This window comes from Falco punctatus, assembly GCF_963210335.1.
Source record: "Falco punctatus genome assembly, chromosome: 1".
Lineage (NCBI taxonomy): Eukaryota > Metazoa > Chordata > Aves > Falconiformes > Falconidae > Falco > Falco punctatus.
Genome location: NC_137580.1, coordinates 101,800,096 through 102,087,432, shown reverse-complemented (window position 1 = coordinate 102,087,432; position 287,337 = coordinate 101,800,096). Strand labels below are relative to the sequence as shown.

The following is a 287,337-nucleotide window of genomic DNA, read 5'->3' as shown; positions in this document are numbered from 1 at the left end:
GGGTAGTTAAAGAGAGACTGAAATATATGTAGGCTGGCGGGATGGCTATGCTGTTTTGTGCAAGGTGAATGTAGCTGTAAATTATTTTTATGAGAGTCTGATCTGCGAGGAGCTCTCCTGTTCCCCTGTATAAATGACAGAAATCTCAATGGTGCTGTGGCTAGCAGTGATCAGGTTGACTAAGGGGTGACCTTGCTTTATTGCATTTAACGAGAGGGACTAGAAGTGGTCCATACTCAGAGCATTCAGCTAGATAAAGGCAATCGTATTTTGGAGAGTCAGGCTTAAATTGCATGGTGCTACAGTCTAGCAACAAGGCACATTGCTTATGTTAAGGGAATAAAAGATGCTTCTCTATTGCAAATAGTAGGTATGATACGAATTAGTGTATGTCAGCTCCTCAAAGCCTCAGCCTTTAGTGGGGATGTAAGTCTGTTTTTTCCATTACAAGGCAAGACCATTGTTTCATTTGGAGACAGGGAAAAAATTAATGGTGAATTTTCTGAGGACATAAATTAAAATAGTTTATTTAAAATCATCAGATCTGTCTGCTTCATACCAGCAGAAAACTTGGCCCCAATTTATTCCTTTGCTACCCTAGTCCCCTTTACCACATCAGAGGAGAGCTAACATTTCCCTGTTGCTGTAAAAGCTCTCCTGCCTCTTGCTAGGGGCTGCCTGCCTTGAGGGGCATTTCCTTGAGCAGGACCTGAGAAGCAGGCACCCAAACGTGGCCCCACATGGCCCTAGCTCCTTTTTGGCCAGGCTAAGAGCCAACATGGGTCTGGTGGAGCTTTCATCTCCCTCCCCACAAGGCCAGACCCCACACCTACCTGGCCCCCAGACAAGCCCCAGCAAGCACCTGGAAGCTGGTCTGTCCCCATGAGCATGGCCTAGCTGGTGCGTGACCAGGACCCAGTCAACTTTGGAAAGGGTGGGAGCCCTGCACATTCCGTGCTCCCAGGGCCCCTGTGGGGTGAGCCCCCGTGCAGGAGGGGCCTGGAAATCAGGACCATAAGTAACAATCAGTTAGCTGAAAGGAATGTGCTCGAGCTTGTAGGCCACAAACCCTGGGAGGACAAGGAATGTGAATAGACATCAATTAACAGGATGAGTCATGCCAAGAAAAGATAAGGGAATGAGGCACAGATGGCACCAAGGAGAAGTAACACCTTGCTGTTAATTGATGACTGTAAAAACTTAGTTAAAGTGTCCTTTGCTTGTAGTTAACCAATCAGGGATGGCCTAGTATGTAATGCTTAGCTTAAAGAACCAATCTGTTTAAAGCGCGCAGCTTCTGAAAACATATATAAACTCGTGATTGTGCACAATAAATCGACATTTGCTTGCATGAAGCAGCATCCCATCTCTCCATGGCAGCTCCCCCGCGCCTGCGAGCCTAACTGAGAAGAACTGTACTCTGCCCTGAACAAGGTGGTCCTGCCTCCTCACAGCCGGAATCCGGGTGCCCAGCTCTGCTCACCTGGGAGTCACAAAAGCGGTTTTCACAAAGCCAGGCAGCGAGGTGGGTCAGCGGTGGTGGGGTGGAGCGTGGTGTTGAGGAGATGGGGGCTTGCACCCACGCAGGCTGGGGAGGGCAGGAGCACTTGGCACCCTGCTGGCTGTGCCGCCCCGTGCTGGGCTCCCTCAGCGGCGTTACGGCAGGGAGGCTGCAGGTGCCTGGCCTGAAGGCAGAGCTTGATGGGCCGTGATAAACATCTATCATCCACCTTGCAGTGTTATCATTGTGGTTTGTTGTCAGTGGAGTCACGCTATGGTAGTCATTATGGTTTTAAATGACTCACTTTCCACTTAACTGTAGTATTGTGGCTTACAGAGCATCTGGAGCTTTGCAGCAGTAAATACATCACTGAATACTACAGCAATATACTAATCTGTTGCTCTGAAGGATCTATTCAGCAAAATATAGTCAGGGCAGGCAGGTGTGTCAGTGCCTCCCGGCCCAGCTTGCTGCTCACTGGGCATCTGTCCTAGTTGTACCACAACACAGAGCACTGGCATGGGGCATAAACACATCCAGCTGGCGACATGTTCGCGGAGACTGATTGTCTTTAGTACAGTTTCATGCCATCTGAAGTTGGTATCTTTTATAAGAAAATTATTCTTGTCAGGTGAATGTGAGAGATCCTGCATTGGTGCTGAGGCGGCCAGGCCCATAAGGCATTGGTGTCCCGGGGAACGACGTGGGTCTGCTCTGAGCAGTCCGTCCTGTCTGGAAGAACCCCTCGGGACTCCTTATTTTTTTTTGGTTTGGTTTGGTTTGGTTTTACTCCTCAGCGTGAGCCCTTCCGTTGCTGCTGGCACGGCCCAGAACCGAGCTGCAGAGGGCAGTGTGGGAGCGAGAGAAACCCGAGCCAAGATGGCGGCGGCGCTGCCGGCCCGCTCGGACACTAGAGGGAGACGCCGGCCCAGCCTGGCAGACAGCGGCCGCGGGCAGCGCCAGCCGCGGCTGGAGCCCTAGGGGGGCTGCTGGGGGCTGGCTGGCTGCTGGGGGGTTAACCCTCAAGCGCACCCCGCCTGCCGGCAGCTCTTGTGTCAGGCCGCAGACAAGCGGCAGCCAGTGCCCGCCAAGGACTGTGCTTCGCAAGTCTCCACAGATTTCAGCAGCCCTCGCCTCTGGTTTTAGACCTGCAACACTAAGTTTGAAGAGTGAGAGGAAGCTTTAGTGAATAAACCATTATGGCAAAAAGCTGGCTTCCCCAGCCTGCACACAGCCGCTCAAGTCCTTGGTCTAGTCCAGCGTGTTTGTGATCCAGCTGTTCCCAGCATGGCACAGCTGGATGCTGCAGCGGGAGAGTGGCAAGGAGCCGTGCCATCAGCACGTCTGGGGCCATGCAAGGGGTGAGCCTGTCCCAGGCAGGGAGTCCCAGCCTGGCCTGGAGGTTGGTGTTTTGCAGGACAGCGTCCTCCCAGGGCTTGTCCAGCTTTGGGGAAGGGGCTGGCTGCGGCCACACCGCGCCACAGCGCAGGGATTGGATCTGGCAGCTGCAGACGTGCTGCCTGTCCCTGCCCAGCCCGCGGTGGCCATGCCCCACGCTCGGAGGGGGGCAAGCTGGCTGCTGCGCTCTCGGCATGGCCCTGCTGCCTGTCCAAGTAGAGTCTGGGTTGGGAGTTACTTTGATGAAGGCATCCTGAGGAACGCAGTAAGTTGAAAGAAAGGATGTTTCATATGTCGGCCAGGGTGATGGAAAAATTCAGTAGGAAAAGGAGATGGTAGACAGACTGGGCTTTTACAATGTATTTATTTACTTACCGTCAGAAGGAGGCTGCCCTCCTTGATCTGCCAGCACCTCTGAAGGCCGCCCCTCGCGTTCAGGGCTGTGGTGCCCTCAGCCATCGGAAGAACAAAATGGTGGCACGAGGTAGGCGCCAGGCCGGGGCGCCGGGGGCCTGAAAGAAAGAGAGAAAGAAAAAAGCCGGTCTGGGTAGGGGACAGAGCCCCCAGCAACCCCACTCCCTTTTTTCAGCTTTTTGTCACCCGTATTCAACTTGTTGCCTCTTCCCTAATAGCCTGCTTGATTTCCCAGTTTTACCTCAGATTAACAAGGCAGGGTGCTGGGGAACGAGAGCAACACTTGGGTGAGGTTTTTTGTTTGTTGAATTTCATTAGACAAGTTTGAGTGGGAAATATTTTTGTTTCCCAGGCACACCCTCAGCAGCTGAGTGGCAGGGTGGGATGGCCGGGCAGCAGGACAAGGTGCCATCCCGCTTGGCTCCAGCCCAGGCTCCATTTCAGCACCAGGGTGGGCCGGATCCTCCACCCCGGTGTATAAAAAGGCCAGATTTTTGAAATGGCAATGCCGTATGTCCCAGCATCATGTACGTGTAGTGGGACAGGAGGGACTCATGAGCTCTGGAAACATGGGGATACTGCCAGACCGCGTAGAATTAGAGGTAAAATTTGTTCTTGCTCCTGTTGTGTGGAGGTAGATCAAGCGTGTATTGTTCTGTGGCATGTTTCTTCAGATGACTGTGTGTTTTAAAATTGTATTTCAAAGCAAAGGACTAGAGGCTTCAGGTTTGTTTTCTGGTCTAGCCTGTTCGGTGGGCAGTCTTGAGAAAGCTGTATTGAGAATCTATGCTTTCGTTTCTCTCTCTGTGATATGACTCTCCCCCTGCCCTTTCCTTTGGTAGGGGCTTTTAGGTCTGTGATTGGAAATTCTGTATCAGGGCTTTCAGCGTGGTGGTTTGTTTGTTTATTTCTCCCAGTTATATTTTGTAATACTTGTTATCAATGCAGTCTCTGTTCTGGCAGATCATTTAGTTTTATCTTTAGGTTGACTTGAATTTGGAGGGATTACAGTCAAAGCGGGCATCGGATTTGAAGAATTTTTCCATAATGACTGCAATAGCTTTATATCACTGCTAATTCTAAACTCAATGAACTTGTTCCCTCCACAGCTTTGACTTGGTAAACTTTGCTCTGAATGACACCAAGTCTGCTTGATGAAACAGTACATTCTATTTCCAGTAAATCTAGCATAGAGTAGTTGGATCTAGTCTAATTGATCATTTTAGATGAGTTTCCATGAAAATCTGGCAGACTTCTGTGTGATCACATTGGACCTTGTTTTTGTGCATGTACCTTGACAACTTTAGCTCTACCCAAATGTGCAGGACTGAATTTGCCTGTTACTGAAGAGGTAAATTATGAGTGTTCTTTACTTTCACTTCCAAAGTATCTTGCATACGAATACCTGCAGCATTTTGGGGTGTGAGCTAAGCACTTTGCTGAACCTGGGAATCCAACTGAAAAATAAGGTGACAGCTCTGCAACGCTACACTTGATGATTCATGGTTTTGATTTTCATTTTAAACATGTCCCATCAGTGAAATTGCAGTGAAAGACTATCATACTGCACGCATAACTCATCAAGACAGAAAAAAGACACTTGTAAATACATGGATTGGGGAGGACAAAAGACAAAATGTGGTGGTTAACTCTCAAATTGTGGGATTTTCTTTTATCTAGAATACTAGATTTGAGGTTTGGCTCTTGTAAAGAGTTTTGCTGTTTTCTTTTTAGCATGTGGAAGTTCTGACAGATTCTTTGGATGGCTCACGTGTTGGCAGATACGGAGTTAGTAGCCTGGAAAAATAGCTGATGTGTATAAACACAGTGCTTTAACAGTAGCCTGGGAGAGGATGTTTTATGAGGGTATTTATGCTTTTGAGGCAGGGATAGAGGCTTGTCTAATGGGGAGATGAACAGGAGACCTAACAGGAAATTAATGGGAATGATTTATACATAATAGAATACTCTGTTCCAAAATAAAAATGTTTTTAATGTAAATTTTTCAACCTGCAAGTGGTACAAAGACAGAGGCTGATGATACTTGGGGATCTTTTCTTCCTCTAGGTAGCTAAAGACCTGTTGAAGATAATAAAACTCTTTCACTGCTGAGCATCAGAGAAATCCTAGGAGTTCTTAAATTTGCCACAGGTCTCAAAAAATTGATTAGACATGATACTGAAAAAGTTGTGGCAAAAGAGCCAATTCACTAATTATGGCTGTTGCATTTTTATTCCAAATGTGGAATACAAGGGAAATGGGCTACCTGGCAATGGCACCAGTCTGGGATTACAAAGCTGTGTGTACTTTCTTTTCAGTTCAGTAACAGACTCGCAAGCTTACATAGTTTACCCAGTACCAAAATAAGCCTAATTTCCCAAACTTCCCTGTGTATATTATACATTGTATTATATCTCCATTCTGTAGATGTATGAAAACAACAAACAAGAAAAGTCACTCTTCTGGGTGGCAAATGAAACTCTTCTGATAATGTTAAAAGACAAAACAGGAAATGTCATTTTGAAATGTTCTACCCAAAATGAACTAACAGTTTCTAAAGCCCCAGACTGAGACTGATTGCCCGCAGCACAGACGGAGAGCTGGGACTATACCAGCTTCAGGAAGCAGTGTTCAGCTCTCTGTGAAGCCCAAATTTGCTGTGCAAATTCCAGAGCAAGTCAAGTTTCTCAGGGCTGCTAAGGGAAGAATTGAATCTTTGCAGTAACCAGACTTTCAAGTTCCCAAAATACTGACACGTATCAGTCCAGAGGATCCCAAAGTAGTTTCTGATGAAGATACTTCCCTTTGAAATCTGACCAAAGGCTCACTTCTCATATTTTCCCTGAGGGGTGCACAGACCACAAATTTGAAAGCACTGCCAACTTGGGTAGATGCAAGTTTCCTATGGCTGCTGATGCTGTAGCAGTTACACCAAAAGCCCTTTCAGGTAATTTATGTGTCTGCTCTGCCTGTGATGTTGTGAAATCCCTGCAGTCTACTAGGAGGGTATATGGGGAAAGTTGCCTCTGTTGTTGAAAGCTAATACATTTCCAGGAAGCATTTTCATTTTAGTTCATTACCCTTCCCCAGTGTTTTCCTGGAAAATTTTCAGCAGCTCTAATTCTACCTTATGTGCTTAGGTGGCAAATATCTCAGGGCACAGCCTGGCACACTGAATGTGTGCATGTGGTACTGAGCCCTGTTTGCAGCCGAGCTCCGCAGACCTCCAAAAGCTTAGTGAGCCTTGTATGCTTGGCTAAGGGATGTCTTCTACCATGTCACAGACAACACATCACATCTAGCTGAACAAGCTTTGATACTTTGCTTAGGACTTCACACAGCTGCAGAAATAAAACATGAAGAGGAATTGCTGCCTACCACACCAGGAGGGTGCCTCATCTCAAAGCAGCTGCTGGGTGTTGTGCCATGATGACTTCAGCTGTTCCCTGTGGGGCTATTTGCTTGTTTAGATTTGCTCAGTCTTGGATCTGAGTGACTTGTGCCGGACTCCGCGTAACGCAAGAAAAGATGGCTCACTAACCAGGTACGAAACAACCAAGACTGTGCAAAGACCCTTGTCTTCAGATACAGCTTTGCCTTATCAGGATGGGCTTTGGTGCCATTTTTTTTTCAGTTAAGTGTTGCCTAGCTTTTTCAGGCAGTGAAAAAGCACTTCAAGGTGAAATTTGATGGATGCTCAAACCAACAGCTTTGCCTAACCTTTCAGGTGAGCTTCTCCCCCAGGTGGGAGGGGAGAGAATGGGAGAAAGTGTGCAGGTGTTTGCCTATGTAGCCTATGAAAGCTACAGCTGTAGCTAAAGCTTGGAGGAAGAGGAGAGTTGGGAGATTTGTTCTGTTCCTTCTCTTACAGCAGTCATCCTAAGCCGGGTCAGGGTACAGATTAATAAATTTAGTTTCTCATTGAACCATAGAGAACAGTGGAGGACTTACTGTTACATACTGAAGACAGAACTCTGTCCATCTTGTGGAGAGTGTTTTTATTCCCAGGAGTCTTGTTAAGTCTTGGGTTTTGCTAATATCTTGTAGTATGTGTTAGGCTGGTTGTCTAATGATCAAAATGCCTCCTGTTTGTTTAGTATTTCTGTATCTCACAGACTTAAATGTGTTTTGGTTGTTTGTAGGAGAGGTTTTATAAATGGGGAATGCAGTCAAAGAAAAATGAAGTTCAAGACTGCATGGAGCTGGTAAAGGAGGAAGGGGTGAGACCTCAGCTATGGTTTCCCAAGTTCATCCTTTTTCACCAGCTTGGTGTGGGCATCACTTACAGTGTTGTTCTAGAAACCAAGTAGCCAGATGCATTGTGAGTTAGGAAGGAGCAGGGGAATGCAGAGTAACAAACAAGTAAAGCCCCAGAGCTGGTCACTTCAAGACATGAATGACTCCTGGTTTTGAGGAATTCTTTCTAATGCTACTAGTGCTCAGGCTGCTCTTTACATGAACAAAAGACTTGTCTCTTCTGGGTTGCCATGTAGCATTTTTTGCCTGTCCTGAATTCACTTAATTTTAACTTAATCACTCCATATTTTTTAAAAGTCTGTGAGAGTACCATGTTGCTGTCTCAGCAGTAATAGTGAGAAGTTGAAAGAAGTTAATCGTGCTGTGTAGCTCAATGCCTTATGGTTTATTATTAAGAATAAAGACAAGCACTCCGCTATTTTGACTCTGATGTGCAGTTAACTTAATTCCTAATCCTCTAAAGAGATGGTGTTCTTCCTAACAGTTTGGCTTCTGCCTTGCTTTCAAGCCGCACATGAAACTTAAAAGCTGAAATGCTCAGTGCTGGGAGAATTTTAATAAATCCATACATAAGTCGGTCTTCATTAGCCTCTCCTTAAACATACAGGGAGAGAAATTTTCCATTTACTGGAGTGCCTAGTTGATAATAATGCTTAGCAGGCTGTTTGTCTTGTGCGTATAATGGCCATTGACTCGTGGTGCAGTGCAAACACATACCCATGGACTGATACAACATTGGCTTAGTTGTCTGCTTTAAATGTTGGTAACTGTCTAAAATTTTTATTCCTCCTTGGCTGCTAGCTCTTTTCTTAGCCTGGTCGCCACCTCCTCCCCATTATTTTCATAGTTGCCTGTTAGATGTGAGTATTCACTGAGGGCGTGTGGGCTGTGGTACAAGTTAATAAGCTTCTGCAAAGCAGCTAGATCTTTACAATGATAGTTTTCTTTCTTTTCAGAGTATTATAGTGCAATGGTATTTAGCAAACAGTTTAACAAACTTCATCTGCAGAATGTTGGCATTGTTGTGTTTTCACTTTGGAAAAACTTGCACTTTTGTCCTTTTTCATTCTCCATCTGGGATATTTCAGCACTCCAAAAGTGCCGAAATGGCATCTGCTCAGGTTAAGTTTTCAAACCCCATTGTTTTAGAATATTGTTTTCATTGCCCCTCTCTTTTAGGTACATTTAATTTCAGCATCTTGCAATCTTCCTGCTTCACTAGTATTCCCCATATTTATCTTGCTCCACTCAGCTAATTGAATTAACGCACTTACTACATTTATTGTACAGTATTGATTTGATGATACCAATCTTCCATTCTTAACTGTAATCTCATATTTTCTCTGGCCTCAAAACAGCCTTAATAAATGCCCTTCGTCCCCTACCTTTGCGCTTAGTCTTCGTATAAAATCACAACAGTGATTAAAAGCCCTGAAGCTAATCGTGCTCTGCCCTGCCAGGCCCTGTGTGCCTTGCTGACTTCAGAAGCACTGAAGCTAAGGCGAAGGTGTTGAATAATGCTCCCACATCTCTTAATAGCTGCTCAATGCTGACGTAAATGAACTCCCAAAATCTGAGGCTTGTGTTTTTGCAAGTGGTTAAGTCACTTGGGTGCTTAGCTTTGGGGGAGGTTAAATACCTCTAATATTTGCTTGCCTGTGCTTACTCTTCAATGTTCAAACTTCTGGCAAGAGCTCAACATCCAAATTCCCTGGTGCCCTGTGAAAATCTCTGTCAAAGTGTCTAAAGCATAAAAATCTTAAGCTTTCCTAGAGTCAAGAAATGTTTTCAATGGTGCAATGTCTGATTTACTGAAATTATCAGCATCTTTCCAGAAATTGTGGCAAAACAGAACCTGTGTTGACCCTCTCTGTAAAGAAAGTCTTTTGTTCTTAAGCAGTCAGATGTACAAGTTCAAGTATGGACTTTGCAGAGATTTAAGCTTCAGGTGCATCTTTATTTTGATTCCTGAAAAAGCATCTTCATTGTGCACTGCACTTTCTGAAAAGCTGAAATTGTGTTCTGGGCTGGGCAGTGGTCTTCCCCAGCCACTCATCAAATAAGCTGAGGCTTCCTCCTACCTAACCTTCCTTTTCTTGTCTTTGTGTGGCTCTGAATGCTCTGAGGCTGCATCCACCCAGCCCTAGCTGAAGTCTTGTGTGCTGCGGAGGGGAGAGGGCATCTGAGGCTGATGCTCTGCCAGGAGCTACTTGCTTTTGGGCTCCTGGCGGTTCTCCTGTGTCCTCCAAAGCAGTACTGCAATAATGACTTGTGTTGGCACAGGGGAAATGGAAAGCAAAATGGCCTGCCTGCCCCTTTTTGCTGTTGATCTAGCATTTTGGAAATAGGGCTTGCCCCCACTCAGTGGCTGTGCAGAGGCTGATGTGCTCATACACAGAGAGTACAGTCTCCAGGTGTAGGCAGTTTCATTTTCTGTCTCGCTCTGCAGTTGTCACGGAGTTTTAAAGAATACTTTTATTATACTATGGCAGTTGTAAGATGCTTCCTTGGCTTGACAGCTTCTACACAAACTCGCTACTCTCATCACATAGATGAATTTCAGTTTCACATTCAATACTAACATTTCACTTTTCTGAGATCCAAAGCTGTAGTGTAAGCAAGGAGAGGACAACCATCAGAAAGTAACAGGCTGTAAACACGAAGTGTTGAGTGGATGCTGTCACAGGGATACCAAAGGCAGGTGCGATTGTGAGAGGACTTTTGTTTTGTGCTATTTGACATTACGTTAACTTAAATTTTAGTTCATTCCTTAAAGAAATCCTTCTGAGGCTAAAACCACAACCCAGGACAGCAAGCATCCTGTGATATTTTGCTGTCTTTTGCTTGTTTTGGGGAGTCTGGGCCTCCAAATCTCTCTGCAGACTGTGTTGGGGAGGTTATTAAAAAACAAACAAAATAAAAACAACCAAAAAACAAACCACGAAACCTGGGATCTGTGCTTGCCCCTTTCAGAGACTGGGCAATGTTATACCTCCTGTAGGAAAAGGAACAGAGGCAAAGTGATCTCAATATAGACAGTTTTGCATTGGGGTTTTTAATCCTGGTCTTCTAAAGTTTTTTTGGGGCCCTGGGCCAACCTCTCTGCTGTTGTAAACTGTGACCTGTTCAGTGCCAGTCCCAGCAGGGTTGTGAGTTCTGGGTTAGGGTTGTGCTAGGCTTACTTGCTACTTTTTGCTCCCTTGTGGCCTTTTGCATCTATGCAGCTAATGCCAGACGGTGCTTCATCTCAAAAGCTTACTGTTTCATTCCCTTTACTTTGCATCTAGTAGGTGGGTATCTAATCTGTGCTCCCAGGTGCTGCTAGAAGTCTGTTTTGTGGCAGCCTTAAGAAACCTTTGTGATGCTTTTCTGTGTTAGAAAAGCGTTCCTTGGGTTAAAGTAACTCCTCCTATCTGCAACACCTCTTCCAGCTTCTCTCCAACTCTCATGTAGGCCTGTAAACAATTTCAAGCAGTCGTGTTGTTATTTTTCCTCCTCTAAAGCATTTTCCAGATTCACTTCCTACCACCTTGCTTTCCCCAAAGTCTCACTTCCCTGGGAGCCCTGGGAAATGCTTGGCACCACTGCAGCGTAGGTGGGAACAGAAAGGAAATAGGGCAATAGGATGGGGATGGGAGCAGTTGCAGCAGCAGCTGGCTGAGCCCAGTCCCCTCTCCCTCCTCCAGCCTGTGCAATCACAGGTCATACGTGTGCATTTGGGTTTGTTTCAGCCCTCTATGGACAGGGCTGTGGAGCTGGGATCTGGGTGGCCCAGGTTTGCCAGTGGAATTTTGAAGGTGGTTGCTGAGGATTTCCATGCAGCCTGGAGGTCAGGAGGTGGCAAAGAAAGAACTTTTGAATCTAGAGAGCTGGAGAGCTCTGCCTTAGGGCACAGGAGTTGCCAAAGCAGTGAGGGCAGGGAAGACCTGTTGCAAATGAAAGAGCAAAATTTGGGGAGCTGTGCATGGCTTGGGGCTGGGGCTGAAGGTGGTTGAGCTGAGTGGTGCGAGAGCTGGCTTTTTTTGAGCCTTATGCAAGTATTTAAAAAGATACCATGTCTGGAAGAGCCTGGAGCTTGTGCATGGGGCTTAGGACAGGCCTGAGAAAAAGACAGGGCAGGGGTGCCCTCTGTCTATTATGACCCCAAAAAAAGGCTAATCCCTAATTCTTGGGAAAATCTGGTTTTCATCTGAAGTGAGAGTAAATGCTGCATTTCTGATTTGATTGTATTTGCTGTCTGACTTCAGCTTTGTTGCCATATGGGGCAGCATACTCTGTGGGGCAGGAGAGCAGTGGCCTCTGCTAGAGCTGCTGGGAGCGATGGGTTTTGAGGCTGTAGGAATGCTTGTTCTTTAATAAAACTGCTTCCTTTTGGACTGGAAAGAAAGCAAATACTAACTGCTGCTTCAACTGCTTAAGAATGTCTAAACTTCCTTTTGCAACATCTCATGTCGAGCCCCTTACACTCTTGCATGGTGTCAGTACTGCTGTCATCCTCTGGTGCTGGATCATTGGAATTGTTAGCAGTAGAGTTGCTTTCATACTGAAAAACAAAGTGTCAAACTGCTGCAGTGCAACACGAATGGCAAATAGCTTTTACTAGAACAGCTTCTTAAAACTGAAGCTGAGGGACTGTGGGCCTTTGCTTTCAGGTACGGGGCACATGCAGTGTTAGTACTAGTTGTGTGTAGGCATTTGTGTGGTATTGTGAGTGTAACAGCACATGAGAGCATTTTGTCTCAGGAAATTTCACGTGTTCTGTGGTGTGCTGTACAGCGATCGAGTCTGAGGAAATGGGTTAGTCAAAACAACAAATCCTGGTTTTAGGATGTCTTTTGATGTAAACTTTCTAAGGAGCTCTATCTCCTACATCAGAGTTAGGTTACAGAGGAAGAAGATACACTATCACTGCCACTCTGTCATGAAAGCACCTGCGTGACCCTTGTTTTCCCATTGACCACGACTGTAACCTGTAGGGCTCTGCTTAGAAACAATCCTACTGTGAGCAGCTTTTGATGCCCAGAGCCAATTCTCAAATTCTGCATTTCAGTTTCCTATTCAAAGATTGTTCCTGAGTTGTCTTTCTGCATTTGATCCCCTGAACCTTTCTCTCTTGTCTTTTTTGCTAGTTTATCTGTTGCTTTTCTAGTATGCACTTCAGAGACTGGGTGGAAATAGCTAGACTGCTGAGATTAAGTGAGGAGGGAGAAGTACAGCAGAAAAATAGCTAGTTGTATCTGCTCAACCGTAGCCATTTCTTGACAAAATAAACCTTTTTCCCCTTTCTTCCCTTGTGGCAATTTATCTCTGACTGAAGTTTTACTTACATTTATTAAAAAGAAATAAATTTACCCCAGAGGAAAGGATTACTCTAACTCGCTAATTCCTCACACTTCTTTTAAGAAACTGCGCAGTAGCTGATAGCACGCAGTTTTGGGGAGGCTCAGCCCTGGGTTGTGGCTAGCTCAGGAACTGTGAACAAATATTTTTTTCACTCTGCACTCTGTCTCCAAACAGTAGTGCAAGGCTTGTGAAATGGGAGTATAAGCAAATTGAGGGCAAGACTCTACAAGGAGCAGCTGATGTACCTTGGCTTGTTCAGCTTCAAGAAGAGAAGGCTGGTGACCTCATCGCAGTCTACAGCTTCTTCATGGAGGGCAGGAGAGGGGAGGTGCTCATCTCTCTCTCATAACCAAAGATAGAACACAAGGAAATGGAGTGAAAACATCGGGAAGGGGCATTCGGATTGAATATTAGGAAAAGGCTCTTCACTGAGAGGGTGGTTGGTCCTTTGAACAGGCTCCCCAGGGAAGTGTCACAGCACCAAGCTTGTCAAAGTTCAAGGAGCATCTGAATGATGCTCTTTGTCATGTGGTTTAGTTTTAGGTTGTCTTGTGGGGAGCAGGGAGTTGGACTCAATGATTCTCTTGGGTCTCTTCCAACTTCAGATATTCTTTGATGCTATAACATACCATTCTGTTCTTTTATGGAGTAAATATTTTGCAAGGTAAGTAAGCACATTAAACCAGCTCAGCTACCAGCATCCAATGAACATACTTTTGGGTGGATGTGTCAGTCACGTGTTTCTGAATTATGTGCAAAGAGGCTTGTTATGGCCTGGCAGCGTTCATGTCACTGGACAGAGAAAAGTCTGTTAAATTGTGTTGGTTTGTAGTGGATAGCTTTGTTTTTAAAAACTGAGCTTGTGAATTAGGTTTTGCTTCTCATCATAGCTTCTCTAGAATTTAAGTTATCCTTGGCAAGTACCTGAGGAGCATGGATGTCCTCTGGTGTAATTTAGCATTGTCCATGACAGTTGGGTATCACTTCATCTCGGAGCAGTGGAAAAGGAGAGAGCCTTTTGCAGTGTTTAACCAAGGGATTGGTGTTAAGAGCCAGATTATGATAAAAATTAGGAAAGTTTTATATAAATGGAAGTGTCCAGTTGTGTAAAAATAACAGCTAACAGGTGGCTAGTACTAACCAGGCAAATAGGAGTAAATTATGATTTGGATGCAGAGCTGTTGCCTTGTTGAAGATACCCAGCAACTTAATAAGCTCCAGGAATGTAACAAATTCCTAAGGGCCCGGTCCTGCAATGCATTCTGCAAATGGACTTAATTGAATTGTAATGAGGCTAGTTATGGACAACTGTTCCACTTATATGCAGCTCATTGCACGATAAGATTCAAACTCATGAGTGCAACATATGTTGGAGAATTACTTTATTTTTAAAAGTTTTCAAGTTCTCAGAAGGCTATCTGAACACCTTATTTATGCTTTTAACTTCATAAAGACTTGAAACCACCTTCCTGCAAATGGGCAGCTGATGAGGAGCTGAGTCTGAACACAGCCTGCAGTGGGAAGGACAGTTGAAATGTTTCCAGTGAATCTTGTAAGATGACCTTGTTGTGATCTGGCACAGGAGTGCTCCTGTTGAGAAGTTCTATGTCAGTCTTTAACTAAATATGACTGGAGAAGTACTTTGCATGAGGAAAGGATTGAGGTGGGCTTCTGGTGTTCAAAAGCTATGAAGACAATTGAATTCTGAAGGTGGTGGCACACTCTGTAGTCCTGTTAGAAGTGATTGTATTGATAAAAGATAATATGTTCTTACATCCTTAAATATTAATAGCCAAATTTCTTGAGTACAAGAGATAATTCTGAACAAAATATTTTCCTTTTATTTCTGCCGGTGTTTACACACTGACAGTTTAAAAGAACAGTAAATACCTTCAACTGTTTATTTAGAAATAAAATTGGCTATAGGGCTGACTAATACTGCTGAGGTTTGGGAACCAATTATGTGACATATCAAAGGAGACTGACAAGCACAATTCCCTGAATGGGATCTTGGAGGGAAGATGTGGTGCTGCAGCAATAACTTGTGCTGTACAATACAATTTCATCCTAAGATGCTTTCTCTGGAGGTGAGAGAAGCATGTTTTAGTAAAATGCATGACTTTATTTCATCATATTTTGGGTGGAAAGTAGGCAAAGTTTGAGGCTTCTATATTAAGAGTGAGTTGAAGTCATTTAAACTGCATCCCACAAATTCTTTTCTCCACACTGTAGGCACAGTACTTGTCCAATTCAATTTAACTTGCCCTCAGGCTTACGTATAAATCTCTGCTGAAATATAATACTATAATTACTGTCTTAACTATTTTTAAATAGGTGAAAATGACCTATCAATACATAATAAACAGAGATAACGGAATATTTTATTCATGTTTTCTGAAAGCTTCAATTATTTATATTTGGATATCAATTAGAGTTTGCTTTTAAACAGAATTCAGAGTACCAGCATTCAATTCACTTACTCTAAATTAGATGGCAGTATGTTTCACTTAATATAAATTGTGTGTGATTACTTACAATCAGTTTAAATCAATAAGTTTTTGATGGATTTTTACCCTGTGCTGTGGTTTCTCAGTAATAAATCCCTTGTTTAGTCCAGAAGGCATTGCTTCTTTTGGCAGCTTTCCATGCATTTCAGTAATGAGTATTGGATAGGCACAGTTTCAGCAAATCAGCATTTAAGAAAAAAAAAAGTCCCTATAGAGGATAAATGCATTAAAAAAAAAATCAATTTAACTCAACTACTCCCAATTCAAATGAATAGAATGCTCAGCTTTGAGAATCTTAGAGGCTGTTCTTTGTAGCAGAAACTTGTACATATCCTGGCCTGATAATTTAAAGGCAGAATATGGTCTGTAATTCAAGGGTTGGAAGCTTTGTTACAAAATCAGTGAAGGGTAGGTGCAGAATATTGTTTTCATGTTTGATTGATTGAACTGAGTCACAGGCTGGCTTGATTTGTTCCTGAGGTTGTGCCACCTATCTGCAGAAACCATTGCCTTATCCCAGAAGAGAAGACTCCTATGAACTAGAGGAGTTGCTGATCTGGAGAAATTGGTTAGTGGTCACAGTGCATAATAAAAGATATCCTGGCTGCAAAACATTTGTAGCTGGGTTTTAACAGGAGGGGGGAAAAGAGCCCCAAGAGGTGGTGGCCAGGCAGCAGGCACTTACAGATGGCAACATCCTGCATTTTGATGATGACCTTGAAGAAGGGCTTGCTGGTGAGATGGGTGGGGAAGTTGTTTGCCAGTTCCTTGAAGATGGAGGAAAATGGGGGCTCTAGAGGTGATAGAGCAGAGTGAAAGTCAGCCTGGCTATGGTACTGCAGTGGTATGAATGGCAACCTCCAGCCCCGCTTTGTTGAAGGTCCTGGCACAAAATCTGTTGGTTTAAAGCATTTACTCAGTCACATGTGGTTGGCTATAGTAATTAATTGAACCAGAGTGGAGAAATAAATTTTCATCTTCCTGAAAGAAGCTGGAAACCTTCTTCTAGGCCAGGAAGCTGTTCCCCATCTCTTGTGTGAACTCTATTCTCCAACTCATTTATGCTATAGTGTGAGTATATGTATGCTCAGTCTTTCTCCCATTTCACGCTTGAGCTCCTGGTTATAAAAGGCACACCCTAGCACAGTGTTGTTTCCCAAGACTGAGCAGACTTCATGAAGGAATTCTTAGAAGAAATAAAGCATGGAAATGAATTAGTGAAACCCTGAGCTTCAAAGACCGCCAAAAAAGTCAGGGAGCGTCAAGTATTGCAAGGTCTGGCAGTGGAGCGGCAGCAAGGGAGCAGTGTAGTGAAGGGTCTGTCGGAAGAGAGCAATACATTGTGAAACAAGCATTTGTTTTGGTGTGAGCATGGTAGGTTAGGGCTAACTTGCATAAAATCACTGAACTGTAATGCAAGCATCAGGGTTAAAGATATGTGCTATCACTTAGAATCATAGAATCATTTAGGTTGGAAAAGACCTTTGAGATCACCAGGTCCAACCATTAACCCAGGACTGCCAAGCCCACTACTAAGCCATGTCTGTAAGCACCGCATGTGTGATTTAAATACCTCCAGGGATGATGATTCCACCAGCTTGAGGCCATTTCTTCTTGCCCTGTTGCTTGTTACTTGGGAGAAGAGACCGACCTCACCTCACTGCACCCTCCTCTCAGGTAGTTGTAGAGAGCAAGAAGGTCCCTCCTGAGCCCCCTCCTCTCCAGGCTGAACACCCCCAGCTCCCTCAGCCGCTCCCCATCAGACTTGTGCCCCAGCCCCTGCCCGGCTCTGGACACGCTGCAGCATCTTTGCATCCCTCTTGGAATGAGGGGCCCAAATCAGGATTCACGGTGCAGCCTCCCCAGTGCCGAGTACAGGGGGACGATCGCTGCCCTGGTCCTGCTGGCCACACAGTTTCAGATCCAAGCCAGGATGCTCTTGGCCTCCTCGGCCACCTGGGCACTCTGCCGGCTCAAGCTCAGCTGACCATCAACCAGCCCCCCCAGGCCCTTTCCCGCTGGGCAGTTCCCAGCCCCCTGCCCCCAGCCTGCAGCTGCCTGGGGCTGCTGTGACCCACGGGCAGGACCCGGCACGGAGCCCTGTTGAACCTGATACAACTGACCTCAGCCCATCAGCCCAGCCTGCCCAGACCCCTCTGCAGAGCCCCCTGCCCCCCAGCAGGTCAGCACTTCCCCCAGCCTGGTGTCACCTGCAAAGTGACTGAGGGTGGCTCAGCCCCCTCCCCCAGATCGTCGATGAAGACGTTAAACAGGGCTGGCCCCAGCACTGAGCCCTGTGAGCACCGCTTGTGACCTGCACCAGCTGAATGTAGCTCCATTTACTACCATGCTTGCTGGATGCTCTGTTCTTTGGCTAAACGGGCCTAACTTTTCATTCTTTTCTGGAACACTTGGATTGTTTAGGAAGCAGGTGGCACTTGTCCAGCTCCTGCAGCAGAAAGGTGGTAAAGCGACTTTTAACAGCATGGGTTGCCTTCTGTTTTTTAAAGATTCTGCAGAACTGCTGGCTGTCTCGGCAAGAAATAGAAGCTGTTTGTGGCTGTTTCTCTTCAGCAGAATGAAGCGTACTGGACTGGGTGTTCTTCATCTGCTTTGCCTGCAATGGCACAGAGGTGCTTAGTGTCTGTTAATAGACTAACCCGCAACCTCCACGAACATGCTGTGTGCATGCTTGCCAGGCTTATACCTCAGGCTTTTCCCCCACTGCTTTTTTCCAAAATATATTATTATCCATGAACGTGAAGTATTATTTTGTATCTGGGCTACCTTAGTGCTCTGATTTGTAAAGTAATTGCCACTGGATCCAGACCTTGCATCAAGACTAACACCAAAAAAGCTCTTTAGGGTGTGCATGCAAGTGAATAATTTTACAATTTTAGTTAGATTTAGAAGATCATAGAATGATTTGGGTTGGAAGAGACCTTCAAGATCATCTAGTTCCATGCCCCCACAGCATGGGGAAACCATGTGCTATAATTAAACTTCTGCTGATAGGCAATTCAAAATGACTGTCCTTTGAAGATTGCTAATCCTTTTCTCTTTGTGGTATCTGTGTTAAGATCAGTTTGTAGTAATCGCAATAGTTGGCATTTCTCATCCTTGGAGCTTTTCAGGTCTCGTCCATTCAATAACCACTTGGACTTCCTGACCTGTGCTTTAAGCCACTGTCTAGGTATTCCAAGGACATAGTTTAGGGAAGAAATATGTGCATTATACTCACTCCCTTTTTCTCTGCGTATGGATACCATAGCAATTGCACAATAGCAAGAGCTACGGGTAAGGTGCCCTGTGATCTTAAACTAAGTTTCTGGTGGTACAGTGCTCAAGTGTACAAGCCTGTTGCAATGGTGCCTAAGGGTTTGCAGTTACCTTCAGCACATTTACCCCATCCAGAGCAGGGCAGATGAAAATGGTTTCTTGTGGTGAATATCTGCTCTACAGCCACACACCCACCTCTGCTTTTGTTTTATTTCTTAAAACCATTTGTGAGCGCATCGCAGTTCAAGATGACATTTTTCTTGCCTTGCCATTTAAGAAAATATTCGGGTGATCCAATGCCTGAAGTTTTGTGTAACTGTTAGCAAAATCCCTACCTGTAGCCACCTACACCCCTGCTGAAGCCTCTGGCTGAGCAATTCTGCTGTCTTCAGTAGGAAAGGGAGCTGCAGGCAGTGGCTGAATCCTGAGATGTAGTAAGGCTGCAAAGAGGTGCTTTTTTTGAGTAGGGTGGGGGAGGACATTCCCAGAAGAAGCAGTTACTAAACTTTCCACTCAGAAATGGCTGCTGGTGGCGCAGGTTTCTCTGAACAGTGGAGCATGGGTCTTCTCTCCCATCTCCCATTGCAAACTGGTGTGGAACAGTATAACTGGCACATTATTAAACACCTGAGTTGGGCAAAGCTGATCCTTTGCATTATAAAGCTGTATGAACAGACATTTTAAGTTTTCCCCCAGCCCTTGCATGTGGCTTGAAAAATGTGGATGGTTCTTGTGTAGGTAGACTTGAGCGCCTTCAGATCTGCCATTTGGAAATCTGGATTCTCTATGCCTTTTGGAGCAGCAGTTCTTTCCAGGAAGCCATCAGTATGCCTCTGTGTCACTTCCCAAATGCTTTTCATCTTCGGGTAGCTGTGGCTGCTCTTTCAGGCTTGCCAGACTTTTTAAATCTTTCCCACTGTTACAGCTGATCCATATTCCTATGGATGATTTTGCATTTCAATGTTGTGAAACTTCAGAGGGGACTTCAACTTGCTTTAGCCTTACCTTCTGCTCATGAGTCGTTTCTCAGAAGATACTGACTAAAGCTGGCTGAGTCCTGACAGGTAATAAGGTTGCAATCAGAAGAGGCAAAAAGTGCTCTCTGCAAAACTTCTTCCCCATGTTCTTCTTTCTCTGAGGAAAAAAGTGCATGTTTGCAGGTGCTGAATCTGAGCAGCAGCAGATTCTGCTTTTTCTCGTTTTCCTGGGAGAACAGGGAGTGACAGGCCAAACTCCTTTTTGCTCCCCTGGCTTGCTGGAAGAGTGGTGTGTAGCCCCGTGTCACGGGCGTGGGAATCTGCCCAAATCCTGCACGCCTGATCATCCGACAAGTAGTGTTCCAACTGAAGTTTGTGTGAAGGCAAACTGCCTGAGGAAAGGAGCCAGAGCAAATGGAAGTATTGCTCCACCTGACCCTGGGAGGTCTCTGCTTACTGCTTTTATTTTTTAATGCTTTATGAAGAATGGACAGGGAAAGCAAGAGAGATAGCGGGCCGCTCATAAATAAAATCCGTGCGTAGTTTGGAGACGCAGGCAGTTACAGTTGCATTCATTTAGTCCTAAGCTACTGAAAGTTCAGAGCATCAGTTGCAGTGCATGCAGATTTCCCTCTCTCCATCCCTAAACTGTTTCTCCTCTCTCAATGAACATGCAGAGATAGCATCTTCTGAAAATATCTTTCGGTATGTACTGTTGCGTGAGGCTGTTTTCTCCAAAGAACTTGTGGCTCCTTGGCAAGAGAGGACTTGACAAATGTGCAGTCCTCTTAAACATAACAACTGTTTTTAGAAACTGAAGTCTTTTGACCCAGAGAGGGACAGATTACACACGCATGCCTCTTCCCACCCACCCCCTTAGGTTAAATGGCAAGTAATGGATGAATTGGCGACTTGGCTTTGAGCAGTCCATATTAATTAAAAAATCTCTTTTTTTTTTTTTTTTTTTAAGTTCCTTCTTGTTCCCCCTCTCCCTTTTCTTTTGATTCTCTGTCAAGGTGATGTTACTAAATTTCTGTTGTCAGGCCAATGACTTACCCTGTGTGTGTCTAATGACCAGTGAACTTGGGTTGAATGTGGAAGCTTAGGTGGGAGTTTGTAGGTTATCTACAAGACAAAACTCCATCTCATAATGGCAGTGTTCTCAAAATGTTGGGTTTTTTTGCCACAGCTATGCTTCTAGACATTTAGCAGCTTGCATCCTGTCTCTACCCTCTGACTTAAAAAAAGGTTTGTGTGCTTGGTTTCTGCTGCAGTATATCTTCATTTCAATTGCAAACTGTGGCTATTAGTATTCCACAAATAACCATTTAGGCAATTGGGTTTCTCAGTAAAAGGAGAACTTAAAACAAGAATGGATGTGATACTCGGGATAGATGTCTCCAGAAAAGCTTGAGGTTTTGCTCAGAGGCTGTCAGATCTTGTTAGTGACCTGGGCTTATTTTATAATTGCCCCCCCAATATTCTTCACACGCACTTTTTCTGTTTGTAACAAAGGCAGACTTTGAACTTGCATTTTATTTTATGACTTTTTCCCTGTTGGGCACAGGGAACACTCCTCTTGCTTAGCTACCAAAAAGCAATACAGAATTGAGTGCTTTCTCCTGAAGGAGTTCAGTGAATAATGAACTATGTACAATTTATTTCAAGAACAAAGTGCCCGCGCTTTCGTTTGTCCAAGAGTTGATAAACATTCAGAGACCCTCATTACTGACTTTGGAGATGCACTAAATTCTTGAATTGGTGACGTAAAGAATGTACTAACTACTGAGGCTTCGGATTTCTGTTATCTTTAAAAAGACACCTGGTCCTAATGATATGAAGAAATTGTATGGAAAAGGGACAATAAGTTAAGTGTAAATATATTTACTCAACGAATGTAAGTATAGTAATTAGGTCATGTAACCATATAGTTTGAAAGAAATAATTAATGAAATAACTAATGAAAGAAGGGGTCTGTTTCTCTAACTTTCTCTGACAAGGGACCTGTTTATAAGTTATCTAGAGGGAGCGACTAAAAGAAATAAGAATAAGACACAGATGGTTGACAAGGACATAAATTAGTTCAGCCCGATAAGAACACTGCAAGCTTGCAAGACCATCACATTCCAGGCAAAGGGTGAAAAGTACACCATGAGGAAGACCTACGGCCTTCCTCCCAAAGACCACTGCCCACGTCCCGCAGACCCCTGCCCACAATTCTTGGAAGAATTTGTGCAAGCACGAAGGACTGATAAGCTAATTAACATACGAAGCAAGAGTAGGCGGGTTTAGGTAGTGATTCATTGTTTTATTGTATGAATATGAAAGAGTTCATCACTTCGGGTGTGCATAACTTTGGTGGAGCGATTCTCCCCATGCACCCAGCGCTGACGAATAAAGATAACCTCCGCTCACTCAAATATTGGTGACTGATTCTTTAAATCATGAGGTAGCCTGTGCCGTGGGAATTCAGGGAGCCTACAGGTTGAGCTGGTGAAGGCAAAGTGTGCTGGGAGGGAGCCCACTGCTCCTCTTTGGCTGTGGCCTCAGGCAGCCATCCTCTGGCTCTGTTGTCTTGTTTTCCCTTCATCCTGTCTTCTGACTCCCATTCATCCATGTCAAATAAGCATGGATAAAGCTGAATTGCTGAGTCCCTGGGACTGCACCAGGTCCCATCGGTACAGAGAAGCTAACTCTGCTGAGGAGCAGTTGGTGCTTGCCATGGCTGAGCGCGTCTGAAGAATGTAAAGGAATTTGGGATGCACAGACTGTAGTGTCTTTCATCTTACCCATGTGTTACCCTACAGGATCCTTTCTGGGTGCTTTGAAATTTTTGGGGATTAAATAGAGCTCTCCAGTGACCTCTTCACTTGCCCTCCCATTCCTGTGAGGGAAGGCATCTTGGCTCTGGACTGTTAGCGTGATGGTATTTCTACTGCAGAGAAGTTGTTTGCTTTGTTGTTTTTTTTTTTTTTTTTCTTTTCTTTCTATGTTTTCTGATAGTTAAATTGGGCTGGTTCCAGCCTAACTTCATAGCACAGCCTTTCTGTCTGTCGTGAAGGGCTGAAGGCATAATCACTACTTTCTCATTTAAATTGTAAAATTGCCTTTCAAATCTCACCTTTTCATTTCTTTTGTAAAAGTCTTCTCTGGCCTTTTGAGGGATGAGCAAACACAGTTTCAGTAGTGCAGTTTTGGAAAAAGACTATAAATTGCTCTCTGTGCACTTAACACAGAATTTACATAATCCCAAATCGTGGCATTGGAAGAGTAACTTCTACCCACCTAACTACGCTTAACTTTTGTGAAGTTGGATCCATGTCCAGGGAATGTTGGTGCTTCTGTCTCAGGGGATGTGGTTTGCTTTATTTTTAAAAGCTATGCTTGAGCAAGGTGCCCCTCTGCCTCTGTTCATCCCTGGGCTGAGCTTGCACAAGAGGGCTTCTTCCTTCATGGAAAGCCACAGTGCTCAGCTGGGAGACACCGAGGTGCATGGCAAGCACCCCACGAGCAGCAACGGGGGACAGTGAGAGGGGCTGGCAGCAGACCCAGAGCCCAGCCTCAGCTTAGGGAGCACTGACCCTTGGAGCAGCTAAGAAGGCAACAAGGAGAGGGGAGTCCCTTGGTTTATCCCTGCTCCCCTCTTTGCATGCTCACCTAGGAATGGCAATACTGGTTTCAGACCCTTTTATTTGAGTCCATCACACTTGGTGCGTTTATGGTTTTGCCGCTGCAGAATTTAACCTGCTTTGGTTTGTTTTCTGCTAAGCTAGCTCTGGAGATTAAGTGCTCTTTTGGTATTTTTTACTGTGTTCACTTTAAAGGAAAAGTATAGGCAGATCCATCGCCCAGCTCAAGTTGACGCAGGATACTGTCACATAAATCAGAGCATCAGAATGTGTTTGCTACAGAGGACGGTCTGCTTTTTGATTATACTACCGTATTACCAAATATATTGCTCTTGGGCAAATGTGGGGAACCTTTTCCTTGCTAAAGGCTATATAGACCTTTCAAATAACTTTGACAAGCTATGTGTTAAAACACACTGGTGTGGGTTTTACCCCTTATGTTACTATTGAATAATTTTGCCGTGAGCTTTACAAAATAAGTAGTTAGCTGTAGTCAGCCGGAGGGTTTCGGATTCACCATATCAGTTTCACAGACTAATAAGCTTTCTCTTAATAGTGCCTATAAAGCTGATGCTGCTAGAGCTGTAATGTCATTTCTCAACTTGATGTCAAATACTTCCAGACATGCCTGCCATGTTTTCTCAGCTGTGTTAGCCACTGAAAAACAGCCATACCTTGCTGGAAATGTCGATAATGGAGGGTATCTTTTGTAGCAGGATGGCCAGAAAATAGCCCTGAGTAGCAGCCCAACCTGTGTCGTAAAGTGAAGGGACAGGTTGCAACTGCATACGTGCATCAGGACTTGGAAGCTGGGAAAAGCAGAAATTCCCTTGTGAACAGAAACTTAAGTTTTGGCAGCTATCCTATTGGCCATGTGAATTTTTTGGAAAGAATTACATTTTTATTTTTCTTAAGAGAGTCTTGAGTGAAGTCAAAGGACTTCAAACGTGGCAAAGCTTTGCCATTAATGGCTGAGTTAATGAGGGACTGAAATGATTTGTCTTTGGAGGTAGCAGCATCTTCATCCCTGGTGGCTACTGAGGTCATGTTGGATAAACACCTTTGGGGAATGGTGTGGGCTGCAGCTGACCCTGTCCATGACAGGGGGACAGATGAGGCAAACTTACTCTCTTCCTGCCCCGTTGCCTAGTGTTCTAGGACTCGCAACTTTGAGAAGTAACAATGGCCTAATGCATCTTCACTGTACATGCTGGCTCTGACCCTCAGCTCTTTTCCCTTTCCCAAAGAGGATTTTGAGCAGTGGCAGTACATTGCATTGACTGGTGCTTCAGTAGTGCAGGCATGCCAGTCCACACCGTCAGCACTGCTGCTCGCTTTTGGAGAGCGGTGCTGAAAAAACATGTTTCAGGATCTAAGACTCTGAAGGAACTTCTCTAATTCTTTGAAGCTTTTATGAGTTTGCAAGTTGTTAAGAATAGGTGGTGGGTGAGGTCTGAAAGTGTTGTGTTGAAGCTTGTCTCCCTCATTACTAGCAAGTTATATAAAGGAGGAAGTGAGTAGGAAAAACACTAATGAAAGCATATAATAGTTTTTGCAAGCAATTAAGTAGGAGATAGCTTTCTGGCTCTGGAGAGAGTAAACAACTAGAAAATTATGGTCATTTGACAGCAGGAAATCTATTTTTTGTCACTTCTCTATATTGAAAAGATCAGTAAATGAGACTGTTTAAACCTCGATCAGTCACCAGCCCACACAGGATCACTTTCTTCTTTCCTCTTTCTTTTAATTTAATTTCATTGCTGAGATTGACAGATTCAAGTATGAAAGGCTTTAAATAGGTGATCATTCCCATCTCAAGGATTTGCCTGGCTTTTTAGTTTTCAAATCTCATTTCAGAACACATTGCAGTAAATGACATGAAATTACCAAGCACTTTAATTACTTTTTTTAAAAAAAACAACAAACCATTCTTATCCATTGCTATTGCTTACAGGCTGTATGACGCAGAAAAGTGTAGTTACTGGTGTAATACCACGTTCTTTACTTGTATTGTGTGTCAGGACATGAAGAGAAGTTACCCAGCTACAGCCGTGTGAACTTTGGGAAGCACAATGCAACTTCTAGTGCCAGAATTACAGCTTGCTGTAGGACTCTTCCTTTGAAAGTGCCTCCACATCTGCAGAGCCAGCTGTGTCTCTTGAGCTGCTTTTGCAGAAGAGAAGAAACCGATCATTGATTTGGAAATGAAGATGAATGGGTTGTATTATGTTTTTAGGTGTTGCTCCTAATACTGTCGACATTGACTTGCTGCTGATGTAAAGTTTTGTTACCTGGGAAGGAGAAGTGAAGGAAGACAGCGCAACATGGAGCAAGCGATAAATTTACAAAGCTTCTAATAAAAAAGAATGGCAATGAGGAAAAGATTGTTGTTTCTCATTGGAAGGGACGGTAGGATCTTCCCATACAAATTACCATTTCTAATCGACTTGTAGGAGAGTGCTCGCTGTGTTTTTTCTTCAGTGGTGTTGCTAGGAAATGTTGCTAGGCAACTATTCAATGACTGAACCGACCTTTAAGATAAATATATGTATTTTTTTCCCCATTTTGATGCTGGAGAGCAGACCTCTGTTTTGTCTCTTGTATTGGTGTCTCTCTGCAGTAGGAGCTATTTGGGCATGGGGGTTGCTAAATAATAGTCCGCTTAAGATTTGGCTAAGCTGTTTTGTAGGCACAACCTTTTTGTGTGTAACATTCTCAGGAGCTCAATTTCTTTCTTGCAATGTGAGCAGCAAAAGTTGGCAAATAATATCTTGAATAATTTATCTGATTAATTTTGTGATCTTTATTGAATAGATCATTGAAGAAACATTCTTCACTATTCAGGCTACACAGGGGCAGGCAGGGCAAAAGGAGAGCACAAAGTGACTGTTGGTGCAGTATGACACATAGGATTTTAAAGACTCTCATGTTGATTAGACCTTCTCGTAAGAAGTCTGGTAGCACAGCACAGAGCAGTTGCTGAGACCTATTGGGGAGTGTTTTCCTTTTACCAGCTGTCTTTGAAGCAAATCCTTTTGTCTATTATCATGTTCAAATGAATCATGCTCATAATTTTTGAATGCTTTTGCTTCTCCAAGATAAGTTGTGCCATGTGTTTTTGTTTTGGTTTGGGGTTCTTTTTGTTTGGTTTTGTGTTGGGTTTTGGTGTTTTTTTTTCCAGAGGAACAGTTTGAATAATCTGTAAGGCTGATAATTTGAGCATACTTCTACTTAAAGACAACTTGCAGAAAGCTATAGAGATACTACAGGTTTTTCCTTAGCTAAGACTGAAGTCTTAAAATCTTAAAATACAAAGACTTGCTGAGTGCATGCTGAGTGCCAGCCATGTAGGAGTCCTGTACTTTGTCTGCAGTCCTGTCGGAGAGCTGCTATGGAGCGGCAGCTTCTGCTCTGTGGAAACACTCAGGCAGAGGTTCACATACTTCGGGAGTGGGCTGTGCAGTCCCTCTCCAGCACAAAGCAGTGAAGAGGAGGAGGAGGGTCCTGAAAGCTGAGGCAGAGCAAGTTATTTGATGGCTAGGAGCTGGATAGTTTTGTTCCCTCTTGCAAACCCGTGGGTCTCACAGTGGATGACTGAAACAAGAGCATAGGGCTTAAGGCAGGGAAAAGCATGAACCCACCTGCAAGCACCTCTGAGGAGGGAAAACAGAGAAGCCACCAGCTGCAAGGAGGCAGGTTTTGTTTGGGTGGTGCACAGCAACTGCAACCTGCCACTCGCTGCATTGTCTTGCTCCCTTCTTTCCTCACCTCTACCTGGACCTGAAAAGAGCTGCAAGTGAGAATACTCACTCCCCATCTCTAAACTTTCCAGAGACTTCACAGCTGGCCCTGGGCCCATCTATAACTGTCTTGCAGGATGCAGATAGAGATCTCTTCTTCCCTATACATTGACCCCCCACTCCCATATATACTCTGTGCAGTGAAGAGACCTGATTTCTTGCAGTGTGTTGCAGACATGCAGCTGATGCAATGCTGCTTTTGAAATAAACCCAGATATCCACCACTGTCCAAATTAAAATAACCCACGTTTATTTCAAGATTTAAGTTAGCTGATAGGGATTTCCCAGTGTCTGCCTCTACTGTGTTTGTTGCCAAGGAGGATGTTGCCAGATTCTGCTTTTCCAGAACTTAAGCATGAAACCAGTCTGCCTCTATGTATGAAAGAAAGATGGACTTCGATTTATCCATCCTTTGTACAGCTTCTCTTGTAGTGGGGGGATTTACTTTGACCTAGCTGCAACCAGGGGAGAGAGTACCTGCGTCTGAGCACAGCAGTGGTGGTGAGAATGAGACTGCCAGGGAGGAGAGGGGAGCCTTGCAGTGAATAATGTTGCAGTAATTTCTAAAAGAAAGTGGGGTTTGCAGCACTTAGGGCACAGTACGACCTGTTCCTACTACATGTAGCAAGGACTTGGGATGATTAGCATGAAATTGAATTATGTGTTAATCAATCTAAGGCAGTAGTACAGCACAGAACTGACTAGCACATAATTTCATTCCTTCCCATCCCTTAAATAATAAGACAGCTTCAGTCCAAACTGGAAGGGGAACACCCGCTCCTGCACGGTCATGGGAAAGAGTCAGTGCAAGGACTGCTCTTTGTAAAGGAACAGAATTTAGATTCAATGAAGCAGCCCAGGGCTTAACTGGTGGGGGGGTGGAGGCTTTGGTTTTTTAGTATTTTTATTGGTATTTGGTTTTGACCTTGCTTTTAGCTCTATGCCTAGGAGCAACAGTTGTTTTAAATTAGGCCAGAATGCAAGTTTTAGAGGACTATGACAGGGTATTGTGTAGATATTCTATTGCCAAATTTTAAAATCTAATCGGGTTTCGTAACCTCCTAATTACAAAAAAAAAAAAAAAAAAAGAAAAAAGTCTTCTATCATAGTAGTACAAATGGACTTGTTTTATTCCTTGTTTGGAGAAAGTGTCATGGGTGCATGCAACACCTTACAGAGGCTAAAGTTTTAAGTCGTTTGTGGAAAGTCTAGATTCTGCAAATACATAACTCTCAGTACATGTTTAGTCACAATGGAATTAAAGAGTCATAGAATTATTTAGGTTGGAAAAGATCTTTACGATATCAAGTCTAACTGTTAACCCAGCACTGCCAAGCCCACCACTAAACCACGTCCCTTAGCACTGCATACACATCTTCTACATACCCCCAGGGATGATGACTCAACCACTTCCCAGGGCAGCCTATTTCAATGCTTGACAAATCCTTTCAGTGAAGAAATTTTTCCCAATATCCAAACTGATAGTCCCCTGGCTCAGCTTGAGACCATGTCCTCTTGTCCTGTCACTTGTTACTTGGGAGAAGAGACCGACCCCCCCTCGCTGCACCCTCCTCTCAGGTAGCTGTAGAGAGCGAGAAGGTCCCCCCTGAGCCCCCTCCTCTCCAGGCTGAACACCCCCAGCTCCCTCATGACACTTGTGCCCCAGCCCCTTCCCCGGCCCCTGCCCGGCTCTGGACACGCTGCAGCCCCTCAGTGTCTGTCTGGGGGTGAGGGGCCCAAAACTGACCCCAGGATTCACGGTGCAGCCTCCCCAGTGCCGAGTACAAGGGGACGATCGCTGCCCTGGTCCTGCTGGCCACACAGTTTCAGATACAAGCCAACTTATTCCTTGAAAACTTAATTTCTGGAGGAGCAAGGCTTTCATTGTCTTTCAACTACAAAATGCCATCAGTTGTTGAACACTTTACCAAGCATTTATAATTGTTTTCAAAACTGAGTTTCTATAGTTGATTTGATGTTTTTGTTTGGATACCCCTATAACATCTAGATGGTATTAGCAAATAAAACATTAATATGTATTTGGCTTTACAGTGTTAAATAGACTAACTAACTATACCATACCTCAATTCTTCTTGCAGGCTGCTGTCCTCTAAAATAACACACTGCTGTTCAAAAATTACTTTTAATTGAAGAACAGCAAAAATGGGTAAGTTACATAGCTAATAAAGGACACAAAATTGTACAGCTTGCCACAGACTGCTATAGCTTTCAGAATATATTGATTTTGCAGCATTAAACAGCCTATGTGATGCCGGGGCCTAGATTGAGAACGTGTAGAATGAATAATTTACCACCTAGAGTGAGCGAGTCTGTCTGCAGGAATAAAAAGAAAACAGCCCTGTGAACTGAGACTGTGCTCTCAAAGCCGAGAGCTTTCTTGGAAGTGGGAGCATCTGATGTTGAAAGACCTCTGGACAGGGAGGCTTGTACGTGAGAAATTCTACGCAGCAAGCAAGAAGAAATGTGTGTGTCTCATCTTGTGGCTTCCCTTCCCTTTCTGAAAAGATGAGAAGCTCTGCAGATGCATCTTTGACCTGGGCAAAGCTTCAGGTCGTCTTGCTTGGAGAAGGCAGATAAGGGCTAAGGGTCAAACCCTCGCCGCTTCATGTGGCCCTGTCAGCTTGGCTGCAGTGTGGAGGGCTGGCCAGGAGAGATGGATTACTGGCATATCGAAGGAAAACACTGTGCTGGAAAGGCTGTCTCTTGTTTAACTCCTTCAGGCTGTGGGTGCAGGTTTGTTGCTACGTGCAGGGAGATGACTGTTCCAGAGCCTTCTCTTGTTTCCTGTTGTTTGGGTTAAAGGATGGATCGGTCCCGAGGAGAAGGTTAGCTAGCCCAACTAGCCAGGCCCAGGAGTCATTTCACAAAATGAATCATGAGAACAGTGGGTATTTCCAATTCTGTGGAAACATTAGAACTTGATACTCACACAGAACTTCAGCAACAGAGATGGTTTTCCACAGAGCTTCTCAAATCATCTGCAAGGCCATTTTCTGAGAGGTTTCTGACTGTTCTGACTTGTTTACTTAATTGGGATGAAGTGATTTTAAAGGCAGCAATCCCTCTGTCCTCCTCCCTCACCCAAAGCAAAGCACACGTATGCTCTGCCTCCCCGCATCACTCTTTCCTGTCTCTTAAGGGGAGGACAAAAAGAATTAGAATCAAGGCAAGCACTAACAGGTTACAATTAACATACATTTCAAGTAAACCAGCAAGTTTTCACTTAGTATAACAAGTGAAGGAGGAAAGTGGAGGTTGATAAACATGAAATGTAAATATTCTTCTGCAAGCAAACTATGGGAAAGCACATGGTAGAGAAGTGTCATTCCTTACTGCTCATCTTCTGTGTCTCTTTAGCCTCCCTTTGCTTGGATTTATGTGAAAAATTACAATTCAGAAAGTGTTATGTCTTACTGGTCAGGTCACCAAACCCAAGGAATCTGCAGACAGGGACTCATACCCTGCTCCGCTGTTGTTTCTGAGCACATGGTTTCACTTCCCCAGGCCTTCAGTTTCCCTCTCTCTGTAAAAGGAAGCAACCTCACGTGTCTGTTCACATGTGGATCTTAAGGAAACGTATAGAAGGAGACCTCTGAAACTCAACAGCGTGTATTTGAATTCCTGGGAAGGAACCTAATACAATTTTTGATGTTTTTCTAACATTTGAAAACCAGACACAGTTAGAAAGATTAAAGCATGTGCTGTGAAACTCTGGGCTATGTAGATGTGCTAATAGATAGTAGTTGTACTGAATGGTTCAGGTTTTGGTTTCCCAGAATTGGCACTGCCAGCCTTATGTTAATTTGTGTTTTGTTCTAAGGTACAAGTTCTTTGCCATAACGTCAAAGCACATATTATTTATTTTAATTACTATTATCAGCACAAAACTTGTGTTCACTCTTCTCCTAGCTTTACTTGAAGGAAACCTCTAGTCAATTGGAGTTCTGGGATAGAATAATACCAGGAAATGGAGAGATCTTTGTCAATTACCTTGTGCAATTTGTAGGGGTAGTGATGCAGATGACGGATCATACTATTTTTTCGTGGGGCTAGCAGGCAAATGAAAATGCTTACCTGCTGGAACAGCCACCATTGCCTCCTTTTGAACCTTTCAGAGGCTTGTAAGATCCCTACAAAACATGGGTTTTTTTTCTACTATTTGAAAAAGCTGGTGCTAATTCTATTGCTGCTTGCCCAAAGAAAGTGATCTTGCTATAAAAGAGGCTAAATGTTTCCAACAGCTCCCAGAAATGAAGAAAGCTTTTTTTCTTTTTTTTTTTTTTTTTCTTCTGTAATGACTGTAAATTTGTAGAGCCAAAGAAAAAGCCACTACTTCTTGGACAAAATTTTAGGGCAGTACTTCACTTTGCTTGTTTCCTTATGGTACAAGAGCAGTAAGAATGCAGTGTACTATGAAGGGAGATCTACAGGAACTGACGTCGGAGAGTCATGTGCATGGCTGGGTTGTACCTGTTCATCAAGAAAGGAAGTAAATGACCCTTTTTGCAGCTGCATTATTCATGATCAATGGCACCTAGAACAGCAGCAGGATTTTTTTCAGTCCGAGAAACCAAAAAATCCTGAACTTGTTATTCTTTTAGTGACCCAGAAAGAATGTGGGTCTACCTGAATCATTGCAGGATGGGAGGTGTAGAGCAAATGGAAGGGAACCCACATCTGAGTCACGCACACTAGTTTATAAAGAGAGCACGTTGCTCTAGAGGCAGTTGTGTAGAAAGGGATGCAAGTTGGGAAGATTGTGCTGATAGCTTTAGTCCTCATATTCTGAGGCTGCATTTAAAGGGAAGGAAGAGTGCAGAGTTGCAAACAAGTAACACCCTTGAGCTTTACCCTCTGTTCAGTTCTTCACTCCTGTGTTCAGCCCCTTCCCTGTTGCCATACCAGCTCTCAAGTGCTGCTGCTGAATTCAGTCCTTTCCCCTCCCTTTCCCTGTTCCCATACCTTGAATGCCTGTGCTGGATTCCCCACCTTGGTACTCAGTAGTCGGACCTTACCTAGACCCTTTTGAAAATGCTGGGGTGAGGAAGCTGTGCGGGGGCAGACCTGTGTGAAGCAACCCACAGAGATACTACTGTGTTACGGGTAGAGGCTTTGCTAGCTGGGATCATGCAGGGTTGCACCAACGGGCTAAGTGACTCTTCTCCTTTTGTTTAGACCTTGAATACTCAAACCCCGGCCCCCCTGTGGGATGCAGCGGGACTAGTAAGTGCTTACAATACAGTGCAACCTTTGCCTTTTCTTTAAGCCTGCCTGATGCAGTCTGCATTCCAGCAAGAAAGTGTGCTCTGAAATTAAAACAAGTCTGTGATAAGTTTAATAGGATTCATGAGTTTAATCTCTCTTGACAAACTGAATTCATCATGATAGTAAAAGAGAGGAGTTACTAAGCAATTAAATTGTTTTAGTTTCTAGGCAGGGTATTTAATGGACAATTGGTATGAACATATTGCCTGATACTGTGTTTTAATACTAGATTATAAAATTGTTTCCTGCCAAAAACTTTCTAAATGTGGGAAGCAAGAAAATGTCTTTAAGCCTAAGAATGTTATTTAAGTATTCATAAAAGAATATTGGAAAAATGCTGGAGAGCATATTGCTAACTCCACTTTCCTTTTTAAATGAAAAGTCTTGTTAGTTGGAAGACCAAGTATTCATTTTTCTGTTAAGAATGAGAGAGGGCCTTCCACACTGGATTTACAGAGGCTTCTGGTTTTAGAAGTCCATGCCGAATCATATCAAATATATTGGTTAAAACTGAGAAACTGGCTGCAAGCCTCCAGCTCCAACATCTGTTCAAGAATGAATAGAACAAAAAAAACATAATGGCTGTGAATGATACGAGGAAGACAGTATTCTTTCATTTCTGAATAGGAGTTTTTTTGTATCACAGTAATATTTGAACACTTCCCAGTAGTAAATTAAATAATGGGGCTAACATCTGTATTCATTTATCAATTTTCAGACTGCAGAAAATTCATTTCACTTGCACAAGTGGCTCTCTTTGCTCCTGCAGCCACACACAAAGCTGTTGCATATCACATTACTGCGCCATGTGGTCAGGTCTCTTCCAAATGGCCTTTATCTGCCTGTTTGCTTTTGATAGGGTTGTTTGCAGCACTACGGTGAGAAGTGTAGAACAAACACGTGGAGGCTGTGGAGTTCAGAAAGCAGGTAGGGCCAGGGAGGCTGCCTGGGTGTAAGTCTGCCTGCATCTCTTACTGGAGCAGCACCTCCTAAACCAAACCTCTGAGTAATGCAAGAGGGCTCCCATATGCTTTGTGTTACATGAACATAGATTCTTACATGCAGGTAGGTAGAAGGAGGACAAATCTATGCTAAAAAGCACCATATTCTGTAACGAGATGCCTACAGTTATATTAGGCTGTAAGAGGGGAGAAGGCTTTGAAGAGTTGGAGGAAAATGACTGTGCTGTTACCAGCAGTTGTATCCTTCCAGCTTCAGGGACGGAAGAAGTGTAATGACCCCCTAACGGCTTCAGTAATCTACTGAATTATAGCAATGGTATACAGAGATGCAGCAGAACAAGTTTGCTGCTGTTTGTGTACTATTGAAGAGTAAGAAGTTCAGTGCCTTTTTTTTTTTTTCCTTACTTTCTCTTTAATCCTCAGGGAGAAACTTCAGTGACCTGTATCCACAGTGGGTGTAATAACTTATTATAATACATCATATTCATGTTCTTGAGTCTGTATGGAGAAATATTTTAGGAAGCATCACTAAGGAAGTTAAACATTTTTTCTTGTCTGCAAAGGACTCTTTGGCCTCTGGAGAGCATGCTTTCTGGGTTAAAAATGAGACATTTTTTGGATATATTTGGATAATGTTCGTTGCAAGACACCGTGACTTGCTTATGAATGAGCATGAAAATTAATCTTCTTCTTAAGAGGATATATAGATTAGGGGAAGCTTGAGAAATTATTATATCCTGTTTGAGAACACACCAAGTGAATAGAGCTTAATATTATTCATAATGATACATTTCTATCTGACATTAGCATAATATACCTGTATAGAAACTTAAAAATCTATTACTTCATTAGTGAAGACCAGTCGCATGTTTACTGTAATGCTTCAAACTGTCACTTTTGGCTATGGTTAAAAGTGCAAATTAGGCAGTAGTATTTTTGACTGAAGGCATCTGAATATATTGCTAATAAAGTCTGTTGTATTAATATGTCTCTCTTTGAGAATCATCTTGGGATGTAGCTCCTGTTTAAAGGCCATAGCCACACAAATGAGCCATGAATGGAAAAAGCAGGATGCGTCTGGTCATTTGCTCATGAGGGAAGAGTGGCTTCTTGGCTTCATGGATGAGCAGCGGCTTTCTCATATGTTAATTGAGGATATGAACCTTAGGATAAATGGACAGATGTATGCTTTTGTCCGTGAAAATCTAACAGCCATCTAATAGCCATCTCTGTTTAACCTCTGTCTTCTTGTGCTCCAATATTTGTCACTTCTCATGGTATTGTCAAAACAACATCTAGAGAAAACACTAAATTAAGAATTGCTTAAAATGCATTTGGTAAATGTTGAGACTGTCTTGGGTCCCGTCCCCCCACTTCTCAATAATTAACTGAAATATTAATTAACAACTCCAATTCTGACTTCATCTCATAATTAAGGGTTTGGGAGTAGCTGGGAATCTGTGATTGTTGGGAAAGCAGCCTTTAGGATCCTTTAGAGTTCGTTTTCCTTTTTAAAATCATAAACAATGTTAGTGCTGACCTACACAGCCTTTGATTTTTACTTTCTTAATCTAAATTGTTGCAAAGGTTACTAATTATACCATACTCAAAAATAAATTAGTAAGCCATCAGTAAAAATTACATTAAAAGCAACATTATTTCCCATAACATTAATAAGGACTTCTTAGGTGTGATTTATTTTTGCAACAATTACTGTAAAGTCTCCTGGAAGATGTATTTCTGTGTAGTTAATGTAATATACATGTATGCAATTTTCCATTTTAGTGCCTATTGATTGCTTCATTTTTCATCTGTCTCAGGCTATTCTTATAATTTCCTCTGGGCCTTCAGAAATGGCAGACATCAAGGGAAAATTGTAGTGGCATGCCCTATGGGAAATGCAAAAAAGCAAATAGATCAGAGTCTGACAGAAAGGACTGAGTTCAAGTGCACTTGCATCATGAGAATTTAAACTGCCTTCCAACCTTTTAGAGATCTGAAAGTATTTTATTGAAGAAACTTTGCTTTTATATCTTTTACCGGGAAGTGAATTCTAATTGTGAGTGAAGTCCTTGTGCATGTAAGAGAAGTGTGTCCATTCTGCTCTGTTTGGCAATCTTTAAGTTCAAAAGGTGAGGATGATTATTTCTCACTCTCAGCTATATCATTTGAAAACTTAGGTTCAAGTTATGGGTAGCTCAAAGAATTTATTAGAAGTCTAGTTCCCAAAACTCAGATTTGCTACTTCAAATGCCCAGGCCTGTCAGGCACACTAGTATCAACATACAAGAAAAGGTAAGTTCTCTTGCATCCAGTGCGTGTGACCTTAGAAGCAAGTGGTTTAGTTCAAAACAAGAAGGAATGCATGCACGTGCAGTCTAGCTGCCCGTAGTTAATTACTAGCTCTTCACCTTCACCTCTCACAGCCTGCGGTGGTGGTGGGCTCAGGGGGAACAGACTCTTTTTTCGGGGCAGGTGGTGCAATGTTAATTAGAGATATGAATTTACCTTCACAGCTCTGAGTAAGATAATTAAATGTCTTACTATTAATATATCCTGAGTGCCACAGTATGTAGCTCTTTATAATACAGTCTGAGATAATGTAGTTTATGCTATGTTGGCAGTGGTAGCTGTAACTTTTTGCTGGTTTAATGGTAACATGCTTTTACAACCAGTTGACAAAGAAGGGAGTTGGGTGCAGGATTTGGCTGCAATTGAAGAGCAAATGAACAATTAGAGCAAAGGAGCTGACACCTGTTGCAGCACAATCAAACTAGTAGACTGCAACAAGGCTTTACCATTGATCAGATTCTACTGTCTGTGCTGTATCTCCTTCCTCCAGAGGTCAGAGGACCCTGCTCCTTCTTCATTCTAACATGCACACACACCCCCCACCCCACCCCACACCCCTCAGGGCTATTTAACCACTTAGCAGGAATGAGCTACACCTGCACATCATCCAGGTCCATCAACCCACTGCCTCTGAGGCAAGGCCACAGCTGCATGTTATATGTGCTAATTAACCCACCGCCTTCATTCCTCTACAAACACCCAATCCTTTAAGACCGCGTTATTCTGCTGAGACCAAAGGTATTGCTTAGGGACACGGGTGAGAGAACCTCCAGCCAAACTTGTACGTAGCTCTGAGTAAATTCCTACCCTAAACCAGGTCACTGCATCCAGTCTGTACGTACTGGGGAGAGAAGGGTTATACTGGATGTTTCACCCAAACTATTTTACAAAGTGCTACAGTTTGGATGGATAGGAGTCTGGATCCAGCTCAGCCCTCTGAAAACTTTTTCAATTTTGTCACAGAAAATAGTAGCGTTGGAACCGATGAACCGGCCCACTTGTGATGAATGTAAGATTTTTCAGAAGTGCCTATGAAGGAGTTATCACACACCCAACTAACCTTTTTGGAGGGATTTGCATGCCTGACTACTTTAGCCTAATTTGAAAATCCTAGTGGCTGTAACTATTCCGTAATGAAGACCTTTGCAAGTTACATGACAAAAGTCTTGCGCCTTTTTCCTTTCATGCATTTCTCTTCCTAGTGCACAGAGCAAAACCTTGTAAAGAGATGTTTCCCTGTGAACAGTAATTTGGAGGTTGTATTTATGCCCTTCCAGAAAGGTCAGCTTAAAAACTCCATTGCAAGATTAAGCATGGGGTCAAGATAGATATTATTAAACAAATGGTATAAAAAAGTACAAGTTCAGTTCTTTTCTTTGAATTAATTTAACTCTTGATTGAATACTACCCTCTGCTCATGATTTGGCACCGTTAGTGCTTTCTACCTTTGCTATAACCTCTTCCACTGGCACTTCAGATTCAGGTAGGTCTTCCAAGGCCAATGGCTCCCGCTGTCTTGGGGGAGAAGAAAGACTTCTAGAGCTGAAACCTTCCAACTAAAAATAAAAATTAAAAAAAGTCTTTTTTTTATTGTGGCCTTATCTTCTGTGAAAGCTCCTTTTCTACCCTGATCATCCACTGGCCTTGCAGATTTTCTAGCACATTGCTACCTAGGACGTTTTTATAAATGATGTATTATTAGATGTTACAAATTTAGCAAGCTGTTCCTCAAAGTATTTTGGCCTGTTTTGTACTACCTCTATAGTCAGCCTGCAGCTGTAGTACGTGGTGCTTTCGTTTGGGATACAAATAAACTTTCTTGAAGCCTCAGTGCAGTGTTTTTATGTAATTTTCCTGCATGTGCAAGGATCATGCTTCTCCTGGATGCTCTTTTGAGGTGTATGGGGGTTTTCTAAACTTAGTTCAAGTTGTTCTTGATTGCAACAAGAGTCTCTCACTTTTCTGTTAATCCAAGATGGACCTTGAACGATATCCATGGGCCACAGCTGATCTGCATGAATAAGCATGAAGAACTGGATCCTTAGCGCTGACCAGGGCCAAGTCAAGAGTTGCTTTTCCTGTGGTTCCCTAATTAGCTTCTTAGTGAAATAGCCATTAATGGTACTGAAAAATCAGTCTTGGCATTATGCCTGGGTATGACATTTACTTGATGCACATGTGGGTATCTGATTCTCCCATTACAGCTATGTTTTTTGGCACCAAGTTTCCCTAATCTCTATGAGCACACCAAAGCCATGGCCACTGGCAGCTACAGGCAGTTGGTAATATAAAACTGTTCTTGTATTTCTCTTTTTAAGGCCTTCAAGATGCTACTGCTAGCTGTATGTGCAAGAGTTCATTTGTGTTGAGAAAAGGCAGCTGGGACAAGTGTCTCCTGCTCTTCGTACAATGCAATATCCACATAACGAGGTGGTGTGGGTGAGTAAAGTGACTATTGGCTTTCTAATTTCATATACTCAAAACCCTCTTTTCTTCATCCAGGTTAGGATCAATTTGATATAAAATACTAGATGTCCGCTGGAAGAGAGATCTTTCCAGCTAAGACTGGGGAGGATGAAGCACTATAGACCATATTTTGTATGTACCAGCCTTGAAACCCTGATCAAAACCCCTGAGAAATCCTCACTGCTTGAGCTAGCTGGGCCACGCATGTGATGCAGGTGGCAGCCAACCTTTTCAGTATCATTGACTCTTCGAATGTTCTCCACTCCTGCTGCACAATGTGCCAGTTCTAACTGCACAAAGCTTACCTGTGTTCCCTAACGTGTTATCCTTTCCCTACCTTTGATGGGCCTAAGGATCTTTGTGGTTTCATTTCCATTGTCATTTTTTAACAAACTTCCTAGAGTAGCGCACGCACGTCCTATCATCTGTTTTTATTGGGTGTGATGCAACTAAGGAGGGGATTTCTGCTGGGGAGAAGATAAGCTCAGAAGGCCTGAGGATGAGCATATCTTAACTACCATTCTGCTTATTGCTCGACACAACCTGCTTAATTTTTCAGTCACTTCCCCAAAGATGACTACAACCAAGAACCATAAGTTTGGCTATTTTTCTGAAGCAACTGATAATACCAAACACTGTTTCACATTTTTCTAGGCTATTTTTTTGCGACATTCCCTTTATTGGGAAAATGTAACATTTGTTAAAATTTTAATACACAGGACAAAGTTGCCTGAATAAATTTGCTGAGATAAGGCTGGAGCATTTTAGTGATGAGTTCGAAGGGAGGATTAAAGAGGTAGGTAAGACACACAAAATTAAGTAGGCAAACTGTGTCGTTGCTGAGCTGATGTTGCTCTTGGGAGTGTGCAGACTTTCTTCCAGCACATGAGAAATTTTATAAGGACACAGACTCAGGCAAAAAGCAGAGTAATTCAAACATCATCCATCTCTTCTAGTTATAATTTCATAGCTTTTTATCTCTCATTGAATCTAAAAACACTTAGAAAGGAATTGGTATATGTTTTCCCCGCTAGCCTGTGGTCAACTAACAGCTGAACTAGAAATCGAATTTGAGTGCTGGGTTGTCACTCTGGTGAAACACTGGTATCGGGGTCTTTGCCAAGATGAGGAGAGGTGGCCCCTGCCTGACAAAAGTGGCCCTGAACTTTGCTGTCTCGGATTGCTGTACGCCTCCGCCTGTTTCTGAGGTCACAGCCGTTGGATACCCGGCGTACCTGCAGTGTGTGCCGCTCCTGATGCTCTGCTGCCTCGTGCGTGGCACTGCGCTGTGGCAGGGAATGCAGGGGAGGACATGGGGACTAGGGGTTGTGTTGGAGCTTTTGAGCCAATTTGCTCATTTCTTTTGGAGTGGGCAAAAGGGTGAAGAAGGCAGGTTTTGTACAACAAAGCTTTCTTGCAGCTGTACTGATTGCGCTGGGAAAGCAGGCCAGCCTGATAAATGATTGTCTGAATGTCATTATTGCTTTGCAGTGGTGTTGAATGAAAAAAACCTAGATTTTTTTTTTTTCTTTTTTAGTCTACTGAATCCATTGTTACCAGATGATTTCCTGTTATGGGTCCTAAATTTATTCAGGAGATTCTAAAGGAAACCCTTGTAGCTACAGATGTGTGTCTGAAGCGTAGGCTGGTGGGGTTTGTTTTTTTTTTTTTTTTGTAAAAAAACCCCACAGTCATAAGCTAGTTAAAAATAAGTGATTTCAGTACATGAGGCAATGTTGCAATGACTACAGGCTGATTAGCTCATCTTGTCGCCTGGATCAAATTACTTACATGTAAGTAAACCATTTCTGAATCCCCCTCATCAGGTTTTGATATTATCAGTGTGGACTTAGGCAACTCAAAATGCTCACAATAAGTACAAAGAAGTAGGTATTTTGTCTTTACCCAAGAAGCAGATAAAACCCTAGGTGTGTGTAATAACACAAACGTATGTCATATCTGGTTTCCTTTTATATCTTCTTATTCCAGTTGACGACAAGAGTCAGATGTACCAGATACGCTTAATCTGGAAAAGAGTGGCAGCGGTATCAATTCTTTCCGTGCTTTCTTATTTCTTGTCCTCCTAGTACTGGGACCCACTGATCTTATTTCTCCTGGCTGCACTTCTCTGTGTGCTCTTTTTCCTATTTCTATTTCTCTGGCTTTGTGCAACTCAGTGTATATAAATGTAGTGTATATAAATGTGCACATACCTACCTTTACTTGGTTCTTCCAGAAGGAAAAGGAACTGCAATAATAAATGAAGTCTGGTAGGTGGAATGAAGGTTGAAATAATGTGGCGCAGTACGTCATGTCTGTGACTGTAGGCTACTTTGTGGTAGATCTGTGTTTATTTTGGAAGTGTCTTAGTTACTGCTAGCTTTCTTTTACCTCTTCCACACTTTAAAAAATACACTAACAATTCTCATGCAGCAAACAGAATTGTAGCACTTTATGGCTTTAAAAAATTGGAAGCGAAGCCACTTTTCCATACTGAAAACTTTGCAAAATAATAATAAAAATCTTTTTTCATCAGAAAGACAATTAAGATCAAACTACTTTAATATTTCTGAGAGGAAAAACTTGTAATTTGAAATGTTTAATTGAAATTTTCCTTTTCTTCTACATTCAGTGCGAGAGCCTGTATTTCCAGGTCATTGGTGAGTTGAAGGTTGGTATAACACAATCTTTCCTCCTGGAATTTCTTCTGCTTTGTGCAATTTCAGTTAAATTGCCCGTGTGAGTGGGTGGGCACACTCACCACAGCGGCCAGACTGTGGTGGTGTTGTGAAAGGGTGCACGAACCTTTGCCAAGCTTGGGGGGCAGGTACTGTGGTAGTGGAGATGTTGGCCGGTGGCTTGACCGGAGTTTTAACCTCAGCAGTCTGTCTCCGTGGTGTTATTCTGAGATGTTGTTCAGAAAGCATTTGCAATGAGTTGTTTTCCAGAAGATCAAATTGCAGGTGATGGCCAAACCGTGAATGTGGGAAAGGGTGGGGCAAGGGAAGCGTGGGGGTAGTTTCAGAAATGGGTCATTTGGTTTGAATTTATGTTTGGCAAATATTGTAGGGGAATTACAAGGAGGTTAAAGTCCAGTTCCTCCTGTACAGGGACACCAGTCAGGGAGAGAAAGCAGATCTTGGTACAATTCAGTGGGAGGAATTGACACATACCTCTGGTAAAGAGGGAAGAGAAATCTTTAATGCAGATGGGCTGGAAATTGCATAAAGGTATGAGACGCAGTGAGCAGCTGCACGAAAAGGGCAAGGCCAAAGAGGGCATGTCTGGGACCACCAGTTCAGCTACTTGGCCTGGGCAAGTTGAGCCAAAGCCACAAAAGCCATGAGGGTGAGGGGTTCTCTGGGCTTGCCGATGGGACCCATGCCCAAACTGCACTGCCGCACAGAAAGCCTCAGCAATACAACCACCAGTACTTGCATGTTCTCCTGGTCTTTGAAATGAATCAACAGTAAAAAGTAGATTTTTTTTTTCTCTCTGGACCACTCTGTTTTTTAAGCTACTGGAACTGGTACTAAGCAATTGAAATCATCACGAATACGACACTTACATACACTGAGGGTCAAGACACTTGTTTCTGAATGGAGGGGAGAGGATGTATTTTTAGAGAACTGTCTGTTGTGCTGGTTTATATCAAAGCAAAACTGCATGTTCACATAAGGAATAGGAACTAGAGAAGTTTTAACACGGGTATTTTGTTTGAAAACTAATTTTTCATGTTAATTAAACCTCTGCAGAGCAAACCTTATATATGACACTTGGTGTTACAGATGGCAAGGGCTGGCTTCTAAGATCTCTGGTTTGAATCATTACCCCTATGTAATATACCGTGGGCCAACCATGCATGATATTCTTGACAAGGATAAACCCAGCTGGCTCATATTAGCAGAAACCAACATTTATTTCAGTCAGCTATTGAGTGATAGTCCTTTCAATGTTGCTCTTGTTGCCAAGTCTGTTTTCCAAAGCCCCTGAGGACATTGCTGGATGTTGTCAGGAACAGTGATTTTTCACACTCCTGCCCTTTGTGACCAACTTACCATTACTTTCCAAGTGTAAAACTGTTTTCTTTATCATCTAGCAAGAACATTTCAAATGAATTCATATGGTAAAATAAATTTGGAAAGCTTTTCCTGTCTGTTCTGAAGAAAGCTGCATTCCAGACATTGTCGGATGAGAGTCTTTTGGTGCATGTGATACGCTTTTTTTAAAAACAGCTTAAGAAAGTACATGAATAAGAATGCAGAAATTCAGCTCATGGGAGCTAGAAACTGAAATGGCTCCAGGATCTGTGGGTCAGGAGGAAAACTTGGTGAATTTCTGCATATAACAGATACTTTCCTAGGGCTACGCTATACTTTTCACCCGTCTTAAAATGCAAACTGTGCACAGTGAAAAGAGAACCAAACGTGCAGTGGCACTAATGAGAAAAACAAATGGGAGGGGCAGGGAGTAAACTGATTTAGGCAGTGAAGTACCAAACAGTTGGCATTGACTTTGAGGGCACTGCAGCACAGCCTGATTTGGTGCGGAAGGGTACTTCGCATCTCAGCTGAGAGCTTGTAATCAGTGCTCTTATATCTTGCGATCTTGTTCTTGGTGTGACTGATCTTACTTACTTACTGAAGAGCATCAGGCGTCTACTGAAAATACTACAAACATGAGGAAAACTGGTTTTACAGTAACACAGAGAAATATCTAATTTAAAAAGAAATTTATTTCTTGAAGCAAGGCACTTCATTTTACTGTTACCTACATATTTAAGAAATGTACATATATGAAATTTGGGTTGCCTATAAACTTGTTGAATATGGGCTTTGCATTAGTTTGGACATGAAAGCATTCAATTGACCCTCCTTAGCATACATTACCTTAGTTTGAGTTTACTGTTATTTTTCTCTTCAACTGTTGCCTGGATTTTTGTTTTCCTTACCGATACTCGTTCTTATTCATCCTTCTTGTTTGCCCTCATAATCTGTGAGTACATTTGAATTTTATTGTGCATCCAGAATTCCTGATTATTGCATTTGACACACGTCCTGGATAGAGCTATTGGAAATGTAAACAAGGTGCTGAAAGCTGAGTTGCAGAAGGAATGTGTGAGGACTCTCTCAGCCCAGGGACATAAATCCACTCCTAGAGAGAGAGGAACAGGATTGCATTGGTTGTTATTGCCAATTCCAGGCTCCCTTCTGTCCGCAGAAGAGCTGCAGGGGACAGAACAGGCAGGATGATTTACACTTTATTCTTCTTTCCTGTTGACCCATCCTTGCTCTGCTCTTGAAGACTGAAATCTCCAGGAGCTCCTGTGTGTAAAGCTTATGTCGTCTTACAAACACAGAAAAAAAACCCCATCTGGTATAAGTGTTCATTACACGGAGGAGATAATCAGTGGCTTTAACAGAAACCATAAGGTTGCATTGCTCAGCTCACTGGATGACTGCCCCACTGTACCACTCTGTCCAGAGGGCCAGGTTAACTGTGGCCAGTTTGAAAATTATGTGCAAACCCTCTTGTGCTTGGTAGGAGGCATGCCTGTTTGAGTACTAGAACCGAGTGTGTTGCCTAAATGCATGCTACTTGATCCACTTGGCTGTGCTTCTTTATAAACTGTTTACATAAGTGTGCCCAAAATAAATTACATTCTGATTACTTCATCACTGTGAAGTTATTGTAATTGGGAAGATGGTCAGAGAAGAGTAGCTAAGAAATTAACAGGAGCCTGAAGGATCTGATTAATAAGGCAAATTGCTAGAAGGTGCTGAAGGTGAGGGAAGGAGGGAACAAAATACATTGTAAATATTTGAAGAACAAAAATACGAAGAGGGATTACTCAAGACAGAAGCAAGCTGAAACTAGAGAGGTATGAAATCAGTGCAAGGAAGAACAACATTCTTAACAGCGAGGTGTTTCAGGCTGTGTATGCAGTACCTCAGAGGGACACTTGACCAACAGCATGTCTTTAAACTGAATAGAGAAGGAACAACAACCTATAGCAGGCAATCCTTTATGGTAAGGCAGGAGGAGATGATGAGCGACTTAAGACATTACTGGCAAGAGTAGGCACTGGTAACATGGATGGCACTCTGACATTTTAAAGTTGAAGCATCATGTAGGTGTGTGAATGGGAACAAGATAGTTGAGCAGTCTAGTGCATAGACCTTGTGGAAGGGAAAAGCTGGAAGCTGTCAGTCCTGTGATTTCTGGAACAGAAATACTGCTGTCAGTACAGCTTCTAATTTCACCTTGGATTAAAGAATTAGAATTTTGTGATAGAAAATGGATTTTTTTCATTGCATATTAGATAGATACAGTTGTGGTTTAGACCTATCCCAGTTGCTCCACCGTGCAGCAGCTGTCAGATGTGTGAAAGAAGTCCCAAAACCATGCTGTGGAAGGAACCCTGCGCTCATCTGCCTCAGTCCTGCTGCAGGGTGGGACTAACAACTGCTTGCTGCCTGCTCAGCACACTTAATAGAAAGCACACTTCTAAAGTCTATCAAGCAACTTTAAAATGCAAACCAGTGGGACTGCAAATAAGGGTGCAATGAAGTTACATGGCAGTGTACAACTCCTAAGTGTTCCCTGCCCCTGCATGGGGGAGTAAGGTCTCCCACCAGCCAGGCTCCTGCAGCCCTGAAGAGCCACAGGTCTCCTCTCCCCTCCTTCAACCACCTCCTTTCAGTTAATTCCATACTATCAGGCAAGAAAAATGAAATGGATAAACTCAGGTCTATGTGGTATGTCTTTATATTATAATGTTTCTCAGTTGTCCAAATTCCTCTGCAGGAACACGTCCCGGTAGATCTATATAACTATCTTCAGTATTTAGTACAAATTCAATATTGTCAGCAAGAAGGATTGCTTACAATGCTCACATTGTATTTTACTTTTAGCGAGCCATTACTGGAGTCATGTCTTTTATTTATATTAACATGTTGCTAACTGTAACCTAATAAAGATGCAAAATGCATGAAATCAATTACCTACAGATTTAAGGGCTGTACATAAAGGAAACTTCCTCATTTCCCTTTGCATTTGTTGAATACAGACCTTGCACTAGCTTGAACATGAAAGCATTCAATTGACTGTTTAATTCCATTAATTAACTTCTGTTATCATTTTCCTTGCCCATTTACTTCAGTTTTAAAATACCTGGATCCCAGTTAGAAAATTCCCTTAAGTCATAACGATTTCAAATTATAAGGTTTATTATAAAAATATCATTTGGGCTCTAAGAGCTTATTAGTTAAAACCTATGTTCCAAGGTAATCTTCAACTTCACAGAGGGATTTCAGGTTTTTAAGAGATTTTTGTTTCTGTTTTTCATTAATTTGTAATTTAGAAAGTGTGGAAAGCCTCTGATTCAATAGAGAGAACTTTTCAAAACATGCCCAAGCTGATAGTACTTTGGGGTTTGGGGGTTTTTTGTTGTTGTTTGGGGGTTTTTGTTGTTTTGTTTTTGGTTTTTTTTTAACAAGCAAAAAGCATATTAGCTTATTTTTTGCAGTATTTTGTCAAAAATATTGAAATCTCTATATATCAGTGCTATCAAATTAGATCTGGTAGGAATACATTTTTTTCCTGCACTGTCTACTTGTGAACCAGATTTCCATAATGCTTTTTTGTTGTTGTTAAAAAGCTGCTGCTGAACTGAACTGCAAATAGTGGCAACTGCAAAGCATTTGGGAAACTTGTTTGTTGGGTGGGTTTGGGTTCTTTTTTACTTGTGTTTAGCTTTTTGTACTGGCCATGCATGGATAGCATGCACATCCAGTAGCTCTACTGACAAAATAAGCATAAATGAGTCAGTAAGAATCTGGAGATCGGTCCTGTGAGCCAGTCATGTGGAGAGTTGCTAATGCTGATGTGCTGGTCTCGTTAAGATTTCTGTGCATGCAAGTAGGATGGGTTATGTTGCTGACTGACTAATTGGCCTCTTGTCTGTCGTGCAGAACAAACGAGCAGAGCTTGGTCAGTTTGGTCTCCCAGGGCTTTGATTCCTGCCAGCCCCTGGGTATCTGCAGTCAAAGGAGCCCCTGTGCTTCCCCATGTGATGGCGTTCACTTTGCTAGGAGCCTTGCTGTCCTACTTCTGGTGTAAACTTTGTCACATTTCTTTCAGATTCCTTACCAGAATCATTTCAGGTTGTATCTCCCCAGGTGAAGCCTCTCGGTCCAAGTGGAAAAAGCCCAGCTGTCTGTCCAGTGAGCAGAGCTGGCGGACAACAGGACGTGTGCAGTCTCTCAACAGCCTGCTCTTCAAAGCTGTGTGCGTGCACATCATAGAGTGAGGATCAGGCCAGTGTGACTTGTAGCTGGCAGCAGTGTTTTAATAAAGTCCTTTAAAACTTAGATCTCTGATGCATTGAACACGCTGCCCCAGTCTCTGGGCACCTGAGCAATGTTTGAAGGTAAGGATGTGAGTACTTGGTTCCACAGGCTTCACGGGGACTTCTAGGTGTCAAATTTAGTAAATACTTAAGTGATGAGTTAAGGGCTTGGAGACCGAGGATCCTGTGCCAAACAGTATAGTATTGAGCCTCCAAGACAGCTGACAATCCTAAAACCCATAAGGGTTTATTTTTACAATTAAAAAGGCAAAAGCTCATGAATAATGTATGCGGTCAAATCAATTGTGCACATTCAAAACATCAGTTAATCACAGAGAAAGAAGCAGGCTGTGTACTGTGCTTTAATGTCTGCTGTTGGGAAATTAGGGGGGAAGAGGCCACTTCTATTTGTTCTTTGAAAGTAACAAGCAGCAACAGCAGCTGTAGTTGGCTGGGGCAGAGGCTTGTGCTATGAGATCACTTTGGAAAACAGAATTAGTAATGGATTGAAGTTGTAAAGTTACGATCTGACCCATGGCTGGGTCACCGAGCGTTTACAAGGGAAGTGCATCCAACATGCTCCTAAATGCTCATCATCTAACGAGACAGAATACAGTAATTCTTCAGGGAAAGGATGAATAAAGGATAGCAGATATGCCACACCACTCGATTCACAGTACTTGGCCAGAAAAGCAGGGTTTTTTTAAAAGGCTCTGGGGGTATGTGTATCGGTGGGCTCAGGTGGGATATACCAAGCAAGGGATAATCAAAGTTTTTATGGCTACTGGGGCTCTGTACTGGTTGAACTCCATAGCTGTTACAATGGAAACAGATTTGGGTGGGATTTTTTTGGTGGGTTTTGGGGTATTTTTTTGCTTTTGAAACCAAGTGGCTTATTCAGGCTTCCTTCATGGCAGTTATTTGTATACACTAACTGGGAATAATTTTCTAGGTAAATCTAATTTAAGCTGTCTCTCTTGCTGCTTCTCTTGGGGCCAGCTGAAACTGCGGAACCCCACAGCTGGGGATGTTGTCTCCCATTACAGCTGGAGGCAGAGAAGTCTTTAGGGACTAAGAGAAAAATTCCACCAGGACCTTGCTGCATCTTATAAAGAACAGGCTATAAGTGACTTTTCCGGTATGTGACTAAAAGTCCATTGGCACAGCAGAGAGTTGTCATGGATACTCCAACTCCAGGACACTATAAAGCCCATCATTTGCTACATTTATAGAATCTTCAACACTTTAAAATCTGCTCTCGGTACCATTACAAACCTACATCAAAGCAGGTGGTACAGCACTACAATAACCTCTTTACCTCCTCAGGCACGGTGAGGGCTCTTGTGCAAAACACTACAACGGTGCCAATGAGCCATCACCTTGAGCACCATTAGGAGACTCTTTAATGTAAATAAAGGTAAAATTCGTCACGGTTTGACTGGAGATCCCTTATTGCTATAGATATGTGACTGCATTTTTCAGTCTAAAGCATTCTGTGTTCCCTTAATTGAGGTGAGCTATTTTGGATACATGACATCACTTGATAAGCATGGACCTGCAACCCCAGAGCTGTTTTGTATGTTTTGGAAGTTGTGGTAAATGCTAGGATAAAAGGTTGACTCAATTATTATTATTTTGTTGTTGTTGAAAAGGTGTGGGGAGAAATTTTCTTCATGTTAAAGTTGCAAACCAGAGAACATAAGGAAGAGTTGGAAATAAGACCCATTATTAAAGTGCCTTGATTTGGAGTGGGTCTATATTTAATAGTCTGGCAGACTCTACCCTATTTCCCTGCTTAATTGCCAATTAGTGCAATAGGTCTCTATGCATCTCTCTAGAATTAATTTTAGCTAGGTGATGACTGATGATAAGTAGAAGCCAGGCAAACAGAGGATATGTCCTGAAAGGCAACTTCTCCCATGTCTCCTTCCCTAAATATTCGTTCTAGGAGCTGACAGTAACAACAATGCCCATGTTACTGCTCTATTGAGCAGATGTAAGGAAAACAACAAATACATTTTTTCAGAAAACTTAGCTTTCAGGCCTGGTTCTAGTAAAAATATTTAAAATTACTTCAATAAGCAAGCTGTCGAGTGCATCAGTATTCGCATGATTCCCCCTTTTCATGTTAAAAAGGATGAAATGTAACTTCTCTGAGAGCGTGGTGTTGATATTTGGTTGTCTTGAGTGAAGCAGATAGCTAATTAAGGTCTGATTGAAAAAAGTGTATGTGGTAATAATAATGCTTTCTGGCTGTAGTTAGTATGGGATAATAAATTTGTAATTAAAGGTGGTGTTTGCTTCCTGAGCACTCTCTGCCACTCTGCAGTGAAGAAATACAGCCTCGCTGGCCACTGACTGCTATGAGGGCATCTCCAGCTGCCAGAGCTCCTTAACGTGTGCATCTGGAGCCAGAGCGGACCTGTGGGCAACTGCTACAGGTGGGTTGTGCTCGACAGGTTCAGAGCCTGGCCCAGGGCAGTTGTGGCACACCGTTGGCCTTGTTAGGTGAACAAAGACGAGCATGTGAGGGTTAAAACTTTAGAAGAGCTTCGGACAAATTCAGAAGAGAGCTGTTTGCAGGGGAGGACTGCATTCCTGAGTTGGACAGGATGACCTCTTGTTGTTCCTAAGGAAAACAGAGGGGTTGAGTTGGTCCATTTTCCTGATGAAAGTGCATGTCATACTGACGTCTCCTGCCTCATCCTGGCCCTGAGCTAAGCACGGGAGGCACAGAATGCTGCAACCCTTCTTTTCTGTCTGTTCTCCATGCTGGGAAGTGAATCCAGTGACAGCATGTCGCTACAGAACAGATTAAGAACAAATACAACCTCCTCCTGAGCTGTACGTTAAGGTCTTGTCCAGGGTCTATCAGAGATGATAAGAATTTTTCTTGCAGCCTTTGCTGCATTAGGCCCTTATTTGATATATGCAGTGCGTTTTGCAGCAGCCTCCTTTATCTCGGGCTTTGTCCTGTTTCCCAGCTGTGGTGTGTTTGATGTTATTTTCTACACCCATGTGAAACCCTGTACCACTTATCCTACCACTTACTACTACTTACCACTTATCCTGTACCTCTTTATGCAGAATATTTTTCTGGTCTCTCTCTTGCGAGTGAAGGTGAACAACAATATAATATTAGAGAGGATTAGGCAGGGGGTACTCTCCCTTCATGCTGTCAAAAAAAATTGTTTTGGTGGTAGTTTTGAACTTTCAGTGCAGGAATAAATACAGGAAGTTAGCATTTCTTTTAATCATGCCTGAATTGAACTTGAATAAATCACTGATTATTTTTTTTTTTGGTGTCAGAGATATACTGCATCAAAAAAATGTGTCTGTACCATAAAATTAAAAGTAATAGGTTTGTGTACGTGCTTATAGAAAATGGTCTAGTCTTATTCAGGGTGATAGTAATAAATACTGAAAGCCATGCATCCTACTAGGAAATATGACAGACCTGTAAAAAGAACAACTATAATTTGAAGGCTCTCTGCAATAAAGCCTCCTTCGGTGTTTGGTGAATCCGCTGAGGTTAGTAGCAGTGGAGCAGTGTTGCTTTCAAAAGGGGTCAGCTTCCTGAGATTTTGGTGCAGATGCTGGCATTGTCCATGGGAATGAACCAGTGTAAAGATGCAATACCCTTTTGTAAAGCAAGAGGAAACTTTCTAAGAATAGTAACTTCTATAACATAGTTGTGCAGTTTGAGACTTTGAGGGGTTGCAGTGTTTTTTCTTGAACCTAGGAGAAACTGTAAAGCTGTCCTCGTGATGGGGTTGGAAAAGTGATTACGGTAAATCTACACTTCAATGGATCTCCGTCATTAGCTTCAGCCTCAGGTATACTAACCTTTCAAGGAGAATAAATAAAAAATGCTTAAAAGTTTTAGATATGCTGAAGGCAACACCCACCTTTTGCATAGTTAGAACATCAAAAGGGAAAGAGGGCTTGACAATAATGAAGTTTGGGAACTTGAGAAATTACAGAGGTCACTTCAGATCCCATTGGCCCCGAGGAAAACTGTTTCAAGGCACTTTTGTTTTCTGACCTTCTTTGTACGTATTTGAAAGCCACAGCTTTTTACCTGAAGTGCTCTAAAGAAGATTAAACAGCTTTTTAACATCTGCTATGTTCATAGCGTGTGGGAAAAGTTATCAGGTTTGGTTGCTATTAAGATGGATGGGTTTTTACTTGATTTGGAAAAGGTGTTTAAACATACTTTGTTTTATTTTTTTATGTTCTGATATACTCTGAAAATGAAGGGAAAAAATACCTTGCTTTAATTTGGTGACTTTCATTTAAAAGGAAATAAATGCTTTAAAACCAAATTTCACCCACATCTAGAGGTCAGTTCTCTTGCAAGCATAAATAGCAGCATCTGTTTAACAGCAAGCAGCAACTCTGCGCAGTGCTGTAGTGTAGAGGTTTATCAATACAAAGGAGAACTGGGGAAAACTAGAGGATAAAAATATAGACTGGTTGGTTGAGTTGTAAGAGCAACTAGCATTTGACAGTTGTGTGCTGAATGAAGGATTAATCTGCCTGCCTGATTTTGTATGATTGTATCCTGCCTGACACGGTGTTAATCAGAGGCCCTTTTGCTCAGGACAGAGCTACTCGGAGTGGAGAGGAGTCCTGGGACATCAGGACTTGGCATGTCCCTACTGGTCTCCATGTTAGTTACTGGGTCTGACTCACCCCGGCCTGACCTGAGACTACTGGACTGCGAAAGGTCTTTGATCTGGAAAGGAGAGTGAAGCAGTGCCTGGATGAGGGGACTGAGAGGCGCCCAGGTCTTGCAGGGGGCAGTCAGCTTGGACAGGCCGAGGAAAGGCTCCAGAAGTGGCTTGTGATTTAGGTATGGAGACTGCATGTGAGCACATCTCGGTGACACTCGTCTCCGCATGAGGGCATCTTAAAGTCAATGAACAACATGTATTGAGATGATGACTGCTTCTGAAGAACTTTGATTAGAGACGCCTAATGAAAATGGTCTCAACTGGAGCAAGCAACAAAACATAGTTGCAGCTCAGAACTGGGGAAATTGTAAGTACCCAGAGACTGTTCATGATTAACAGGACCATGTTCTGGAGAAAGGTGCCAGACCTAGGGCCAGGAGGTGCAGGTGAGAAGGACTGAGAAGACTCTAGAACTACAATTCTTAACCTTCTGTTTTTATTCTTCCATGCCATTCTCATTTTTCCTTTGGGTTGGTTTTGTTTTGGCTCTTCATGTGACCTCAGTCAGTAAAAGGTGTCTGGCCACATAGAACATTTGGAGTCCTCAGTGGAAGCCCCCTGCACTTGACATTGGCATGTTACTGGATGTACAGAGCTCCCACCAGCACGGCAATGTCAACCTTTTGGTACAACTTCAGCTCTGAGGCAGTGGAGGAGCTCGGTTGCCTTGCCAGCAGCAGTTTCCAGCCTTAGATGTTTTGGTTTTTGTTTTTCTCAGGGGACTCTCATTGCAAGCACAAAGGTGAAATCAGGGCTGTACTCTGCTCGGTTTATGAATTCCCCAGGGATCATCTCGTAAGACAGAAGAGCAGCAGACATTGAAGGGGAAATGGTGGCGTTTGCAGTATGCTCTAGCACTGCTAATTGCAACCTGTGTTGCAGGGCTCTGATTCCTTCGTGTTCACCTAAATTCCCGCTTGGGGTTTCTAGCCCGGGAATACAGGCTTCCTGCCTGAAATGGCCTCACAATCAGATCTGGAGAAGTAACTGTGGATTTTTGAACTTCAGATGAAAAGCCAGTTGCTGAATCTCTTATTTATCTGAATTTCTCTTGACTTTAATAAGAGATTGAAATGAGCAGAGGATGCAGCGATTCAGCCTGACGTTTCTGGAATTCAAATTTGCTGTTGCCTGATACACATTGTTTTGCATAAGTCAATTAGCCTGTGTTGAGGATCAATATTTCTTCCTGTTCTATATTTACATGCTTTGCTTAGAGCTTGCTTCTGCTGGGATTAACAGGTTTCCTCTTTGTGAGGTTATTCCAGTGATGAGTATAAAACCAAACTTGAGCAGAGCTTATTTGATGTCTGGGCTCCAATAAAAGCATTCTGTAAATTACAGCAGTGGTTCTCTGGGCAGGTTATCTGCACATACAGGATGCTTCTGGTGAGGAGCAGGCGGCAGTGTCCAGATGCTTTTGTGTCCCCCAGCCTCTGGGATAGATTTCACATACAGGTAGGTGGGGCTTCGAATGCCACCTTGAACTTCTTGGAATATTCATGCTGTTGGAGCCAGCAGGACTGATCGTGCTTCCCTCAACTCTAATGAATACAGCACATCAGTTTGGTGTGTTTTGTCCCAGGGATAAAAGCTTTTATAGCTCAGCATATTTGCTAAGATCTCCACTGCTCTCTCAGTAAGGAGATTAGTTGAGGAAGTAAGTTTTGCTCCCTTAGGAACTGTGGTGCTTGCCAGTTTTTAAATACATAGATGCCATTGCAGGAAAAAATCCAAATAGTGTATCAAGCAGTGATGTCTGAAACATTGTTTTATATTCTAAAAGGCTCTTGCTTTGATATTGAAGATGTATATGTCTCAAAAGGGTATGTGTATTTAATTTTTGCAGGGCTACAGCTGAAGAGAATGGCAAATTGCTAGTGGTGGCTACTATTAGTATATTTGCAGGGAAAAAACCAAACATCTTCCTAACGTAAACTTCATGCTGTATTTTCTGGAGCGTGTTAGTCACAGTGTAACAGTCTTCAAGAGAAGGGAAACAGGAATATAACCAACCCTCTCTAGCCTCAAACTAGCCTTTATAATTGCTCATCTCCTTTTGCTTTAGCTCTTGGCTTGAGTGTCCCAGATGATTCGAATTCTCACGTAGAGTTGGAGGACAGTGAAGCTGCCAGATATTCTCCTGTAGCTTTGTATTTGTCACATGAGATGTTTGGCTTGGAGAAATCAATTCCAGTTTCATTTTACTTGAAAAAGGAAATACATGCAGCACCCTGCGTGCCATGAATAGGCTCAAATTATTTCAGGCCTGAATTTTCTTTCACATTACAGTGAAAGAAAGCTCCCTAAAAACTTGGTGATAGATTGGGCTGTTGGTGCATGAGATGTCAGCTGGCACCGTGGTCTTGGGGACCTTATCCCCTGCCTTTCTGCTTCCTTCTCACAAAGAAGTAGGTCGTTGCTAAGTTGCTTCTGGTGCTGCTGTATTAAGTTCCCTTGTTCACCTCATTTTACTCTGAACTGAGTGGGAAAAGATAATTTGCAGTAATCTTCAAGGACTGATGCAAAAATCCCAGTGTTGACATGAAAAAATGAGGTTATGTGAATCTGCGATAAACTTGTGGTGCAAACATGTTGGTAATTCGGGAGGGATGATGAATTTAACAAACATGTGCCCTGTGTTTTGGTGCTGTCACTGCTACCATCAGGCTAAAAAGGTCCCTGCTGTAGCTCTGACGTAGGGTTGGCTTCTTTGAGCTCAAATTTCTTCTGCTTCTAATTGCATGCAGATACAGTATGTGAGAAATCTATATACGTGGTGGCTGCCAAGCTAAGCTGGGCTATTGTCTGCCTCCAATACCTGGCACTAACTGCTGCTCTGCCAATGCTGATGCACCATGTCCTGCTGTTTGTCCCCAGCCCCCAGGAGCTGTGAGCAATGCTCCTGCTCCTCTGTCCCTCACGCTCCTGCTTGTCCGTCCCTCATGGCAGCTTAAAAAGCTTAAACACTTCAGGTCCATGCCCTGCAAGGGGCCTTGCTGCTCTCTCCCACTCCACCACACCCAGGTGAACAAGCCCAGAATCTCCTCGCAGGCACATTTTAGTAGTTCTCTCTTACCATCCTTATCAGTAAATCTAGGTGGGGGAAAAGAGAAAGCATCTTGCTACGCCTCACATTTTTAGAAGCTGTAAATAATAGAATACAACTTAAACTTTCCTGGAAAGGACTTTGTGCAATCTGATCATTTTTCACCCTGATTTATAATCTCTGTAAAGTATCTTGTTTTCTTATAGATTTATTGTTTTCATTTGCCCAGTAATTCCCTAAGCCTGTCAGTGAGTAACATTTTTTTTAGTGTATATACAATAAAGGGCTTGGCAATTAAAAAAACAAACAGAAAAAACCCACCCAGAAAGTACTTTGAGGTTTGGTTATTCAAAAATTGCCCTGTCCCTGTGGAGTGTCTGCAATGGAGACAAGTAAAATCTCTTGGGTTTGATCTGGAGGTAGAGCCCCTTGGAGAAGGGTTGTGGTGAGGAGGAGGACGGGGGGGCTGGGAGCCAGCGTCGTGGGTCTGGACTCTCGTGCTCTCACTCTAGGATGCTTGGGAGACCTCAGCACGTTGGCTGGAAATGAAGATCTGATACCCACTTTGATCTGTCAGGTTCATTAATGTTGTGGGCATGATCCCTTAATAAAAGTACCAATATGAGACAGTTTAATTGGTAATTAAACCTGATGAGCCAGGAGGAGGTCCCTTCCCGCTGTGAAGTGCTCTGTGGCAGAAGGAAGCAATTTAAATTCCTTGAAAGACAAGGGCAGCTCAGCAAGGATGCTGTACAGAGGACAGCACAGCAGTATCGGGGGTTTAGTGGCATCACCGTTTGGAATTTCTGCATGGTTTGAGTTTATGTAAGCCACGGAGAGTGCTAGGCAGGCAAAGCATCACATTAAAATTAAAATAAAATATTCAGCCATCTTGGACAAGTTAATATGCACTAAACAAGTACATACGTGAACTGCGTAGATCAAAGAGAAGTGCTTGATAATGTCTGAATAAATGCTTCCCTTTAAGGGACTTCTGCTAAACTGTACTTTTCCTCCTAAGACACAGGTACGGGCTAATTGCAGTGCTGTCAGTCTGACAGCCTTGGGTGTAGCTCCTGCCCTATGCTTTCTTCTCTGAAAATAATCAGAGATTGCATTCATAGGCTCTTGCTCATGGCTTTTTAAAAATGACCACCAAAGTCTGCTTCTAATGAGTTTAGACATTAACAGGTACGGATTTACCTAAGGAGGAGTTCACAAGGAAGTACTAAAGATCCTCCTTTCCCCTTGGTACCAGTTGCTAGACACTCTGAAGAGCTGTGGTGTGATGTTATTAAACTCATGCATCCTCTGGTTTAGAACAGAGCTGCACTCTTTGCAGCATAGCAGGGATTTGATGTTTGTTGGTTATTCTACTTGTTGTCCACTCAAATCTGGATTAACCTATTATTTCAGATTTTAAAAAAGCAAACCCTAAAACCACTATACAGTACAAGTAATTTTGAATAATGTAAATATATATTAGACTTTTTGACAGGCCTGTGAGCATGGCTTAGCATAGGTGGATCTCTGACCATGTAAAATTGTAGGGATTACTGTTGGCCTTTCCTGGGTTGGTGGAGGATTTCCCTGTGATGTCTGTGGGCCTGGAGCATTCCTTGGTTGCTGGGGTGGGTATTAACATTCCAATGCAAATGTCATTGTGGTGTTTGGTGAGGGCATTGCTATACAGTGCAACAGTCCTAACGACTTCCATATGATCTTAATTGCTGGTTGTACCTTCTGGAGTATCCATCTCCTGTTCCTCCTCAAGGATTCTCCATCACCTCCCTTCAAAATCTAGCCAACCCCATCTCCCTGGTGTACAGGGTGTCCCGTCGTCCGTCCCCCCCCCCCCCCCCCCCTTTTTGTTGTTTGCTTATAATTTGGAGATGAGCTGTAAATACTTAAACACTGGCATGTTAGCAGGTGAACCTGTGGGCTGCTGCAGCAGGCATTGGACCCGACCCCGATGTACTGAGCCGAGCTGCAGCTATGGAAGACGAGGCTCCTGCAGGCTGAGAGGGATGGCATGCTCCTTAACATCATCACGGAGTCACCTGGAGCCAGGGTTTGGAAGAGGGCTAAAACTGCCAGTTGTAAACAACTGTAATTATAAGAAATATACAAGATATACGTTGCATTTAATATACTTAGAGAAGGCCAGGCTTTTCTATTCTTATTCATAAGATGTTAAAACTTACTTTGTGATTTGTTCCAGGGATACAAATAGGCTTTACTAGGTAAAGTGCTACCTAGTATAAATAAAGATGTCAAATAATAGTCCATAACAAAAATCCAGATAATGGGTGGAGGATGATGGCTTTCACTGTGTACCTAGGTCTCTTATATCTAATATGCCATAAAAGTGTTGTATTTTATAGCCATGGCTTATACTGAAGGTGAGTGATGTTACATTGCTTAGCCTCCAGTATTCCCTTTGAACATGCCTTTATCCTCAGCCATATACTAGCAATTGCAAAGCCCAGTAAGTTTTTCATTTAAGGACCATATGGGAAGCATGTGTGAAAATATCTCTTTGGTTGACCTGTCATTTATTAATGGCACCTTATGAAATCTATTGTTTGTTTGTCTTTGCTTAGGTGTTCTTGCCTTCCCTTGAAATTCAACTCTCCTCCTCTGGGCAAGCTGATACTGTTGTTTGCTTGCTGGGGAAATGAAAAAGATACGCCTGCTGTGGTGGGCTGACAGAGCCGGGTGCCCACCAAGCCGCTCGGTCACTGCCCTCCTCAGCAGGACGGGGGTTCGAGGAAATGTACCGAAGGGCTCGTGGGTCGAGGTAAGGATGGGGAGAGATCACTCGCCAGTTACTGTCACGGGCAGAACAGGCTCCGCTTGGGGAAATCAGTTTAATTGATTACCGATCAGGTCAGAGTAGGAGTACGAGAACTAAACCCAAATGTTAAACCCACCTTCCCCCCAGCCCTCCCTTCTTCCCAGGCTTAACCTAATCCCTGATTTCTCTGTCTCCTCCCGGGGAATGGGGCTGGGGTCAGCCCCTCACACGCCGTCTCTGCCGCCCCGTCCCCCGCACGCTGCCCCGCTCCAGCGTGGGGTCCCTGCCCCGGGAGCCAGCCCTGCGCCCCCTGCTCCCACGGGAGCCCTTCCCACGGGAGCGTCCCTCAGGAGCTGCCCCGGGGGGTCCCCGCGGGGTCCCCAGCCCTGCCCCAGCCCTGCCCCAGCCCGGGCTCCTCTCCCCATGGGCCACGGGCCCTGCCAGGGGCTGCCCCAGCGCCGCTGCCCGCGGGTCACGGCCTCCGTGGGGCTGGCAGCCGGCTGGCATCGGCTCTGTCGGGCACGGGGGAAGCTTCTGGCAGCTCCTCACAGAAGCCACCCATGTTGCCCCCCCCTACCAAAACCTTGCCACGCAAACCCCATACAATGCTGAGGGTCAAACTTCAGTTTGGGAGAATAAGCAGCAGTAGAAGACAAGGACACTAATAAGGCTCTTGCTTCTGTGAAAGTGCCCTTGATGATTCAGATGGAAGGTAGATCAGCATGGAAAACTTGACCTAGATGTTCTTTCTAAGCAGAATACTTGTATATACACATAAATATATATATAATTTTGTTCCAGGCACTGGCAGCTCTTTAAAGGAGCAGCAAAAGCTCTTTTTTTCAGAGGAATACCACATCAACAGGCTTATTTGCCTCAGCGTAGTCCCCAGTGATTAAAGCTACACCTACAAGAAAAGCTGAAATCTTTGCCTACAAGCCTTCCTCCTTGCTAATGCAGCTGAAAGACCATTCATTATCCCACCCAAGGCAGAGTTTAAAAACAGCTCCTTTCCAGACTCCCGCATCAAAAAGGAGAGATTCAGGCATGCTTTTGTTCAGCAGCAGAATCAAGTATACACAGAAATATTTTAGCCCTTCTGCATTGATTCTGTGTAGGACACCCATACTATAGGTATATAGACTATCTGTGAGTGGTCAGTTGATGTGCTTATTCAGAAATTATGCACGAAGTTGTTTTGCATTATGAATGTTTTTTAACATGAAGTCTAATTTGAGGGTTCCTGGATAGTTGATAATTATAGCCATGAATAACTTGAATATGGTTAGTTAACATGAGCTAGAGAAATGTCATTTTTATAAGCAGATTTATCAAGTTATTAAAGTTCATAGCATTTGAATAACAATTTATTAAACATTAACTTGGTTAAAATTAACCCTTTCTTGGCTCACTGCATGTATTATGTCAAAATGTACCTTTTTCCCTGGTTGCATTGTAGTCCAAATTAATGTTGTGACCTTGGAACTATAGGTCACAAATGATCTCATAAGCCAGAGTGGAACTAGGTAAACAGCATGATAACTCAAACACAGACTTGTACATGCTGATTATTCATGTGATTCAGTTCAGTGGGCTACTGTAGTGAAATTTTAAGTACGGGGCTTAAATGGGTTTGAGTTATATGTAGGTATTATCCTGGCCATTTGCACAAGAATTATTAACAGGCTGTAATATATGCCTTCAGGTTCCTGTTGCAGTACTGAGACTGTAGTTATTTATTAAGAGAAATAAAATGTATCTTTGCAAGCAATTCGCAAATGCAAGATTTAAATCCTGTAAATGGTGTTTTCTTACTCATTGAATTGCTCAGTCTGAGTAACTTCTAGTAACTTTTCCCTGCCCTGCCCCGCCTCCAATCTAAAGCTTTATTCCAAAACCCAGTACTTAAGGATCACAGTTTCAGCACTTACTGATGTAGTACATTTTGTCTAAATGAGTGGCATCGCTGACTTCAGTAGGACTCTCCATGTGCTTGGAGTCAGGTGTGCTTAAGCATCAGCAGTCTCAATAAAGCGATTTCTCGGTGTCTGGATGTCCGACTCCAAAGGCCGTTCTGTGCCTGCAGGGCTCTGGACACTAGGCCTTCAACTGGTAGCTGGAACTGGTCAGCTTAAGACCTGAAGTCCTTAATTTCAGTTATCTGGAGAGTTACTCTAGCCAGGCTGCAAAATAATTTGTATGTGGCACCTCTCCCTCTGTCAATCCTGAAAAGTGATAGCTGGTGTGCTCTGTGCACTTCTTAGCCTATTGAATTTAACCTATTGAATAGTTTCTTGTGATCCTGTCCGTGATTCCTCCTTCATCTGTACTGAAGGCAGCTTAGCAGATAAACTGAGTGAGTAGCTTTAGTTTGTTTTGGTTTTTAAAATGTATGTGTATATATAATTTCCACATGACCTACTCAGTTTTTACTTGCTGCAATTTTGTACAAGCAGAAAAAAAAAATATCTGTGTAATTTTTCTGTTCAAGATTACAAATGCTTGGTTTGAAAGCAGGTTTCTTCCACTGGGTTACCCACAAAGCAGGGATAGTCAGGCACATGTGTTTGCTCGGAGCTATGCCACATGCATCTCACTCTCCAAAAGCCTGTCTCCTGCGTGCACATGCCTTTCTTCATATCCAGCTGCTGCAGAAGTGGGCTTACAGTGTCGGAGATGGAGATGGCCAAAATTATGTCAAAGAATCCTCCTTCCACCTGATTCAAAGAATCTATCACCAGTATTCGAGTGAGAGGAGGTTATCTTTATTCGGCAGCGCTGGGTGCGTGGGGGATCGCTCCTCCAAAGTCATGCACCCTGAGAGAACCTTTCAGCCCCCTCTTTGTACAAGTCACTCATGTCTATTCCTTAACTTTCCGGGAACACATTAACATATCTCACACCTGGACAATTAGCACATTCCCATTCAAGGACCTAGTATATCTTCAAGTTAACAACAAGGGTCTCCTCAGATAAACACGAGCACACCGTTCTTTAAATAAATCATATATGGCCCATTATTCACACCTTTGTGCTATCCTGTTTCTGAACAGCAAAATGCCGCATACTGAGAAGAGAAAAGTTATGTCCCATATTAGCTGTCCTGTCTTATCTGTTGTGAATTTTCCCTGGAGTAGTTGTAAACAGCCTTTCTGAATAGTCAAACCTGTGGAGTGAATTCTGGAAATGGGAGGATGTTTCCCAGCGAGAGCAAAGCAGTTTGCAGAGCTGTGGTGGGATGTGTTCAGCCTCTCAGGCCTGTGGATCTTGCTCCTCACGGACTATGATCTCTGTGGGTCACAGTAACCTTTCTTTCTTGCCAGAACCGTCTCCTCTGTACCTCAAGTACTTTGTTTGTAATTATTATACTGCTAGTGACAGCGCCATGGAATGAGTCAACTCCATACTGCTTACACTCGGCTGAATGAAGGGATGCTGAAGGCATAATTTCTTTATTACTGAGACCTGGTTTTGAATTCTAGAATTTTAGAAGCATTTTAGAATTTGGTGCTTCCTTGTAGATATGTGTGTTTAACTGATCGAAAGCAAACACCAAAGCATCATGCAGAGATCAGAGGCACATCACTGTGGCAGTAAGTTGCATGCCCCAGTATCTGCTGATGCAGGAAAATAAAAGCAGCAATGCTCTGGTTATTTAATCTGCTACCTCCCTTCCTTTATCTTTTGTTTGTTTGTTTGTTTTTAGGGGGGTGGGGGGGAATAAATTGTTGCATGTAGTAGGTTATTTCCCAGACAAATACCAAAAATATATATTTTCCATGAGTTTTAGCCTTTCTGCAGTAACTACTCTGTAGAAAATGCAAATACACTGTCCAGGCCACGCATAAACCCACGCTGGGATGGCATCACCGCCAGTGTGTGGTCCTGGCTGTACTTCTCTGTTTCATCAACTTTCATATCCGCCTCTGCTGCCTTTACTAGGAGGCTCGAGCACATAGCCACAAGCTAGAAACTCACCTTATGTCCTCCTCATGTTTTCCAGTTCTTTGAGGCTTTGAGGAGCTTAAAGATCACCTTACTCGAAATATTTGACAAAAGTATCTCTACTCTGTGAGAAGGTAACTCCTGCATTCCTCGCCTGAAGCATTTTTCCGTCTGGCTGGTCTTTTCATGTTCTCTTTCCCAGAAAAATCACCTTCCTCCTTTTTTCTGTTTCATGGCCTGTATCCCCTGGCAAGAGGAAAGTTCAAGACCAGGTACTTACAAAGATAGGAAAGAAGCAAGGGATGGAACACAATTAGGCTTTGCATATGAAAATCTCAAACTTTATTTCCCGCTTGCATTACCCAAAGACTCTTTCCTCCCTGTCCCCCCATCTCATGGCAGCTCAACCGTTCCTCTTGCAAAGCCCTTCAGAAATAACCAGGGCATCTAGGATTAATAGGTCCACTTTAGTGTTTCCATCCACAAAATGGATATTGCTCATCTGGTGGTTATGGTCAGTGCTGATGGTTCTAAAGCTCCTTAAAGATATGATGCCATAAAAAAATTGCAAAGGCTATTTATAGTTTATTATTTTTTATGTGTAATATTTACTGCCTTTCCCTGCCTTCTTGCGTAACATAACGAATGGTATTCTGCTTCCTGAAAATGTGTGGTAAATCAATTGTTCAATGGTTTTTTCAAGTATCCTTACTTAATGTTAGTTTTCACGCACACATTTTGGAAACTATGTAAAATATGTCTTAAATGGCAGAATAAAATAAATGCCAGGGCTCTTATAGCTTTTTCCACCTGCTTTCAATGCAGACTTGCCAAACAATTTCAGTGTTTTATAGCCTGTTGCCCCAAATCAAATTCTGTGTTGCTTTTGTTTTAAGGGCTAATAGCTTTTTGAAATATATTAGTGCTTTCTGGTGACAGATCCAAGATTAGCTGTTTATCCATAGTTCCAAGAGGTATTCTATAATCTTGTGGCACAGTAAACTTTATGAGGAATTTTACAAGCTTTCATGAGTGCGTTGTGTTTTAAAATGCTAAAAAAACAGTTAAGGAGAGAAGAAAACAAAGCACTGCAGTGTCTCTGTCTGATGTTCCTCTGGTCTTTGAAGTGAAGCATTGCTGGTGAGGGAGGAGGAATGACTGCAGGAGGTATGGTGAATGAGGAAGCCGGCAAGCCAAAAGCTTTAAGCGCTGCAGAACTGGTTTACTAAAGGCAGATAGGCCTTAATATCATGAGCATCAGGCGTGGTGTAACTCTGCCTTGAGCTGAACTCGCTGGCAAACCTTGAGCATGCAGTCGGTGGCGATAGCACTGGGAGAATGACATCCATCTGATTCACCTTCACCGATTTTTTGCTTAATTTTTGAAGCAGAGTGGAAGCAGGACCTTTGGAGCACATTCCCTGCACCGCTGCTGGTCCTTCAGCAGGTGGTTCACGCAGGGCAAGGAAGAGACAGAGCAATTCTGGGGTGATGGCAGGGCAGAGGACGGCCCTGTTTTCTTGTACCATCACACACTGTGGATGTGACTTGAGGGGATCCCTCCATCCCGTAATGCTTTATTCCCTTTCTCCATGTAGAAAAGAGGAAATACCCAGGTGCTATGATGAAGCAGACCGAAGGCTCAGCACAGTGTTTTTTCCCCTTAAAAAATACTCTTCTCTGCAAGATCTTCAACCCTAGACATGGATGTATGTTCCTTCAGGGGATGCATGTCAGAGGCAGGGTCTAGCACATAATTCTCCCTCCCTCTGCTTCCTTAAAGCTGTCATATCCTTCACCCACGACAAATGCTATTGTTGGAAGGGAAACAGAAAATCTTTCTGGCCATTCTTCTGAAATGAAAGCAGCAATCCTCAAAGCCAAAAACAATCCCTTCAGGGTAATGCAGTAACTGCTTAGACCTTATGAAAACAGGCAGTTTGTACTTGTGAGGTATCAAGATTTGTAACTGTTTCATTAGGCTGGAGCTGCCTGTGGAGACGGTTGCACCTGGCAGTGGCTGGAACCGTGCTTCCCCCAGGTAGGGTGGGCTGCGCTTGGTGACAGGGAAGATTGCTCGAATCCTGCTTTTATAACTGGGGAGAAAATTGCAGTCTGTTTTGGGCACAGGTTTTGATTTGATGGAGCAACTTACAAGTTTTACTCAGCCTGGGATCTGCCTTTCTTTGCAGCTCTGGCCGTCCAGTGAGCGGTGTGAGCGGGGCGGACTTGGCTGTGGCTGGTTGTCCTCCTTCCACATTCTTGCCTTGTGCAGCCTGGTAAGAAAGTGCAATGCAGCCAAAACTCTGGTTTGTGTTGTCCCCAATCTCCTATAGAGCTTCACCTAGACATTAACGAAGGGGGGGAGACAGGGTTTTGCCCTGAATGACTTCCCAGCTGAGAATATTTCCAGTAGAAAGGAGACTCCACCCTGGAAAGAGTTGCTTTCAGGAGCCTCCACACTGGGTTTTGCAGTTTTGTGAACCCCACCTCATAAACTAACCAACCGCAGCTTGTGATGGGGAATATTTCAGCACCGTTGCTGAGATGAAGATTCAGATCTGTTTCTCAGGGCTGCTTAAAAATATGAATGTAGCAGCAGAGAATGTGGGTTTGCACAGTATTTGTGCAAGAGGACAGATCTGCCAAAGAGCTCCCTTTCCACGCAGGCACCAGCTGTTCAGAGGGGCTCAGCACACTGGGATTTATGTGCAGAGTGGAGCTCTTCTGAATCCGTATGTCTGAATATTTGATCCATGACTACCCTGAAAACTCAGCTCTGGGCACTTTGCCTGGGGACACCCAATGAATCAACAGCAAATTTGGAATAAAATCCCATTTTGGTTTGGGTTTGTGGGTTTTTTTCCCCCACCCTACCTTTCATTGAACTGCACAAGGATACGCAGCATCCTGTATTTATCTATGAGATATTGCAGAGACATGCACTCAGTATGTTTTGGCAAGTGGTAAAACAGTTGATATCCAGACTCCTAAAATAAGACAAAAGGCTACCTGACAGGGAAATTCAGTTGTTTAATTCGAAGTATAAACATATATATGTCTGTTTCTTGACCTACTTGATTTTCTACATGTTAAGAACTGCTTTGAAGTATTCTTTTTGCTGAGATGCAGGCCTCTTGAAAATTTTATGAGATGTACCTTTCAACTTCTGTAACAAGAACTGTATTCATATTTGTCAATGATAGTTAATTAGTGGGATACAGTACATAAACTGGCATTCATTAAGCAGTTGTGGCAGCCTGTGGTACCTCTTACTGGGAGGTTTACATTTTTAAAGTTAAAATTGTGCATTATTTCCAGATGGTCAGCCTACCATTCAGAATCACAGCAGGATAAAAGCTGCCCTAGTATGACTGTAACATAGTTTAAGCACAATTCCAGTGTAAGAGGTATCTTCATTATCTGAAAAAAAAAAAAAAAAAGTGAAAAAAATACATGACAAGACATGAAGAAGCAAGTCTTTGCATACACTGGCTTGTAAAACATTTATTTTCTTGGTTTTCTTTATTTAAGATGACATTCTTTGTATTTTTGACATCAATTCATGGAGAGCTTTCACAAACGTGGAAAAAACCATCAGGTGTCAGTTTTCCATTGATTTCTGTGGCTGCACCACAGCCAAGTCTAGAATATGTAACTTCAGCGCAGCCTCCATGGCTTCGAACCAGGCTCCAGCCCCAGCACTGCTCTTGGGGTGGGGGGAGGAGGGTGCAGGTGGGAGCCATGCATTGCACCCCCAGGAGTCCATGGGGTCAGAAAAGGCTTTGCATCTTGACGCTGAGCTGAATACTTGATATAAGGTATAGGATAATAAGTTATCCTTGAGCATGAGCTGTAGCATCTAGGCAGTCCTGAGAGCCAGGCTTAACGAGCAGCAGACAGAGGGGATACTCTTGTTTCTAGATCCCTTCTGCTGCAACAGAGGCCAGGTTGCTACGGGAAGCAAGATCAGGCTTTTAGGGAGAAAACTAAACCCTGAAAGGTTTTACTACATCCAAGCAAACTGATTTCTTGTCTATGTTTTCGTTGCACTATCAGATCTGCACTTCTGACAGTCAGGTGAAAGGCAACCCTGATGTTAACAGGAACAGGGATATATTTAAATTGGCTTTGGGGATCTTTGTGGATTTCTCTGCTTTCTGCTGGCATGGACATACTGGAGTGCTGATGAAGGGGCCATCAGCTGAGTGTGTTGAACTTAAGGGGCTGGTGGCAAACTGAGCTCTTGTACTAAAAGCTCTTGGTTTGATCCTGGGCAGGTTGTTTTTGTTACATCTTCATTTTCTTGGGAATTTAAAGTACACTTTTTCATAGGTCTTTAGGTATCTTTTTATTTGCATGTGTAACATGAAGAAACAATAGTATTCCCTGGCTCACTTGAGATGTTCTGAAGGACTAAGGTGATTAGGTGCTGAAATTATATGGGCCATATAGATTTCTTCTGTAATAAAAAGAAGAGGGGAATTTTTTTCTAGTCACACAAAACCCCAACATTTAAAACGTATTTTCTTTTTTTTTAATTTTGTCAAAATTTCAATGAACTTGCTCATCTCTATTTCTTCCTGCTTTTTGAGAAAGAAGCTGAAACTTTTCAAACCAGTTTTAATAAGAAAATGATCTAAGAACTACATTCTGGTCATTCAAGATGAATACTGAAGTTCAAAGCAGCAAAACTGAAGGGTAGTTGAGCTTTAAGCTATGGTTTTCATAGAGTAATAGAATCACAGAATGGTTTGGGTGGGAAGGACCTTAAAGATCACCTAGTGCCACCCCCGGCCACGGGCAGGGCCCCCTCCCCCCAGCCCAGGCTGCTCCCAGCCCCGTCCCACCTGGCCCTGAGCCCTGCCAGGGATGGGGCACCCACAGCCGCTCTGGGCAGCCTGTGCCCGTGTCACCACCCCCACAGCACAAATTCCCTCCGAAGAGCTGGGGTAAATCTCCCCTCTCAGCTGGAAGCCATTCCCCTTGTCCTGTGGCTACAGGCCCTCATAAAACGTCCCCCTCCAGCTTCCCTGCCGGCCCCTCCAGGCCCTGGGAGCTGCTCCAAGGTCTCCCCGGAGCGTCTCTTCTGCAGGCGGAACAGCCCCGACTGCCCCAGCCCCGCTGCACAGCAGAGGGGCTCCAGCCCCCCGAGCATCTCCGTGGCCTCCTCCGGACCCGCTCCCGCAGCTCCGTGTCCTCCTTATGCTGGGCCCAGAGCGGACGCAGCGCTGCTGGGGGGTCAGAGGGGGGGAATCCCCCCCCCGGCCCTGCCGGCCACGCTGCTGGGGATGCAGCCCTTGCATTTCTGAACTCAGTCAAGAGTTGAAGCCATTCTAGAAGCTTTAGAAATGCTGATCCTGAAAGATCCTTATTGATAACCATGGCAAAGATATCTTTTTAATATCCTTGAGGGAACCATAAAGCAATCTCATAAGCCAGAAATACAATAAGTTGCTTGTTTTTTCACAGCATTTCCCTGATGTGTCAGTGATGAGCTGTCCATGCTCGCAGGCTGACCTTAAGAATTCATGAAATATGAATTGAGTTATTGTAACGTAGAACTAAATATGTTCCCAAACTTTGAAGATAAAACTGAGGAAAGTTACTTTTGTGCATTAGCTGTTCCCATAGTGGAGGAAGATTTCAAGGTTGGAGATAAGGGGTTCGCTCCTTGCTGTTGAATATTTGCCTAAATTACTGTCAAAAATGAATCTGGAGGGAGCAGACAATGCACCGTCAACTTGGTAATATTAGATTCTGAAAAAAACCACCAACCCAGCTTCGTTTGCAAGCACTTACTCATTTCACATGGCCAGTAAGCTGGGGGTATGGAGAGCCCAAGTGACAGTGGTGACCCTCGCAAGGCCGGGGCCACTGCTGCACACGCGAGGTGGCCCCGGACTGGGGGCGGTGGTGCTGTGACCCTCGCTAAGCTCCGCCAGCGGGTGGGCGCACGCCCCGGCCTCCCGTGCAAGCACTTGGCACTCGGTGGAGCAGATTCCTGCGTGGAGAGAACGTTGGCATGAAAAACAAAGAGCCCATAGGCGATATGGAGGCTTCAATTCACCTGGGCAGATGTGGGAGGACCGTCTCAGGGCAGCAATTATCGAGAGCCTGAGAGAAAAAGGGAAGCCTAGCAACTGCTGAGCACCACCTAAAGCCTGAAAACAAAGGAGAAACCCAACTGCACTAACAATACTCCAGCAGAACTTGCAGATTTTGAGGAAACAGCTCATGGCTTTAAATTCAACCCTTGGGTGTTTTTTTTTGTTTGTGGGTTTTGTTGTTTTTTGTTTTTTGGTTTGTTTTTTTCTCTGGATCACGGTTTTCATACAGGGATTCCAAGTCACAGAAAGGCTAATGTATTTTAGACAACCCAAACATCTACTTTCTTACGTTGGTGTTTACAAGGCTGGAAATGTAGGTGTTTAGAGTTCTCCGGGTGGGTGCAGCCCCCTCCTTGCTGGCTGCCAGCCCTGGGAGCAGGTGGGAGAACTGGAGCTGCAGGGACGGCGCCTTTGCTGCTCGCCCTGGCCAACGCGCAGTGCAGCGCTGGCTGCAGCAAGTAGCAAGAAACCATTTTTTTCTGCCTGTTTTCCACCTACCAGAACGTGAAGAAAGTTTGCCCCTGATGCGTCATGGTGTCGTACTATCGTCGTAGACTTCTAAAGCAATCAGGATGAGAGAACTTCTAGAAACCAAGTTATTTTTGTGTTTTTAATTCTTCTTGTAACTGGCAGCTAGCGTTCATTATATTTTAAAGAGCAGAGATTTTAGCTAAAGGATTACTGTGTCATTAATCAATCCATTGAATATTCATGATTTAGAGATTTTTTTTCCCCCCACAGAAGGAGAGAAGTAATTATTTTGGCTAGCACTTGAAAAGTGTGTGTGTGCTGTTCGTAGAACTCCACTGTATGTGGCAAAAATAGAATTTTTCTATTAGACATGCGAACTGATCTTCTTCCCCCAATACTGATAAGTACCCTTTAGCTCTTCTTCTCTATTTAGTAACAATATTTCATGCTTTTTTTGTAAGAATGTAATGAAAATGGAAAAAATGAGGGAAAAAAACCCACCGAAAACCCCAAGCCCTCCAGTGGGGGTTGAGCTAGTCCTTGTTGAAACCCTGATTTACAGAGTGGGGTCTGGACAAAACTTTTCACATTTACAGCAAACTGCCGTTTTTGTGTTTGTTATTTCAGGTTTGTTCAGTTGCGCAGTGATGTGAAGCTCAAATGAAATACTGATTGTGGAGCGCGTGGGAGGCTGTTCTGAAGACTTGTAACGGCACAAAGTGTAACCTTTTCTGGTCTCCTACAGCTACACCCCGTGGTGTCCATCCTCAGTGGACTGTTTGGTCCTCATTGGTGTTTGTTATCTAAACTTTGCTGCTTTCTCCTGTGTCACCGCAGGGGAGGTATCAAGGCAATGTGTTAGTAGGTGACATCGCAACTCTCGGTGACGCGGGTAGGGTTAGGCGATTTGGGAATACAATGGAGTTCGGCAAGTCTCATGCTGAGTGTGCTAGTGGTCGCCTCTCAGGACATGCTAAAAGGGCACATAATGATTGGTGCTAATTCTTTGGGTTTTGCTTGATCATCAGGCCAAAAGTGACTGTAGGACAACTGAGCAAAACTTAAAAATCTTTCTCTGAGTAAAAGAAATTCAGAGAAGGTTGTTGCTGCTGCTAAAAGGAGCACACTGGAAGGAGTCCTGTGGAACATGCAACATGGCAAACCGGTTCAGGAGTGGGGGCTCAGTATTTTGTAAGGTTTCCCTCCACCCCCAAAAAGCCAGTGCTGATTCATATCAGGAGTTTTGCAAAGGCAAAGAGCGTGCCCAGCTGCTTCTCCTCCTGGTGAGGCCAGCAGCAAAAAACCTTTCTGCTCTGTGATGGTTTGCAGGTGGCTTGGTGAACTTCTCAGGTGATGGCTGTTTGTGTCAGCTAGCAAAGCTTCAGAGCCTGTACTGCTTAGTTCAGCCCTTCGTATAAAGAAAGGCAGCAACACCACCAGCTACCTGGGAAAGTTTTTGAAGTGAATCCTCCTGGACAGGGCAGGGGGGCTGTATGGTTGGCTGCGGAAAGCATCTGTATTCTTAATTTTCAGTCCTCATGCTAATTTCCATATAGGGCATTTTTTTTCCTACAGGTTTTTGGATGTTTATTTGGCCCTGGCATGCTGTCCTCATTGGGACCACATACCTGCAGCAGCCGGGCATCCTCTAACTATACACACCAACGCAGAGGCAGTGCAAGTTGTTGCTTCCTCCCTCCCTCCCTGCTTTCTTGAGGGACTTAATCCTGGTCCTTTCTTCTTGGGTGGAAGGGGGCAGAAATACTCTCCTTGTCCTTCAGCGAGGAGCTGATTCAAACTGTGAGGTTTTTTTTTAAAGAGGCTACAATTTTATTTTATTTTTGCATTAGGGTTATATGTAATAGCCATGTGCCAAACTTATTTAAATTTAGCTTTTTTCCAACCACTGTTTTGTAATTAAAATAGATCTTGCTGTTTCTGTGCAAGGCAACAACACTAACTTCGGTGGGAGCGTTGCGGGAGGAAGGACTTGCAGGAGGAATGGGTCTTCTTTATTTGAGACCATTTTAAAATAAGCAGCAGGTAGTTTTTCTGTTTGCACAGAGATTTCTGCTCCTGAGAGTCTGAGGCCATGTGGCTTCCCTTTTTGGCAAACAGCTCTGCAAAGCTGTGTTGTTTTTTGTTTGTTTGTTTGGGGTCTTTTTGTTGGGTTTTTTTGTTCATTTTGTTTTTGTTTTTTAATGAAAAGTGCTTTTTTGATATAGAAAAATGTGTCAGTTGACAGCTCTGGAAACAAAACTCCTCTGTTTATCCACTTGCTAAGACACCCCAGCAGAACCCCCAAAACTCATGATAAGCTTCCCCTCAGTGCCAACAAAAAGCTCTCACGGTTTTTAGGAGTTTGTAAGGTTATTCTAGCCTCATGTCACCAAAATTACTCATATCTTTACCCTTTTAGCTGGATAATAAACGTCAGCGAGGACTGACCATGTTCTTTTAGACTCTGACTATGAGTTATATGCCTGTCTGTCATTTTCAGGTTCATAGCAGGGTCCTGGGTCTGAATGCAGAAACAACGGAAGATTTCATGTGCAGCTAATACTAAATTAAAACTCCAAATCCTTTAAAGCAATTTTAGGTTTGTTTCCATGGCATTGATTTCTTTTTTTTTTCTTTTTTAAATTATGCCTTGAAGGTGAGAAGGGGATATTCTGACATCTTGAAAAGTTGCCTTGTAGGACACAGTGACTCAACGTTGTTTGAATTTCTAATCCACATCCATGTCACCTTTGGGAAAGGCCGGGCTGGCTGTGGCAGCGGGACACAGCTCTGGGTACTGGGGTTACTGTGGCTGCGCGGTGGTGGCCGAGCTCTTGGTTGGGGATACCTGGCACGCTGGGGTTAGAGCCTGTGTTGGGGATGCCGGGTGCTGGAGTGCGTTGAGGACGCGGGGTGCTGGTGTGTGTTGGAGATCTGCGTTGGGGACACTGGGTGCTGGTGTGCCTTGGGGACGCGGGATGACAGTGTTCAGCACTACCCTGTTTTCGTGTTTGAAGCATAGAAACGCAGGAGACCCTTGCTGGCCGCCCGGGTGCCAGCCCGGAGCCGTCCCCTCGCACGGTCAGGGTGCGGGGGCGGTGCGGAGCAGGCCGGTTTCTCCGGGGCTCGGTGCTGCTGCTGGGGGACAGCGCTCCCGGCCTGGGGCGGGTGTCACAGCCCAGGGCGGGGGGGGGGGGAACAGCCCAGGGCGGGAACAGCTCGCGGGGGGCCGCGCAAGGGCTGGGGTCAGCCGGGCGGCTCAAACTTTGCGCGCAGCCGAGCGTCCCCCGCCCGTCCTGGCGCCGGCGGGGGGGTGGGGTGGGGGCTGCCCGTTCCCGCCGCTCGGTGCCGGCTGCCGCGGTCGGGCGCCTCCGGGCCCCGCTCCACCGCGCGGTGCCCCGGCCTCCAGCCCGGGATTTACCGGCAGCCGGGCGGCGGCGGCGCCGCTCTCCGCAGGCGCGGTCGGTGCGCGGAGCGGAGCGGTGCCTGCCGCAGGCTGCCGGCCCTGCAGCCCGCGGCGGGCCGGGGGCGGATCCGCCGCCGTGAGCCTCCCCCTCCGCTTCCCCGTGCGCCGGGAGGGGCGGCCGGCGCCCCCCCCCCGCGTTCCCCCCGCCCCGCCGCGGAGCGGCGAGGCGGCGGCGGCGGCTCCGGGCGGGGCGGGGCGGCGGCCGGCGGGGCATGCCCCGTCCGCGCAGCGCAGCAGCGGCCCCGCGTCCCGCGGAGCAGGCAGGCGGAGGCGGCGGCGGAGGCAGGCGCGCCGGTGCCGGTGCCGCAGGGCTGCCGGCCCCGCAGCGCTCCCCGGCCCCGCGGCCGCCCCGGAGCCCCGGCGCGGGTGCCCTGAGCGGGGCATGAAGTTGCGGCGGCGGCAGCGCGGCGGCGGGCGGGGCGGGGCGGCCGGCCCCGGCGGCGCGCGCTCTGCGGGGCCGTAGCCCGGGGCGGGCTCGGCGGCGGCTCGGCCGGCGGTGCCGGTCCTCGGCGGCGCCCCCAGCTCCCCCCCTCACCCCCGCGTGGAGCCCGGGGCCGGGCCGGGGCGCGCAGCCCCCCGCGCTGCGGCGGCGTGGGATGTGCGCGCCGCGGCCCGCCCCCCCCTAGCCCCTGCAGGCAGCGCGGCGGCCGGCGGAGCCCCCCGGGAAGTTTGATGGCTTCTTTGAGGAGAGTCAAAGTCCTGCTGGTGTTAAACTTGATCGCGGTGGCTGGCTTCGTCCTCTTCCTGGCCAAGTGCAGACCCATCACGGCCAAGAGCGGCGACTCCTTCCATGACATCCATCCCAGGGCAGAAGTGGTCAACCTGACAGCCCGCGGCATCAGCTCCATCCAGGATGCGGTGTTGAAGAGACTCTCCCTCCTGGAGGACATCGTCTACAGGCAGCTGAACGGTAGGAGTCGTCCCCCTGCTCCTAACGCGTCGGGGTCCGGCACGGTGGGCAACGGTGGCAAACGCCGAGTTTGCACCCTACAACCTGGCCTTGCCCCCTGCGTTACCGAGCAGGCGGAGGCTCGGTGGACTGAATCGTGATTTCCAAGTTCTGCTTGTGTTCAGCGCTCAGCGTGCCTCGCACAGGCTGGAGGAAGCCGTGCTAACATAACGCTGCCGTTCGGGTTGGTGGTAGCGGGCAGGCAGCGACAGCGTCGTGATTTCCGCATCAAACGCGGAGGGTGCTGGCTGAGGCAATGGCTTTTACTATTCCAGAGTTGGTTTTTTTGGAAGGGAGTTTTTCAGCGGCTGAAGTACGGTGCATCATTTGAGTGCAGAAGGTCAGAGAGCAAAATGTGCTTTCTCTGATATGAGTTGAGCAAACTATTCAGTATTTCCTATGGCTGAGCATTGACAGCTGCTAATTAAAATCTCAAGTAATGCTTCTCTTTATAGCATAACAAAGGGATTTCTATTAAAATCTCACCAGGTTCAGTAGTTCTGAGCTGCAGAAAGGGAGTTTTAAAGATGCCGTATGGGATAGAGAAACATGTTGTGAAGATGCTAGAAATCTAGGTGAGGTATCTAATTAAAACACTGACTGTGGAAGCTAATTTTTTTAAAATTGTTCCCCATAGATTCACAACTGGGAATGTAATCTCAATTAAGAGTCCCGTTTATTGCTTCCAATCTCTGTAGCTTTAATGACTGCAAGTTTTTGTGTATTGGAATTAGCAGAGTTAATGTTTTTGGCAATGTCAGTGCGATTCCCTCTCTGAGTTTTGAATATGAAGCTGATGCACGACTCTGTGCCGTGTTGAACTGAGAGCTGGTGTGCGCTGGGTCTCCGTACTGAATCAGAGCTATTGCTGATTATCCTTCTGCACCGAGGATGTGAGACAGGTGCAGGAATGTAACATGCCCTTCCTGGTGCATAGTCGTCCTCTCGGTCGGTGTTTGTGCGCTTTGGAGAAGGATAGGGTACGGAAGGAGAAGTGCTCAGCTGAGTCGGAAAGTGTTATTTATATTGCTACTTTATACGCTGGCATGAAAAACCTGTCCTGCCTGTGAAAGCGCCTCGCACCACGAGATGTTGAAGCAGCACTGTTGGGTGACAAACAAGGTGAATCTAAAGAATATAAAGGGATAAGGTAGAAAGCTGGATGTTATTTACAATCAAACTGTGAAACTGGCTGCTTCTGGATACTGCTGGGGCAGAAGTTCCCAGGAGGATTTAGGGCACTTATTTAAAAAGGGGTAATAGCTGCAGTTCAAGACAGGAGACTTTATGCTAGGACCTTGGGATTGGGCAAGTAATCATGTTGCTGCCTACTGTTCCCCCAGAGGGAGAGATGAAATTGCAAGTTACTACCCTTTTCTGTGGGGATTAATGTGGGCTCCCTGCTCCAGCAAGCTCTGGGGGCTGCTTTTGGAGGTGGCTGGTGCTTGTAAGAGAAGCCGTGAGCACAGGGACGGCTCTGAGTGTGTGTCTGTCTGTAGGCTGCTGCGGGCACTCAGGGAAGTGTTAGTGGTGTAGTACAGGAGCCTGCTCAGTGCTGAAGAGCAGTCGTGCACCTGAAGACCAGGGGAGGCAGAGGTGATGGGTATGTTGCCCATAGCACAAACGTTTTCTTAGGGTGGCAGAAAGCTGAGCATGTAGATGTGACGTGTTGTCTGGCCCTTGCATACTGGCGTGATTTATAGCAGTGCTGATGAGTCTGGCTAAAAAATAGCTCTGGCATCGCGCTTATGTAACTTTGGGTCAAGTATATATTTGGTGCATGTGTTTTTCAGAAAAGTACGACGTGGCCTGTTCTCTGGGTGACACCTGTGTGTTGTGCGCTTCAGGAAGGCATGGGTTTAGAGCAAGATGTGGGGGGCCGGGTGAACCCCCGCCACCACCCACTGGCACTCAGAGGAAACAGCAAAGTGTGCTGAGACAGTCCATAGGGCTGAGGATGCGGAGGCAGCTGGACCGGCTTCCCTGCCAGAAGCTTTCTGTGCCAGAATCAGCATTCATTCTGGGCACTTAAAGAATACCTAAAGCTGAATTCCTGGTGCCCGCTTGAAGCATGCAAATACGAGCTCATTTCTTTTTTTTTTTCTTTTTTTTTCTTTTTTTTTCTTTTTCTTTCAGGGTAGGGAAGTTGAATGCTGGTGAGAAGTGCCTAACAAAACCCACCATATGCTCTTAGACAAGCTCCCTGCAAAATGCATCCACCAAGAGAATTCCCTTTCTGTTGCATAAGGTCCTGTTTTGTTTTAAATCTGACCTGTGGTTTAGCACCTACAAAATCACAGAATATAGTACCCCACCATGTAGCATGTGGGAAGGCTGCACTTCAGGGAGCATTGGGAAGCGTTTGGCCAAAGAGAGAAACTAAACCACGGTTTGGGTGCAGTCAGCTGTGGATTTCTTTCTGTATTATGGGACTTGGCTGGATTTCAGTGGGAGTTGAAGCCATCTTTAAAAAACTGAATCTCTTAAAAAAGCTCCATTCTGTAAAGATCAAATGAGCAATCTGATCATACCATTGCTGTGGTTTTGTTGTTCGAATCATGTAGTGTAAAGCATATTGGAAATAACAGCTCGCTGTGGTATGACAAACCTTATTTTTTATGTATGTATATTTATTTCTGTAAATGTTGGCCATGAAAATAAGCTAAACAAAACTGCCTTGAGTCTGGTAAAAGAACAATTTTACACAGTTGTTCCTTTTGAATGATATTTCTCTGCAGTGCCATTCTGGAAATAACACCAGTGCTCCCTCTTATTTCTCCACTGTCCTAAACGTGGTCCAGTCTGCCTCCTGCAATGACTCCTTGCTTTCCAGGTGATGCATCTTGCTGGTCTTGCAGTGTTTTCCAGCCACTCTTAGCTGGGGTTGCAGTTGCACAAAACCACATTGTCAGCTGTGGGACACTTGTTTCAGACAGTGTGTGGAAGGGTGCCTTGGGGGTGCTGCATGGGATCGGGGAGTCATTGCAGCAGACGGTAGCCTTGCTTAGTTTTCTCCTCGTTGTAATTCATAAGGTATCTTTGAGAACTGTATGTGTGCTTTGTTCTTTCTGAAAGTTTATTATTGCTCCTTAGTTCATTGCACAGGTCTTGTGGGTTTTGCTTTTTGCTCTTCTGTTGCTCTTTGCAACTGGATGGCTCCCATGGTCACAAAGAAGTGTAAAGGTGCCCTTTGGAATGAAGAGTTTTGTATGTGAATGCACTTATCTTAGAATTCAAAGGATTTTTAATTTCTGTAGTCGCTTTTATGGATGGAATTTTCTTGTTCAGCAGATGTTCAGAGAAAGCAAATGAAGGTCGGGAAGGAACGTGTGTATTTTACTTTGGGTATTAACTGCAACTTGTCTTTTTGATCCAAACCTAATTTTTTGTGTGCTGACATTTACATAAGCAAAACTTGTGGTCCAGATTATCTCCAGCTTCAGGGAGATACACAGAAATGAACTTTTCAGTTTGGCTCTATGTTTACAAAGAGAGGGTTTCTGTGCTTATATGACAAACTAGTTAGCTAGTGAGGAGCTGGAATGAATAGAGACCCAGAAGAGAGCATTCAGCTTTTGTGGCTGCCGGCTGTCGTGTGCTTCCTGGAGAGTGCTGGGCAAACTCTTCAATTAACCTAATCCTTTTCCTCTGGGGCTAATGTGGAAACCCGTTAATGACCATGAGAAATTTGAAATTGTGCTGTGTAGTATCCTGACAGCAAAGGTGGGCCAACTTTTTCACGTAAAAGTGACATATAGGATGAGTGACACGACTTGAGGAAGGGTGCAGCTTGTGTCACGAAACAGCATATAAAACTCACCATGAGACCTGCCTCAACGGGATGGGTCCCATGTCCATTGCATGGTGAGAAGCTGCTCATCTCTCACCTCCTATGAACGATGGCCTTGGGGGAGTTACCCAGGCAGCTTTTGTCTGGCTGTGTTTCTTCTTCCTTGGGCTCTTGCATTACTCTGTTCCACCTCCCTTGGTCCTCTTGAAGGTGTGCTCGATCCCACCCTGGGTGCGGGGAAAGGAAACGTTCATGGTGGTGCAGTGTGTGTTCACCCCCTCTGCAGAAGGAGAGAGGATGAGGCTGGTGCAGGCCCTTGGCGTGCCAGCCCTCGACAGGAGAAGTGTTGAGCAGTTGGACATCCACTGCTGAGGCACTGAGAGGCTGGCAGGATGTACAGGGTCCATAAGGAGGTTTCCTTATGTGCAGAGCGCTGGGGCTGCACCGATGTGGAGTATTCATCCCAGGTGGGAGGAAAGAGCCTGGATCTGACTTTGTGTGTTGGTTTTTGTCCCCATCCTTCACAGTCTGATCCCGCCCAGAAGTGGGCAGTCCCCTCTTCTAAACCTTGTTCACCAGAAGCTCTTGAAGTCAATATATAAATGATTTAGTTATTAAATAGCACTACCAGTTTGAGAATAAGATGCGCAGGAGGGGAAGCACTCTAAATAAACCCTTGGTTTGCATGTGGGGAAGCCATCTTCCATATCTACCATAGCTGAGCATCTTGAACCAACATAAGCAGATCAGTTTTCTGCTGGTCACCGATGATCTGAGGATGTGCTGGGGCCAACCCCTGCAGGGGCACGTGCAGCAGAGGGAGGGTCTTGGGTTGAAGCCCCCAAGCAGCATGAAGGCTGTGAGCTCCCTCTCCGGTGCTTGTTGGCTGAGACACGCAGGCGCTCAGCTGCCTGGGAGCCAGTGAGCAAGGAACGGTGCAGTGTCTTTCTGAATCGCGTGAAAAAAAAAAAGTATAAAAATTCTTTACTTAAAGCTAAGTATTGTCAAGACAGAAATCACTGTGAAAAGGCACTGATGACTCATCCTAAGCTCTTCTTTTAAATGTTATTTTGTAAACTCACAGCAGCTTATGTATAAGATCAGGGAGAATAGAAGCTTTTTGCAAATTGTTGTAAGCGAGAGGGCAGTGATGAAGAACCGCAGAAGTGAAGCTGGCCAGAAGATGGGTGAGCAGAGAGGGCTTTTCCTCTCCTGCGAAGGCAGTGCACAGAGTAAACTGCAGCTTTACGGAACGTTAAAGGTTGAAGAGGAACCTCAAATTCCTCAGCAGTTACATCAGCCTGTGCTCATTATTTAAACGAACTTGCATCTGTGCTTGTGCACATGGAATTATTTGCACACGCTGAGATATGAACAAGTGCATGTCAGCAGCCTCCTGCATACAGATTATGCTCTCCTCTGCTTATCCAATTAGGAAATTAACTTTGTGAGGGTTGCATATGGACATTGAGGCCGATACTGAAACACAGCCTTTTGCACGGTCTTGCTATCCCCCTTGTAAAGTGGCACTTAATTAACTTTAAACACTTTAGAGATATGTGGATTTACTTCCCGTAAGGATAAGATAATGCTTATCTTCTGTAGCACTTATCATCCTCAAAGTACATTACAAACTTAGCTAACTACTGAGTATAAAAATTATATATGTAAATAAGGCAGATTAAAAGCCGTTCTATCAGCCATTTAGTAGTATGTAATAGTGTTACACCCACAGACTAGTAATATTAAGATTTTAACAGGTAGGTATTAACTAAATTGCTAAGAAATTCTCTGATTAAGATAAACAACTAAATGTAAATAATTGAGAGCAGGGAAATGCTGTTTGTAGGCAGAAGGGCCCAAACTTTAAATGTGTTAATGAAATAAAATACCTTGTTATATGAGCACAGCCTTGCTGAGGGAAATCCTTTGATACAAGAAATGATGATTTGGAGATAAAGTGATACGCTATGGGCCTGTGACTGCCGTGTCAGATCCCGTCTCATAACCATCGGTTGAGATGCTGTTTCCCTGTCTACCCTGCTACTGTGATATTTATGAAGTAGAAACTATTATTTTATATGGCCTTGTATAGCAACTTGATAAAATTGCAACTTTAATATTTATTATATGCCTAACAGATTTGTTTACCGTATTCCCCATTAGGAATAACACAAGTTATCGAGATTCAGTACATGCTTTTATAAGTTCCCAGCCTAAAGTTACTAAGTGCGTAGCCTGCGTGGTCTGCACAGGCTCGAGACACCCAAGAGCTGCTGGCTGTAAATTATTCTTATCAGGTTCATGGAAATCAGGCCTGATACCAGTCAAAGGATGACTAAAAGAAATACTTCTTAGAGAAATAATAGAATCCAAAGATGAGGCTTCAGATAGTGATTTAGGAAGTATCTGGAAGCTTATGCATTAACATGACATTTAGTTTACAACCAGGCTGACTAGGAACTGATAGATAATTTTTGGTTTTGGTAGTTATTTGGCTTCATCATCTGAATATTCACTGTCATTGGCAATGAATGAGTAATAAGCCTCTAACACATTTGTCATGCAGAGACAACACAGGGTTCATGAGACGCAACAGCAATGACCAGAAAATAGTGACAACATAGGTATGTTATTCTTGCCTATTGATTCAGGTTTGCCTAACAGAGAAACAGAACCTTACCTCGAAGGTAAAATTTACAAAGGTAAATTTACGCTGCCAGATTAGGTAGGCAGCTTTTAGGAATTTTTTTCTAAGGATACAAAAATTTGAAAAACAGGTGCTTTACTTATGTGAATTACAGTATTATTTCCAAGCCTCAGTCTGAATCACCAGTGTGGTATTGTGTCTCCAGTAAGAGACATTTGGAAATGGATGTATTTGGCAAAACGTGGACATTTAGTGACATTTCAGTGCCAGAAGGCATCCTGCCTGGCTTCCAGCTGCCACTCCAGAAGGGCACGACTCAGCCTTCAGTGGAGTGTCACATCTGCTGGGTTTGCACAGCATCTCGGATACCCCGAGGCCTTTCGGCTGGCAGCAGGCACTGCTGAGACAACAGTGTCCCGTGCTTTGCTGTCTTGGAGATCTTCTGCTTTGATCAGGGAGCACTGACAGACAAAGTTAGCTTGAGGCATATGCTGTCAGTGGGCTTGGATTTTGGGGAGTCTGCCTGGTCTGCTCTTGGCCACCATCTTCCCTTGGTACTTCTCTTCTGGCAGAAAGCACGTGCATTTCTACTAAAAATATGCTGTACGCAACCTGTGAGCAAACTTACCTGTTAATAAGGCATAGCAGAAAAGAAAATAGAAATCAACCTTTCTCAGGTAATTAAAAAGGTTTTACTAGTTTCATGATTTATGCCACTAATCTTTATCTAAAACTGAACAATCTGGTCCAGATGTTACGGTGGGCTGGCAGACTGCCAGTTCCCAGCTCCTACAGATACGCCTGAATCCTGGGGTAGGTGAGGACGTTTTGCATGTTGAAATATTAAACGTAAAAGGGAGACATTTTTTTGGTAAGGTGTCATTACTGAAGTCTGTAAAGGGCTGTTCAAACTGAATGTGCGTAGTATTGACCGTACTGAGGGTTGACAACAGCGGTTCAGCTTCGGTAATGTATCCTAGTGGTACAATATTATTTTTCCTAAACAGTTTTGGGAGTACTAGCAACCGTATTTTCTAGCCCTCAGTCCCTGTGGTTGAATTTCTTAAAGAAATTGTCAAATGCTTTACATCTTATTGCTACAAGCATAGCTATTTCTGCCTATAAATCTAATAGCTATCGACCCGCATTCTGACATTCACTGATGGTTATCTAAAAATAATGTGGTAACGATGCAATGAGAGCCCTACGTAAAGCATTACGTGCAAGGCGAGTGCTGTGCTGAGCCTGGCTGTGCTGTCATTGAGCAATTACATACCGTGGTTCGTTCTGATGCAGTCTTAGGGCTTTGATACTTGTGTCACTGAGGAGATGCAAAGTTACCTGAAAAAGAAAGACAATTCCCCAAAATCGGGAGTGCGTTGGATAAAAATCACAGTTTGTCTTTTCCTTTTTTAAAAACCTGATGATCTGTGCTTGCATGCCTCTTGCTGTGTGATGAGTTCCTATGATACTGCCCTCCCAGGGATTCGCTCCCTGTGATTCACTCTGATACCCACAGACAGTGATGCTAAAGGCTATCTGCCATATTACAGCACTTGTTCCCTCTTGGAGCAGGGAACACCTACAGCTTCACAGGATCCGTGATATGGGAATAATAGGAGAACTCTTGGTAAACGGACTTTTAAAAAATATGGATCTTCCTAGGTTGTCCAGCCTAGGCTGTTGTGCAAGAGCGCTGTTCTTCCTGCTGACAGGGAAAATGATGGATCTCTTAAAAGCCAGGGCTGTCATACATGGTAAATCACCCCTTCTTGCTGCACAGCTGGCATGCCCTGTTGCACCCGATTACTTAATTTTAGCGCAGTAAAACCAACGCTGTGATGTGTCGGCATTTGGTGCGGAGGGAGGAAGGGGAATCCTCGGTCCCTCTACCCTTCGGTCCCCTCGGCGTCAAGCAGAAAGAGCTTGTGTGCCTGCCCGTGGCTCAAAGAGTGGCTGCGCAGCACGAGCCCCTCTCTGGGCTCTGGCAGGGACAGGCTGGGGGTGGGAAGGCAGGAGAGCTGGGCTTCGGGCTCTGCTGCCTGTGGACGCAAGCATCCTCTCACTGCACCCAAACGGGTTACAGGATTTTCTTTGCTTCCATCTCCTCTACGTAAGAGTAGGGCCTTTCTGTGTTTGTGGGCAATGGAAATCCAAATTGCTTTTCCTTGGCGTGTCTGTGTGTTGCTGAGATACAGAAAGCGGAAAACCATGACAAGAGAAAACCCAGTAGATTACCAGACACCAGCAGTGCCTCGGCTGAGTTATTTCGGGTGATTCCTCAAGGTGCAGAGAGCATGAGAGAGTCAAGCAAGGTCTTCTACCTGGTGGTCGTCAGAATTTATTTAATCTTCATTTGCTCTTGTATTTTGGGCAGCGTAACAGCTCGCCATGGTTGTGTGTGTTCTCAGAACATAAAGATGAAGCGGGAAGGTTAATTTTAAAATGCAACAATTACAATTTCTTTCTGGGTCTTTGCCTATATTACGCTTTAAATTAAATCATGAGAGCACTTGTGTTTGTGCCAAATTACTACAAATTCTTCCAAAACAATTGCTTTATCATACTCTAAAAATGCAAAGTAAGGTGAGGGGGCAGGGCCGTTGGCGAAGACTGAAAAGCCATTTTATGGTATTTTTAAAGCTTGCTTATATTCCATTATTGGGTTTAAAATAATTTTTGTTGACCTTTATGTGTTTTTAGCGTGTACCACCTTTAGTGAAGTGTGCTAGAACACTGAATGCTTTAAATAATTTTGAACATAAACCTCCTATTCTGGTAGATTTTATTTCAGTTTTTCATATTTGCACTGACAAGACAATAATAGTAATAACCATTACACTTGTCTAAACCTGTAGTCAAGGCTGGGGCCGTGTTGTGCTTTGTCCTTTGCTAAGTGTAGACCAAATGCCATAATGTGGAATTTCGGTTTGCTTGAAGTTGTTATTGATGTAATCAGGAGGGACTGGTGTCACCATTAAGGGCACCAGGCATCCAGGAGGAAAGGTTTACGTCCCGGTTTATCCCTCCAGTGTTCTGAGTGATACCGGACAACCCACTTATATTTTTTCTAATATTATTCTAAGAGTTAGGGATTCAGGTTCCTTTATGTATTTCTGAACGAATGTCTCAAGGACAGAAGTGCTGATGAAGAGCTTTATAAGTGGGACGTGGTATGAGAACAGAGAAAAAGTTGCAGATGTGTTTTGGTGATTTGAAGATCCTTGGAACTGGCGTCAAAGAGGTAGGAACAGAAGAAGTGTGAGAGGTGTTTGACTGCCTCTTATTCCTTACCATAACAAATGGCTGGAATGGATCCTCAATTAAGTGAACTTACCATCCAGTGAGATAAATCAGGCAACAGGAAGAGGCAGAAGATAGGGGGAGAATTACACCTAATGTTGTGTTAATTCCCTCCGGCTTTTGGATTTAGAAAACTCTCCGTTGGTTTAAATCTGTATTAATTATATGTCGACTAGGTTGAAGGGGAGATGCGTAAGGAAATGAAATAGCAGAGCAGGGCGATGTGCAGGTGAAGCTGGAGGGAGGGAGGGCTGCAGTGGGGGGGGGGGGGGGGGAGCAAAGGCAGGGGTAAGGTTTCATCCAGCAGCAACACGCTGAGCGGGGTGGTGCAGCCGAAGGGTCGGTGGGCTCTGAGGGCTGGGGAGGGGGCAGGCGGCACCTCCTGCCTGCCCTTCCTCGGGGTTTCTGCCTCCGGGAGCTTTACCTGCCCCTGGATTTATGGAGGGCAGCTCCGACATTTGGTTCCACATTAGGGAAATATCCACCGTGCACCTGTGGTGAAGGTGAAGGGCCAGACGGGGACCCCGGCTGTGGGAAGGAGGGGGGACCAGTTGCAGTTTGGTGGGACAGGTGCTGTTTGGATAAAACTGATCTGATCGACCCGGTGCAATGCCGGAAGGGACAGAACTGGTTTCTGAGCTCTGCAAATAGAGGTTGGAGACAAACCTGCATTATCTGGGGAAATAAATGAATAATTGACCGAGTAGACCCAGGGTGGGTGATCTGCCTTCTCTGATGTGAAGGGGGACGGTTCAAACGTGGTGCTCTTTGCTTGGTGCTTGTGTCTGAAGGGGCAGGGTGACGGCTGGATCATGCAGATGATTTGTGGGCATACAGACAGCTTTCATTTAGAAATCTGCCCATCAGGAGTGTCTAAAGGCAGTTAACAGCTTTTGCAGTGTCTTACATGGAAGGTGTTACTGGGGTCAGGTCATATTAACTTCAGTTGTCTTTGGATCAAGCGTTGAGTCAATAAGTGACTTTCTGGGGGACTTTAATAGCTGTTCTGCACAGACATAAAAGGGGTTAGACAGTAAAATGGGATTTTTCGCTTTTATCAGTCTTTTCTTAGGAAGTTGCTCAACTTCCAAATACTAATTAATGCTCTGTTCCTTCCACAAATTTTCCTCCTTACTGATGCCGCCTGTTTGATCCTGTCGAACAATATCAGACCTTGCAAATTAGAATGGCCTGACAGGCTGTGATGTGGAAAGAGGCACTGAATGGAAAGGAGTAAAACTTCGATGTCACATCCTGATTTGAAGCATCCAGCATAATTTATACTCTTTATGCAGCTGTTTGGAAAATCCTGGAATTCCCTTGAATGGTAAGCTCTGATGAGAATTACTGGGACTGCGTATCCAGAAATATCCAGCTCCAATTACAGTTACTGGAGTTGTATATCCATGGAAAGTAACTCATTCCAAAGCTGCAGACCCGGGTGTAGACACCTTTGGGTAGCATCTTTTTATGAGCCTGCCCAGCCTTTTCCATCATGGGAAACTGCTTTAATTTGTTTATAATTTTTCCAATTAGGCTAAGGTGGTCAGGTATTGTCAAGATCATGTTTTTCTTCAATCTCAGCAAACCGGTTCGGATGTTTTTGGAAATGATGTATGAGCAAAACATGTACCATTGTCCCCATGGAGGGACAAAAGCTGGTACAAATGGGAAAAGGAGTAGAGGGACTGAACTGGCAGCTCTGAAAAAATGGGGCTGAGAAACCACAGGAGAGGAGAAGGAGGGAGATGAGGAGGCTGACATGGGTGGGCAACATGAGAATCCGTGGGGAGAAGAGGCATGGGACAAGCTGTCCAGGCAGGGAGTAGCGGCCCCAGGGAGCAGAGGTCCTGGGAGCATCTTTGTTTTGCTGCAGGCATGTTTGAATGCAGCACAGTTGCTTGATGTTTTTGTTACAAGCAGGCAAGAAAAGTGTTATTTTCAACTTGATATTTTATATAAATGAAATATAACTAGAAAGATAGGTTACTTCCAGAAATCTTAATGCCAGATGTGGTTCTTGGGATATTTTTGCTCGTTTGATGATTAAAGTGTTAGCCTTGTAGAGCGTTCAGAAGATGTGTGGGTATAAAGCCAGGGCAGGTATTATTAGCTGTGTAAAGCAAAACAATACAGTCACTGTGGAAAAATTATGGGTTTTGTGCTGAAGCAGATATTTAACCTTTGTTTTTACAACTCCAGAAATGAAGCAGTTTGTTTCTTAATGTAGGCTTAATGCTCAAAGTGTATGCTGACTGGATTTTCACATCTGAATGTATGAAATACTGGGCTATTAGAATCTGTTTTAACGATCTCTTTTCCCATAACTCCTAATATTTGCCATTTACTAATTATGATGTGCCTAAGTAGTTCTCATTTGTAGTAGGTATTTTAAATGCTGCAGCTGTCCTAGTTTCAAGCTAACTGCTGGTGACTTTTTTACTGCCTGAGAATTGAGTAGCATGGGTGATTTTTGCAGGTTGGTGTAACTGCTTGCCTCGCACTGTTCTTCATTATAAAGTTTTTGATGTGCAGGTCCCCAGTGGAAGCAGAAATAGGTTTGGCAGAGGAGCAGCAGTGCTGAAGAACATGTAAACTCATGCTGAGTCAGCGAGGGCATACCCAGGTGGTTGGTGTAAGCACTTGTGGATTTGGGAGTTCCTGCTCTATTTTTTTTTTTAAATCCTTGGGATTTTCCAGCAAATTTATAATAGGGGACAGGGGGGCCGTTTGGAAGGTAACAGCCTGAGCAGCAGCTTTGCAAGCTTCCCAGGCAGCCTGTGGGGCAGGGAAAGGCAGGGTGTCTTTGTCAAGGTTCATTTTGCTGCTCCAAGGGCTGCTGTGACGGGACCATACAAACTAGTTTAAGGCCATTACTAGTTATGAGGCCGTTGACATTTGTATGGGGTTTGCGTGGCAAGGTTTTGGTAGGGGGGGGGCAACATGGGTGGCTTCTGTGAGGAGCTGCCAGAAGCTTCCCCCGTGCCCGACGGAGCCGATGCCAGCCGGCTGCCAGCGCCACGGAGGCCGTGACCCGCGGGCAGCGGCGCTGGGGCAGCCCCTGGCAGGGCCCGTGGCCCATGGGGAGAGGAGCCCGGGCTGGGGCAGGGCTGGGGCAGGGCTGGGGACCCCGCGGGGACCCCCCGGGGCAGCTCCTGAGGGACGCTCCCGTGGGAAGGGCTCCCGTGGGAGCAGGGGGCGCAGGGCTGGCTCCCGGGGCAGGGACCCCACGCTGGAGCGGGGCAGCGTGCGGGGGACGGGGCGGCAGAGACGGCGTGTGAGGGGCTGACCCCAGCCCCATTCCCCGGGAGGAGACAGAGAAATCAGGGATTAGGTTAAGCCTGGGAAGAAGGGAGGGCTGGGGGGAAGGTGGGTTTAACATTTGGGTTTAGTTCTCGTACTCCTACTCTGACCTGATCGGTAATCAATTAAACTGATTTCCCCAAGCGGAGCCTGTTCTGCCCGTGACAGTAACTGGCGAGTGATCTCTCCCCATCCTTACCTCGACCCACGAGCCCTTCGGTACATTTCCTCGAACCCCCGTCCTGCTGAGGAGGGCAGTGACCGAGCGGCTTGGTGGGCAGACAACCTTGTAGTCTGTTAGACCTCCCTGCAAAACAAAAGTGTGGAGAATGCAAAAAAAATGGTAATGAAGAAGAACTTGTAAGGTGTAAGTTAGGAAGCCAGGACTGTACTTAAAGGAAAAAGGGAAATAATGCAACTCGGAACAATTTAGATGCTCTGCAAGCAAGGAAGGCCTGTTAACGCAGTTGTCTGTCCTCCTTGCATTTAATTTTATTTTGAATTTTACCTGTTGATGTTTTTTTTTTTTTTTCTTTTTTCTTAATCCCGTTTGTCAATCACCTTCATCAGAGGCAATCCAGCTGTGACTTGACAGCTGCTACTGTCTTCTCCAGCATGTGCTGCCAAAAATCCCAGTTGATTCTAGGGCTTAAGGCACAGTGCTGTCTATTTTATGTATTTCTTCCTACATATTAATATTAATAATGCGCTTTCCAAATTCAGAAGCCTCCAAGCCTATTGCAATGATGTTATTTTTTTAAAGTTCATTTTTTGGCAGGTATGTCCTGGCAGTAAACATGGCTTATGAGCACGTTGCGGAGTATGGGCAGTGCGGGAGGGCTGGGTGCAGTGGACAGTACTCGCGTCTGGAACCAAATCCTGCAGCTCTTAAGGAAACTTGAATGTGAGTGAAAGCTTTGAATACAGGCTTTTCACTTTACATTCTGTGAAATAATTTCTTCTGATTTGGAAGAAGAGACTGTGGTGCCAGGGGTGCGATGTGCTGCGGGTCCTTCTTGTGCTGAATGTTTCCAACCAGCCACGGTGACTCCTGCATGGTCCTGATGTGGTTTCATGTTTTCTGAGCTTGTTTCTTGCTTCTTAGCCATAGGCTCCCCTTCTGCTGTCTAGAAGGCAAAACGCTGCGGCTGTTCAGGCAGCGTCAGACCCTCAGCCTCTTTCTCTCTCTCTTCCACAAGGCTAAAAAAAGAAAAGAAGAAGAAATTTTAACTTTTTTGCCTGCTCCTTCCTTTGCATGTCTCACACCTCCATGCTGAGCCTTGGCTTAAAACCGTAAGAGCTGAAACTCAAGAAGCTGGGGGGGAAAAAAAAAAGCTGATCTAGGAGTCTTCTGACTGGATCAATGGAGCAAAAGAACAGGCTGAAGCTGCACAATTGTGAGTTAGAACTTTGTGGAACATGCTGCGTCAGGGTCTTGTACCAGGCGATTATCTTCAGAGGTGCACAAGGCAAATGCTTTTCCAGTCTTAGGAAATTCCTTTATGCTTGAATTTAAAAATGTTGATCTGTTTGTTTATTAATTTTAAAACAAAACTGCTGATAGGGACATTGAAGCTATAATGAAATTCTTATGGGTCGTTTTCTTTGACTCATTTTTTGGAGGTTATTAGATAAAACCTTTTCAGTATTTGCCTTCTGTGAGTGCTGGAATTTCTTTTCAAGCCATTATTTGCATTTCCTGCAGTGTGTATGCATACTCCGTCCTGCCAGGCGCCCAGAGCTTCCTCCGAGCAGCTGAGCAGCAGCAGCCATCCCTGCAGGCTGCAGGAGCCCAGGGTGTCTGAGCCCCGGAGCAAAGCTCAGCTCCCCCCATGGTGGTCCCTTGTGTGTTCAGCGATCTAGGCTGAAATTAGAAAGAGCTGCTTGGTTCGATCAGCACGAATGTTTCCTGTGAGGCTGTATGGGGACAGCTCAAACTGCTGATAAGTGTTTAAAACCCTTTAGCCCAGCCTGTCTGGATTGGAAATTCTTCTGATGAGTGGATCCTGCCTGCATCCCTTCATATGGGTGGGTTGGGAAAAAGCCAAAGAACTCACTTTCATCATCACGGGTGCCAGCTGTGTCGTTTCCAGGGACTTCAGCAGGGTTAGGATCAGGCTTGTCTTATGCGCGTTATTAATCAGAAGGCTCTGTGTTCGGTTGAAGAAATGAAAAGGTAGGGCCTAATTTACAGGCTGAAATTGGTATGAGCTGGGCTTCTCTTACATCAGTCCCTCGAGTTTTTAGTCTAATTCAAGAGATTTTTTTTTTCTTCTTTTTTTTTGTCCCCTTGCTAGGTCATGAAGACCCTTTGTATTACATTTGCATTGTGTTATCTGTCAGGGACTTGGACTTGTAGCTATGTACCAAATTCAGAACTAGCTGTATGGCAGCTACTTTGCAATCTTCCATTCATTTTTCATGTTTCAGGGTTTTTTTGGACAAGTAAATACAGTTTCATATTTATACCCATGCCAGGAATAAATCAAATTAGTCTGAAATTAGCCTTTGCTCTTACAGTGCTTTGCACACTTCTAATATTAAGGAGATAAGGAGGGAGAAGAGCAAACCTGCTTTGAAGACGAGCTGATTTCCATAGCAGGCAGTGTGACCTACTTAAAGGGAGGGGGCGAGTGAGCAGAGTTGAAAATGGGCTCTTTATTTATTTATATAATTTTCAAGTATCTGCGTCACTGCTTCCCAGGCTGAGCCCTCCCCTGACACTCACCTGACACAGCACTGAAGAACTCGGAGCTGAAGAAACGTCGTTTGTCCTACAAGAGTCTCCTTTGTATGAAAGATTTGTGTTGGCTTTGCAGCCGGGGTAGGACCGCGCAGCTCAGTGTGGAGGCATTTGGTAGATGACAAGATTCAGACAGGGCTTTGGGGGGATGTTAATCACAGTTTAACATTTGTAGGAGATCTTCTTCATTGCTTCACTTAAATGAGAAGGAGCAGTGTGCGTTGCTTCAGGGCTCTTGAGCATCGTGTTCAAGAGCACGGGATGTTCGGGAACAGCCTTGCGGAGCGTTGCCAAACTGCTCAGCAGATCCGGAGATCCCCTGGTAGATGGGTTGGAGTAGCAGATGGGCGGTGAAGTGCTTCTATTCTTACACACTCCTGGTTTTGTAGCCAGGAGATGCACAGAGTCATGATGTGTGCACGTATGTGCCATCAAATAAACGCTGGCTGGGTAGGTGTATGGTTTGTTGCCTTTTTTCTTTAAAATGAGCTCCTTTAGTAATAACGTATGTCTGATTTGGGTCTGGTACCATCTTAGTAGGGAATTAACTACAAAACATCAATCGTCAGTTTGGAGGGCTAATGCTGCTCGTGGGGCTGGAGTAAGCAACGCAAGCGCGTGAAGTTACAGGTTGCTGCCCTGTCCCTGGTACGGTCATTTCCTTTGGTGTGAAGTCAGTGTAACGTGCACCCAGATCAGAACGACCATGGATTGCACCAGACACTGAAATGCATTAATTTATCTAGTAAAAGCTGATTTGTCAGTCCTAGTGGTTTTATAACTTTTTTAGAGAGCGAACACAAGGCTGGCCGTGCCCTGCTGGTGCTGGTTTCTGGTCTGCAAGCTGGGTTTGTGTCTTAACTTGATTCACATCATCTGTAAAATCATTTCTATATCCAGGACCTGAGTTGGGTGCAGCTCATGCCTTGCGAGAAACTGATGATCTGAACTTTCACATGCTCAGAAACTGATAGGCACTCTGCTCTTGTATTTAAAAGTATAATGATGTCTTGATGGGCAGAAGGGGAGACAAGTTGTTGGTCTGAACTTCTGACCGAGCTCTGAGCTGGTCTTGTCTGAGCTGTTCATGTTGACAAGGTTATGTAGAGATGAAAATTCAATCATTTAGTCGGAAAAGGTACCAAGTTTTCTTTGCTCACCCTGCATAGTAATAAATGTTTTGTAAGAGCAATGTGTGTCTGGTTGTCTTTGCTTCAAATCTTTATTGCTTCCAATACCCGAGTAGAACGAGATGAAAACTTCCCTGCCCTGTGGGTAGTTGCATTTCACTGGAACCATATGTTAAGTCTGCAGAACCCCTTGGGAATTTGGCAGGATCTATGAACTAAGCTAAAAATTAAGAACTGACAAGTAGGTGAGAAAAGACTGCTCACAGCCACCTCAGGGCATTAATGCTCCCATAACACCTTTGTTCTATGCAATTATTGTCCCCTGTTGCTTTTTTTAATAACATTTCTTTTTCTTTGAGTCAAAACTCAGCTCCTTTTAACTTCCGTTCTTCACTAAGCAAATCTGAGAAGTCTAGAGGAAGTCTTATGGCCCGTTTTAAAAGTCTTGTATGTTTTAAGTACCATATATAAAATAGAACTGGACTGACCCATTGCAGAGAGGAAGATCTGTCAGGTCAAGCTGATGGTGTGATGCTGCTGCTCCACTGCCTAAAACACCATGCGGCTGTGCTGCTCCTCAGCCTTCCCACCCTGCCTGCGCTGCGCAGGGGCTCGGGGTGGCTGCTAGTCCCTCCCGGGTCCGGTGGGAGGATGAAGAGGATGACTCTTAACTACATTGTGTTATGTGGAGAAGGAATGTTTCTTGGGATACTGGAATCAAGCACTTGATTGCAGTGGAAACACTTTGCAAGGAACGTCAAGGTTCTGTGGGAAGCGCAAACTCACCTGTGCCGAGGCAAAGCGGTCACAGCGGCGCCGGGATCACTGCGCGGTGGGTCCTGTGGCTGTGGGAGACCCTGGCTTCCCAGCTCGGCCGAGCCAAGGGACCACCTCTCCCAGCGCTACCAGTGGCAGAGCTTTGGGAAAGGACCACGGCAGGGCTTCTTTTTGGCTTTTATCAAGTTCTGAACTGCCACTGGTAACTCCTTCGGTGACCTCAGCTTCTGGGGAGGGGCAGTGAGTACCTCTATCTTTATCATTCAGCTTTGCAGAATTCTGTCATGTCCTCTGAGCTTATCTGCCTTCTTCCCAGGGTGGAAAGTCTTCATTTATTTAATTTCTCCAATATAAAAAAGCATCTTTAAAGTCTTTCATATCCTGTTGCTTTGTATTCCTAGATTATTTTTTTTATGCTCCTGTTGGTTTGGTTTTCACTGGAGGTGACTCGAGCTGCACCCAGCATTCCCAGTGTGAAAGCCAGGCCCAGAATAAATACGGACCGAATGCTTGTGCCAGACATTGGCAAACTGGCATCGGTATTTGCTGGAAGGTCAAAGATGTTCCTTTATATATAATTCATACTATTAATGTTTAAAATGGTCCAGGTCTCAGATGGACGGTTTCCATACCCTGGATTGAATGGTGCTAATGGTTAAAGTCCTGCTCTCTCTACTTTTTTTTCCTGTGGTGTCTTGGTGCTGCAGAAGGCCAGCCTGGGTGATCCCTTTGGTCTCTCAAAACTTTGGGCTGTTGAACAGGGTCTGTAGAGTCTCGGTGTATCAGAAAATAGAAGTAAGCTGCTTAAAGCTGAACCTGGAATGACATGGACTGCTTGAGCCACTTGTGGAACTTTAGACCATTAATTTTGTTAGTATCAGGATTTATGGAGTTCTTAGAAGCTGATGTTACTCTCCACCCTCAAGGGCGTGTCTTACCTGTTGTAGATGGGATTGCAGATGGATTTCCATCCCCACACCCCTTTTCTATGAATGTGCATGTTGTGGAAGTCTGTGGAGCTCTTGCTGAGCAGAATTTGGCAAGTCTGCGCTTGTTCCAGTCTCCATTATGCAGCTATTCCTCTTGCCCAGTGATGCAGTTCAGTCTTTTCCAGTCTTGCATGATGGATTATCTTGTTAATGTCAGAAACCAATAAGTATTTGAATTTTTTTTTGTAGCAGTTGTATTTAATATGTATGTCGATATGATGCACTTCAGATATGTGTGTGCCCGTGCTGCAGAGTATGAACAGTCCAAACAGGAATGTAAAACGTAAGACCTTTTCCAACATAATTCTGTTTCATTAAAACAAGTTGTGTCTATGGTAGGAATTTAACGATTCCATTCAGAAGGATTTATTTTAATATAATATTTTTAAAAACCCACTTTAATCTGCTGAACTCTTGGAGAGCTAGCAAGGCAGTGCTTTCCTAGTCATTTTGCCATTTGATTGAACAGTAAAACAGGTAAGTTAAGTTTTAATAAAAATCTTATATTACAGAGCACTTAGAGATTTAAGAATTCCGAAAGACCAACTAATTCATTTTGGCACAGCCCTGTGTGGCTGGTTAGAGGGGGGGTGTAAACTGAGGGGTGAGTATTTGATTTACATGACTGAAGCCTGAGCGCCGGATTCAGCTCTAGTCTCTCCCTCCAGTTGGTGCTGGTACCAGCAGCACCTGTGCTGTCAGCCAAATGGGTCAGCTTTGAGCCGGAATGATTTGCAGCCTTGGGGAGCTCGTGTTCGGGTGCAGGTTGTCACCTTGAGCCCTGGGCCACTGGGTTTGCTCTGCCGCTGGCGGGCACGAGCCAGCCCCGGCCCGAGCTGCGGCGGGATCAGTGGTTGAGGGTGCGGAGGTAACAACCGGGTTGTAGCTTTTGTCTGCCCATGAATCTGGTCTTAACCTCACAGTGCTGTCAGACACAGCAGGAAAAGGTGGGGAAAGCCGTGAAGTCCTGCCTCCCCAGCTACGCTGCAGGTCGCTCCCCGGTGGGGTGCAGCGTGCTTGAGCCCTCTGAAAACATTTGCAGTCAAAAGGTTGTTATACGAGCAGTGTTGGCGCTGCTCAAGGAAAGAGTCTAGAAATGTGCTCAGGTTCTCTGGCACTGGTATAAGGGAGAGGTTGTGAAAGGCAGGATATTGCCCAAATAAAAGCAGTTACCAAACCAGGATGCTTTATTTTTACCAGAAAGCCTGCTGAGAAGGGAGAGCTGAGAAGTGGCTCTGGTTCATGTCAGGGATTAACTCTGGGAAAGGCTGGTCTGAAAACAGGACTCGGGGATTGGTACAAACTGGAAGGTATCCCAAAAGGGAATCAAAAATCAAAGCTGTTTTATTCTTTGTTATTATAGAGCTGTCCTCAAATACATGGTAAATGAAAGCTTAGATTTTTAGTTCTGTAGCCTCTTGCCTTCAGCTGAAGGCAGTTTGTTATGGATATTGGCTTCAGATGGCTGGCAAGCCATTGCCAAGGTCTTTGGGGTACTGAACCAGCGGTGGCCATCTCTCACGGTGCCCAGAACAATAATCTGAAATCAAAGGTAGCGAGGGTGTTAGGGGATGCTGCGATCTGGTTTCATTTCAAATCTGAAAGCTGAGGCATTGGTGAGATGTCTCCCAGGGATGTGATTTAATCCTTGATACACATCTAGATGAAGGGTAAGTCTCCCCATGTAATAGCACTTGCTTTGGGTCAGCAGTTTCTCTGCATCTCACCATCTTTTCATTCAGTTATTCTGCTCTGTCAGTGAGGTTATAAACACAAGGATTAAGCCTTATGCTTTGAAACCTAAAGCATTCTGTTATCGGTTGCTCCATGTGGATGGCAGTGGACAAACTGGGCTGAAGCCTGATGATAAATACCCCGGAGTTTCTGTCCTCAGTGTTCGGTAGCTGGCAGAGTTTAGGTCCGGGGAGGGAGAGTGCAAAAATAGTTGAGCAGTGACAACGACAGTGTCCTTTTTCAGACATTCTTGTCCATGGCATAGGATAAAGACATTCCCGTGGGTCTGGCAATACAAATAAAAACAGTGGAGCTCTTGGATCCAGTTGTGAGAGATGGAACAGATGGGCCCTTGTGTGCAAACAGAGGGTGTTCTGCATTCGCTGGCACAGCAGCCACTGCGTCTGTTGTAGGAGTGGAGCTTTGATAATGCCAGGCCCTGTAAAAGCCTTGGAAAATCATATTTGCTTGAGAAAATTAACTAACTAGTTGGTTTTTTTTCTAATACATGTAAACTGACAACTTGTGGTGTTACATATGGAGGTTCTGCATCAGTGAGGCTTAGCATTCCTTCCCTCTTGCTCCTGTTAGGCTCCTGCGAATCCCTCGCGCTGAGGGCAGTGAAACTGCTCCTGCCCCTGGGGCTGCTGCCTCTGACCGCTGCTCCTGCGAGAGCACCTGCCCCTGCCCTTGTGTAGGCACTAAAGAGATGCGACAGCTTTCTGGAGCCACGGGATGGATAAATAATGACAAAACGACTTTGAGATCTTACCTTGGTGTGGAAAAAGGATAGATGCAGCCACTTGGAAAGGGTTAGCGGCTGCTGGGGTGCCTCTGAGCAAGGCTGCGTCGTATGAGCTAAAGGCGTGCGGGTGGGGGCTGGGGACGGGGTATATCACCTGTGCCTGGGGGAGGGAGAGGAGTGTGGCTTTAAGGGCTGCCATCTGCAATGAACTGGGCTTGGGGAGAGTATCTTTCCTGGGAGCGAGAGGAGGGTGCAAGCTGGATTTTGACAAGAAATTCTTGTGTCAGGTTTCTGCCTTTAAAATGATTTTGTGAGCTTGGTGGGACCTTGCTCATGGGGCTGTCCAAAGAGATGCTGGGATTGGTGCTTCCAACAGATCTCGGAGCCAGAAGAGGGGGTTGATATCAGTTCGGTGCTTCTGTTCAGGTGTGTAAATAAAGGAGCAAATGCTCTGTGTAGCTCATTGCAGCTGAGTCTTCCTGAAGGGTAAAACCCAGAGTGCTGCAACGTGGAGACCTTGAAGTGGAACATCTGGGATGCCTCAGGGTCAAAAATCCTCTCTGGGTTTGGAAGTGAAATGACAAAGAGTGTGTTGGGGTTTTTTTCGGTTGGGATTTGGGTTTTTTGTTTGTTTGCTTTGGAGATTTTCTTGTTTGTTTTGTGTGGTTTTGTTGCTGTTCTGTTTTTTTGCAGCCCCAGTGGACTGGCTTGCAGCACAGTGCTGATAAAGGGAATACAGCGGTGGTGGTGCAGCGTAGGTGGGATCTGAGTCTCAGCTGAACATCCTGACCAGTGCAATCTCCTTGCTTAAAACCCCCCAACAATTCAAACAACAAATGATGTAGCCACTTGTGTATGAAAGGAAACGTAGAAAATGATGTCAGAAGGAAAATCGACACTTAGGCCCTGTAAAATAGAGCTTTTTATATTTTCACATATCTGGTATCTGTTGTCCAAGTGTGGCTTGATAATGGGTTTAATTTGCTGCATTTTTTTGGTCTGGCTGTGGCATACCTGAGAGCTTTTGATCTGTCCCAAGCCTGATAAGCAGCTTCCCTTTGGCAAGAGGTCTCTGTGTTCCTCCCACTCTTTCTCTTTATGGCTTAATTTCTTCGGCTGTGCCACAGTTTGATTTTATTTTATGGCTTGCAGCATGAGGTCCCCAAATCGTTTACGTTTGTTAAGCAAACACCTATTTCTGGGATTGATGTTTTAATTTAATAAAACATTTTCTAATGGGGGTCAGCTGCAGCCATGAATTTGTAACGAGCATTTGTTGGAAGCCCCGTCGAAGGGCAGCGTTTAGCACGGAGCACGCGAGGGTGCTTGTTCCAAGCTTCTGCAGATGGGCGATTTGTCGGAGGGGCTTTGCATGGCTCGTGCTTCTTGCCGTGCTGCTTGTGTTGGATCAGCTGCTCACGCCTGCGCTGTCTGAGCCCCCATGTTTGCCCTTTCGTGTAATCTCAGGAACTGTACGGCACTGACATCTGTACGAAGAAAGGCATATTGGAGGCACAGTGTCTGGATCCAGCTGGAGACAGTCTCAAATGGAAAGAGCAAATACGTACGCAGAGGAGTTGAATATTAAAAGGCACTAGGGGCTGTTTCGAGGAGCTCAGCTAAGGGATGGTCTTCTGTAGCACACATGGGAGATTCAGCCCTGAAGTGTTCCAGAATATTTAGGTTGAGATTATGGCAGATGAAGGCGTTGCTTTCCCGCGTAGCCACCAGGAAGCCCCTGCAAACAAAGTGCTTGGCTTGTGAAAGCAGGTCCAGGGCTGACAGTCACGGATGCCCGAGAGCACCTCACGCTGGCTGGGGATAACTGACTTGTTGCTTAGCATCAGGCATTTCCTAACCATTTCTGAGGGTTAGAAAAGCCCCAAGACACAGATTGCTGCTCCAAATCTATGTTTAGGTAGAGTATGTGTAAGCCAGGACACAGGATTTTTGCAGAGGTCTGTGTCTAGTGAAGTTAATTGGGGTCTTGTTTGCTTGCTAAAGCAGCGCAGAGGGATTCCAGGCTGCTGGCTCTGTGCTTGGCCCTCAGGACACCAGGCAGAGCGATCTTGTATAAATTATGTAAGATAGATATATTAGTTTGTATATTCTTTCAGTATGGCCTTTCCTATCCTTGCTAATCTCTAGTAAATCAGGGTTTGGGGAAAGAAAACAGCGGCATGAAAAATCTCATAGTAACAGGTTTTTAATAAATTCTCGTTTGAGCCCTTCATTTCATTTTTCACTTTAACATGCTCTGTCCTGCTGCCAGTCCCTCCTGTTGGGGTAACATTTTAAAATGCACTTCCTTTGCCAGACTTTTCCAGATAGATTTGGGATAGAACATTAAGCATCTGATTAAATTTTGCTTTCTTTCCCCCTGCACCCTCCAAAGAAAATCCTGACTCTTTTCCAGAAGACGGAAATGAATTTCTAATGCAAGTCAGTGAACTTCTTTCACCACTGCCTTGAAGTGGTTTGCTTAGCCAGCCTCCTGCCAGCTCTGACCAGGGTATCGCTAGTCACACAGAGTGGTGCTGCCTTCCAGGGTATAAAATGATCTGTAACCTCTGATTTTAATTCCGAGATGGCTGTCAGGGACCCCTCGGGCAACAGAAGTTTTGTTGGCCTGTGTTAAATTCGAACTGGTGGCTTTAATTGGTGAGATTTTGCACCTTCCTAAGCCCCTCTAACTCTCTGCAGTCGCTTGTTTGTGGGTGACGTATCACGCTGTGCTTGCACGGTTTTTTCTGCTTTTCCTTGAGAGGTCTGTTACCACCTGGTTTGGACCATGGTGACCCAGCGTGGCAGCTCTAATAATCAACACCCATGCAACCTTGACTAGCAGTGTTAAGCTTTAAATCTTTTTTTCTGCACTCTTCATGTCTTCATGTCATCTTCCTTTTCCTTTCTTTTGTTCTGTTTTTACATCCCTCTATATACTTTTTTTTTTTTTTAATACTTCTCCCCTTTATTCCAGTGGTTATTGGAGTTGGGCTTTAGCACTGATCTACAATACGGCTTAAACCTTAGCAGATGGACAAGGGTACCCGTCTTAAAGTATTAGGGAGATGTAGCTGTCTGTAGGGGTGGTGGGGAGGAGGGAGAGGAGCAACGTGTGATGGCAGAGGTCAAGTAAAAGACGTCTAGATCTAGACAGAAAGACGCTTAAGCAAAAGCTAAACTTGCCAAGAAGTGTCATAGTTCTTTTGATTGGTTTAGGTGGTGTTGGTGCCCCAAGTTGTGTAAAATATTCTGGATGCTTAACATTACTGTCTGTTGACCAGCCATGGGCACCTGTTCTCTAAAACTGTTGTCGATCGCTTTCACCAAGAATTATGCTCTGCTTACAGCTGGAGCTTTGCAGGTAAATAACTTGTTAAGATCTGTGGGAAACCTCCTGATGTAACCATTGTTCTCTGATTGCAAGGAGTTGATGCTTTTCTGTGTTTGCCTTGTATTTCTCTATTAGGGACGTATGATTATCCTGTAGCAAGTGGCATTGCTGTGCAGAGAAATCTATGCTCAGTATCTCCAGCCTTAACCATTATCATGAGAAGAATGGATTTCTCCTTTTCTGTGTATTAAGGATATGTTGTGACATTGTGGAATCACTGCAGGAGTAAATGATGTATGAAATGAGAAATCTCTGCTCCATGCGTGCAGACACAGCCAGTGCTGTAAAATGTTCAGCTCTGATGCAGCCAGAAAAATCTCTGAAGTATTCAACATGACTCCTGGTTCTTTCTCTGGTTAAAGCATGTTCCACCAGGTTTGGCTTAAATTTCTTCCACAGGTCTTGATTGATCATTTTGGAGAGAGATGTCCGTGCAAAATGATGACACTGTTCCCCTTGAAGCCTGTAGTGAAGGACAGATGCTCGCTAGCTTGGGAGGAAGTTTCATGTTCCTTCAGAGTCCCTAACCCTTATATATTAAAGCCCTTATATAAAACTTCTTTTGTAGATATCCCGCTTCCCTCTTCTCCCCGGACAGACAGGCTGGAACTGGCAGGTGTTACGTGGAATTAATGCCCAAGTGAGTCTTGGAAAGTTCTGCAGTTTGCTGATTTACTGCTGTATGTGGATAAAGCCTAAGGCTGAGGTTAAATCTGCATCGTGACACACAGCTGCCCTTCTTCTGGGCCCTGATCCTCCTGCCCTGTCTCCCGCAGAAGAGCATGTGCTCCCCGTGCAGATGGTGTTTGCTTGAGGGTGAGAAGCTGATGGCTCATGGCTCATGCTGGTTTGATGACCAGTGTCCAAGCTGCATGTGGAAACTCAACCGTTGCTGCCAAAGGGCTCGTTAAGGCGTCACCTCCAGTGACAGTGTTCACTGGCTTGAACCTACGTGGCGTAAGATGATGGTACTTAGCTCAGACCCAGTTCCCATTGCTACTATTGCTGCTTTGCAGACTCTTCCACAATACTTCTCTGTTGTCCAAGAGAGATGGTGGGGTTTAGAGAACAGAAAGAAGTACTGCAAGAGGCGAGCATGCAGGGTGTTTGGCTCTTGCAGCTTGTTCCATGTATGTTTGGTACTGCAAGATGGGAGGGAGCATGGAAAGGAAGATGGTTACTAAAACTAAACTAATGGAAGGGAGTTCTGTTGGGTGAAAAATGCAGAGGAGGTCTTCTGAAAACTTCAAAATTTTAAATGTCAGATTTAAGAAATTTTAGAGGAAAAAAAACCCAACTGTGGGAAACAACAAAGGTTCACATCAGCGAAAGGGTGCAGAATGTTTTAGTGGTCATTTCTGTGCTTTGGTGTATGGATCAGCCAAAAGGCACGTACTTTTTTTTACACTGGAAAAAGGCAGCAACAGGAGCCTAAAACTTATTGTAAGGTAGGTTCATGGGGCTAAAAGGGTAGGACTACGTGTATTTTCTAAAACAATCTCACCTCCTTTTCTGGAAAAGGAGATTCTGTAGTTCACTGTGAATCCCTGTAAGATCCCTGCAGATAATTCAATTGGAGAACAATTTGAAATTACAAAGGACATTTTTCTTCCTATCTTTAACAACGAGGCAGAATGACTGAGAGATAACTCCCTTGGATTTGTAGCAAGAAGCTGCATCAGTGTTCCTGGGAGAGTGCCTGGAACTCGCAAAAAATGTATCATCTGTTTAGCCAAGGCTAGATGAGTTATCAATTCAACACAAACTGTACCTCTCTTGGCTGTTGTAAGTGGGTCCTTCTTACCATAGTATTTGAGATGAACCCTTTTCCTCTTCAGACTTTCTGTGTGACAGATAGGTGACATTAATCCTTGAGGTGCTTCAGATCTCCTCCACCTGCTCCCCTGGTTCCAGATAACGTTGAGGGATTGCATCTTGCAGCGGCAGTGACCGTATTGCCTCCTGCGCAGGCTGCTCTTTCAGCCCTGTGGCTGCCGCCGTGCCTCCCCTGCATCCCTCCGGCCCTGGTTCCCGGGAGCTCTCCTTGCCGTGCCACATTTAGTGCAGGGTGGAGACAGAGCGGTGCTAGCTGCTACTCTGCTGTGATGTATTAAAAATCCTGTAAATGGCGCTTCTCTCCATCAAAATGTTAGGTACGGGGATAATATGCGTACAGCTGACCTCTTGCAGTCCTGCAGACACCTTGCTCACTGTTTTTTGGCGGAGGTTTCTTGCTGCATTAGTCATGCATGGGGAAAAATGATGGTGTTCTGTCGTCAGCTTCTTAACTGTCACCCTCAGTAAGTCTCTGCCAGGAACAAATAACCCTAAGCTAGGGAGGGGGGGAAGTAAGGTGGTGGTTGTTGTGGTTGTTGTAGCACTGATGTGGCTCTTTTTGCTTTGCTGTGCATTTCAGGTGTGCTTGATCAGCTGTAAGAGCTCCTTCGGTGATTGCAGAACATGGCTGTTCACAGCAGACCTGTAGCAAGGGTACCTGGCAGTTCTTTTAAATTTTAAATCACAGCTCTATGTGATCTTCTATTGAGAAAATAGCTTTATCAAGCATTTGTTTGGGGGCTTCCAGCAGGCTCTGAAAACTGTTTAACATAGGTCCTCCTGCTGTCTCTTCCCAGGGACTGTTCTGCAGAGTTGTGGGATTGGCTCTTGTGTCTTAAAAACATCGGCAGTGCGTCTGCCCGTGCATGTTCATCTGGAGGTCGGTTCGCTTTCTGTATGGCACGTGGTGCTTTTCGTGTTTTTGTGCTGCTGTTTCAGCCTTGACATTTCTCTGCCTTTGCGTGTTGAGGACTTGTTTTTCCTCCAGCTGCTGTTTTCTGTGCTTGAACCCCTGTTCTGCTACTGTTGAGCAAAACCCAATTTAAAACTTCTTGAGCTGCCCTCTGCGTTTCTGGAGAGACTCGGCTCTTGCAGGGCTTTTACCAGCACAGCAGCCACTTGCAACTGGCTCTTGAAAGAGCATTTTCACCAGTGCCATTCCCACATGTCCTGGTTTGTTCTCCTCCACGCACTCTGTAGCAGGGTTATTGTTGTGTTGAGCCTTCTCATTGATGTTATGTAGTATTTTAACTTCTTATGTCCTCCTTGCATTGCAATGCTGTTATGTCTGCAGATTTTTTTCAACGTGATTTGTTAGGTCTCTGCTGGCAGACATAGCAGCTCAATAACTATCTCTCAGTTGGTTTTCGACCTATCCCTCTTTTAACTTTTTTTTCAAATGTGGATTTGGGGTACCAGACAATACACTGCAATGACTAATTGAGCAGCTGATGTATGAGCAGATGGGGAGGTGCCTGCCGAATGGAGGGCTGTGCACAGATGGGGTGGTGGGCCCTGGGCTGCAGCACTGCTGGGGTGGCATTTCTGGGCCTGATTAGAGATTATGTACACGTCATCATTAATAGTATATGAATTGCCTGGGCATTTAAATGTACTGTCTTTTTGGCCATTTGAATTTTGTAAGTCACGAATGCCAGACTTTGCAGAGGTGGCTACAAACACGCAAAGGCAAACCTCCCTAAATTTTTGTATAGAGTGCATTAAACCCCAGGTTATTGATTGTTCCCGATAGACCTGGATCAATTTGCTCCCAAGACCAGTGGTACCATATTTCCTTGTCCTTTAACATAAACTGATGAGAAGGTCCTTCCAGTGTCACATGGAGTGTTTGGCCATTAGGGGACAACTGATGACTTCTGTTTTGAGAAAGGTGTGTTTTATTTTTCTCTAGCATAGACCTGCAAAGGTCCCAGTGTAGTGAGCAGCAGAGCACAAGGTCGTCTCTGTGGGGCTTTTGCTTTGCTGTTTGAGGTTTTTGGTTTGTTTTCTTGTTATAGGTTTATGTTTATGAAAAGTGGTAGGTAGGTTCTTTGGTTTACACTTTTCGTCACAGTCTAATGGTTTCAGATGCATGTTTTATAGTGAAATTAATAGTCTGCTTTAAAAATACAACCACATAACTTAGCTGTGGTAATATAATAATGTTCGTAGAGAAATGTAATAAGCTTCTGGTTGAAACCACTGTGCCTGGAAACCTGCAGAGCATGGCTGTGAGCGGGAGCCTTTCTGTCTGGGTTTTGAACCGAGGAGGGGACATGGCTCTCCTGAGTTCTGCAGAATGGTTCAATAAACCTCATTTTGTGACAATGGATAGGACCTCTCCATCAGGGCAAACTGATAGCACTGGAGGCTCGAAGCCCTCCTTTAACAATGCACAGAAGTATTGTGTGGTCTGTAACTGCGCAAGCTTCCCAAAGAGATGGATGTCTTTCATAAGGGTAGCTCACAGAGCCTGATCTTTTTGGTGTGTGTGCAGGCTTGATTCACCTAATAAACCCAGCCACATGTTGTGCTGTAATTGTAAATCCTGGAGATCAATGTATTTCTTTTCCATTTAACAACTCATGAATGAATGCGGAGCCGCACAAAGGCGGGTGGTTAATGATAGTGGTTAAGCAAGATGTTACAGGCAGGTGTGGTAGTTAGATGAGGCAGCAGTCCCGTGGGTGAGTCTTGATCCTGATCTATACCATCCTCTGCCAGCAGCAGAACCTTCACCGCCTTTGTACTAAATGCCCGGGTCATTTGGGGGCATTTAGGAATTGGTTTTGTCTTCATTTTCAGGAGGGAAATCTGCTTATCACCCGTGTTTGTGGAGCGTGGCGTTTGAACTGCCTGCCTCCCTTGCGGGGAAGGAGAGGACGGGGCGAGTGGCTGCTGGCAGCTCTGCTCTGGGACACGCTGTGTGCAGCGGGGCAGGCGGGCAGAGCGGTGTGAGAGGCGCAGTCTGGTCCGATGACTCGCACGCTAACTTTTCCCCAGCTCCCGCTGCCCTCCTCCTCTGCTTAATGGCCTCACAGCTTTGTCCTGGGAAGGAGGGCAGGATTTGTAACCCACAGGAGATGTGCTGAATGATCATTACCACGTTACATCTCTACACTTTGATTCCTGGCTTGCCAGGCACATCCTCTTTTCAGTGTTTCAGCCACAGGCATCTTCTCCCCAGCTCCGCCGTGTCCTGTGAACCCTCCCAGTGTTCCCCTTAGGCTGGTCTCCTCCTGGAGAGATCTCCAGCTGGGGATATGTACTGGCACCGGCCCTAACCGGAGGGTGACCCTGTGTAGGGGAAGCACTGTGGCGGTGATGTGAACTCGTCCCTGCAGCTGAATTTGGGGTAAAGTTTTGGAATAAGGAACTATGTTAACATTTTTGCATTGTTTAAGGCTTGGGGAGCAAAGCTCAAAGCAAGGCTGGTGCGTCGCTGCTGGGGCTGTACTGGGTTAAGTTGCTGGACTCATCATTTAAATTCTGCCTGGGCTGCCTGATGTTCAGATTGTTGGATAACGGCTGGTGTATGGGCACAGATGGGCTGTGTGGTGCGTGCCGGGGGTTGGTTTCAGACCCGGTGTACCCCAGGAGCCCACCTGTGTGCAGGTGCTGCAGACAGGCACAGCTCCGCCACCCTGCGCAGACGTGCTGGGGCTCCCCGGGCTGCCAGTGCCGGGGCGCCTGGTGCACCGCACCTCCTGATCTGTTGTGCTGTCATCTATGCTAATGTTGCACTGTTTATATTAACATAATTGCATTAACATAAACAAAATATTTATATTAAAGTCATCAAGGGAAAAATCTCTTTCACCTCCTTAATCTGTCTCGCATCTCCATGTTGCCCAGTCTTTTTTCATCGTGAACGTTTTAATCTTTGCTTACATTCCTAACAAAAAACCCCGAAGATCTTGAAAGTGCAGCTCACAAGGAGTAAGAGAACTCGTACTAGAGCAGGAATGGTGTCAGCCTTTCAGGTACGGTTTCCAGAGCAAACGCTTCTGAATCCTGCTTTCTGTGTGAGGAGGAGATTTTCAAGGGCATGGCACTGGATGACGTCGGGAGGATTCAAAGGCAGTATTTTCAAAGGAATCCGTGTGGACTGAAGACCAAATTTTATCAGAAGTCAATAAGAGTCTTTTACAGAAGTTAGGCTTTGGACAGTTGCATGTGCTTAAATAAAGTTCATCAGTAGAGCTGCTCAGCAGTGTATTAAGATAAAAAGATACATAAGTTTCTGCAAGATGGCAATTCTAGCGGCCTTTGGAAAAAAATCAAAGCATTCAACTTTTATATATGTCTTTGGAAATACATTCTTTAATCTCAAGACCTAGCTTGAAGAGCCTACTAGCTTTAGGGAGCCAGTACTGAAAATCTTGGCCTCAGCCCGAGGCATACGGGTTTTGTATCTCCCAGAAAGCAAGGGCGTTTTACTGTACCAAGACCAAAGGTTATAGTAATTATAATTAATAATAGTCTCAGATTTTTTTTTTCCCTGTTGCTCTTTTCTGCTGCAGGAGGCTCTTAATACATTTTCTTAAAACAGTTGCTCAGGGGCGGAGGCTTGTATGTCAGGTTTCACCCTGGAGCAAGTTCCTCTTTTCAGCTGGAAGGTACAGATGTTCGGGGAGATGCTGACAGCCTCCTAACGACACGGCTCCTGCACGGCGCGGGGGATGACGCATGATGGTCTGGATCTTCCATGACATTGATCTGTGTGAGAGGAGAAGGAGATTTGATAAGTTCAGCTACACCAGTCATGAGTTGTTAGGCCTATTCTGTGTCTTGAAGATGAATGTCAGGAGGTACCTAAGGCAGCCCCTATTCTTTAGACTTTTGCCCTGAATTATTTAAGCATATTCATATCTGCTTTTGCACCGTGTTACATCGGTGGCCATATGACAGAGGTGCTGTGGTTTGTGCAGAATACTGAAGCAAAAACACAATTTCCAAGCTGTGGTCACTGAAGAGGGTACCTTTGTCTTGTCCACCTTTTCCATCTTATCCATGATATCTTGGTAAAAGCCACGTTTTTTCATTTGCTGTCCTTCCTATTAAATTTTTACTAATTTTTTCATTTGACCCTGTTACAGTTTGAGGTTTTTGCTTGCTTACTTGTTTCTGTTTGGTGTTCAACCTGGGTCTTACATGTTTGAGGTTAAGGAAGTGCTTAATGGCTGTACAGCAAGGCATCAGTGTTCCCTGTTTTTTTGGTTTTTGGGGTTTGGTGGTTTTGTTTTGTTTTTGTTTTGGTTTTTTTTCCAGTTGAAGCCCAGAGGAAAATGCTGTGTTGCATGCCATGGGAATACTCATGTTTTTAAAGTTAAGCACAAATGAGTAGACGTAAATAGTTGCTGGACCAGTGCTTCTGACTGTAGCGCTGCAGAGGATCTCTGTGCAGTGGCTCCTGTCCCCATGGAAGTCTGCTGGACGTATGGGATCCATCAGGAGCTCAGGGCGTGGGGAAAAGTAGTTTTAGTTAAGTCAGAGAGGAAAAGTGGGGAGAGAAGATCGAGGGTGATACCTTGGATCATGAGGGTCTCCTGTAGCCCACGTGAAAGCCTTGCTTCCTTTTAGACTGCAGACCTCAAGGAATTTACTGGTGCCTCAGAGACATACACTGCTCCTGGGTTTCCTCTCATCTCCCTGTTCCCTTTGACCAGAAGCAGAAAACAGTGCAGATGCAATGAAGCATTTCCACAGAAGTGAGCATTTTGCGTGTGAGTTGGGGGTAAGCATGTACCCAGCCCCCCATGCCTTTGCTTTGCTCCCCCATCCATGAATTATACAGCTCTCTTTAAAGTGCTCGCTTCCACGCTGAAAATGGCTCCCGGGACAGTGCTCGTCAGGATTTAGGTTTCCAAGAGCGTCCATGCAGTACCTTCCCTCAGACTTAAATTCACTTTTAAAACCCATTACAGGTCCTATTATCAAGGGCACTATTAAACCCCTCTAGCATTCATCTCTTTGGTATATAAATTAAGTGGATGATCTATTTCCAGACTAGAAGATACTATGACACCATTTATCACAAAGCTGCAGGTATCTCCGTGCCAGCAGTTAGATTCTTGGCTCGGTTTGCAAGGATGCTAAGCACAGATAGTTTCCTTCAATGTCAGCCATGGTCGCGTGTCCAGGTAAATTTGGTGTGAGTATTAAGCAAGGCTGGGCTGACTGTGCTCTCCCACTAAAATATTGTCAGTCCTTGCTGAAGGGAGTGGGTGTCTTTTTCCAGGTACAAATGGTAGCAGGTACCGTGGGGATGTCTTTTAGCCAGGCATCAGGCTTCCTTTCTTGCCTGTACGCATCTGCCCCCTATTAATCTGTTTCATTGGCCTATAGAAGTGTTTTAAGACCCAGAACCACTTAAGCACATCTTTAGCTTGAAGTTGGTTAATAGCCACAATTTAATGGGACTGTTCACATGCATAAAAAAACCACATCGGGCTACCAAAAGCACTTAACTGCCCCTTCAGCTCTACTTAACTGGTCTGGAGTGTTTGAAGTCCTTCTCCCAAACCCAAACGTTTCTTAGAAGCCCAAGGGTGTGTCACAGAGCTTTAGAGTTGAGCTCGGGGTTGGGTAGGCATGGCTGGCAGGGTTTCTTTTCTCCCCAGTGCAGGGTGCGACACGCTTTGTCCATCGGAGTTGTCTGGTTTTTATCATTGGAGGGTATTTTCCAGACCTGCCCGTTTAGGTTGTGTAGGGTGGTGTGGGTTAAGGTGCTTGCTCACTCTCACACTTGTGGGATGCCATGGGGAGAAAATGAGGGATTGCACCAGCACTTAGGACCCCAGACCTTCATCTGCAAGCCTGGGACGAGTTCCTTGGTGCATGGTCACATCGTGCACTCAGGAGGTGCTGGGTGAGCAGCAGCCGAAATAGCACTGGTGCTGTGCCTGGGCCCTTGCAATGAAACTGGTTTTTCACCATGGCAAGGAAGATGCTGTGCCGTGCCGGGAGGACTCCCCTGCCCTTATTCATCACCGGCGTGATAAATGCATCTACAGCTGCAAGGGTCAGGCGCTACAGAAGCAGCTGGGACTGCACTGAGAATGGGGACACAGATGGTGTCCGAAGCATCTCCTTCTGTGTCCCCAAGGTCCCTGATGTACCAGGAGGAAATATTATCTCTAGCTAAGTTTGTTGCTGGACAAACTGCAGTTCTGCCTCTTTCCAGCTGCCGCCTGTGACCTCAGGCAAGACATTTGGCTCAGCCCCTCATAGATCATTTGTATTTCCAATATGATTTAGCATGTAATGAAATTGGTGGAAATTGGAGTCTAAATACCCTTAGACACCTGGTTATAGGTGCTTGTCTGGAAAATCTCACAAGGTATGCAAATTGTGTGTCAGATGCCTAAAACAGAGCTTTCATTTGGCCAGAGGACAGAGAATTTTTTTGTATTTCTATATCACAGCTGGAAACATCCAGTCTGTAAAAGAAATGGATAATAAGTGGGGAGACAGATTTTTTTTTTTTTTTTCCTGGTCAACTCCTGTAGCCACCAGCTGGTTCTCTGTATACATATTTTATATGCAGCATGATTCAGTCCGGCTGGGCTTTTTGCTGTGTGCAGTGAGCTCTGTTCAAGGTAACAAACATTTGTGCTGCCTCAGTGGGAAGGAAAATGTGTTGCTTTGAGGACTTAAGCTTCTGCAGTTTGCTGTGGCACGTGCGAGCATCATGCACCGACAGAAGATGGAGTGGAAACAAGTTAAGAGCTCCCAAGACGATGAATTTGCTGATGTACACCAGTTTGGAAACGTGCAGCTCGTGCTGTGAATGAGGCTGGGGTGTGTAACAGGTTGTGATGTGCTTCAGCAATCTGACGGGGCAGTGACATGGGAGATAACTGGGGATGTGGTAATGCTGCTTGGATCCACTCCAGCAAACATGCCGCCTTGCTTCTCTAGTGCCTTTTCTATAATCTCTGCACATTGTTCACCTTTCTTATCTTAATCATGCCTTGCTGCCTTTGAAAGGCAGTACTGTGATACTATTGGTATTTTATTTAGTGTTTGTGCTAGCACACTTGCATAGCACTAGCTAGATCCGTTGTATGGTTTCATTTTTCAAGGGGTGCACAGAAGTATTAGGAAATAAATATTAGAATATTAGAAAAATAGGTATTGGAAGAACAGCAGATAGAAAAATAGAACAGATACTAGAAAAATAGAACAGATACTAGAAAAATAGAACAGATACTAGAAAAATAGAACAGATACTAGAAAAAGAGCAGGTTTTCCATGGGAAAATTTGCCCTATGAAATCACTCATTTTGCTTCTGATTCCGCTTAAGTATCATTTAGTTGTATGTATTTTAAAGCAAAGGCTGTTCTTCCTTTGCCATTGGCTGTGTGGCATTGATACTTGCATTGTCAGATCCGAAACAGTTGTGCCTCAGAAGACAAAATCCAGCGGTCTGCAACTGAACTTACTGCTGAGATAGCGTGGAAACAGGGGACGTGCCGGTGAGCTGTGGAGGGCACGCTGGACCTCTGCTGGGAGGGCTCGCCTGCTTTCCACCAAAAGCTGCAGAATCCAAAATCGAATGCAAAGAGGAATTAATAGCTCTACTCTTGCCGTTGCCTGCCTTTAATTACTATCATTATTTGTTCTGGACCGAATGCCTGAGTCCCAGCGCTGTCGTGTCTCCACTCTGCTGTGGGTCTGGTGGTGTGGGGGGCGGCAGGAGCACACGCATGGTGACACCAGGCTGGGGGCAGCTCCTCTTCCTGCAGTTGAATGGTCGCCACCGAGATTAAACAACACCCTTCATTTTGCAGCATCTTAACACTTAAAAATGTTTTCTATCCAAGCCGAAGTCAGATGCACAGAAAGGTGCCAGAAATCTGCGGTTCCTCCACTTGTTTTTTATATCTCTGTTGCCCTCCTCTCCATCTGGCTGCCTTCCATACGTGACTGTTGGCTCTGGGGCTTTCGTGTGTCTCTACGTACTCCTGGTTCCCGTGAGTGCTCTTCCTGCAGCCGTTAAGGGACAGAAAGTGCGTGGTTTTGGGGCTGTGTTTGATGGCACGTGGGATGGCAATAAGCGGTATCTGCTGGGGAGTGGCAGCACGTGCATAACCTGAATGTTCCCATGAGTGGCTGTGGTGGGACATCCACAGCTTCCCAGACCTTTGGCTTTTGAGGCTGGAATTCTCCAGACTTGCCCTGGAGGTGAATAGTTAGTTGATGTATGTGTATGCCTGTGGATGATTTTTTTTTTTTTTTTTTTTTTTGGCACAAGTAAACTTAGCGAGTCTGATTTGAAAACATTTTAACCAGCTTCTCTGTATTTCTGTAGCGATAACATGATGTGCAGAAATTACTAGAAAAAGGTCATGGATTACTTGCCTCTAACCTCATTGCTGGTGCAGGGGGAGATTCTTGCTCTACCTTTACCTCAAATGGTTTAGAATTAAAAATAACCTTAACCCACCACGGTGTAAGACTTTTGAGGCTGCTCAGCTCTTTGCGGGGTTTAAATGAAACCTCAGGGTCCCAGACTGCTGGGTGGGATTCAGAGAGGTGCCTTCGGGAGCTCTGCATGGTCCTGATGGAAAGAAAGGGGTGATTAGGCTGTCTTCTTTCCCAGGCAGCTGCAGACAGCTCTAATGTGTTAGATAACACTGCAGTTCAATAGTTGCATGCTAATACAAACCCATCTATCTTCATTTACTGTCCTGCTGCTGTTCTTTCTTTATTTTTTTCTCTCCTTATATTAGTGTTTTGGTTAGTTGACACAATTAGTTTATCAGCTCAGCAGGACTAAGCCTAGGTGTTGCCTGGTCGGGAGGCACCGAGAGGGTGCAGTGCGGATGCCCTGGTGTCAGAGAGCCCTCCAGTTGGCAGCACGCCAGTGTCTGTGTGATGCTGTTGCCGGTGATTGAACTTGGAGAGAGTTTAAATCTGTGGTCCTGATCCCTTTAGCAATTTAGTGATTGCTAAAGAGCTTTGGGCTCTTCCAGGAACCTGATATCAGCTCAGCTGGCTGCACTCAAATAACAGATTTCTCTACCTAAACCTTGATGCGGTGTCAGTAGGGATTTATTTCCCTTCCTCCTTTGGCGGTAGGATGTTGCAACTGCGCGTTGTTACTTCAGTGTGGCTTTACGGAACAGATTGCTTGAAAGAGTGGTGTGCTGGGAGGAGGGTAAAATTAGCTTTGTGGAGCTCTCGGTGGTGGTTTGGGCCATGAGGTATGTGGTGGATGATGCCAATGTATGGATTTCATTTAAATTTAACATAGTAGTGAATCATGTGGATGAAAGCATGATGTGCTTTGCTTATTTTAGACAGGGGAGCAGTGACTACGTTAGTCTGAACATGGGATCAAGCCTGAGAGGAAAAGTGACTGAATTTTCTCTTGGCCATGAACTGGGATTACCTGAAAACTTTTATCGAAATCTCGGAATTTCTTCTGTTGCTAGTAGTAGGAAACAGTACTTGATTACTAAGTCTAGGATATCATAGGATTGGACTTTGTGTACGTGTAATGATTTGCAGCTGTTTAGTATTTCATTTGACTAATGCAGAATTCACAAAAGCAGTTTTAATAAATGCCAGAAACGTGCACAGCAGGGGTTTAGTGTTGTTTTTTTTTAAACATAAAGAGCAAGTTACTTTCTGCAGACAATTACAGGCATGTAATGTATGGGGAATTACGGAATGAGGTCTGCAGTCGCCCTGTGTTTATTGCAGAGTTCATATGGGAAGCATTTGTCTTGCTGCTTTGTGGATAGACCTTCCTGTGCAGGCAGCTCTTTGGCACGGACCCCGGTGGTCCTGAGGGGCTGTGGTGCCCTCCGTGACTGAGAGCCCACACACAGCCCTGCATTTGGAAATTATTTGTGATTTCATTGCCCTGTGATCTTGCTGTAAGGCAAGAGGTAGGTGATGCTTGGGAATGTTGGATTTCATAGGCATTAATATTGACGAATAAGAGAAAATTGTGATTGCAAACACCAAGTCCAGTTGGCTCACCCTAGGAAGTTACATGAGCTTCTCTGACTTGGAAACCAAGAAAAAGGTATGTGCTGCTCCTCAGATGCTAATAAAAGTTTCCTGCTGGTAATTCGTGGGGCACTTGCCTTTCCTTCCCCTCCTACATTGTGTAGCCCAGTAGCAGTCAGCAGATGGGATCTGCTTTCCCGAATGAGATGCAGCTCTTCTCTCCAGCCTTGAGAGGGGAGGGATGTTCATTTCATAAAACACAGACAAGTGTTTAAAAATAAGTCAGCAGAGTGGCAGCCAGTGTTCGCTGGAGATGGGAGTTTTGACATTGCAAAAGATAAAGCAGATTTGGTAAAACTCTTGTTTAGTCCCTGAAATCTAACCAGTACAATAAGCAAATCCCGTTCAGTTTCCAGTCTCGAATGCAGCGTAGTTTCTGGTTACCATCTATTTTTCTTTCGCACTAGCAGCCAGAGCCCTCCGTCCAGGTTCAGGTCCGTGCTGAGGCACGTACTGAGGGTGATAAAGTTGTGCTGATTAACGCCTCCGTCCTGGAGTCTTGCAGTCACCTTAAATATTTTGCATTTATTGTTGTCATCAGTTACTTATTCCTAGGTAGCATTTAGGAAACCCAGTCATGTATCAAGATCTCGTTGAGTTAGGCTCAGTACAAATAAACAGTAAAATGACACACTGCTCCACAGACCTTTACAGTTAATGGCTTAACTAATTGCTTTAATTAATCTGCGCAAAAATTGGAGTATTTGCCCCAAGACCTTTTGAAAATTAGTAAACGTGTATTATCTTTTTTGTCTATCAGATATTCTTATCCGGCGGTTTTTAATCTCGGCTCTCCATTACAGAGGAGCAGAATAGCCACGCTGGGATGTCAAACTGTAGCCAGAAATGTTGATTTTGTCCTTATTTGCCAAAGCCCCTGCTGGGGGCAGCGGGCTGGCGCTGAGCAGCACTGGGGGTGCCCTTTGGGGGTGCAGGGGGTCGGCGTCTGCTGGGGGTGGGGGGTATTTGGGGGGGGTGCGGGGTGGTGTGTGGCACGTGTGCTGTTTCTCTGCTTCAAAAGACGTGGCCCAGGAACAATTGATTTTTGAGGCGGGTCTAGTTGAAGTGAGCACCACGTTTCTTACCAGAGTGCCTGTATTGAAAATACGACAAATTATTTGGCCTAAAGAATGCAATGCTGTCCTTCTAAATGTACCCTCTTGGGTAGCTGACCTTTTAAAAAGGAATCTTTTTTTGTTGTTTGCTTTTTTAGCAAGTTATTTTCTCGTACCTCAGACTACCTTTTTTTGACAGCCCCTTAACCATAGCCAGTTTGGAATGAAACCTCAAAAAACGCAGAGCAGAGATATTATTTTTGTGCCGTGTTTTTGTGTGCCTTTTTCGCCTCCTCCCCCCAGTGCAGAGCGTAGAGCATCTGCATGCACATATGAAGAAACCTGGTGCAAACTGCTAGTTACCTGCCTGGTACCAAAACTAGGTTTGTACCTTCGAGAAGCGATGGCAGGTACAAGTAGGTAATGGGGGTGATGTGTCACAGAGAAAACTTTTCCTGCATCTGAAATGAGATTCAGTAAGTATGCAGCTCCAAATGGTAGTGACCCTCAGCAAATTGGTAAGTTTCAGATAAAAAGGTATCTGTTTTAAGGCTTACTGAAATAAGGTGAAGGACTCCCGTGAAGCCAGACTGCTACGAAGCCATTAGCAACTTAGGTTCAGTAGTTCAGATGCTTGTTTTAATCTGTAGAAGGTGGTATGGAGAGTAATTGCCAATATTGCAGTGCCTTCAGGTGCTGTCATGCAGGTTGCAAGCCTTCTGCCCTTCCACCCAGGGATCACGACTTTGGTTTGTGATGCATATAACTTACTTTTGCTCATGCAAATTAATCTAATGGCTTGCTTTTAAGTTCATGTGGAGCACAGCAAGGCACCAGCAGTCAGATTCACAGGTTCTTTCTGCATTTCCTCCAGGGAAAGCTCTCACAGAGTTACAAAGTTAAACTCCACATTTCACATTTCAGAGTTCTGCAGTCTTTGTTTCAAGCCCAAGTGCATACCTGGATTGTGGATTGATGCCAAAGCAGCACCAGCCTCTGAGCACGTTCACCTTGGTAGTTTGGAGTCTGGATTTCTGATGGTGATATGTTTCTATCAGTACTTTGAAAACTGAGTAAGGGTGTATCCAGAGGAATAAATCCAGAGCAGCCTGCATCATGCTTAGCGTGGTTGCACAGGGTGAAAGGGTTTTGGTTCCTGGTGTTATCTGCGGGTAAACTCATGTGGTAGACTGAAGTGAGAAGGATCAGTTTTGAGGAAAAGAGGGATGAATGCTGTCAGCCACTAGATGCTTTAGTAGTAACAAACACCAATATTCCCCTCTCTGGTAGAAAGAAGGTGCTTCAGCATTCTCGTGTCACTGGAGGGTGTTTCTGAGGTCCTTGAACACGTGTAGGAGTGAGGTGCCTGAGCTGAGGGGTGGATTGTAGTATGGAAAGTGTAGGAAAAGGGAAAGGAAGGGCTGGGTGGTGCAGAGGGTAGGGGTTGTGGGTGGGGATCCAGGGCTGTGGTCTGGAAAGCCACTTCCATGGAGGCTGAAGGAGGACCATGCGCGCAGGGTGATCGTAGCAGTTCCTGGTGGTCGCAGGGAAGCAAAGATGTGAACATCTGGCATGATGGAAAACTGCACTGGAAAAGCAGCACTGAAGAACAAGTGCTTACAATACTTCAGTCTACCACGTTCCACTTTGAGAGTGTGTACTGTAAACTAAAAATTGAATCCCCAAAGATGAGTTGAGAGAGCGAGTCCCTGCTCTGCCTGTCTTTCCTTGCTTCCTGCTTGACATTTCTTATTCTCTTTGAATTGTAGATCCAACTTGCTCTCGGGTGTTGTCAAAAGGTGGTATATCCTTAATAAGTAAATATGGAGAAATGAATGTAATGCTTCTGTTTTTTCTCTTGACCTGCATCTGAAGCGGGTGCTGTGTTTTGCTCATAAATAAATAATTTCCCCAAGGAGAATGCAATCTCTGCAAACTCGAGGTGTGTGGGAGGCTTTGTCGTGGCGAACGGGAAGGAAAAAGGTAGCAGATCCTGTACGGATGGCTTTGGGAGAGAGTGGTGGAAAAGAAACAATCCCTTTCAGCCCTTGTGTGAGTCTGGGGAGACTGTGACCCTGTCCTGCTAGAGAAAGGGGTTTGCAGCTTGTGTCCCAAGCTCCCTTTGTCTACCCTGAGCTCCCAGTAAGGCCTGGTTTTCATTCCTTGCTGTGACCTTTGGCTTTGTAACCATTTTGGAGACTGTAAGCAATACTCTCCTTTCCTGAGGAAGAGCATCTTTTTAGGGCATCTTTTCCACAGCATTTCCAGGACCTGCTTGAGCAGTGAAAAGATGGGGCTGGGGATCTGGCCGCTCAATGTCCATCGCAGCTGCATTTTCCACTGGGAATCTGATTCCTGAACTGGAAAGGCAAGGAGCTGCTAAATGAGGTTGGTGACCCTGAGTATTGTACAACCACCTTTCCCCACCCCCCCCACCCCTTAAGTCCTTTAATCTGCTTAAGGGTGAAGAGGGCAGGCTTTTCCAGGTGGGTGTTAATTGCATTCCTCCCTAGATAGGTGGAGGAGCAAGAAGAAGATATAACGCACTGTTTGAGCAGTTGTGAGGTACATCCCAACAAGTCTGGACCAATTAGCTTAGGCTAAGGCTAGGTTGGGCAAATTGTTTTCTTTGACCATCTAGAAAAGCAGTCAGGTATATTTTCTCTTGTGTTCTCTTGGAGCACCAAACACAATGGGACCAAGACCCTGTTGTACCAAGTGTTTTATGTAAAGAACAAGGACAGTCCTACTTCAGGTAGCTTAAAATCTGAGTCATATATTTAGCTCCCTCTCAGGAGTGCTCTGAGCATTAATTATGTTTTTAAAGTACTTAGTGCCTGCCATCAGAGGCTCTCTATAGAAACACAAAGTTAAATAGTCACAGATCTGTGGCCTCTTAGGAATTGCTTCCGATGCTGTACGACATAACCATTCATAAATTTGCATTGATGGTAGAGAGAAAGCTCCAGTTCTCCTTCCTCGAGACCCCTGTCTGGCAAAGCATTTACACTTATGCTTTACTTAAGCACTTGAATAGTTTGACCAAGTTCAGTAACTTGGGTTTGGTAGCAAAGTACTTGAACTTAAACAGGGCTCTGCCTTCATATAGAGACCTAGACGTGCTAGATGAATTCCATATTTTTATCTTAAGAGGTACCTATTGTGCTCGTATGTTCGTTACAGTAATACATATATTACATAAAACATTTTGGATCCTTTAATAGTGGATATGGTTGGAGAATGTAGGGATGTGGTTGGAGAATGTCGATGTGTACAAGAATAAAAGCATTGCAGTGGAGAATTTCTCTCTGATAACTAAATTAACATCTTTATTTCTGTCCTTAGATGTTGCAAGTCATTGTGTGTCACCTCTATGACCTATTTGCAAAGCACAGACAGATGGGAAGAAATTTGAAGAGCAAAAGCGCTCTCTGGGGTGTCCCGCATGTCTGAGAGCGCTGAACGCATGCCAGTAAACCAGCAACAGATTGGTTCAGTCTCTGAGCGAGAATAGCAGCTGAGCACAGCCAGAACAAGTATTATAAAAGGAATTAAGTGCACTAAGCAAAACCCTGTAAAATAGACTTTCCTGACCTTAAAAAGTAACTAGTAGGTCCTCAGCTCAGTAAAATGCAGTTAGCAGGAAGAAGCATGTACACACATGCTAAGATGCATGTTTTAACTCTTGAGTTTCCTTTCTGCAGCTACATTAACATAATATTTACATGTTGGCTTCAAGATGTTCGTTCATCTTTTGGGAAAGCCCATTGTGGGCTATTTCATCCCTTCCCTAATGTGTTGGTCTTTAAAGAGTAGCTTAATGAGCGGGTTTAGGGTAGCCCAGGGAGGAATAATACGGATCGAAGGGCCCCGGTAGAGACACTTGGAAGCCCACTGAGGACCCCTCTGAAAAGTGCTGTTTCTCAGGGTACAGTCCCACGTGCCCTTTTTTTTTCTGTCCACTGATTCCCAACGTTTTTAGCATCTTGTCTTAGTGGTGTGGCTCTGCTTGGGGCCATGGGTTAAAAATACCACCCGTGCTCGCCTCCTTTGCCCCCCACGCTTCAGGAGTGGGAGCAAGGGGAGGAGGAGGGAGCTCTTGGTTGCCCTGGTCAACCTCTGTAAGGTTTTAGAGCCTGACCTGGTACAGCGCTTTGGTGACAGTCTCCAGTTTTCTGCTGTTTCCTGTTCCCTGGCTCCCAGTAGCTCTGCAGAGGAGGTGCCGTGTACACAGCCCGTGTGCTGAACATGTAACCTGTCACGTAACCATACAGCCCAGAGCGGAGTAGCCAGCTCTGTGTTTATGATATCTGCACTATAGTTATAGTGTGGTATCTCTTCTTTTCTTTTCTTACCAAATTGCAACGTTTTATGCCTTTCCAACAGGCTAATCTATAGAGAGAGGAAATGTTTTACGAAAAGGAAAACAAGAATATGCATTAAAAGAAACCATAAACACTAACAGCTTGTTATAGAAACACAATCTGGAAATAACAGATTCCTTTTGAAAATAAAAGTGCAAAACATTATTTTTAACCTTTGAATGGGGTTTAAACAACATTGGCTTGTGGTTTTGTGGGTTCTGTTCTCTTCCTGTTTCCACACTTGTTCCTGTGGTTCTGCTCCTGTTCCCGGGGCAGTCCCATCCCTGCTGGTGTAACTCTAGTCATGGTTTCTCTGGGGGCAAGGTGGTTTTAAGAAATTCTTGTTTCCCCACCTTGGGCTGTGTAGTCCTGTGCTGGCACTGAAGCTCAGCATCCCTGTAGTGTGCCCAAGCGGCAGCTCTGCCGGGATGCAAAAGAACTGTGATGGGGGTGGGAATGGACTGCATTACCTAAAGAAGTTAAATTTTACACTGGAGCATGAACACAGCAATGTGGAGTCGAACAACCGTTAGTCTGACCCTGGGTTTCTGGCAGTGGCTGGAAGGAGCAACTACCTGGGGATAAATAATTTGCAGAATGGCCCCACAAGTCACTGCATTGGTGCAAACAAGAGGGGCGGTGTTTTGCTGCTGAGGACAGAAGAGTTTGGGAACTTCTTAAACTGCCTGTACTAAAGAAGAGGTTATAATGAGCAATATATCCTAATTTGCCTTTGTGCTTTCTGATGCTTGGGCTGGATCTCAAATAAGGAGATCTCAGTGCAGACTTACAGAATCATGGAGCGGTTTGTGTTGGATTAATGATCATCTAGTTCCAGCGGTTGCTCAAAGCCCCATCCAACCTGACCTTGAACGCTTTCAGTGATGGAGCATCTAGAACTTCTCCGGGCAGAAGAGCTGCTCCTGCCATCTTCTCTGAGCCGGTCCTGCACATAGGCACGTGTCCTGCCAGACTGATTTCCAGGCTACTCAAACAGGAAAGGAAGATAGTTTTACTTGCTTGAATTGCAGTCTACCTTCTAAAAATAAAGCTGCAGACAATTGCTTAATTCATCACCCAAACGGGCTCATGGCTGACCAGCATAAATATGCACGATTGCTTTTGCCCTTGGCCTTTCTCATTCAAGCTCCTGGGCCCTGAGCTATCTGGTAGGGACGGAGTCAGTGTGTGTGGGAACAGCTCGGGTGCTTCGGGAAGGTCCATCAAGTGCAGAGCTGGCACTTAGGTGTTTGCTGAATCAATACCCCATCAGGTGCGTGGACCAGGGACCTTGGCTTTCTTTTGAATGGTGACGCACCCTGAATTGATCTTCAAAGTTACTGGAACAATGTCAGATGTTTAATGTGAAGTCCTGCCATGGTTTGTGTTATATTACGTTGGTACGCCACTAATACAGACTCTTCTTATGATACTTCATCAGTTTTTAGATGGCTGTATGTTACCTCGTAGCAGATGTATTGCTGGACAAAGCTTTTAGTCTTGCTCTTTAACCTTGCTGCTGTCAACGTGAAGAGAAGCTGTGATGTTTTGCTCCTGTACAGAGCATCCCCCTCTCTCAGAGCACCCACAGCAGCAGCTGCGTGCCCGGAGCCACCCCGCTGGCCCCGGAGCCCACCACTGGCCCTGGAGCTTCAGCAGGTGGCTCCCAGGTGTATGGCAGGTGTATGCTCCAGGTGGTGGAGCAGCCAGCCCTGCTCGTGTGGGATGAGTCTGGTCTTAAGAGGGGAAAAAGGCCAGACAGGCCTGGTGGGAGAGGCTTGTGGAGCATCTTGTTGGCAGCCACTTAAGTGACCACTGGTGGAGGTAAGGATCCTTGAAAGAAATTGAACCTGGATCACTGATGCTGGAGTGCCTCACCAAGAGGGTGCGTTTCAGCCGTACGGATCTAGCTGTATTGCCTCTGAATCCAGCTGCGTGTCCCGGGATGCTGGGCTGTGCTGGGGCAGACCTGCTCTGCTCTGTTGGGCATCTGTTCTCTCTCCAGTTAGGTCTCGTTACTTGTATCTGGTCATGCTGGATGTTCTATAGATTATTTTCCCTCTACCCTCTCTGAGAATATTTGCTTTCTTACTGTTGCCTGGGCATGACGGTTCTTTGTGATGTTTTATGCCAATATAAAATAACAGTGTGAAGATGGCTTCAGACTGTTCTAAACACTTCATGGAAATATGTTGCTGTGTGTTGGTGGGGAAATGATTGTGCCTGAGTCCCAGCAAGTCCCAGCAAGACTGAATCCTTGAAAGCAGGTCTTAGGCAGGGCTTAATAAAGTGATCTCTCGAGTTCAACATCTTGAACGTGGATGCAGTGTGCCTGGAGTCAGCCGTCTCGATAAATTATCTTAGTGATATTCTGGAACCCAATTTTCCTTTTCGTTATGCATTGTGATCTACTACCTTTTGCTTCCCCCCTTCTCTGCACTCAGTAACACAGGTATTTCCAGAATATGATGGTCCCATATGTTAGTCAGAGATACAGATTTCTATTTGTGTCATAACGTGCATGTGGGATTGCTACAACACATTCGTTACCTTTTCTGCAAATAGACTTCATCCATCCCCCTCGCAGATCCAAGTCTACTGTCTGGAATTGCAAGTCAGCTGCTGGTGCTGCATATGTCACTCCATTACTTGGCAACTGCCTCAAATACATCAATGCCTTGCCTGCGAAATACATATATATATATTTGTCTTTACAACGCATGTGTCTTGCACCCGCTGGTGTAACGATGTGGCTCATGACAGCATATTTCATCCCCAGAAGCACAATGCACTGCGTAGCAGTCACCAGGGTCCCCTTTCCCGCGGTTGATGCAGGGATGCTGTGGGGTGCGGACACCAGCTGCTGAACACTGTGGTGAAGGGGGGCAGAGCACGGGGGAGCCGTGTCTGTTCCCTGCTGAGGGTGGCAGGGTGTAATTGGTCATTTTGAGACAAACCTTTCACAAATGTAAGCCGTCAGCCTCTTGATTATAATTTCTTATTTGAAAGGGGGAGCTCCCAGCATCAGGGCATCTCCCGGGGTCTTTTGTCGTGCACACTTGGGAAGAGCGTTGCTCTAATTAAATTGCCAGGAATGCTTTGCATGTGTCCAGGGTTTTCCCTGGGATATAAATCACCTTCAATCTTTTGTATCTGAACAAGATGTCTATACATTAAGACTCCCATTGAAGCACTGCCTGTTCTCCCTGCTGAGCTGCAAAGAGCTTTTCCTAGCCTACGGTTTTTTGACTCTAAACCAGTTCTGTTGCTCCATCCTGTCTTTTCTTCCGCAAGTTATTCTAGAAATATGAAGCAGAATGGTAGACGCTAACATCTTCAGACTTTTGGGGAGCATAGATCTACATCCAAGCTTTTCTACTAGTTCCAGGTCTTAGAATTAACTGAATAATTCCTGCAAACTAAACAGCTTCAGCCAGTTGTAGGCCTTCTGTTATTTTGTGCCTGAGGTGAATTTTGATCGGGAAATTATCGCTTGGAACCAGAACTTGGTGGTGTAATGGCCTAAACAGGGTGAGACTGGCTTTGAAATTCTCCTGCTGTCTGTGTTCTCCTTGCAATGTGCTGATCCTCCCTCTGGCTCTGAAGGTAATTTCTCTGTATTTCCATATAGATAAGAAAACTTCAGTTCTGAATATGTGTGTGTATGTATGTACATATATATGTGTATAAGTGTATATTTATGTTAAAACACTTCAAACGAGTCTTCAGACTCCATGCAGTGTGCCTGTTCTCTTCTCCCATCCTTTCCATAGAGTGCAAGGTAGGAAGAAGCCTTGATGTTGTCTGACTGTTCTGATAATGGTGTAAGCGCAGCTGTGCTTAAATCATCCTTGACACAGGTGTTCATCTAATCTATCCTTAAATATATTTATATTTAATATATTTAATACTGAGGAGTTCTGCCCATGGCTGGGCTGCAGGAAAACGTGTACAATTCTCACACACCCACCTGTCACAAGTATTTCAGTGAAATCTTAATGGTCTGTTGGACAAATTCATCTTAGTGAGAATTATTCAAATCATTTTACATACACAGGAGCTTTTTTTAGAGATGAAATATGTTGGGTTACAGGTGAAATATGCTCTATTGTCAGTTGGTCTGTGCCTGGCTAAATCCCCTGCTTGCCAAGCATGGGCGCAGCAGCATTCGTCTGCTGCTTTTTTTGAGTTCACATCTGGCATTCAGCGTGAAGCCAGAGGCATGAAACTTTCTTGAAATCATCTGTTGCCAGTCGTAGTATTTTGAACCAACAAATCCTTTGCATGGCAAAGGACAGCAAACAGCTCTGCTGGATCCTTGCAGAGAAGGAGGTGTTCAGGTCAGCTAAAAGTGCACTAGGAAAGTACTGTCCCAATGGAAGGTGGTGGCATTAATCCTTTAGTAAGGGGGGTTTGTTGGAAGCCCACTGCAGCACCTGGTTTTGGGGACGTACTGGCTTTTGATAAGTGATCAGCCCTGTGAAAAACATACCTAGCATGTACACTGAATGAAATTGTATATTTTCCACTGGATTCTAGTATTTAAGTTAATAATCATAATAAAAAAAAAATATTTGGCTTAGTTTTCTTTTTAACCTAAGAAAGTGATCTCTTTTTCTTCTAATCCCTTTACCACTATTTCTGGTTTCCTTTGCAAGAGTGTAAGGATGCCTGGGGAGGCAGCGGGAGCAAAGGAAGCTGCCAGAGCCGGTTCCATTAGGTAGTTCCGAGACGATTTCCATAGCTCTTTAACAGTGCGTGGTTGCATGTTGCATAGGTGTAAACCTGTAGTCAGAGGAACTTGCACTGTTTAGTCTAACAAACAAAAGGTCTGAGCAGAGACTGGGTAAAAATTGTGTAAAAGCTGCTGCACGGAGAAAAGAGAAAATCCCAGGTCTCGATTCCACCAAAGCTGCAAAGGAAAATTGGTGCCTCTTAGTCTGCTAATTGCCCTTTTCGTTAATGAGTCCTCCCTTTAATAGTCTGTATTTGCAGCAATCAGCAGGACAACACTAAAAACTTCAGCAGTTTTCCATAATTTCTAGCGTTACCTATGGCATTTCGCCCTTCGGTATCTATTGTAGTTTCTCATAAAATACTCCTAAAAGCCTGGCTGTTGTATCCTCTCTTTCCATCTTCACTGCGAGGTCGCGCAGAGGCGATGTCTGCAGCATAACACACGGCGTGTATTAGGCTCATTTACTTCATTGGTTTTGTTTTTTTTTTTTTTTTTTCCCTGAGTCAGATATTTCACGTTAGCCTTGAAATCTCTGGCTGAAGTGCAGCAAGCAGCACACATCCCTAGAAGAGCCGTTTGGGCTGGGAGATCCCTGGTGCTTAGCTTAGTAAGAGCTGTACTTTTCAAAGAAATCTACTTTAATTTTCTCTTTATGCTTCCCTTATTTTTCAATACCGTTTCAGTGTTGATTATTTATTCTCGAGAAGGAAGCCTTCGTGTTCCTCTTCCCTGTAGCAATCTGCCTTTCAATCCGAGCCCTACGTACTCTCTAACTCGTGCAGCAGGGTGACATGAACAAATAAGGATGCGATTAAAACATCTGCTTTTCCAGAAATCTTTTCTATATTATTTCCTCCTGTTCTTTTCCCTCCTCCTCCCTCGGTGTTAAGGCTCAGGACCCCTGTTTCTCAGAAATGCCTTTCAATTCCAGATGCTCTTCCCTAGCCTTAGAGGTTTCTTTGGCCGAGGTTTGTCGCGATGGGGTTGATGCTGTCCTTCATCTGGGCTGACATGTAGCAGCAGAATTCTTTTCCACCACGCCTGCTGCCTGGGAGCCTGTTTGGCTGGTGCTGTAGAAATGAAGCCTGTGTATCCCGTTATGTTGTATTTTACCAAAGGTTTTCTCAACCCTAGAAAACTCCTGTCTCCTCAAGAATTATACTGCCAGTTTAAGGAGAGACTAATATATTTACTATAACCGTACTCAGCCTGGGAATACTTTTGCTGTAGAGATTAAATTTTTTTATCATCTTGAAGAAAACCAACTCTTTTTGGGTCCCCAGGGGATCTGTTGTCTGGCCATTTCAGCAGGAGTGGCTCAGATCTTAGCAGCTCTAGGTAGTGTCTTTTTTTTCTTTCTTTTCCTGCAATATAAAGAGCAAAATGCTCCTTTTGTCCCAAAGTTCAGATGTGATAGGAGATTCTGAAAAAAAAGTTAAAAAAAATCCTCGTTTCTTTTCTAAGGTACTTGTTGGGTGAATGTGGTTTAAGGATGAGCAAAGCTCCGAAATGTTTAGAACTCTGATCTACACTGAACATCTAATCTTGATGCAGCCGATTACCATCTCATGAGCTTGAAAAATTCACCGGGGAGTGAATTCACTCCAAAGAACAAGCTTTTTGTGTTGGGGATTAGTGCTGTTGATTGCGATAGATAGGATGGAGCAGGCATCAGGAGAGGCTGCTTTGGCAGCGGTTCAGCGCTGCTGCTTTGGTGCCTGCCCAGAATGAGAAAGGATTTGGTCTGTGACCTGGGAACACTTCTGACTCTTCATTTTTTAGCCTCATTCTTTAAGGAAACAAGCTGATGGGGTCATGCTCGTGCTCTTCCTTGCTTGGTGTGCCTCTGTGTGTAACTTCTGGCTCTTCTGCGCCAATTTTGAGCAAGTTTGGAAAAGGGCCAGAGGTTTCAAGATGTGAAGATGCTACAAGCACATCCTAGTAAGAGGCCACAGCAGAAGGCTCTGCTGGAAACCAGCCCTGGATGGTTGTGGTGGGGAACCAGTGGCTTCAGAGGGGATGTCCCCTTTCTGCTCCTGTGCCACCAGAGGCACTTAATCATTCATTTGCAGTGGACACAATATGAGAGATTGCTTGTCCTTTGAGACCCAAATGGCATTTCCCTGCAGGCTGTGGAGGGCAGACAGAAGATGAAGGGAAGCCTGTATGTGCTGTCTCTGGAAAACTGCAGGCTGTAGCTCTCTGCTCATGCCGTGGGCCAGGGCCCCGCTGCAGGGACTGGGAGAGGTGATCTGGAGATCAGGTGAGCCCTTACTTAGGCTTGGGAAGTGTGTGGGTGTCTCTGTGCCCCCAAACGGGGGTTAATGTGAAGCCCCGGGACCTCCCTGCTGAGCAGGAGCTTCCCTTGGGTTCCTGCCTGGCTGAAGGGACCACAGGGGCCGGGCTGGGGGTATTTTCTGAAGTTATAGCAAAGGCATCTCAAGCTTACAGAAATGCATCCTTTTTTTTTTGTACAGCCCTAAATTGGGGCAAATAAAAGGAAATGGAAGAACGAACTGACTGGGCGAGAGTCTGCTGTAACCGTTTGTTTTCAGTCCTGCTTCTCCTGAGGCATCTTTCAGCCAGTTGGAAGCCGATTTCTTCCTCTTCTGTTTGGCATGAATTATCTTTCTTGCCAAACATTACTTGAATCTTGCTTCCAAGTGCTGTACACCAAAGTGACACCCCAGCTGCACAGATGAACTCTTCTGACAGCCCGAGCTGGAGGATGAAATGTTTAACCAGCACAGGGTCAGACACGGAGATCGTCCGTGTCACATCGCACCTGGGGGTGCTCGAGGTCTCTGTGACTGGCCCTGCGGGTGTGTTTGCTGGCCTGGCTGGCACCAAACGCGAGGGTGATGGTTTCACGGTAGTGCCCTGCCCAGCACCTATGGATCCATCACCTTCACTAATTCCTTTGGGTAAATGACACGGATTGATCGGTACTTACTGAGAGAGCGTCTATAGTAGTAGGAGGACCGAGAAGTTCATATGCAGAAATAAGGGAGTGTACTCGGTGAGGAGAGAGAAGTGCGTCCTGGGGTGTGTTTGTGTGTGCCTAGTTGTTGTGTTTATGGTCTTGGAATAAAGCAGCTAATGGCATTAAAAGCTTTTCAGTCAGATCTGCTGAATGTAAGTCATGCCTTGGCATTTCTCTGGTGCTTCTGTGGTCAACAGAGAGGCTTCGTTTCAGCAGGACCTTCATTTTGCCTTGTCACAGCAGAGCTGCTACCTTGCGACAGCCAAGGGCACTGGGGGCACGGATGGGTCCCTGTTGGCTCTGCCCATGTCGTGACTGTATTTTGGGAGAGACGGTGTGTGCACCATCCCCTTGTGTATCTCTGTTCCGTAATAAGTCCACAGATGGGCGAGTAACGATGTCCTTGTGCTGGCTGGCAGCTCGCAGCCTGCTCTCCCCAGTCTGCCTTGCTGGTGGGTGAGGGTTGGAGGTTTGGCTGCAGAGTACACCCAGTCTGCAATTTCAGTGCAGCCAGCTGAATTGCTTGGCAGATACATCCTTGCTCCCAGTATCTCTGGCTGCTGCTAATACCAGCTCAGGTTCAGCAGGCTGAGCAGCGTGGAAGAGGCTGGTGTAGCTCATTCCTGTAGTTGTGGGTAGTTTGAACATGGAGAGCTGGATTCCTCATCTCTAGTTGCAGGTACTTTATCGAGATGCTGTAGCCGGGAGCCCAGTTACCGTAGCTGAGGCAGAGGTAAGAGACAGATTCAGACCCTGTGGTGGATGAACGAGCCTTGGAGGGACCAGTCCTTCCCTGTTGACTTCAAGTGCGGAGCTCTGGGAGAAGGTGCTGCTTCGGCTGTCTGAGTTAAGCAGTCACAGCCTGTTGGTAATAACCCGAGCTTGTGGTTTTTAAACCTGCTTTAAATGGAGCAAGGTGCCGTGATGTCGGTGGTTTGGGTACCCCACTGAGCGGGACCCCCAGGTGCTGCTGCCCAGCACCAAGGTCCGCGGTCCGCAGAGCCTCTGCCAGCCCTAACCCAGCTCAGAAACTTCCCACTTCAGCCCTTCTGACAGATGTGTAGATTCAAAGCAGCAATAGCAAAAGCACTGGGGAAGTGAGAAATGTGTTGAAATGAAGGAAGAAAGGGAAAATGAAGCTTTAAAAGCAAACTGGTAGATCCTGAGGGTGCCTATGGTAGGGGTGTGAGCGTGCTCCATGCTGCAGGAGGAGCTCATAGCTCTGCGGCACCGTGTGTCTGGCTGAGAACTGGCACTGGCAGACAGTACGCATGTGGTACGGATTTTGGTGGAAACATTTCATGGGGAAGGTGAAGAAGGAATTAAAATTAGGAAGTGAATTTCTGTTAGAATGTGTCTCTGTTATAGGGGTACAAACCTCTCAGCTCATGAACTGAGGAAGCTGTTTTGCCTTTCTGGGTAACAAGCGGCACGATCTAGGGTACCCTAAAGGAAATATATGCATCAACAGCTGCACTGGTCTGGGGTAGAAAGGTCTGATTTTGATAAAGAAAAAGACATTTTGAGAAGAATTGTCTCTCCATGAGAATTTTTTTTTTTTTTTAAATACTGTTGTAATTCTGTTGGAGCCTATGTCTGCAATGAAATTGGTGTATCTTCTCTCCGTAAGCAAGCTGAACGCTGAACCGTGTCCCTCCAGCCTTTTGGGGCTAGGGGGTTCCCAGAGTGATCTGGCCTTCTGCAGGCCAGAAAGGTTCAGCTTTCCCATCTTTGACTTGCTCCTCTGGCTGTTGCAGAGCCTAGGGATGGAAAAAGGCTGCTTGGATGGCTAATCCATCCCCGCATCCCAGCCAGCTGCTCCTGGCAGTTAATTTGTTATTATTGTCCTCAGATAAAATCTGACCAAGCCCAGTATGGTCAGAGGGGCTCCATCACCACAAGCTCCCTAGCAGGGAAGGCTGTTTAGAGGTTCCTTGTCAGAAGGAATAATAATAATGATAATTCCTATTCGTGTGCTTCAAACTGTGATGTACATTCACCGATGATTTCCTTACTGCCACGCAATGCTACTTTTTGATGGAAAGGCTGTTTAAATCTGTTTTGCTAGATGGGCAGACAGGGCTTTGTCCAGGGCAGTGGAAATAAGTGGTGGGTTTGGGGGCTGGACCACGCTCATCGTGCATGACCTCGAGGTCATCGTCCCTTCTGAAGCAGCAGTGGAGATGACGGTCCGTTCTGCTTTCAGAGTCAGGGCTCTGCCATTAAACAAAGGGGTTTATACCCTGGTGTCTTCTTTATTTACAACCCCCCCCAAACACCACCAATAAAACTGAAAACCAAACCAAAAACATCCATCTTTTTGTTGCTGTTGTTTCTGTGAAAGAGTGTGAGTCTCTGCTAATGAAAAACATTAAAATTTCAAGTGTCCTGTATAACAAATAATCAGTATGAACTTGGGTTCCTGCAATCACCACCAAATCATCAATATAGCTCTTTTTGTGCTGCTTGTTTTGAACTTTGCCTGTTTCCTTCAGCTATGCAGATATAAATAAATAATTCCCCTTGATAAAGGTCTGGGAATGCTATACTTAAAAAGATAAGAAGAAAGCTTTGAGGGGAAATTGGTTTTAAATCCATAATATTTGTATGTTGTTCCCTGTTCATACTGAGCAAAAATTTGTTCAGCTGGCAGTTAACCAACCCTATTTTATTTTTATTCTGGCTCAACTTATTCTTTTTCTGGGAACATCTAACTTTATGTGTAATTACCTCTCTGAGGGTGGGAAGGATGCCTAAATGACCTTCTTAAAAGCTAAATAAATGCACAACTGCCTGGGAGAGGTTATCAGTTGCAAGCTGGTGGCAGAGCTGTCAGGAACAGTGTGCCTGAGCCATGAGGAATTTCAAGACTTAACTCATTTTTCTTCAAGCATTGGGCCAAAGAACTAAAATTTGAAATGTTTTCAGAAAACCAAAACAAAAGACCCTGAATTTTCAGATTTTTGGTTTTTTTGATAGCTTGGAAATAACAGCGATGAATTTTAAGTGATGGTGTTTGCTGTTTTTTTTTTTCTCTCGAGGTCTGTCCAAGTCACTTGGTCTCATTGAAGGCTATGGTGGACGTGGTAAAGGTGGGCTTCCAGCCACCCTGTCCCCTGAGGAGGAGGAGAAAGCAAAGGGACCACATGAGAAATATGGCTACAACTCCTACCTCAGTGAGAAAATTTCACTGGATCGTTCCATACCAGATTATCGTCCAACCAAGTAAGTACCTGTTGCTCCTGGAAGGAGTGCGCGTGTTGAAGCGTCATCTGAGAGCCAGGAGTGATGGTTGCTTTTCTCATGTGATACTGTTCGCTTTTCCCTCCTTATTGTTCGCAGAACCATGCTCAGTAATGAGCCACCGATGTAGTTTGGCTGAAACTGAGAACAGTTCATAAAGCTGATTTATTGGCGGGGGGGCGGGGGAAGAGCATTTCTTCCCACTCTTCTCTCTCTTGCTGTTTATTTTCCTAAAGCAATACGTTATTTTGGGTGGTAGTAATGCGATCAGAAGCTGGCATCTGCTTTCATCAGCAAAGGGCTGTTCACTGAGCTATTGGCCTTCGGTGTTAATTATCCTGTAAATATGTGCAAAGCTTCTCCCTCTCTCCCCACTTGTCAGCTCCTTCGTGTCCCTGCAAGACCTCCGGGGCTGTCCGGCTGCCCTCCAGCTTCTCCCAGCATGGTCCTCCTCCTGGGATGCTGCTGTGGGGTTCCTGTTGGGGACCTGTGCAGATGCCTTTGGTGGGAGTCGAATGGCTCAGGTGCCAACATCCTTCCTCTGCTGGTTCCAGAATCACCTTTTAAGATGATTGTGATGTTTACCTGCTAAGCACCACAGAAGAACAGACTTTAAATGAGGTGCCACATCATTTTGTTCGGAGTATGAGAAAAGACATGCCTTAAGTTTATCTTTATAAAAGTTAATTTTAGATATGGCCAGTGGAGTGTTCCTCAAAATAGGAAGGTGTCAGTTTGTCTAGGCCTGGAGTGAATTCCCTGATAAAAAAATGAGCTGAGAGAGATTTAGATTCTGAAAGGATATGTGTCCGATGCCTGTGTCATCAGGGCAGTGACAAAGCCATTGCCTGGCATCTGCAAACGACTGAAAATCATGCAGCAGGGGGATGCAGCTACTTGTCTCCAGCGTACTGGCAAATTGTTAAGGATGTGAGAGCATGGAGAGCTTTTGTTTCTTCACTTCTTTGCATGCTGCATGAATTTCAAGCAGCCACTCAGAGTTTCCAAGGCTGTCAGCCACTGACAACAGAAATATTTGGATGAGTTTTCAAAGGAATGGCGGCCCAGCCTCCAATTCTGCTGCTACAGTTTGTCTGGACAGAATGAATTGCAGGTACAAATTGCACCTTTGGCTAGATGATATGCAAATCCCGCTACAATGACAAATCCTTGAAGTGAGACCTTCTCTAGCAGTTACCTGAGCCTGAGCTTCTTATTTTCATTTCTCATCCAGAACTCTGACTTCTAGCAGAGCCAGCATTACTTTGTGAGAATTAATTTGAGAAGTAATGTTTTCTCAGATCTTTGGGGGAAGAGAAGGATTAATTCTGACATTTTTAGGTTTGCATTTATTCTTCCTCAGTGCCACTATCCATCATTTCATGGGAGGATGGTGGAGAGGATGGAGCAGACACAGCAATTTATTAAAAATGCACCATTTTGGAGCTGGGCTAATACTTTGGAGAGAGAATTTGTGGGCACTGACTGCAGCTGCATAACTTAGTGCCTTTTATCTAGATAAAAAACTTCAGGAGCATGTAACATGTTTTGGTTATTGCTGCTTTTTTTTTTTTTTTAGGGATCAATTGTCTCGGTATTGTAAGAGAGCAGTTGGTCTGGTTGTGAAATAGGCTTGAGTTTGATGGAGGATTTGAAAAGTTTTGGCTTTTTCTACTGACTTCAAGATCATTCGCTATTTTGTGCATGCGATTTTATGGCTGATTTTATGAAGGGTTTAATACAAACCATTTAAGTCAAGTATCCTGGTCTCTGATTAAAATGGATTCAAGTCAAAGGAAATTAGCCTGAATGGTTTTGAAATTGCTGCATTAGTGGGGAAAAACTGTTGAAAACCCTCCAGCTGATAAGCATTACAAAGCATGTATTAGTTTTAAATATAATAGTGAAGCCTGTTTGGTTCAACTGAAGACTGTTCAGCATCCAGAATGCTGATGGACTTGAACTGTTCCTAGCAGCCGCTGTTGCTCATGTATTCTTTCCTTTTAGTCTTCTCTTTTTAAAAAGAAAGATTAATATGGTCAAGTGTCACTCTCCTGAGTGCTGAGCTATGCTGGATCAGACCTCTTTGTCCTTTTCCTGCCCCCTTTTTTTGTGGCTGCGGCCAAAGCGAAGGGGAGTTTAGGGGAAATCTGGCATATTTTGTAATCTTTCTGTATTAGGCTCCCTCCACCTCCTGGTCAGCATCACTAAGGGTTCAGAGGCGCAGGTGTCCCTGCTCGGAGTGATTTGCAGGCAGATGTTGGCAATGAGGAGGCATGACGAGTCCCAGCTGGTGGCCTTCTGAGTTGCTGCCCGGAGGCAGCAGGAAGGATAGAGGTCAGTTTCCTTGGAGAAGGTGGTCCAAGAGGTGCTGAATACAGATGGTGCTTGGGAGAAGGTGAGCGCTGTCCCAGGAGTGGGGGCAGGGTACCTTGCTGGTCTTGATGCAGGGAACTGCAGCATCTCTTTTTGTTAGTTTGGATTATCGCCGTTGTTTTGATAATAAAATGCTGTTTATTTAAGCGTTTTTCTTAAAAGATGAGGTTGCTTGCCTAGACTGGAAGGTAGAAAGTCTACCCTGCTCTTCACCACTGGAGCAGTACTGGGCTTTGTACTAGACTGATGCCCCCCAAAATGCTGCTAATAGTATGGATACAGGAGATGCTGTGTGTGGTACTGATCCCATAAGGGAGCTGTGCCTGTAAGACCTTAGTCTTGATCTCATTAATACTGATGTTTCTGATCCTGGCCTTCTGCTGAGCAGGAAAGGTTGGGTTGGGTGTGCTTTGTCATCCGCTTTTAGAGTGAGTCGGGTTAACGGTGTTAAGATTTCGGGTGAGCGAGAAATCTGCCCCTTTGGCTGAAATGAGGGAGGACTGGTGTTTTGGTTCCAGGAGCCTTCTTTTATGTCTTGCTGTGGAACAGTTGCCTAATGAGACGGGCATAGGCAGCACATTTCTATCTTGCTTGATTAGGTTTTTGGACTTTAAGATGAGATTCTTGCGTGTTCTGGAAAACAATTACTGCTTCTAGATTAGAAGGACCCAAGGCGCTGCCTGCAGACTGCGGGACTTCTACACAAATCTCCAAAAAATGAGCCAGAGAGATTTTCTTCAATTTTCTGCAAAAACAGTGAAGGACAAAGCTGATCTGTGAATTTTGTTATTGATCAATTCACAGCATTTTCCGCTTGCCTATGAAGACTGGCGGGGAGGGGAAGTTTAAGACATGTTGCTTTCTTCATTGAAAGTGAAGCGTGTTTACGTGGGATCCTGGGGGCTGCTAACATTCCTGGCTTTGATACTAGATTTTATGCACCTCTCTTTTATTCTGTGATGTATGATTTAATGGGAACCCCTCCTGTGTGTGGCAGGAAAATAAAAATTGCTGTGTTAGTTCAGTGTGCCTGTCCATTTTATCCAGTATCTAATCTCTGATAGTGGAATTACCAGATGCTTCAGGTTGAAGAAATCATATTAAGGAAAACTATGAAATAATCTGCCCATCTGGTACGTTCTGTCTTCTCTATTCTCTCTTTTCAATCCTATCTTATATAAATGTGGAGTTCTCATTATCTCTTTAAAAAGTCTGTTCCTTTCTGGAATCCTGCTAAGCTCCGATTCAGTGGTATTTTATGGCATTATAGGATTAAGGAGTAGATTTAAGAAAAATAATACCCACAATTGTTAGGACTGTTGAATCATTTGGGTGAAGATGACACACTCCTGCTGCTGTGAATCGCTTAACAGCTGTTCTTGTACAGGCAAGCGTCAAGATACTAAAGGGAAGAGGAAAGACAGTGGAAGTGATAAGCTTACACTTGTGGAAGTTGCTTATCACAGCTTGATTTTCAGGTGTTTTGAGGGCTTTCTAGCCAGCAGAGCCTGTCCCTTCCTCCTGCCGGCCCTGTGGGTCCTGCACGTGGGTCAGGCAAAGCCTGGGAGGACTTTGGCAGCGTGTATCAGGAGCAGAGTCTGCTTTTGTGTTGTATGCAGCATGTCCCCGGCAAAAAGTTTGCATTTACGAGCTGGACCACATGGCCTTAGAGCAATGTCCTGGGTAGAGCTGCACCATCGCTGGAAGCCATTGCTAAGGATTAAACAGTTACATATCACTGACTTGATTTTAATTTTTCCCAGTGGTGTGTTTGGGGGTTGAGTCAGAGTCATTACACTCAAGTGTCTCAAGCGGCTGAATCACCCGTTTATTTCTGTAGCTGCCTTCCTTGGGAGCCGGGGAGCAATTGGGCTTTTTAGCACCATCTGGCTTTAGCTGCTTTTATTACCTGAGAGTCCTGTGTTGCGGCAAGTTGAAAGCCTTTCTTTGGGGTATAGTGGAAAAGACAGAGTTTTAGAGAAGGCTTCGGGTTGTTCTTTGACAACTTAAAGGTATTAAATCCGTTCTTGGTTTATTTTTATTTCAAGTAGTCTGTGTGTGTCCTTTGGGGGTGCTCAGCGTGTACGTACTGGGTGCTAGGACATACTCTGGGGTGGAAGGAGCCAGCTGTGGTGGGAGACACTGCTCCCTTTGGGGTCTCTCCCCATCCCTGGAGAGCCTCGTGCCCTCTGCCACGGGTCTCAGCCTCCGCCTGGATTACTGGGATGTTGCAGGGCCAAAGAATTGGGTTTGGGTTTTATAATCAAAACTGAATACATCTTTGGAAAGTCATGGATGTGGATGCCACTTAGATCCATCAGGGCAGTCCAGGAGGATGGGCCTTGGAGACCTGTAATTATCTCCCTCCTGTGAGACCACACGTGCCTTCACATCTCGGCTGTGCCGGACCCCAGCCATTCTTGTCCCATGCTGGACGCTGGCCATGCCGGCTCTCGGGGGCTTCCCCTGCAGGCTCCAAGACTGGCAACGTTTTGTGTCCTGAGGCTCGACCTGTGCCCTCTGCTTGGCTGCAGCGTGGCTCAGGAAAGTTTGATGTGCTGTCATATTTACTTATTTTCCTGTGAAGAAGGGCAAATCTCTTCCACTGTGGAAATAACTAAAAAGACCTGGCTTGGCACGTGCCTTTGTCTCAGTTTTCTCTCATGCCAAGATGCTGAGATGAGATGATTTCTTAGCACATACCATGACATGGGCAGGAGACTGCCCTGTGTGCTGCTTCATACATCTGGCACCACATCTGCCTCAGCCTTTTTTTTTCTTCCCCAAAACAGAGGTCATACAACCTCCTTCAAGCTTTGCTTGAAACAAAATGTTTCTTGCCTTTCACTCCGCCCAAACGAGCGTATTCTTTTTGGGAGACATGGCTGAGATCTGCGAATATTATTGCAGCCAGTGAGAGCGCTCTTTATTGGTGGTTTCCTCAGTTTTTTTATAGCTGGAACATTCCTGGAGCCGCACGTTTGCGGTGGTGTGGCAGTTACTTGGTCACGTCCTGCCCCAGGGTGTTTAGCCAGGCTTGATGAAATGAGTCTGAGGAGAAGGACAGCGCTTAGGAAGACAAAAACAAACTACTTGAATTATGCTGGTGATATTTGCTGGGAAAAGATTTCATGAGTTTTTATTTGTAACCATTGCTGTTTATTGCAAACAAAGGAGGTCAGAAGAGCTCTTTCTCTCTTGCATGCACAATATGTGATTTTACCTTTTGCAAAGAGGTTTTTTGGTTGGTCTTTATTTTTTCTTTTTTTTTTTTCCAGTCTTACATACAAACGATAGCAAGGAAAAGATCAGCAAGACCTAGTGATTTTTCTTCATCAAATAACTGAAGGAAAAACTAGTGAGGAATCAAGACACTGTAAGAAGGAAAAAAACTATGGCTGTTTCAGATGTGAAATTCTGTTTGGATAGCATGTGGGAGGGTATTAAAAGACTTGCATTTCCAGGAAAAAGTCAAAGTTAGTTGTGCATCTTCTCTCCTACTAGATAGTTGTGGGTCTGATCCAGCAGTATGTGAAAAACTCTTGCCCTTGGGGTTTTTTTTATGGCTGAAGCCATGTAAAAGGAAAGGTAATGTTTTCAAATACTTGGAAAGGTGCCACCTGAACGTTTTCTGGGAGAGCCAGTAAAGAAATCAAGTCATTGAGCATCAGTGTCAAAGGTCTGGCATAAAGGAAATGTGCCTCAGAACAAGGCTCATCGAAACTGGGTCCGTTTCGCAGTTAGGAGACAGGTTGCCAGATGCTTTTGGTCTGTGCGTGCCACCCTGCCCGCTCCCTGATCTCTGCGTGGCTTTGGGCATTTCTGTTGTGCCAGGCTGCACATGTTCCTGGTGCTTTCCAAAGGAAATGCTTGTGGTTGTGCCCCATCTGTCCCCTCTCTGCTGTGAAGATGATGGGGGTAGGAAGGTACTTGCAAACCCAGGTTCAGACCTGAAATTATTTGTTTTTCCTTTCTCTGGCATCATCAAGGGACGTGAGCTCTGCAGAGCCACCGCAGCTGTGCTGGGCCTGCAGGTGCCGCGGGCACCGCCTGCCTCTCCAGGGACGGTGCTGCAACTTTGGGTAATTTTTGAATGATTTGCACAAGGAAAAAGCTGCTTTAATGCTGCGTTGCTTTTCCAGGACTAATACAAACCAGCGTGCTATTGAGTAAATGCTGGTATCAATCTTTATTCTGCAGCGCATACCAATGTGCGTGTATGGAGATATCGTTACTGACTTCCAGTCTTGGAAGTCCAGACTTTTTCTTGAAAACTGGGCAAGTCTCTAAAGACAGACTTTTCCAGCTGTGCTGGGTTTTTGCTGATTAATTTTTACACCTGCTGCTGTGACCTCTTAGGGGGAGCCAGCTGCATGGCCCGGCACGGGTGGTGCCTGGTACACGCGTGCAGGGAGGCAGTGCTGGTGTGACTGGGGGTGATGCGGGATCACCCTGGACCTGAAGGTGTCTGACTTCCTACTGAAAAGTTCAGGGGTTCATTTTTTTTTTATTGCTGTTCTGGATTTAGATAGGGATGCAGGCCAGCTTTCCCTTCCCCCCCACCCCTTTGAAGTAAGGCTGTTGAAGTACACTCGGACAGCTGTGTATGAGTCAGTGTGTCAAAAGCCTTCGGTGCTTAGAAGTCTCAGTGTCTTCTTTAAACTCGGTCGCTAAGAAAGTGCTTTTAGGAAAGTAACTCGAGAGTTTTGTTTAGTAGCTGTTATGATACTCTCCTGCTATCGTTCTGCTGCATAGTGTAATGTTGAGCTGATGTGGATTGATACACATGGTAGCTATTTTTCTTTTTAATGCAATAGATTCCAGTAATTGTCAATTTTCCCTTCCTGACTAAAAAATTATTCCCTATTCTTTATAAGTTTGGAACATGATGCTTCAGGGAAGACTTCTATGAAGTGTGCTATAAAACATTTACTAATGTAAACGTAAGTATTAAATGCATGCTTTGGCAGAGGATGGGATTAGTATAATTTAACAACTTGCATTTGTGCTCTTCTGAACTCTGGCACTGAAAAATACCTGCATTATCATAAATACTTCTGACTAAACTATACTTATGAAAATAAATGAACCAAATTAAGCTTTGGATACACTTCTTTTAAGTTGGCTTCCAAAGCAATCAAAGCTTGCGTGTGCTACCGATCTGCTGCCGTGTGTTGCAGAGGGCTTTTCTGTGGCAGCAGAAGCGTCTCGCTAGGTTGCGTGCTCACAGCCAGACCGGGCAGTGTGAGTCAAACCCTGGTGTCCTGACAGCGTCGGTCCTGAAGGAATTTATTTAGTTTTCCAGCATCCAGGGCGATCTGGTGTGTTGGGTTGCTGCCTTCAGCTGCCGCTCAGAACGTCCGCAGCGGGCTGGGAAGGGCAGAAGGACGGGTGACCCGGACAGGGCTGAGCTTCTGCTGCGGTCGATGGCTTGTTTCAAGGGACGATCACCCACAAAGCATGAATCCTTTGACATAAACCAGTATAACTATATGTTTGCATAGATTATAAAATAGTTTGAGTTTATTACTGAATTGTTCTCCTTCTCGTCCCTGCTGTCCCCAGTCGTGGCCGTTCAGTAAACCCTAGGCTGAGGAGATCTTGATGGCTCTTTTTCTTCATACATGTGAGATAGCTCGTGTGCACGGGGCGAGATGGGTAAGTGGATATGACAGTCGTAATTGCTCTGGCTTTTATGTCCCTTACGTCTGCCTGAACCTAACGGCTTTATTACAAGAGCCTGTCACAAAAATAAATCAGCTTTGTAGATAATTTCTTGTTAGAACTTGTGACTAAGTAATGTGCATTTAGAAATGCCTGCATGTCCCTAAATATTTACATTGTGATGCATATTTTGTTCCTCTAATCCTAAAATATAAGGCATAGTATTTCTGAAAAATTAGTTACTGGAAATAAGGCAAGTGCTTTAAAATCAAGTTTCCTGTGGATATGTGGGGAGTTTTACAGCTTTAATGATCAGAAATAGTTTATGAGACTCTTGTGCTCTGAATCTATAAGCACTGAACTGTACCAGACAGCAGTAGGTCTGTTAAGGTGTTTGGGTAATAGAAACTGGTTTGCTTTTCTGTGTACTTCATAGGGTAGACACAATTGATTGAATATTGATAATCCCTTTTGCAAGAAGACATGTGCAACTGAATCAGCAAAATACAAACGAAAATAATCATTAATGAATGGAGCATGATTGGGAAGTGGCAATATGAATAGCAGTCGGAACACTTGATTTCTTTTAAGCTTGTTCATAATCATTACAAAAACCAAATGAAGATCAATTCATTTCCTGGTGAAGCTTTATTTTTATGAGGAGAACAGGAATGAAGCTCGTTTGGTATCAGTAGCTTCAGTTTGTGGAATTGCTCGTCACCAGTGCAGAAGGATATGTTTTTTTTTTTTCCTTTCCTATGGATGTTTAAGGACAAAAAGCGGTGCAGGTATGTAAGGAGTAGCTGGGTAGCAGCGCATGTGGCTGGGTTAAGGAAACCCGAGCAAGCTTGAACCTGCCTGTGTGTATTCACATGTGCTACGTGCGTGTAGACGGTGGAAGATGGTAACTTGATTTACAATATATTGTATTTCAGCCGTGGTGCTGTGCAGCCCAGTCACGAGTAAATCATTCAGTCCAGTCCGTGCTCCACTGATAGACAGGGATTTACCTCCCAGGTTTTCCGCTGCATCAGGACGAAGCACGTATTGGTTTTCTGTGGCAAAGCAGAGCACGTGCTGGGCCAGGAGGGAAGCAAAGCCGAGTCTCGGGTGTGTATTTACGTGTTGAGTTTGGCTGTGCAGGTTGGAGAAGATTTTGTGTTCGGTTTTGTGGGAAGTGTGTGAAAGTCAGATGGCATTCCTAAGGTGAGGAGGAGAGGGAAGAAGGCTCCTGAATTTTCCTGCTGTGTGGTTTTCAGGTGTACATCCAAACCTGTGGTAAATGACAAGTGTAGGGAAGATGTAAACTATGTGTTTCCATATTGTATGTGTTCCCATACAAGTTTGCTGTTTGTGTTGTGTGTCTTCTACTCACATCAAGTATATCATGGCCAGTGCTGCCTAAAAATGCATCTAGCACGAGGGCTGTACTTACAACCTGAAGCTGCAGTATAGATCTATCTCCTTTGGAGGCTCTTGGTGGTGGCAGGGTAAGAAAGGAGCTGATGCCAAGTGTGTCAGGCTTTAGATATGCCTGTTAATGTCTCTGATGTGGCAGCAAACAAATCTATAGCCTTAAATCATGTTCTCTTTGTTTAAGTAATAGTAAAAGAATTTCTAAAGTGTCGCTAGGTGTTGTCACTTGGATCCCTGCAGGTAAAGGCAGGCATTGTCCAGCCATAACAAAGAAGATGATACCCAACTCATGGGGCATCTGCAGCTCATCATTGAAAATGACAGAAGTGTGTTTTGGGTTTGGGTTGGTTGTTTTTTGGTTTGTTCCTTGTTTTTTGGTTTTCTTTGAGGTGTTTTGGGGGAGTGGGGGTGGTGGTTAAGTTAGGCTTTTTGTGTGTGGTTTTGGGTTTGGGTTTTGTTTTTCTTATTTAATCCTGTAGCAATTCCACTCTTTTTTGACTGATTGTATTGGGTTGGATCCTTCCCTAACCTGCTTACTAGGCATTTAAATGGTGTTACTGTTTTGTGCTGGGCTAAACCGTATGGCCTTTCTCCTTGTGTGCTCAGGCTCTGAGTTGGTTAGCTTTGTCTCCCAGTTTTGTCTCCCTTGTATTTTGTTTTGGCAAAGGTGGAGAATACAACCTGTAACATTAGAAAAGCCATACAGGAGCAAATTTAATGATAGAGTAGCAGTGGTGGTGTGGATCTTCATCTGTGGAATAAAGGGAAACTTCTAGTGTATTGGAGTGAATGCTTAGCCTTTTGCATGTATTGCAACAACAACAACAACAAAATACGCTTGAAAAACTAGAGTACAGACAGTGTGGCCAGTTGCTGCTTTTGAACTCTTACCACTGCTTGCCTATGTGGTCGTCAGGTTTATTAACCTCTCCATGCTTAATGTTCCCTGTCATTCAGGGGGCACCAATATTTATAGGCAGTTAATTGCGTTCAGTTAACTAGTACCTGAAATTGGAATGTGAGTAGAAATGCAAATCAAAGTCAGCCTCATCCTCTGTTTTTTGACCTTTTTCATATTGCTTGTGACTTGATTTTTTGGTTTGGTTGTCCCCCCCCACCCCCCAGCTAAGCAGTACATATCTCTGCTAATGTTGTGCTAGCATGACCAACTGGTTCATGGCAGTGGTGAGCAGCCGGTGCTGCGGGGGTGGGCTGGTGGTGCCAGGGTTGCAGAGCTTTCCTTTGTGACTTGCGCAACGCAGACATTTGCTAGACGGGGCTGAGCAACGCCCCTCTGCTGAGGCTGATCTAATTCTGACAGAGGTTAAGTAAACTTAGACAGCGAGGTCTGTACATAACGGAAAAGATTTAAAAACTTCATCTTCCCAGTTCATAAACCCGTCAGCAGAGTGGATCTGTTATTACAAAAAAACCCTCCCTATCTCTACAAATCCATTGTGCCTTTTAAGTTCATCATTTTTACACTGGCTGTTCCAGTGATGGCATCGTTTCACCCTGTGTTCCAGGCAGCACAAGTGTTGGCCACTTTTCTTATTCATTGCTCCAAGTATGTGCTGGGGATGTCAACATCTTGAGTTCCCATGAGATCTATTCTAGTAAGCCACTCCCACGGTAAGGCTATATACCATGGGTTTCATTTTCAGTTTGGCAGGCAAGGCTTATAGCAGGGGCGGTTTTATCCCAACGTACCTGAGCAGGGCGGTGAGCTCCTTGGTAAGGCTGGCGGCTGTGATTGCCACCCTGCCGTCACCGGCCTGGGGGCTCTGATGGGGGCGAAGGGCTCGCTTGCCTGGACGTGCCCGTCTGAACCTTCAGGCAAGGTCTGCTCGTGATCGAGGGAGGGAAAAGGCATGTCCACCTGCCCCAGAAGTAGCTGCGTCGGTCTGCTGTACCATCGGTGGCATGCTTACACAAAGGTGGAGGGATGGAGCACATCACCCTTTGGCGGTATCTTGGCATTGACCTTGAAAGGCAGCTTTGACTTCTGCCTTCGACTGGATGTCTCTGCATGAGCCACATGCAGTGCTGTGGCTGTGCGGTGCAGCAGACCCCGCCGACAGGGCATGTCAGAACACATGCTGCTAATTTACAATTTGACATTCCTGCCTTTCATCCGTCCAGCTCTGAGTACTTCCAGGCTTTCAGGTTGTGGTTGCCCCATTGTCGCGGAGTCAGCGTTCCTCTGCTTGGCCAGTCGTTCCTCGGTGGGGACGCGTGGGGTCTGCTCAGCAGTTCGGTGATGAAGTCGAGCGCAGACCTTGCATCACTTGCTGGCTGCTCAGGACCCGCGCCACGTAGGAGGTGGGGGTTCTTCTCACTTGGGTGTAGCGATGCCTGCCTTTGTAAAATGCTACAGGCAGCCATTCTCAAAGCCCCTTCCTGCAGTCCGTGCCTATTTGACATAATTCAGTGTTCAGCTATATCTGGAGGGGGCTGTTTTAAACCATACGGTCAAAAAAGTGCTCCTCAATTTCCCTCCTGTCTGATGCGCTGTGCCTGGAATGACGGAAAGGCCAACGGACTGGCAGAGCTGGTGCAGCAAGGACCTTCGGTTTTTGTTCCTGAGCCCTGCTGGCCTCCTGCCACCTTGGGGTTGACGACTTAATTTCTTCATTCCTTTGTTGGAAGCGATGATAACGTTAACTTCTGATGAACATGATGTGGTGCTTAAATCATTGATACTTTAGTTAAGGGGAGAGCAGCCTCCTTCTCCCGAAGACTCCTGACAGAGTCCCCAGTTCTGCTGGGGCTGTCCAGGCATGGCCCTGGGGGAGGTGTGTTCACCTCCTTGCAACGTAACATGGTCATGCAGGGCGAAGGCACCGCTCTGTGTCCAGCCCTGCCCCTTCATGGGGTATTTTGTCACTGTGGGACTGATAAGGAGCAGACAAAGAGCCCGGGGGCTCTGTGTCAGAAGCAGGTACAGTGAACGTCACTGCTTGCACTGTCCTGAAAAGGGTGTCGCTGGCGATGGGCACCCATGGAGTGGCTGTGGGATTGTAAACCACAGTGCGTGTTAACCCGCTCTTGAGACCCTGCTCCACCCAGAGAGTCCTGGTGCTCTGTCTCTGTCATGGGGTAACACTGTTGGTACAGTGTATTTGGGGGTGCTCTGAAAGTGCAGTTTTGGGAACCAAGGGGTTGGAGCTTCCTAGGTGCCGGGAGATGAACTGGTAATTCTTTTAGTTGCAAGATGATGTTTGCCCCAGCTTGTCTTTGTAAGAGCTTAGTGAAACAGTAATCTATATGATAGTAATTTTGGGGAGAATTCCACTTAACGTGCAGAAATTCCAACCAAGTAATCTCTTACGTGCCCTTAGCTTTAATGTTGCAGTTCCATATATCATTTTAGGAAAGGCATTTAAAAATGCATGAGCTTATTACATTGAACTCTCGCTCTGCTGCTGCACCACATTTTATAGGAAAATGTACAAAATCCTGTAAAAGCTGTGCCAACATAGTTGAACACTTTTGTAACGCTAACAGTATTTTTAAGGACACTAAGTAACAAGAATCATTTATTCTACTAATCAAAAGAATATTTGCCTATTTAAATATTCAAACCCTCAAGCCTCATACAAGAATAAAATGTCAGGAAGGGATAAGCTCCTGATAAGCACGTTAGCTGGATTTATTTTGTGTGATGGCCAGCAAAGAAATGATTAATAACTATACATCAGGAGCCAGATTGGGAAACTACTGGGTGCTCAGAATTAAAAATTGTGGTTGGGGAGGGGGGGAATCCAGTCACTGATATGTAGGAGGGGAGGAAATCTTTGAAAACCTGCTATCAGGATCTTAAATTGAAGAAGTGTGGTCTCCATAATTGGAACCACCAAATTCTTTGTCTACTCTGTCTTCTACAGGCATGTAGGATCTGGGTTCTGCTGCCCATTTTCTTCCACGGTACAAGTGGCACAGATTTTCATGCCTAATTATTTCTGTCTGCCCAGTTCATGAGTGTTTATTATGGCTGCTCACAAAAGAGATGGAGAGGGTTCAGTAGGACCCCCAGTAGTAGCAAAAGGGGTAGCTTTGTAGGATGTGGGGGCAATATGGAGCCCCAAAGACTTGGGGCATTCTGCATACCATGGTTGTTTAGCCTTCTCCATTGGTAGTTCCTGCTGTTGGAATTTAAAAGGACGTGTAAAAGTGATGTTACCTTCATGCAGTGTGGGAGAATCGTGGCTTGACCAGCCCTAAAGAGCATTTCTGCAAAGGTGAGTAATGGTGTAGTATCAAAGCCAATGATGATGCAGCTATTAAATAGACACACTGGTCACCATCCAGCCTCAGCACCCATCAGGGCTGGCACAGGGGGCTTCTGCTCCTGCCACCCTCTGCCACGTGGAGCAGGAGCAGCGGGTCTAATACCGGCACGTGGCCATCTGTGTGTTCCCTAACTTAAGAGCATACCACAGTGCTGTGTGCTCCCAGAAATTATCTGATACGGTGCTGCCTCATCCTTACCTGTGCCAGACCTAAGTCAGACCAATTTATTTGTTCCAATGGCTACAAAAAACCAGCCTCCTGTTACTTTGTTGACTTTTCTCTCCTGTGTATGTTTTTTCATACTTGATGTTCACCCAAAGCAGAGCAGAGCCCTGGCCGTCCTGCTTATAACATGGACACTATATGTAGTGTCCCCTGTACACTGGGTTAGGGGGATGGGGATCTTAGTGGCTTTGTGCTGGAGGAAGGGCACAGAGCAATAGGTAGCCCAGGAAGGGCTGAACATCATCTGGGAGAAAGTCAGAAAAATCTTAGTCTAATCTGATACCAGGGTTTTACAGCAGCCTTCTACGTTCCTGCTCTGCCAGTAACTGTCTTTGGGGCAATCACTCTCCCGTGTCTCTGCAGCTGTCGAGCGGTGACCCTTCCTGCACTGGTAGAAGTGGGAAGCTTAAAGCCTGCGCTGCTTTTCAGTCTCCAAGGAGGACGTGCTACTTTCTCCTGACAACAGTTACCTTGCACTGATGCTCAAAGTGAGCAGGAATTAGTCTCACCTGGTGCTGTCCTTTGGGGTGGGACTGTGTTTTGGGGATCTTCAGCACGCTAGTGTCCTTTCCTGCTGTGCGCAGCATATAGGAGGGTTGCTGGCTTCTCTTGGTTATTGAATGTAAGGATTTGGTAAAATCCCTCTCTGCTTTGTAGAGCACTAAACGGAGTGCTTCAGTTACTCATTAGGTGTGTGTTTAAAAATAAAAAAGCAGCTATGGGGATGGTAATTGTCCTCTCCTCAGGCTCTGATGTGGCTTCTGCTCTTTGGTTTCGGCACCATGGTCTTCTCCAGGACCCCATGTGCTGCTGATTCCCTTGTGATGTAGGGCACGTTTGAGTGCTGCTTTTATGAGAAGGGTTTTTTTTTGTTTTTCATTGGCATTTCTTGAACTTTCTGTTTGGCTTCACCTGTCTTTGTGTTGGCATCACTTACAGTAAGGAACTGAGCTGAGCGTGGAGTCGGAAGGGACCTTCACAGCAGGGGTTGTGCTGTGGTGGAGATTCGGGTGAGCGCTTTGGGGCGTGCGTTTGCACACCGAAGGGTGAATGGCCAAATCCTGCAAGCAGAACTTCTGCCTCTGCTCCAAACCAGAACCTCTGCTCCAAACCAGAACCTCTGCTCCAAACCAGAACCTCTGCTCCGAACCATGCCTCGTGCCTCGGGCAGCACTGGGGTGGCACCAGCCTGGAGGAAAACGGCTTGTGGCAAAATGTTGTGTCTGTGTGGTTCCATACAATGCAAAAATATGTCTCAAAACAGATGGTGAGACTGTTTTACCCAAGTGTTTTAAGGCACGGTGGGTGTGAGGTTAGATTTTTCTCTACCTTGCTTAAAACTGTGATTTAACCACATCATCAGTGTTCTGGGTCTGCAGCAGCGGATACTTTTCCTTCAACAGTATTTGTCTAATACCTCTTTACCACCTGATAGTCCTCCCAGTTCATCTCTGGGTCTTGACAGACAACCTCTGCACCCCATTCCTCACTTGGAGGGATGGCTCCAGGGGACTCCAGGGTAGAGAATAGGCATTAAGAATGATTTATTAGAAATATATCAGTAGGAAAATCAGGTTTACTGATGGATTGTTTTCAGATAGCCCAATGAAGCCTGTTTTTATTTAGATCCAAGTATGACCTTTAAAACATTGGACATATTTGAAAGCCAAGGCACATCTGACCAAAGCAGGCTTTTCAAATTTATGGAGTTCTGCCTCCTCACTGCAAGTGAGGACAGCTATACTTTCTGCTTAATGGTATTTAATCGTCACTTAAAACTTTGGTAGGCATATTTATGTTGAACTGGGGGGAAGGAGGCAGTAGAAAAGGCACAAATTAGGGAAAAGTTGACAGTCATGAAGATTTGAGGTTCTGTGCAAAATAGATGTGTGTGCTGTCAAGAGTGGATGGCCTGAGTGAGACGTATCACGGAAGGTGGAAGATAATTTCTAGAGCCAGCGATGAATATAATCTTTGATGCAGCCCCTGGGATTAGCGATTACTGGATCTCTCAGCATTATCAGTGTTTCTGCTTTGCAATCTGGGAAGGAAAGCAAGTTGCAGGTCTGTCTGTCCAGCCCCTCTCTGGACCAAACTCTGTTGCTCTTTTTTTCCAGAGGATGAGTTCATGGTCCTGTTGTTGGTGGTTATGGACTTTGAAAGAAAATAATGTGTTGCTGTATCTTCAATTAGATTGGTGGGTTTTTTTGTGAAAGGTGCTACTGGACAGCACCTTTCATCCATCGGAGGAGGCGCACCGCGCTCCAGCTGTCGAGTCACACTGTCGGCGTGGACATCCACCGGCAGCTCTGTGCAAGCACGGCTTGGTCTGCAGCTGAACCGTCAGCCACGTGAGTGCCTGTTCGGCCCTGGGTCAGTCCATGTTCCCGGGTGTTCGTAAGCTGCACTGATTAGTGCTGATAAATGGCTTGTATTGGGACAGTAAAGGTGCAGAAACCACCTGAGTTTGGCTCAGTTGCCTGATACTGGACAGTGTGATGCTGGGTGATTATGGCAATAGCTTTGCGCCCCAGAAGACAGTTGATACGTATTAATTGAGTAATAGAGTGGGATCGTGTTAAATCTCCCTGAGCAGGAAGAAGTGTTTTGTAAATGTTACTTGCCATTTTGTGGCCTCTTTGTGCTCCAGGAGTGCTTGCTGTGGTTCCAGGCTATTTTTCTGCTGTGGGATCACAGAGCAGTAAATGATAGGATATCCCTTTTCTGTTGCTGGGACAGCCAGTAAACACCCTGATCTCACTTGCTGCACTGAAGAGCAGATTTACAGCTCTGTGGCGGGCATAAAACAAGCGATCGGGGGATTCAAAGCCAGGCTCCTGCAGCAGACAAACATACTTAATAGCAAAACTGGGGTGGCTGGTTTGGGTTTTTTTTTTGGGGGGGAGGTTGTTGGTTTTGTGTGTGTGTGTTGAAATCAGTTTTCTTGATTGATACGGCCTGGTGTATGCCAAGCTGTCAGCATAAACTCAGCTGTATTTCTCCTTCCCCCATCTCCCCATCTAATCCTTCATTTGTTCTGAATGGCTTTGGACGTAAAGCAGTAATTGCAAGGAATTCACAGTAAAAAATATCCTCCATTAATATATTCTATTTCATATATTTCCTTGTGTGTTCTCCTGATTGCAAACTTGGGTTTCATGTAGAGTAAAGGTTTTGGACCCAAGAAAGGTGACAGTGTGCGTAGCCCAGTGGTGCCATAGCCCCTGCGCCCATCCGCCACCCTGGTTCCCTTGCGGGGCCGGTGGGGAGGACACGGGGAGCTGCTCCGTGGACAGGCTGGGCAGGGTTTCATGCTGGGTCCGGTATCTGTGGTTGGTCTGTCAGTCTGTTTTTGAAGTGAATAAAAGACGTGTGAGAGCTGTGGACCAAGGATGGAATGAACCCCCTTTCTCCCCAACTTAAGGACAAGTGACACCTCTCAGTGAGAGCTCAGCGAGGTGCTTGGATGCCGAAATGCCAGATGCCGGGAGGTTTTCCCAGCCTCTTGAAACTTGGTTTTGTGAGCATGATTTAATGGGACGTAGTCAAGCATGATTTAATGGGACATAAAATGCCTCTTACTCTGATAACCCATTGATCTAAATGAGAGACAGGAATGTTAGGTATCTGTTTCTTTTGGCTATTGATTCCTGATATTTTGATATAAATCCTGCAAGCAGGTGCCAGCCTACATTTAAGTGGAGAGGGCAGGCTTTAGCGGGGAAATGTTATTGTGTAACCTGCGCTAATTAATTTACAGCTGTTGGCAAGTAAGTAGTGTTCTGTGCCATACCAGTCGAGTGTTTCTCATCTAGCAGAGAGGGGATTGATTGCAGGGCATCAGCTGCAGCCTCCTCAGTTGTCCCCGGTCAGGCCAGGTATCGCCCTTCTGTGCCTGGGGCCTGCGGCTCTGCCTCAGGTCCACCTGCAGGTTCAGCACCTGGAACATGGGCAGGAAAAAGTGTCTGAGGCAGCCTTTTGGTAACGATGGACAAGTGAAAGTGGGCAACTTTAAATTTAAAACGAAGTGCTGGTCTTTAATCCCATGGGTAGCTAGTCACTGACACCAACAGGAATATGTTGTGGCGGTCTATCCGTTGTATTTTATTTAAATTCAGTAGTTTTCAAATGTATGGAGCGTTCCCTTGAAAATCCCAACTTCCTGGACCGAGGCTTGTTTGTGGGCAGGCCAGATGCGGTGTGAGCTGAATGTTGGAAATAAACCCTGAGATTCTCCCCTAGAAGATGTTAGGAGCTGCTGCAAAGGTTTTCCAGCCTACGTGTAAGATATGGATTTGCTTTGCTGTTAATTCAGGTTTTAGAAGAGCTTTGCAAAAGCCTCAGCACATGTTTATTCCTAGAGCTTCTTGTCTCCCGTGTGCTGCTTGGTCTCGAGCTCCCCTGAGAACCTTCTGGAGTATCACATTTATCTCATTAATTTGCTAATCCCCAAAGAGACCAGCCCACGGTCTGAGCTGAGGACTGCAGCGGTGCTGGGATCCAGTCCTGGCCCCATGTGTCCCTTTTGGGATAATTAGCAAGACCTGAATCTGGAATTTGGAAGTATTTTGGCCCGGGATCTGAATTTTGAAGGTAGCCCGGTGAGCAGCCAAGCGCTCTCTCGCCCGAAGGCGGTGGCTGTGGGCAGAGGGGGACATGTCCCTCAGGTGTGGGCTGATAGCCCCTGCATTGCCTGGGGCTCGTCCCCCAGCCCCTTGTCCCTGCCCCAGCTGGGCCCTGGGCTCGGTGCTGGCTGCCCTGTGCCGTTCCTCCACGTTCCGCTCGAAGTGCTGGAGGTGGCGGAGGTTTCACGTTATGTGTCTTCCCACCTCAGGCAGAGAGCGCAGCCCCTTAGGGCTGGAGAGGTGCTGGGCTGGGCTGCGGGAGGTGGATGGGGCAGAGTTCTGCAGGCTGCAGCCACGGGCAGCCTCGTCTGCCGGCGGGACCCACAGCGTCCTGACCTGCCAACTCGCCGTGGGACAGTAAATCCTCCCAGAACTGCTGTCTCAAACGTTTCTAAGAGTAAAACAGTCAAATCTCTTTGCCTCCCCCTGTAAATGGTCTGAACGATAAGGCTGAAGCACAGAGTCCAGGTCAGTCCCTTTTCTATTTAAAATACTTACAAGAAAAGCACCGAACCACCGACCAACGAAAACCTCACTTCCCACCTTGTGTACTCATCATTCTTGCTATTTCTAACAAGTTCTCTGCTGGCCCTTCTAATTATGTTTGAGCTCAAGCACTTTTTTAAAATTATTTTTATTTTCCTTTTCCTTTTTTTTTTTTTTATTTTTTTATTTTCCCTTTCTCTGGCCGCAGGAGAGCCCTGGTGTGCCAGGTGTTTCTCTGCACGCTGCAGGAATATCTGCTGACAGGTCAGCTTGTCCGTAGCAAACTGCTGTGCTGGAGCCGGGGGCTGGAGTCCGCCAGCACGTGGCTGCGGGCAGAGCATCACTCCACCCGGCTGCTTTTTGCACAAGCAGCTGAAGAGGACCTGTGCGAGGAAGACTGACAAACTTGATGTTCATTTGGTTTTAAATTGCTGCCTTCCCATCGCCTGTGGTTGCAACCAGAGCCACCTGAGAGCACGGTGTTCGTGCAAACCCTTGCCTCCCCGCCACCCCCCACCCGCCTTTGGAGAATTGCAGCTTTGTGCGTATGAACAATGTGGGTATTTGACATGCCCACTCCTTCCCCGGACTTATCTCTTCTCCCTGTATCTTTGTTCGCCTGTCCTCAGCAATCCAGGAAGGAGAACCCTGATAAAGAGTGGTGCAGGGTGAATGCGAATGAGTGGGAGATGAACCTCAAAGGGCTTGGTTTGGATTTTCCTCCAAACCTCTTTGATCATAAATTGAGCTCGTTATCCCCCTGAAGCACGCCCCGGGGGAAGGCTGCCCAGAGGTGTGCGATGATTAAAAGGAAATACTCTTGCTGCTGTGACCACCTTCTCTTCAGCTTAGCATGTATTGACGTGTATGAAAAGCAGGTTTTTAATCTCTGAGTCAGTTTAGTTTGACTCCCATGGCAGGATTTCAGGGTCAATTGTCACTTTACCCCATCACGACTGTTCGCTCATTCTAAAGAGAGATCTTCCCTTTGGAAGATAGTTTTCCGTATTCGGCATGCTCCCTTTTGTAGAGAGCTTGGCTTGCTTTAGGGTAAGCAGTAGTTAAATCAAGAAATACAACCTTGTTTTTATCCAGTATACTTGCTTAACTAGAGAAGATTCATAAAGAACCGTGTTTCTGTGAAAATCTTTGTCTCCCAAGTCTCATTTTGGAGTCTGAAGAATGCCTGCTGTTGCCTGAGAAACACCCAGCAGAATTAAATACGGAGTCGTTCTTGGGGAGTCAATGAGCATAAAGCAACCCTGGGATGATGTCGTTTGTGCGTTCGGTCTTTCCTTGCTTATCTGGGCAGGATTTACTTGGTAAATGCTCATTGTAATTCTGCGAACACTGCTAATGTTGCATGTCTAATCTGTCATGAATGCGGAGAAGGGAGCGGGGTGGCTCATTTTCTTCCCTCACACACATTATTGTAGGGAAAGCCGGAGAGTTGGATTAAATTGTTTGAAGTATTGGAGATTGCGTGTTTGCTCTCTGCGAGTACTTCGTTAAGGTTTGTTTCTGGTGAGGATAAAGTGTGGCCTGAACACGCCGCCTGTACGTCGTTGGGAAGGATGTGCGCTCCCCGGGGAGCTGCAGCTGCCTGGGACATCCCTTCCACGTGGAGCTGCCCTGGCTCTGCTCCGTGCTGAGCTCCATGGGCTCAGGGTCTGGCGTGTCGGTGGAACGTGAACCTGTTGCTGGCAAGGGACAGAGCTGGTGAGGGTGACCTGAGAGCTCCCTGCGCTGTCGTCCCTCTCTGACACCCAGAAATGTGTCTAAGCAGATGCCCAGCCACAAACCCGGCCCGAGTTAAGCAATTACTCCTGAAACCCAGATCAATGGTGGCAAGTTTTTGGTTTTAACCTGTCTATTCTGGCTGTGAAGTACAAAGACACCAGTCCATGGCAGTGCTCTGCTGGGGTGCTCCAGACAGATATGTATTTAGAAGTATCTGCAGAGAGAGCTAAAACATTTATTAAGACCATTTAACCAAGAGTCATTTCATATTCATGTCATTCCAAAGCAAATGGGAAGAAAATTCACAAGTGCCGTTTAAGAGCAAGGCTGGCTTCTGAGCACCAATTAATCTTAAAACAAAACAGGAGCGAGCAGTTTCACGTTAGATGGTAAAACCATTTTCTCTCCTCTGGAGGCTGGTTTTCATTACCCACGTACACATGGGTGGTGTCCATGTGTGCCCAGCCTCAGCCGTGCGACGTGTAGCTCTGCACGCTGCCCTCAGTGCTCTCGGAGCCCGGAGGAGGCTCTGGCGCTGCTGCCTCGTCCCGACAGCCCTGTGGACCGCGGGTGGCACTGGCTGTGCGAGGCGGGGGGGATGTCGGCATCGTCTGGCACTGCTCAGTGTGTGCCTGGCTCCAAACGCTGCGCTGCGTGCTCTGCTAACCATGCCTCTCTCTCTGCCCTTTGTGCTGCAGGTGCAAAGAGCTGAAATACGGCAAGGACCTACCCCAGATCTCCATCATCTTCATCTTCGTGAACGAAGCACTCTCTGTTATCCTGCGGTCAGTGCACAGCGCGGTTAATCATACGCCAGCTCACCTCCTGAAGGAGATTATCCTTGTGGATGACAACAGCGATGAAGGTTAGCGGCACTGGGATCCCAGATCTCCAAAACACCCAGAGGGCGTTTCATTCCTTAAAACCTGGTGGAGCAGTCACACTGCTTTGGGAGCGGTGACGCTGCTGGGAGGTGTGGGGTGTGGGGCGTGCTGGCCGCCACACCAGCTTTCTCCTGTAGCGACAGTGGAACAGCATCAAACCAAAGTCAGAATCTGAGATAATTATTGATGGAAAGTGTAGCTGAAAGCTAGAAGGCTAAAAGAAACCAGAAATAATCTTACCTTTAACATTCAGAAGTTGTGGTTTCAGTCCTTGTTTCTCATAACAGCACTTTGGTTGCAGAGGTGCACCCCGAAATACTTAATACAAAGTTGAGGGACAAGAGCCCAGCGAGCTACCCTGCACTGGCCCCTGGCAGGGGTGTGAAATGAGACTTTCTCTGCGCGTGCCTCAGTTTCCCTATCTGCAAAATACCGTCCAAGGCTTGCTAAATGGCTGGGCCCCTGCAGAGGCCCTCTGTCCTCTTAACATTATGTTTTTGATATGAGAAGGATAAATAAAGAGGCAGAAGAGGAAACAAACACACTCAGTGTGCTCAGGTCAGGCCGTGACAGAATGCGGAAAGGGGCTCTCTGGTTTCCCACGTTACACACGTGTCGTTTGGTTCCACCTGCTCGGTCACTGCTGTGATCCCTTCCCTGCTGGTCTTGGTAGCACAAGGATGCAGGAGGTGGTTTCATGTGGAAGCATTTTCAGACCGAGATTCTTCCAAGATTTTTCTCCCCCTCCAATATACAGTTGGAGAATGTCATTATGGTAGTTAAAATCTTAATGAAGAACAGCAAATAGTTAAGTTAGTCTGATTACTGCCTTCTTGATTTGTACTGCAGGCTTTTAGTATTATTTAAAAAAAAATAACAGGCATGTGCTGTGGATGTTGCGATCGGAAGGGAAGAACAGGGAGGGTGTGGGACGTGGAGAGCTCATTTCCAGAGGGAGCCTGAGAGGTTGCTCGTCTGTCTGCAGTGAGATGAGATGGTATACAGCAAGCTATTCAAGCCTGTAAAAATAGGCACTGAAATACCACAGTAATGAGCACCATAGAAAGCTGATGAATTATAATTACCAGTAAAAGAAACAGGAGGGCAGCTCCTCAGCTGATGGAAATCACAGCAGCTCTAGTGCAAAAGCTAGCATGATGTGCACCAGTGAAGCTGTGGGATTTGGAACTGGAATGGTTTGGCTAGCCAGGAGAAAGTGCAGGTGATCTGTCGCTGCAGTATTTAGCATTGCCCAGTGCTTAAGGGGTTCAAAATTTCAAAATGAGATGCTGCTTCTCAAAATCTTACTGTATCGATGGGTTGAGGGGAAGAACGCTCTTTAAGGGAGAACCCACTGGTAATAATTACTGAGCTTCTCTACCCATTGCCATGCACAAAGAAACATGTTTCTGAACAGCTCCCACCCATCATTCAGTATGCAGCACTGAGGCTAATACTGAGTCAAGGACTCTGGAGACACTATTGAAAAGCACAAGACAATGAAACAAATCCTTTCAAAAAGCATCGCCCTCCCAGTAAGCCGAGCCTGCAGCTGTCGGTGAGGATGCAGAATGAAATCTCTTTATCCACTGCTGAGATTGCAAGGCACCAGCTTCTCCGGCAGTCTGCTGCGAGGGCTGGGCTGGTGCTGGTGGGGTCTGGTGGTGGGGCTGGATGATGGCAGGGTGTTGACAGGGCAGGGAGATAGGTGGCCGAAGCTTGCAGCGTGTTCAAGCATATCCCTGAGCCTGCTTTTGCAGGCTGACTGAGCTGCCTTGGTTGTGTTGGAGTGTCCTGTGGCACCCGCCTAGCCAGGGAGGCAGATGCAGGGAGCTGACCCACACCGAGGGACAAATTCATGCGTCACATGCAGGAGGTGGGAAAATCCCAGCCTCCTGTTGCACCTAGGTGACGCGTGCTCTGGATCCCAACAGAGGATGCATTGGTTGCATCAGGATTGCGAGTGCCCAGGGTCCCTAGTGATGGGCCGGGACTGGGTTGTACAACACCTGAACACCAAGGTGGTTCTGTCCTCAGAAACCTTGTAATGGAAGCATACAAGGAGGGTGGGTGCCAGGAATGAGGTGATGCTATTAGCTGGTAGGGTTAGTTAGAAATGTCAGTACTGTGCTGTTGAATCTTTGTAGGCATCGTGACAAATGATCTTTTTAAGGAGGGGTTTGAAGGACGATAATGAGGTAACTTGGCAGGTGTTTATGGAGAGCTCCTCCCAAGCGTGTAATAATCTAGTTTTCTCATGTAAAAGAATGATACAAACCAGAATGTCTCTCTGGGACCCATACATTTGCTTTCTGCATCAACAAGGAGCTTCACTGACAGCAAAGAATTATTAATGGTAATAACGTTGTCATATAGTACCCACTAATGGTAGGAAGTAATTGTGAGCAGCAATAGCAGCATCATATTGTTGATGCTTTAGATATTAGAGTCATTGTAATACGTACATTTGGCTTCTGCAGGAAAATAATTACAGGAAAATAGTTTCTCGTGAGTTCTAAGATTTAGAGATGAATCCTGGAGGATCAAGCGTATGTGTTGAGCAGAGGATGGGGTTGCATGGATGCAGCTTTTGTGGTTGTGACTGAGCAAGGGAAGGAATGACTTTAGCCTCTTTATGAGCAGCCTTGAGTGTTGGAAAGACGATTTCTGTGGGTGTATGGCTCGTTGCTGTAGCCCGGGCAGAGCCTTTGGAGGCTGGGTTTTGTACCCCTGAAAGGATGGTGACCTTCAGAGAGCAGCAGCTGGCAGCTGGCGGGGTGTGTACCCCACGGGGTTGTTGTTCAACACTTACGTCGGGGCTTCACATCGTGGGGTTTCTGCGTATGTTTTGTCAGGGAGCACTTTGCACAGATGTGAAGAGGAACTACAGCTCCTAAGGGTGATGGAATAACAAAGCGTGTTCCCAAAGCAAACATTAAAAGACCTTTGGGATTTCCAAGTCAACGTAAAGTCTTAAAATTAGTCCCAGGGACAGAGGTAAGAGCTGCGCACCCCAGCTGTTACGTGCCCTTCAGGTGGACCACTAACTAGTTACACAGACACGATCAAAACCTTGCGGTGTTTTGTGGTTTTCAGACTGGAACAAACTGCTTCTGAAGACTCAGTAGACGCTTGCTCTTAGCTTTGTTGTAACGTGGTATGTACAACACCGCTGCACAACAGAGGAGTATACAACGAGAGATTAAAAAGTTAATAAACACAGTCATTCTGATTCTTTATATCTGAGCTGTAAATAGATAAAAGATACCAATGTATTGTAATGGGGAGGAAAAAAATTCCCTCCTTGAAGGAAGAAGCTTGGGGAGTTGTAGTTTGAACCCCCTTCTCCCTTGAGCTGCACATTATACTTCATAAAGACTTTTTGAGGCTGCTTTTGTTTGTGTTTGTTGCAGGGGTGTAATTACAAAGCCGGTGCACAGGTTGTGTTTCTGAGTGATAACATATTTCCTAGGTTGTTGAAGGGATGCAGCAATGTGCCCCTGAGATGTTATGTTATCTTGCAGCTGCACACTTTGTCTGAGTCTGTTGCTTAATCATCACCTTCTTTTTTTTGTTGTTGTTGCTGTCTGCCTTTTAGTATTTTTAATCTGGGATAATATCTCTTTGAAAAGCAAACCTCTTCGTATAAAAGAAAACCTTTGGATAAAAGACTTCTTAAAGGAGCTGGCTACACTCAGGGAGACACGCTATGGGTTGTAATTTACCTCGGTGTAACATATTAGCTGTGACTTGATATATCGCTTTCTTGGTTTGCAGCTCATTTCAACAGCAACAACAGCAGCTTGTGCGCGCGCTCTCTCCCGGGAGCTGGCTCACTTGGGGTTTGTTTGTGTTTCGAGGAAGGTTTTAACAGAATTGCAAGAAGCCGAGTCATATCTCAGGTTTTGCTCGTTGCTGCTCCAACCCAAGTACCTCCTTATTCCAGCTGCTCTGACTGAAGATGGGTCGCTTGGCGCAGCCGCCCTGGTGCTGCCCCAGTGTGCTCAGGTCCGAGGCTTGCAGGCCCTGCCGGGGCGAGGAGGGCAGCAGACCTGCTCCCCTTGTCTCTGTTTAGCTTTTGCTAAACCAAACGAACCAGAGCCTTGGAGGCAAGTGCACCGAGTGGGGACCAGCTTTGCCTGTAGCCCTGTATGAGAATGGATTCATGCACCTGCTCCCCATGCCACCGTTTCCTCTTCAGTGTTTGCAGGCAAAGAGCTTCAGAGACTCACCCAGCTCTGAGTCTCGCTGCAAAAATTCTCGTTTTCATTTGTTGCCTGTTGAAGGAGTTTCTTTTATGAGTTCGTGCTGCAGCAGTCCAACCCACGATGGCTTTGGTGTTTCAGGCAGGCGAGGGTGTGGGCAAGGGGGGGCTGGTGTCTCCCATGGCGCTGGCACCCTCCCAGCCCTGACTCCTGTGTCCCTCAGCCTTCAGTGTTTCTGATAACAGCCTCGGGCTCTGTAGACTTTTCCCACCCATCTCAGCCTGGCAAACACAACTATGTTTTCCTTAGGGGTGTAGAGGAGCGGCAGTCTGCTCCCAAGGACCACCTGGGCATCATCATTCAAGAAATTCTCTACTGTTGGTTGTTCCTTGGGCTCCTATGGTGCCCTTGGTCTTTGTTCTTTCCTTTGTGCAGCAACGGGCAGTTCCCACCGTTAGTTCTGGGGACTTCAGCGGGATTTGGGGAGATCTGGGCAGGGTTTGCAGTGTGGAGCACTGAGCAGTGGATGTTCCCGTGGCTGCGTCTGGGCTGATGTCTGTGCGTGGTTACTTCCAGTGGCATCAGGTGGTTCAATTTCTCTGGCAGGCCTATTTCCCAGACAGCTCGTGTAGGTGACAAAATACTTTGTGATAGATAATGTAAGTCACTGCAGCTGTCAGATTAGTTTTTTAATAGAGCAACAGGTCTATTGGATTCTAGTTCCTTGGACTTGCCCTTCAGTGAAGATTGATACGGACAGATAGAGAACAAAAGGCAGGATTGAAATTGAACCTGCTGGCACTTTCAGTGGGGTTTCTCTCTGCAAACCTTCCTTGGAAGTAGCTTATGCAACAGCAGAGACCAAATGTTCACGAGGACTCCCATGTACAAATACGGATTGCATCCTTAATAAACATGACTTAGGAATTACACGGGTGTGCTCTGAAGGGTGGTGCAGCGGGCTTGCTCAGAGGCTGCGTGAGTGTGGTGGCCGCAGGGTACAGAAGAGAAAGGAGTCTCTAGATTCCGTTGCAGTGCTTAGTTTGGATCAAGCTGTGGGTTGTGTAGGTCCACCCACTCGGATCCCTCATGGGTGCGTGGCCTAAATAAGTGATCCTTGGATTAAGAAGGCTGAAGGTGAGCTGGGGAGCCACTGCTCTGCTCCCACCTCAGCTCCTGACCTCCTTTGTCATTACTTTGCATCCAGAATTATTATGCATATGATCGTCACGCCAAAATTGTCATTGGCTTAGGATCTAGTATATATCCTCATTTTCAGCAGTGAGCTGAAGGGGTGAAAGCACCGTTAGGACTCTGTGGAAGGCACAGATGAGAGAATGGCAGCAAGTTATCTGGACTGTGAGATGCTTACTCCCCTGCTATAGTCTGCATGAAGCCCTTGAAACAGCAGATCCAAAGGCCAGGTTGCCAGTTCATGTGAAAGCTGACTCCCTTCAGCGAAGGGTATCTGCTGTTGTCCGTTAGTGCAAGTCTTTTAATTCCTGGCATACTCCTTCAGACCTCCCAACCTTCCTATTACAGCCCTGGTGCGTGCTGCAAAGGTACAACAGTCGGGAGTGAAATATTTCTTAAGTTCATATGACAGACGAAAAGCTTTACTGCTACTGACCTTAATGCAGCAGCTCTCCGCACCTTCGGCCTGAAGCCACGTGTTTTTGGATAACGCACGTCAGAGCTGCCGCGAGTTGTTTTCCTGTTATGCTGACGGCACTCAATGAGCGGGTGCTGAGTGAAGGAGAACGTGGGGTGAAATTAGGAGTGACTTCAAATGACTTGGATTAAGATTAGATTTGCATGTGAGTTATGATTTCCAGCCTGGCAGAGCTCATGTGGAAGGAGCTGAGCACACCTGGTCCCATGGGATCAGTGTCTTTGGGGCCGGGGAGCTCTGCCTGTGCGGCTCTGCCTGTGCGGGGCTTCCACTGATGCTTTTCGCCGCAGCCAGGTCAGCCCTACTCGGTGGTGAGGGGAGGCTTGAGCCAAGGCTTGCTGGATACGTGAGTGGGAGTTCTGCGGAGCATTCCTGGAGACTGGCATTTCGCTTCTGTTACCCAGTACCAGATTTTTCACACCTGCATTTCTGGAGGTGCTGAGAAATGAAATACAGAGCCGCCCCCGTCCCTGTGCCTGCTGGCTGCACACCCAGTAGAGTGCCAAGTGTGTATCTCATAATACCAAAATGGTGCTTGGCAGCCACTGTGCACCATACCCCGCTCCTGCGGAGCTGCAGACCAGGGCGAGAGGCTGGCACAGGCCAGCACAGATTTGCGGCTGCCCTCTCTGCCCCCTGCGCTTGCGCAGGCACCTTACACAAGCGGGTTCTCACCCCAAAGGCACATGCTGTGGGCTGAGCCAGACGGGAAGGGAGGGCAGGGAGCAACACCTGGAAATCTGTGCAAGGTTGTAAAGGAAGCCCTTGGCGAAGAGAGGGCCTGGAGCTACTTTTCCCATGTCTGGTTACTGCTTTCCTCTCTCTTGAGCGTTTCTCCACTTGGGTAGCAGCCCGTTTGGGACACTTTGTAGCGTGCGTTGCGGGCAGGAGAAGGGGCACTCTGGCCTCTGCTAATGAATGGGGTGATGGGTCAGGATGATGCTAATCATAAACATCTTCTTGACCAGCCCTCCATGGTCACCTCGCACTGTTTCGCAGGTGCACAGGTGTGCTGTACCGGCCTTCATGCTCCCGGCACCGGTGGGCGTCCAGCATCCTTTCAGAAAGGAGGAGGATGTGGCTGTGGCTCCCCAGGGAGTTTCTGACCAGCTGCTGGTGACACAGTGTGCTGGGCGTAGAAGTCTCTCAGGCTTCACTCTTCGCTGCCTTTGAGACATGACGTTACAATTCTTCCCTGTTCCACTAGAGCTATACTCTCTTTCAAGCCACTCAGACAATTGCCATGGAGATTTTTCCTGTTTTTCTTCAACTGAGATGAAAACTCCAATTTGAAAGTTGTTTTAATTGTTCAGTCTAGGCTGTAATGCAGTGGTCTGCAACATTAATGACTTACCTTCTGACAAACCCACGTGAGATGCCAGCACTATGCTTTTGGGCTTTCATCTGTCAAGAAATCTGTGTCTCTGTCTCCTTAAAACCGTTTGGGAGAGTTGTTATCTCAATAAAATACTGTTTTTTTCACCGAGTGGCTCAGCATGAAATGGAAGTTGCTGAGTGATGTATGTATGTGATGCAGATGCTTTGAATTGAGGAAGGGGCTCATTTGCTTTATTCTTTTTATTCCCAGTTCAGCATAAAAGTGAAATTAGACTTTTGGGAAATTGATGTGTGAGGGGAACCATCCCAAAAAGGCAGCCTGAAGAAAGCACATTTTATGTGCTTGGAAGAAGGCACGGAAGGGAAGGGAACAGATAATCCCTTTTCCTTTGATGATTTCTCGGGCTGAGCCCAGCAGATGGGACTTGCTGTTTGCTCTTTTGCTCTCCATGGCCACGTTTCCTTCGTGTAGGAGCCCATCTGTGCTCATAGCTCATACGTCTCAAGTATTTTACCATGTGGATTATATTAATGGTAGCTTCCCCCCCGCTCCCTGCCTTGAGAGTGAGTATGTGTAAAGGGTAGTAGACTATAATTTGGGGTCACAGACCATATCTTAATTTTCTGCTGTCCTGGAGCCTCATACAGATAAGAGACATTCTTGGGAACTGCTTTCACGGTGTTAAGAGTCCGTGTTGGTACACAGTGGTATTGCTTAGCTTTTACAGAGTACTTCTCATCAGTAGATCTTCGTGCATTTAGCTGATGCACTAGCAAGTAAAAGGATCAAGGTTTCTGGCAGAACACTAGCACTTTTCCAAATTGTTGAAAAAAAACATACTAGTACTTACCCCTTATTGTAACCTTTCATATGCTTCCACATTCGAAGTCCTTTGTGTCTTTTATACTCAACACTTGTAGCAATAAAAAAGTTTAATGCTGGTAATGACTGCAGGCTGACAGATCCATTACCTTCACAGCCATAGAACGTATATGGGCTCAGACAACATAATTAAATGATCAAGTTTCCAACGAACAGGAGCTAGGCGGTATGAGGATCTTCTGAACAAAGCCGAAATCTCTTTCATCCTACCATAAAAGCAGGGGGAATTTCGACTTTTCTGGTGGCAGGCTTGGAAAACATATGGCAGATGCCAAGAACTCTGGTATCTGAGTAAAAAGGATAGTGAAGCTCATACACAGTTTTGATGTAATTTAAGTTACTTCAGATGGGTTTTGCAGCATTTCTAGCAATCCGTTCAGCTAAAATCTCCATCAGGAATTCAGAGCACTAGTGTCTGGCATCCATGGATGACTTCTTTCTATTCTTGTGTTTCAGTGGGGTGATACCTAGATATTGCAAGGTGATCTAGCTGGCCTCTTGCTGCCCTTTGCCTCTAAAGGGCTCCTTAGTTATCCAACAGCAATGCTCTTGGCAGCCTTGAATTTCTTTTGTAAGGGTTGTGGTCAGTCCAGCATCGGGGTGGTCATTTGCAAGTCATCATTGATGAACCCTAAATTATTATATCCCTCCCAGTGGTGTTGAGAGCTGTGTGGCTCTAGTAAGTTATGCTCATATACATCAGTAAAGTGGGTTTATTTTAGGTGAAAACTGTTGCACCATTTCAATGGGTTCTCTGGCGCTTCTTCTCTAGAGGAACTGAAGGCACCGCTAGAAGAATACGTCAATAAACGGTACCCAGGCCTCGTGAAGGTGGTGCGCAACCAGAAGAGGGAAGGCCTTATCCGAGCTCGTATTGAAGGCTGGAAAGCTGCCACTGGCCAGATCACTGGGTTCTTTGATGCTCATGTGGAATTCACTGCTGGCTGGTAGGTGCTCAACCTTAAGGTCTCTGTTAGAGCGTGTAGGGTGCATTAAACAAGGGACAGTCCATCATTTTGTAAGGATGTGTCTGCAGATAAGTCCGCTCATTTATTAATCCTGTTTTCTGTAATGAATGGCCACTGATGAGATGCGATGGGAAGGTACAAGGAAAACCTTTCCTTGCCCTTGTTTTCTGTAATCCTTTTCTCTTCCCTCCTTTTATGTGTGCACACTCCCCTGCCCCCTGTTTATATTTTTCAGGTTGATTTCCCATTTTCCTTAGCCTTAAATAATTTCTGTGAGTTTAAAAAAAAGCCCAAGCAACAATGGATTGAAAGAGAAAATATTTCTTGCTTCCTTGCCTTTTGCAGCTGGACCCCACTGGGGAAGGCTTGGATGGTTTAGATTGATTTGTTTCTTCTGCAGCTGGGAAATGAGTTCAGAGGTGCAGAAGCAGTGAAAGGTGTTTCGCAAGGATTTTTTCAGAGGTTCAAAACATTTGAGTTCCAGTGGCTTAAGTTTGAGTCTAGAACATGAGAGGAGCCTGACAGTGATCTGATTTTTTTTTTTTTTTGCTTTTCTCTAACCAAGTTTAAAAAGTAAATGGTCCATGTTCAGAAAAGTGGAGGTAGAAGATGCTAACTTGTGTCTAATTTGAACAGAGAGTAACATCCACCAGAAAAATGCTTTAGCAGCTTCAAACAAGTTCTGCGCAGTTACGAATTCTTTGTAACAACAATGCAGCTGAAGGGTGTCTTTAAGAGTTGTTTCTTATGTTGATATCTGTATTCCCAGCTAAATGTTCCTCTCTTCAGGTCATGAAGTCCTCACACCTGATTTTATTGAAACACAGAGAAAGCTCCCATTTCCAGACCTCTTGAAACATCTTTTCTAGGGATAGAGAGTGAGCTTTTCTGCAGCGTGGGCTTGACTGGCACTGGTGTTCTGCACCAGCCGCTGTCACTGGGGGCACCCAGAGCGCAAGTTACTCCTCGTGCTGGCAGCCTGAGCCCAGGGCAGTCGGTGGCTCTTGGGCTGCAGAGGTGAGGGTGAGCACCCCCCCAGCTCTGAACACATTCAAATGTCCCAGGGGTGAATTTTGTAGCTATAGTCCTCAAACTGTGTCCCAAGGGAAAAAAAGACCCTTCTGATAGTCCTGCTTTCAATACTTTACCCTGTTCTGCCTAGGGTCGCAGGTTGTTTTATTTTGTTTTGTTTTGTTTTTTTAAATTATTTGGGGGAAGACTGGACTAGTTAAAGCATGGTTTAAGCGAAATGCATCTTTCATGACCTTGCTGTGCAGAAGGGAAGTTTTTGAGCCAGGCTTCCCAGCCTGTGGATGGTTTTCATGCAGGATGCCCACCCGTGCGTGACAGCAGAGGAATCCGTGTGCAGTTCCCCTGCAGATGCACATCACGCCTGTGCACGGGGTAACTAGCCAGGTGGAACAGGAGTATGTGAGAGCAGCTGTGTTGCGTCAAACCGAGAGCCTGTCTAGCCTGATGTTGTGACACTAACCATAGCCAGAAGCACGGGAAAGCATAAACGGGCAGGGTTAGGATGTACAATATTCCTTCAGAGCATGCTAGCGAAGTCAAACAATTTGCAGATGTGAGGCAGACATAGTGTCTGTATATTCAGATACCCCCACTGCATTTCTCTTGAGTTTTTTCCTATTGAGCCCATGTAAACCTCAGGTATTCACAGCACCGTTGGGCAAAGGTGCTCCACAGCTTAACTACCCGCTGTGGAAAGAGCTGACTCCTTGTTGTCCATCCTGAGGCTGTTTCTTTGGATGGTCTGTAGCTCTTGGATGGAAAGTCTCCAGGTGGTCATTGAGCACCTTCTCTGAGCTGCTTTTGCCTGTGCAGCTGGCCCATGCTGCAAAACTGAAAATTAAATAGTTCAGAATATGGAATTATTATTCAATAACGCCTTTTTAAACCAGCACACCAGAGAAAACATGGCATAGTAGGTCTGCAGGCAAAGATATAAGGTCCACTTTCAGAGGCTTTAATTAATTTCCACAGCTTAATGCCTCTAGTTTGTGAAGATAGTCCTTTCCTTGTGCTGAAAGCTTCAGCTGGTCCATGAATTTGCGTGGCCAGCTGAGCAGGAGAGCGCTAAACCTGCCCAGACCTCCAGGGCTGCAGCTCCTGAGCTCCACGTGTGGCAGCTGCCCCCTGTGCTCCCGTGGCAGCTCCACGCCAGGGACGTGTCCAGGTGGAGCATCTCCCTTGTAGCTGACAAGGCTGGGCAAGCCTTTCAGAAATAACCTTTTAGACTTGGTAGCATGACTGCTTTGCCTCTGTGCCATTTGCACACGGATAAAAGCCCAGATGAGTGGAAGGGCGAGGCAGAGGCTGGCGTGTTGCAGGAGAGAGGGATCGGTTATTCCCTTCTATTGACTGAATGGTGTCAGGAACGGCTCTTTTCTTATCCTCATTTAAGTGCACAAGCTGTACGAAAGCTACGGTGTTCATCTACAAATTACGGGAGAAATTAACTGTGTCTTCCTGCGCTTTGCTTCTCTTTACCACTCAGGGCTGAGCCGGTGCTTTCACGAATTCAGGAAAATCGGAGAAGGGTCATTCTTCCCTCCATAGACAACATCAAGCAGGACAACTTCGAGGTGCAGCGGTACGAGAACTCTGCCCATGGGTACAGCTGGGAGCTGTGGTGCATGTACATCAGCCCCCCCAAGGACTGGTGGGATGCCGGAGACCCCTCGCTGCCCATCAGGTACATCACGGAGCCTGGGGGCTGTGCGCTCTGCGGTGGTGGGGTGCAGCAAGGCAAAATGCAGGAGGATAAATGAGATGCCAGCCTGGGGGGTTGGATGTAGTGTCATAACGTGAGCTGGCTCAGAGAGGCTGGAACACATGCCAGGAAGGGTCTTGCGAGGATGAAGGGATTTGGAAAGGGGTATTATTTGGTAACAATGTGCAAAACCACTGGGGGAGTATAGGAACTGTGTAGATTTGTACAGTCTTACGTTTAACTGCATATGACAAAGTCACTTCACCTTAATTACAGCATTAATTTTTGCAAGTCATAAGGAATAAGGTGATTGATTATTCCTGTGTCATGAACTGAGCCTGAGTTCACAAAATACAGCACCGTTTTGGTTTTTGTTTTTTTTTTTTCTTGAATAAAAAGTATGTTTCCTCTCAGGCCAAACTTTGTAAAAATGTATCTCAGGTTGTCCAGCCCCTCCAAACTTCAGGTGTGGGACAAGCCCATTTGGACAAAACTTAAGGAGGAGAGGGAATAGCTGCGTGTGGGTGGGAGACGGGGGCTGCTCAGTATGCAGAGGGCAATGACCTCCCCTTAAGAGCCCCTAAGTACCAGAAGTGACACTTAATATGGAGAAGGCTTGTCCTCGGGCATATAACAGATGCATAGAACCGTTGTGGTTGGAAAAAGCCTTTAAGATCATCAAATCTGACCATTAAACCAAGACAGTTTTTACCCAGTGGAGAGTACGACTGTCCAAGCCATGAGCAGCCGGTTTCTCCAGGAGACACTGTGGGAAACGGTGCCAGAGGCTTTACTAAGGTCCAGGTGGACACCATCCATGGCCTTTCCCTCATCACTGAGTGGGTCATCTTGTAGAATGAGGGGAGGTTCATCAAGCAGGACCTACTTGTCATAAGCGCGTGCTGGCTGGGCCTGATGCCCCAGGTGTCTGGCACATGCTGCATGATGGCATTCGGGATGGTCTGCTCCATGGCCTTCCCTGGCACCGAGGTCAGACTGGCAGGCCTGTAGCTCCCCGTATCCTCCTTCCAGCCCTTTCTGTAGGTGGGCATCACATTTCCTAATTTCCAGTCCACTGGGACCTCCCCGGTTATCCAGGACTGCTGGTAAATGATGGAAAATGACTTCGTGAACAGTTCCCCCAGCTCCCTCAGTGCCCTTGCGTGGATCCCATCCAGCCCCAGAGACCTGCACGTGTCTTAAGTGGAGCGGCAGGTCACTGACCATTTTCTCCTGGACTATGGGGACTTCATTCTGCTCCTTGTCCCTGTCTTCTAGCTCAGGAGGCTGAGTACCCTGGGGCTAACTGGTCTTGCTACTGAAGACTGAGACAAAGAAGACATTAAGGACCTCAGCCTTTTTGTCACCCTTTGTTCCCCCCTGCATCTGATAAAGGATGCAGGTTATCCTTGCCCTCCTTTTGTTTCTGGTTTTTTTCGCTTGTATTTGTAAAAACATTTTTTGTTATCTTTTAGAGCAGTGTATATGTGCAAATTTGTGCCTGATCTGAATCCTGACCCAAAATATCTGTGCTTTGGTCAATGATATAATCCCTGGAAGCTGAAATGGGATCTATTCCCATTTACACAGAGACCTGTTTTATTCCTTTGGGCTCCCTTGTTCCAGACAGCATATTCAGCTGTCAGTGGAGGAACTGACAGTTTATTCTGGAAAGGAATCAAGTCTATGAGCAATAAACAGTTATTTTAACCAAATGCAAGCTGCTGGCCTTGTTCAAGGAGGGGCTGAAGGACTGGGGTATACAGGAGGTGAGCGGAGGCGTTGGGAAGCCCTCAGCAGCGCGGTGCTGGCAGCGCCCACGGCAGCCCCACTGCGCTGCCCACGCTGGTGCCTCTGCAGGGGGATGGAAGTGGAGCGTCTCTGTTGGGAGATAAGCCTTTCTTGGCCAGTGGGTGTAAAAGTCAAGAAAGACTTGCGAGGAAGAGCAGCCTCTTTTGTTAAACTGCTTTAGCTGGGAGAAACCAGGCAAGCTTTGCCGTGCGGGATGTCTCCTGCGGCTGTGACAGCAGCCTGGGAGCTTGCTGCGGCTCAAAACCTGTCAGGCAAGGGGCACCAAGGAGGCTGGACCCACCCAAACCTCCTGTTCTGCTGTCCTCCAAGAACAAGATTTGAATTTCAGTCTCCGTGGGCTGAGGGGAGCGGTTCCGGGGGGCGAGCTGCGGCAGGGGCAGGTGGGGAGGGACCGGCTGCCTTGTGGCCCTTGGTGCCTGGTGGCAGGTGAGAGGGGCAGGGGGGAGAGGTGATGGACTGAGGAGGGCGAGAGCTATGGGGAGCCGAAGGGGTGAGTGACTGTGAAGAGGCAGGGTGGGCAGGTCAGTGCCTAGTGCTAGGAGGATGTCATATTTTTAAGATGATTTAGGCCAGGAGTGTACATGGGGTCACAGGGATGCTGGATGTTACGCACAACTCCAGATCTACCGACATGCTTTTTTTCTTGTTTCAGTACTGAGAGACAGCAGGTACTGCAAGCAAGCGGTGCCTGGAGGTTTTATGTGCTTCTAATCCCCTGCTGTAGGAATGATGGGTTTGCTGTGGGACTTGTCTTGCGTTGGGCAGAATTTCGTATTGAGTTGTTCTGGTGCTTGTTTTACCTTTTAAAAAAAATCCGTGCATGGTGCTAAAATGTGGATATTGAGCCTCGTATTTCTGCTTTTAAGCAGAGTTCAAACAGTTACTGCTTAGGAGGAGCGGGAAGGTGTGAGAGGTGTTGCTCTGGGGTTCCTGTAATCTTTCTGCACCAGTTGCATCCATTTTCATCTCTGATGAGACAGCCTAGGAGCAGCTGATGTGTGGGGAGCCCCATGGCACCCACAGCCTGGCAATGCCAGGGGTCTGCCTGCTGGGCTCTCCAGTGCTGCTGAGATGAGCCACTAATGAATTAGAGATCAGAGGAGGCTTGTGGAGACACCTGACTGGCAGCAGCAAGGATGTGGGACCTGATCGTCCACTCTGACTTTGTTAAAGGCGTCTGTAATGTGGGCATGGGTGCTGGAGGCCGTGGTGCGGGGGACTCGGGGCTTCAGGGGAACCGGGAGGGGGAGGGGCACTGCCTCCAAAGCGAGCTCTGGGAGAGGGCTTCTTAACAGACCCAGCAGCCTCCCAGCGATGCTAAATAATTGAACAACATACTAAAATAACATTGTTAACATGCACTGGGGGAAGGATTATGAGAAAGATAAATGGGTAGTGTCCACAACAAAAAGCTAATGAAAAATACTGTCTCATTGCATTATGTTCTGTAACCACATACAGACCAGAAATAAATGACTACAGTTATTTTTTTTGTCGTATAGTGCTATGAAAACTGTACACTTTATAGCAATATTTGTGTGGAAGGGATACTAGTGCAGTGCTCCATGTAATTAGGCATGGGATTAGAGGAAATTCTGAAATTATAGTATACAGAGGTACATTAGTTTTTTAGAAGCTTTTTAGGATAGAAGAGTGGGAGCAAAGTAAAACAGTTCATTCCTTTTTTTTTTTGGTTTTACTCTCTTTTTTTACTTTTGGTGCGTAGGGACCATGGCAGCCCCAAGAGAAGTTCCCCAGCCCACGAGAGCCACTCCAGCGTGCTTGTGAGCCCTGGTGTGGCAGCCTCTACCCAATACTCTGCCGTGGAGACTGGAGACAGACAGCTGTGTGAATGTGTTTGGAGACAATTTTCTCTCATGGATAATTCACAAGATATAATTATCCAGACAAAAAGAGCTGATGGCATGAAACCCATCTAAAATATGGCCCAGTCTCAAACTGGCTCCAGGCTCGTGCTTTATCCAATAACTTCCCTTGCAAGAAATAGTCTCTCTCGGTGCCTAGGAGGGATGCTGACGCAATACCTAGGCTCTGTAATACATCTTCTTTTGTATTTATTTTTTTCATTAACACTTAAAATCCTGATACACAAAGGTACCCTCACTCTTAGCACTCAGTTGTGCGTGCATTTCCCAGCGAGGCTTCCCTTGCCAGGCTTACAGACCTCCTCTGCCCAGAAGATAAAATTGTGATTACAGCATAGTGTATCATGTCTAAATTAGTTCTCACAGAAGGCAAGACAGTAAGTGACATATGAAATGGCCATCCCATAGATCCTGATCTTCATCAGTACAAGCTCTCGCAGAGCTGTTTTGATTTCCTAGTTCAAATGGTGCTAACGTGTGTGTATAAATGAATACGTGCTTGCAGCATTATGTATCTGGGCATACTTTGCTCCAGGAGATATAGCCAGGATATAACCAGTCCTTTGTTATTAATGATGTACCTTGCTCAGGGTTTACTGAGAGTCTGGAAGACCTGTGTGTCAACAAAAAAAGGAAGAAAGATGATACTTTCCGTGTGAGAGGTCCAAAAAAGCTGTTTGGAAATGCTGTGAATTCCGGATCGATGACCTGATCTGGACTTGGGGTGTCCCAGGGTGGGGTCTGCCTTCTAATGATCTCTGGGAATGATTCATTTCCCACCTGGCAGAGCGTGAGGTTTTGGGGGGCTTACTGGGGCCCCGAGCCTGCCCAGTGGTGCAGCACTGGTGGGCTGCGGACCTCAATGCCAGCAGTTTCTTCTGCCTGACTTATTTAGTTCATGCTGCATCAGGTTTTGTCAAAAAGCAGCTTTGGAGAAATTGCTGATATCTGGAGGATTTACAGCTAGATGTGCTGATTGCACTTCGGCTGCAAGACCCATGATTTATAATTACATATGTGAGATATTGATGGCTCCAGGGGTCTGATTCTGGAAAACAATTAAATGCACTCTTGCATCTGTGTCTCTTCAAGAAGCCAAGAAGCAAATGGTGCATATTAAGCAGCCGTGAGGATTAGGAGCACTTACCTGAGTGTGGAAATTGGGGTCGTCGCACTTTTCTACTGGCAGTAGTTCATGTATCCCACCAGAGAGAAAAGAACCTCGAATCTTTGCTGCTTGTCGATGGTTTGTGAGTCCATTGACAGTGCTGTGACCCCACAGTTCCCAACTGATAGATTATTTACAATATAATGCGTTTCCTGACTTTCTCTTTGCATTTTCCACACTTGACCGGGCAGATCGGTTGAGTCCAAGAGGTAAAAGCGCTGCTGAATGGCTCCATTAATTAGCAGCGACCCCCTGTAATGTGTTGGGGCTGAAGGAGAAGCCCTCGGGTGACTTCAGAGGTGACAAAAGCGGCTCTTCCCAGGCACACAGTGCGTGAGGCACCAGCTGGGAGGCAGCTCAGGGGTTAAATTGGGCTTTGGATGGGGCTTTGCTGCAGCTGTTTTATGTGACACTTAATCTTTACTGATGTTGGAAGACAAAAGCTCATTTAATTAGTATTAAGTTCACCGCGAGGAGGAAATCGGTTCTGAGAGTTATGGATTGTAAAAGAATAGAAAGGCTGTTAGGTTTGGGTTTTTTAAAGATTAAAATAATTTGAATTAACCCACCCAATTACCTGTTATCTCAGCCTCACAAATGCTAATGAATTTGCTCTTGCAACGTACTTATGAAAGAGCGAACTCTCATCTCGGTTGTGTAAATGATGCGGAGGTTGAGATGGAAAAAAATCGGAGGGGTTTTGGGTTATTGAATGCGTCAGGTGGGTGGGGGGGAGGTGCCTAATTCTACTGCTGAACAAAATGCTGGCGGTGTTTAATATAAACCGTTCCCTCAGTCATAGACTGCAAATGGAGTTGAGGTCATCTCCCACTCTGGTTGCTGTGCATTTCATTTTCAGTAAGACTGGAGGTATTTGTGGTGATTATTATTGTTACCTATGTTTATATGTATTTCTATTTCTCAATATATATTTAATTCCAGAAACCACTAGCTATTGTTTTTCCTGAGTGCTTCCAGCAGCCATCCATCCCGTGATGACTTTCAAAAGCACAAAAAACTTGGGTGTTTTCTTTATTTTAATCAAATAAATGGTGTGTTCTTTCCTGTTTTAGTATAACCACTGAAATTTCTTCCAGGAAACCGTTCTACACTCTGAAACGTTTCTCCACACAGGATATGCACAAACCCTGAAAGAGACACAGGAGTAACAGAGCTCTCGGGAATAACCTCTGCAGCGATGTGAAATGATGCAAGTGCATCTTCACGTCCAGAACAACGTGTTCCCTTAGCACGTCTCCACCTTTGCAGGGCTAAGCATGATACAGCAGCACATCAAAACCTCGACAGATAGGTTTAGACAGGTTTGCTTAAACTAGCGCAGATATTTCCACCAACATTTGAGTACTCAGTGTGGCAGTTTACCAGGAGCCATGTAGCAGCTCAAGAGACGTGGCAGACTGTTAAACGTAGGTGATGCGAGCAAAGGGCAGAATTTCAAGGATTATTTCTTGGGTTTCTGTTGGTTTGTTTTGAAAAAGCTCAAACTCCCAAGAAAACTATTTGTACAAACTGCTGAATATTTTTAAAATGAGTGCTTTGTGACTTAACATCTACGAACTGCAGGAAGATTCCTGTTTCTGTATGAGGGCAGCTGTGAAATGTTCCCACTCTTCTGGCATACCTGCTTTGGAAGTCAAGGGACAGCTGATTTCCATAGGAGCCAGACGTGGGGCGGGCAGGGTAACTTGCATGTGGAAAGCTCACCTGGTATGTCTGGGAAGATACTTGTGTGCAGGTGTTCGCTTTAGAGGGACTGGATGTGTGTGAATGTCACAGCAGCTGCAGAATGCTTATGGAGCTCTTTAGCAGCTTCATATAAAATTTAAATCAAATGCAAAGATAAGATAATGGTACTGGTGATCCATCTCAGTCTCTAAAGCCTCTTTTCTCACACAGCTCACAGAAAGCAAAGCTCTGTGTTGCCCACCCAGATGTTTTCTCTTCCTTGAAGCCTGGTTCTCCGGCAAGCCCTGTCGGGGCTGCAGTTGCATGTCCCGGAGGTCAGCGTCCTCTTGTCGGGTTTACAGCAAAAATCCCCCTGGCCCCCAGGTACCTTGACCCAGACCTCAGCCCAGCATGGGGACAGGACGGATGTTCTTCCACAGGCAAGGTTTTGTTAGTGCTTCTGGGAAGAGAGCTTCTAGAAGCATCTTCTTGTGTAAACGTCTGAACAAGTCAAACCCCATCCATCCGTAGTGTGGTTGCTGGAGACTCGTGCTTCCAGGTACGTGGCTCTTAAGGTTTGGTCACTCCAGGCTGGCCTCTGAGAACTTGAAAACAAGCTAACAGAAGAAGAAATAGAGGGATTTTTTTCCATCAGTGTTCAATTTGGGGCAGTCTTGTTTGGGCTCAGAATCTAGGAGTGGGAAGGTTTAGGTCAGAATCGTGACCTCAATAACTTTGTCATCCATTTCTGGATTAAATTAAAACCATCAAGTGCTTTACCACCTTCAAAAGTACTTGGACAAGAGCGTTTTCAGTTTTCTCAGTTTGAGTTTTCCTTTTAGTCATGAGTTATATATAATTTTTTTGTGTGTGTGATGATTTGAGGCCACAGATTGAAAAAAAAAAAACATTTCATTGACTTTCTTGATTTTTATTTTGAGGTTCACTTCTCCCTGATACCTTTAACCCACTGTACAAAGTGACTTCCACTCACTAGCATGCTAATTTTAAGCTCTTAAACTTCACAGAGATTCCCTGTGGTGTGAGATACCTGCTGTGAGCTTTGGACGTTTTGAAGCTGAGGTTGCTGGTGTTGAGCATTTTTACAATAAATTCTTCATCTGGTCATTTTTAATATTACGTAATTTTGTGCAGAGCATTAAAGAAGGGTGTCTAATAATTTGCAATAGTGTCAGGTTTTACAAGACGAACAGATTTATGTGTCACTGCTTGAAAGACTATCAAGCCTGTGCTTGAAGGTGCTCCTGAGATACAAGTGTACGTAACCAGATGACCAACAGTCTCCACGCAGCGTAGTGCTGTGTGTTGTTTCAGGTCTCTCTGTTTTTCTAAGACTGTCCTTGGGATTGCAGATGTTGGCTGCACCCAGAAGCTGGGGCTGACCCAAACCCCACTTGAAACACGTCGAGGTTCCCCCCAAACACCAGGGTTTGGGCATGGAGACCCTACAAGCCACGTGATTTTTGGGTGAGCTCGAGAGAAGCTGCTGGAGCAAAGGATCAGTGTTTCTGGTTTTGCAGCTTCTGAGCATCGTGGCCGATATTGTCGTCGTAGATGCCAGCGGGTCATGGCATGGACACAGCGGAGGGACCCGAAGGGGCTTGCACTTGGCCACTTTGGCCAAGTGACCTTGAGAAGGCAGCATTTGTGCGCTTTTTAGGTAGACCATGCTGGAGCCTGGAGTGGGGTTTGGGTGGTGCCCAGAGAAGGCTGTGCTTGTGCTGGGGTGGAGGAGCCCCCATCCCTTGAATTCAGAGCCTGGGGCACATTTAACCCCTCCTGCAGCCAGGAGCCCTTCACAGCCTTGAGTGGGAGCTTGTTTTCATTGAAACCGCGGCTCTTTGCCAAACTGAAGGTGTTACTGTAGGTAAAACTTTTTAAGTCCTCCAAGCACTGAAGTCAAAGGGGGCTTCTTCCTGAAAAGCCTTTAAAAGTGGGCAAGGGCCGGTTAGCCTGCGGGCTTGTCCCTGCGGGAGGTGACCAGGGGGTGCAGGGCAAGGGAGCAAATCCTCCTTCCTGAGGGGAGTCATAATTTATTGGTATAAAATGTTAATGTAACCAATCTCTATAAAGAAAGCAAGCTGACCATACTGGAAGCATTTGCCTTTGTATTTTTAAAGCTTTGCACAAGGGAAGTATTTTGATTAAAAAGAAAAGAAGAAAAAAAAAAAAAAGAAAAAAAAAGCATGCTCCTGATTTGAAAAAAGAAAAGTCACACTATCAGAACTTTTAATCTGAGCCCAAGTCACAAAAACAGCCTTTTCTGATGTCAAAGTTGCTTTAGAAAAGGAAAGAGTAAACAGGATTTGGCCTTTAATTTGTGAAGGGTTTTGATTTTTCAGAGGCGTTAAAGAGACAGAAAAGATGGGTATTGAATTATTTAACAATTTCTAGTAGAATTAAGCTTCAGACAGCCTGTTTTCACTGAAATAGTCTTATGAATAAAAACAAAAACAATCTGGGGCAACACCAATATACAGAGCTCATATCCCGCTGACTGGATTGTTTCAAAGTAGTCCATGAAGTGGTTTTGCAAGTCAAAGCCAAACGGTGCCTTTTCTGTGGTCTGTTCACACTCCCCCTAGGAGAAAGCTGCCGTTGATGGATTATACAAACGTCTTTTCTCTCTAAATCTGAAACTGAGGGGAAAATATGCAAAGAGGAGTTGGGGGAATTTGGCTCTTTGAATGTCTTTTTTGCTTTGGCAGATGGCATTTAAGTGATTTATTGGCCAAACCCAATCTATTCTCGTTAAGAAGCAAGTATTTAATGACTTTGGAGGTGGGTATTCAAAATAAAGAAGTGATAATCGAGCGGATTGCGCTCAGTGACAAAATATAGCTGCCCTTCATCAGGCAGACTTAAAAGAGTGTTTGAGAGCAAGTGCCGAGGGCTATGATTTTCTTTCATGTGCACTTTAATTCACTGTCCTTTTCAGTCAGTGGCACATAAATAGGCATAGTTTAAATTAAAAGAAAAATAGATCCTTATTATCATATCCATCGGCTGAAGCGGTGTTTGATGCCATGGGAGCTCCCAGCTGCCTCTGCTTGGGAGCAGCGGAGGATTTATGAACTGCCCTGCTCTCTCCATGCCCAGAGCTCTGGCTCGCTGCTCTGCCTTGGGTCGCCTCGACCTTCTCGAGGTTAACGTGCTGAGCGCTGGCATGGTGCTTGTACAGCATGTGCGCCTGCTGTGGGAAGCGGGGTTGCATGTCACGGGTTTAAAGGACAAAGCGTGTCGTGGGGGTTGTCCCTTAAACCCAGGCTTGGGCAGCACGGGGCGGGTGGCCACGGTCCCATCTTGGGTGCTCACCTTGGACACCTGTGGCCATCGCACGTGCCTCGTCGCCATGCTGGCCAGCCCAGCCAGCCGTGGCCACCTCTTCACCCCTGGTTCCTGGGGCTAACACGTTGTTTTGGGAATCTGCAAGTGGAAAGAGCTGGAGAAGGCCGGGTTTGTGAGTTCCTGGTGGTTCTGCCGCCGTCACTTGTCCAGGTCACTGCTGAGCCTGCCTGTGTGTGGTTTTGGGTATTTTAAAATTCTGGCATTTCGTTTTGGTTTCTTAGAGCTTCTCAGGGAAGCTGGAGGTACCACTGCCAGCTGGGCTGTGTGGAGGCGTTTGCTTTGCGGTGGGATAGGATCAAGGCCACAGACCACCTTGTGTGGGGCAGCAGTCCCCTGCCTTGCTGCGGCATGTGTGGGGCTAGTGGGCTAGTGTGGACCAGCAGCTCCAGAAACGCACAGTTGTGGGATCCTGAGGACCTTGGAGGTGTGGAAGGACGTCTGATAAGGTGAGAGTCACACAGGGGGCAAAGGGAGGGGATAATGTGGCAGGGCACAGTTGTAGGTAGGGTGTGACTTGGGGGCAGCAGAGGGGAGCGATGCTGTGGGTGTTCTGGCGTGTGTGAGGGATGTCCTGGCTGCCGGCTCTCTCCAGTCAGTCACCGTTACTCTGAAGACCGGACTTTCCTGGGAGGATTTGTTTTACAGTTGGTTCATGCCTGGATCAAGCAGCACCTTTGAGAGTGCTATGAGCTGGGTGCAGGTTTGGTCTGTAGCAGACACTGCTCTTCTCCGTGGTGGGCTGTGCACATGCATCCTATGGATGGAAGAATCGCTGCTGAATGCCGAGCTTTGAGAGAGAGACTGCTTGTCTCTGGAACAGTCCCATGGCCCCATCATTTGTCACGGGAAGTGACACATCAGAGAAGCTCAAACTTCAAACTGAGCATTGCAGGTTGGAATAAAGAAGAGTTTTGACAGAAGGCTGGCTGTTGGGTTCCTGGAGGCATGGCACTGCAGGGTGGTGGTCCCCCACCCCCATACGCATGCAGGTGCACCCACCCTTTCCCTACCTCCTGGTCTTTGGGGAGGAAGATGTGAGAAGTTGGTGTTTGCTGCCTTTGCAGCCAGGCTGGTGCTTGCACGGCCCTTGGCAGTTACGTGTTTTGGACTCCTTCAAAGAACAGCTTGGGGACTGGCAGCCCATGGTGTTGCCTGTGATTTTTTTTGCATTCATATGTCAATGAAAATGCGTACGAACACGTTCTCATTGCTGGGTTTTGAGGCTCCAGACTGCAGCTCTCCCTGGTGCCTCTCCATGACAGTGTGCCGTGACTGCCGGGTGCCTGCCTGGTGAGCCCCTGCTGCGTGGCAGCTTTCGGAGGAGCATCAGCTGTGCTGATCCTAACGGGTCTGGTGAGGTGCTGGGTTGTCACTGCTCCTGCTTCCCCTGCCATGAGCCCTGCCACTTCAGCCCCTGCGCTTGAATCCTGCGTGCAGGGAGGGTGAGGTGGGGGACAGTCCTCACGGCACATTAAGGTTTCCGGGATCCCCAAATCAGAAACCGACTGTGCATCCAATCCCGAGAGGATCTGGGCAGAGCAAAGGACTGTTCGGGGGAAACAGGAGGCTGGGAGCTGTTTGCTGTGATTAGCTCTCTGGCCAAGTCCCTGCCTTGACATGATGGTTGAGGATGTTGGGTTTCTCTGTGCTGTGCGCCGTGGTGTTTAATGAACACCTTTCTCAGATCCCAGTTGCCTTGTAGCTGCTCTGCTCCTTAGAAGATGAGCAGGTACTTGCTAATGAGCGTCAGGCTGGGGTTGTTCTTAGCGTAATCTGACTAGTGCTCACTTTGCTCCGATTAATGCCTGGGCAAACTCCCATCTGTTCGAGGAAGGAGGGAACTGGTTCAAGTCTGACACAGCAAAGAAATGAGTTGTCGGTAAGGAGGGCTGGAGGTTGGGCTCTGCACCGGGCTTGTCTGCCTTCCCTGCAGCCCATCCTGGCCTTCTTTAGCCTGGTCCTTCTTCAGCGGTAAGAGTCTGGCGTGGTGTCTCCGTTAACCCAGCGCAGCCTGCGGCACTGCCTGCTAGCACCGCGTCACTGCTCGGACACCAGTGGAGCATGGCCATCTCCTTCCTTACCCCTTCTGTCACTCTCTGTGGTTTCCCTTCAGGAAAAAACAGTTTTGGAGTGGGGGGAGACATGAAGTGTTTAAGCGAACGCCTTTCAGTGGCTTTGCATGGTGCCATAAGACCTCAAAGATTTTGTAGTTGGGGCAAGCTGGTCTGTGATGGGAGAACTGGGCTGAACAGGAGGTTTCTGCGCTGGGATAAGGTGGGCTTCCTGGCTCGGCATGGGGTGGGCTCCTCCATGGTGCATCCGAAACAACCTCCACAAGAGAGGGAGGTTCAGGTTTGCTGCTCTTCGTAAATTCTTCCTGAAGTCCCTACCTAGAGGTGCTTTTAAAGAGCTCTGCTCTCTGCTAAGCGTTAGATTGATGTGTGAAAAGGCAACCGTCCGTTCTGTTACCATTGCTGCCCCCCCCCCCCCCCCCAGCTCTATTTTTTCTTTGCAATTAGAAAAGCCATCAATCATTTTCACAAATGCACACCTTATAATTGCCTTCTCACGCTCCCTGTTTAGCATCGATGTTCTTGTCAAGTCCAGCCCTGGGAGAAAAGAGCATCCTGATAGGTTTCTCAGAGCTCGGCAGAGATTCTCCATAAATGCAGTTTCCACGTGGGATTTAATGACTCTGTGATTTCCTGTTTCTGGCTGCTTTTTTAGGGGAAAGAAATAGTTTTGGTTTTTTTTTTTTCCTATTACAATGACAGAAATTTTTCTTTAGGTGTGGGAAATGATCTAAGGCAGGGTGCCAAGAAGCAGTTTTGTGAAATCCTCTGTACAAACCTTGTGTAGGCAGAAAACCAGAAGAGTTGGAGAACCGCAGTCTCCAGGGGAGGAGCTGCTTTGGATGTTGGAACTGGTGGCGGTCCTGAGCGGGGCTGGAGCTGAACCATGGAACGTGTCGAGAATGGTTGTTGCCAAAACAGAGGCAGAAGCAGAGGCTGGCACCGAGAAGGGGTTTGGGGATGCAGCTTGTTATGTTTTTCTCCAAGTGTAGAGGGAATTGGGATGTTCCCTGGTGCTTGGTGGGCTGTGTGCACTGGAAGGGCCGATAAGACAGATTTTGATACGAAGCTGTTCAGACAGATTAATTCATGCAGCAAAATGGGTGTGTGAAAAGCTGCTCCTGCCTGTGTGTGTTTGCATTGCGTAGAAAAATCAAACAGTTGGTCGTAAGAACGAGTGCTGCCATTATAATGTTTATTCTATCAGCTTGAAAAGCAGGTGTTAATTTGGTTTATAATGGAGGATGGGGTGGCTGAGAGTCGTTCTCCTGAACATTCCTTTCTCTTCTCAGTATCGCTGCAGCGTTCACAGTGACATGGGGTGTCGTAATGCCTTGCCTTTTTTTTCAGTGAAGGAAAGGGATGTGAACACTTGGTAACTAATGTTGTATCAGCCCAGTGGTTAGGCTTATCTTTTTGCTTCAGTTGACAGCTGTGCGGGTATCAGCCCAGAAGCAGGCTGAAAATACAGAGAAGAAATAAACGGCATGAGCACTGGGTTTTGGCTTTTTTCTTTGTCCGTAGGCATCTGTACGTTTATGTGGGCAGTCATGAGATTGTCACCATTTCTGAGAGAGGAAAAAAAAAAATCTGTTTTGTTTTTAGATGGCAAGGTTTTATGGAAGGTATTTCACCTTCCTCTGAGTGAATTTCAGGATCTAGATCTATCTAATCTACGTGATGTTTGGTTTTCTTCACACTGTAAAGCTCTCTGTCCACTGCTCAACAGATGTAATGTTTCCACTATAATTCCGCTGGAAGAAAATGTGGTTGTAAGGAGAGAAAAGCAGACATTATGCAGTATTGCTTTACTGGTGGGGAACTGAGCTCTGACTGAAGGATGCTCTAAAAATAAAGTGGAAAGTGGAAGAAGAGGAAAGGAGAGATTCCAGTTACTTTTGGAACGGAAAGGAGGAGATAGGGGAAGCAGATGGCTGGCTTGCTGCTAGCCATGGTGGGTTGTTCCAGCTGATTTTGGGATGGGGACTTGCAGTTATTGCCAAGGAAAATCACTTGGGCCTTCATGAGGACAAGTATAATAAAAGATTAATAGTTTTCCTGGACTGTGGCACCAGGCTGATGGCCTCCTCACGTCCGGGACAGCAAAGCAGCGATCAGCAGGGACTCTTAGTGCCGCACGTGGTAAAATTGTTATGGTTGGGATTTTTTGGGAGGTCTTGATGTAAACCAAGGAGCTTTGCAGACCTATTAGTTACCGGGGCTGTACAACAGTGGCACATTTTCCATTTTAGCAAGGAATAGCCTTGTAGAAAGACAATATAGTATGTCTTGCTTTTTTTCCAGTGATCAATCCTTCTCTTGCTGATTTATGGGTAGCTTAGTCAAGAAATCCCTGCATGTCTAGTAAAATAGGTCCATTTTTAACTGCGAGGGAGCATTTTCTTTTTATACAGTAGTTTCTTTTTGTGCTTTTGTGAAATAGACTTTAATACAGAAATAAATCATCAGAGCATTACTAAATTAAAAATAAGTATAAAACCAGACAGTGGTGCCAAGCCAAGGTTAAGCTTGGATCAGGAGATCAAATTATAGTTTCATCAGTCTTTCCTCCCACTCTTTGCTTAATTTGGTACTTAAATGAACTTAATAACCATTTCAAATATATGTACACCCAGCTGCTTTGAAGAGTCTCCCGGTCCTCATGTTCTTATTTTGGGTCACGCGCATCATTGCACTAATGTGCTATAACTGTACTCCTAGATGCCACAATTTATTTGGATGCAAAAGAATTATGCTTGCTTGGAGCAGAGATTAACATCAAGTTTACCTATCTTCTCTGTGAAGCAAAAGAAGTAAAGGAAGCATTTTCAGTCTGTCGGCAGGTTTTTGGTTGGTTTTGTTTACTCTCAGATCTGTCCCCTGGCTCACTTTTAAAAAGTGTTGAATTGACAGCATCGTTAGGAGGAAAACTTACCACCAGTAACAGGCAGCTTGGCACTTAACAGTCTTAAGGGACAAATTGGCAAAGGTATATAGGTGCCTAATGATTTACTGGAGCTGCAGAGGATTTATGAAAATCTGTCCAGAGTATGTTTTATCCCTCGCAATCAGTCTAACCCAAGAGACCTGAGTTGGTGTTTCTAACAGCCTTGCATTTCAGAAACATTTTGTCCCTTTCAGAGGCTCATCTTTAATTACTCTGCACCTCTGTTCCCATCAGTTAAATGTATGTGATGATATTTTCTTCCCGCTTTTCCTTTCTTCTACTGAAAGTGCAGTGCAGCAAAAACACTCAGGCATGTTTTCTTAACTTGAAGACCTAACCAGGGATGTTTAAATGGCGCTAAATGTGTTAAACAGCAAAGTACTTTGCTGAATCGTGGCCACTGTTTGTAATGGCTTCTGTACAGGTCTTTTTGCTGTTTGTTTGCCGTAATCTCAATCAGTTGTCTAGATGCCATTGCTAAACAAATGAGATGATAATTAACATAGCAACATCAGAGGAAGTTGATTTTCCATCTGTAATAAGGATGATGATAATTAAACATGCATGACCTCATTGGATTGAATAAGAATCAATTAAAATTAAAGCTTGTTGGCAATTCTTTTTCTCGTTCAGTTTTTTAAAGGAAGCAAGAACAATATAACAAGTCCTAATGAAAAGAAATTGGGCTGATTTGCACCCTCGGTATTGAAAAGTGAAAATGTTTTGAGATTCGTCAGGGCTGGAATATTTAATGGTACCTCCCCCACCCTGCCCCAGCCTGGTGTAAATGTCCATTTTAATGAAGTTTTTAATTTTTGGGGAAAAAAGAAGTTAAAAACTTTTCAGCTGTTTCTAATGATGTTTAGCAAGACTCAGATCAAACATGTTCAAATGCTTCCTGAGTGTGTGTGTCAGGGGAGGCATATTCCACAGGCGCTGTGGCCAACAGGGCGCATAAATTAGTTTTATAACACATTTTAATTTCATATGCATCAGTGAACAGCACAGTGGAGCAGTTTATTTTCAAGGAAAATGATTTATTAAAGGCAAATTGCAGAGATAAGACAAAAAAAAAAAAAAAAAGAAAGACAAAAAAGGGGTTTTAAGTTGGAAGCCCCGGTCTGGTGCCCGAAGCGAGAGTTTGTGATGCCCTCACCCTCGGCCCGAGCAGTGGTACCCAAGAAGGCTCCTCTGGAGCGCAGGTGGGAATGCATTGGGTTGAATTCCTTCTTTTTGCCGTTTTTCAAAAATGACATTTCAGTGGTGCTGTAGCTGTTGCAGCCAAACTTGCCTCAGGCTTTTGGTTTTGGTTTTCTGAGAGCTGTGTAAAACTTCTTATCTGGGAGCAAGATGCAGCCTGGTTCAGTTCAGAGCAGTGACCTAGAAAATGGGAAACCAAAGCTTGTGTGGTCCCAGGTCAGTGTTCAGTGTTTTGGGATATGCTTCCAGGCCTTTTGGTTAGAGCTCTTCTAATCTGTATAATTTATCAAACATGAGAAGGGGTTGGAAGCAAAATACAATAGCTGATGCTGTGGTGAGGATGCACAGGGCATGTTCTGGATTCAGCTGCTGCTTGCTCTTTTTGATGTCCTGGTTGAATATCCTGAACAAGATATTCAGTGTGCTTGCCCTGAGATAGTGTTGTCCTTTGGTCACCTTTCCCCACTCCCCAGGAGAAAAAAAAAATATCCCATTGTATCCAGTGCAGAGTACAAACAAATGCTGAAGTCTTTCTTTTTCTCCTCTTCTGAAAGTGTTTTGTTTCTTGACTGTCACCGTAATTGGTAATATGGAGTGTGTGGTAGTACATGTGTGTGGTGGGAGGTAGCTGCTTAAAATCTAGATGCGGTCCCTTGTGCAGGTTGGGGTTTGGTACTTGGCTGCACTTGCACAGGGGATGTTTACGATTCGGATTCTCAGTTCACCTCGTAACACCTCATACCTGATGAAGAACTGTCGCACTACACCATGTCTATGTGGGTAGTAGTCGTGACCATGGTGTAAGCCATGTGTTGTCTTGCTTGAGCATGTATGATGTGTGACAAAACAGTATTGTGGCTTTTGTTTTAATATGTCAATTTAAACTTATGTGTGTCCTAAATGTTTTTGTTCATCTGTCATTGGTATCTTCTGTGAATGTGGAGAAAGTTTCTGAGGAAAACGGTAAGATGCATCTCTGATAGCATCAAAGAAATAACCTATCTTAGACTAGCAAATTTTGGGTTTATTTCATTTACATCTCACCCTGGCTTTGTCTCATTTAGGCTTCATTTCTGCAAGATGGGGCAGTTTTAACTGAACGCAGTGGGTGTATTTTCTGTTATCTTTATAGACTTGGCTAGGGATGCAGAAACTACTATCCACGGGTATCAGATTAAAAGGGGTTACTAGGGATGCAGAAATCGCCACCAGCTGAGTTCACATGAAGGCAGCATAAAATGCTACACACTGCTCTGAACAATCATGCTGTCTTTCCATGTGCCAACCCCCATCCGCTTTCTTGTTTTATTTGGCCATGAAGCTGCACATAAGGCAGCTCTTGCCAGTGGCTTTCCAACTGGGAAGAATACTTCCAAGTTTTCTTTTAGGAAATCTCTACCCACTTTTTTTTTTTTTTAATTATTTTTTAATCACACACCATGTGAGTTGTTCATGTAAGTTCCTCGGGTTCAAATCCAGCCTTGGGTAAGCAGCAGGGCTGTGTGCATGCTCAGCACGCAGGGATATGGGGGTACACTACAGCACCGCGCTATTTGCTGAACTGATGCACAGTTTTAGTGGGGAAAAGGATAATGAAGAAGGTGTTCTCCTAGCTGTCTGCTCCTCATCAGGTGCTTCTCTCAGTGATGCGCATGGAAGAAGGGTTTATCCGTGGAGGAGCTCCTGTGCCAGACCCTGTGGGCTCAGTACGTGCTGCAGCCCGCGAGTGCAGTGCAGGGCCCCCTTGCCTGTGCCTTCCGCCTCCGTGCGGGGGCTGCTGTGGCTGAGGGGGGTTGCCCAGTGGGGTCAGCACATCTCTCACCTGCTTCTTTGGTCTGACAGCAGGAAAAGAAGCTTCCTTTGGTTATGTCCATCTGCTTCACTGTTGTCTCCTGTTATCCTCAGGTCAGTAGGTTAATACCCCAGCTCGCGTTGGGTCGCTGCCGTCGCGCGTGACCTGCTGAGTGACTCTTTTCCGTGGCTTCTGGGATAGAAAAGGCCAGAATTGACTCAATAGGAGAAGATCTGCAGTGCTGGTGGTTAGGAGAGGGGGGAAAACACTCTTTAACTTGGAAACTGAGTAAGTGTTGCTGCCGGAGTTGCAGAGAGACAGTGGAGGTGCCGGGTGTGCCTATCGTCACACTGCTGTCTTCTTGGAAGCGGAAGTTAAACGTGTACATTTGAAGTGGGTATTTATAAAACATAATGAATTCCATTAGAGCTGAGGGTTACGTTGGGCTGGAGGCAGCAGCCTGATCAAAGGACGAGGTTTAACATCAGGGCCTCCTACTGTTCATTAGGAAAAATCTTGGAAAGAAGTTCTTTCTTTTGCCTTTTAATTGCACTATCAAGGCCAGTATCAAAAAGGCAGGATGCAAGTGACTGCTGCTGCCCAAGATGCTGTTATAATTAGAGTACTCCCTGAACCTCATCCAAACTTACAATGTAGTATCAATTCAGGTTAAATTGGGAAACTGAGCAGAAAATTGCTGTCTGGTGTTTTGAGTGGGTTTTGCATCTTAACATTATCTGATATTGGATCATTATGTACTGATGCAAAATGCCAACAAGTAATGGCACGGCACTGCAAGTAATGACACTGGGACATGAGAGAAGGAAATAGTGAGAGAAATGTAATTTCTTACGCGGTTTCATGAAATAAAGTCAACTCAGGTACACACTCGTTCAGATTAAATATAATGATCTGTGTCTGCAACCGAACTCTGCTGGGAATGCATATCTATAAGTTGAGGAGAGTAGGGGGAGAGTTGCCATGGAAATAAAACCAATGTCATAGTTGCAGCACGTTGTAAATGGCTCATGTGTCATGGCTCATTTTCCAGAAGAAGCGGAGAGAACTGGGAATTAAGGGGAAACGTCTTTAAATGCTTGCAGCAAGAGACGTCTGGGACTGTGCAGGGACGGCTTAATAGGCAAATGTTGGAAGTCCTAAGTACTTTGTGGGGAGAAGGAAGCTGCAGGTACGTCTGTGACAGAGCTGCAGCTCTCATGTGCTGCCTAATTCATTCTCCTTCCTCCTCCTGATGGCTGCTCTCCGGGGCTGCTTCCCTCAGGCTGGCACGGGACAGTGTCAGGTGAAACTCCGGCGGTCTGGCTAGGCTTCACCTTCCTCTTGGGAAACCTGGCTCCCTGTGCGGGCCGTCGAGGTTTCCCTCAGTTTTAGGGCCTCTGAAGTCTTTGGCAGCCCAGTTTCCTTCTGCTTGCTTTTCTTTCCTTGCTCTCTCTTGTTCGCTTTCAGCCTGCAAAGGAAACCTTGGGTGTCTGCGGTGGGTTTGTGTAGGAAGAGAGTTTGCTGCAGTTGCGGAGCAGTGCCTGTTCCTTTCCAAGTTGCTTGCATTATGCCAAATGGTCCAGAGTTATTGTTTGATCTAATCCCTTAATTGAGAATTAAATTGTTCACTGTTGTGTGAACTAACACATCGCTTACTTTAAAATTGGATGAAGCACTCAAGGGTATTTTTCTTATTTTTCTGATTTTGGGGGGAGTAATTTCTTCACTATGCAAAAATAAATGAGGCTGCTAGACAAACAGCTTGGGTCTTTATAGCCTCTCTTTAAGTAATTACGGTGCAATTCAGGCTTCTGAAATAAGAAGCGAACAATAAATAAATGATTAACCTATCGTTATGGTATTGAAATCTCTATGTATTTTAACAAAGTCCCATTTGCCACAGTGGGTAAATATGAGCAAATGCATATTTGAACATGCAGCATAGGAGTGACATGGGGATCAGGGGATTTGGTGCCAGAATCCGTGAGGGTTCACCAGCTGGGGGCTTGCCTGGCTCCCTGCGCTTGGGTCAGTTATCTCTGTTTCTGGTATCAAGAGTTTCTCTGTGCTACGGGTGTAACAGCCCTATTGTGGCTGGGGTTCACCTGTGTTTGCAAAGGGACTTTCGGGGCGTGCACAGAAGTGGCACTAGCTGGAGGTTTTCTAAAGACAGGTCTGTTCTGCAGAGCGATTTCTAAATGCAGGGACACGAGAGCTGACCAATTCTTTGCTTTGGTGTAGATGGCAACAGCGCTGGCGTATGTAAACGAGTGCTGAACCTCAGACACGGGGTAATTTGGTCTGCTTTATAGAAATGCGAGTATATTCTCAGCTGTGTGAGACCTTGTGTCATAGCACAGCCCCCAGCTGGTGCCTCCAGATAGTGCGTTTTTAAAGGTGTGGACAAACTCTGCTGTTGAGTTGAAGCCCACCAAGCAAGTGGGGACCCCTTGACCCCGGGTTATGGACCACAGGCGCTCCTGCTGCAGAAGTGGGAGTGAGGCAGAAGTTAACACAGAGAGAAAAATACGCATCTTCCCTTTCCCCCCTATCTTCTACTCCAAGCGACTTGTCAACATCAGCACCTTGAGGTGAAAAGTGAGTAAAATCAGAATGTAAGTCTTCGGTTCCTCCGCTGTAATAATGATGCTCTCATTTTTGTCAGCTGAGAAATGCTGCCTTTCTGCCAAATCCCACCTGGGTGTGAATGGTGGGGAGATATCCCAGAGCTGCAACTCTGGGTCTAGTTTATTTTCTAAAGCAAGGTGATGCTCCTTAAAATTAAGTGTCATTTCTCTTTTCTTGTTGATGTATTTCCTTTAACAGCAAAGAAAGGCTGCAGAACAAAATTGAGTAGAGTTTCTACTGAATTCAGAAACACTGTAGTGATAAATATGGTTCTGAATAAACCTCCTTGTAGTCACAAATCAATTAATCTTTTTTTCCCCTGTGCACTCCATCCTAAGGATTTACTTTTTCATTGAGGTTTTGCTAGCTAGTGCAGTATACCTAATTCTTCACCTGGATAAATAACTAGTGGCATTTTTATTCTAAAGCAAACCAGCATTATCTTTCTTGCTGTGTACAAGCGAATGGAAAATAACCTTTATTTTATTTATTTATTTATTTTCCCCAGAGCAACCTCCGGTGATTTGTAGCTTAGAATAAAAGAAGAGTTGAGGGCTTGGCTCTGAGGAGTAGCGCACTTGGTCTCTGAAGCCCTGGGCAGTGTCAGGCTGCTTGAGCCCTTCGGTGTGCCATTGCCCCTTGGCGGATGGTGCTCCCTGGATTCTTATGGCAAGGGCTGTCCCTTGTCCCACTAGTCCTGGCGAAGGTGGTGGATGGAGGCATGTTTGCTCTTTCTCCACCTGGAGCCAGCCAAAAGCTGTGCGGTGAGTTCAGTGGAGCTTTGTGTGAGCTCGGCAGCTCTGGGCTGAGCGGTGCAGCGTGTGGGCTGAGCTCGGGGCAGGGACAGCAGGCACAGCGTCCCTGCGATAAGCAGCGGAAGCACACCCTGTCTGATGGAAGCTCTTTCTTCAGCCTTCTGCTTCTCTTAAGTGAGGTAGGAACAGAGACTGAAAGAAGACTAGGCATGCACAGGCGGCCCATGTCTTTCTGTGGGAATCCCATGCATTGCCTCGGTGACACCTGGGTACCTGGAGGCGCAGCACATCCTCAGCACAGGTTATTGCTTGTGCTGCTTTTTAAGCAGGGAGACAGTCTGTAGTAAGTCCAAATGGTGACTTGCTGGCTGTGTGGGTTGGGATTTCTGGTGGAAGAGGTGTGTGCCTGCGCTGAGGAGCTGGGAGGTAGGGCAGAGCTTGCTTTGAAATGAATCAGAAAATTAACTTAACCAGAATGGGAGGATTGCTGGCTGTATCCTGATGTCTGGCCTGTGTCAGCTAACTGCACTATCCTGTACAAGAGTTTCCTGGGGGCAGAGTCTCCTTGTTAAACCCTTTTTTCTGCTCTTCCTCCTCCCCACCCCCCACCCTTTCCCATGCTTGCACGTTATGATCTGGACTCCACAGACCTACCTCTGTTCCCTGCAAAACACAGGGGAGAAACGATGAGAAATAATCTGCAGTGTTGTCCTTAGGCTAAACTTTAAAAACTAATTCCAAAGGTCTTCTGTATGACCAATTTAATACTAGATATGAATGTGTATTACCGAACGGCTTATGCCTTTGCAGAATGAACTCTTCGGATCTTTAGTGACTTAATACTTGGCTTCAACAAGATGATGAGCATCATCATCCCGCAGCCTAAAAATGGAATGGTGGTTTAGTTCTCTCTCCCGCCCAGGTGCTGAAGGTGAAGGATGCTGCAGTGCCCCCCTGTATGCTGCTGGGCATGGTGGGGGCAGCCAGGGACAGTCAGCGTGACAGTCTTGGGGAGTGCTAAGAGGCTGCATTGGTAACCTATGGATGGAGGATTTGTGTTCTGAGTTACGACATCACCTTCGTTTTGGCACTGTGGTTGTCTTACAGAAATATTTCTAAGAGAATGAGGCAGAGGAGTGGGAAGCTGGAAGCTGGATTGTAGAGCTCCCACGAGCTCTTCTTTCATCCCTTGTAGATGTGAATGTTGATTGAGTTCTGAAATCCCGAGAAATAGAGCTATTTTAAATCTCTAAAGAGCTCTTCTGCTCTGCAAGATTGTCTCTCATTAACATCCAACATCAAGGATGCTCCCTGAAAAGAGGAATCGTCCGGTATATAAGTGCAGTGGCCCATTAAAGGTCCTGCTTGTCTTGTCCCCTGCAGTTTATGATGGAGAGATTTTTTCCTCCTCGTTCTGGGTGGGAGACAAAAAAAGGCAAGGGAATACTAATGACTTGCAAACGCTTTTTCACAAGTCATGCAAAGTGTTAGCCACTGGACATGATCTTTGTGGAAAGCTCCCTGTGTTAGACCTGGGGTTTTCCCCTGCAGGGTCTGGCTTGTTAGGTTTAACCAGCAGATCACAGAACTCGTTTGCTGCCTGTTAGAGGTGGCAGGGAGTGAGGTGGGGCTGGAGGAAGGCAGAAGGATGCAAAGGGGCCGGCTGGGCTACCTTTGCAGTCTTGAAGAAGTATCCTGTTAACAGCAGTGTGAGTCATAAAAGCTAAAATTAACTTATAACAACATGAAACTGTGTTAAAATGACGAAGTTTAACAACTGCAAACATTAGCTACGTTGAATAGCAAAAATAAGCCAGTAGCAGATGGTTCATAAATGCATTTAATTGGCTGTCTAAATGGTCATGGTTTAATTTACTGATGGCAGTTGCAGGCCTTTATTGTCAGCTTGACCAGCTGAATCTCATTTTGGTCAACAAGCTTTATCTCCTCCTCCTTCTTTCTTTTTTAGCCCTGGGAGGAAGGAGGAGTGTTCAGCATTAGCTCTTATGTGTAATGCATGCACGTGGTTGTTCCCTCCTTGACCTGTTGATACTGTGGTGGATGTTTTTTCTCTGCATCACAGTACTTCCTATAGAGGTCCCAAACAAGATTAAACATTTAATAGGCATGCATTGAATACGTAGCAGAAGCAATCCGTGTTGGAAAGGCCTTGGAGTCTGAAGAGCTAGAGGAAGGTGTTTACAGGTGAAGTGAAGCATGGGAAGTATAAGTGGCTCACCCAAGGCCATGCATCAAGCTGTAAGGAGGATATGAATAGAGCCATAGGCCTGTACCCTGAGAGCAAAACACTAATTCACATCTTCTCTCAGCACATTTATTTGCTGTACCAGCCTCCTTTAGACTAAGCTCTCTTGTAAGGTGGTGTGTGCACTCTGTCTTGCACAGTATGAAGCAGAAAAGAAAGGATCCTGCTGAGAAAAAGTGCATTGTATTCTGTACCATCCCGTGGAAAACCTGCCAAGGTATGATACAACTTCCTAGCACATCCGAGACCATGACCTTTAACATCCCAAATCTTGAATGGATCCTGAAGAGTGATGCAGGTGCTGGATAGTCCAAAAATACCTCAGCATTGCTAGTAAGTAGTGGCAGTCCCCAGGGCTGACCCCCACCGCTGGTGTGACTTGGCAGGTGAGCACCCCCGATGATGGCATGGCATGAGTCTCCTGCTCTTTGTGGCAGGGCACTGACAGCAGCAGGGTGATGAATTCGGAGCCGCTGAGCCCGCTCTGTGTGTATAATTCATGAGGCTCGTTTGGTGACAGTTTGAAGGACATCCCTGTCACTCCAAAGCCAGATCCCTGGGGCTGTCGTGTCGTGAGCCAGCTCCAGGGAGCCTATACGTGGTTTTGCAGAGCTAAACTCTAAACTCTAAACTGTTGTTAGAAGAGAAGCTGCATGTGTAATGGATGGGGCAGTTTTCTCCTGTGTTAGCAATCAGCTGCAAAGCACGTGTGAATGCTAGTGCAAGCCATCCAGGGATATTGGTGTTTCACACTTTTTGCCCCTGTGGCACCAAGGGAATCCAGTTGTGGAGCAGAGAGATTTTTAACAAGCTGTGACAAAGTGTAGTGAGTTTGGAGTGATTTCATCCAAAGCAAAGGCTGCCTGGACAGCCACAAATACAGCGTGGCTTTGGAAGGAGGGAGGCACTACCACTGTCTTCCAAAAGAAAGTCTGTCTTCGGGAAGGCTCTGGAATAAATGTCTACTCAGTAACCACAGGGCTGGGGTGGTACATGTTTGCAGTGGCTTGAAAGTCAGTGGTTTGGGGTTTGCCCTGGCACACCTAGGACTAGCTGTTGGTTGAACATATCTTTGGGATTGAAGAGTGGCTTTGGAAAGACTTGGGAGGGTGGAGTGAACATAGGAAGGGCATGTGGTGGGATATCCCCATGGCCCTAAGGACAAGGAGGCCTAGGTGGCCTTGCCGCCACTTTTGGGAGCTCTGGAACATGTGGAGGTCACGACGCCTGGCTGCAGAGCTGGTCAGGGTGGCTGTTGAGTGTTGTATCAGGGCCCAGCCCCAAATGCACAAACAGCTGGGAAAAAACATGAAAATCCAGGTTGCTACCTCTTCAGGTATTTTGATGACAAAGCTTCCTGCTGCGTTGCTGAGAAATAAATAGTCGACCAAATAAGTCACTTTGTAGCAGTAACACCCCGCTGTTGATGTTGAGCCTCTCCTGCGGGATTAGGGGAGCTAATGGGATTGCAGAACCGTTTTCTTCATTTCTCATAGCAGTAAGAGGAGAGAGGGGGTCTGCCCCATATCGTTGTGGTTCATGACTGTAGGCATCCAAGTCACATTTGAAAACTGGATTTTGGTTCTGAAGACCTCTAAGCTCTATTGAGTGATTTGCTTCAGTGAAACAGCTGAGGTTTTAGGATGCAATTGCTATTCACTGTGAACCAAAACTTTGTGAACTATTATAAACTGCCATTCACTCTAAATGAAAACATTTATAGAAAATTAACTTCTCTATAGACAACTACTCCTGCCCTTAAACTTTAAGCCATATCCCTTGGTTTTCTTCCAGAGATCAATATGTTCTCATCCAACAGCAGAGTCTTTTCTGAGTGCCGCTGAATATTAAGCCTCTGAAACAAGAGAGGGGGAAATAAATGAGGCAGTGAGGTTGAAAATGCATCTTGACAAGGAGAGCTAGACGATCCCAGCAGCTGAGCTGGGATGCTGATAGACAAGAGGTACTGAGCATCCTCATCACATGAGGTTTGGGTCTGTGGATCTGTCTCAAAAGTTAATGATCAGCACCTTGCAGGATTTGTCCCTTTTATGCAGTAATAAGAATCAGACAAATACTGGCATATTTATCTCCTTCCTGAGATTTCATCAGAAAAATGGGTAAGTTCTGAAATATTCACCATATGTTTCACACTTGGGCATCAGGCTTTGCACTCTCTCTTCCTTGCCGTTGGGGACTGGAGTGATGGAGCAAGGGTATGTTCTCAAACCTGGCTACCATAATCTTCCTCCTTTGCTCAGCAACTTTGAAACACTAATATTTAATGCAGTGTCTTCCCATCCTTCTGCTGCTATTCCCCCCAGACTTTTCCACCCACTTGTGTAGTCAGCATGTTCTGCTCCCCCTCGCATATGGTGCGCATAATTTCCCATATATTAAAAACCAAACGCAGGAAATATTTAATGTTCCAATAAACATAACAGTGAAATTAGAAACATCAAAATATGAAAGCTACTGAAAGGGAAGGGAATTCTACCCAGGAAATAACAAAGGAATCTGTCTGTAACATGTCCTGTTGCATTAGTGAGTGGTATGTGGATGGAGCTCTTGGAAGAGCTGTGTATTTAATCATGGTGACTTTGAACATCTGGCTTTGGGAGAGGGAGTGAAAGAGCCTGGCTCTGTTGTCTTGGTAAATGCCTTGCAGGTATGGGAGGCTATTAGCAGGTGTGTGTCCCCAAAGCCTTCTCCCCAGGCTTAGCCAGCCCTGTTCCAGCAGCCGTCTTGGGGACCTCTGCCAAACTCAGCTCCCCATGGGCCAGTCCTTCCCTTGTCCTTGAGCCCCAGCACTGAATGATTTTTCAGATGTGACCTAACAAGTGCCCAGTGAAGGGAGATAGTCCTCTTGGCTGCTGGCTGTCGCTGCCAGCCCACTGTGCTGCAAGCCTGGGGTGCTGCTGGGGTGCGCTGCTGGTCAGCCTTCTGTCCCCTGGGTCCTCCTCAGCCGCGCTGCCCCCAGCCTGTCCTCGTGCACTGGCTTAGGCTGCTCCAGGTGCGGGGCTTAGCATTCTCCTTTGTGACTTTCCTGAAGCTCCTGCTGGCCCTTTCCTCCTGTCTAGGTCCTCTGCATGGCAGTTTGCTGCTCCTGGAGTGGTTGCTGGAGAAGTCACCTTGGTGTTAACCAAGCAAGAAATTTTGGGATGGGCAGTCAGAGATACATGCTGTTGCATTTGTAGGGTCTTCAAGTACTCTTGGGATGACTCCAGGCACTAAGGGCATCCATGCAGCAAGCATCACATGAGGTTGTTTTCTAGCAGCTGTCAGGACTGGTCAGCCAAGCTCTGTTCTCCGCAGGGACCTTTGGGCCCGCGACCTGCTCAGTCAGACCCTGTAGCTGGCCATCGTTACTGGGGAGGTTTAGCAGAAAGGGCAAAGGAAAGCAATACAGAGGTCATTTCAGTTTCTCGTGAACAATGCCCCAAACCAAAAAGCTCCAAAGAATATTAGATCTGAGATCTGTTCAGTCCTGTTACTATCATTACTGTTTTTTGAAGGTTCTTCAGTTAAGCAAGTCCATCTTACATGCTTCCAACATATGGCCTGAGTAAGTGATTGCCCTATTTATATCCCTGGAGTTTTGTCAAGCATCTGTTTCAAGCACAGTGTGGCAAGCATGAAATTTTTGGTCACACAAACGCAGTGTACTGTATGTATTTGTTAAGGATGCAGATGTGATTTTTAGGTCAAATGTCTGGAGCGAGCAGCTTTATACAGTCGTGTTGGTGGTTGCCTGTACCTTGAATAATGTTTTTTGTTAATCCTGGGACAGGAGTCCAGTTGTCTGTACGTGATTCTGTGATGACAAGGGGAACGGTGGGCTCTGTTTTCCCAAGGTGCAGTGTATTTGTTGGCTGTACGTGACCTTGGATCCAGCCTGCCTGGGATGGGGGCTTTCAGTGCAGCTGAATTATTTTGGAAACGTTGCCGCTTTGTTCTCGAGGTCCTGATTGTATGTAGCTTTAAACTAGCTGAGTGCAGTTATTGCTGCTGGTCTAATGCATGTGTAATGTGAAATGGTATCAAAGGAAAGCAGAAACGATGTGCAGTTGGGATAGCATTACTCTCTTGAATTAACCTCATGAGTGTTGCTGAAATTCCTTGATCAGATTGCCGGTTCATCTGATACGTGCTTTCTTCTCAGTTCAGTCATGTGTGGAGCAGCACAGAGCTCTTGTGGTGGTTCGAAATGTCAGAAGTCAAAATTTTGATGCTGGGTTTTTGCCGAAATGTGTTTCATGGAGAACGAAGACAAGGTCCTTTTCAAGAAAGCAATATTGGAAAATCCACTGCTGCTGTCTTTTTATGACCCACCATAATGCTGTATGTATTGATTGTTGAGGCATCAAGGATACTGCCTTACATTTAAAGATATATAAGAAAACTAGTTGCCTGAATCATGAAGTTTTATAAGAATAATCATATTTAATGTACTGAAACCCCCATGCAGCTTAGTGTCCAGCCTCTGTGAGTGGGTGACAGGGTACCTGTGAAAAGCAGGAGTAAGGCAAGCTCAGGATGCTCTTTTTCCTCCTGCCTTGTGCTATGAGTGACATTGGACTAGGTTTGTGCCTCAACCTGGGTATTGAAAATGTGCCACTATGATCTGCTCTCCAGAAATCCTCAATATTAGCTTTTCCTTGTTCTCTGTAGCTCCCCAGCGTCACTTATATTTCCAATAACCTTTTATTTTTGTAATTCCTTGTGGTATGTTCCTGCCTTCTAGCATCTTCTCTGTAAGAAATACCAGGTAAACTATTCTCTACTGAACCTTTTAATTCCCTGGTTCGCTTCACAGTATTGCACTTGACCTGCTATTTTTTCCTTCTTTTCTTTGTTGCTTGGGGAGTATGGAACTGTGACAGTGGAATTTGCTGGCAGTTCTCATGTTCCATCAAAATTCCAACTATTTTTAAATCCCTTTCCTGGGCACTGGAGATGCAGTGCAGATGCTGTGCAGTGAAACACTGGGAGTGTGTTCGTGTTTTTGCAGGGTGTTATTTTCTGAAAGCACAAGTGCCATTCTCACTGTCTGAAGTCTTTAGTTGTATTCTATATAAATTTTACTAATAAAGGTATTATAAATTATATTCCCTTTCTTATCCTCTTTGGTCGATGGAAAGAAGTCTTATACCACTAGTTTTATTTTTCTGAAGTACTGTATTAAAGTGCATTTCATGTTTGTATAAATGAAAATGTCGTATTTTACAAATGGAACGTATCTAGTTGTTTTGCAAACTAGTATTTGCATGGAGTTAAGTATGCATCGGTGTGTAATATTAAGATCCTTTAGAAAGAAAGATACTTTAAGTGGAGACTGAAAGTTTTCTGGAGGTTTTAGTTTGTGATCTGTTTTACCTGAAGCTTCTTGCTGCAGGTCTGAGGGTCGGCTTGTCGTGCATCTTGGTGTGGATTAACTGGTCTTTGCCTGTGCTGGGTCATCCCCCGGTGCAGCCTGTGTGCCAGCCATGTCCCCGCAGTGGCCACGTGCTGCCAGCGGCCTGGCTGAGCAGGCACTGGTGGGTCGAGCGCTGCTGGGACAAGCGTAAAGCCCCTGGGTTGCTTGTGTGAGAGTGGCTTGCAGTCCCTGTCCCCTGAGCTCCACCAACAATCTGCTGGTTTGTGCAATGAGCCCACATTGGTCCTTTGAACATGATGTCTTGGGAAAGATGACTGGGGGTGCCGAATCCCTGGTGCTGCTGTGTAGGTTGTTCTCATAGTGAATTATTCCCTGCCCTGGGCGGGGGGGGGGGGGGAAATAACCCACCCCCAAAGGCAGTCTGCTCCAACCTCACTTTCTTTTTAATTCTTGCTAAGACATTATGTGATGCTTATGAGAGAGCCCCAAGCAGCTAACTCCTGGTGTGGGCGACAAGGGAGCCTTGGGGACAGGTTTCCCTGCTTTGGGAAAGCGCAGGTTAGCTTTCCCTGGCTGCGTAGAGCGCTGTGCAGGACAACTGCTGCTCACAGCTCATCAGCTGGCAATTTTGAAGACCACATCATTTTCTAAGCCTGGTGTTAAGTTCTCAGTGACTTCTGTGTGTCAGAGATTTTTGTTTCTGTCATTATTTGATGTGAAGGACCTGCCCGTGTCTTCTTGTGAGTGCAGCTGAATGAAAATCAGGCTGTCATCTGAAACAGAAATGTCACTTGGGGGATTTTGGGGGGGATTAATCTCATCTAAAATCAGTTTTCATGTCTGAGAGGCTTTGGGTGGCCTTCTTTAGTTGAAAAGTTTAGTTGGGTCTTTTGTTTGAATTAAATACAGCTTTTTAGATTTTTTTGTGTGTGTGTGTGAAAATGGTTGCCCGTCTCTGTCAGTAAAGTTTACCTGCTACTTGCCTTTTGATGTTGACTTCACATAGGTGTTTGCTGCTAGATGATGGGAGATGGAGATGTAATGCAACAACAGAGCAACAGGCCGGGTAGTTATAGTCACAGTGGTTGTGTTGCCGTGGATGAAATAAAACCAAACTGGTCTTGATAAAGAGCAGATTGAGAGGTTTATACTGTATCTCTGGATCCTGCCTTCTCTTAAAGCCACCAGAGATGACAGTATAACCACAGATACTTGGGGTTCTGCACGTGTCTCTGGTGTTTGACTCTCGGTGTGGTTAGTCCCTTAGGAAGAGGAGGTTTGTGTTGGCTTTTTCTCATACGGCATCATCATCTTCTAGCTGTAGGCCATTTGCCATCTCTCGTAGCAGTGTCTTGTTGATTGTTTATATTGTCAAAGTGGGTGGCTGATAAAACTATAGAAAATTGTGAAGCAGCTGGTGTTTTAATTAGTGTGTTCCTTATATAGCGGATTTGCTGCACTGATTTCATTCTGACCGGGCTCAATGCAGAGCCGTTCAGTTGGTTGTGCTGGACGTTTGATGGAGTTGTGTAACTGAGATCATGAATTAGCGTCATATGTTTCTGCTTTAATTAAAACCTGCAGTTGCTAGAAGAGGTGGGGCAGACACAGAGGGCTTAGCTTTCGTACTGAAGTACTCTGTCAAAATCCTCAACATCATGGCTAAAACCCTGTACCTCACTGAAGCTGACTGCAAAACTCTATCTCCTCTTTAGCCAAGATTTTCCATTTATTGAAGAGGGAGGGGTAAGATTTCAGCCTGGTATTGTTTATTGTTGCAACAGCTCTGCTGTGGGGTGTGCTGTGCAGAAGCAAAAGCATGTATCCAAGTTACAACTCCTACACGCTGTTTCAGTCAGCAGAGAAAGTCACCTTGTCCCTTCCCCACTTGGAAGTAGCGAGCTTCCAAACCAGGACTGAGATTAGACCTCAAGCCTCCTTCAAGTCTGGATGCATTTCAGTTTGGCTGTGATGTCTATAAAGCAATAAAGGAGCCTCTTTGCTTGGAAGAACTTGTGTTCAGAAATGCTGCTGAGAGGTCAGTTGTTCATGTTTGGATGGAACCCATTGCTGCTGGTGTGAATCAGCTGGTGTCAGCAACCGTTGCTTAAATGTGGCTTACTGTGACCAAGAGTAGGTACAGCAGATAAAATGCTCTGCCTGGTGTATTGCCTGCTACAGCCTGCACAGTGTATCTGCCCGCACTGGGAAATATTCAGGAAAATAATGGAAACAAGCAAGTTTTTAGGATCTCCTCTGCAGGAATAGTTGCGATGCTGAATTCATGCAGTTCTGACCACAGAGCTACACAAATGTTTTCCCATTAAATAATTACTCTTGGCAGTTTTTCTGAAGCAGTAGGATTAGGATTTCCTGCTCTTGAGTCCAAACCCGGTGGATCTGGGGGGCGGTGAGGCGGTGGTGGGGTACTGCCTCTCCTCCTGCATCGTGGGATCCAGCGTGGGAGATTATCTGCCTTGAAGAGAGAGAACTGTGTGTTATTTTTCCAATCAAAAGGGTCTAAATCGAAATGCAAAAAATAGGTTGAAATAGGCGAGTGGTAAGCATGAAAATAGTCTCATTATAACATGCAGGGCATGGAGGATGGGGTGAGGAAAAAGGCAGCACAAAAGGCTGTTAGCCAGAGCACCAACCTGTTTCTTTTCTGTTTAGTTTCAGCTTCCCTTAAAATTCCTGCTGTTTATCCACTTTGCCCACATGGGAACCAGAAGCTTTCCTGCTCTTTTCTGTCAAATTAAATTAATGGGGAGAAAAAACAACCACACAGATGCTCTAAATCCCAGGCTAATACTGCAGAGTTTTGGCTCTTGCATCTGATTCTCAGTGTGGTTCAAAAGCAACTCTGGAGACTCTGGGGCACTCAGAAAGGCAAAAAAGCAACGATTTTTGTGTTTAAATTGAGAGCTCAGTTTTTCATCCAGTTCTGGAAGGTGAGATGTGATATCAAATCCTGGGTTTGTCTGTGATCTCGCTCTGCATATGTGTGCATGTATGATGGGGCACACTTGCTGCAGGCAATGCACAGGGATTTTCTACTGACTACGTTTGCCAGATGAGCTTTTTTTTTTTCTAAAATAATTGTATAGAAAACTTTTTGGGAAGCTTCTGTGAGAGGGAAGAGTCTCGCCCATCTGCAGCTCCCCGATTCCAGCAAACCACCTGGGAGAGACAGAGATGGAAACCCAGCTGCTTGCACAAAGCAACGTGCGTGTGCTTTGGTGATTTGACTTTTCTGGGGGCAGTTTGATTTTTCCAAGATCCCTTGAAGTCTTCTCTCTGCCCTGAAACATTTTGCAGCCAGCACAGGACCTGGAAAATATCTCCAGATCAAATGGCCCACCCGCTTAAGGGCAGAACCGTTGTGTCCAGTGAATGCAGATAGGATTTTTGTGCAGGGGAATAATTAAGGCAAAGTTGCGACAGTCGTAGCACAACAACAGCCATCTGCTTGCTTTTTGCTCATCATATTTTCAAGTATGGAGAAGAGCCAAGGGGAGAGTGAAATGGGCTTTTGGCTTTAACCATATCTGAGATCCCAGATCACCCTTCTGTAAACAGCTTTGGTTTCTCTCTTTATAGGCAGCTCAGATCTTCTCCTCCTGTCATTGCACCTCTCTGATAGCACCTGCTCTGCTACTGTAGTTCCTCTTCCAGCACTTTCTTTCCTTTTCTTTATTGTGACCTGGATGGCTGGGTTACAAAGGATGCTCTTGTGCTCCAGATTTAGGGCTGGACTCATAGTGCCACTGGGAGTTTTGCATAAGCGATGCTATGTGCTTGGATTTGTCTTTTCTCTTAAAAACTGTTGGAGGGTGGGAGAGTTTTGCAGCCTTTCAGGTGGATGGAAGCAGTTTTATCAGTATTGAGGATAATGAGCTGTTTTGCCCTCACCAAAAGCTGAGGCTCTGGATCCAAATAAGAGTGAAATATGTAATGCCAAGGATCTGAAGCTGTTGGAGCTACTTGTGGTTGATGCCAAGGGTGTGTTTATGGTTTAGCTGAGTTGGAGCCTATACAAAGATCAGGAGTAAGCACTGATACTATGGGAAATACATATTTTGGACTTCTTTCATTTAGTCATCTTTTAATCGGAAACATATTATTAAAGTAGATACTGCTTGCAAGACAAAATTTGCCAAGCAGTATTTCTAAATGCTGATGGATGGATAGATGTTTTGTGAGAGCAAAGTTTTGGTTTGTTTTGTTTTTCTCCAATATGGGAGATGCTGCCAGCAAGACAGCTTGTTTCCACAGTGTCTTTTGCTGTACCGTACATGCCCTGTTAATGCTGCACATCTGCAGGCATAAAGCAGCGATTTCTAAAAACGTGTATGCTCTACAGTGTTTGGTATGACAGTATTCTTTTACTTTTTGAAAATTGCTAGGCCAGAATCTCTAAAATGTATCACAAGACACCAATACGGTTTTAAGTGGTGCTTTTGATTCACAGTAAATTCTTCAGCGAGAGCGTGCCATGCACAATTTAGTCTCTCAGCTGTTAAAATGTCAGGTTCTTGCCTCTCAATTAAAGCAGGGATAGTAAAGTGGGACCTCTGTAAAGAGGTTCTTCAGCATAGCATTAACACTGAAGTGTTTGGATGTATTTCATGTGCAGATCATGAACCTTTTCATTATACCACTTGTCCCTGTGTAGCTTTTGTACAGCTTTACCCACAGCTTCGGAAGAGTTTGGTTTTGCTGTTCACTCCCCATTTCTGACTCCTTAACTTTGCAACCTGCTGCAGCTGGCTCTGGCAACCAACAGGTTAGAACTTCCCTTGCCTCCTTTGCTATTCAGTGGTCTGTCCTTAGACTGTTGCAATAAAGACATGCTTTTTCTGATTAAAGGCAAAAGTGGAGTGGAGGTGCCTTTGACTCTTTTTGGCATGTGGTACTTTGTAGAAAGAGAGGGTATAATTGTTTTTCCAGGTAGTAAATCTGGCAGTGATTCCAAGCACATGCCTTTATTTTTTGTCTTTCCTTCCCACCGTCGATTTTGCACAAGCAAGAAGCCTCTGCAAAGACACTTTGAAAATGCAATTTAAATTAATACTCATTTGTCCAAGAATCAGAAGGCAGTTTGGATTAGGTGGTGTGACACAGTATGAACTCATTGCAGCTGTTGGTTTAGTTCAACAGTATTTGAATTTGCAGGACTCCGCAGATGATCCACTGATAAAAGTTTCCCCTCCAATCCGACTTCTTTTCTGGCAGTTCAGACACTGACATCCACTCCCTTCAGTTTTTTCCCAGACCGTGGATTCAATCACGAAGTCTTGATTTGTTCAAAGCCTGCAGCGTGTTGGAGATCTGCCAGGGCAAACTGCAGATCCTTTCCCCTGAGGAGCCTGGTGCTGCTTAACTTTTAGGCAAAACACAAATAAAAATCAGCCTTTTGGCCACAAGCATATTATGGCATGGGACAAATGTTTCGTTAGCAAAACAGGAATGGCACAGCACTTGGGATTCCCTGTGTAAAAATGTCACCTTTCTCTAGAAAATGGGAGCAGCTCCCTCTCTGCTCCCAGCTGCGTTTTAATGCACCAAGCTACAAAACCCTATTGCAGAGCTGGAGGACTCAACCATCCAAATGCCCCTCCATCCAACCTGTACCATGGTGGGTGATGGGCAGTCCCCTTTGCCTCCTGGAGAGGAGCCCATGGCCATGCCAAGCCTGGCGTGTGGGGAGCTAGCCTTCCCTTGGCTTTCTCCCTTTTAGTCCTGGGACCCTTGTTGCCAAATTGGTTGTGAATTGCCAGAAGGCACCTGCAAAAGCATGGCTGAGTGAACATTCCTGCTGATTTCTGCAGTCTGACTGTGTATAATCAGTGAATGGTGTCATACTCCTTGGGATGACAATTTGAAAGGGAAAAAGGACCCATTTTCCACATTTCTATTGCTCCCTGAATGCTGACCTCAAGCAAGCTCCCATCATATGAAGTGTACAAATTAATTCCTGGCTCTTCAGGTCCAACTCTTCTTGGGCTGATGCTGCCTTTAAAGATGGCTAAGCCCATTCATCCCAACTTGTGCAGTTGCCTAATTGTCAGGTGCCAGAGAGCTCAAACTGGCTGATGATGAACACTGGCTGCTTACGTGAGCGACCTGTAGACCTGTAATTCCAACACCTTCCCACCCCCCCCACCCTCCCAGCCCCAAACATTGACCGTGAACTCTTGCTGCCCCAGGAGTTAGCTGAGAGTTTTGCCAACAACTTCAAGAGGGCTTTGAATTCAGGTTCTCCGAATCAATACATTTGATGTTTGTTTTTGGGGTTTTTTTGTTGTTTTTTTTTTTAATAAAAACCAGAACAAACTGACTCGGGGTAGGTTCATGTTGACTGTGCCCCATTCCAGCAGAAGTCAGTCACAGGCTAGACTGTTGTGCTTAGGCTTTGAGCTTTGTACCAACTTGAAGTCAGTAGATCATCTACAACAATTTCATTGCTTGCACTGTGATCGGCATCACTTCACGCCACCTTTTTGAAAAGCTCTTGTGTCAGAAGTAGTGGCCACAACCTGTGCGCATCTGTGAGAGGAGATGCACAGGGAGTTAAAATTTTCATAGGTCTTTTGATGTGATAAATGTACCTGGGGTGGGATTTCTGCTTTTGAAACTGTTGGCCCTAAGTTGTCTGTCCTTTAAGCAGGCAGTTCGGTTAAATCCCTTTGCAAATATTGGGACATCAGATTTGTGGTTGGGCTCTGCTGTAATCCAGATGGAGGTGAATCCAAAACAGCCTCTCCACCTCCGAGTTTCCTTACCTGGCAATCATCTTTACTGAGTTTGCATTTACATTTCAATACAGTTCTTCCCATATTCATTTTTCTTTTCTATCTGCTTCGCTCAGTGTTTAATATAAAATAAACCCCAAACCCTGAGAAATGAGAATGACATTTACTATTAAATGCTGGAGGCACGAAATGTATCTGTTATATTTCTCAGGAATTGTGCCTCTGCGCTATGGATGCGTGAAGGGTAAGATAAACCTGAGCGCTGCCCTCCCTACGAACAGGCTCATATCAAGTAGTTGTCAAAATAAATGCATTACTCAGCTGCTGTGAGGTGCTTACAGGCCTATTTCAGTGCACTCTCATTTACCCACAAAGTGAAACTGTTCCATCTGTCAATAACCGTTACTCACGTCCCTGTTCTTAGTACCAGCCTACTATGAACGTAAATGCTTTCACCCAAATTCTGTCTGCAGGCATATACATGAAATTCCCAATAACTTCAGTCCTCCTGAATTTTTAACTTCAACATCCATTACAGTGATATATCAGAAAGCAACACGGGTCTGTGCAAAACTAATAATGAGGAGCTCAGTCATCACCCAATGCATACTTCTGATAGCACCTTGAATTTAGTGTTTAGGAGGAATTTAGGTTTAGGAGGTACTTCAGAGTGTTTGAAAGAAGACTTAAGACTGGTTAGTGACTTGTGGTTACACTGTAGGTTTGAAAGCGACTGCAAAATAACCCCCTCAATGGCATTAATCTTTCACTGCCCTTCTATTCCTGTTGTTTCTTAGAGTCCAGCTGGGCTGACAGAGACTTGTGCTCTGTTCCTGCCTGGCAAGGGAATTACTTTTAAACTCAACTCTACTTTGTGACAGCCCAAAGTTTCATTTGTGTGTTTGTCCCCAGATGCATGGGTTTGGCTTGCAGCATCTTTGTTACGGTCAATGATTCACCAAGAGAGGTTTCTGTCTTGATTTCTGGGGTTTGGCTTGAGTGCTTAGAGAATAAAAATGACGTTTCAGCCATAAACAGAACAGGTTTTTTTTAGAGTGATGCTCACCCGCATGGCCCTCAGAGCCTGTCTTCATATTATTACCACCTTTAAAAAGTCAATTTAACTGTAGATTGCAGTTTCTTTCGTTTTTTATTTGATAGTCACTTGAAGCAAGTTTAGGAGCTGGAGGAGTATTTTGTTGTAAGCGCTGCATTGGAGAAATGCTTTTTGGGTTTGTGCAATTAATGCACCAATATCTTCCTTGTGATGTTGCTTATCTTCATCCAAGAAGGGTGAAAAGGAGCCATGCAGTTGGGATGGGACCCAGCCACCGCGTGGTGTCTGCCTTCTGAGCCCCTCTGCTTGGGCTTGTCTGTGTAGGTGTGTATCAGTGCAGACTTTGTGTCGTAGATGGGGTGGTGGCACAGCCTCCAGTGCGGGGGTTGGAAGTAAGCAGCTTGGCTCATGTTTCTGTGCGGAGCTCATTCCGCTCCACCTGAAGAGAAGCTGAGAACAGAGCCCCTGAAGAGTGCTCGTTAAGATTTGGGAGCTCAGCACATTAAATGGGGACACTGATTTTCCTGTTCTAGGGCACAACACTTGCCCAAGTCCCGTTTTTGGTACCGAGAGGTCTTTGGCAGCTTGGACCAGAGGGAAGGATCGGGGTGGTTGGATCCTGATCCTTCAGCTCCAGCTCAGTGCTTTAACTGGGACACAGCTTGTTGCTCCATGGGACTGAGTTGTGTCTGAGGCGAAGAGAAGTTTGTTTACCTGTGAAATTTATTCACTGTGATTTTTATGTAGGGTGGAGAGAAAAAACAGGACTGGAAGTCAGCTGCTTTGCTGCCCTTGAGGGAAAAAAATACTCGCATTAAAAAAAGAAAAGTAAATAGCATGTTTCTGTTAAGTGCCTGTTAGTTATACTTATTACATCTAAAAGTAATTATCGTTTAATTAGCAGTCTAGCAGAAGGAGATGAAGTTGGTTATGTTGCATTTATTACTGATAGCAGGCAAAGGGTCATATTCCTGATGAAGCCATTTCTACAGCATCGATTTGGAGTGGCCCTTCGGTGAGTGTGAGCATCACCACAGGGCTGAGCCCACCAGGTCTGGGGGTTGCAGCAAGCGGGACGGCAGAGACCCAGAGGTGGGGCCACAATACGCCCACTGCAAGTTTTCCGTAATTGAAATCTACTTTGTCTTTAAGGAATTCGATGTTCCCGTTTGAAGATCAGTGGGAGTGGGATTAGGATTAGATATCGGATAAGATGAGCGTGTGCAGTCTTTGTCACCCAAGCTCTGGTCTCCATCCTAGGGATTTTTGAGGATAAATGTTTGGTCTCTTTTTTTGCTTTCCCTTTTCCTGCACCAAACATTTTGTTACAAGGCAGGGGTCAGAAGTGCCAAAAGATCCTGCGTTAGAGGAAAACAAGTACAAGAAGTCTTTCGCCTTCATAGAGGTGAAATCCTAGCGTTCACCTGCTCTCATGTTGCTGGGATTTTTGAAGTGGTGCAAATGCAATTCCTTAAACCTAGCCTATATAAAAACATTGTCTTCTTGAGGAGCTGGGAAATGTTTTAAAGGTGTTGGCTGCTTAGCTCTTAAATCGAAGTATCGAGGAGGACTGGTGAAGGTGCCTCCCATTCTGCTCAGAGCTGCCCAATGAGGTGGATTTCAGTCACTGCCAATTAGCAGAAATGAGGTTTTAAGCTACTTCTGGCAAAACTTTGAAGCCAGTCCCTTGTATTGCCCTGGGGAGTTCCGCATCTCTAAGATGATCTGATTTGCATAGACAAACACTGCTGTTTTAATGAAAAGTTCATGTGGGATTGAAAACCCCTGAAGAAACTGTTCAGGAGGGTGCTTGCCACTTGCATTGAAGAGGTGACTGACAGTTGATAGTAGGAAGAGACCGTGACGTGCTGTTGATTAATCTTTAAAGGTATGTGCTCTCCTTACCTACCCCGCGGTAAGAAACAGCAGCTTTCCTGGGCACGGTGTGGTGATAAGCAGCGTGGGGAAGAAGCTCAAATTTCCTCTCACCTCCCAGCTCAGATTAAAATTGCAGACTGCTTTGTTTTGCTAGAATTTTGTCTCATGTTGGTTATGTTTTAACTAACGAGATATGAGAAAACATCTATTTTCCTAGTGGAGCCAGGGCTTTGTGGCTTAGCTCCTGGGTTTGATTACAAGATGTACGCTGGCTGGATAATTTCTGTGCAATTAAAATGTAACAACAATCTTCAGATCTTTTCTGAGTGTAAGACCTTTAGGGGACCAGTTATACAGGAAAAGTAAAACCAGGTTAACTAAATACTGCGCTGTTCTGACTCTTCATCTGTGCTAATCTGTGCTCCCTTTTGTATTCTGTTGTGACGTGCAATAGCTTTCCAGAAAGGGAAAGTATTTTTCTTGTATTTTTAATGCATTTTACAGTGGCTTCCAGTATGAGCCAGTGCATATATGAAAATCATGCTCTGTTTTATCTCAGCCTCCGAATCTGAGACTCGGCATTGCCTCTCCTGTAGGACTGTCCCTAATAAATCACTATGAGCGATTACTATTACTTCCCCCAATTCTGCCTTTTTGAATAAATGGGATACCCTTAAGGGTCCAGTCCCTGGCGTACTGATGCTTGCAGAGGAGCAGTTGCGATGCAGAGGTTTGTGGGAAGGAGCCTCTTCCCCCTGTGCTCTCGGGAGGACCGGGGCCCATTGCTGCGGGCCAGAGGGTTCACACCAAGTGTGAAAGATTGGGTTTCCCCTGAGTGCCTGTCTCTGCAACTGCCACCAGGAATAGCTCTGCAACTGCCATTAAATTAGCTAAAATGAAGTGCCATCTTTTAAGTATATCCCAAGGGAGAATGCTGTTATTGCAGCTATTTCCTCAAAACCATTCCTGAGCAGACACTGACTCCTATTTGAAGGGTAATTTTCAAATTGACTTTCTCCAAGGTGACTTATTTAGGGCTTGTACTCTGAGACTCAGAGCTGCACACCTCAAATGCTGTGATGCAGTGTTGCTCCCCCGTGTACACAGAGAGCACAGGACCAGGGCCATTGGAGCTAGCACCTCATGCTGTTGCCAGCACTTGGGTAAATGATGAACAGCCCAAAACGCCTTCTGCAGATTCTCATGACCCTGATCGAGGCTCCCATCTTAGGGCTCTTGGTCTGGAAGGGTTTCTCAAGGTTGGTGTCTTTTGCTACGATCCCAACAAGATGGCTGTGGGGAGATGGTTGGGCAATTGGCACATGGCCTAAGTGTCTTCTGCTTCCAAGCAGCTGTGGAAATAGGGTTGTAAGCCCTGATCCATGTAATGGAGACCTTTTGGGCTGGAGTTTTACATCAGCTGACAAAATGTGTGGAGTTGTGGACGATTAGTACCTGCAAATGAGCATTTTGACAGTCTGTAGTGGCAACTTTCTGTACGAAAACTCCTGCTACAAGTGCTGAAGAATCATGCGCATGGAGGTGGGTGCTCAGGCATCCAGTGATTTTTAGTGCTGGGACATCCTTGACTTTTCTAGAACATACAAGGAAGGAAAATGCGTTCAGGCAGTGACCTCGGCAGCAGTGTTTATCCTGGCAGGGAACTTTTACAGTTGAGCTACAGTCCTGAAGCTTGGACTTGTAAATAGAAATCTGCTTTAGGCTTGTACGCTGTGTCTTAGCACACTGTGGGCACCATAAGGGTGTGCTCGCTGCTGGTGGCTTAGAGCAAGGCTAGAAACAGCAAATTGTGTGTGCAATTCCTCGCTTATAAGGTTGTTAACTGCCAGTGCTTTTCTCACCGTAAGTGACTTCAACTTAGGAGGTACATGGCAATACATAACAATATACAATACATAACACCATCAGTAGTTACATACATACATAACAGTATCAGTATTTAATTCAACAGCTCCAATGTGGAAGCCACTAAACTGATTTATAAATGCATTTTCTCAAGAGCATCCAGGTATACTTATCTGACAGATGAGGAAACAGAGGTACAAAGAAGTTAAATGCTTTGCCTGAGGTCCCAGAACGAGCCGCTTCTTGACGTGGAAATCGGAGTAGGCATACAACAGTGACAAAGTCAAATCTATCTTGAGCAAGGTCACAGACATGGGTAGACATAATAGGTATTTTAATAAATACATAGTTTTCACAGCTTCTTTGCCATTAAAAGTTAAAGTCATATTAATCTCCAGTAAATTCAGAAAAGGCATTCAATTCAGCATCTCTTTTATGTGGTATCTCTTATTTTAATTTGTTTCACAGATTCCATAGTACTTAGCAACAGCAGGAAAATAAACCCATTTGAAACAGACAATTAACCAAGGTCACTGGGGCAGGGAAACTAGAATTATTCAAGAAACAACTATTGCAGATGCCATCCCGAGGATAATATTAAGCAAGGTATGCTGCTGTGGGCTAAAATGCTGTTCCTTCATAGAAATTTTATTACATTCTTGTGAAAGGCATCCAGCTTTTATCTGCCCAAGCCATTACGCAGGCAGTGAAGGGAAGCTGCGAGCATGGCTCCTGCCTGACTCCGCATCTGCATGTCGATGCCCCGCCGTAGGAGGCAGAGGGATATGTATTTCTCCTTTGGAGATGTGCATCGTGTGTGACATTAGTTTTGGGCTTTTGCTATCGGCATCTCGCCCTCGTGCGCTTCTGTGAGCCACCTCCCGCGGCTGCCCTGCCGCTCAAACGCGCTTCCATTCCTGCAAAGTTTTCCTCAATTAATGAGTTCAAGTTCACTTTTAAAGCAAACACCGCTCCGTAGCACGCACCGGGGCTGCGTTGGGTTTCGGGGGAGGCCAGGCCGGGGCGCAGGGGGAGGCAGGGGCTCCTTGTGGTTGCAGTCGCAGTCAGGCAGCTCATGGCGGGGAGGGCCGCCAGGGCCGGTGCCAGGCAGCAGGTACCCAGGCCGCTGCCTCGCCCCCGCCGGTGCCTCCTGCCTGGGGCTGCAGCCCCTGTGAGGAGCAGGGAAGGGAGGCAGAGCGCGGCGGTGGGCCAGGGCTGCTGGGGACACGCAGGCTGGGCAGGGCCGGGTTTGCCTTGGGCCTCTGGTTCGCTCTGCCTGGCGCCGCCATTGCCTGGGCGCAGTCCCCTTTTGGGGAACGGGCCACTTCCAGCTTCGGGCTCTGCCTGGCCGCTCCATCGCAGGCCCCAGCAGCCGGGTCAGGCTCCGCAGGGCAGCCCCCAAGGCTGCTGATGGTCACCAAGCTGAGTGCAATTGAAAAACAAGTTGGAATTTTTAAATCATTCAGTTCCTCTTCCATTTCTCTGCCCCTAAAACCTGAGGGACCAGAGGTTTCCTCTGTGGCTTTGCGGGGGGACTGGCTGCCACAGCCCACGAGTGCAGCATTGCCCGGCGATGGCGCAGCCCCAGGTGGCCCTCGGCAGGCTTGGCGCTGCCTCTTGGCCACCAGGGCCATCCTGCAGCCACCTGCGCCTTCCGCAGCAGCCAGCCCAGCCGGGAAGGCAGCCGGGGTGGGAGGGCTCCAGCCCGGAGCCCCCTCACGGGGCAAGTGGTCTCCCAGCCCCTGGGTGCAGCTTGTGGCCGGTGGAGCGGTGGGCCAGGTGGTCCCTGCCCCATGGAGCTCTGCTGCCTGGGGACAGGCTGTGGTTGACCCTGCCTTATGGCTGGGGTGGACAACCCACAGGGCCACGTACTTGTGTTTCATTCCTGTGTGTGTATTCTTTTGCTATAAACTTGTGTTACTCATCCCGGTCTTCATTCTGCCACAGATGCAGAAGCACAGAGGTGACGGCACTGATGTGTGTTTCTGTTTGCAGTCAGGTCCTTAATTTCATCAATGGCCAAAAGAAAATCAAGTGTTTGATCATAGAGTGCCATGTAAAAATAAAGAGGGTGTTCTTCCTTACCCTGGTATCATCAGGGAAATAATCGATAGGCCACTGTTTAAAGCCACGGGCTTAATTTGACTGAATTTGATAATCTACCTGTAATTTTCTACACATTACGAGCTGGTTAAGCCTAAGGCACAGAGCTGAGTGTCTCCCGGCATTGGCTGCTGGGGCACTGACTCCCACCAGCGACCCCCGGCTGAGCAGTGGGGGTGCAGGCGGGCATCAGCAGTGGGAAACTGCACGTTTGGGATGAGTCCAGAACATCAAAATGAAAATAAGAAGTTTAAATTTGGTATGTGAAATGAGGGATGGCAGGTTTGAGAGAGGGACAGATGAGCCTTTCTAGGCAGGTACAGGACCACCCCAGATGCACTAAATGCGGCGCCACGTCTGCTGCTGCAGTGGGGTTGCGTTGCTGAAGGTGAGCAACTCCATGACTGAAGTTTATTAAAAACAACAGCAGTTTAATGGAAACTGGACACTCCAGCAGTTCTTAAAGTATATTCTCAGCCTTCTTGCACTCAGTGGTATGACTGCTAATTATTTTTTTAATATCTTTTTTTCTACATATTTTATAACTTATGCTTTAGTAGAAAATCAGAAGCAAAATCCAATTGTGTAAGAAAATTAATTTCCTTGAATTGAAGAAGCAATCTACTTGAGTCTTTTTAATCATTAGATGATAACTGTGCACTAAAGAAAGGAAGACCATTAAAGTAACTTAATAGACTAGGATGGACGTTTTTCTCTCTATCTTCTTCATCTTTATTTAGAGATTCATGCTGAGGATATTTCATAAAAGATGCTCTTTCCTGACCTTTCATCGCTTGCTGTATAGAGGAGCCAACCAAAATAATGGCAAGGGACTAACGCTCTGGATTTCTGGATACAAAACCAGTAATTCTGCTAAACATCTCCGTTCATCCCTTCCTGCCAAATTCTGCTTTTCCTTCCTCATTAAAGAAAGAATAGCTTTCGGGACAAATAAAAATGCATTTAGCTGAGCTGTGTGATTTTTAAAAAACAAACTGCGTTAATGCTTTTAATTAAGGGGCAGAGGAACAAGAGGCTTTATCAGCTCTTTGTCTGCAGGCCATTATTTCATTGTGGATGGGCTATCTATTATTGTAAACGTCCACCTTTTTGAAGGATTTACTACAAAACCAAATGGTGTTTTTATTTAAATTGTCGAGCGCCGCTTGATTCCTCATTTATTTAATATGGAGGCATTGTTACAAAGAAGAATGTAGCACTTAATTTGTATTGCTTGAGGGACCTCAGATCCGCTTGGGAACGCTGCTTTGCATGCTTCATGGTATTGCGTGTTGAAAACAGAATGTGCAGCAAAACGAAGAAGAGGAAAATTTGAAGGTGAAGTTCCAAAATCCCAATCAGGCTTTTCCAAGACCATTTTGGAAAGGATTAGTGACTCTGTGGTCTATAAAGTGAAGTCATGTTGTAAAATAATAATGAAAGAAAGCTTTATTGGGGTACAGCTCCAGAGCATGGCTGTTGAGTGCCTTCCAGTTCAGAAAACCTTGTTTACCTGGTGTTGAGTTCCCAGTGATCCACATTATTGGGTCAGAACTTTCACCTGGACTTTTTTCTGTCTTTAACTGTTCCCTGAGTACCTTTAGCAGACCTAACAGGTTTTGACTGGAGAAGTCAAAGGTTCCCGTGCTCCACCATGCCTATTCCCAGTGGAGGAGATGAACTGGGTTGTTCATGCTCCGTGTAAAATCAGAGCAACTTACCCTTCCGTTTAATTCCAGGAGGTAATCTAGGATAATGGAGCTATTAGATTTGGCATCTGTAATGTGGTTATCATTTCAGAAGGAATTGTTTCTGCTAATGGCAGTTAACTTGCTACAAATAAAGCAATAGAATTGAAATCTTAAGTACTAGAGTGGCAGCAAACCATGAAACATTATACCACTTATTGGAAGGAAGGCCAGCCTTGCTGTCAGGGAAGAAATCTATTGAAAAAAACCTCTGATGGATTCCAATTCTAACTAATTTAATATGGCAGCAGTGTTCAGCTGTTCTACCAGTCTATTAAAAGTATTAAAATGTCCATAAATAATAATACCTATGTGACTAGAGGAGCTCAAGGGTTTCGCAGAGATGAATTCGGCCGGCTGTTGGCAGAGCCGAGCCGTGAGGTCCTTGGGGGTCATCGAGCCCTGTGGCTGCCTGGGGTGCATTGGAGACCCCAGGAGCTCCTCTGGCACACAGGGACATTTTGTGTGGTGTGGATGGAGAGGCTGAGCGTGGGTCTGATCTTTGCCATCTGTAAGTTGTGTCTTGGGTATATGCAAGGGTGCTTTCCACCTCTGCAAGCCCGAACTGCTTAGTTCAGCCTTGAGCATGCTCCGCAGCATGGACAAGCTGTGAAACGTGCTTTGAGCCAGGATTTTAGGGCCGCTGTTAAAATACACTATCCCGTTGCCCCATTTCTACCTCAAGAATAGGTTCTCTTGGGAGAACAGGCATTTCTAAGTGGTGTGGGATTTCTAGATAGGTGGGCTACCGTTGGTGCTACACCCTGCAGGTTTTCCCCAGGCAGCACAAGGCAGGTGTCCCCTAGTCCCAGGCAAGGAGCGGCAGGGGTGGTGGCCATCCTGTCCTGCATGGTGGGGTTTCTCTCTGCTCAAAGCTTTGAGCTCAAGGTGGGCCGGGGAGCCCCACAGCTCCCCACAAAAGCAGATTCTGGCAGTACCTTGGCATGGATTAGCTTTAAAATTCATTGTCTCCTCCCTGCTGATCCCTCTAAGTGGGTCCTTGGGGTTTTTTTTCTTTCCAACATGGATTCACATGGAAGCAAGTTAAATGGGAGAACGGTTTTTATATTTCTATTTTAGTACAGAAAATATCCCAGGGGGTAAACTTTCCATATACCGTAACTGCAACAGATTAGTGTATCCCCAAGCTGCAAGAGCATAATGATATGGTTTTGTTCAGTGCCATGCTCTGTGGCAAAGTGTAATTTTATGGAGAGGGTCACAAGTGTTTAACCACTCAAAAAATGTCCCCAAATGTGATCTCAGCTTGTGTGAATCAGAATAACATCCTCATCTCAGGGCAGCTGTATCAGATGGAGATCTGGTCCAGTGTTTTGCAAGGTAATGAGGGAGGGACAGTGCATGTGCATGTTGCAGCCCCAATCGTTAGCAAACACAACCATCTATTATGTCCTTGAAATTGCATAGTTATTACAGATTAACCCCTGACAATGTGGTTTTCTTCAGTCTTTCTGCTATTCTATTGATGTTTGTATTATTATTACCACCCTCATTTTTCTCTTATCATTTTCCCTGAGCAGACAGAGCGCTTGGCTGCTCTTGCCGGAGGGGGAGCTGAGCAGTGCTGTTAGCTGGAGGGCACAAAGTTTTGCAGGATGAACGTGACAACTTGATCTTTTAACCCAGAGCTCTGTTGATACTGGTGAAACTGGGCAAATGACACAGCAGATGTTTCTGCAAACAGTTGTCTTGACATTATCAAGGACTTGCTTCTGCAGATTCGCAGTTTAGCTTGCTGCTGCTGGTTGGTGATGACTCCTTTGTGATATATTATAAAGATCTGGATTAGAAACCCTTTTTCACAGGATACCATAAAAACTAGTGTCTGTCCTGAAGTCTACACTGTTACTAAATGTGTAGGAGAAAGTAAGAAAAAGGAAATGCCATTATTACGTTTCCTTTGCTTATGGGGAGTGGAAACCCAAAGAATTTGTGCCCTTGCCCATAGACACACCAAGGTGTTTGCAACAGAGCCAAGACCTGAAATCTTTTTAGTAATTTAATCCCAGGAGAGCTCTTTCTCCAGTCTATACACAGTGAATTTTGGACAGTTTCATTGCAGTGGTGAAACGATGTCTTCAAAGACACAGAGCTCACTCATTGCTGCAAAGTCTCTGGGATAACCAGAGGCAGGAAGCATATGGAGCCAACAGGAACTCAGCAGAAATTAGCCCTCCGTCCATTAAAAATTGGAAAATTTCAATAATTGTGCATTATTGTTGTTCTTCTCTTCATACAGGACACCGGCGATGATCGGTTGCTCATTTGTGGTGCACAGAAAATTCTTTGGAGAGATTGGGCTTCTCGATCCTGGGATGGATGTTTACGGAGGGGAGAACATAGAACTCGGCATCAAGGTTTGTGACACATTTGCAAGAAAAATTGCACCTGTTTAGGGAACACAAAGCAACACTTTAACAAGTTAGCATAAAGCTATTAGAATGCTTCAGGGAAACAGCACCAATGTGTTTTATAGCATTTTAATTTAAGTTTAAGGGGGAAAAATTACTTGCTTTTAGGGGTGTGTTTTTTTTCCTTGGGTTCTTATCTGTTATTCTTACTGTCTTATTCTTTTGTCTGACCTGATGCAAAAAGCTACTGAGTTGAAATAGCATGCCAACCAGAACAGGCCCGGGTCACATTGTCACACCACTGCTCTAAGTCATAGGTATCCTAAATACCAAGAAAAGTGCCGTGCCGTTCTCGTCACGTGAACAGTTGTAGGGGTGGGGGTGGGACTCTTGTGACTCTCTCAAGAGGACACAAAGCCTGAAAATATTTTACAGGCATTTAGCATCTGCAAATGAAATATGTTCATAAACAGGCAAAACTTGCTTATAAAAGTGAAACACTAATAATTAGCCATGTTTTTAGAGCTGCTTCAGTGCATCCGTGCAGACATTCGTCATTACAGAATCCACTGTGTCAACATCACTTGATTACTATGTACAATATTAGATGTGGCTTAGTGATTCAAGTGTTTACATACATCAAGTGATTCATAAGCAATGAATTCAATGTTCAGAAGCAACTTGGGATGGTGAAGTCTTTTGAGATTCTTCCAGGCATGTTTTAGAGTAAAGCACTTGTACGTTAACAAGCTGATAGGGAGAGGCTTGAGACTTACAACTGGAAAATTGAATTGACTGTGCTGTTGTAAAAATGAAAAATCATTGTTCAGCTCATAGATTTACCAGAGGATATTTGCTTCTGGCAAATCAGAAGAAACTTAAGAAATCCATTGTTATTGGCTACAGGGAACAATAATCTCACTTAAACCAGGGATTAGAAATTAAAGGCTTTAAATATGCCACATAGCTCTTCTCCATATGAAGTAATTATGGCACGTCATCATGCAGCTTGCTGCATGGGTATGGAGAGATCCTGCTCTAAACAAAGCTTCTCTTGTGGTTATCCTTATTTGCTTATTTGTGGGATTTTTTAATAATATCATTGTGGAACGAGTCTTCTCACAATCAGTAAATCAACCCATCTGCTAGGTTTTGGGGGATTTCATGGGAGATTGGCTTCCTAACTGGAAGAATAAGATAAATGTCTCAGGGACAAGTGATGAGCATATGTCCTCTTCATTTTCACATGCTGAACTTTTTAGAAAAGCTATCTAATAAACATCCTTTTAGAAATAAAATAATCCCTATCTTCCCCAAGTGACTTTCCCAAGCTTGCATTTCTAACCCACGTTTCCCTGCTGTTTGCATGCTCATATGCTGTGTGTTCTGGTCAAGGTTTTAAAAATATTGTTGCTTTTCAGAGCCAAAATACTTAGTAAATCCACCTCATGAAACTGCATAGAAAGAAGACATCCAAAAATCAGTCTTTGTGCAAGGGTCTTATTTAGAGACCAGGAGTTCATAGCACATCAGTTCTGTTTAATAAATGTTGGCCATTGTGTATGCAGGTCAAGTAGCTCATACGGAGAGTGGTCCCGGAGAGATGGTGTGTCTCAATTGCCACATATTTAAATTCCATTTCATAGTAAGATTTCAGTTATAAATAGTTTATCCAAGGCTAGTCATCGCATGTGTAAGGAAACAGAGTTGTTACGGATTCAAGCAGATGTCAGGTCTCAGGTGGATATATCTGGTTCTAGTTGCCAGCCCTTCCTTGCGTGCTTGCAGTCTGCCATGGCTGGGGTCTGTAGCAGCCTTACCATGTTACCAGTAACGAAGGACTCTGTATTAATAAAATTGTTCTGAGGATCAACTTGAACAGAAAATTATTAGGCTTTTTGTGGGTGTTTTGCTGTTTTGCCTGGTGACTGCCTGTAGTCAGAAAAGTAATTTGGTGGTTCCTTGTTTGTTCCAGTGATCCTTGGATGAGAATAAATACAGAAAGTATTTATTTTTTTTTAGTGATGGTGAAGTTCCATCCTCTTCTGAGAATCATGTGACATTTTTTAAAAATTATATTCTTGTATTACCAAGAATGTTCAAAGAACAAAAATGAAACGATAAACCTGTTGAGGCTATGAGAAGGTCATGGAAAACAATAAGGTGTTTCAGGCAAAAGCACAAGCTAACTACATTATGGTAAAATTGAATGCAAGTAATCTGAATAACAAAATGAAATAAATAATTGAGAAAGCTGGTCTGTCCAAACCTAGAACGGCCAAGGCCATATACTGTACAAGTGTCTTGTTTTATTAATAAGCTTCAACGATTCTAAAGTAAGCTGTATGGCACCTATGTGTGGGGAAATATATGGGCTGTATGTTTCAGTTGCTGAATTCAGTTAGCTAAATGGGAAAGTACCTGCGTGAGCCACTTGAAAAAATAACTCCGTTACTCACGTTCACAGAGGTGGCTCTGGGCTCGCTGCTCTCCTGTACGTGCTGGGAAGCATCCTCGGATTGCTCAGATAATAGTAATAAAGCCATTAAGCATGTTGCTGCCCCAGGCAAATTCCTGTTCTGCTTGCGGGGTAGCTTTGGCCCTGACGAGGGGAACATGCTGTTCTCTGGATTATTCTACTTTCTTTTATTGCACTGGAGTGTCTCCAGAAGGTTGTGCTTATTCACTCCTCTTGTCCCTGATGTCCACTACTTCACTTCCCGAGGCAGAATTGAGTCTAATTCTCCTTTTCTTGGCAGAGAGCAGAGAAGTGTTTGCTATGCAAGGCAGTTTAGGTTAATACTTCAACTGAGGGGTTTTCAGTGTGCTTTTTTTTCCCTCTTTTACTCCCCCTGCCCCGCCAAGTGTGCCATGCCGTTGAATTACAATAGTGCCAGGTCGTTCTTACAGTGTTGACAGCCATGGGGACAAAACATTTGGTCTGTCCCTGCGTCCGTAACTCTCCCCAGCAGACTTTTTGGGGAAACCAAAACCTGGTGACCAGGCGGTGCTAGTGAAGGTGCTGGAACCAGGGCGTGTGGAGACATCTCATACCTGGTCTCAGTCTTGCTACAGGAACAGGGAGAGCAAGCGTTGCTCCAAGCTGCCCGTCCTGGGGAGCGTGTGGGTGCTGTGCACTGTGGACCACAACCTGGCCCCTTCCCCAGGCCCAGTTTCTGCTGTTGGTCCCAGAGAGCATGACCTGCTCTCTGAGCAAGCCTTGAGCCAACTCTTCTAATACTTTGCTATACCGAACAAGTTTCTGTTCTGATTTTATAAACCTGGTGTCCAATTCCAACAGCTTGAAAGTGTTGACACTGCTGTGAGTCCCCACCAGTTCCATGTGTGAATTTTGGCACTGAGGCTTCTCTGACCATCTCTGCTCCTTCTGTTGAAAATTTTTCTTTTATTTTAAAACTGTTTGTGGCCCTGGTTTTTAGTGACTATGGGACTAAGTAGGAAGACTGCTTTTGCTGTGCGTCTTGCTTTTTCTCTGCAGGGAGGGTTTGATGGGTTTTCATGGTTAGTCACAGACATTCACTAAAGATGCTCCATAAAATCGCGTGTGTCTATTTGAATAAAGATGCAAAAGTCTATTGCATGACTATTGCCATGATTTCTAAGCCTGGGATGGGTTACAAGGTTGTTTTCAGAGTATTTTGTGCTTCTCTCATGCATTGCTAATTAAATTTGAGTTGTCTTTTAAAGATAAATTTAATCAATAAGGAAATTATTACTACTTTGATGGTATCATTTGTACAAATTGTCACTTGAAGAAAGCAATTAAAAGAGAATGCTTATTAGCTGATCCATCCCATACCTTATTTGTGTAGTAAGAATCGATTATTGAATTCATTAAGAAAAGCACAATTCAGGGGTCCCTTTGAGGTTTAATGACTGACTGGAGCTACTCTTTACTATGGATGTTAAATTGTCTGAAGTTTGGGTTGGATCTTTTCAAATGATTTCCAGAGGAAAAGCATAGCGTGTCCTCTTAATATTCAGATATTTTTTTCCCCAGATTTGTCATATAAATTCATCATGCCAGGTTTCTGGTGCTGCCAAGCCAGCAGTTGCATGCGTGGAGCAAGCAGAGTTGCACCCCTGTGCATAACTGTAAGGGCTGGGAATATGAAGCTTTGAAAATCAAATGGGTACAACAAGAACATTGAGCATATTGTTGTTAGTGGTGATTTCTTTAATAATTGGACTCTCATCCTGCAGCTGCCTAGGCACAAAAGGGGCCTCATTGCACTGGCAGTGACATTGATCCTCTCCCAGAGGGTACCGTGCTTGTGTACCCTTCAGTCTTTCAGAAACCCTTAAAATAGATTAAATAGCATTTTAATGGTACAAATCTCTTGTGTGCGTTTCATCCATGAAGGAGCCCATTTTGTTTATATGCGTACGATTATTCATGTGCTGAAATATTGAGAGGGTCAGGCAAAAAAAAAAAAAAAAAGAAAAGCCGTCAAATAGGTATATTTAAATTCCACAAGGGAGCTTGACTCTTTCTGCATTCAGAAAATCAAATCCTTCCCTTCCTGCATACATTTTCCATAAAATTATGGCTGTATCCTTTTTGTTAAGAAGAAAACAGTGAGGGTATTTAGAGCAAGCGGTTCTTCTGGCATCTGTGGATTTGTTGCATCTGAGGTGAGGGATGGGCAGCCTCTATCCAGCCCTATGGGAAGCAGAAAATCCCTGCCATGGGGTGCTGGGTGGGAGCAGAGCAAGGATGTCAGGGCAGGGCTATGAGTCATGAGAAAGATGTTTTGATTATTTTATCCCTGCTCTTTTTGTAAAAAAAAACATGCTAGCACAGGCTTACTTTCCCAGCCCAACTGGGAGCACAGGCTCCAATGCAAATACCCTATGTCTTTAAATGACATTGTGCACGTCTCTAAAATGGAGAGTGATAGACACAAGCCTAATGGGGAGCGCATAAATATCAGTGCTGGATGGTGTTTGGCTGGGTTTCTACCTGCATGAACCTAATATCTAAAGAGTTAGTGCCTGTCATCAAAATGTAAAAATATCCCTGGTTAGGGTGGAATTTGTTTTTATAATGTCAGCCAAACGTGCAGACATGTAATATCAGGTGTCACGTTTTGACTCTGCAATGTGTGTTACTGCTGTCATTTGAAATGGTGTTTTGCCAGTGCTTTTTGTTTGATCATCTTCAAATGTCTCTCTCTCTCAGTTCTTCTGATTAATATCTTAAAGTCTGGGTGTAGGCAGTACCTGAAATCCCTTTTTAACCACTCTGTCCATCAGCACCTGGGCATGATTTCCAGCATTCCTCCATTGACTGTCACATCTGCTGGCTTCGCCGGCCGCTGCATGATGAGCGTGCATGCCGAGGCTTGCAGGAAGCGGCGCATTGGTGGGATCCATGAGATCTGCAATGATGCATTGTTACATTTTTTATCACTTCAAAAAACAGGAAGCTGAAAAGCATGTAATTTATTCATAAAGCTTTATTAGCTTTGTGAGGGTTCACTGAAACACAGTAGTTAGGGTTGAATCGAGTTTCTCATGATGTGCAGGGTTTTTTCCCCATCTACACCTAGCTTTGCTGAGACAGAATTAGTCATGAAATTACGACTGTGGCAGTGAAGGGGTTTTTTGGAAAGTGTGGGAACAAATCAGCCTGAGCTTCTGAGGGAAGGATTTTGAGGAGCACAGATACACTTTGCTGTGAGACGCCTCCCAAGCTTTATTTAGAGCTTGGCTGCAGGAGGTGTCAACGCGTCTGGTTGCAAGGAAGGAGAAGAACAAGCCTTTGACTAGTTGAAGGCTTTGGGGTAGAATTACCAGATATCATTTGGTTGTCACGGAGTATGTACTGTTCAAATATCCACTCTTTTGACATTTCTGAGAATTTATACTGAGGAACTGCAACCTATGCACAGTTGGTCAGGTGCAGATGATGCAGAAGTCAGTGCCAGTGGTGGGGGATGCTCGAGTGGGGCTGCTGGCAGGAGGGGAATGGGATGAAACTCTGGGCTCACCTGTCAGGGAAAGAAATTTTTGAGTTAGTGCAAGCAGTTTGAGAAGTTAGAGGCTAAACCATGGTAAAAAGCAACAGGGGAAGGCAGTTTGAGAAGTTAGAGGCTAAACCATGGTAAAAAGCAACAGGGGAACCAGTGAAGCCCTGGGAAGTTGTATTTAACAGACACAGGAGTTAGTTGGCCCAGCCTGATCTGCAGGATGAAGCTGCGTGGGGCTGGAGTGCGTCTCCCTCCTCTGTCTCCAGGCACAAGAAGCCTCACGGTAGCATGGAGCAGCCGTAGCAGTGGCTTTGGTGCAGGCTATCACAGGCCCACCAATGGCTTGCCAAGACCCTAGAGACTGCTGCAGTTTAAGAAAAAATAAAAAAGAAAAAAACAGAAACACAATCCCCCCCCCAAACAACAACAACAAAAATCCCCTAGGACCCAAACTTGCCAATAATATAAACTCAAGACCAGCTTTTCAAACGTACTTTATGAGTCAGGCACCAAAATCCATGCAGAAATTGGAGCTTAAGGCTGTTTCCACATAAAAATCAAGTTAATCTGAAACAAAATAAGAGGCAGAGTAGTACTGACCTTGGAAAAGGTCTTAGAAATATAGCTGTAGAAATAGCGATACACAGGTAATGCATTACCTTTGTGTACAGCCACAACATGTTTATTTGTATGTGTATCCCTGTTAGAGAAGTTGATTTTTCTCTTCAGAGTGATTGTTGTGTGGTTGGAAGAAATATTTCCACCACTGAACAATATCCAATCACTGCCTGCATTTATTTTAAGAGCAGGAATCAGTACAAGTACAAATTCAGATCCTGTGTTTGGCATTTTAGTTGTCAGCTCAGTATTTACTGTAGGTGCTTGAAGATGCTTTATAAGAAGCGGCGGTGTAGTTTTCCAAACGGGTAAAATGCTTTTCATCACCACTGCCTCCATGGAAATGGAGCTGTATTTCGATTATTTCTAAACGGGCTATAACCTCTGTGCTGGGAGCCAGAGAGCAGCTCTGCTCTTAGCGCCGCAGTGCCTGCGCGGCCGGCAGCCGGCTCTCCTGGGGAAGGGGGGTTGCAGGCAGGCGGCTGCACAGCTCCCGTCTGGCTCCTTCCCCTTGATAGAAAATGATTTGTCATCCCTGCCTGTTACCTGCTGACTGATGGGGACAGGTAGAAGAGGGGGAAGGGACCACTATTTTCACCCCAGTTGATTCTAGTGTTTTTACTGACAAGTTTGGTTTTATGCTGACAAGACAGTGATCATCTTTGCTGGGAAACATAATAACTCTTTTCGTGCAATAGGCCGTGTGTTGCAGTTGAGGTTTACTGGTAAGATGAAGAAATCCATTTTAGGGCTCAGCCGTGCCTTATCTTCACCTGAAATGTGGCAGGTGCCAGCTTTTCACTGATTTTTACAGGATAGTTGCCTCTGGCAAGCAGTGGTTAGGGATCTGCCAGGCGGCGGTTTAACATTCTGGGTCATGGTCAGAGTCCACCCTCATCACCCTGGGCTTGGGGCTTGGGTGGAGAAAGCCAGATGTGGAGAGCAGCCACAGCGTCTCCATAGCTAAGGGGGCTGTGGGGAGCAAGGACAAGTGGCCGTGCAGGTTTGTAGAGACTTAGCGAAGTTTGGTTTATTTATACTTTTCACCAATGGATTTTAGAAAATGGACCCTAAATCATGAGCGAGGTTTCTTCAGTGCTCATCTTTAGTCTAATTGTGCTCCTTCTGAACAGAGCCATTCCCATGTTGCTCTTTCCACTGAATTTTGTGGCAATTTCAATTTGAATATACCCTGCTCTAAGTTTTGGACCACACTGATGTTGTCCAGTGAGGTTGCTCCAGGGGCTATGGACATCGAAGACATCTCCAGTATCCCCAAGACAGATGGATTTTTAATTTATATATGTTTTCTATCACATGCTGTGTTTCTTGGGCATGACACCCATTCCACAAGCCTTTAACTTCTGGGCTTCCAGCTTTCCATCCTCTGTGGAGAAAGATGTGGCAAAGTCTTGAGTCTCCACATTTTCACCCTTTCCTGCGTGTTGCTCAGGGGCACATCCATTCCTGGCCACGTTCTGCCAGTATTTTATGTGGAAATGCCTGAACGCTGCTAGGTGTGAGGTTGGGGCGGGGGCTCAAGGTGCCTCACCATCCATGGTTTGTATTATGGCTATTGGGATAAAACACGGCAGATACATAGCACCAGCTGCTCTGACATTTGCACCCGTTCTGGGCTCTGTTGAAGATGTTTGCATGACAGATTTCGGTTATCTGGCAGTCCTGGCTTTGATGCTCAGGCAATGGTTTCCCTTCAACCCCAGACATACCTGCAGTGCCGCCCTGTGTCTCAGCCAGCCCACCCTTGCTGTTGCAGGGAAGACTCAAGAGGCTTTGCTGTGGCAGCTGTTCCTTGCCTGGCTGGGCAGGGGTGCCGTGGCACACTGAAATACGGCATCTTTGCAGCGTCTCAGCAGGCATTTTAAGGACTGTGTGGGTTGGAGGTTTGTTGTGCTGATGTTCACCATAGGCTGCTGTGTCTGGGAGGTGAAGGAGTTGGCATGAGGAATGCCAGCGGGCTTGGCACAGCCATGCTTTGGCTCTCAGCCTCCGTGTTCTTGCAGGGAAATAAATTACTTAAGTCCTCTTAAACAGCAGTGATAGGTGTGAGTAGCTGAAGAAGGATTCCCATACCATTTCAACTGACATATTCCCCTCTGTACTGCAAGGCACACTGGTTTGCTTCTTTATTAGCCCTCTGGGCCCTGCTGAGTGGAACAGCTGTGGGACATCCCTTCCCGTTCCCTGTTGCCTGGGCTGTGGTCACGTTTCCAGGACTGAGCACTCATTAATGTGGGGATGATGCATGAGCTGGAGCGGTCCCGGCTGTCCGAGTGCCTGGCAGCTGCAATTTGGTCAGGAATTGCTGAGATGTAGCAAAGTTAGTCCCCCTGAAAGCTGGTTTTATAGCATCACTCCCTGGAGGACAACTGTCCTTTAAAGTATTTCTGGGCGTCTGAAATAATAACTCTCTGAGATCTGCTTTTTCCTTTCACTCTTCACTATACAAGGTGAGCAGCAGCACATTTACTCTGTGCATGTGCCTATGGTGTCTAGGATATAAATTACTCTATAAAACAAAAAATAGGCTTGTGTCTTCCTAAAAACCAACTCCAAGCCAAACTGAACTTTGTCTTCTTACAAAAAGCACGCTTGGGAAATGCCAAGAGAAAATTTGACATGAAATTACACACCAACAAATGAGGCTCATAATAAACTGAGATGAGGAAATGAGGTTTTTTTCATCCCATTATATTCATAAAGCTTTCAGAAAGCTCCCTGTTCGTCATGACTGCAAAGGCAAGGTTATTTTTTTTTTGTCTTTTCATCTGTCCTTTCTTATGAGAAGACTAATTTGTGATGCACTTGCTAGGGCTGTGGGACATGCAGATCTCTTCCCCATCCCATCCAGAGCCACAAAGCTGATTTTATCCCTCTTGCCAGCCTCCAGTGACCCAGGCAGGGCAGCAGCCTCAGACCTGGGAACGGTCCTGTCTCATAAGCACTGAGTGTTGGGTTTTTTCAAGGGTAAGGCACTCTCTTCGTTGACTACAGATTTCTCTTAGGCTTGGGGATTGTTCCTGGTGAAAATGTAATCAATGCCGTTACACTCCTGTGATTTTCAACCAAAAAGCTTGTAGTTAGAAATTCCCAAGCAGCTCTTGGTGTGTGTAGTGTCTCTGTAAGGCTTTGCAGTCATCCTCTCTCAAGGACTTTCAGGTCAAACCTGTTCATTTTTACAAACGAAAACACTGTTTTCCAAGAGTCCCTGCTGCAATCGCAGCCTTGGCTCTGAGAACTGTTCAAGCTGTATTACTTTTTCATCTGAACTCCTCACTGATACAGAACGCAGTTAAAATGCAGCTGACAGCCTGATGGTGATGGCAAGAAACAGAGAGTGACTGCATTTCCCTGCGTATGTCTGTCCCAGCTCTGCCAAGTCAGCAGAAGATTATAGGAACAGTAATGGTATTCATGACCAAATATTGCCACAGCCTTGTAGTGAGGCCAGTTTCACTCCTGAATTAAGGCAGGCCTTTCTGTCCTGCCTCCTGCGCTCACCCTTCAGGCATCCTGGTTTTGCTGGAGGACCCTGCATCTCCTCCTGGACTCCTTGAACATCCAAATCCTTTTGAGGCAGGTATCCTACTCTTTGGGATTGCTTTATAGCACTTTATTTTATTTCAGTATATGGCCAGGTTCGATGGGTTGTGCCATGTTACACCCATTCCTCCAAGGAATTCATTCCAACATGTTTGTATGCCAGTCAGCTGCCTCCTGACCTTTTGCTTTCTGGTGTTACTGGGCATGATTCACCATTGCGCTGTCACAAGCTCCAGCATGCTGTGAGTACAAAGCAGATGTAAAAGACTTAATAAAGATTATTAACAACACAGTGGTGCCCAGCTCTGAATGTCTCTGCCTCTGGCAGCCTGTGCTGTGTCCAGCCCATGGCTTGCTTTGATCTAAACGATCCTGTGTACTGGAGCTCACTTTGCCTACTTTACTGTATTCAGGTAGCTTTTGTATACATGAAGCTCATCTCATGTTTAGAGAAGGTGTTGGCACCTTTGGATTGTAGCAGGATTAATGGCAGTGATAAGTAGCATCAGATTGGTGGTCTGCTCAAATTAGTTGGCTCACTTCTTCCACTGCTTTTCCAGTACTGGCTGACCTGAGTGACTTCTTTGGTGTGATGAGGAGGAGAACATTCCCAGCAAAATTCAGTGGGAATTAATCCGTTGTCTCCTTCAGCCATCCTGGAAAATCTCTTTCCTTTTGTGACTGGCACTGAATGCATGTCCCTCGATGTGATATCACTTGAGACTTGCCCTGTGCATCATTGAGAATAACAGTGGATGTAACTAGACATGATTTATGTTTCCCAGTGCATTTATCCTTCAGTCTAGTGTGTCCTTGTGTGATACTCGATGGAGACTGCAGAGGTGGTGCTCTGTGGGGCTCATTTTGAACAGCGTTCGCAGTCGGAGCTTCCTGTAAAGCGAATACTATCACAGCAGTGAACTTTCTGGCTTCCCTGTGGCACATTTATTATTCATAGGAAGCCTATTGCCTCATGAATGATCTAATCGCTGTGACGCACCACTGCCATAATGCATAAAAGGTAGTTAACCCCCGTAACACTGCACAGTTTTCATTCATCTCCTTGACTGCAGGGTTTCTCAGGAGTCCCATGGCAAGGGGAAATGTCACAGCTTGACCTCTGTGTCATGGGCTGCCTCCTTGGCAGCCTCCTTGCACTGGTATGAAGCTGCAAACCAAATACCTTCCTCACATTTTGTAAGAGTTGAGGTAGGTGACCAAAACTTCCTTGGCTTTGCCTAAAATTGTGGCCACTAAGGTATTAGATACCATGGAACTGAAGTATATATTAGGGTGGTTTCTGCAGTCAGGATTTTAGCAATCTTTTCGGCATCCTTTCTCTGCCAGAGCTGGATAGAAGTCGCTGGTACAGGAAGCTGGTGAAGGCAGATCAGAGAATAAAAGGAAATCCACCTTTGACTAGTCAGGCTGTGATCCAGCAGAGCACTTCACTTTCAAGCACCTGGGCAGTCCTCTTAATTCCTGTGGCACTACTGTGCCTGCTTAAATGTCAGTGCTTCTTAAGTGCATTTCTGGATTAAGGCCTCTGGAGATGAACCTGAGCCAGAAGGGTTAATATTTTCAAAACACATTTTTTCACTGGAAGGTGGTGTCATTTCTCATCCTTCCACCCCTTGCCCCCTCCAAACAGTTCTTCCATTTTATGAGCTAATTAACTCACCTAGCTTTAAATACAAGTGCATCCTTCTTGGATTTTGTCATGTGTCACCACCTTCTAGAGAGTTATTATATCTTATTTGCACAGAAAATACTGGGAGAATACACCAGGAACTAAGCTAACTTGTTCATTGAATAAATTTATACCTAAAGCTTCAATAATAACCCCATTATTTCATATTCATCTACAGACACAAAATATGTATTAATTAACTGAAGTACTGCTAGTGGGCATATGCAAATGAAGTGGCATTAAGCAAGCCAAGATCACCCCTTTTTTTTGCGTTTTAACTTTATTAGGAAATACTGCTTTGTGCTGACCGCAATTCCTTATTATCAGATCTGTGCCTTGAAGCTCAGTGCCAGGACCGAGAAGAGAATCAGAATTTCCTAATGCTGCAGAAACTGCCGCAAATAATGCAGCTCATGATGAAGAATTCATATATAATCCCATAGAGGAGGTAACTGTTTAGATCTGCCTCGGGCACAAAGAACCCAAGTTTATTTTTGTAGAAGGTACTTCATTCTGTCAAAGCAACAGAGTTAAAATGAGAGAGACAATTGGGGATAAATTCACATTTGGACTAAATATATCCAACTTAGTAAGTAAGATAGGAGTTTAAGCCTATAGCTCTGCTTTTCCAAGACACAAGGTGATAGCAATACCCAAAGCAATAGATAACAAAGGATTTTCCACACTGGCCTGCTCACTTTAGGAGGACGATGATCCTTGGTGTTGTCACCCTTCCTTGCTCCCTGGGGTGCCAGCTGCCAGAACGCCAGGTCGAGCAGCACCTCCCAAGTGCCTCACTCCTGGCCAGAGTTGCTGGGGATGCTCCTGGTATGTTGGCTTTTGAGTGCTTCAGGTGTTTGCCCAGCATTGTGCACATCCCCGTCCTGCACATCTCCCAAACCACGGCAGGTGGGTACCTCTGCAGGAGAAAGCACAGTAATAAACAGTCTCATTGCTGACCTGTTCAGCTCAGCAGCCTGTTTCCAGTATCTTTTATCTTGTTTGTTGCTTTGGCGTCCTTCAAGCATTGATTGTGCAAAGGGCATATTTTTATAATTGCCTAAAGGGTGCATTTTGTTTGCTTTCCAGATGAAGGATCTAGAGCTGGATATTAAATGACGAGCCAGAACTGTGGGTGGGTGCTGTACCCTTTAATGCTTAAGAGCTAGCATTAACATTGGTGGCAAAGACATTGTGAGTGGTAAAGAAACTCCTTGCTATATGGTCTTTTCCATGGAGAGGTGTCGATCCACCCACCAAAGGAAGGTAACTGTTAATATTCTCCTTTTGCTTATGGGGTCCTGTAGCACAGCTGTGTCTGTGTTAACCCCACGCACTCAGTATGCCCCCTGTGCCTGCCCATTTTGTCTCCGGAGCTCAGGATGGAGAGAATTGGTCCAAATTCCTGGGTTGAAACATCCCTCTGTGACTTTCCTTGGGTTCCCTGTGCTGGCAGGACACACATTCCACCCCCACCCCCTACCTCTTCCCAGTCCTCTCCAAGCAGCAGAGAACTTCAGGAGAGTAAATCTAAACCCACACCTGAGGCTCAGCTGTCACCCCTCTGTTTGGTCTGATTTGGTTGGCTTTGCATCTGTAGAGCTACAAATAAATGAAAGAAAGTTTGTATCCAGATGTAAAATGTTTCCTCTCTCCTTCCTGGGATTTGAGGTTTAAAACCATATAAAGATACAGAATTACGTCTGGTTTTCTATTCATAATTTTGACTTTGGCCATTTGTACTTGAATCTACGTGTGGGTCATCAGAAAGCTCATGATCCTTGCTGGATTTTTCCAGGACTAGGAACCTGGGCTTTGGCTGTGAACATTAAAAGAAAAATAATATTCCTATAGCTCTGGTTTCTGCTCAGGCAGCTCCAGATCTTGTAACACCTCACCATCCTGGTGAAATTGGATTTTGGCGAGCTTTGTTTTCTCCTTAGCTGTCCTTGCTCCCATGGCATATCCAGTGGGTGCTCAGAGGTGGTGAGTCACAGGAGATGACACATGCTGCCTGCCCCAGGGGTTCCCCTCTCCCTGCTTTAATGGCCACGACAGATGTCTCCATTCAACAGTCTGAAAAACCCAGAGCTGGAAGAAAATGCAGTTTTGTGATCTTCCAGCTAGCTCTTGCAGTGAGCTATTCTGACAGCACCCAAACTCTTCTGTTCCCACCAAGAACTCCTGGCAGCCATGCCCAAAGCCACAAGCAAGGGGCAGTGTGTGGCCTTGGCACCTGGAGACCAAGAGATCTTGCCAGAGCACCCAAAAGGGTGATCAGCCACATTGTCCATCCCAACCCCCTTCGCAGCTCTTGCTACCTACATTATCAGAGGTTTGCAACTGCATTTCTAGTCCAAGATCATCACAGCCGCCAAGTCCCTGGTAGTTTTCTTGCATTTCTGCTGCCCAGACAGGGAGGAGCTGCTGCCCGGTGTTGGGGTTGTTGATGTGGCACGGCGATAGGTCACCAGCTCTGCTTGCTGCTCAGCCTTACTCCTCGCCTGCCCATTCATCCCACGCCATCCTGTCAGAGCAGCGGCATCACTTCTCCATTGCTTCACTTTGATAGCAGGCATGGATAGCCTCCCATACTGACCATATCTGCTTTACTGGGACTTGACCTCTTGGCCAAAGGTTTGCTGATGAACCCCCCCCATGTCTCCTTGCAGGGCTCCCATGTTGGCTGAAAATGCATGTCCATGTGCTTCTGAGGCCATGAAGCAAAAGCTTCAAAATAAAGAAGACTTAAAAATTATTAAGAAAACAAACCTGTTTGATCGCTGCCTTGGAGGTCTTAGTTACTGTGGTTTGCGAGAGCTGCAGGAACAGCATACAGAACTTCTTAAGCAGGGCATCTCAATGATAATTTTTGCTGACAGTCAAAAATCAGCCAAGTGAACCATTTTAAAAGCCTTTCAAAATCATTCATTTACATCATCTGCTGCTTTTGTCAAATACACGAAAGAGTGTCTTGTCATGTCTTTTGTCTCATTTTTACAAGAGTTATGTTGTCTATTTAGATTATATTACAGGAGCAAACAGTTGTTCAGGGATTATCATTTGTGTGATACAAGGAGAACATTCAAGAACAGTAACAGGATGATTACCTCGGCTGAAACTGGCATTAAATATTACTTTTTTCTACTAATGTACAAGCTTAACAGTAGCTGAAGCTGCATCCAGTGTTGACTGGGGTCCCCAGTGCAAGGACAGGCTTGTGGAGGAGCATTTCTGGTGAGTGAAGTGTGCTTTTTGATTTGGCCAAGCGAGGCGAGGGACCAGAGGCAGGTATGGGGTTAGCATAGTGTGAAGGCTCTTTGTGGAGCAGGTTTTGCTGTTCTGGTTTAATGACCCGACCACATGGAGCTGTGTCCCCTGGTGACTAGGGAGGACAGGAGCCATGTGCCCTGGAGGAGGGTGAAGGGCCGGGGGGTGGGCTGTGAACTGTGTGGGCAAGACCCCAGCTCCCTTGAGAGGGAAATGCTTCTGGCAAAAACCTGTGTTGGTGGGATAGAAGATGTAGAGACAGGGTGTGCCGGTCTCATTTGCGTCTTCCATGGCTCCAAAAGCTGCTCTTGGTAGAGATTTACACACCAGGCAGGGAGCTTGGCTGTATATTCTGCTTTGATTTCAGCTGGAAAGTATCTCTTGTTTTTAAATTCTCTGTTGTATTTAAAAACATTTGCAGCAACTGTATTTTTATTTTTTGTGATGGACACTTCGATGCCAAATTGCTCCTCTCCTCCCCTTTTCCCAGCATCTTTCTGAACAATAAAATTGAGAACTATCTACTTAAAAACTGAGCACCCTGGGGGAGCATGTGCCTGGGCTGCTTTGATTTCGTTTGGGGGGGGGAGCGCCTTGTTCCTGGTGTAGCGGTGTGCATGTTTAGTGGATTTGCTTGACTCTTTCTGTGACATGTGTAAAAGGAAAAATGTGTTTATTGGTATCAATTTTAGAAGACCTGTAATGTTTAAGAGGGCGATATGTTCACTGCTTTTGAAAATGTGATATGAAATGGGAAATTGTTGGTTTTGCTATCTTTGCAGAAGTTTTCTCAGCTTTACTGACCAGGCTTGTGCGGTGCAGTTATAATCCAACTCCTAAAAAATTGAATGCATAATAAAATACCGATGGCATGTCATCATTTTTGGTTATATTACTGTAACTGGTATATATATCTAAAGGCAATCATCGCTATAGAGGAGGGAGGAAAATACAGAGGGAGCTTTAAATTTCTTTAGACATTGAAACATCTGAAGGAGGAACTATAATGGTAATATATAATAAACCTCTTTTTTTATCTTCTCATAAAATTGTATCTCTCTTCCTTTTTCTCATAAAGTTGATCTGACTTCCAGTATGCAGGTTTCAGAAATAAATCAATGATTAACTAAACAACAGGTATTCATAAAATTCCTTGTTTTATAGCAACATTTGAAGTAGTGCACAGTACATGCTCTTCAAGCAGATATACACACCTTAGGTACATTATTTGAGCTGTAGATAAATGAATAGGTATGTCTGGTAGAGGTTGTGTTCAGTTGGTACTTATGCTGGTGGTGTAAATTCATGTAGGTTTATGGAGAGAGAAGAACAATATTTTTTTATAGCTGTAGGAGACCTGGCCCAAGGCTGAAGAACTTTGGGCACTGCGCTGAGGGAATGATATTGGTTCTGGCTTAGGAGTACATCTTAAGGGGTGCAAATGAGATTTTTTTCTTGGATTTCCATATTTCAATTCCAGTTAAGAGTAAGTCCTGAGGCATTTTGGGACCGGCTGCTTTCATTATTGGAAAGCTTCACTGTAAAGGAAAAAGGAGAACTTTATTCTAAATGAGCAGCTTGTATTAGATTATTCTCATTGAAAGCATTTAGCTCTTGGCAAATATGTATCATGTAAATAGAACAGACTGTAAAGAATATCTGTGTGGTGGGTTGACCTTGGCTGGATGCCCAGTGTCCGCCAAGCTGCTCTGTCACTCCCCTCCTCAGCAGACCAGGGGAGCAGGGAGAGAGGAAATAGAATGGAAAAACCCACTTTTTGGTGAAGATAAAGACAGTTTAATGAAGCAATAGCAAAAGTTGTATGTGCAGAAGCGAAGGAAGGCAGAAGATGTTATTCTCTACTTCCCATCAGCAGATGATGTTTGGCCGCTTCCGGGGAAGCAGGGCTTCAGTGTGCCTAGGAGCTGCTCCGGAAGGCAAATGTCATAAATAACAAATGGGCCCCATCCTCCTCCTTTCTCTTAGCTTTTACATCTGAGCAGACGTTATACGGTATGGAATATCCTGTTGGTCACTCTGGCTCAGCTGTCCTGGCTGTGCCCCCTCCCAAGATCTTGCCCACCCCCAGCCTACTGGTGTGTGTGGGAGGTTGGAGAGGCAGCCTGGATGCTGTGCAACACTGGTGCGTTATCACCATCTTTCAGCTGCCAATACAAGCACAGCCCTGTGAGGGCTGCTGCAGGGCTCAGCCAGCCCCAGTACAATCTGATAATGTCAACTGAAGGGCATGAACAGCCCTTTGTGCAAATGCTCTTGGTAATCACCTGGAAGGGTCTGTGGCACTTAGGAGTAAACACACGGGCAGGTTTCTCTGTTAGCATTGCTTCAGAGGCGTTTGGTACTTTAAATATAGAAGTATTGTTATGGTTGACCCACGTTTGATACAGGGTCATGCGTGCCCACTGATTTATCTGCTGATGTCCATTTTTTGCTCTGTGAAACTCTGTCCTCTCTGTGGGGAGTTGGGGATTGGCATTTCAGTGGCTTATCGTGGGCAGCTCCTGAAAAAGTCATGTCTGTGTCAGCAGCCATGAAAACACTGGGATTTATCAGGAAAGGAGCAGAGGGTAAAAGTGAGGCCATTGCTAGAGCTGCCCACACCCTGACCATGCTGTGTAGCTCTGGAACCTCAGTCTCAGAAAATATTTTGAGTTGGAACCAGTTCAGAGGAGGGCAGTGGGGGTAATGGAGGGTACGAAAGAGCTCCTGCACTGGGGAGGTGCTCAGCGGAGAGGGAGCCTGGAGCTTGGGGGGGGGGGGGGGGGGGGGGGATGAGGGAAAGCTGCAGAATCAGCAGGGCCACAGAGCAAGCAAATGGAGAGTTGTTTTTTCTTGGGCCCTTCCACTGGGACCTTCCATTTCTTCTCTTCGCCAAGCACTGGCTGTTGGTCACATCCAGTTTCACTCCCTTCTCAAAGACCTAGGCCTGAATGTGGCTGAAGGGAAAGAGAGGACTCCTGAATGTGTTTCCATCTCGTCGCACTGTGCGTGCAAAAGTGGTGCCACCGCGGACGCACCTGGCTGTGGCCACACGATGCTGCCGGCTGTGCTGCCGCAGCTCTGGGCTTCTTAGTTGAAGAGTCTCCTCTTCCATCCCTTGCTGAGAAATCTCAGAGGGGGGTATGTGTCCTTTATAATGAGAAGAAAGAGTTGGGCACTCGGGGTGATTCATGCTGCTTAAGTTTAACTCCTGCAGTGGGCATAAATGCCTTAGGCTGGATGCCTGCATTTGGGATCGCTGAGAAGAGCTGCACCTTGCGGTCCTTATGTCACCTCTGTTTGCGTGGCCTCGCTTCACAACTCATGTATGTTCATAAGATGACTCTGGGAAAGCCGTAAAGTACGGAAGATGCGCACAAGTTTACAGCAAGTGATGTCCAAGTTGTTTCTGCACCCTGCCACCGGCTAAATCATAATATGCAGGGGAAGCGCTCAGCAGCAGGAAGGATTTCTCCTGACAGAACAAATCAGCTCAAAATCTCCTTGCAGGAGAGGTTAAGCACAGCAGACCCAGATCTGTCAAAACTACACTCATTTCATCATCAAGGCAGACAGTGTCCTCCTTTCTGCTGTTGGGAGTGTGGTATTTGTTAGCCCTTTGCCCCCTTCTTTTCTCAGTCCGTGTCCTTTAATCACCTGTTAATCAGATTAGTGTGCCTGACTTCATCCTCCTCATCGCTGCTGTGCTTGCCAGCCCATCTGAGCCAGTTAAAAGTCAGCATTGGCAGGTATTACAGATTTTTCTATTTGATTTTTTTTCCTGCTGCTGTTCCTCGTTTGACCCTTCCTTGTACATCACTAGTAGAGATGCTCAAAGATGATATCTGCTTCCTTTTGTGCGGATACTGCATTTGGCACTCGTGTTCTGCAGCAAGGGCTGATGCGTCAGCGCTTTCATTTCAAACCACTTTAGGGAGGTTTAGATGGGCCATAAAAATGTGTGCTAATCTGAGAGTTGATGTACAGGTAGCAGGGACATGCACACTGGCATTGATGAGTTGTGGAGATGCAGCTGACAGAGTAGACATCTCAAATGCATCTTCTGGCACTGCTGTTATTGCCAAAATTTGTTTTTTTCACATAAACAGTGGGTTGGAAGGAAGATGAACAGAATCAATGCATCAGTGGCGCTTAGGTGAAAAAAAAAAATCACTGCAGGAAACATTTATACTGTCAGGAAGAGCAGCTTTGAGAAATCATCCCCACCTTAGAAAATATGTTTCTTTTCTAAGGGTGATTGAAATGTTGCTTTAAAAAAAGAAAAAGGAAAAATATTGAGGACACGTGAAGCGTAGTGACACGGCTGATATCTAACAGTCCCGGGGCTGGGTCAAGGAGAGACAGGTCTTGGTGGCCTGAACACCTGCAGTACTTGAGAAGTCTGAAGCCAACAGACACTGTGGGGCTGAACTATCAATGTGAAGCGGCTCCTGCCTTCCAGCGAGCAGCATGACGGTCAGTCCGCTTATCTTAAATACTTACCAACACACTGCATAAGCTAGACACTTCACACCTAAGAAAACCAATTGCTTCTTCTTCCCTGTTTATCATCTCGGATATAAGTTTAACTTTCTAATGCTCCTGTGGTGCTGGAGCACCCTGTGCCATAACTGGTGCATCCCCTGTCTCCGGTAACTGGCCCTGGCCCCCTCAGGCCATCAGGGTCCTGGGGGTGCCCTGTGTGGGGCTCCGCTCAGGAGGACCTGCCTGTAAAAGGCTCATTCCCAGACTGTCATTATCTACTTTTTCTTTTCCCTATCAGTTTCTTTGAAAGGCGATGCTATTTAAAGACAGCAAATGTTCCTCCTGAGCATGTACAAATATAAAACATATTCCATGACGTCTTGCCTTGTGGTTCGGGCATGTTGCATAAGAATCACTGTTTAAATTATGATGTCCTGGAAGTGGCATGATCGTATCCTGAAGAAGTGAGCTAACTTATTTCACTATAAACATGTGCAGGACAGCAGGTAATAACTGAAATTATTAGAAAATACCCACTTTTATGCTCTCGTGCCTTTTGAGCTGATCCGCAATGAATTCCCTGTAGGTAGAAAATGGCAACTCCTTGATGTTAGCTAAGGGGAAATCTTAACATATTAAAAAGAGTAAACCCATCTGGTTTTATGAGTTGTGCAAATATAAAAAAGGCAAGTCTTTATTCAGGCATTTTCCTATTTCTCTTGTTTCGTCACCACAGTAGGTAGAAATTTTCCGTTGGAATGGGATGCAGTATCTGGATCTAGGGATCTTTATTGCTGCTATGGGCATGCCCTCAGAGTAGAGTGTTGCTTGAATCTAAGAAAGCACAGAACACAAGTTTATTGCTGAGAACCCATTTGATGATGAAATAAGTGATGATGGAAATGCGATGATGAGCATGATGAATTCCTAAGCATGGAAATACAGGGCCTCACATCATGCGAAGAAATCTGAGCATTGAGAACAAATCCATAGCCATCGTTCGTTCCAGGGCAGGAACGTGCATCCAGCGCCAGCCTCTTTGTTTTGCCCCGCTGTTCTCCTTTCCAGATGCCTTCAATAGAGAGCAGAGTGAGATGCAGACAGGCACGTGGTTTTCCTTCATGATCCAGTTGTCTTGTCCTTGTGAGAGTTGTCCTGGCATTCTGCTGGTTGTGGTGTAAATGTTTCCAGTTAATTGATTCAGGTGACATTAGCCTTGCTCTGCTCTCAATATTTTTGGAAGATGTATGATCCTGCCGACTCATGATACAAAAAATAATCCCTGTGATTGAGGATGAGTTAATGGAGTATTTGAAAACGTGTTTTCCCTGAGTGTTTCATCACTTTTCTGTTTTGATGATTGCTGCTGCTTCAAAGTAATGCTCATGGATGGAATCTGAGTCAAACCACTGGTCCGAGTGGAACTGAACCTTTCTTTTGACAGTGTGATCGATGCTGATGGTAGTTGTAAGAGTTTGCAGTTCTGTAGATCAGATTTTCTGTGGGAGATACGCAGAATCCTTTCTAAACCTGTGATCTGGGTACAATAAGGGATTTGGGTCAGACTTGGAACTTACTGAAGTCTCCAGTGCTTGCCGGTTTCTGTGAAGTTTGACTGGGGTCTTCTCCCAGCTTTGCATTTCAGAGGACCTAGGCCATGCAGAGCTGTGGCACTGCCACCATCCAGGGGCACATGTAAGACCCCCAACATCTCCTCTCTGGACACACCATGTTGCTGGAGCACCTACACTCTCAGCCTTTGCAGGTGACCAGAAGATAGTGAGGATCTTCCTGGGATCAGTTTACAGAGGGGTTACATGCAGGGCCTGGTGTCAGTCCGTGGGACCGCAGCACAGCGAAGGTGCATCTTGGCCAGCGTGAACAGCCGCCCGCAGCTCTCCCCAAACCGTGCTGCAGCACACGCAGCCCTGCTCCTGGGCTGGGCTCCCCTGCTCCCGCTGCCGGTCTCAGAGACGCAGCCTGATCAGGTTTTCTAAAAGCACTTTTCTAAAAGAACCATAGAATTACCCAACAGTTTGGGTGGGAAGGACCTTAAAGATCACCAAGTGCCACCCGCCGCCACGGGCAGGGCCCCCTCCCCCCAGTCCAGGCTGCTCCCAGCCCCGTCCCACCTGGCCCTGAGCCCTGCCAGGGATGGGGCACCCACAGCCGCTCTGGGCAGCCTGTGCCCGTGTCACCACCCCCACAGCACAAATTCCTTCTGAAGAGCTGGGGTAAATCTCCCCTCTCAGCTGGAAGCCATTCCCCTTGTCCTGTGGCTACAGGCCCTCATAAAACGTCCCCCTCCAGCTTCCCTGCCGGCCCCTCCAGGCCCTGGGAGCTGCTCCAAGGTCTCCCCGGAGCGTCTCTTCTGCAGGCGGAACAGCCCCGACTGCCCCAGCCCCGCTGCACAGCAGAGGGGCTCCAGCCCCCCGAGCATCTCCGTGGCCTCCTCCGGACCCGCTCCCGCAGCTCCGTGTCCTCCTTATGCTGGGCCCAGAGCGGACGCAGCGCTGCTGGGGGGTGAGAGGGGGGGAATCCCCCCCCGGCCCTGCCGGCCACGCTGCTGGGGGCGCAGCTCAGGGCACCGATGGCTCCCCAGGCTCTGGGCACACGCTGCGGGGCCGCGCTGAGCCCCTCGTCCACCAACACCCCACAGTCCTTCTCCTCAGGGCTGCTCCCAGTCCACCTCTGCCCAGCCCGCGCTTGTGCTTGGCATTGCCCTGAGCCAGGTGCAGCACCCTGCACTTGGCCTTGTTGAGCTTCATGAGGTTCACACAGTCCCGTGTCCCCAGCCTGCCCAGGTCCCTCTGGATGGCATCCCTTCCCTCCAGCACGCTGACCGCTCCGCTCAGCCCCGTGTCGTCAGCAAAGATGCAACTCTGGTTATTTCTGCAGGGAAAAAAAGGCTGGTGAGCTTCCACATCCAGGCGGAGAGGGTTATCTCCGGGTGAGAACCACATGTGCCAGTCAAAAGAGATTTTTATTTCTAAGAGCTGTGTGTGAGCCCGGTATCAGCCTGGCTGAATCTTCAGGCAGGGTGTTGCTCAGTCAGCAGCAGAGCAGGTTAGCTGGCGCAGTTTAATGTGGGTAGCCACAGCGCCAGATCCTCCTTGTGTGAACTGGGCTTGCACCGGCATTGTGTCACCATTTATATCTGGTGTCTGGATAAAATATGCTGCTTTATTGAGTATTGCTTCTTCATATAGTAATGCTGTGAAAAAAATAATCTCCCTCCCTGGCATTGCCCCAACCTGGGAAAGCATGAAGGAAAACAGAGACTCGGTACTTTGCACCACATCCTGCGATTAAACCAGGTTTTGTTGAGAGTAACGCTGGACTGTTTCAGACAAGTGCTTTTTGCTGAGGATGAGCGTTACAGGCTGATACCTCTGTGACCTGTGAATACCTGGGACTGGGTGGCCCAGCAAACACTGCACGTTATCAAACATCTCAGAGAGGGAGGCAGAGCAGAGCTGGCCATGGGAAGGGCGGCTGCAGCCGCTGCATGGAGCCTGGGCATACACATACATAGCTGGGGCAACGCATTGCTTAAACCTCGCTGCTGTGGCCAAAGTGGCTCCTGGTGTTTGGCAAACAGTCTGCTTAATCCCCGGGGAAGGCAGGTTTCTAATTGAGGAGCTGCGTGCTGTGTATTCACCCCAAGCTCTGATTTATGTGTGCTGCTATTGGAATACATATTCATGACATTTTTTGCATAAAGTAAAGCAAATTATTGTTGTGAAAATATATAGGGCAAAAATCCCTTCAATTTGTTACTTCCTGAAATGTCTCTTGTGATTTGAATGAAATGCAAAGTGGAGCGTTTGGGTTTGCATTAGGCTGGGAGGGAAGGGGGGGCGTCATTTGTTAGAGAGCTGTCCTTTCGTGAAAGGGATGTGGAGCATTAACAAACGATCATAGACCCTGTCATTTGTATTTGGTTGTGTCCCCAGATCGCTCTAGCTTCTGTCAGCGTGTGACATCGGTTATATTATTATCAGTTACATTACAGTAACCATTGAGGTTACTGTAGTACCTTCTGCTCATGCACGTGTCATATATACAGTGTGGGTTAACCTAGCTCCGAATGCACCCGAAACCAGCTTTGCTGTCCCCCCGCTGTCCCTCAGAAATGTCACCAGTTTCCGTATATTTGTTGGAACATGCTGTAGCGCGTGTGCGGTGCCGAGGCTTTGGGGTTACTGCTGAATCCCGTAGCCTTTCAAGATGCTTGTATTAATATGCTCATCCTAAGCTGTAAATATTTTAAACACTTAGAAAATATCAACGCTTTTGGCAGTTCATAAGTGGGGAAGGTGGTTGAAATTGTTGCCTGAACTGGATAAATTGCTCTGCATGAGTTCTTGGCCCAGCCCTGGAACTGGCCGCTGTGTCATTCAAGATGAGTTACCGGGTTTGGGTGCCTTGCGCTGCCTGCCTAGGGATGAAAGGCTCTTGTCCTTCATCACCGCTGCCGGAGTCAGGCCAATCAAAGAAACGAGGGAGAGGTGGTGCTTAGGAAGCGTGAGGCTGATTTCTGATTAAATGTGAGCTTTTAGCATACTATGTAGATGAGACCTACCGTTAAATTAATACACTGTGAGCTCTAAATAATTACTTGAAGGAAAAAAAGAGCTTGACATGATGGATTACTTGCCAGCATGCCTAGCGTTTCCCGAATGGAAGACAGGTTGCTACTGCTTCTCTCCTGGAGAGAAAAATACTTTGAAAAAGGCCGTGCCTGGGTCTGTCTTGTGCAAATTCAACCTTCTTTCCTTTTCCATTTGAATTATAAAATGCTTCTGTTTGTTTTATACAACCATTTGATTGGCTTTGAGAAGGAAAGCGATGTTATTTAATGTGCTTTAGCCTTGTACTTTAATCGTTTTTTTAGTAGCTGAACAAATTAACTGCTTTCTCCATCTCTGGTAAGAGGGCTCTGGTTCAGAGCCAGCTTAGCCTCAAAACAAAGGATGCTTTTAGTCACTGCATCTTCCCAAGCTCCCATCTTTAGTGGATTATTTTATTATTCTTCCTCTGATTTGAGATCAAAAGTGGATATGTTTAAAGCTATGTATTTACAATATACTAAGCGTAAGCCCCAGTGAGCTAATGCAGTTTAGCTTTACACAATTTAGGGCACCGCATGTTACTCCAGATCAAATGCTTTCCCAGAGTAAGTGTGTTCTGGTACGTGTGAAATCCTTTTAAATGGCAAATGCTGCACAGGCGACCAGATACAGCAAGTGATTATTAATACCAGGAATTAGCATACTGGCAAATTACAAGGCCAAAGAGAACTCCTGAAAGGGGGGCATCTTTTGGAGACCGCGTTGTAGCAAGAGCGTGCCATCCTGCAAGCCTAGTGTGAAAAAGCCAATTCCTCCCCAGTAGGGAAGAGCCTACAACTACTCCTAATGCAACTGGGAAAGAGAATACCAGAGGGTAAAAATGATGGTGATGATAATAGTAATAATAGCAGCACAAGTACTAGAGATAGATTTTGTTTTGAAACATTATTTCAGGAGGCATCACAGTCCTCTTCTCTGAGCAAAGCTGCACCAGTCTGGTGTTGCAGAGATGCTCATGGTCTGGGAAATCGGGGCAAGACTCATCACTGGGAACCAAATCTTCTGTGTCCCTGAAGGTATTATAGCAGGAATTTGGAGTAAAAGTGGTGGAGAGCTTCGGGGTGTTGCACGTAGCTGGCTTTGGATGAAGCTTTCTAAGCAGATCCTGCCAGAAGGGATTTCATGTCCTAGTAGCAGCGAAGTGCCCCAAACAGCCATTTTTCTGTACTGCTGGCCAACATTATCACAAAAAAAAATATTATTTCCGCACTGGAAAGCTGCTTATCAAAACTTTGCTCAGACCTGATTATTTCCTGGTTCTTTGGGAAGGATTTAAAGAAAGATCATGCCTATAAATTCACTTGCATTTTTTCCCCTGCTGCCTTCACAGTGAAAACCTAAAACCCCACATAAAGTATCTGTTTTTTCTCAGTCTTCAGTTACAAATCACTGGATTTCATGTGTTTTCCCCCTTGTCTTTTTCAAATATAGATTGTGCCACGCATAGAAAGGCGTAATTATTTAAGGCTCAATAAAAAACAGAACACAAAGCTCTCAGTTTCTCTAGGTATTTCTGTCTTTGGGTTAAATCCAGGAGAAAACCGCTGGAAGCAGAAATCATATTCCCCTGTCCAAAAGGATAGTCTGGACCTTAATGAAGCTTTTCAGAAGTCAAAATAAACATACTGTAAAATCTTATCCCCATTTTAGTTCACATCCCTTGTCTCACTTGTAACAGTTGCATGACAAAGCCAGACATGAAATGATAGAATTCCTGAAATAAAACCAGATGCTGCAGGAATTGTGAAATAGTTTCACTGAGGAGAGAGGACACTTGGAATATTATTTTCGTGACTATGAAATGGAAACCATTTTTAGAAAATGAACTGGTTTTCCTACTTAAAAAGAAGAAAGGCACGATCTGTGCTGGCTGGAAGGCAGGCCCATTTCTATGCGAGTTTTGCATGTTTCGCTGAATTAATTGGCTGCAAAGTTACTTGGAAGAAAACACTGAAACTTTCCCCGTGTGGAAATATTTTCCTTGGTTTCACACAGCTTCTTGGGTGATTGAAAACTGTGCCGATAATAGATTACTTGCCTTAGAAGAAAATGTGGTACAGATTTTTTATAGCGCCTTAAACTTTGTTTGGTTTGAATGTCAGGTGGTGGTTCCATCGCTCAGGTGATGTTGGGATTTCTCGGTGGTCTTTCCCCGCTTCCCACTGCCGACGGAGGAGGGGGCTGGAGCCATCTGCCTCTGTGGGCTGTAGCCCTTCCTTTCCAAGTGTCAAATAGTTTCCAGCAACTGTAAGTCTAAGGAAATAATCCTCTTTTTGTGTAACAGCCCCCAAACACCCACGTGGACATGGATTGTCTGGATCCAGCTGGATAAGGAGTTACCGCGGTGGACCAAGGTCTGAGGTCTTCAGTGCTGACGGTGTCCCCCTGCATCTGCAGGCACCAGGGCAAGGTGGGGTTGAGCTGGGATTTGTAGGAGCAAAGGCTTTTGAATGCAAGCATCTCCTAAGCATGGAGGTGTGTGAACATTCAATTTTCCTCTGAAGAAGCCATAAATGCAAAGCGGGGAGACCCTCTTCCACACTTCTCCTTCAACTTAGGTGGGACTGACAGACAGACAGCCCAGACCATCCCCACTGTCCCCAAATTCCAAACAAAACCAGGGACTTGGAAAAATAATCTGCAAAAACACTCCTGCAGAGACCTTTAATGAAATGTATATATATATGTGCAAGTCCCAACTTGGTACTGTGCTAATAGCTATAAGCAGTTATTAGAATTAATTAAAATATAAGACATGGTCTGGGAAATGAAACTCTATTTCACATTCAGTCTTTAGTCTAGTTATTCTGTTATGAACGCAGTAATAAGTGTTGAAAATGCAGGTGAATATCATGCAAATTAAAAGGAGGATGAAGTATTTTCTAATTTTATCTGGAAAAGGATAAGGGCTGCAGCAGGTCAGCTGGTGGAGCATTAATCACTTCCCACTCCCTGTGGTTGGGCTTTTGGGGCACTTGGGCGGCTGCCTACTTGATCAGGGAAAATAAAGGGAGTTTTAGGCATTCTAGGCATCCTGCCCAGCAAAAACAAAAGGTGTCATTAACTGGCTATTAGTGCCTAGTTTTTCCAAGTTAGTTTTGATGAAACATTTGTGCAATGTGATTACTCCTGATTATCTACATGAAGTTTAAACTAGTACCAAAAGAAACTGACTTCTTACACTGAGCTAGCTATCAGCATTTAATTCTTAGTATGCAGCAGCCAAGAATTAAGCTTTCTGGCTCTTTCTATTACATTTTTTTCCATCATTTTGTTGTTATGGATCTGAACTCCAGTTGACTCATAGGCTTAATTTTTTTGCCAGCAAAGCAGGCACATCCTATTGAGCAACTGAGCTTGTATGGAAGTTGGTCAGTAAAAAAAGAAATAAAATCTGGACTAAACTGTGCGCTGTTGGATGGGTGCAGGTTGCTACGGAAGAGAAGATGCAGCCAGCTTGCTGGTTTTATAGCTGGTGTAAATCATTGGATTTGGCATGAAATAAAAATCCTACAGCCCAGCACTGTCCTGGTGAGGTATGAGCCATTGGGAAGGTGACAGGTTCCTGTGGTGGCTGGGCTGCTCGTGGGGATTCTGGATGAGGGGTGGGAGGTGTGGGACTCCTGTTCATGACCACCCCGGCTTTCCCTACCCCCCTGAGCCTTCATCGTCTCTGAAATGGCAGGAGGGTGCTGGTGTGTTTGAAGTGTGACCAAGGGTGGGTTTAGATCACCCAGCTCAGATCATGGCGATTCAAGCCCAAATTGCCTGATGTCCTTAAACCCATGCCCATCCCTGAGCTTGTCACTCCAGGTAGGGCTGCAGGAGTGGGGTGGGATTTGCTGCCTCGCTCCTTTGTGGTGACTGTGTGCAACAGCTGCCCGCTGTTACTTCAGTGCTGTTGCTCACCACTTCGGGCGTGCTGTTGCTCCTCTGGTTTTCTGGCCTGGCATGTGTTCAGAGGAACAGGATCAAAGTGCTTCGTTCACCCTCCTCTTCTTCCTCCCTCTTTGCACTGGCATATCGAGCAGGACTGAGCCCCAGTCCTCAGTTTTTGTTCCTTAGAAAGAATGAATAAAAACAAGGTCAGTGCGTTGGCCTCAGACTGACCTTGCCTTCCTCAAGCCAACGCATCTTAAGGGTTTTTATCACGTTGGATGAAATCACATGTGAATGGAGTATCTTTTATTATGGCTGGTTCTAGTATGACAGGGAGGGCATGTATTGCGGTGTATTTTATTCTGTGATTTTTGCTTAGGCATAATGTTAGTGTGGCTTAGGGACTTGGTCGTGCTTTTGTCATCTTCAGCATTTGGCATTGCCTTCTAAGGGTGCCCTCAGCATCTCATGGTCTTGTCATTGCTCCAGAGAAACCCTGGGATGGCTGCTCAAAAAGGAGAGTTGTTGTCCGGGTGGTACCGATTTCAGCGTATGTTTCATCACATCGCTGGGACAGAAGTATTCTACCTCTGATGCAGCTCTTTCAAGTAACACTTCCAGCACTTGTTTTTCACTGCAAAGTGGCCAACAGACAAGACTAAGTGATTCTTTCGTGTGTTGAAGGCCCAGGAGGAGTCTGTTAAAATCCCTGGGAAGCGTGGCAGGAGCAGGGAGGCTGTGCAAACACATACATTATGTTACATGTCATATAGATCATACCGCATACCTGAGATGCTGGGGTTTGCCAAGGACCTAGCAGCGGTTCCTGCGGCAGCCGGGTGGGATGCAGAGCTGTGGTCTGCACTGGTGTTTGATGGAGGTATCCATTTCAAGATCCGTATTTTCATGCAGTTTCATAAATTTGAATGAAAATCCATGCAGTAACAGATTTTATGTGTTTAAAGTATGAGCTTGAAAAACTGTGGACGCTTCAGAATTTAATTTCAAATTGAATTGTGTTAGGTTTAAAGGGTTTATATTTATGACTTGTACATGGTCATGAAAGTCACAGCAGCCAACTTTTGAAGGAAATATTGCAGCTTTGTATTACAGTTAAGTTGTACTGTGTTCTGTGGTCTACTTTCTATTTGTCTCTTTTATTCTAATATGTGAGAGTGTTCCTGTGCATAATAGTGAGCAAGATACCTTTGTGTCCAGAGAAGACTATATGTTATGTATTTTTCCAATAAACCACTTTAATGCTTGAATTATTTCAAAATGATACAAAAATTTAAAAAAAATGAAAAAGTGAAGGTAATGTTTTTCTGATGTTACAATCTAATGGGGACATAATTTTTGAATAGCTGATTTTCTGAATTTTTTCAGGAACATGTTTGTTGTTGCTTTGCCTCTGAATTCAAATAATTTAAAGTGTTGAATTTTTCAGTATTACCAGAAGCTGCGTATTCTGTGGAGTGTAACGTCCCTGTGATGGAGTTCATTTCTGGGCTATTCGGGGCAGTCAGTTATCATCAGCAAATATTGAAATAAGGAAGGAGGGGCTCACCAAACTTTAAGACTTTTTGGAAGCACTGAATAAAATTAGTTTTATGATCTGAGTTAAATCTTTAATCAACATTCCACATTAAAAAAACCCACCGTACATCTAAAAGGACATTTTGATTAGCAGTCCTGGCTTTGGTGACGTCTCATAAGTGAAGCAGCAAGAAGAATAAATGAGCCCTGTCTCTTGCTTTAACTTTTCTCTTAATATCACACTTGATAAGTTTTAAGTGCAGCAGTTAGGAGAGGAGAGGAAAGGAGAGGGTTGGTCATGGCAGCAGCAGTGTAGCAGTGAGGACCAGGGATGGACCTCTCGCTTGCATCATGTGTTTCTGAAGTGTGTATTGAAGTCCAGATGATTTGAGGACTACTTGAAAAGTAGACCAATAAAGGGAATTTACCTAGATGAAGAGATTTAAAAAAAAAAAAAATATCAAGGGAACAAATTCAAGATGTAGCCCATCACAATGAAGAGTGTTTATCTTCCAGGCTGTTTAGATAGTCCTGTTCCTTCTCAGTGGTTGTGTAACCTCCGGTCACTCTGCTTCCCTGCAATCTTTTTATTTCTCTCTTGTCACTTAGAAGTTTTCCCTGGTTTGAATACCACCCTCAGCATTTCCTACTGTTGACGCTTATTCTGACTGGTTTGGACAAAGGTGGTGGATTGACAGTGGCCTTTATCTGAAATCAGAGTATGAATTTTAGTCAATAGAGAATGAGCTTTACTCTCAGATTTCATTTTGTTTTTTTCACCGTAGTTAACTGTGGGCAGAAATTGATGTGCCTGTCTGGGCAAATTGGTGCAAGAGGCCGCCTTTCAATTCTTTAATTGAATTTCTGTATGCAAGGAACCTTTCGGGCTGCTGCAAATGCGAAGTCTGATTGTATCACACATGAAGGATTGAGCATCCCTGGACAAGTCGTGCCCAGAATCTGCTCATGACAGCCCCAGTCCTGCCCGGCATCGGCACCCTTGGCAGCCACTGCAGGAGTTATAGCTGTAATATGGGATTATATATTGGAGCTTAACATTGTTGTAAAAGTCAGGGCTGCTTTGGTGGGGGGAGAGGGGAATTGTGGTAGCATTAGTTAACTGATATAAGGGGGAAATAAATACCATGCATTTCTTTGAAGATAGCTGATCCCATGCTGCACCAGCTGAAAATGTTGACATTTGGGAGTCTGAACCCAGAAGTGCTGAACGGACATGGCTGATTGTTTTTTGGGTTTCATCCTGTTCACAGCTGTAATATGTTCAGAGGGTAAATTGAAACTACAGCCTTTTCTCCTTCCTGATGATACCCGACATGGTTTAACATCCCGGCCAGGTCCAGGCTTGCATTTCATTGCAAGGGCATTGTGAATTTTGCCATGTTTGCTGCAAAGCAGGGCTCAAAGCTGTAAAATGACTTTTCTACAAAGTGAATGTTGTCAGTTTGAGCCTCTTGATCAGGGAAAAAGATCCATTTCCGTGTCCCTTGCGAGCCTTTTGTAGGGAATGTGGCTGTCTGGCTGTGGTTCTTTACAGTCTCGTGGGTGTGAGCAGGCACATGCTCTCCTGCAGCACAGAGTGGGGCAATAAATAAGACTTTTTCTTTTTTCCCCTTAATTCCTCTCATCCTTGCTTATTTTATGTAGTGAATGTAAGATTTCACCTATTTGCAGTGCATGGGAAAGGTCAGTTCTTTGCACAAAACCACCCCGTGAGTTTTGGTTCAGTGTCTGGCTGTTTCAGACTCCTCCTGTAACGCTGAGTGATGCAACTATTGCGACTTTGGTTCCCCATCTTTAAAATGGGAGTAAGAAACATGTTTTGGTGCCTTTTTATGCAGCATGTGAGCAGCAGAGAATGTATTTGGACACAGCGTTAAGCAAATCCAGCTTCCAATTAGTTGCCACTAATTCAAAGAGCAAAAAGCCCGTGTTACCTGGGACTGCCCAGCTTCCCGCAGCACTATCAGACGATGCTCTGCAAGGTTATTGTAACACTGTGCGGTTGTTAGAGCATTACAGATACAGTGGCACCTGCAACAGTAAAGGGCCATCGAGAGCACGTTGGTGAGACCTCGGGGGTGACCGGTGCCACGCACATACCCTGTCGCAGCCCTGTCGGTGGTACTGCCTGGGCTGTCCGCTTCACAGGGCTGAGCGTGCTGGCTCCATAATACATCAGAGTGTCTTTATAAGAGAAGTGAGCAGCACATATGTCGGGAGGACCTTGGATACGTTTTCATGAGGCTGAGCTTTCAGGTAGGTGGAGAATGAGGATTTTTGGAAGGGCTCAGCTGTAGCCAGTACTGCATCAAAAGCCATCGTGGGCCATCACGGCAGTGGCTGTGCAGCGATGGTAGCTCACTGACGCTGTTGTGTGTAGGGGTATTTTGGCCTGTTTATGATCTACTTTTGAATATTCATACCATTATCAGACTAATATTAAAGGAAATAAGACAAAATAAGCTTGAGCTGCTGTTCAAGCTGCTGTTGCCAAGAGGCTGTCAGGGGCTGGGAAGCCTTTACATGGTGAGAAGCAAGATAAAAAAAAAAAGCCCATGAAGATGGGATTTTCTCGCTGACTTTCATTTTCGGGGTCCACGTGCTCGAGTCAATGTGCACGCCAGCTCTGAGAGCCCGTGTGCTGAGCTAGGCAGCAGCACGGTGCTTATTCATGGGCTTCCTATTAATATATGCAATAACTCATCATGGACTAATTAAGCAGCTCAATTTGTAAAAGAGGCATAAGGGAATTGGATACAGGGCATTTGTTTAAAGAGCACAATGCAGTGTTTTGTTTTGGGCAGCCGACCGTTGTGAATCCTGCTGTCCCCTTGACACTGGCAGCAAATCTAGGGAGCGTGCCTGCTGGCAGCGTGGGGGTTCTCGGTGTTACACTGTCACCGCGTTTCAGAAAACAAATAACTTTTAACTAACCTGGAGTACCTTGGAGAGCAAGAGGAAATGCTTCTTTTCAAGGTGACATGGTACCTTCTGGCCTGGAAGCTGCCAGCTCTGAGCGCCAAAAGTCCTGATGCCAGCCACGCTGCCAGCCTCGGTGAGCAGCTGCCGCCGATGGGAGCAGCTCATCTCTCAGGCAGCTTTAATAATACTGCTGCTTTGTCAAAGGGAGCCGACCTGGGGCTGCCTGGCTTGAGGTGGACCTTGAAGGGGCTGAGATGCCATGATTCAACACGTTTTTCTCATATACAAACCGCCACGGGGATGGAATTGGTCACAAGTGGTCTTAGTCAAAGCACTCATCTGAAAGGCAGAAGAAACCCTTGGAGGATGTGAAATTGCCAGCAGTTCGCAAGGGTTTGACTGATTTATCAAAAAAAAAACCCCAACCCTTATGGTTCATCTGATGGTGTCTGGGGGTGAAATGGCAGGGGTGAGCCCTGTGTGGGACCAGCCACAGAGAAGGGAAAGGTGGAAACAGAGCAGAGAGTCTGATGCTGATAGCTGGGACGGAGGGAAAAGCCACAGCACTACAGCCCCCTGCTTACTGGAGGGCTCTCGGTAACTACTAAAGCTAATTAGAGCAGGGTTTTGGCTCGGAAGGATACTGGCAAATATTTTAAAGCTGCCCTAATACCCGGAGCACTGCTCAGAAACCGTAGCCCTAATGGGATGTTTATTATCCAAACTCTTTTGGTTGCTTTGGTCAAAGCAGCAATCCTGGTTGCTGTGTGTGCTGTGTAGTCTCACATGTGTTACATGGTGTCCTACTGGAAATCACATCTTGTTTACTTGCCTTTAGTACACAATTAGGATGAAGTGTGTCCACAAAATGGATAATAAAAGTTAGCAAGTAAGAAAGCAAAATTCTCCTTACCAGGGAAGACATATGGAATGACTGGCAGTTGTAAGTGTGTACCTGTACTGCGTATGGAAAATGTTTTGACAGTTCAAACCAAAAGCAGGCTTTGGAGTTTGGACTGGTTTTTTTTGAGCACACTGATTATTTTTTAAAGAACCGTGGTGTGGAACATGGCTTTGATGCTTTAATGGAATCTAGAGAGCTCAATAATACGTTTCAGGTTTGGATAAAAGAGAGGAAAATTGCTTCTAGCACATTTATTCGCAAGAAAAACAAAGCCAAAATCATCCCTCTGTGATGTCTTATCTATAATATTTTATCAGTGTGGTGTCTGATTGTAGCTTTGGTAGAGCTTGCTGAGACTTCTCAGGTCAGAGGGGAGATCCAAGAAGACTGGAACGTATTCTGAGTTACTTTCTATTGACCTTACTTTTAAAAAAACACAAGAATTAAGAGAATTGGAATTGGGTGGGTTGATTTTCAAGGTTCATCTGCCCATGGTTCACTGCAACATGCAGGAAGCCAAGCAAGGGTGACAGGAGGCCTGTATGGATGAACAAGGAGCTCCTGACAAACCTCAAATATTAAAAAATGTGCCATGGGTGAAAGCAAGAGTCAGGTCACCTGGGAAAACCCTGACACTCTCCAAGTGTGTAGGGATGGGACTGGGAAAGCCAAAGCCTACCTGGAGTTGAGTCTGGTGAAAGGTGTGGAGGCACCACAAAAGCTTCTGTGGGTCTGTCTACAAGTGGAAGGAGACCAGGGAAAAAGTGGGTCTGCTTCTGGGTGGGGCAGGGTAATGGGAAAGGGTCAGGGTCTTCAGTGCTACCTTCATCTTGGTTGGACTGGCCCTGAAGAACCCCAGGTCCCTGAGACCAGAAGTCTGTAGCCAGGAGGACTTACCCCCAGTGGAGGAGGGTCCTGTTAGGGAACATACACAAACTGGACATACACAAGTCCATGGGGCATGAGGGATGCACCCGTAAGTGCTGAGAGAGCTGGCCAGTTCCATTATGAGGCCACTTGAACAATCAGCTTTGAAAGCCCATGGCAACTGGGAAAGGTGCCTGAGGGCTGGAGGAGAGCAAATGTTGCTCCTGTCTTCAAGAAGAGCAAGAAAGAGGATCCAGGGGATTCCAGGCCAGAGAGCCCTAACTCCATCCCTGGGAACATGGTGGAGCAACTGATCCTAGAAGCTGTTTCCAAGTATCTGAAGGATACAACGGCAGTTAGGAATAGTCCACATGGATTTACAAAGGGGGAATCGTGCACGACCAACCTGGTAGCCTTCTGCGGTGAGGCGGCTGGCCTGGAGGATGCGTGGGTAGCAGTAGATGTGTAGCTTGACATTAGCACAGCTTTTGTCACTGTCTCCTGTACCATCCCCATGGACAGGCTGGTGAGGTACAACGTAGGGAAGAGAACAGTGGGGTGCTGGGCTCAGGCAGTTGTGATGCTGGGCACTACTCCAGCTATCTAGGGGCATTTTGTATTGCCATGAGACAGGTGTGGGGTTTGGTTTTTTTTTTTTTCCCAGTGCTGGGCTTTCTGGGGGCAAGCACATGGAATTGTACGGGGAAGCTGGCACAGTCCTCGCCTCAGCTGCATCTCATCTGTGGTACGTCCCTGCTCAGCAGCAACTTTCCAGGTTCCTTGGGAAAGACGGACGGACAGACAACGCTGGCCAGCTGAGCTGAACTGAGTTGTGACAATGAAGGCTTCAGGACAGCGTGGCAGTGCGCTGGCAAACAAGCATTTACATAGCACTGAGATTTAATCTTCAAATCCTCCCATTTGCTTTAGTTGCTGCTAATTCCGTCCTGTGTGATTTTCAGCAAGAAGCCCTATTAACTCAGGCTGTTTACAGTGCCTTCATGAAATTGCACCACAGAAGTTAATCTCTTCTCTTTCATCTCTGTTCCTGTGTTGCTTCTGAGCGATAGCTTTGTAGGTTTTCGCCCTTTTTAGCATGCCAAGCATTTCCCCCATCTCTTTATCTTCTTTTTTCCCTTTATGTCCTTATCCTTCTTCTTGAGACAGCCTCATCTGCAGGGACCACTGTGCTGCAGACACGGAAAAGCTAGTCTGAGGAGGTTTAAGAAAATAGTTATCCGAAGATTAAGCGGAGATGGCAAACAGCTGTCTCTAGTTTTATCTGCTTTTGCTCCTTGTTAATTGCCATTGGAGAGAAAAAGGGGGTTTATGTTTCCAGTGATGGGGAGCTGATAACTTGTTTAAATTATCTTACAATCTCACTCGTTCCAGTCTCATGACTCACATTGGAAGGGGAAAAAAAAAATGTCTAAAAGATCATGTGAGATAGCTGCGGAACAGCTTCTTTCTTTGGGCCAAGCTTCTCCCTCTCATTCCCAGGATAAAATGAAGCCAAAGACACAAACTGCATTGCCAGCCCCAAGCGCCGTGTGTAGGTGTGGGTCAGACATCCTCAGGGGTGATTTCTTGGTGGCTCTTTTGATCCGTGGAGTCCCTCTTTGTGCACCCGACGCCTTGCCAGGGGGGAACAGGGGGTCCTGACAGAGGTGTGCTTTTGCCCCATGCTGCCTTTTGCAATGCTATATATTAATTTTGGAAGTTGACTTTAGACCTGGAGCCTTTCTGGCTGGCCCTGGGGTGTGAGCAGAGCTGTGTGTCGGCAGCCAGTGCTTTGGGACCGTGCCGGGTGGGCTGTGCTGTCAGACAGCTTTGGCAGCAAGGGGCAGGGAGCGCTCGCCCTCCTCTGCCGCATGCTCTGGAGGTACCTATCGAAAGGATGAGTGGACACTTGCTGCGCACAGGTCTTTTCTCCTCGTTTTCAGCTGCTGGTAAAAATTCCTGCTGGAAGGAGCTGAGGAATTTCTTCCCTTTCTTGCAACCATTTGCACTTCATTATTTTTACGAAGGAGAAATAATGATTTGCAGATGGCAGCAGAAAAACCCTCTAAGAATGTGCCTCTCATTTTGGATATGCCTTTTTACTATGGTTTAAAGCCAGTAGAATTAAGAGTCAGAGTGAAATCACATGAGGCCAAGTAGAGACTGCCAGACACAATCTGCCCAGCTCCAGATTTTCAATTCCTCCTTTGGTCTGGTGGGCTCTTGTCCCAGGAGGGTCTCAGTAAGTGCCCAGGCTGCCCCAGAATTTGCCCTTCTCCACTGCAAACCCCAACAAGGGGGATTCGGTGGGGTGGTGCCAAAGGGGAACGTGACTCATGGTTTAACAGTTCTTCCTTTAAGACTTGGGGTTCATTATTCTGTTTTTTAATCCTGTGATTATCCCAGTTCCTACCAGTTTTTGCGATCCTCGAGTGAGTCACCACTTCAGTTTTCAAAGACATTTTCTCCCAGCGTTAGCCTGCATGTTTCCTGCTGGTTTATGGATGTGATTTTATTGTAATACATGGGTGAGCTCAGGAACCTGTAATTGTTTGGCCAGCAGTGGCCATGACAGTGTGAATTGCATCGTGACTGTATTTGTGTGGTGTTTGGGTTCGTTCCTGTAGTTACTGTAGGTGTAACAACACGTGTGGAACAGCCCTCGGCTGCATGTGCCGAACAGCATTTGCAGCTCAATTCCTCGGTCTTACAGCACGAGGAAATCTCCTCCATGGCACAGCGACACTGCAAGTGGGATTTGTTGCACTGAAAGAGAGTCGGGTAGAAATTAGATATTTAGTTCTAATTAGCCTGACCAGTGCTGGAGGGGAGCTGGGTACTGCTGCGGGTGCAGCTCACCCTCGGGCAGCGCCTGTCCCTCCCCACCGACGGCTGAGTGACCAGCAGGGACCAGGTGCCTTTCTTGTGAGCAGCTGATGGCAAACCGAGATGAGCCTGGCTTAAAGCTTAGCCCAAGAAATCGCTGCATGTGGAAGCAGTTCACAAAGAGGAGATGAGGCACGGGCTAGGTGGGGACCCTGGCGAGGTGCTGCTGTTGCGTGTGCTGCCATGTGCTGCCGTGTGCTGCTGTGTGCATCCCAGGGCAGCGCGGCGTGTGCCATGTCCTGCACGGGACAGGCTGTGCCTATGTCCACCCTGCAAAGGTGAAGGCCTTTGGATATTTTTTTTTTAAGATAATCTCGTGTGTCCGCTTACTAAGGACCTAGTAACAGCTTGAGCTTCTTTCCGGTGACTAAATATTTTAGTCCTTATTCAATGTCTGTTGAGGTTCATAGGAATGTTTTACTGATTTTGATGGGTGTTGCCTTAGGCTTAAAATACACTGCTCCAACCAGACACGTGGAAGTGCACTGGTGTGTAGAGAGCCAAGAGCATGGAGATGCCAGCTCCAGCCAAAGCTCTTCCTAAATAATTCCATGTGTGGATGAGCTGTGTAAGATCCATCTCACCTATCTTGAAATGTTTTTCTGTGTCTGGCCCCACATCTGCAGATCAGAGGGAGAGAAGTGCCTGCTGAGGGGTGATGCATCGCACCCTGATGTTCGTGGATCAAGCTCTTTGTGGAGGTGCCTCTCTTTCTACACGGGTTCAGGAAAAATGTAGGTGATGAGCTTGGGTTAGAGATCTTCCTATTAAAAGCCTGGGAGGAGGAGGAGATGCTCCCTGCTAAAATTTTTCCTGCTTTACTTTAATTGAAAATCAAATGTAGGATGGAAGACTGGAGCTGAATAAGAACAGCATAGACTGGCCTTGAATTTCAAGAAGGACCTGCCACCAGTGGGAAACCATGTGCAAGTCGGCTGGCTGGCTCGACGACCGCTTCAGACTTTGCACAGCCATGACTGCAGGGTTAAGGTCTCTGGTTTAGGTTGTTAAGTCAAATCCAGCACTAGATAGATTAAAGCCGTCACGGCAGTCCTGACCCTTGCCACTGTTGTGACTGAGTGGGTTGTGCCTTTGCTTTGTAGCTGCGGCACTTTACAGCTCATATGTGGAGATCATGTGTCCGTGAGCCCTGTGCTAGCTCGGGCAGGCAATGGTGTCGGCTTCAGCCATCCCCTCCCAACTGCTGCCAGATCTCCACTGATCTTCCAGCTTGGGAAGATGAACAGTGTTATTCTTGCTGATGCCAACTAAAAAAAAAAATAATGCCGTGAACTGGCTGTGAAAGTATTTGACTTGTCAAAAGCTTTCCAGTACTTTCTTTCCAGAGCAGGAAGGGAAAAGCAGAAAAAGAATGGTTTTCAGCTTTCTTTTCCTTTTTTGGTGTGTAAAAGTTGTGGGATTTGCTTTTCATTTAGTAAATGCAAAAAGGGAAACAGTACCAGTGTGAAAGTGAAATACAATAGGTTTTGGTCAAAGCAAAGCCCTTTCAAGAAAAACAGCAACTACAATACCATTGTCCTAAGTAATTGTTGCTGCCTTTTAGAAGGAGTTAAATACTGCTTAATTGTTGATCTGCAGATAGTGTGGGGTTCGACCTCTGACAACACATAAATTAATTGCTACCTTTAAACCATGCATTTACTTAACAGCTGCTATTAGTTCATTTTAAGAGATTTTACAGATCTGGGACTAAAACCAAGTCCCTCTGCCATCATCACAAGATGCCATTGGCAGCATCAAGGCTTTGGCTGCGCTTTGGGCAGCACGTGTGTGACCTGGTAATATGTGACCTTAACTCAGATGAAGTGAAATCCTGTCTCTCTCCTACATGTGTGGAGCTTAAGAGAAATAAAAAGCAGCTGGTGTTAGACTGGCTTGCCACTGACACCACTGAGGGAGGTGTCAGTTGCTGATGTGGTTGTATGGGTTTGGTGAGGAGCGTCCATAATTAAACGCTGTGTGCGTGTTCTCCCAGTGCTCCCAGTAAGTCAGTGCATCTGCTGATAAATCTGCTCTGGTGACTTTATCTGGGACTGGTGAGAAGGAAAAGGAATTTCCAAACTGCAGTATTTTTCAGGGAAGTGGGAGCTCCTGGTACCTGACAAGCCCACCCAGCCTGGGCTGTGGCTCCTCGACGGGATTTCTGCTGGGGACCTCGGTGCCTGTCTCTCTCTTGCTGAAGCCGGGCTGGCCTTGGACTCCTGGCCAGCGCAGAGCCCAGGGCAAGGCTGGGGTTTAGGCAGAAAATCACCCCAAACACTTTCAGCAGGTTTTTCTTGCAGCAAGAGGGTGTTGGAGAACTCGAGAGTGCGTTGGTCTCTGGGAAAGCTGAGTCATCTCTCTAGTGAAGGCATCTATCTCAAAAGTAATTATACCAAGATGAAAATAGTCAGTGACAAGCTCTGTACCAGAAGTTTGAGTTCAGATTCTCATTTCATGCTGCAGAAGGATGAATAATTCTAAATAGCTCTGAAGACATTTAAAAGCACCCAAACCATGACAGACAGAATATAGCAAATGAGAACAAGGTAAGTTATTATATGCTTTGTGAGCATATACAAAGCCCTGTTATCACTGGTACACTGATACACACGTTATCATTGTGTGTGTGTACCTGTAACGTGCTTCTCTGGTGAGGGGCAGCTTTGATGACACCAAGCCCCATCCTTTCTTCCCCGGCAGCACTGAAGGCTTAGGCAGCAGCCTTGTCGCCTCTGAGCCGGGTCAGGTAGTGGTGAAAATAGATGTGCAGCTGCTCTGTCGCGGTGCTTGCAGCAGGAAGCCACTTACTCAAAAATACAAGGGAACCGTGTGATGGTAGAAGGAAAGCCTTGCTCTCTACCCTCAAACAGAAAGTAAAAAATACACAGAAATGCCAAGGAGACTGGAGGAGGAGATCCCCAGCCCTTCCTTGCTGGGCTATCCATGGCAATAAGGAAGACGCGAGCATCCAGGCAGGCTTTTTCTCTGCCTCCAGCACGATGTGCATAACTGTGCTTAATGGTGTGCTAGAGCTTCCTCATTTACAGGAAAGATCAATGAGCAGCTTCTAGTTAAACTAATGAAGCAGAGCTGAGAGGTACTTTTCAGACCCAGAGCCTCGGAGGAGCAGATCCTTTTGCACCTGAATGCATCTTTTTAATTAAAAAAAAAATAAAAAAAAGTTTTACCAGCATATTCTGATTGAAATCTCAGCCCTGGTAGGTAATGAATGGTGTTGGCACCTCCCAAGCGAACCGCTGCCGAGTTTGGCATGTGGGACCACGCTTGAGGCTGATTTAAAGCCTATCGAAGTGGATGGAAGCGTTTCCATTTTCCTTTAGGGACTTGGCTCACGCTTTACAAGTGTAATTTGAAGAGCCAGAACGTGGCCCAGGCTTCATTTTAGATGGAATTTGGTTGAAGGCTTTTCATTGCTTAAAGGTCTGCAGTGACTTTAAGGCTGCCTGGTGACCTACAGGTAAAGTGAAATATCTTAACACGCCGGTATGACTTGCAGAACTATGAACAGTGTTGGAGCAGCCCTTCTCCTGCGTGACCTTGCTAGAGCAGAGGGATGCATGAAGGGCCACCTCTGCTCAGCCTCCCAGGCTGCAGCGACGGGTATTTTATCCAGCAGGCAGTTCAGAAGAATTTAGTGACAGCGGTCTGGGAAGAGTCAAGGTGGGATCTTCTGATTTTATGCTTTGTTTCCATCTCTTGTGGGTTTGTGTGTTTACAGACAATTGCTATATTTGTCATTTTAAACTTGTACCAAACCTGGGAATGCTGATGAATTAGGCACTAATAGCAATTGATGTTGGAATCTAAATGAATGAGTCATAATGGCATCATGACCTGAAGATGCAGCTCTGCTCATTGTCTCTTTTCTTCTGTGTTGTTCACTTTATACATTCTGGTTTCCAAAACTCACTATTTCTATTCGGGTGTTGAAATGCATTTCAGAAAAACCTGAAAAGTTTCCAAAACTGAGGTTAAAAAAATGCTTTAATTGATGAAAATGTTTCATTTCAGTAAATCTGAAATTTTGCTTCATTCACAGCTTTTATTTTTATTATAATTTATTATGAATTTTGAACTTGATGCAAAACCAAAAATATAGATGATCTCCATTCTGATGAGCTCTGAATGAGACTTGGTCCATTATCTTGAAATGCTGCATTTCCTTTTTGGTGGAGTTCCATTGAAATCACCATATTCTGAATTTTTAAAGAAAAAGTTTTTAGATTATTTTGACTCATGTCCATTTTCAGACATGGCCAGAACTTTATATGCTGAGTTCACGGCAAATCTCTGTAAGGTAAATGTGTGAGAGCAGAGCGGGGCGCTTCGCATCCGTGTCCTTTGTGTTTGTGGTGCAGTGGAGTCTCCCAGAGCAAAACATGGTGCATGCGTGCTGCAGATCTGTCCCTGAGAACGTGTCCTGTGCTGCTGCTCTGGGTTTTGTAGCCTCTGTCATGCATTTGAAAGGAATAAAATAGAAGTAGCTGCTTCAGCAGAAAAGTTATTAGTTCTGGTGCGCCCTTGAATGGCAAGCCTCGTATTAGGAGGCAAAAGCTGAAATGAGACATTTTCCATTTTACGATTTTGTCTGTGGAGAAAGGCCTTTTAATCTCAATTTAATGAAAGCCTGCTCAAGATGTGTGAGTGACTGTGAGTGCTTGGAAGAGGCAGAAGTAAAGCTTGAAGTTGCTCTGAAGCAAGATGAATCTCTTCTTTAGACAAGGCAGAATTTGGAATGTGGCTGGGTAACCACCATACACTTACTTGTTTATAAGTACATGATACTTCATTTAGATAAATAGCTTAGGAAATACATCATATACGTGGCGGAAAATGTGGCAGAATAAATTAGCTCACTTACAGCTACATCAGGAGCACCCATCCTTTTCAGTTTCTCAGACCAAAATAACTGAGAACAGTCTGGCCTCGTTAATTGTTTACTGTTAACGGGTGATGTCTTTCATCCTTCTGCACTCCTGTTAAATGACAGGGGTTGCTTTTTCCACAGATTTTTTCTCCAGATGCAGCCTTTGGAATATGTTGGTGAGTGCTGATATAAGAGCACCCACCCCTCCCACCTAGATGTCTACAGGCTCTTCTGGGACTTGCTCCTGTCCTTCATCCGTGCCTTGCAAATTCCGTGAGCCACCAGAATACCCTACGCAACAGGTCCCATTGTCCCTCCCGTCCCTGGTGTGCCAGCATGTTGTAACAGGTGACTTTCAAGATATTAGGCCAGCTGAGAGAGGGAACAGGAATGTCTCCCCTATGGACCGGGGCCATCTCAGAAGCTGTGGTGCCCTGGCCTCAACCGGATATATATCTAGAGCAGATGTGTACCAGGAACTTGGCCAGATAGGTGGATGGCATGGTGAAGAACTTGAAACTTGCTGATTTTTGAGGACATAATATCTGATGGCAAAACTATTTTGCCTCTATAAGGCAGGATGATTAATACAGGCTGTTAATTTCTGATTGCGGAAGCCTACCTGATTGTCCCCTTGCTGAGAGCTGCCATGAGTACTTGAGAAGCAGCAGTGCTTTTGCTGGATTTCTGACTTGGTCCAAAACACTTGTTGCCTCTGGGTGTTGGTGCCACCAAAGTCCTATGGCATGCAGCTCAGTCTGGGAAGTCCTCTTCTGCTGAATTGCTTCTCTGTAGATGTAGAGCACAGCCAAACACGACAGGACCGCCCCGTGATGGTGCAGTATCCCAGCTGCACCCACACCACATGGGCTCCTGTTCGTCCATGTTCTATACATCCTTCACCTGGAAACTCTCACTTTTCATCTTCTTCCCATGAAACCACACTGCCCACATCTTCTCAGCTGCTCTCCGGAGCCAGCTGATGTGGAGGAGCTGTTGTAGCAGGGAGTGAAAGCCGGCTGCGTCAGCCAGCCCTCTGGTAAGAGAGCTCCTTTTGTGGAAGAAATGCATGCTCTTCCCTGGACTCTTTGCTCTCTGGCTGTAATTGAGGGATGGGAGGGCATTTAGCCTCCTAAGTAGCGTGGCTTCCTTCCCTGCCTGCTCCAGTTAGCCCTCCCCAATCTTGGAGCTGCTGGAAGGAGAAGGGATGGAAGAAACGGCTTTCCCACAGGATACTTGAGTCCATAGTGTAGATGTGTTAATCAAAGGATAAAATGGTCATCTGTCCAGGCAGTTTAAGCAGAGCTGCTCTGGCCTCACTAACAAAGGTTCTGGGGAGCAAAGCCCCCACAGTCAGCCAGTACTCAGCAACCCAGAGCTTTGCTGCTTCTCTTAGACACCAGAGAAAGAAGAGGGAACGTTTTTAGGGAGACCAGCCCTTGTCCATGAGATGGCATGTCCCGCTCCAGTCAAAGAATAACAGCTCTGTTTTTCACAAAGAACTATCCCTTCTTTGTTGGTGCCAGCTCAAACTCAGTATAAACAGCCTCACTCAGCTGAGGAAGACAATAACTCCATGTATTGGTGTCACTTTGAATCCCATAGAGCCCCACTGGATTAAATGCCATCAGAGCCCTCTTCTCGCAATGGCCTGAAGCAAATTAGTTGGAGAGAGATGGGAAATAAAAGCACAGGTCGTGATGTTTAAGACATACCATGGTCGTGACATGCAAGAGCCCTGGCCTAGCTTTTGCAGACATTTAGAAAAAGTGAGGTGCTCTCCCCATGTCTGCTCCTGGAAAAAAGAATGGAATTAAATCTCAGAGGGTTGTTGAATACAAAGTTTCCACCTCTTGCTCAAGGAGTCTTTAAGTCACAGATTGCCTGAAGCTGGGAAGGAGCTGGGGGCAGGTTGTCACCACGTGCTTGCCCTGTTCTTCATTCTTATCCATGGATACCAGCACATGGTTGCCATCGGAGAGGCCAGCTGTAGTGTGTGTACAAAGCCAGATTGTTGTTGTATTGTTTGCACAGCGTAGGTGAGGCGTGTGTCCCTGCGGAGTGTGGGGCAGAAGGTGGGATTTTCCCATTGGAGAGGCGCTGCTGGACCTTGCACTTCTGTGGCCATGGGAGCCTGCAGTCATGGGACACTCCAGTTGATAAGGCTGCCTGGAGTTGATCAAAAGGAAAAAGGGAGAAAAACATCAGTCAGACTGTGTGGCCCCAGTGGCTGCTCTCTGTCTGTCTCATCAGACGTGTGCGATACTCCCCTGTGCTGCCTGCAGCATCTCCAGCACTGGCTGGTTGAATGCCCGCTGCTCTGGGCATTCGTAACGCTTGGCAGTGTTGGGTTAGTGGTTGGACTCGATGATCTTAAAGTCTTTTCCAACCTAAATAATTCAATGATTCTCTGAGATGGTGGCGTGGACAGCGAGGGAATGGGTTGGAATGCACGTGGGAGGTGGATGCCACCCCATGGGGTAGCCTGAAGTGCAGCCCAATTTTGGCAGGTTTGGAAAGCAGCAATTTTGACTTAAAGACAGTTTCTACAGCGAGAGTCTGTTTTGTATGCTGTTCCAGGCGTCGGTTGAAAAAGTAGAAATATTCTCCCTGGAAATGTCTGATTAGAATATAATCACCACTTTCATACTTCTTTGTGCTTTTTGAGGCTCTCAGTTACAGGGAATGTTAATTGGTTTCTTCGTGTTAGAACAAAATATCTGAGTATATGTGTTCATAAGTATGTATACATATAAATAAATGAAAACATTAATTGTTTTTATCAACATGCTTCATTGGGAAAAAAAAATCCTTATGAGCTCTTTTTATGGCTCTCTAATAGCGGTTTGGGTGACAGTCTGTCTGAAACCAGCATTGTGGGACTGTATCACTTCCACCACAGTTATTTCTAGTTGGCAAATCAAGGACAAGAAGAGTCAGGGAAAAAACGGATAAGGACTGTGCTCCTGTTATTAAAATGCAATCTCAAAATCGGCCTGTGCTGAGTGAGATGCAGTGCCACTAACTAGGCTTGCGGCACCTTTTGCAGGAATTGAGGGCGTCATTATTCTACAGAGGTTTTCTCTTTGGTTTTTTTAGGAGTAGATTAATTAGTGATTTTAAAAAGGCATGTAATGTGAAACTAGAGGCAGGTGGATTTTAGATGATCTTAATGACTGTACATTTGGAGACTTAGAACTGAAATTCTTAAGACCTGTTAAATACTCAGTGAGACTTTTATACGTAACAGGACAAGGGAAAACACAGAAGTGTGGTAATCACGGTAGTATCAAGTGAATAACCACCAGCCTGTCAAATAAACACATGAAAGTCTTGCTGCATGTTCTTACCAGTATCTCCATTCTGCACATTTCATGCAAAATAAATAATATTAGTTCCTAAACTTTATAAATAAATCAATGAACTGAGTCTGTGACCCGTGCAAAGGTGTTTTGGTTTGCCTTGATCCACAGACTTCACATGAAGCTCCTGTGGCTAAGCTGTGGAGCATTTGGGGAAATAACTTTTCTCACCATCTTCCAGCACAGTTTAATTCACTTGAGAGATTCGGCAGTTCAGAAAAATAGTGCTTTTACTGAACCTCAGAATTCCTGAAAGTTTATCCTTTGACAACTGGCAATATGCCTGTGTTGCCCATCTCTCTTCTCCCGATGAACTTCTCTGTTACAACTTTGTTGATGATCTTTGATCAGTTGACGTAGAAACTGACCTTTAAAAGACTCTTAACCATGGCTTCCTTGTCCACCAACCTGTGGTTCTTGTAGACCTCAGCCACAGTTGAGGTCTGTGTGTGTGCTGTTTGCTACGTGGACAAAAAGGAATATATACCCTGATCCACCTCACCTGTGTTTAGCTGTCTAGTCTGGCAGAATCACACAGTAGATGGTCCCATCTCCTCCGTGCTCCAAGGAACTTGGAAGACGTCTCAGACCAGGTTTCCAGTCTGGTACAGGTGGACAGTGTCTGACCAATCTCTGTGAAGAGAGTCAGGAAAAAAAGTTTGTATATGATGCACAGTAATCTAACTTGGAGAAGTTTCTGAAGGGATCTTCTCAACTGGAAAATTTCACAAGACTTGGAGATTAGAAACATCTGAAAAACACCATAGTAGCCATTTAAGTTCAAAATACCCCTAAAATCCTGCTGTACGAAATAATTCCTTATTTTCCAGTACCTTGAATGAGCGCAGCTGAGGTTAGGCTGCCGTTGCACTAGGAACCGTCTGCAAGTGTTGTGACAGCTTCTCTGCTCAAGTGATTGTATCTCAGTTAGACTACATGAGTTGTAAAAGGAGAGAACGAAACAGATAGCACAGAAATAACTTGTCAGGCTGCTCAGTGGAAGAACCAAGACAGTATTTCTCACTTTCTCTACCCTAGCCCAGTGGCATCCTCGCTGTGACCTCCAAACATCTGTCTTAAGCATCTCAGCACAGGAACCGTAGAATAATCCAGTCTGGAAAGGAATTTCAAAGGGCTGTAGGCCACTTCCAGCTCAAAGCTGGCCAGGCTTCCAAGTCGGATCACCTTTCCCAGGAACTTGCCCAGTCAAGGACCAAGAACAGAGGCTCCACAACCTCTCGTGGTCCCAGTGCTGGATGCTCTTGTTGTGCATCCTGGCTGTGGGAGCTGGCCATAGGGGTGGCACAGTTTCCTGTTCACGTTAATATAAACAGTTGGAAATCAAAGTAGTTACAGACCCAGAGCTTGTTGTAAGGTGCATGTAGGAGTGGGGACTGCAGCCCTGGGGTGCTCACAGCCATGCACCCAGCCAGCTGGCACTGCAGGGGCCGAGGGGCTGCGGCTCTGCTCCCCACCCCTCTGCTCCCCAAGATGTTTCTTGGACTACATACTATATACAGCTGCAGGGGAAAAGTCAGGAATCTGGGATATTTCAGGCTTTTCGTAAGCACAGACAAAGGGCTAAACACCAAAGCGGTTGTGCGTCCGTGCGATTTAGCTTCTTCACAAAGTGCCTGCTTCGACCCGTCAAGCACAGCCATACGTGCAATTGATTTGCAGCGATTTTGTGTGTGTAGCTTAATCTTCGACCACTGTTGAGGGCAGTGGCCGGACACGTGCCAGGGTGGAGACCCCAGTTGTCCCTTCTGGGAAGGATATCGAAAGGGCATCCTGGTAGAGCAGCTTGTGCCACCTCTTCTGCAGTGCGGCAGCCAGGTAACACTGTCACGCGGGGACGGTGCAAAGCCAATGCTCCACTTGGGTCTCGCCACCGTTGGGTTGCACTTGAAGAGGTGTGATGTAACGAGCACAAATGCCAGCTGACATTTGCTTCCTGAAAAATCGTGAGTTGTGATGCTCTGTGAAGTGGTGGCCGTGCTGTGACTGGACCCCAAGGTAAGTGGAACGAAATGAAGGAGATGCTTTATGGCTGGGCTTTCGGGAGTGGGGAGCACTGAAGCGTGCTCCTGGGGAATGGGGTGCCAGCTGTAAGCAGCTAACGGTGTCTGCAAGCAGCAGAGGTAGGATTTCAAAACCGCTTTGATCTCTGCTCTGGAAGTTCAGTCCTGTGGATCAAAAGAACGATTTGCAACCTGAGTTATAAGAGGACTTAATGTGAAGCCACATGCTTTCTGGGAAGCCATGAAGGACACTTCCCTACCACAGCAGTGGGATACGCGCACACAACAGCTGCCTGGTTGGCAGTAGGCAGAGGTGGATGTGGCTGTGCTGGGGAGGGTTACTGCTGCTCTCCAGGACATTTACATAATTTCAGATCTCCTAATGGAGCTGAGACCAAAGGTGCTCTTGTTCCAGTGGGTTGGGTCACTAGTAAATATGTTAATAATAATATGTGGAGACCAGTGACGAGTGGTGTTCCTCAGGAGTTGGTGTGGGGACTGGTGCTGTTCATCATCTTTGTCGGAGACATGGACAGTAGGATTGAGTGCACCCTCAGCAGGCTTGCCAATGACACCGGGCTGAGCGGAGCGGTCAGCGTGCTGGAGGGAAGGGATGCCATCCAGAGGGACCTGGGCAGGCTGGGGACACGGGACTGTGTGAACCTCATGAAGCTCAACAAGGCCAAGTGCAGGGTGCTGCACCTGGCTCAGGGCAATGCCAAGCACAAGCGCGGGCTGGGCAGAGGTGGACTGGGAGCAGCCCTGAGGAGAAGGACTGTGGGGTGTTGGTGGACGAGGGGCTCAGCGCGGCCCCGCAGCGTGTGCCCAGAGCCTGGGGAGCCATCGGTGCCCTGAGCTGCGCCCCCAGCAGCGTGGCCGGCAGGGCCGGGGGGGGATTCCCCCCCTCTCACCCCCCAGCAGCGCTGCGTCCGCTCTGGGCCCAGCATAAGGAGGACACGGAGCTGCGGGAGCGGGTCCGGAGGAGGCCACGGAGATGCTCGGGGGGCTGGAGCCCCTCTGCTGTGCAGCGGGGTTGGGGCAGTCGGGGCTGTTCCGCCTGCAGAAGAGATGCTCCGGGGAGACCTTGGAGCAGCTCCCAGGGCCTGGAGGGGCCGGCAGGGAAGCTGGAGGGGGACGTTTTATGAGGGCCTGTAGCCACAGGACAAGGGGAATGGCTTCCAGCTGAGAGGGGAGATTTACCCCAGCTCTTCGGAAGGAATTTGTGCTGTGGGGGTGGTGACACGGGCACAGGCTGCCCAGAGCGGCTGTGGGTGCCCCATCCCTGGCAGGGCTCAGGGCCAGGTGGGACGGGGCTGGGAGCAGCCTGGGCTGGGGGGAGGGGGCCCTGCCCGTGGCGGCGGGTGGCACTTGGTGATCTTTAAGGTCCTTCCCACCCAAACTGTTCTGTGATTCTTTGTTCTGTCTTCATTGGGTTTGGTTGAGTAAGGTTTAGGGAGGGCTCATGCAAGCAGCTTTGCCAGAAGATCCAAGTATTTTGTTAAGGTGCCCTGTGATTCTTTAATTATTATAAATAATCCAGACGTGTGAGTTCACTGTAGGTAGGGAAAAGCATGAAATGACCAAGATACGTTTGCCTTTTTTAAGCCACCAACATGAGGTCCTTTTTCATGTGGAGGGCATAGCAGCCCGGGTGTGCAGATTTACCCTAATCAGATCCACGTGGGTCCTTTCTGCAGCTGACACAAAGCTTTTGCTGCGGCTGGTTAGAGAGAGGCTGAAGTCCTGGCTGACGATGGGAGTTGTGCTGCTGATCCCAGGGACCACAGGACTTAATATCCAAACAAGGCTTTGATCAAGATTAGATTGTACAGGAGCCATGTTAATACTATTATTAATAAAAATAGAAACCAGCTCTGTTTTTAAACGGTGCTGTATGTAAAGGGAGGACAAAAAGCATTTTGCATCAGACACATTTTTGCTTCCACCCCTTCCAAATCCGTCCGCGCTCACTGCGCAGCCTCACTCCTCCTCGCTGTTGCTTCTGTGCGCTGGTTGAAGAGCTGCATGTCTGACTGCTGCAAGCAAGTTCAAGTCCTCTGAAGTCAGTGGCCGTGCACCCAAAGTATGTCTGCATCAAGGGAACGCTGCGGTCTTTATTAAACCAACATCGAACAATGAGTACAAGCACTGGCTGCTTGCACTGGAAACTTTTGAAGATGAGAGAGAGAGAGTCCAAATGGATGGCCACCAGGGTGATTTGATGGTCTTGGAGCATTCCATAGATAGATCCAGCAGCTGCACCACAGTTCCCACCCTAAACGCTGCCCCCAAAGACAGGGCTGCCAAATTTAAAATCACAGCTCCGGCTCAGCAGCTGTTTTGCCCTGTCAGGAAACGTTTCAGGAGTTGGCCAGACTTGAAGGAGTGATGTTCAAAGGGTGATGGTGCCTACCATGTTGAGATGAACAGCTGTTAGTAGCTTATTAATCTTGGAGAGCCTTTGCACAATGCTTTTACCTGCACATGTACCAGAATTTTAACATCGTTTTTTAGCAGAGGTTGAAGGCTGGCTGTGACAATCAGTTATCAGTGGTTTTGCTGATGATAGCTTCAGAGCTACAGCAATTGCTCAGGCTTTAAACTTTCATACTTGCTTTGAGTTGCAAAGTATTCATTATTTCAAAGTATGAGACGGCTCCACTGAAGAGGGGATTTTAATACTGCCAAAGAAAATAAGCAGATGGCAGAGTGAATGGCAAAAATATGACAGAGCCACCCTGGTCTCTAACCATCTGGTTTGGACCTTAGTTTAACATTTCAAACTTGCACACGCTAAGTCCATCTGCAGCAGGCTTGGTGCTGGGAGGGGGAGCACACTGGGCAGCGGAATGCCACTGCCCACATGAGGATCGGTAAAACGGGCAGTTGCTTTTTCCCCTCTGCAGCAAAGGGCAGACAACAGCCAAGTTCCAGATCTTGCGTGTGCTGCCTGAGCTGCCCATAGGTCATGACTGAAGTGACAGTGGTGGCCATGGCAACACTGCATCGCTCTTGGTTTTGGCAGGACCAAGAAAACAGATTTTGTACTGGCTCCTTCCAACTCTTCTGGACATCAGTTCTGAGCATTTCCTCCTGTCTAATCCACAGTCAACTAAAATACAGTGTTAGAATTGGGAATGGAGCATTTTTCAAAGGAACGTACATACCTGTGGTTCAGACACATCCAGCTCTGTGCACCAGGGATGGACAGGAGCCTTTGAAGCCCCTTCTAAGAAGAACAAGATTTAAAACTACCCTGGAGAGCCTTAGATAAACCTGGCAGTTTGTTTCAACGCTGTTGTTCAGGATCTTTCCCGAGCATAATGAATGTGAAAGACTAAGGCAAAACCAATGGAGAGCTTGGGAAGCTCTGTCCACCTGGCCTTGAGCTCTGACGAGGCGTGAAACACCGTGTGCGTGTCTGTACGTACTCATAGGCATCCGCACCAAATAATAGCCACACGCAGACACTGCGTACGTTTCCTTCCTCTGTATTTGTGTGCTCTAGTTTTAAACTCATTAGCTGCTCTTTTTGGTGAGTTACTTGAGCAGTTTTCTGCAGGGAGGATAGGCTGAATCACATGCAATCGCATCCATCTGTGAACATCCATGGAGGAGCTCGGCTTCCTTCCAGCGCCTTCCCCGGCAGGGTCTGATGAGAGGATATCTATAATTACAGATCACAAAAGCTGCAGTCGTGATGTGCTGGAGTTAAGAGGACTGGAAAGAGCTCAGTGGATTTGGGGTGCTGTCAGCTCAGGAACTGCTCTATCACGCGCCTGCCTCTCTCTGCATAAATAATTCTGTTTCAGAACTGCCTCTTATGCTTAAAATGATACATGGCACTTTCCCCCTCCTCGTGCCGCTCCCCCTGTGAAATCGTGCTAGTCCAAAGAAACATCTATGGGTAATTTTCTCTAAAGGCTTTTTTGCATGAAAAATAGATCAAAATTCTGCCGAACTATTTATGCTGGTTTATTTTTACAGCTTTGACAGAAATGGTAATAGGAAAATGAGATCAAGATGCTTTTGGTACATTACGGGCAATAAAATAAAATAAAAAAAAGAGCAACCTCCAAGTAGTTCAGGGTCAAATCTTGCAGGTAATTTCTGTATTACAAGCGTATAAAGCCCAGCATGTTCCTCTCATTCTGAAAGGGCTTACAGGTATTGTGATGCTGTTTTTAAGGCACTTGTCTTTTATGAGTCTGTAATAATCTTTGCATTATACTATTACAACATAATCAGGTCCTTGTCATGCTGCCAAGACTGATCAGATAACATCAGAGCACTGAGGAAATTTTAGTACTAAAGTTATTAGGACAGACCCAGATTTATACCACGATAGTTGCAAACCACTTCAGTGCATCGCTGGAGCTCGGTACTCTGCAGGAATGCGGGTCTCAGCCCTGTGGGAGCTGGCAATAGAAATGTTGGCTGCAGCTCCAGCCAAGGCTGGAAGTTCAGGTGTGAGAGCATCTCTCCAGTGTCACCAAGCATTTGTGAGATGTGGATTTAAAAATACTCTGTTCCTCTAAAAAAAAAAAAAAAACACAACAACAACAAGTATTTGGAAGTGCTAAAATGACACAGCTACAGTCGCTGTGGTTGCGATAGTTTAATTTTGCAGCAATTAAAATATCAATCCCAATGCACCAGGAAGCAAAATGCTTCTTTTCAGCAGCTTTTCCAAGCCAAGAGGATGCGGACACTTGTCATTATAGCTAATCCTCCCCGTGCTGTGCTTTGCAATCAGAGTCTTTTAGATGTAGCTTCCCACCAAGCCTATTCTTATGTATCTTATCTGGTGATAAAGTCAGATCAATACCTATTGTAGCCGGGAATGATGCTCTATTTAGAACAGGTTGTGTTGCATTTGTTGGAGAAGCACTGCATAATTTTTTCATTGGAAAAGCCTCCAGTTTGAGCAAACACAATTGTGGTGTGTGTGTATCATTCTCCTTGAACTGTGGCAGCGCAGAGAAATCACTGCTTTGCATTGATGCGAAGCTTGCTTTATTCTAATGTCTCCAATATGTCAAATGTTAAACTATTTATGTTCCTTGCTGAGTTAACAGGATGAAAACCGCAGCTGCTCCCCGATACTGCTGTACGTTAGGATTTGTGGAGTGAATTGTGCACCTGAGTTCCACTTCTATTTGGCATTTTTAAGTGGCCATTATAAAAGGAATGAATTCAGTGATCTCAGCAGGAAAGGTAAGACATTTGGACACTGGACAATCTGGACATTTCTGTTATTGGTCTGGCACAAGATAGACAGGAACCTGTCCAAAGTGGTATCATCCGTGAGGATAAAATGTGAGAAAATTAATGCCAAAAAAAAGAAAAAGAAATTATTTTTTTGAGTGTAGTGTTATCCTTTCCTCCCACTTCCATTCTCTGCCTGAACGGACGTGGTTTGAGATGGTCAGGTGGAGACATGGTCTGTTCATTTTTGAAGGAGGTGGCACATGAGTACCACACCTGATCTGGCTGCTTGGTCCGGATCTTCTGAGAAGGTTTTCTGTGGCCTCATGGCAGAGAAAAGAAACGTACAGGTTTCCTGCAGAAATTCCTCTTCCTGTTTCAGCTGCAGGATGCCGAGTCTCTTTCGCTTCTTCATCGAGGTTTCCAAGAGAATTTATGAGTTGTTCAGAATGAAATTATATTGAGATTTCCGACAAGATGTTCTCTGTTGGGTCTGTCAGGGCACACATTGTCCCTGCCCGTGTGGTGTTGCCAGAGGGTTTGTCCCTCCTCATGCTTGGAAAGGCTTCATGCCTGTGGGGTCTGGGGGTTCACCTGGCCGTAGATACAACGCTGCACCTCGGCCAGGTCTGTAGCAAAGTGGCCTCAAAGGTGGGACCTTCACTGCTTTTGCAGAAATTCTCACACCACCAGTCCTCCCTTGAGGTGAACTGTGAAAATCTGCATGCCCAAATTCAAAAGCAGTCCTCTTCAAGGGGTGCCTGTGTCCACCTGCAGAGGTCACGAGTGGTGTATTCCACTGTGGTGGAAGTGAAAAGTCCCCAAAGAGCTGGTTTGCCTTTTCTTTCCCCCCCTCTCTGTGTGGTTTCTTTACTCACCTTCGTGTAATTCAACTTAACGTTTCTACTGAAGTTCTTGCAGTGATTGTTCCATGCGATAGCAACATTCACATCAGCTTGGAGGAGCACTTCAGCGATGATACAGGAGATATATATAGATATATAGATATATAGATGAATATTTTAAAAAAATTAAAAGCTTGCTGTGTATGAGAGTTATGCAACTTCTGATCGTCGCCCATAAACAGCCATCAGCCACTGCTGTGGAGCTGTTTATTTACCGGAATTTGGATTTAAGAGCCTTGCTGTGGTACGTTCTGTCACCACTGTGGTACACAAGCCCTGTGCCAGGGAAATAAAGGTACTACTGCTAAATTATGCTTGTAAGTACCAAACCATAAGGCTTTCTAGAGGGAGTAAGGCCAACACACTGCCTGTGCACTGCGCTGAGGATGCTTAAATAACAAGCGGGTGCTGCATGACTTCTCTCTTCAAGAGGGATTTTGAGTGTAAGGGATGGTTGCTCCAAAATTCTGGTGTTTTCTTGTCCTGCACAAGCGGTTGCTGTGGGAATCCTTGGCCCCAGTGCCTGGGGGTGTGTGTGATTGGTGTGGGCTGCCCTGCCCCATGTCAGCACTGCCTGCTCCAGTCCCGTCCACGTTGTCGTGGAGCACCTGTGCCCCGCCGGAGAGCGGCAGCCGTCATGCTTTGGGCACAAGGGATTGCAGAGCTTGGGAGGAGCAACTTCATCCCATTCCTGACTCCTTTCCTGCTCTGGCATCTTGGGGGAGCAAAGACGTGGTGGCAGGGGCTTGGCCCTGGAGATGTCCTCCGTGGTGTCTGCAGTGACGTGGGATGGAGCACAGCCACAGTGGGAACAGAAAGTGCAGAAACTGCTTCAGCTGCGTGGCTGGAAATGTATCTGTACGTGTTGTTTCTTCCGACAAAAGGAGTAATTTGGAGAGATATCGTCTCTCAGAACTATACAAGGGAGCGTGTGGAGAAATGATTATTTCTTTGCCTTTTTTGCTGTTTCTCACTTTTATTATTTAGGTCTTTGTTCTGATACATCCTTATTATTTTAGCTGCCCTGGGTAATTGTGGTTTTCCCTTAACTTTGGAAGTTACTTTTAAAAGAAGGGAGGGGGGCAAAGATAAGGCAAAGCTGTTAAATGGGAAATCTATTGCTAATTAAGGCATGGTTTTGCTAATCGCCTTAGAAATGAAGTTATCAGCTGAAAAAGCCTGGAGTCAGTGTAATGAAAGTTAGGAGCAGGGTTTTTTTCCCCCGTTTCCTTCTGTCACAATACATTCAGAGATTAAAAGTTTACCTTGCAGACTCATCTTGACACCATTAGACATGATGTCTCTTTGCATTAACTGCAGGCAGGCTCGAGCTGTTCTAGGATATATTTCAGTCTGAATAGTTAAAATTTGGCAAAGTTAAAAGCAACTAAACTCAGGATCCTTTAATGGGAGCTGTCGGTGTTCATCATAGATGTCACTTCACACTCCAGCTAGAACACCACGTCCAGGACCCAAGGTAGTCACTGTCCCTTCTTATCTTAGTATTTTTTTTAATTATTATTATTATTGATATCCCAGGGATGAGGAGGAGACACAGCATTATATAAGGTAGTGGCCCAGGGGCACCAATAGTAGGATTTTTCATCTGGAAATGCTGATGGCTGAGAGGAGGAGGTGCTGTGCTCAGGCAGGGCACCATCCTGGCACTCCACCGGCTGGAGGGGGGCAAGAGACCAGCCCCAGGTTTGCCTCTGAGCTTGCCAAAGTCCTTCTCTCTCTCTTTTTTTTTTTTTTTTTTTTTTTTTTCTGGTAGCTTTCTTTGTGCAAAGAACAGATGGTGAGCCTGGATTCCCCTGTATGGCTTGCAGCCACGTGAAGGGAAGGGGGATGTACAAGTTTTTCTGACATGCCAGGGGAAGGAGCCCTTGCGTCAGTATTTTCTGGTGAAAATATTCTCCTTAATTAAATAATTTTATCTTCTGCTTCCCTGCCAGTGGGCACCATGGCATAGCAAGGGCTGCTTGCAGAAGGCTAAGGAGGGTAACAAGTTTTTCTTAATATATATGCATTAATTAAACCTCTGTTTTCAAAGTTGATTTTTTCACCCATTCTTTTGCTAGAGCTGTGGCTGTGCCTCCTCCTGTGCCCTTTGCTGCCTGGTGGGTGCTGGCTGGACTTCGATGCTGCTGCACCTGCACCCAAGGGAGGGAGCCCCCAGGGTCCCAGCGCCATGGGGTGAGCGCAGGGGGACAGCACGCTGTGGAGGAAGCAGCTCTGTCCTGCTGGAGAGGCTGGGGTGGAACAAGGCAGCAGCCCGTCGTGCTCAGCATCCTCCTGCTGCTTGCCCCAGGTGGCATCCAAACGCATCTTCTGGGTTGCTCCGTCCCAGCAAACCAGGACTGTAAAGCACTGCTGGCACCAACACTGCCAGCCTCAAGGCGTGGGCATGGCCAGCCCCTCCAATGCGTATCTCCAGCCCTGCTCAGCTGGGGAGCACAGATGGTGCCTTCAGCCTGGTGTGGCACAGGACAGGCTTTCGGCACCCTGCCGGGTGCTGGGTCTCCTCTGGGTCACCCTTTGCTGCCTGGCTGGCTCCTTCAACATCAGGCAGATTGCCAAAAGCCTTGTTTAAATAATGCTCCTCGGGAGTAATTGCCAGCTCTGGCAGACAGGAGCAAAGCAAATGGATAGCTGCAGCGCATTTTTGAGGGCAAAGGGGATTATGGACAGTAATTGTTCTGAACTGCATAATACTTGGAAAACTGTTTCTGTGGCTGCTGCGATGAGCTGGTCAAGCAAAAGTGGGATTTTCTCCCTGTATCTACTACACACCCAGAGGACTAACAGTACACAGTGTTTTGTGAGCAGTCTTCTATTCCCCCTCCATTAGCAGCAGTGCAGTAGCCACAGGGGATGTGCCCTTGCCGGCAATGCCAGGGTGCCTCCTCCCTCGCCTTGCTTCTGTCCCATCTAACAGGGCTGGTCACTGTTGTTTTCCAGGATGCTCCCAAATGCTGCGGTTAGTCACGTCCTAGATGCATGAAGGATGTGTTCTAGGAATGAAGACCTATAGAGTGCTCCATAAAAGCACTGTAAAAACAACTGATTTTGCAAATGGAGGCTGAAGGCTGGTGGCAGAGGAGATGTTGATGTCTTGGCCAGGAGGTACATGTGCACACGAGGGGTGCCTGGACCTCCCTTTGAAGCTCTGCTGCTGTATTGCATCAGACCTGCTCCCCATTTTGGGTTATCCCAGTGAGGTCACTGAGATGCCGGCTCTTTCACAAATGCTTTCGCACCCTATTGACACCTTCGTGCTTCTGAAGGGTGACCAGAAAGCGAAGCTGGGTTGCCCCATCACTGGAGCATGGTGATGAAGTCTCACACTAACCAGAGGTTGCCTCCCACATGTGCAGAAGCTTCTAGAAGGTAGGTGGCTGGTGCAGTTTCAGCTGTACTCGGATATGTCACTGCCTGAGAGGAATTGCTGTTTTTCCATGCTGAATTGTTAGGACAGTTACATTTTGCTTGGAAAATAATTGCGGATGTATTACCCACCAGCTATCTGAAAAACACATCAAAGATCTCTGGATGATGGATTTGTTTTCTGTTTGTTTCTCTCGGATTTCTTCACTAGAATTTGGGGTTAGCTGGTTATTTATAAATCCAGGCATCTTTCTGTATGTTTGATTACTCCTATGTGTAGAGTAATGGAGAATTTACTGAGTCACCGTCATTTACTGGAGGGGGATGCTTCTATTTTTAATTCTGTGTCTCTTTACGGGTGGATGAATGGCAAGCTAATAGTTGTGTTGGAATTTGAATGTCAGAAAACAAGAGAAACTTGAGACTTGCTCATCATATTGAACCTGTTGTGTTACATACTCTATCTTTAACATGCCTTTACACAGTCTTTAAACATGCTTTTACATGCCATCCATGCATATTTTGTCAAATGAAATGAACATGACTTCATCCTTTGTAGGAAGCAATATAAAAGACACTGCTTTGTTGAACAGGCTAAACATGAATTAATTTGACAATGCCTTATTTTTCTGATTGGTCTTAATGTTGTCCCGGCTCTCGATTACCCATCTACTAAGAGATAATTCCTCAAGGAATTAGCAGAAACAACTTGCTGGATTGATTGTCCTGTTAATGCTGTTAGTTGCAGTAAATAGTCTGTCTTAAGGGATTGTAGGTTTATTTGCTATGAACACGAAAAATCTACTTAATGGGAAGGTAATCTATCTGTTAAAGGTCTTTGGTGGGACAAATAATTGCTCAATAGGGACATAAATGAAGGTTCCCAAAAAAACATCTGCCCTCAAGGTCTGAGTGCTACAGGGGTGAAGTTGCTGCAGGTTGGGACATCAGGGCGTCAGTGAGGCGATGACTTCCAGCCTTGCTGGGGGGATGGAGGTCTGCTGAGCCCTTTTGGTTGCGGTGTCTCTCAGCTTATTGGCACCAAGAGAACAAAGTCTGGGGCCTTTCTGTGGGCCATTCACCACTCCAAAGTCATGGTTATTGCAAGGATGAAGCATCACACTGAGGTTGTAGGGTAAGTGCACCTCATGCTTCGTGGCCAAGGAGGATGTCCCTTGGGTTGCAGCCCCTGTGCTGTCTCCCGTGGACCTGTTCCCATGCATTTTTGGATTTCAGCAGGAACAGAAAGTCCTTGCCAGGCCACATGGGAATAAACAATGTCTTCCTGGGGCCATGGTTTACTCCTCTGTATGCTGAGGACAGTGATGCTGGGTGTGACTTGGCCGTTTCCCATGCAATAGCTCTCTTCAACCCCATTGTTACCAGCAGATACATTTATAAATGCCTTGTAAAAACAGTTATAATGACAATTTATGTTTTATTTAGGAGATAGAACTATGGTCTTTCCTTGTATAAGTGCCTTTTTTGAATTAAGTTTTTATTGATCTCTCTGGGACTGGCTTTTGGATACGTATACAGCCAATGCCCTTTGCACAATGCCCAGCACTCTTTTCTCTCTCAGATTATTACAACCTCTGCATTTCAAGATAGTCTGTACAGATATTTGATAAATCTAGGAAAGCTGTCTACCATCAAGCCATGTGAATTATCTAACTAAATCATGGAAAGACATGGATGCTGGAGGCAAGCTTGTTGGAAAATGACATTTTAATTGTGGCACAGTTTTTACATTTTTTAAAATAATTATTCTGATCTCAAATCAGGACAAAACCTAACAAATCTGCCAAAGTGCAAAAAGAGGTGGTGCTGGGGATCTTCCAGGGCTGGCAGTTTTATTCAGCGTTGAACCCAGCAGCTTTGGGAGCACCCAAGGGCAGAGCCTAATGCTTTGGTTTCACCGCGACTCTGAGAAACTAAAGAACTGAGCAGGCAAAAAGCACAGGCAGTTTCTGTCAAACTGTGGCCTTGGGAATATTCCTTTTAAAAGTATTTCTTTTCCTCTAGAACTATCTTGTTCACTTCTTATTTGCTTTACCAGTGTGTGGCCTGTTGCAAAACTTGGAGCAGACCTTGTGGACTTGGCTGGGCAGAGGCGAGCGTGGCTGTGCTGGAGAGGAGGGATGGGCATGCCCGTCATTGCAGACATCAGCTCTGAAATTGCTTTGCAGTCATGAAATTGTATTTTAAAGTGTTCATAAAGGTCAAATGACAGAACAGGAGTAAGATAGGAATTTTTATTTTGTTTTATTTTTTCTACATGTTTATGCACCAGCTAATAAAACAGGGCTTTGATTTTTTGCTGATACTCTGCAGTGCTGCGAGTGAGAGCAGCACGGGTGGCAGGATTACGCTGAGTGAAGGTGTCCCTGCTGCACTGCCCCTTAGTCACGTCGGCTGGGCTTGGGATGTGCGCGTGCCCCACGCTGGGTGGGCTCAGCCCACTACCGAGAGATTAAAAAGGGGCAGCTCATAGAGCCAGGAGGCTCCTTGTGCTGCCGGGAGAGCGGATTGAGCAGGGTTGGTAAAATTTAGGGAACGCAGAAGGGGTAAAAGGTGGTGAGCCTGGAAGAGATCCCAGAAATGATGGGTGTTGTAACAACTGTGCAAAATGATAATGCAGAGCAGACTGCAAAACAGGCAAAACTGGGATTATTAGGCCTGTTCGGCATATGTGTTTGTAATGATTGCCCGGTGCCTGGTGTCCTGGATATGCATCTTTAATTTAAGATAAATAACTTCTTGATGTAGACAAACGGGGGGGAAGAACCCAGGTGTAGCAAGTCTTTCTGTGAATTCCTTTCCGTGTGATAAAAAGAAGACCTTGAATTTATTAACTTGTACACTGTGATTTAAGGGAATTTTAAACAGCATGTGAAAAAAAAATAATGAACAAATGTTTTTAAGGGGGAGAAATCTGTCCCTGCCATATGTTTCACTGAGTCATCCCTTTTTCAGGAGATCTTGCCATGGTTTCAACTATTCCAGTTGCGAATCCTTTTTATTTAGTAGCAACATCACTGTAAACTCAGCGCCTGATCCTACAACACGTTGAAACCACATACTGGATATAGACCTGATCCCTCTGAAGCTGACGTGTGTTTTGCTCTGGGCACAGGTTAAATTCTCTGTGTGTCTCACCGTTGGGCAAAGACCAAACCTGGCTATGGGTTTCAGCTCGCCAGCCAAATGGTGTGATGCTCGGTGCTCACCAGGATATTACAGAAACCTCAAAACCCACCACTTCCTTCTCTTTAACGTGTACGTGGACCTGTTGGCATCACGGCAGAGCCCCGTGCTGACAATGCTGTGCGGTTGCGTTGCAGGTGTGGCTGTGCGGTGGCAGCATGGAGGTCCTGCCCTGCTCCAGGGTGGCTCACATTGAGCGCAAGAAGAAGCCCTACAACAACAACATCGGTTTTTACACCAAGCGCAATGCTCTGCGCGTGGCCGAGGTGTGGATGGATGACTACAAATGGCACGTTTACATTGCGTGGAACCTGCCGCTGGAGGTATGGCCTTTGCACCCTTTCTTAAGTCTTCACTTTGTTGGGTTAGAAACTTGAGTTATAGAACGTTAGTGCCCCTGGGTGAAGGAGAGCCATAAATACTCTGGGTTGCATCCCCAGCTGTGGAAGTCAGCAGAGCTCGCTCGGCTTTGACAGAGATGCTGCAAAACCTGCAGATTTTGGAGGAATTCCTACTGTTCACATCAGCCTTTTTATTTTCATTTCTAAAAATTAAACCTGTGTTACAGTGTTTATTTCTCTGTGGTGTGTTTACACAGCGTGGGTTTATGTCATAATACTGCTCCGCAGATGGAGTCTGTGTAAAGTCAGTTGGCAGAAGGTTACTAATGCCAGCATCTTTAGTACATGAGGGTTTTTTCCTGCTGCTCAGGCAGGTCCATGTCATGTGCAGCCCAACTCAGGTTTCCCAGTTTGCAGATGCTGTCACTGCCCAGAGCTCACTGCAAACAGTATGTGGTCCAGGTCCCTGGGCCATTTGGTTTCCCAGTGTTGGGAAAGTTGAGACCACCAGCGCTTCAAAATGGTGTTCACAGGTAAAGGATTGGAGGTTGGTGGCTCACAGAAGGAGATCCCCTCCTAGCAGCACCACATGGAAGTGCCCCAGAAATGCTCTCTTGAAATAGCTTTGGTGGTTGTATTTATTTTTGCACGGAAATGCTTGGATTTTCTTAGATCTGAAACATTATTTTTCATGTAAATCCTGCCACGTCCCAGTGTGGTGCATCATTGGAAACCGTGGGGTCCCACCAGCAAGACAAGTTGGCCAGGCCCAGGGGACACATGCTGCATGTGGACCTCTCTAGGTGATTCCCAGCACTTCTGCATAAAGCTCTATGGGCTCCAGGAGGGCTTTATGGAGGTCTGAGGCTGCTGCTCGGGCTCTGGGGTCCTGCCAGAAGAAGGGGTGGTGGGGAGGGGGAGACAACGATGCTCTTCAGGTTACGGGTGGGTTGAGAATTCTGGTGGGGGCCCTGCAGAGTCCCCCAACACCCACTCCACCTGCAGTGTACTACAAGTGCTGGGCTGCTCTGTTCAAGTGTGTGGAAAAACTGTTGCCACAAGTGGCCAGACCCCATGTGAGCAGTTATTTACAGCGACCCTTTTGGTGCTAAAAACAAACATGAAATATTCATAACTTGCAGATCACACCCCTGCACAGCACTGCTGTGGTCCTGATCCTGCTGCGGCAGCATCCCTGGCTGGCAGCTCTGTGCTCCGGGGCATTTTGGAAAACATTAAAACATAAAAACATGAGCTGCTGCTGCTGCTTTCTGAGGAAAGGTTACATCTGGGGAGAGTTACTGGCATTTAGAGCCAGGGTAGCTGCAGCTTCGTACTGCATTAGGGAACAACAGGTACCTGGGCAGGGTCGATGAGCTGCCTGCGCTGACGGTTTGTGGTCCTGAGGGTGGCAGGGAGCCCTGGATTAGTTCGTTATTGAGAACAGATGAACAGAGATGGAAAGAAATGCTGTTTACGCAGCGAGCTGCAGGAGGGCACTGGTGGTGATGGGCACCGCTCCAAGTGTTCCGAGAGGCAGAGAGTTGCCTGCAGGACTGAGTGATTTCAGGTCTGTCTTAAAAATAGGTTGCAAGATCCAAACATCCATAGGCAGGAGTTATAAATTGCTGCAGGTTCAGCCCCAGTCCTTGGGCTGATTCTTTTTTAGAGGTGAGACACCATGCTTCTGCTCAGGAACAGCTTTGGAGCACAGCAAAAATGTATTAAAATTAATTGGGAACCCACAGGTCCTGTACGGCTCAGAAAAGGCAGCATTACATGGACCAGCCTTGGGGGATGGGTCTGGAGAAACAGACCTGGGTTACCCTAAAAACAACTGGAGGTTTTTACATAGGTCTTAGCAGTAAAATTAAGATTTAATTTTAGAGAAGCCTTGTTTGACAGGCGGTGTTGTGCAGGGGGTTATGGATATACAGCGAATTACTTTGTGATGCCGCTATATTAAAAACCAAGCCAAACTCCATGCACTGAATATTTCAGGTGCTGACTGGTTTGTGGTCCTGTTTTGCTCTGCATCCCATCTCACCCACTCAGATTTCAGCCTGTCCTACCTGTCTACACTGAATCATCTTTATTTTTACCTATGAGCTACCAGTCGCGCATTAAAATGGTGTCTTCTCTAAAGCAGAGTGAATAATTCATTAGAAGATCATTACAAGTGTTGTAATGGAAAATTGCTTTCCCAGCTGTATTTAATGATCACTACAAAAGACAAGAGCAGGAGCTAAAACAGAGTAGAAACCCAGACACCTGTAGGAAGGAGCAGAAGGGGCTGCAGTGTGCCTTTGGTTTCCTTCCTCTGCCTGCTGCATTAGTTCCCCAAATTCTGTAATGGAATAAAAGGTTAAAGGGGGGCAGCTCTCTTCAGCCCCTGCTCCTGGCTCATGTAAAATTATTCCTTCGGGGACAGGTACCATAGCTTTGTCTGCTTCTAAATTGTCTTGAGCAGTGGGGTTCCTCTGTGTCTCCAGGGAGACTATTTCACTGCGTAATTGTCAAAATTGTCAAGAGGTTTTTCTGAGGTTCAGCCTCACCTTCTCTTCTGTAATTTTTATCCTTTATTCTTCACTCTCTGCCTCTATTATATGAGTCCTAGACCTTTCTCATTTTTCTTCTTTTCTTTCCCCCCCTTATTTTATACCTTTTAACCGTGCCGTCCTCTGTGTTGCCTCTTAGTAGGGTCTTGCACCCTTGGTGTGTCAGGGGAAGGGTTTTGGTGCTCGGTGCACAGATGAGGGGTTCCACTTCCAGCATTCAGCATGTGACCACCTTTTAAATCCTGATGTACATTCACCGTTAAGTTCTTCTGGAAGTCCTGTACGTCAGTACCTAAACAGGAGGTGAGATCTCTCAAAAATACTTTGTCATTGGGCCCGTTGACAGGTTCAGTCTGGCTCAGATGGATCCAAAGCCCAGAGGAATCGGTGAATAGATTCAGCTCTGTCACACTCCACTTCTTCTGTTTCCTCCAAAACCTATTCTTCTCCATTTGGGTCCTCTTTTCTAAATTACATCCCAGGACCAAAATGTGCCCAGCATCAGCCTGGTGGCCATTGCAACAATGCCTTCAGAACCTTCAAAACCTGTGAGAGAAGTACGTGTCTTGTGCTCACAGTGGCTCTGAAACCCAAATCTTCTTTCCAACTTCTGTGAGGATGGTTTAAGCCTTGGACACACATGCCAGAATTCCCTGGCATAGCCTCTGTGTGGAGTTACTCAGCTGTTGGCAGTTTCCAGGCAGCTTGGAAGTGATATCAAACATCAGTGAAATATGCTCGTTTTTAATCTTTGTTAAGAGTAACTGTTCAGTGATGTGTTGTGTCTTTGTTTTTCAGAATCCAGGTATTGACATTGGGGATGTTTCTGAGAGAAAAGCGTTAAGGAAGAGCTTGAAGTGTAAAAATTTCCAGTGGTACCTGGACCACGTTTATCCAGAGATGAGAAGATACAACAACACCATTGCTTATGGCGAGGTAATTAAGGCTGAGAATCCCTTAGATCAGGCTGATAATACTTCCAGCTGGTGAGGCTCTGATGGGAAATAGCCCCCAAGGAGGGGAATATCTTTGATGGGGAAAGCTGGGCCACTTCAACCTGGAGAGGAGAAGGCTGAGAGGGAAGCTCATCCATGGCTACACATATCTTAAGGGCAGGCATCAGAAGAACGGGGCTGGGCTCTTTTCAGTGGTGTCCAGTGACAGGACAAGGGGCAACGGGCACAAACTGCAACACGAGAAGTTCCTTCTGAACATGAGGAAGAAGTTGTGTTACCCTGAGGGTGGCAGAGCCCTGGCAGAGGCTGCCCAGGGAGGGTGTGGGGTCTCCTTCCCTGGAGGCAGTCACAACCCAACTAGATGTGACTCTGTGCACCCTGCGTGAGGTGACCCTGCTTTAGCGGGGGTTGGACTGGATGGTCTCCAGAGGTCCCTTCCAGCCCTCACCATGCTGTGATTCTGTGAGTATGAATCAAAACCTATTATTTGTGTATAATTTTCTAAATTTGTATAAATCTGTTCACAGTTTCTTCTAAAAACCTATTTTGGGATTTATTCTCATCTGGAGACCATATACAGTAAAATATTCTAATACCTCATTTACTGATTTGACAGAAAATTATCTATGTTACCCATTGACTCCATGGATTAAGCAGCTGTATGTATATTTTTAATGCATAGTCATCTTATAAAACCCATTGACTTAAACTCAGCCTAATTCCTTACAAGGTCTCTGTAGGGTGCAGCGTGTTGTCACAACAGCTTAAGGAATAGATAAAGTAAGGAGACTTAATTCAATCTCTGCTGGCTTTGAGACCATACTGGGAATATAAAAACAGGCATTTATGGGCTTAATACTCTGTTGCAATAGGTCTTGTGGAACAGTGGCAGTTTGAGAAGGCTTCTTGAAGCAGAGCCTGAGCACCCCAGATGGACATCAGTTTTAAGAAAGATTTATTACCAAACTTACTTAATGTCTTCAAGCTAAAGCCTCAAAAAAAATAGTGTTTTCAAAGGCGTTATTGCAGTTGCCCTACATGGGGAGCCTGAAGAGAGGACAGCTCTGTGTTACCAGACCTGGTGGCTGGGGTTCAGCAGCCACTTGGCTTTGTAGCATGAGCCCAGCACTTCCACGCTCTGTCCGAAGTGCATCCTTCAGTACCTGGCGGCTGGTTTGCCATCGCTGTGCCTCCTCCTGCATCCCTGTGACAATTCGAAGGGGCTCCTTCTGCTAGCTGGACTTTTTTCCCTGCCTAGTTGAGCACTTTGAGATTTCAATGAAATACGAGCGATTCGGCATTGATTTCAGACTCCTGGCAACATGCTGACGATAGTCTAAAAATATGTTTGTTACCGCCATGCACGGCCAAATACAAAGAAAACTCTGTTCAAGGAAGTTGGCTGCTTTGAATGGTGATTATTATATAAAAGCAGTCATCATTAGGCCTTGTATTTAAGGAAAACATATGGCGCATTAAACCTTTCTCTGCCTGATTATGCCTAGTGATATAGCACCGCATGTTCGTTCTGTAGCAAGGGGCTAGAGGCATTGCCGCGTGCCGGTTTATTGCTTATCTCTGAGGAGACAGGACCGTATAACTCTGCGCTTTTTATTTCTTACAGCTTCGAAACAACAAGGCGAAAGATGTCTGCCTTGACCAGGGCCCACAGGAGAACCACACAGCAATATTGTACCCGTGCCACGGCTGGGGACCGCAGGTGAGGACTTGCTCTGCGGGGACCACGTGTGCCGGGAGCAGGCGGTACCCGGCAGAGGCTGGATGGGCAGAGGGCAGCCGCGCACCTCGCCTCTTGGCTTCACCCTCAAATGTATAAGGCCCACCTTCTTCTTAAAAATACCTCAGGTATAAAGGTACATTTTCCCAGCTTCTCTTAGAGTAGCTATTTTCTGGATCACCATAATCATGCCAGAGCTTCAAGTAAAAGCATAATTTGGAAAAATCTTCCAAATGAGGGTAAATAATGCTGAAAGCAAATAGCCAGTGAGCAGAGCAGAACACACACAAGCAGAACGTTTTAAGACCTTTTCTTTCTCCTTCACCCAGCAGAGTAAAAACTACCCTCTGGGTAAAGAAAACAAACAGTGCTTTTTAATGGAATGATAATTAGCCATTTCAGCTGGACTGGGGTTTACCATAGCATTAGTTTTCTAGCGCTCCTTTTGCCTCTCCAAAAGTTTGGAGCAACCCAGAAGCTTCTTATCCTAATTCTAGATTAAAAATTATCATTCCAAGATTCACTCTAGATCTCGTATCTTATAGAGGATTAGTGGATGTGTCAAATACTGAAAGTTAGTGGTTAAAAACTGATTCAGCCTCTTCTGTGGTTTTATCTCTTACCATATTTTAAAAGGAAAGCAGCATGGGCGTACTGCTGGTTCCATCGCCGTAGAGCTGGAACAAAAGGGGGTACCACACCTGCTCTCACTGCTGGCATGTGTTAAACCAACAGCAGACTCTAAGCTGGACTTTCAGGATTTGCAGCTCCAGGGATCTCTGCCTAGTTCCCCACTAACTTTTCCTGGGTGCTTTTCTTTTATCTCTGCCCATATCCCCAGTTCGGTATTTTGCCTACATTTCCTTTGTGTTTTTCTTTTTGTATGCCTAGTGGTCATCATCTCATCGTGCAAATCCCTTAGCACAGTATCCTTCTCCCCTACAATCTTTAAGGAGAAAATACAAGTTTCCCTTTAAGCCTGGAAGCAGAATGGCCATCTTATGACATACGGGGTTTTCAAGAATTACAACGTGATATTTTAGGGTTTTTTTCATTACCAAAATCATGACTGACCTTCCTAAAGCCACAAAGTAGCAGCACTTGTTCTTCTGGCATTTTAGCTCTATCCAGTGAGGCCCTGGGTGCTTATCCTCAGGATCTGATGTATGTATCTTGTATCTTGTTTGCATTTCCCATGTAAATGCTGTGGCTATCTATGTTGGAAATTTAGCCAAGGCAGAGAGGTTGCGGATGATGGGCTCTTCTGTCACTGTGCTTGCCTGGTGTGTAGTGGCGATGGGTGGAAACAGGGATAAACTCCTCTGTGACAAGGCTGTTTCTTCTGTTGCTTTTCTTTTCTCTTTGTTGAAAAGTCCACACTTGTTGCCAGACAGAAATATTTCCCTGTTATCATGGATCATCCGCATTTTTACTGAAGGGGTTGCGTCTACTGATCAGCTTAGAAATTAGGGGAAAACTGTGACTAAAAGCCGTCTGAACACCCCAGTTTGTAGGCTGGTACCATCACCCACATTCTCTCAAAAGAAGGCAGGACATGCCACAGGAGGAGACCGTGGTACCTCCCACAGCGGGTAGGTCCCGCCTGTTGCTCTCCATCGCCAAGAAGATGAGTCTTACACTTGGAGGGACACCTCACGTTGATCTGGGAGAGGGTGGGTGAGACAATCCCATTCCAGCTGTGCCTGGATGCTGAGTTAGGTAAATTTAAGGTGTCTACAGAGATTTCTTTTTATTTGCAGGACAACAATCTGTCTTCGCATGTTTTAGGGAAGACCTGCCCTCTCATTGAACATATTCTCATCACTGTGCTATATGGGCTGTGTTCTTCCCTCACCCAGGAAGGCAGCCATGGCTTGTCATACCACCATTTTCTGTCTTGGCATCATGATGTTGATTATTCTGGCATTGGCCATGCCTCCCAACAGCTTATTTTAACATCACGACTGCATCCCAGAGCTGTCAGTGCTGGCAGGTGACACGGGGTTTAGGCTGAGAACTGCTGGATGGGCAGTAAGCCTTGTGAGCACCAAACTCCGGGTGAAATTACTGGCATGACAACAAACTGCCGTGATGAAGCACCACAGGTGACACAGCAGTGTTCCATCGAGGCAAGGTACTGTATCAAACCTTCGTCTCCACCCAGAAGTGTATAAATTACATAGGAATGCTCAACAGCAGGGTTTGAATTCCTGCTCTGTAAGCCTACCCTGCTCTGCTCCAGGTCACTGGGATCTCCGTGCAGGTCTGGGGAGGGAAACTTCTGGTTCCTTCGTAGTGTTAAAAAAGAAAGCAGTGTTGGTTGCATTCATTAAGACCAAAACTGTGAAATACAACATAATAAAGACCAGCCCATTAAGTACCTTCAGGTATTTGCGTAATAAAACCCTGCCTGTGAAAATTTCTCCCATGAATCAGAAAGGAGATCAGGGACAGGAAGAAAATGCAGCACCAGGCAGTAGGGTTTCCCAGCTTATTTGTGGTAATTTATTTATTGAACAGGTTTCTAATTTAAGCAGCAGAGTGTTCCAGTTCAGAGGCTGCTGTGGCTGGTTTGCTGGGGCCAGCTGCATTCTAGCCCATGAAGGGTTGCAGCCTTTGGGTGTCTTTTTTTGAATACCCCAATATTCAATACCTGTGTGAATACCAGAGGTAGGTAAACTCAGTCTTGGGAACAGAACTTTCTTTAATCCATTGGATGTTGCAGATTATGTCAGTCTGGCTCCTTCCCAGTGCTCGTGCAGCCGCTGCATGGGCGGGGGTCTTTGCAGTGGGGAGATGCCCCAACTGCTGCTTTTCAGGTGGAAAAAACAGACTGGAGTTCACAGCAAAATCTTGTAGCCGTTCCCTCAGCTCTGGGAACATGTAATCCCATTCCTGGTAGCTTTCCTGAGACAAGATACGACTTTTTTGTCACGTCTTGAGGATTAGCTCATCAAATCTGGATGAAAAGCTGGAGCATTAATTGGAGCTTAGCAAAACAGGATGTCAACGCTCTGTTCTACCGCAGGCCTCCGATATGGCTTAAACGTGCCTTTTATTTCTTCACCTGCAAAATGAGCCTCGTTGGCGTAAGGATGAGTTGCAGATTGGGGTGGAACCCAGTGGGGACGCGGAGCTGCAGGACACTGCAGTGGTGGCAGCCTTAGTGAGTATCTGGCGTCCAGCGTGGTCAAGGAGCTTCATTTTCAGCCTAAGAAATACATAGTTCAAGTGATGGGAATGCATAAAGAGCCCAGCCTCACAATGCGGTCACCCTGAAATGTCCAGGCTCACCAGGACTAAGTACTCCCAAAGCTCACCCGAGCCTGAGCTGTGAACTTCAGGAGCCACCTGAGCCTAGGAACCAGCTGCGGGAGTCCTTCGGGGTAGAGGTAAATCTCACTTTGGTTTATCTTTGTCTTTAAACAATGATCAGTCAACTGTGGCTGATTGAGTTATTGCTAAATATAACCTAGTTGTTGCTTAAAAGGACACAGGCTTTTTCTTAAATGGCACAAACTGCCTTTTGGACTTTCTGGATGGAAACTTAAACCCCAAAGTGCATTATAGTACGAGAAACCGAATTAGCTTGATAGTGTCTGCTAACACTGGGCTTTAAGATGAATGGTTAAAAGCAGGCTATTTATTTTTTCCTCAGCTGTTTTTGTGATTAAACTTAACGATGTTTTCTTTTCCTACCTGATGTTCTGAAGTCAGATGTTGCAGTGCTGCTGGCTCCCTTCAGCTCGCCTGTCGCACAAGCTCAGCACAGATTTTTCTTCCTGGTCTTCCACCTCCACGCTGTCCCTTCCTTCTCCAGCTGAGAGCCAGTTCTTGGCAGTTCTTTTGTTTCACGATACATGCAATTAGTTTAACTCCTTGAAAATGCTTTTTAGAAGTAGCTATCAGTGAGTGCAGAAGCTTTGAAATTAGCCTTTTGCAGAAGCATGAGCGCCACGCAAAAGAAATTGGGCTTTCACTACTACTGTTTAATTAATGGGCTGCGTGTTGTAATTTATTGCTGGGAATATAGTTAGAGGTAATGTAAACGCTTTGTTCAAATAGCTCGCTTTTTTTTATAAAGATATATGTGTAAAAACCACTAGGAGCTGTAATTCCTTTGGAGTTTTTCAGCATCTGAAAGACACGCATGGTGCCTGTGCAGGGTGTTCATGTGGGGCCCCAACATCACCGCTTCTCTCCTTCACGGGTGGCCTGTCACATACGTGTTGAAAAGCATTTCACAATTAAGGAGCAGGTTCCTCAGCGTCGGCGAGCGAGGCTGAGGTGTAGGCTCCTGCTGGCATTTTACTGGTGCAAGGACAGCGGTGTTGTGGGTCCTGCTCCCTGCCTTGCTGGGTGACGTTGGGATTCTGTTGGAAGTACTCACTCTAGGTCCATGCCCCACCCCCACCCCCCGGCCAGTGTCTGCTCTGGCTGCTGAGTATCTGTAGATGAGCAGCCCCGCTCAGAGAGAGGGGGAGGGGTGTTCTCTGCGGGGAATCTGTCCCATTTGAGGCAGGGCAGCCTGTGTTATATCTCGAGTTTCTGCTCTCGCTGCTGGTGGCTGCTCATGGGTGTAAGCTAAGCATGCAGCGTTCAGGTGGATGCAGTGGGGTGTGCTGGATCCCTGCCTAGTGCTGAATGCAGATGAGATCTTGGCTTTTGCTCACAACAGCTCTGTTGTAGCATCTATCAGTGGGGAAAAATTTTGTTTTTTCTCTTGTTTTCCCTTTAGCTTTCCGTTCTCCCTGCTTTCATTCACTTCCAGGTCAAATCATTATCAGCTTTCATGATGAAGTATCCTTTTATCCTGTAATTATATTGAGCCTGCTTGTGGATTTTTTTTTCTTCCTGATGGCTTCATCTTTTAAGCAATACATCATGAAAACACCTTGCCGTAATGATGTATTGCGCTAATAATATAGTAATACCTCATTGGAGTGACAGAAGTATGATGATATATTTAGGTGATAGAAAGCACTATAATACTATAAAACTTAAGATAATGTTCACCCAGCAGAGCATTTCATTTAATTATAGGATAAAATATGTTTTGCCCATTTAAGCATCAGAACTTGAGGACAAAACCATCAATACTGAGATCATCCAGGACACAGCAGTATCAAGGGTGACAAAATAGCACATCAGATTAAATTCTGTTTAAAAGAAAATACTGTATGCTTTACTTATGCTTGCTAATTGATGATCTGCTTGGTGCAGAAAGGAAGCTAAGCAACCCTAAATTATTATCCAATAGAGTCAATGAAGGTCATCAAGGCTTTTATTTCCCAGGTGCTAAGATGTCTAATTAACTTTCCCCCATCCCTGAGATGCAGCCAGCCAGAAAAAATAATCAAAGAAGATGTATTGGTGGTGCAGGTTTGCCAGTGGGAGATCAGCCCCAGCGAGGTGCCAGGCACGTGTGTGGCCCCTCCGCTCCCAGCACCAGCAGGGCTGTGGGTCCCCCCAGGGCACAGCACCCCCCGAAGCGGTACCTGGAGGCGGGGGCTTTGCAAGGTTCCGTTTTACCCGGGGTGCAGTTTTACCTGGAAGGGTGTCCCTGAGGGGCTGGGGTATGAATCGGTGTGTCTGCCTGGGGACGTGCCTTTGGGCCATTTCCATAGATTGAGAGTTTAAGACCCCATCGATATTAACCACTTCTAAATGGTGAGCTTGTTCATATTTTTAAACTGTTTTTCTTTGGTCCTTCCTCTTGGACTTTCCCTTTGTCTCCTGTCCTGTGCTGGGCTGGTAGTTCCATGTTTGTTTTTTTCCTGCTGGATTGACCGTGCCCCTCGCCACTGGTCCAGTGATGCCTGGTCCTGCTCCGCGGGCAGCCAGACACGGGACAGATCACTTTAAAGGACAGACATATTTGGCGGGGCAAGAGAGCAGGATTTGAAGTCAGATGATTTCAGTGATTTGTCTTCCCACAAAGCCAGGAAAACATAGTCTGGTTACATGTAGTATCATGGATTTAAGAGGTTCTGTGATGTGGGCTGTCATTAACCTTCTGAGCCTGGACCGCACTTTGGCAAAACCTCCTTCTCATCAAGGAAATCATGTCCTTTGGAAGAACAGACAAACTTCTGTTGTCTTTAAGCACCGCAATGACCATGTGAGGACATCACTGGTGACTGCAAAGCAGCCATGGGATCTCCAAGGGATCCTGAACAGCCTTGTTCAGACACTTGCTGGCATAGACAACATTTTTGGGGTGGTCAGCAGTGAAAGAATGAAGAAGAAGAAGGACAATCCTTAGGAAACATCTGAGAGGAGAAAGCTGATGTGGACCAACAGGTGGAAGAGCCTTCCCAGATCCTGTGGGAAGCGCTTACCTGGCTGTGCTGTGAGGGTGAGGAGGGAAAGAGCACAGACCATTCTGGTGGTGCTGTGTGGATTGCGTACACCCCTGGGCTACAGGGCAGGATTTACACAACTGCATCACCAAGACTCCCAGACATGCTGCCCAAAGAAGGAGCAAAGTAAAATCCTGCTGCTGGGAAGCCCTTTGTGTGCTCCCCTGAGCCAAGGAGCGGTGTTGCCCCAGGGGTATTTTAAACTGATGCTGAATAGCCCTGTGAGCACTTCCAGAAGCCTCTTACATCTTGTTCACTCAACCTTCATACGTAGGCAATGGCTGAGTTCTCAGAGATCATCACCTGGGGCTGTGCTGGCCACGTTGGAGCAGGCAAGTTTGTTTGAGGTGCCGAGTTGTTGAGTTGGTGAATTGCTGCAACCACTCGGAAGGTTTTAATAACAGCAGCATGTGTAATTCACTGATACCGTCAAGTATCTGTATGGCATCTTCAGTTTCTAAGGTAGGCTCAGGCACAAGCCCAGCATCTGGAGCTGCTGTTTAAAATGTTGGTCACCCTCCGTGGTGATGAGTCAGAGGTGCTTCCCTCCTCTTACCAGGCAAATCCAGATAGAAAGTGCCGGCCAGGCTGCAGCTCTGCTCCCCGCAGCTGCCTGTGTGTTGGCCTCTGCTCCCTGTTTTCCTTTTTATTGCTCAAGAGAAACCCAGCAGCAGCGGCAGCAGTGCCTCAGCGCAGGAATCCCCTGTACCCGAGTGCTTCACCCCCCACTGTCGCCTTGTGGTTGAGACCTCCTGCTTGCTCTGGGGAGGAGCAAAATAACAGGAATTAAGGCATGAAAGGCAAAATATCCCAAAAGAAAAAAAACCTGTGAATGTCTTAGGAGCGCGGTGGAGCTTGCACTTGCAAGTTAGATGGGATTTTTGGGAATAATTGCTCTCAGGTTGGACAATTGGACAGGCTTGAGGGCTGTGGCTGAGCCTCCTCCAGGCTCGGCACAGCAGATCAGGCATTAGGCAGTGTGCTAGATCCAGACGCGTGTTTAGGCTTTATTTATCAGGCTATTATACATAGTAGGTGACACATCTAATAGATGCACTTAATGCATTTTTCATAATACCCGTGTTTGTTTTTCAGCTTGTTTTTTCTCCCTGCAGCCCCCGCCCCGCTCCCTTCTCAGGAAAGATTTGATTTTTGCTCTACTTACTTTTCCCACCACATTAAGCGATAACATGTAAGAGCAGAAATCATGTTGCCTTGTGGGCATTAGGCCAACTGTCTGAAGACAAGCTGCCAAACATCATAAAAAAAGAAAGTGTCTAGCACGCTAATTATGCATGTGGTAGGAAACATTTCGGAAGCAGGAGAAGGAGTAACTTGCCCATTTGGGACCTCTGAGTGATTTCTTCATCTGCCGTGGAGAGGGCTTGTCTTTTTTTTTTGTCTTTTCCTTCCTTGTTGCGAGACAAACAGCCTCATCCTGGGTGGTTGTGCTCAAATACTAACTCAGATGAGTTGCGTGGTTAAAAACATGCTGTCAGGATGCAAGCACTGTCTCACTCAGGGCTTGGCTCATCGAAACGTCCAACTGCTACAAACAGACCGTGTGAGTCTGAGCCTTCGGCGGGGCTGGAGGTGCCGGGGGGGTCATTCCCAGGTTGCTGCAGCCTTGTGGGCAGGGCAGCTCCCTTGCTGGGAGCTTGGCACAGCGTGAGCTGAGCTCGGCGGTGGGGAGGATCCCCATCCTGCGGTCGGGCACCCCACACCTGGGGACACAGGGATCGGTGGGAGCAGGCGGTGATGACTATGACTTTAAGCTCTGCAGGCTGCCCTTCCTTTCCATCTCTGCTGTGCCAGTGCAGCAGTTTGGAGGGGAAATTACTGTAAAGCTTAGAGAGACATGTACTGCTCTACACCGTCTTGCCAAAGGCTTTGGGGGGCAGAGGAGCAGGTGCTGCACCGGGGGACAGGATGGGGCAGCTTTGCCCTGGGCTAGCATCAGCTTGGTGGTGTGGGCTGCTGCAGCTGAATCTGCCTGGGGTCAATGCCTTGGGAAGAGACCTCCGTGAGATGTGAAAGTAGCAGAGGCCTTGCTTTGCTATACAGCACATTGTCTAAAAGTGTAACTCTGCCAGCAGCTGGGAGCAAAGCACCCCAGGCAGCCATCTCAAGGAAGCTGGAGGATTCAGCACACCTGTACGTACAACCAGCGTCACTGAGAGAAGGAAATATTGGCATCAAGCACCATACCTGTATCTGCCATTATTAGCTGCAGTCGGACCCTGCTACATTGTTCTAACTTGATTTTCAACATTTAATTATTCTAACTGAGATAACCCGAACTCCCAGTGTGATTTACTGTCTCTTTTTAGCATCTGGGTCACAGATATGCTCAGTTAATTAACGTGCTGAATACTCTTTATTTGTCTGCTAGATAATGGATTGATTCATAATTTAAATAAGCAGCTGTGTATATCCTTCCCTTGAACTATAAAAGGCAGGCCACTGTCATTCATCTCTTTTCACTCCTGAATTTAAATATGCTTAGGGAAATATTTGGGTGAGATTCCTTAAACACTGCAAATGGAGGAGCCCTTTGTGTGTGGCCCCTCCGTGGCTGTCTCAGTGCTGTCTGGGTGCCAGCTGGGTGCTGCCCCCGAGAGCCTCCCGCCCTGCCAGATGCTCCCAGCCTGCATCCCCTTGGCAGCCCCGGCAGGTCCCTGGGAGCGCTGGCTGGTCGGATGCCGGGGGTGTCGCAGGGGTCAGCTGCAACCCCGAGCCTTTGCTTCAGTGCCGAACCATGGGGGAGATGTGGGCTCGCATTGCTGCGGAACAGGGCTGATTATAGATTGGCCCCCTTTGGCTGACATTGCTGTCCGGCTGCTGTTGGAGATCTAGAGGGCTCTGCCAGACACTAGAGCAGCATCGTTAACAGGCCAAGGCAAGGCTGGCTCAGCAAGCATGCGAGGAGCCCCAGGCTGGGCCAGCATGACTGCCAAGCCAGCTGGCTGCAGCTGAAAACCAGGGAAAATCATCCTTTGCCCCAGCCTACAGTGCTAGGGCCCAGGGGAGGCTGGAGGACTCTGCCCTGTGATGGGTTGAAGGCTCAGAGTTGTTCTTGTCCCTTCTCTGTGCCCCAGCTCCTCACCTGCATCTGCAAAAAAAACCCAAAAACAACACAAAAAAAAAAAAAAAAAGGCTGGAGAAAGTTGGGGCTTTTTCCTCTTGTGAGTTCTAGTTTCTCCGTGCACCATCCTCACAGTTTTTCCCTGGGGCTCTGCAAACCTGTTCTTTCCTCTGTCACTTTTTAACAATGCATCAAAGATACCGATGGTTGTCTTCCCCTCCTCCCTTGCTTCCCAGCTTGCACGCTACACCAAGGAGGGATTCCTTCATCTTGGGGCCCTCGGGACCACGACTCTTCTGCCCGATACCCGCTGCCTGGTAGATAATGTGAAAAGCCGCTTCCCTCAGCTCCTCGATTGCGAGAAGGTCAAGAGCAGCCTCCATAAGCGCTGGAATTTCATACAGGTTTGTTGCGAGTATGCCATGGATACTGCTCCCCTGCTTCCCAATCCATGAGTTGAGGCACATCATCTTTGGCATGAGAAGGTGTGGGACGAAGACAGAATGGTCCTGTGCAAGAGCAGGTGCCAGGGCCTCGGGCGGAGGGATGAGGTTAACAGGGATCAGGGGCAAGGACAGTATTTTAGGACAATTCACAGTAGTTTCCCTTTCTGATACCTTCAGGTGTATGTAACCTGCCCAGCTGATGACTTGCAGATTTCTTTTTTTCTTACAGATAATGAATGATGAAAAATACATGAAAACACGGTACTTTTGTCCCAAAGCAGAGCATCAATAATATTCACTCTACAGAAGCATCACACCTTCCTAACGCAGGGGTATAGCCATGCTGTTTAAAGGTTACAGATGTCCTTTGGTTGCTGACATGTTGGGATACATGTTGCCAGTGATAGCGGTTGCTCATTCAATAAACATTGATTGTTTTAGGAATTATTTTATTGTTTGGATTGCATTACCGCCCAGCTAAGTAAGCGCTGTGCACTTTCCAGCGATGCACACAAGGACACAGCTGCACTCCCGGGCAGCGCACAGTCTTGGCTAGCTTCACAGGCAACCCCACATCTTTAATTTTTTTTAATATTTTCCCCATATCCTTTAATTTTAGAATGGTGCCATCCTGAACAAAGGAACGGGACGATGCTTGGAAGTGGAGAACAGGGGAATGGCCGGCATTGATCTGATTCTTCGCAGCTGCACAGGACAAAGATGGACAATTAAAAATTTCATCAAGTAAAGGGCAGAAGAGTCAGAGGAGTTTGACTCGAAGCACGGCTGACTCGGACTGATCTGACTGGACTCCTTTGGAAAGGACGAAATATCAAAACAGAGCTTTATTCGTGTTATTAGGAGAGGACAAGGGGGAAAGGGGCATTTGTGTCTTTTTATTTTTATTGTGTATTAGTCTCCCACAGCTGATTCCAACTGTGTGAAATTGGGTCAGAACTGCTATTTTCTTCTGGCAGGCACTCTAAAAGGTACCACTTATTTCTGCTGGAATGACTGTAATAAGCTCATGCAGTCTTGTGAGCATTTTACTGACAGGGAATTGTTGCTTTCCCAGACAACCCCACACTCTCCCAGAGGGCCGGGTAGGTTTGCGCCGCAATGGGAGTCGAGAGACCCTGGCTATATCTGCCTGGCAAGCATGAAAACTTACATGCTTGTGAGAGGAGAACATTACCGAGCCCCAAATGAGCCGAGTTTGAAAGATGTGGTGTTTTGGTAGGTCCTCTCTCCTCTCCCTTTCTTGCCCCTACATCCAGCAGCCCCTTTCTTGAATCTGGGAGAGGCAAATCTCACCCGCAGTAGCTCCCATGGATCTTTCCAACCCTTAATCACAGGTGCCATCAAGCAAAATTCTGTTGAATAAAACCAGTGATCTCCCATCGTCTCCTCTCCACTGCCCATGCGCTGCTGTTGGCCCAGCCAGCCCCGTGCAACACCAGTCCCTCCCACGGAGGCACCAGACAGGTTTTCCTTGGAAAAGACCTGGGATGTCTGCCTGCCTGTTGGGGCACTTGCCTGCCCTTGCAGGTGGCAGTCAGACTGACGCATAGTGCGTAAGGCTTGGGAGATGCCTCCTGCCCCACGGGAGCCTGGGCAGCTGCAGAGCCGCCTTGCCCTCCCGGCAGGGCTCTCAGCCTGGCACTGTCCCTTTGGAGACCCACCTTTACCCTTTTTTTTGCTCTTTTCTTGTTGAAGTGAGGATGGATGCGCTGGTGTGTGCAGCAGGCTGAGAGCAGGCAACATGAGAGAAAGTCCTGCTCGGGCTTCCCTCCCATGGAGGCTGTAGGATTTGGTTTAAGGCATCCTTGCTCTGAACAAAGACATCAGTAACGGTAGTCTCATAACTTGGTAGCAGTGTTCTCCTCCTGAGGCTCAAGCCCACCTAATCCCACCTGGTCAGTGTGTGACTGTGGTGAAGGTCCACCCCAAACTGCATGTTGCTGCGGACCTTCATGAGCTGTGGTGAATTGAGGAAGGGAGAGGGAGGGCGAGAGACCCATAAATTCTTGACTTTGCAGTCACTTGAGGCTTGTTAATATGGTGGGGCGAACTCATCTGCTTTTTTTGGCCTGCAGTCATCTTGGCTACCATATCTACCCAGACATCATGGGAGACCATTGGTTTGAGGTCCTGATGTCTGGCTACCTGGAAAAGGGAAACGTGGTCTTGTAAAGTTGCTTTACAACAGATGCTAGACTAATGGGTGGATACAGGCTTTGCTCAGTGGAGAGGAGAAGCCAGCCCATCTCCTGTCCTTCTCTTTCTGGTTGCCCTCTGGCTAGGGTGCACTAAAAATATATTAATATATGAGGCGTATGTGTAAATATGTTTCCCAAAGATGGGATGTGCACAGAGTTGTTTGCTGCAGAGCACTCATGCCTGTCTTCCATTTGCATCAGGATGAAGCTACCTGGATGTTTAATGAGTTCAATTTTCAATGCCATGCAGCAGGTTTATAACTGATGTTTTAGTAATTTATTGAACAGAAGCAGATATATTTCATGGTTCCTTCTACAGCAATGAGCGTCACATAGGACTGATTGTTCATTTAGGCTTGACAAGACTTCCTCATCCATTGGGGTTGTCTCTGCTGTTTTTTTTCCCTTGCTTCCTTAATGAAGTAAAACCTCTTAGTTGTCCTGAATTGCAAAGTAGGGAGTCAATGTAGAATTTTGCTCTCTTAATCGCTGTTGCATCATCTCTTGTGTAATAAATTCTAGCACTTACAAAACCAATATGATCACAATGTCTTTAGATGCATGATATGTTTGCCCTTACATTTGTTGCTGCCTTCTAAGAAAAGCAATTCGTTGATCAAGTGGACTCCAGGAAAGTCTGGGGGATTTGAGACTTCACAGCTAATGGTCAAAACGCTAAAATGCCCTTTAATTGAGGAGTTTGCTGTCATTCATCAGTGGAAGCCACATATTGTTTAGTGTTGGGAAAACCCTGCATGTTTCAGGATAAACAACCAAAAAGCCCTTGGATGTTGCCTGTGCTATAATTCACGGTTCCCAGTTCAGCTCTAGCCCTGCCAGTGCTCAGGGCGCCAGCAGATGGGCTTTGTCAGATTTAATCGTGATGGTATAAGGTGTCGCCGCCCCCAGCCTTCCATCTGCTTCAGCTGCTGGAGGGTTTTTGTCCCTGTCACCGGCAGCAGAAATGAATGTGTGGCTACACCTCGGCTACCGTCATTGGCAGGATGTGCTTCAGCCACCAGACAGGAGGGACTTGCTCTATTTAACACACCGGATTGTCACCCAAAGTCACTCCGGGATGTCTATGCGGCTCCGCTCGGGAGGCAGCAGCCCTTGGCAGAAGCAGGGCGCACCACCGAGCATCTCCAGTTGCCTGGTGGCATTTGTGCTGCCTGTCGGAGGCGATGCACGGGCGCCCGGGAGCTTGCCTGCAGGTGACACAAGGTGACCTGGCGATGAGGATCCTGTTGGTGATGGCCTCTTTGATCCTATAAAATATTAAGGTTCAGAGATGCCTTGCCTTCGTGCTCTGTAAGGGAAACAAATGGCCATGTATCCAAAAGGAAGGGGACAGTGGAAATGAACGCTTTGCTCCAGGAGCCTCAGGTGGGGCAGAAACCCCGCTGAGGTGGTTTGCCCATTCTCACAGGTATACATCGAGTGCTTTCAAATGACTGAACAGAAGCAGCATGAGTAAAATCAGGATTAAAAGTGAGAATTTAATCTGCTGTGTCCATGTAACTGAATTTCTGTTCTGACATTGGTTTGTGACATGCAGAGATGATTGCCGAGGCGATGAACCGAGGTCTGCACCCTCCTAAACCGTAGAAATCTGTCTTAGAAATCTGGATCTAAATGTTGCATCTTGCGCTTATCTCTAATAATATGTTAATTGCTTTAAAAAGTGGTATCGAAGTGGTTCTTATTAAATATATGATTTGAGCCTTGCCTCTTGAGTGATTTTAAAAAGATTCACTGATGATGAGATACGGAGGCAGTCATTCTTCTCTGTTACTTATTTAATAGAAAAGTGCTGCCGTTTTAATGGAACTTCCATTTTAAAAAGAAATGGAAATGAAGCAGAAATCAAGAGAGATGGCTGATGCAGATTAACCTCCCATTTCATCCATCCCTGCCAGCTGCTGCTCACCAAGATAATGCAGTTACATTCAAGAAGCTGAAAAGAGACGTTACTTGGTAAAAAACCCTCGCTTGCGAGTGCCTTCCTGTGCTCGGGCTGGGTGTCTCTACATGTAACCCGCAGGTTGGGACACCCCGTAGACCCACTTTCTTAACATTCATATGCTCCTAAAATCCAGATTGCCTGGGGGTGCCGTGTGCCCGTAAGGACAGCAAGGGATGGGCAGGTGCATTCTGGTGCAGGAGGGAGGTGTATCGGTGGGCGCACCGTGTAACAGGGGCGCCCTTGCAGCCCCCCCGGTGGGAGCAGCAGCTCTCCCACCCAAGCGGAGGATGCAGCAGGCTGTTGGTATCAGACCAGGTAAGTGCAGCGTCCAGCCTTGGGCCTGTTGGGGCAGAGCGTGGGAGATGGAGCTCCGTGGCGGAGCGTCCCGTTTGCGGCTGGAGCTCTCATGGAGGATGTTACGAGATGAGACCTGTGCTGTTAAGGCGTGCATTGTCCACGCTCCAGACTCTCTAAGGGGGAAGGTCCAGGTTAGAAACCAGTACGATCTGATGTGCTTTATGGCTGATGGAAGTCAGCAGGGAGCTCTTACTCTTCCAATGCCCTTAGCAGGACCTTTCTGCTGCCCAGGGCAGAGAGCCAAACTTTCAGAAAGTTCCTTCTAAGCCCTCAAACAAATTAAACTGCTGTTATTTCCAAATCAGAAGTTTAACTCGTGGACTCCCAATAGAAAAAGCTCTCTGCTTGATCACAGGAATTTGGGCACTCATCCACTGCTAATAGATACAGATTTAAGCACTCCGCTATGCAGTGTGAAATTAGGCATTTGAAATCTCTGCAGCTCATCTTTGCAGATGAGAAAGCCATCTTGCATTGGGTTGGGGAGTGGGAAAAGCATCTATGACCATTAGGCATCTCAACTGGATTTCCAAGGACATTGGGATGAAGTATTAAGGGCCCTTTGCTGTCACTGCTGATCCAAAGTGATCTGTAGATGGTCCTTTAAACATCAGGAAAACTTTGTGCCATCTTCAGGGACGTGAGCCCTTCCAGCCCCACCAGCCTAGTGCCAGCAAGGTGAGGGGCTGAGCTCTTCTGCATTTTCACTGAAAAACTAAGATCTTCTAGGTGGGCTGAGCCTGCGTGTTGGGAGGAGGAGGTTCCTGGAATCGCTGATCTTATAAATCAAAAAATTCTCCAATTATCAATGGCTTTAATTCTTAGTACAGGCAGGAGCCACGCAACACACTGAATCCAGTGAAGTTACTCAGCTTATCCAGGTTTTTGGCTAAGCCAGCACTGGTGGGACTGGGATCTCAGCTGCGCCTTTTGCTCAGGAGCAAAGTGACAGCATCCTTCCAG

At 45.7% G+C, this 287,337-nt stretch overlaps 1 protein-coding gene across 1 annotated transcript; it reads left to right on the top strand.

Annotated features, from left to right (window-relative positions):
• Positions 1 to 70,904: 70,904 nt before the first annotated feature.
• GALNT17 (polypeptide N-acetylgalactosaminyltransferase 17) lies at positions 70,905 to 284,588 on the top strand. Its single transcript, XM_080398856.1, has 11 exons — positions 70,905 to 72,005; positions 125,649 to 125,832; positions 147,374 to 147,540; positions 156,430 to 156,604; positions 159,144 to 159,341; positions 205,985 to 206,102; positions 266,484 to 266,669; positions 270,044 to 270,181; positions 271,826 to 271,921; positions 281,623 to 281,790; positions 282,452 to 284,588. The coding sequence occupies exons 1-11, from the start codon at positions 71,768 to 71,770 to the stop codon at positions 282,578 to 282,580; spliced, it is 1,797 nt and encodes a 598-aa protein (XP_080254982.1). The 5' UTR covers positions 70,905 to 71,767; the 3' UTR covers positions 282,581 to 284,588.
• Positions 284,589 to 287,337: the final 2,749 nt, after the last annotated feature.

What these genes read in the sequence shown, in the direction of transcription:
- GALNT17 (XM_080398856.1), top strand. Translation starts at nt 71,768, where the DNA reads ATGGCTTCTTTGAGGAGAGTCAAAGTCCTGCTGGTGTTAAACTTGATC. An exon ending in GACCCCTCGCTGCCCATCAG is followed by an intron (nt 159,342 to 205,984) that starts GTACATCACGGA and finishes CTCTTCATACAG; the next exon opens with GACACCGGCGATGATCGGTT. An exon ending in AGCGCTGGAATTTCATACAG is followed by an intron (nt 281,791 to 282,451) that starts GTTTGTTGCGAG and finishes CTTTAATTTTAG; the next exon opens with AATGGTGCCATCCTGAACAA.